Source organism: Cylas formicarius, unplaced genomic scaffold, assembly GCF_029955315.1.
Source record: "Cylas formicarius isolate icCylForm1 unplaced genomic scaffold, icCylForm1.1 PGA_scaffold_6__28_contigs__length_40554024, whole genome shotgun sequence".
Classification (NCBI taxonomy): domain Eukaryota; kingdom Metazoa; phylum Arthropoda; class Insecta; order Coleoptera; family Brentidae; genus Cylas; species Cylas formicarius.
The window spans coordinates 5,390,304-5,647,931 of record NW_026844347.1 but is presented as its reverse complement, the minus strand read 5'-3'; the positions used below and the strand labels follow the sequence as shown (position 1 = coordinate 5,647,931).

The following is a 257,628-nucleotide window of genomic DNA, read 5'->3' as shown; positions in this document are numbered from 1 at the left end:
AGATAGATGACAGTGTCCCTGGGTGCTGTATCATAAATGTGTCGAAGTGGTATTGGGATTGTCTGAGGTACATCCATAATCAGCAGACAGCATTTGGACCTATTCAGACCTAGGCCTGATTCCAAACTAGCAGCTTCCACATGCTGAAAAAGTTCAAACGTTTCTCAGTCAGTTTGTGCTAGAATTATCGCGTAATGCGCATATCGTAAATTTTCTAATGATCCATTCTGCGTAGATATTAAATAAACTAACGCATTTTCCCACGTTGAATACTGTTAAGATTCGCCCTTCTATTTTTATGTCTTGGTGTAGTCGAGGAAGCAGAACATAGCTGGCACATTGCATTCGTCCACTTTTTCTATTCGGGTTCCACGACCTGGCACAAATCCTGCATGTTCTGGGAGGGGATCTGCGGTAGAAGGGAATTCTTCAATCGTTCCTGTATGCTTTTCAAGAGAACTTTACTGGCATGACTGATTAGAGCGATGATTCTATCTTTTCGGGCCATTTACCATTTTTCCAGAACTTTGCGCAGATCTGATGCAATGCCTTTCTTACCGCCGTTCTTTAGCATTTCAGCGACAATGTTGTCTGTTAAGTTTGCGCAAAGCAACTTCTACCTCGGATTTCAGTATAGGTGGTTCACATTCCTGGATAAGTTCTAGATCTTCATCCGCGTCCTGCGCGTCCCCATCTTCTGAAGCCATCAGATTCTCACAGTATTGCCTCCATCGTTCTATGATTTCAGTTTTCGTTGTTAACCTAACTCCATGGGGATCCTTGATTCGAAGATAATGAATGGTTGAAATGTTTTTGGAAGAATTCCAACATTTTAAAAAGATCTCGAGGCTGATTGGAATTAAAATGATGTTCGATATCTTTGCATATTGACGCTATATATGAATTTTTATCATTATTTATTACATTGCAGCATTATTAAAGAATGCTGCAATGTAATACCATTAACTGGCGTAAGAAATAGATGTTTCCTCACTTGAATATATCTGTAGGGTTTTAAAGTGTCAGTTGGGCGAAATTATAAGAAGGTGAAATGTCTGATCCTAATAATTACCGGCCCGTATTAATTATCCCAATAGTTTCCAAAGTTTTCGAAAAAAATATGTATTCTCAACTATCTTGTTATTTTGCCTCAAACAATTTGATAAATCCAAACCAGTTTGGATTTGGAAACCACCCAAGCACTATTACGTATAGTAGCTGGCATAGTTGAGGGCTTTGATGGGAGTGAGCACAGCACTTTAACGCTGTGTGACCTCTCCAAGGCCTGACTGTATTTTACGGTTTCGAACCCATTGCGCTAGATTTATTGTCCTCTTATCTCCCCAATAGAAAGCAAGCAGTTTTTTGCAGTAATAAAATGTCAAGTTTACGAAATGTAATGCACGGAGTTCCACAGGGCTCTATTATGGGTCCATTATTGTTTTTAGTTTATATCTCTTTGGCCATATGGACCCTGTGGCTGCGGTTAATTTTGCAGATGACTTTAAATTTAAAACATCAAACACGAATGTAAAAACTCTTAAAGGGGAAACACAGTTGGCGAAAGAACATGCCAATATGTGGTTTACAGCGAATTGAATTGAAAATTGAATGTGGATAAAACTCAGACGGAAGGAAGGAAGATCTGCGAAATTCTTGGGTGTGATCCTGGATGACAGGCTCTCTTGGAAGGATTATATTGTTTATTTAGTAAAGCGCCTCTCAGGTGTCAACTTTTTGTTACGACGATTTAATCGGAAAGGATTATCTAGTCTCGAGCTGCTATGCTCTTTTTCATTCATTTTTTTCATATGGTGTTATACTGTGCGTATGCAAAAAAGAGCGATAAGAATTATATCCAACGCCCGATATAGAGACCATTGTCAATCGTTGTTTCAGAATCTTCGGGTTATGCCACTGCTATCGGTAGACGGTATTAGAAATTAAAACCTCAAAAATATGTTTTCAGTTCACTCAGATACTCATAATTTCACTTCACTTCACTTCACTTCCTCTTCAAATTTGCTTTGAATTAGGAAGTTTAAATACACTAAAAAAAATCAAGTCACAAACTTGCTTGTTAAAAATTTTAAAACCAAAATAAATTTTTTTTTTTTTTTGGAGCATAGTTTTTACACTGTAGAGGAATACAAATAGAAGATCAAAGATATTACCTGATTATCCGATTCTTGATGGTGGCCACTGTGTGTCAATTTTTAAATAGCGGTTGTGTTGGGTATCTTCCTTTTTTTATTTTTATTCCTGTTTGTTTTTATATGTTATGTATTACGTTGTTATACCTATTATTATTGTAGACTTTATTAAATCATATGTGTATATGTATGTATGTGTATATATGTATGTGGGTATGTGTACAGAATTGTATTTTTTTTCTCTTTTGTACTTAGACGTTTTTTAAACATACTATGTATTGTAATTCAGTCAACTAAAAATCTATCTATCTATCTAATCAGATTCTTCTAATAGGTCACCCACGGTGCGCCACCCGGTATGTATGGTGTCCCACCAGGAATTTTGTCGATCTGTTATGGAAAAACTATAAGTATCAAAAATTTGAGATTAAATTAATATTGGTGGGGGCAATCAGGTCAAAATATTTTCACGCTACTAGTGTAATTATCAGTTATTTTTCGCAACATCCGTAAGAGAAAATAACTTAGGAAAATGTGTTTCCCAATGAAACGTGAGGACCGCTTTATATGCAGGAGCAAAGGTGGAAAAAAACTTTAAAAAGAAGCGATCGTTTTATTATGCAAATAACACGGCTCTTGTAGTTTTACCTTTATTACGTAAAAGGACAATCGATAAGCTTGCGAATTGCGCTTTGAATAAAACTGCACAAGGCTTGCGGTTAATTTTCCTTTTATTTTCAAGCTGTTCCTTTTTTAATGTTCTGGGTTTGTTCGGGTTATCGGCTTTAAATATTCGGCTGATTACCAACTGATGCCTCTGAAAATTCTACTCTTGACTTTTATTAAAACGTTTATCGTATGCTATGTGTCTAAGTTAAAATTTTAAAATTATGACTCGCCTTATAGTTTCAAGAATAAGTAATTGTTAAATATAAATTACTCATAGATAATGTGTCAAAGATTATCATATTTGTTTTAAAGTATTTATTTAACGGGAAAGCATAAACCGATATGAAATATATTCATAGAATGTTATGACATTAGATTACATCTTTTATACCGCAGCTATACTAGATGACATAACAACATTTCATATCGAAAACTTTTATTATGTTTTCTATATCCAACATTTTTGTGGCTCTCTTGTGCAAATTAAACAATAAAAAACACTCCAATCGCTATTCCATTTAGCGAAAATGCCATTATCGAACCACCAACAAAGAGCTGATGAATAAATAAAACGAGTGGTTTGGACCGCTATCGTCTTTATTGTTTACTATCACTATAACAGTACCACGCGAAACTTTTGCTGGCGGTTCGTGGAAGGGTTCATTTATTTTATCCTAGCAACACCAGCAATAGGCAAAGCACAAAGGTTAGAAAATTCATAGAAAAACAATTTTACGATTTAAAAAAAAGCACGTCCTGTATATTTAGCTATTTTCATTTCAATTTCAAATTCCATGTAATAAGTTCATTCAAAGTTATTTTAGTAGCCTTACACCTATCTCTTACCCTCCTTATCAGTTCACAGAAACTTCACAGTTGGTTTGGTAAATTTCCGATTACCTCATTAAAAAAAAAACGCCTATCTCACCATATCTCAGAATCCGTTTTGTTAATTATAATCATCTTATCTTATGAAATTATGTATATGTATGTATAAATATGCACGTTTTGCCAAAATTTCATCTGGCACAGAGAGTTTTTAGTGACTGTCTTTCTAAACAGAAACAGAAACAGAATTTTAATAATCTGATCAAGTTTTGGATACTTCTGTAGATCACAATAAACTTATCACTGATCCAAGTTTTTAAGTGCTTAAATTGCTGCATACATAATTTGTTGACCACAATTAAAAATTACAATGTAAAAACTCTGCTAAGCCGGGTGGTCAGAAAGTTATTTTCATGAGTTCAATTTAGTATTGCATTATGTAGTACCTATTCTATGCAATTTATTTACTGCTTGTATTGCAAGATTCAGATTCAGATTCCATTGATTCAGTCATCTGTAACTCTTCATGGACTAATTTTGCCATAACCGTTGATTGAAAGTTTTTTATTTTGGATTGTTGGTCGTCAATAGTCAAATTACATGAATAAAGGGGTCTAGTTTATCAGTTAATCAGTTTATCACTAACTTTTAAGTTTTTAAAATGCAGCCCCAAATGTTTTATAAATATGTTTTATATATAATTTAATTTTCAATTCTTTCAACAGTAAGGTTTCCGATAAATTTGAATTATCTTGAAATATTTAAGAAGTGTGTTCTACTAATCGTAATAAACTTTCCATAAATGGTATCACAACAATTTATTCTAACCTAATAAGAACTAGTTATACTTAATTAATTCAAATAGAAAGTAATATTTTTAAGTTACCAAGAAATGTATATTTTCACTATTTACCTAGGGAATTGGTTAGGGTTTTGGTAATTCTTCCTTCGTTCACAGAAGTGAGAGGTGTTGGCTACAATACTCCCTTAGTAACACCAAATGATATTATAACGACCATAAAATTAAAAATCATTAATATAGAGAATATGTGTCTTTTTGGTTCTTTTTAGTTACTCATTATAGCCTGTTTGTTAAATATTCTCCATTACCTTTTTTAATATTCCAACAGCTTTAGTTGTTTCTAGTCCTTAGTTTTTGGATGTTTTTAAACACTTCACTGTTAATGGTAAAATGTAAAAGAGTCATCAAAGCGGTGATCAATAGAGCCAAAAAGTATGAGAAACTTAATTATGTTACATTTTCGCAACATTAAAATTATTTAAAAAAAAACATTTCAGGTCCCTTATTAAAAAAGACATTTATTTTGACTGGAGATTTCAAAATGCTATAGAGTTCCATTTAAGAACATACAATTTTGATATTTTCTGCACTTTAGGGAGAGTTTGCCTAATCTGCAATTTTAAAAAAATAACAATAATATTCTCCCACATATCCTAAAAGTAAAATTACAGATAGTTTGAATAATTCTGTATATTGAGTTTACAAATAGACGAAACCTTTAAAATATTACATTCAGAACGGTGGTACCCCTCTAGTTGTACTGTATTCTATGTATAATATAACGTGGCATATTATATTGCAAACTCATGAGCATTTCTAATAATATCGTTTTATATTTTACTGGAATTTTGTACTTTCGTGCTTAATACAAATTTCGAATTTCAGTTTTACCCAATACATCATTACCTGTGAATATAGCGATGTCGTGCTTTCAACCCGTTTACACATGTTACGTTCATTTACCACTTGCTGCGATCCAAATATCTAATTATTTTCCGTAATAGGTACTAGATTTCATGCAAATGGGTTGGGAATTAGATTTGAGGTGTATTTGGGTAAAATAAAAATATTATTATTAGAATTTTATTTTCTACTTATGCGTCCAAATTGATTTTATTCAGACAATAATAATATTCAGATAATAAATAATATAGAAGCTTCTAGAGCTTCCTTACATAACAGAAAGTGATAATTTCTATATATTTTTTTATGCTACGAACGAAGTCAGTGTTTAACAAACGAATTTTGAACGAGTATTAACTGTTGTATATTTTTGATGATGTGTGAAGTGACTGTTTGAACTAACAAACGTCAAAATACCAACAGTGGCTAAAACAAAAAAAAACCTGTGGCCAAAGTACCGGAAACGTTCGAAGTGATTAGTGACTGTCGATGCATAATTGAATATTGTAGAGTAAAGAATTTTAAACATAATATTTAATATACATTTACAAGGTATTTTCATATAGTCGTAAACCGACATAAACAAACATGATCCACTTGTTGGAGTAGGTATGATATTTACCATTTCTTGAATAAAAGTAATATGGAGTTGTGCATGTGTGCGCCGCTCTTCTCAAACCATACGTGTATGTAGATATTTCGTTCATTTTCAACGTTCGGCATCTAATTTTGTTCCCTGTTATTGAGTTCCGAGCACGTCCAATCCGTAATATAATCACAGATTATGGATATTTGAAATACGCCTGTGAATGTTTAACATCTTTGGTGGCTGGGCTGGCGAACGCAAACAGAATGGCAAAATAATTTTTCGTACTTCGTTCTTAGAATTTATCTGTGGATATGGGATATGAGAAAACAAAATTTGTTGCGGCATGGCTAAGAAAATATTTTCTTCTTCTATTTCTATCTTCGACTATGTAATAATCGAAAATATGGAAAAATGCAGAAAATTTTGATTCCAACAATAAACTAGATGAGACCCATGAATCGCAATTACTAAACTTCACCACCTTTTTCTAAACAGTACAAAGTGTAAAAATAAAATACTGTGGTTAGTTTGCATATTTGGCATATATGCATTTTTCGAAAGTAATTGGCTTTTATTCTTCCAAGTTCTAGCAGCCAACTTGTAACTACTCGCAGAAACTTTATAAAAAATGTCATATATATATATATATATATATATATATATATATATATATATATATATATATATATATATATATATATATATATATATATATATATATGTAAATGTATAACTTTTCGTGTAAAATTTAGTGCCGCTCACAATAAGTATATGTGATCAGGTCAAAGAATTACTGGAATCTAATTATTTTTTAAATGGATTCCTTAGTCTGAGTTTCGCGAGAGTCCTAGTTGCGTGAAGGGGTAAATTAGAATTTAGGTAATTTGGAAAACACTCACTCATTGTTGTACAACATCATGGAGCGGGAATTTCATGCAACGTTAAGGTCAGCCTGAACAAGATGTGAACACTGCTTTGGGTGTTTTCGGTGCCCATTCTAAATAACTTACTGGAGAGTTTGGATACTTTTTAGGTATGGTGACTTTTAAATGTCGCAAGAGAACAGATGAAGTGTATTTCGGCAACATTAGCAAGCGTTTGAAGAATATAGATTAGTTTTTTTCAATAATATCAAACTAGCGTATATCTTATTACTCTCCGTAGGAGATAAGTTTAGATTTATAGAACACGCCAAGAATGAGACCTGTGTACTGTTGGGCTCTGTGATGACATTGTGAATTTTAGAGGTGTATTTCCAATTCAAACTTAATTTAATTGAATACAACGGTTTTGTTACGACCAGAATTTGACTGTATCTTCGGTGAGAGTACTCCGAGTTATAGGCAAAAGTATTATATATTAAAATTCCGACCTAAATCAACAATACCGATAACACACCACGGAGTCAGCGATCTGGAGTGACGTCATAAAACGTAGGTGGGACGCTTGTCGCGCATGCCAGCAGCTCACTTTACATAGAGCTTTATGTCTTCTAAGTATTAAAATTGTTGAAGGAAATTTGATTGAAAGCGCGATTTGTCACACCTCATTCGATTTATTACAGGAAAACGAATGTTTCAAGCCAAACGGAACAAAAACTAATAAAAATACTGGATTGGAGTAGTAGACACATTACCATGATCTTGAGGAACATGCGAAGTGTACTACGTACGTAACAAAATGACTTATTAAATTAATAGTCATTCTGTCAGAATCAGATGGTTAAAACACCCTAATAATTATGAACTGTAAAAGAGTCACACATCGGAATTCCTCAAAGAATAAATTGTGTGTCCTGGCCTTGAGGATACATACATATCTCTATTATTTATCATCATGTTGAAAGAATGTTTTTGATATACAATTAAAAATATTTTGCTCTTTGCTTAAAAACTCGTTTTATTACTAATACATATTGTTCTGGTAAACACAAATAGGCAATTTGTTTTTTAGTTGCCAAAACTAATCCGTTAAAATTTATCAAAGAAACTTCCATAGGCTACTGTAATACTTTCTTTAAAACTTCTGGATTTCTCCCGCGTCGGTTTTTGTTGAGTCGAAATTGCTAACGTTTCGCCAATCATCCTGTTGGCTTCTTCAGAGCTTGACTGCCAACAGAATGATTGGCCAAACGTTAGCTAGTTCGACTCAACAAAAACCGACGCAGGAGGAATCCAGAAGTTTTATAAATAGTAAGTCAAGATACATTTTAAAATAGTAAATTAACTTAAAATGCTTAGTTAAAACATGAGACTAGTATGTTGATCACTTATTCTAATTTTTATACCTTCCTACATCGTAGGATCTTTAGTTGATTTGCAGTGATTTATATTCTTTCCTTTTAGCAAATAAAAAGCAAAAATAACCTAAATGTACATTTTAATTAATTAAAATTTAATGATAATAAAAACATATTTTTGTGAATGATTAATAGAAACAGATATTTTCTATAGAAAAACTGAAGAGAAGTGGTGGAAGAGTAACAGCACAGCATGAATTTGCGTGTATAATTTAAAAGAAAGAAAGAAAAATTGGTTTAAAGTTCGTCAAATTGGGGAGATTGTGTAAGATAATTATTGCTTATAGGTTCCTAACAAGAACGTTTATCAATCTTGAGGTCTATTTTAATTATTATAGAGCCTGTAGATTGAATGATATCATGTAAAAGCCCACATTTTCTCAATAAGTTGTTATTAAAATTAAAAATAGTTACAAATTTTCTCAAGGAATCATAATCATATATGGGTTAATATAAGTAACCTCTGGTAATTTTTTTTAAAGCTCCCGCTTGCTGTGGAACTTGTAGGTACACAACTTCTGGATTTCTCCTGCTTCGGGTGTTGACTCTTGTTGATCTTTTGTGCTTATATTTATACAATGTACAACTACTCACAGGCATGGGATGGGATAAAATAATTCCCGACTTTGGCGTCTGGGAATTTACACAGATTAGAACTATAATTGATGCCCTTGAGCGTTTTTTGGAAATCGGCAATACATAATTATCAAGCACGTCAAACCACAAAGTTTATGCAAAATTTTTAGTTTTTTTTTGTAAAAACAAGATTAAAAACTCTTCTACGTTGTATTTATTGTAACGTTGTAACGATGTCATATTTGAAAAATACTTCTCACATAGCGAGAGATTCATTCATAAATATGTTACTTTTTACTCATCACTAAAACCAAAATAAGAAAATCTTCAAAATTAGTGACCAAAGTCATATTTTTATAATTTCACACTCAATTCGTAACGACTTTTGGAAATTTCTTATTTTTCAATTCTTTCAATTTTTTAAATTGATTTGGTAGCAATTTGACTTTTTATGATATCAAAATATGGTTATTTAATAGCGAAGGTCAAACATCTCGTTTTAGTCTAGAATTTTTTAAACTGTTTAATAATGGAGAAAAAAATCAACTTATCGCCTCGTTCAAGACCTGTTAAAATTAGAGATTAATTCCAGTTTACTTAGAAATAACCATAATAAATATTTTATTAAGTAATCAATTATGATTACATTTTTGTAATAAGTGATTTCTGTCGAATTATCTTAGTAACCAATCCTTAAGCTGGCTACATACGATTCGGCTGGCCTGTCATTTCGAACTGATGAGTTTCAATCATCATCATGGTCTCTACTGACGACGACGCGTTAGCACTTATCGTCTTAATAGTTGCTTTGGGTAAAAAGAAATCCAAAAAAAACGTAAGATATGGTGTAAGAATTGGTTGAAGAAAAGGAGCATCCGCCTGAACAGTCTTAACTGACAGTTCGATCGGAACATATACACGTTCAGGGGATTGGTTTTCAAGCGGACTGTTCAGTTCGAACTGACAAGCCTGCCGGATCGTGTGTAACCGGCTATATTGATTTATAAGCAGGTTTGATGTCTTTATTTTTTACTTCCAATGCCTAAAAAATATCATGTATTGCTCTAAAGACCACAGAATCGCTCAGAAATTCATGATTAAAATACTAAGCCATAGAAGGAAGAGGAAAAAGTATAGAAGATTGTGATCGACTGACATGTTAGCACCAGCTAAAGCCTTAGCCTTATTGAACTCATTACTGAATGCAGATATTGCCAAGAGAAGGAGTAAAAGCCACACCCGACCTATTAAACCATCACTGAAGCTATTGAAGCTGAGGAGTCAGAGAAATGAACCTACCATACTGTGATGGTGGTGTTTTCAGAACTACGAGTCCGCTCAAAAACCAGAGTGAAGAAAATGTATCTATGACTACAAAATAGGCATCTTTACTTATGTCCGATGAAATAATCCGAAATGGCCATAATATTTCTGTGTATTTTGGTTTAAACATTACCGAATCGTGTTTAAAAAGTTAATAATTGTGCCAATGAAATCACGCGAAGTCTAAATCTGTCATGTTAATGGTTTTGAAAATGGGCCAACTACGCGACGGCCCCCGCGCCACTGCCCGGCCTCTAGAGAAAGTCAGGGTTGCGGTCACGGACCTTATACGATTTGCTAATAAAATTATTTCTAAATTTATAATTGCTTCCACTCATCAAAAATATAGTATTATGTTGATAAAGATGCATGACATATCTGATGGAAATTTCTTGGTTTTCTAGGCTTAAAGCGTGGTCCACAGATATTTTAAAATAAGTTTAATAGATCTAGTCCATCGTAATCGGGGCCGTATTTGGTTTTATTTTGTTCAAAACTTCTCTACACTTGGCTACTCCATCCCAAATCCGACTTGGAATCTGATTGATTTTCAATCCACGGGTTCCTGAAATCGACGCAGGTGGTTGTGACTCCTCATGTTGACCAACTTTAACGTCAAAGTTTGTATCTCTTTTTAGATTTTCTTTTTGAACTTTAGTTGATAGTCTCTTCTCGACCTTCATTAAATTAATGCATCATGTATTAATGTATTCTTTGTTTTTCATTTTTGCTCCAAACAAAATTTTATATGGATTAGTATCGATACTCCCATATACAAATTTATACTATTTAGATGGATTTTCAATACTTAATTTGTCTCTTTCGTCTAGGAACTCCGGTCATAAAAGTGATGTGCTGAATACCTTCGTCGTTTCGATAATCTTATGGCCTTCAAATGGCCAGCCTCTCGAAATCTTTTGATTAAGGCCATCTATTGTGTAGCTGCATTCTGCAAATAACATTTTTTTTGCCCATCTATAGTTTTCTGAAAAACGGTTTATCACGATCTTGAAATGTTGTCCTAATAAATAAATTCAAAAGTTCTTTACAGCTTGGAAAACTTCGAGAACTTCGTATTCAAATTTACTTGCGTTGGTATGTAGCTCGCTCTCGAAGGTTGGTTTTGAAAATTAGTAAAAGGTAAACTCGGAAGAATATAAAAATAGACAAACATTTTTATTTGCCATTTTAGATTAGTGTATTACAATTATGTATGAAAGATAATTTCATTCAAAAGACCCCCGCTACTCATGTGGCATGACGCAATTCGTTTATTAAAATTTCCTATAACTTTTTGACACAATTCAGGTTCTATGCCGGCTACTTCGCGTCTAATCTCCTGGAATAGTATTTGGTTTATTTCTATACACTCTGCTTATTAGATACCTCAAAAAAAAATCTAGGGGAATAAGATCATATGATCGCGGCGGCCAATTGATATCACTGTTACGTGAGATAATCCCACCAGGAAACTTGCCCGGCAGCAATTGCATCGTTTCTCTGGATGTGTGGCAAGTGGCTCCATCCTGTTGGAACCACAAATCTTCAATGTCCATACCTTCCAACTGCTCCCAGAAAAAATCAGATATCATGTTTCGATAGCGAACACCATTAACCGTAACAGTGTTCTCCGCATTATCTTCGAAAAAAAAGGGTCAATTATTCCTCCGCACCAAACAGTCACTTTTTGAAGAAGCATTGCTTTTTAAACAATTTCTCTTGGATTTTCTAATCCCCAAATACGAGCATTGTGTTTGTTTACAAAGCCACCAACGTGAAAATGTGCCTCGTTGAAAAATGAACCTCTTGTTCTCGTATCCATTCTGCAAACACGCGGCGCTGTTGATGCAAGTCTTTTGTTAAAATTCGCTGTGTGGTTGAATACGTAAGGCCCACTTGCTGCGATCGATGACGAATCGATGTGTTTGGATCTTCGGCTACGCTTTCGTGACCACATTCCAAATTGTCCTCTCAGAAGGTCGATTTTGTGCGTCGAAAAATTCACGTACAGCCCCAAATGCATTTTTTCTTGATTGACCAATTTCATAATAGGCTTGCACAATTTTTACACTTTGTTCAGTCGTATGCTCCATGACTAATTTTGTTTATGTTTTGAGGTTAGAAATCTCATAAGATAATAAACAAATACAGTGGCGTTTCAAAAATATTTCAGGTTGTAATGTGGAAACTTTTATTGAATCACCCGTAAGAAGTGGGTAAGCAGTCAGTAAGTATTTGAGTCTTTCGAAAGCTATTGTTTTTCTTGAAATAAAAACATTTCTTTATTGCTATTGCAATTACTGGATAGCAACTAGTAAATTTCAGAAAACACCCTTAGAGCTCTAAAAATGATTGAATTTTCTACAGTTCTTCGGTATGATATCGTAGGGTATGAAATTAATAATGGCCATCATTTTTTCTTTCAAAGGCTGTACTTTACCTATAAAACCGAACTTAAAATATCTATGTAATAAAAAAATGTATTTTCTAAAGCGAAATCTCTTTAATATGGCAAATCAATCTGTTAGTGCCAATAGGCCATTTATAAATTCAAACTCATAGACTCTCTGGCGTCTTCAATGAGAGGAAGTGGACATCATTTTTTTACGATGTTACGATTGAACTCTCTAAAATCGTAATAAATTGTAATATTTCTTTCTGATAAGAACAATCGTACTAGCAAAGAACAAAGAACAGATTATTTCATTGTATGGCCTGGATGAAAGAAGAAATAATATTAATCCGAAGGATTACTTCTTTGTCATTTGCGGTTACGGACTTAAAACATCTTAATTTTGCCAATTCCGTTGATACAAGTCCTCTGCCTCTGTAAAATGAGCGTCAAACACGTCACTTCGTGTAGCGCTCATTTGACTTCCTGTATCTAAAAGTGGACGTATTAGGTTGGCTTATATCCTGGTTTGTAGTCAAGTTCTTTGGACATCTAGCAGAAACATGACCATAGTGTAAAACGAGTAAAACATTTTGTTTTCAATTTCAATTTTATTCATTAACTGTTTATCGTTCTTTCTGAAATGTCGTCTCACTTGATTCTTTCCTGGTCCATGGTGCACTCTGCGATCTTATTTGCTTTTGACAATTATTATGTAAACTATTTTATTCTTCAAAACTTGCTTTAATAGATCTAACGATGCCCGTGTGTGCGAAAGACTAACATTTGAAAAAATAGTAATATTTTTTTATAATTTTCATTTTGGAGATTAAGTTTTTATAGTTCGAGGATGAACGATTCCAAAATGAAACAAAGAACTTATTTCCTTACCTAAGTTTTGACAAAATTGTTTAAACTAAATGGCATTTACTGTAAATGGGAAATTTTATCGTTAAGTTCCCGTCATATAAAGGTCAGAGCTAATTAAATAACCTACGTGAAGTTTACTCTGTCATTCTGCAATCTACACGTATCACCGCACTGCTTAAAACAACACTTCTTGTGATTGGTGGCCGTAACTTGTTTACTTGGATTAAACAGACCGCTAATTTGTAATCTTGGAAAGACAATAGTAACATTTTGATAGATATATTTTAGACGGGGTTCAGTGAATTATGGTAGTTATTTGGGTTTTCCAAATTTTAACTGTTGTCTAAGTGGAAATAGATAGATTTTTATAGTGTCATTCATATTTCGCAGAAAATTATCCAATGGATTCTAACTATGTGTGATCACTTACGCAGATCATGAGTAGTTAACTAATTGATCTTTAATTTAAAATCAGTCGCCAACTAGAGAAGATATAAATTACACTTTACTAAAAATGTCTCTCTTTTGCCATATAACTCAAGTAATTAATTGACATTAGTATGACAGAGTTTGTCTAAATACTCTCACTGGAGGATGAATATTTTCAATATACCCAAATATCTTCAGAGCTTCAACTAAACAGTTTTCGCAAAATCTAAATGATTTAGATAACTCAAATTATGTTAGAATTATTTTACAAAACTATAAGGAGTGTGCCGTGTATCGTTAATGAAGTGAGAGGCGAGATAGTAGGCCCACGAGAGTTTGAAAATTTTAAATTATAAAGAAACACACAGCAACACCTATTGGCACATATTTTCCACGATAAACTATTAACTTGAACCTACTTTGCCGCGAATTCAGCTTTCTGGGCCGATTTCAAACTCATATTTTTCTGTATAAAATCCTCAATAGTTTGTTGGACGCGCCTCGTATTTTGTCTGGCATTAACTTTAACGTACATCCTGTTAATCAAATTCTTGCAATGTATACATCGAGATATGGTAATATCGATTTGTTTAGCAACTCTTAACGAAAGTTTTGTTTTGTATTAAATAAAAATTTTTGTTTGAACGATGTAAATCATTAAAACATTTCTCATAGTGGTTGTTAACTCAATCAAAGAGTATGATTTTCCTTTCGATATGCTAGGAGTATCTAACATATCACTTAAGTAAAAACTGACTATTACAATTTTATTTTCATACCTAGACTTTTGAAGGATTCCTATACCTAAAGCTACTTCATAAGTTTCATTTACACCTTTTAATGAATCTATGAGTTGCAGGGGTTTCGCCCTTTAAATAGCTCTTTAAATAAATAACTTAAAAAAAAAAATCCGATAAATACTTAAATTTTTATATCTAGAAATTTTACTTTTCATAAAGTACGTGTTTCGGAAGCCGTTGTCTCATAAAATCCTTCGGACTTAGAAACTTAGAAAACCTCCTAGTCTTCTTGTGAATCAAGATTCTGTTAAGACAAATTGTTAAATACTTTTAGTTTTATTTCTATTGTTCCATTTCTATCCTTTTGGTTGAAGTTTGCTCAGCTTCAGCGCGGAGAGGATGTTAAGTTTTAATAATATTTTTGGTTAAAAAAAAACAAAACAATAAAAATAAATTAGCATGTTGCCAGGCAAAAAAATATCCTGAGCGCAAGTGGAACGCCACACCCCTTAGTTTTTCAGGGACGAAGGATGCGAGTTGGTTAAGTACCGCCTTCCGCAAGTACTTTTTTCATTTGCTAATCAGTAGTATTCACGTCGGCCTATAAAGAAATAGAGCCAAATTTCCTTGTTTTGTGTTACGCGCATGTCAATTAGTCCGTAATTGTGTTCAATTTTCTGCGCGTCGTAAAAGTTTGAAATTGTAATTTGTAATCTAGTTGAAAAGTGTATCATTCTGACCCGTGAAAAATTCCCAAAAACTAAAGAACTATACACTCCACTGTTCTCCTACAATTTTTTGTCATTCGAGGATATTACTTGGGGCTATTTGGCTGTTGATGCCTCTTTATGGTTAAATAAGTAAATAAATAAATCAAATTATCAGCGAATAATTGTGCATTTGAGAATGTTAAGAGGATAATATTATTTTGGACTAAGAGGAGAGGCACTTTATTGACTTAGTTAATTAATAATAATGGTCAGTCAAAAGTTAACGTAAGTCATCAAGTTTTTTTATTTGGAAAAAGTTTAAAGCTGTGGGCAAGCGGTCCGAGCATTTACCACGTAGTCACGTAGAGTAGAAAAGAAGTGTTAAAAATTTACCTTTTTTATATTATTTTTGTTCTGTATAAAACCTACGGCGGTGAATTGCACGAGCTCACCCCGATAATTTATGGAGAAATCGTCGGGGAATAAACTTTGCCCTCCACGCGGTGAACTTTCGTTTTGTGAGAAGCAGAATATTATCGCTGCTAAAGTGAATTTTTGGAATCTAATTATTTGAGTTTCCAAGAGGTTCCTTTGTGGGATAAAAGGCGAATAAAATATTTTCATTCTAAGGTAAGTTTACCTTACAACACGCGGCGCGCCATTTACGTGAACGGATGATTTTATCGGGTACCTAGATTAAAAACAGGGCGTGTTCAAAAACCAAGTTTTAAGAAAAAGGTGAATAAAATTATGCTCAATTCCAGACCAAGCAGACAAAACAAAGCATTTGTTTGGCTGCAAATTGACTACAAATCTAATACATTCCTGTAACATTTTTGTCAAATATTTGTTTTTTTCAAAATTTTTTGTTAAGTATTAAATACAAGCAAGCATATGAGAGAAAGAAAGAACCATGTGGAAATCAAAAAATTGAGGCCGGGCAAATGTGAAGGGATGTGAACTACTAAGAGAGAGAGAGGATGAAATGACAACTGGCGGTTAGCAATAAATCTACATTTTTCTTTCTTCATGGAGACATCACATGATCGAACAACTCATTTTCACAACGGAATTGTCTTGCACATTTGTCCTTATGGTGTGGACATTTGTCTTAATTTTGTGTTGTCTGTATGTTTTTGTCACAATTTTGTCATGTTTTTGTCTTGGCTGCTTTTGGCTGCTTATTCTGGATCCGACATTACATAAATAGAAAAGCGTTTCCTATGAATTAGTAATATTAGCTTTAATTTTTAGGCGGTAAGTTATCAAAATATGTTAACAAAATTTGAATAATATAGGTGCAAGAAAAAAATGATTTACGTGATGAAAAATTCAACAGAAATTCATTCCGAATCCGTTGCTTTTAAGTAAAATAATCACCAAGTAAGAAATTTTCGCTATATTTTACATATTTTTTTATTAGATATTACTTTACGTAGCACTCCTAAACAAAAATAATGTACTTTCTCGCCATATGACAAGAAAAGTGTCTTTTCGATGACATTTGACAGGCTTCAAGCATTGGTACTTTTACTGCCTAGTCAGAAAATGTAAAAAAGGAAAGAAAATACCGAAAAATGATCCGTTGTCATTATCTTGACTTGATATATCAGTTCTTTTAACTTGTCCGATAATAGTTGTAATGTCATAGACATAATCAACATAACAATTACAAAATAAATGCACAAAATATGATATCACTTGAAGTTGGAATAAACTTGGGGAAAAGATATGTTTCACCATGAAGAAAGTAGATTTAAAGCGATAGCTTTTTTCCTATGGAACATGTGGACTTTTTTTGTTTGACCATATCTTCGACACGCTGAGAAACACTTCACTCAAAAATAAACACATACATTCGTCTTTAAATGGAACTCCGCAATTGCAATACATAAATATTTTAACTATGAGCAGCATATTTATCATACTAATAATAAAAAAAATATTTATTCGAAAAAAACAATGTGTACAGGTTTCTTTCGTTGATAAATAATAGGTACAAGTCTTGAAAAGCTCAGTCGAAAACAATTAAAATTGATATAGTTCGGCTCTCTGGAGCTTATCGATAACTAGGCTGTAGTTATCAATAACTTACTTATAACTAATAATAATAATAACTACTTATCAATAACTAGGCTGCAGTTATAAGTAACTCAGCTAAAATTAAAATATAAATAAAATGGTACTTAAATTAGAGGTTACAAGTAAATTACCAAAAAGATAGATATATTAATATTATTTAACAAATATATGGTTCACTGGTTGGTCATATTAAGACATAAATTTAAATTGAATTAGAATAATGACAAAAATAGTAATAAACTATGTTTAACCACATAAATTAAGTATGAATAGGTTTATTAGTTATTGAATGGAAAAAGCTGTTTTTTGTCGCTTATTTGATGTTTTTAGGTTCAAGGTTTTCATATTTTGGGGGACAGTATTAAAAAGAATTATATCAGATAAACTGGTCTTCTTGTTTTTTCCATATGTTTTAGTAGCCGACCAGAGATATGTTTCCATTTTGTTAATAATTGCATTTTGTTGGTAATTATTACCTAATTAGTGTAAAAAGTGTATAAAAATATAATTTATATATTTAAAAAAATGCGTTATCAAATAGCACATAGTTAATCAGATTTTAAATACTTAATAATAAGAATAGTTATTTATCAATCAATACAAGCCACAATATCACGACTACAATATAACGCAATTCATACTAATAAATAAAAAAATAAACGTTAAAAAAAATAAAATTAAACCAAAGATTATTTGGGGGAAGTGGGAGTAAAATAATTAAGATTATTTGATAAATAGACTAAAATAACACCAAAGAAATACTTCTTGTCGGTCAGAATTAAACTTAGAGGTCTTATATAATTATGGAAAATAAAATGTGTTAATAAAAGATAACGAATACCTACCTAAATTATACAAGTAATTAAATATGGAAAGTCAAAAGGGTAATGAAAAATCGAACAGTAACAAATTGAATGAAAACTAAAATGAAAATGAAACAGACGACGTAGTTTAATAAGCTAGCGTATGAGTGATAAAATTATGTTGTAATAACAAGCTTGTTTTGGAATGTAATTGTATTAAAATTTATTAGTCATTGGTCATATTGGTCATTAGTCATATGTCATGATCAGGTACAGTTTAGTCTAGTTCTGGATACGTTTTCTTGGTTATGTGTTTTTATCATTGTTGGGGATACTTTGACACATTCGTGAACTTATTTCTTTGTCTTACTTTTTAAGCTAGCCATATTTTTTCATTAGCAGTGAATGAATTCTCGATCTCTCTTGAGTTAGCAGTCATTTGTTTAGTCGAGATTTAAACAAAGTAAAAGAATTTATATTTTTGATTTCAATCGGTAGCTCACTGTGGATATTTGTACCTGGTGTTATGATTATGCTTTATGGTTTGTAACGTGTCTTTTTTCTTATATTGTGGCATTGCACAAAAAGTTGACGAATATCTAAAATTTCCTTTCTCGGAATAACTTATTAGTTTATTCTTGCCATAAGTTATTTTTAATATCTTTTGAGTGATTTCTAGCATTCTAAGATGAGCATCCAGCACTCCCCCCCCCAAAAGACTATTATTCCATAAGTTAAATGTGGTTGAACAAGTGCGAAATATAAGGTTCTCAAGTACGACATTTCAAAATATGTTTTCAATTCTTAAAATTTTCTGATTAAAGATCTTAAGCGGTTATTTGTATATTTTACGTGTTCACACCACTTTAAATGCGGATCAAGTATAATCCTTAAATATTTGATTGTGGTTCTATATTTTATGGGCACAGAATCATTCGCATTTATTTTGATATTCAGTTCTTGAAAGTCTGGGTGAGAGTCGGAATAACATCCAAAAGGCATAAAATTAGTCTTTTCGTAATTGACGGTTAAGAGATGGTTACTGAACCATTTAAATATGTGTTGTAGGTCATGTTCGGCTTTGTTTTTAAGTGCTTGCCAGGATTTATCTCTATAGATTATGGCAGAGTCGTCCGCAAAGCATATTAGTTCTCCAAGAGATTTTATGTTAAAGTATTAATATGAAGTATAAACAATACCGGGCCCAAAACTGTCCCTTGGTGAACGTCAAACTCTACATTTGTGTTCTTTCAGAAAGGAAAATTTTAAAAAAATTTAGGGCAACACCCCTGACACCGGCCCTCTCCAATATTTCAATTAATTTGTGATGATCAACCATATCAAACGCCTTAGTCCAATCAACAAAAACGCACAGTACTTTTTCTCCATCGTCTACTGATTTGCTTATACTTGTTATAAGTTTTTAGAGGATGCCTTACCTCTGTTGAAAGTCCATCCTGAAATCCACATTGATTTTCACACAAAATATTGAATTTTAAAAAAAAATTCATTAACCTATTTTTAAATTTTTTTCCAAAATTTTACTAGCACTGTTTAAAATTGAGATGGGTCTATAATTGGAGACTAACTTTTTATTTCCAGTTTTACATATGGGTTTGATAATGGCCCTTTTAAGAATTTTTAGAAATTTTCCCTTTTCAAAGCATTTATTTATAAGGTAGACTAGAGGTGGTATTAGAAATTCTTTGTTTCTTGGTATCTATCTGCTAAAGCCAACCACACACAATAAACTAGTTAGTTTCCAAGAGAAATACTTAATTATTATTATTAAGTGGGTATATTTGTTTCTTTGACTCTACATGGGTCCTTCGCAAAAAACTTATTCTTTTTGAATGTAAAAAAAATAGTAGCATCATTGTCCTGTTGAATGGGGTTTAAAACAAATAGATTCCCTCGAAAACAGCTACGTAGTCGAAGAGATGCGACGAAACGTGGACCCGGACAACAATGTCTTCGTGCTAGTCCTAATTTCGGGGATTCTTGAGCAGGATGCGTGTTGGCCTATCGATCAGGTTGGCGCCGGCGCTGATTCTCAACTCTCGCCGTAGTTAAGCCACCGCAGGAGTACAAAACTAGACTGTAACGGCGAGTCGAGTGCGGCACGGTTTAAAGGACGATGACAAACGGCGCCTTCTGTTGCAGTGCGGGGATTTCCGTTGTTTTTTTCCTTTAAGGACTTCATATTTCGGTTAATTCATGAACTAACGATTCTGCGGCCGCCGCTACAACTTTGCCGCAGAGTCCATTCGATGGGTAAGTGATTTGTACCTTGTTTGTAATTTTGCCGCCTAATTTTAATTCAAAGATGCCGCTTGATATTTTAGTGTTTTTGCGAAAATAACAGAATAGGAAATTGTTTAAGCAAATCTCGATCAGTTTTTTCATGTTTGCACTTTTAGCGGGATGGATTAGTTTAGCGTTTTATATGTTATCTATCGCGGTTTGAATATTTTTGTTTTCGATAAAGTCCTTGTTTACAACTCAGTTTAGTACATAAAAATCAGCAACTAAAAAGGAAATTGTCAATTTTTAATTAGTCGATTTTATTTGCAAAAAGGCTCTTCGGTTTCGCTGCACGAGTATAACTTCGATCGGTATGGTTATATTTCTTCCTAATAAATTTTTGGTTTTACAATAACAATTGCTTAGGTTAGTATCTATATAATTATCTCAATATTTTTTTATTATTTACTTCCGTTCCGCAGAAATATTTAATCAAATGCACACAAATAAATTTTGACAGCCATGTGGAGATTCGTAAAAAAAGTCGTAGAATTTTTTTTATTGTTTTTTCTGCTTATTGAAGCCAAATTTTAATAACGAATAATTATGTCTTTTGCCAATAAAATACGTGCTTTTTATTTTGCAACAAATTCGTAGTATAAATACATAAATGAATATACAGCAATAATTTATTTTACAAATGGGAAAACCCATGCAAATGATAAATTATGCAATTGATATTACACCAATGACATTAAAAAAGGAATTGAATATTAATTTGGTGCAATAATGGACTTATAATAAATTAAAATTACAATCCCTATGGGCGCATATCAAAAAACTCTGATCTAAACGAAATTAGTGCAGTTTAAGATAGAATCAACGTTAACATTCTCTAGGATTTTACGTCTTAAGATATACTAAAACATCTACATATTTTTAATTCAGAAAAACTGTTTCTTGATGGTAATATGAAGGATTGGAAATGACGCGTAATACATCGTGTGTCTTTGCCAGAAGCGGAGCGTGTATTTGATGAGCACGACAAGCTTTAATTGCCTTTAATGGCGAAATGTCATGCGTTTCCTGGAAACTTTTCAGTTCGAAGGTCAATTCCCAGAGGGATCGATTATGTCCTCTCTAATAGGAATTAAAAAGATAAGGCAGATATTGCAGTTCCGTATTTCGTTAATGGAGCGTTAAATGTATTTATTTCTTTGCGGAAAATGTCAATTTAATAGAGATTCGATTAATGAGGCGCTAAATATAACTTAGCTGTTATTACAGAAACTTATTCGGAGTTTTTTGTGTGTTCTGTTAAGAGATCAGATACTACGCTACTCAAATAGGACTATGTGTAATAGTATATTATGCAATAAGTGCGGTAAACTGAATTGGACTCACGAGTTCATTTGTCAAGAGCGGAGCGAGTGTTTAATAAACGAGTGACTTAAAAAGTTTAGCGAACGTGTTGCATACTATACTTTTTCTACGACCGTTAGTTTTGCATTTTTGCAAAACAACACGAATACATTCACTGAGATGACCGTCAGAGTTGACAAACGTAAAAATTCAAGGCGAGGGAAATATCTCCGAAAACATCTAATAAACCTGATGTGGTAAAGTGACGCTTCCCGCACGCTAGATGGGTGAGTAATTAGGTATTTTTTCTACTCCCGTCTGTAAAATACCCAATTACGCACCGATCTAGCGTGCGGAAAGCGTCACTTTACCACGTCAGTTTCGTTTCCCACGAATCCGAGCTATTTCGGACATTTCCGGGATTTTACCGCACAAGTTTTCCCACGCTTTGAATTTTGACGTTTGTCGATTCTGACAGTCATGTCAGTGAATGTATTCGTGTTGTTTTGCGAAAATGTACCCAAAAACTAACGGTCGTAGAAAAAGTATAGTATGCAACACGTTCGGTAAACTTTTTAACTCACTCGTTTATTAAAAACTCGCTCGGCTCGTGTCAAATAAACTCGTGACCCAAATGCCGTTTACCGCACTTGTTGCATAATATACTATTACAGACGGGAGTAGAAAAACTTAATTGACCTATTATTCTGGTATTTTTGACTAATCCGGTAGTACATTGTTTTCTTTACCAAAGTATTAAGTAATTATTACGATTCCTCTTATTCTCGTGTGTAGTATAACGGTTTGTATTGTAATGCAAGGTATTTGAAGAATAATTATAGACCTAATTGTCATGTTGAAATAAGAAGTTTTTTAATACTATATTTATTTTTATACTATATTTATTGATAATACTGGCACATATCAAAGTGTTCTATTGTTTCCAGACTGCATCGATTTCCATTAGGCTTTTAGTGTATATGTTCTCACTGGGGTACCTTATTGTTTCGTCCCAAGGGTGTCTGCTGAACTTTAGCGATGCAGTCGCAAGCTTAACGCAACACTGTTATTTATAAAGTCTTCAATTTGTAAGCCGAAATTGCATGTAAAAGAACAATTTTGTAACATTTTATTTTACTTTAACATAATTTAGTTATAAGATTATTTAAAAAGATGCGGTACATCACTTATGTGTATTCGGAAATAAAGTAAAAAACTCAAAAAATAAATTTTTTGGTCAATTTTTTTCATATACTAATAAATGCATTCATGAAATATTCTTCTTTATAGTCAGGCATTATATTCCTGTTATTTTTTTATACATGATGTCGTTCCGCTAAAAAGTGTATTAAATATGTTTTGGGAATGACAGTTTAGTTAACATGAAAATCTAGAGCATAAAATGAATGTAACGATACTTTTACAAAAAATCAAAACTGAAACTAATCTACCATCGGTTTTATTCTTACACACAGCAGTACTGCCTATTTATAATAATTATTTATTATCTTTTGGTTAGTTTTGTTTAGCTTTCTAGCCACTCAATACTGCTCTTTCTGTTCTTAAAAAAAGTAAGCTCAAATTACAGCCTTACGTGCTGTTTCCAGACTAGAAACGCAGTGACCCAATTCCTCATAATGTATCGAATAAATCTTTATTACTGTTATTGGAAAACTTTGAAAAGTACCTACAAAATTAAGGTTTAGAGAGAATTTATTTCACGAGGAGTTTTGAATTCTTTAGGGCAATTTCGGCAGATTTTATCAAGCAATAATTTTGCATAGTCGATTTTAAGCGAGATAGGAAACCAATTAAATTCGTTGGGTTCGGGATTGCTTTTTCCTGTAATTAATTTAATGTATTACATTTCAGTTCTGCTAAGTTGCCGGTAACGGAGCAGAAAATCAAAACACCTGTGTATTCAAAGTTTTTTTCGTGACTATAAAAAATGGGGTTGGAGTTGGGGTTATGTTTGAAAATGGGGTTGGAGTTGGGGTTAGTTTCATGACTTCATTCGAATTATTTAGCTTAGAATTTGCTCTGTTTAACCCTTTTCATTTAACAAGTTAAGCAAAGGTTATCTTTAAAGTCATTTTGAGTAACATAAAGAGCATCACCCAAGTCAAGACGAAAATATTTGTTTAAATCTTTATTTCTTCTTTCAAAATTCACAAAAATATAAATATTCAGTTAAAAAACATATTAATAGTGAAAAATACATGCTTATAGTAGGTTACGCGTGATTACCTAGTTTTCTATTTTCTATTTTCGCGAAACAGTAAATAACAACAGATGTACGCTACTTAACATTGGTGAATTTATACGCAAACAATTCTTTTCGCTTCATCCTTGATATCGCATTTAGCTTAATGATGTTTACGTGAAGGATTTAGATTAGCCGTTTGCTTATTTTGTTCGAGCCTAAACAGGAAAAATATATTTTCTTAAAGCGACAGTTTAATGATACTGCTGGGGAAAGTGACAGTTTTGATTAGTCGCTCCAGTTGCTACTACTAATTAATCAAAATGTATATGTACGTATGTGTATGTATATGAATATATATTAAATACCACAACGATTAAACTAACCTTATGGCTTGTCGGAAAATACAGAATTCTTAGACCTAACATAGGGTCACACGCACACACTACGCACACAGACCGACACCTCAATGCATTTTCATATCACCATCTAACCCAAAAATCATCGGTTATCATCTCTTGTTTACAGAGCCGTAAAACTATCTCAGCCCGCGTCACTGAACCCAGAATTAAAACACTGTACCACTGCTCCTCTCTAAACCTTCTAATAGCAATGAGGCGGAAAGCAAACCCACACTTGCCACCGTTGTCCTTCCTTACATTCAAAACATCACTGACGTACATATCAAAAGTTCTATATAATGTCAAAACCAGATTTACCAAAAATCTCTCAACATCTTCGATGCCAGGCGTTTACAGCATTCCATGCATATTGCGGCAAAGAATGCATTGGAGAGACTGGACGAAAAATTCCAACTAGGCTCAAAGAACATGAAAGAGCCTTAAGACTAAGACAAATAAACTCATCAGTAGTCATTCGAGACGATATTTATGCCCCTGATTTAGCTCCGCCTCCGTCAAACAATATATAAAGAGGTATAATGTAAAATGCAAACCATTTTCAGTTAATCTCTGAAGAAGCCAAAAGTATAATTGGCGAAATGTTAGGAAGTGCGACTCAACTAAAATCGACGCAGGAGGAATTCAGAAGTCTTGTCGGTAGCCTGTGGAAGTTTCTGTGAAAAAAATATCGTCAATCTCATCATCTGCATTGCAGAACTGCAATTATCTTATTTATTGCTTAGCTTTTTAGAATTTTCGAAATCAGTCATGCATTGTAACAATTTTATTTCCTGTGGGAGAGTTGTCGAGAGAATGATATTTAGATCGTGTTTTTTTATTCCATTTCCTGGGAATAAATAATAAATGTAGCTCCGCAATACAAGTTCCGCTTGTAAATCCTTTAGGTGTCGTGTTAAAGTTGAAAAAGTTTGGCGAAAAGCTTTGAGAAGAGCAAATATTTCACAAAAGTCGAAGAAAAAGATTTTTTACAAACTTGGCAGGCGGTCACTTGTTGTGGTTAATTTCCTGTATTATTTATAAGAATAAACTGTACAATGAATTCTGGTATTTTAAGCACGTCATAATTTTGGGATTAAGACTTAATGTTGAAAAGTAAACTTATGTAATTATAGCTAGTTAGGGTAACCACATTTTTTCAACACAACAACACAGGTTTTGATCGTTTTCTAATTAGACGCGATTATATATCAGTGCACCTTGTTGCCTAAAGCTGCAAAATGCTAAGAATCAATATAACTAATTTCTAAATTATGTATATCTATTGGTTAACAAGATTTTGCGTCAAAAATATAGCAGCCCGTGTCAACAGTCCATAACGTCGCAATAATTTCGCCATCTTTCATTTTGGTGTGTTCAATCGCACACGAAAATAGAAACTTGAGAAAGGAGGTAAATTTTAAAATCGAATGTTACTGTGTTTTAGTTTTTGATTATTTTATTTGCTGATACATACATGATTTATATACAGATAGATGCAGCCGTAAAATAAAACGAAAGCACAACATCTCACACTGGACTAGTTTAAATTATTCCTTAGAGTTTAAATCAAATTAAGAACTAATAGCAGCTTTTTATTACAGTACTGTTATACCGGCTTAAGTATCGTTTAAAGACAAATCTCAGAGCAAATAGGTCAAGATCCGGAAACGTGTTCTCAACTCGGGTACGGGTACATCTGATAATTATAGAGTTAGAAGAGCAGTTCGAGTGATATAATACAGCCAACGTTTGCTTGTTTCAAAGAATGTAGGGATTACAGTTAAATTATATTGTTTCCAAAACTAAAGGAGATTCAACCAAAACTTTATCAAGAAATAATAGAGTGAAATTTGTTCTACGATTTTCCAAAGACAATAGAAATGCAGGTTTTCACAATAAATAAAAAAATGTCTCTATAAAATCTATAACTTATAGCATTTACAAATTTTAATTGTAAACTCTCCAACGGTTCGATATTGGATTCCACGAATCCGATGTAAAACCCAGGTCGCTTACAGAGTCCGAAAAGTTCACTTTGTAGTTGCCTAGGTAAACATCTCGTTTAATTTGCAATTGTCGTATTTTTTTGTAAATGAAATACATTGACATTTGACAAATCTCTGCAATAAGATGTAGTCTCCCGCCGAGTGGACCAATTTTCAAATTTTTAGATCATTTGCGTATTGCGTAAAAACCACTGGTAAATACAGAGGAAAATGGCAAAAAATAAGGGACTATTGAAATTATTTTCAAATTATTCTGTGACCTTCGAACAAAATTCTCTTTTAATATTTGTATAAAATAAAATTTCAAAAACTAACTTTTTTTTTGATAAATTTATTTTGAATTTATATTAATAATATGCAGAGATATACACTAGCGCGTTATACGCGCATTAACGGTTTTTGTTACAACATGAAAATATTTTATTTATGTAATCATATTAATATTCCCCCTTATAATAATAATAAATCCACGCAAGTCATTGAAGCGAAGAAAATATTGATTCAATTCATATTTGTCGCTTCGATCATAGATAAAGCCGATCAGCGCTCCTTGATCACATAAATAAGCGAATCTTTTAAGCGAGCGTTATTAAAAAGATTTATTATTATTACCATTTTATTCGTTGGCAGGTATTTTTATACATATTTGAATGCTTTTAAGTCTGCAGTGCCGATTTAGATTGGTGATTTTGATTATGACAACAAAAAGTGAAAATTATATGGTTAGACTGGATATTGCTGCTTTTCAAAATGTCACACAAGACATGTATAAAAGAATATTTACATGACTCGGACTATTATACAAATACACTATTATACAAATATATTTGCATTACATTGTTATACAGCCTTCCGTATAATTTTTTTTTTTGGCTTTATATGAGATTTTTTTTTGTATTAATCAGTTATTTTTGTTGAAAGTATATAGCTCTAAACTTTCCTTTTAAATAACTTATTTTGATGTTTTAATTAATCTTAAAAAAATATGATCTAACCTTTGACAAGATCATTAAGATCGTCCGTAAACATAATTTTATTTGAAACTTTATTATTTTTTATACTTTTGAATGTGATAAATTCATATTTCTCCAAATTTGTCTTGTGGTACTTGGATGACCACGAACTTGAATTGTAATAATTTCATCCTCTTTATTTTGAGAAGAAATCTGCGACAGCAGCTCTTTATGTTCTTAAAGTTTTGTAAGACATTTAAATTTTGACAGAACTGAAGTTTTGTAACCTCATTCTTCTATCAAAGGAAATTCGAGAATCAATTAAAATAGTTAAGCACCTAAACACTATAAATTGCGACACAGGCTTTGATTTTACTTTTTAATTTTAATTTAATTTAACTAGCTAAAGTTATCGTGTAAGAAAAGAATTTAATTATAAGTAGTACATTTTCGCATTTTAAAGGATTGATGCGTATTATAGTACTATCGGAGAAACAGAGGAGACTAATATTTGTACGCTTCATAAGCGAATATGGATTCCTATTAAGAAGGTTTGTTGAGATTTTCGAAGGTTACTTTGGAGAAATAGGAAATTATCCTCCGATCCACTAACAATCTTGGAGAAAACGAGAGATTATAGACTGATTTACGAACGATAATGTATTTCAAATAAACAACGATAACTATTAACTGCTTCAGGACCAGTGAGCACCATTAAGCGGCTCAATTGAGCAGAAGCAACTACCCAAACACGAAATGAAGCACTGACGGCCTGTTCTAGTGGAGGTAGTGAAGATATGATCCTAGTCACCAAGGACAGAGACGCACCGCAGTTAGAAACTAAATACAAATAGGATTATCTATAACGAATGTACACAAATTCTTTCTTTAAAATGTGGATCATAATATTTATAAAATAATAAATAGTTAATAGCTTACAGCAGCAGAAATTCATTTTTTTCAAATACCTGCACCTAATAGTCTCACTTCGCTCATCAATTGGTTAGAATTGCCGATTTACCTTATACCTAAGAGATTACGTCATTATTTTGGTTAGTTTCATTATTAAAGTTGGTAAAACATTATGTGATTCCTATACACACAGACATGTCACGTGAGAAATATAATAAAACCCTCACGCCGATAAGAAACACCGAAAGATTGATAGGGAGAAAGGGAATAACTACCGACAATAAACATAAAGGCGCTGTCAGAAAACAGGATCCTTTAATCTAATCCTAACCTTTGTACATAAGATGAGAAAGCGCTAAATTTACGGAAAACGGGTTTGTGCTGCATTAGACCTTTTTTCTGGGGTATAGCTTAACCCTTTTTATTATAAAAATCCCTACTACCTCAGAGAGGTGTTTCTTATATTACAAACCGGGTTCCACCGTGAATATCGTTATGGGAACGATAAATACCAAGTAGTAGAAGGTTTCCAGTATATTTTTGTACTCTAGCTACAGTATCAGAGATGCACAAAAAATGTAAATACGGAAAATTCATAGTTTTAATGAATTTTGGGATTGTGTTAAGAAATATTATCAATTACATCGAAACGCAACGAATAAGCAATTGATAACATTTTCTCTTTAGTTTGCAATGAAAACAAATTTTTTAGCATACATGTAAAATAAAGGAAAGGAATACAAATTTGTAAAAAAAAACTCCTTTTTGTTAGGCTTAATAAATCAACAAATAGATTTTTTTTCGATGGATTTAACTTTTCTTGCCATTTTTTATTAGCAATTCTTGACTAAAGTATGGTCGATTGCTCAGGGTTTGCTAAAACATAAAGCATGTCATAAACGTCAAATTATTAGTAATACAATTTAATTCGAATTTGGACGAAACGGTTTTAAGTAGCATAGTTAGATTTAGAAATATAATAAAATTTTCAAAAATTACCACAGAACCTGCTTAGCAAAATTAATAAAATAGAACTATTGTACCATATTTTTAGTAATAATACAGGTAAACCGATTCTTCAATTTATTACGTTTTTGCTTCCCCTGAAAATTACAATCATATTATACAAGTATTGGTAACATTATTGTTTTTGATTCTGAATACAACAAAAACTATTTCAAATTGAAATAAAAAATCTATCTTGAAAAAACCCTACAAGTCAGGCTCGATATGTATGGAACAATACCCCCTTAATGGTACTTTCGCATGTTATTTCAGTTGTCGATAAATATTTTTCCGGGAATTTTAAATCGCGTTGTAAGTGACCAAAACCTATAAATTAGGTAAACACTTCTATTGTTTCTTTGCTAGTGGTTTAATATTTTAAGTCTCTAAGTGGCGTTGTTCTTTATATTTTGTAATTTATATTGGACTCATGTTTTTGTGTTTTTTTTTCTATAAAGTTCTGACAATATCATATTTAAGTTTTTTTTTAATAATAAAAATAATAAAGTGTCGTATTAAATATAAAAAAAATGTATGTTGAAAAGAAAAGTATTGGTTTAATTGGTATTTCAACAATTCCCAAAAAGCAGCAACATCCCCAAAAAGAAAAAATCATTTGATTAACGATGCGCCTCGAAAACGCCGAACGCTTATTTGATTTATTAATTCCTGCATTGCAGCATCCAATTTGAAACATTCGCGACGAAGGACTAATTGAAAATAATTTATTACTTCGCAAATCAGGAAGATTATTCGATTTGTCCAGTAATTGTATCGAACTGAAGGTCGCAAGATCGTTAATTTGATGTGACAGTGGAATATTTTTACGTGTTGTGAGTTCAACTGGACCAAGAAGGGATATTGGATGACAACAAAATGGCGCTCTATCTCACTTTTCTGTAACAATTTTTGTTAACTATATAGCCCTGCTAAATTTAACGAGCTACGGCTCAATCTTTTTTTGTTATGGGGTACATTAATTAAAGATACTTTCTACTTTACTCACGAGTTTGATTTGACGCGAGTGTTTAATAAAAGAGCGACTAATGAAATTTATCAACCTTAGAGATTTTTTTAACCATTTAAACTCTATACATATATCCTAACATGCGTTTTATGATTGGATTTGAAACTAATAATAATCTCCTATTCTCAGATTTTTTTATCAGTAGAAAATTGGACCTAACATTGAGTCATTCCGTTTAAAGAAAATCTTCTCACACATGCATGATATGTGGTCAATGATGTTTTGAATATAAGGAAGAACCACATTGCTATTGAAAGATTGTGGTGAAGTGTATTTTGTGATGGAACCCTTAATATCTTTAATTTGGAAATTATTAGAGAGAAAGCAGGCAGGTGTTTTAATTCTGGGTTCAGTGACTCGAGATAAGATAATTTTAGTGCTCTGTAAACCAGGGTTGATAACCGATGAGTTATGGGCTGGATCGTGAAACCTACTAGAGGGGCCAAATAACAAAGGTATCATCGACGTTGCGTTTCCATAATTCTGGTTTTGGATGAAAGGTGTGGAGAGCTTTCTTTTTAAAGGCTTAGAGTAGCTGTTCTAGATCTTTGTTCAAAAATTTGACCGTTATAAGAAAATATGTTCCAGACAAGCATTTTCAATTAAGATAAGAAGGTTTGATTCCAGATTCTCGGATTTAGGTATATCTGAAACGATGTTGAGTGCTTCAAGCATACGAACTTTGGTAAAGAGGGATTCTGCATCGAAACTAACTAGAATATGTTTTGTATCTAATGTAATGCTTTGTAATTGTTCAATGAAAGGAATTAAGTACGAAATTATCAGCTTTCCCTGAAAAGGGTTTTAATAAAGAAGTTAGATATTTTGCTAGAGAATATGTTGGAGAACCAATGGTGCTGACAATAGGTCGAAGGGGTCATCCTGGTTTGTGAATCTTTGGGAGTCCATAGAGACGAGAAATTTTAGAGTCATTTGGGGTGTCACATTGCATAGATGACGCAGGATCTTTTAAAAGTTGACCCTATGATGCGTCTGTGAGAATATCTTGAATCTTTTCCTGATATTAATTTTTGTTCATGACCATTGTAGCATTTCCTTTATCTGCTTTTAGGATTACGATGTCGGGATTAGATTTCAGAGATTTTAGGGCAATGCGCTCGGGCTTTGCAATATTAGATTTAGGAGGTTTTGATTTTTTAATGATTTTTGCGGTTTCATATCGAATTTCTGTTTGAGAGTTTATGTCGAAGTGTATCAGCTGTTAATCTTTGAAAAAAAAATTCTACAGATCGTTTTTAACTCTCTCAGGTTAAAATTGTTTAGATGGTTGTTTGAACAGAAATTTCAGATGCAGCTTTTAAATATTGTATTTTAGTTCCAAATTGGCTGGTAGTATCACAACCACTTACAGCATGTAATGCTGGCCAAATATTGCATATGCTTGCACACAGTGATTCGCAGCTAAATGGCATCGGAGAAGATATTTATTTATTATATTTATTTGTTATTATTAACCGTTGAACCATAGACCAAGACAATCAATATCGGCTAGCTCTTTCCAATGATAAATTGCCAAGATGCAATACGTGCGGATTCATCCTTGAACCGGCTTCAAAGCGTAATCGTAATTCAAGTACCTCACAAAATGAAGACCCCTTGTACCTTGAACAATTTTGTTGGATCATCAAAAGTTTTTTTTACAGCACGACGAAAAATATCAACTAGTTATTTTACTTATGTATATTATATATACTTATATATTACTTATTTGACCAATTCTTCTACAACAATAGCCAAACAATTGTAACCGCGATTCGGGTTATTGCTTTTTACCGATATGGGAATCAGTCATCCAAATGTTTATATTGCTCCTTTAGCTCCGCCTCCCTTAAACAGTATTTAAGCAGATACAGAGTAGGGTGCAAATGAGTTTCAGTTAAACTGTGAAAGAAGCTAACATGTCGATTGGTGAAATGTCAGCAAGTTCGGTTCCTTAACAATCGACGCAGCAGCTATTTTCTGACTAAAATATTTTTTAAAACTTTGGAAAAGTAAATAAAATTCTTAAATATATCAATCTGTTTGCGTTTTTACTGAAAATTTTTGAGAATTTTATTATTTTAAAGTATAAGAAAAACTTATAATAATATGTCAATGGCTTCAACAAGAACTATATCCGTAAATAAAGTAGTTAAACGACGAGAACACCCTATTCCGCTATTGATATAAATGGGTAAGAGAAAGACAACAATCCCCATTAACTAGCCGGACAGTTTAGAGCGATTTCACTGCCCGTCAAAGAGGTAAAGAAGACCGAGGATAGAAACAAAAAGAATGTTTCCCAAAAAACAAATAAGCAGGTTGTATAAGATGGGGATGTAGATGCAGATAACCTGTGCGCCAAACGAATTGGTAAATTTAAAATTTAAAATTACGATGAAGTTATGAAACGTGAACAAGTGTTTCTTTCCTAAAGTAACAATAATTTGTCAAATAATATTAATTCTGAGGTTATTTGTTTGCACATTCATAGCCAACTTTGCAACGAATCAGCTAAAATAAGAAACGACTTTTTGCTTACTGAGAGCACTGTTGTTGATGGTTGAAACATGGTTACGTTGTTACTCATTATACCTATACGTATTATACGTATTACTTTTAGCGTGGAACTCTTTTTACACTGGTTTCTTGGCGGAGCTGCGGCGATTTATTACTGTTTCATGGCATCCATGGAAGTGTAAAATGTAAAAGCAACAAAGGAGAAGAGGATAAAATAGTCTTTATACCTAAGGATCCTTTAAATACATTAACTATTATTATTATTAATACGATCCTAAACGATGGATGGTATAAATAAAAAAAAAAAGTACCGTCCGTTTAAAAATTACATTGCTTTGCTGAACTTATGTCACCTTAACGAGCAATGATTAGATTAATCATTTCACAAACCAATGGAAAGTATGTTTCTCTGTATTAGGTGAGGAGTTTTGAGTCATAATAATTTTTTTATGTAAAAACTTGTCACATTGCCTTTAAATCAGAATCAAAAGTCATGGTCATATCGCCTTAAGTACGTTTGTTTAAGTTCGAGTTATATTTGCTTTGGAGTTATATTTTACAACTGGCATCTGTGACGTTTTTTGACTTAAGGTCAGTGCTTATATTTACGTAGAAATAATTTATTGCTGGTAGTTTCTTTGGTATAAATGTTGTCTCACAGTTCCCGATTAACTTTCAACTGGTGCAAGTTTTGTTTTTTGCTTGCTTTATTGTGAAATAAATTTTAAAAATACTTTCTCGCTGTAAGAGAATTCAAGTGGTCTGGGAGCGTTTATCTTTAAAACATAAAGAATAAAGACTCGGCAAACCGAGCACGCAGGTATTTTTGTCATCCGCACTGCGATATGGGCTGAATAGACTGATACGCCCGGAAGTCAGCAAAGAGAAAAGGATTGGCATCAAAAATTATTTTTTTCGGAAAACTGATTTTAGTTTCGAATACACGTTGAAATTCGCAAAGTATGGGATGTCTAGGGAAGTTAAAATTAAATTATAGTAATATAGTATAGTAGTAGTAATTTAGAAGTGTGAAGCTATTTCTATATTTTCTACAATCAGCTTCTGTAAAATTTTTCGTTGCTGTATCGTTCAATGGTTCAGCGAATTGACGAAAATCAATAGCTAAGCACACAAATGATTTGTGATTGTAGACGATGCACTCACTTTTCCGGATAACGGTTTACAATCGGCTGGTCAATTTATAAATGTCCAAAGCGAGATCGCAAAATAGAAAGTCAATAAAGGAAGGACGTAATAAATAACGCGACTTCGAAAAAGGAAGTGAAAAAGGGCTCTGTATCGTAAAACTGCATCCCGAGCGATTTGTTTCCATTAATTTTTCGGAAGAGGGTAATGAACTCTCGGATGCAACAAACAGGTGCTACTTTTTCGATTTCACCTTAAAAAATATCATCCAACCAAAATCCGAGGAAAATGTAAAATAAAATAAAAGGAATTTCTTTTTAAGCAATGGACATGTACCTAAACAATTTTTTTCTGCCCGTAACTGTAAAATATCTTATTATCCATTGATTAAGCTGGCTGAAACTCCCACTTTAATGATTTCCGGTACTGTAGTCACGAGTTCGAAAGCTATCGAATGTTTTTAGTAGATTTCTTAAGCACTCGCGTCCATTGCCCAGAATCGTACTTGTGTCTAAAATTCTGTTTTATGAAACTTGTTGCATAATATACATTTTCTATAATAACTAAACGCAGCTAAGCTGGTATCTATCATGGCTGGGAAAACTGTATCAAATTGAGCTTGTTTGTAGACTTTTGTAGCTGGGAATATCACTCAAATTGCAACTAGTCAAAGTTGGTTAACTTAAGTTCAAACTGTTCATTGCTAAATTAAACTTAATTTTTTTAATGGACTTTAGATTTGTAGAGTGTTTAAGTCATAGATCGGAAACTACTAAACTATTGACAATGTCAGTAGTTGGCTTACAGATCATAAATCGAAAAATGTTGAAAAATACACATTAAAGAATTTTTGTTTTTTTTTTTCATTGAAATCTATAGTTTAATAAACATTGCTTATATATATATATATATCGAAAGAAACACTGTTACTTCCCTTAGAAGCTGAAAAAAAAATATTCCAGCCATAATAAAATTAACGTTGTTGATTAATTTCTGCATTTTTACCAAAAACAACGTTCTGCTAGTTCCCATTCCGGAATATTTCTAAACTAAGCTCAAACCTGGGTTAATGACCCTAGGTGATGCATACCTAATTCCGTTACACTTAATCATCGTAAGCGCATTTCGATTCCGGTTTACTGGTTTAATGATGAGTTTCGGATTTTAATGGGCCAAATTGAACACCATCAAATAGATTGATAACGTGACTTCCCAAATATCATCATTTTAATATGTACAAGTGACCGGCATCGAGATAAAAATTAGAAATAAGTGACACACTTAGTTCCGTTAATCGAGAGAGTTTATTAATTACGTAATTCATTTTATAATAATAAACTGTGTTTATTAAAAATCAAACTATTACGATAAATGTTATAATCCACGAGTGGCGACACTCGCAAGTTGCGCTCTTTTCTGTAACCACAAGAATGATAGCACCAACTTAATAATTGTTAACAAAATACAATCCCCTATATACCTACATCGTAAGTACAAGAAATAGACGCACATTATAAACTCATAAACTTTTGCTAGATACTGGCAGGCATAATAAAGAATATTAACGCTTTTTTGAAGGACTTTATTGTGGGGAGGGACGTTATAGCATAAGGTATTTCATTAAATATTTTAACTGCGTTATAGCTAAAGGATCTCTGGAAACCTACCGAAGTGTGTCTAGGAACGCAATATCTCAAATAATGACGGGTTTCTCGTTATGAATATCATTTCCTCTGCAAAGTTTATCAAACAAGTACGCTTTGCTATAGTCCAGGAGTATGAGACAAAATCGATAATGCCACTTGGACACTATTTCTTTGGAACGGGTGTAACTTCAGCTTGCTTCCAAGAGTCCGGAAAATCCCCAGAGATAAGACATTTGTTAACAAGGAAAGTGATATGATCGACTAAATACGAAGGATCATTTTTATAACATGCATGCCATGATCGTTAGATTTAATGAGCCATGATCGTTAGTTTTCATACTAATCAAAGTTTTATTAACTTTATAAACTTTTGCGAAACAGTATGAATTAGGACCAAATTGATTATTAGTATAATTTGCAGATACAAACCCAGGATGAATATCACCAACAGCTCCAAAAGAAGTTAAAGCAACATTAAAATTATTAGGTTGACCTAAATTGAAGTCTCCTCAAAATACGCCAATTTTTTTTAGGATCAGCCTTAAATGTACTTATCTCGACTGCCACGCAGGAGTTCATAAAATTTCTAAATTCTCTATACTCGTTTAAAGCAATGTCTGAGTAAGACATTTGTATCTAAAACTCGACCTATTTTTAAATTTTATTAAAAGTTTAAGGTTTTTTATAAGCTATAATTAATTCCTATTATTCGTAAGAGCGTCAACTTGTACGTTTATATCATCAAAAGAGTATAAAAGATCCCAGTTAATACAGGAAGTGGCAGGGCTACAAATGCGTTAGTTCTTAGGATATCGGCCCTGGCTTTTGTATATTCAGTAGCCGAATACTGCAGCTTTACTTCGTTAAATAGCGCTCAAACAAGAGTCATAGATACTTAACTAATTATAAGGTCCGTCCCGCAAGCCATCATGGAATTAATTCTAGTAATTTTTGTTCAACACTTCTTAAGTTAAAATAAGTGGTTGGGAATAATTCAATGCTTTTTTTTTTAAATTAACTGTTGTAGCTCCTAAAGATAGAATGTATTTTAACAAACTCGACCTCGTTGGAAATAGTATATTATGCAACAAATTTGATAAACAGGGTTTCATTTAGTGAGTGCTTAATAAACGAGTGACTGAAGAAGTTTATCAACGTACTGCATACTATACTTTTTCTATGATCGTTAATATTTGTGTACGTTTTTGCAAATTGCACTTTAGAGTCACTAAGTGACGTAAACGCGACCCTCGGAATTGGGAAACGTCAAATTATTAGAAACATCCGAAGGTTCTCGCGACCATGTGTTGGAATCTTAAAGTGACAATTTCCGCACGCATGCATAATTGGGTGTTGTAGATACGGCTGTAGAAAAAGAATTGCTCTATTGAACCCATTCTAGCCGTGATATTTTTATTTTTCAGTGATTTCGCTGTTTGGATACCCTTTGTTGAAGTTCATCTCTTGTCCCTATGTGTCTGTGTTTTGAACCCATCCGTTTAACAGTCTAGATACACCAATATTTTCCCCCGTACGAAGCCAGTCGCCCTTTCTAGGGATCATCGTTCTGTATGCTATATGAAAGCAATGTAAGCATAAGGTTCCCACCCAGGCTCTCTCCAAACTTTCTGCTTGGGTAAAATGTCTCTAAAATAATCATGACGTCAATGAAATAATGTCCACTTAGCGAAAGCTTTGACATTTTTAGCTAACAGAAAATAATTTCGTAAAGTGCTTTTATGGGGGTTCTGTTGATAAAATTTGCTCTACTTAATTTTCACATACGTAGAGCAATACCACAGCTGTAATTTTTATAACTTCATACCCGAATTTTTAATAAGAAGCTTTCATTAAAAATAATCAATTTCGATCAAGATATGGTATTAGGATTATCCCAATAATTGTTTCAACTTCTACAACTTAAAACGTATATAGTAAGTTCTGTTCGACCACCTGTTTAAGACTTTCTTTCCTTTATACTAATTTGTATACAAGCTTGTCAATAAAGCACTTTAAGTATTGAATTTGTTATGCAACGAGATAAAGCATTTTGCACGCAGCGCCGAAGCTATATTACTACGTCACTACCCTTATTATGTACAAAATCCATTAGCTTCTAGACTGCTTAGGGGTTAATTAGTCTACGAAGTGTGCATATCATCGGTTGACCTTAGCGTTTGTTCCGGCTCAAGGTCGACTTTAATGGTATCGCGGTTGGCGTTTGTCGGTGTGGAAAACCCGGAAGGTCAATGTTTTTCCGGAAAACTTGCAGACATTCGTGTTGTAAAGTTTTGGGTTCATTGTCTCACTGCGAATTAGGGAATTTTCGTTGCGATGTTTTTTTTTAAAATTTCTCATGAGTCGCCCAAAAACTCGAGGTGTGGTGGATGTCATAAAAGTTGATCTATCATCACTCACGATCGCTATGATTCTCATGCATTCCTGTAAATTTTGGTTTGATTTATTAATTTAATATTTGTCGCATGAATTTGATTGATACGAATGCTTTTTAAAGGTAAAAAATGTAAGTAATTAAAATAGATTTCTTGGGGAATTATTTGTAAAACTTTTGTGCCTCACGTTAGAGCTGAAACTATAAATATACTTAGGAAACTAAAACGAGAATAAAGTGGAATTTATGTTAACTTAACCTCAAGGTTATTTTTAACTAACCAAAATCACCAAACCGCTTTCTCTTATAAGAGTGTCCTGTTACAGTTGGAGAGGCAAATAATTATAACAATATGTTACTTGAGTGTTACCATCAACCTGTGGTAATGTATTTTTTAATAAATTTATGAGAACACTTATAACTATAATTATTTTAAATATTTTTGTAATACCGAGTCTATAATCTCTAAGATTGAATTGTATTCATTTAGTCATTCGTAAGTAATGTTCAGATTCGGTACTTTTGTATTTACTGTAATGTACTGTAAAAGGCTTTTAATTTTTTTTCTAGACGTAGCTACAATGAGAATTTTCATTTCTCCATAGATTTTTTTTTGCTCTGAGGAGTATACCTTTATCCTAAAAACATGTGAATTATTATTATTATTATTATTATTAAAACTTTCTTGAGTGACTATCACTTCAACATTTCTTTGCCGATATTGCGGTTTCAGCTAGTGGAGCAGTGTCATAATAACTGTTTTAATTGAATAATGGTAAATTACACTAATGCAGGAACGGAAAATGTGTTTCATGTAGGTAAGGGTGTTCAAACGGAAATTCTTTGGAATTGTGTCGTTTTTAGAGATACAAGCGTATTCTAATTGAAGAGCTCCTAAACGCAACTTGTTTACCAGGCTCCAGCAAAAGCCACATGAATCTAGAAGTTTCGATAAAACGAGTTTTGATATCGGCGGATACGGCAAAGTTCAAATACCCGGATTAAAAGTTGCTGTGTTAAATATTATTGAAGGGCAGCGGGAAGCAAGCACCAGAATAATTGTAACAGAATTAAAAATACTAATGCATCATCTGTATGGAGGATATTCAAAGCATAAAAGTTATATCTATACCACGTACACAAGTTTCAAGCTCTTTTATCAAGAATTATAGTTGTGATTTAATTCAATCCTCTCCACTCATTTAAAAAAAAATAGAAAATTATGTAACGCGATATTTCCCTATTGGCTTTTTATTTGTAATTTATATAATAAATGACCTTCTTCTTCTTTCGGTGCCATGCAGATTCCCGCTTAGGCGTCCTCCATTTTCCCTATCATATGAGTCTATTTACTGCAGCTTCCTGGAGCGCCTGAAAGTTGCTTATAGCCATCCACTGGCGGATATTTCTGAGTCAAGACGACTTTTGCCTTCCGATGTATCGTCTTCCACCTTCAATGTTTCCATGTAGTATTAGGCGTTGAAAGTCATATCGTTCTCCCCGGGTAAGAGATCTTTCGTTTTCTAATAAGTTCGAAGAGTTCTCGGTCTTCCAATCCAGCCATCCTCATTTCTGACCCGTTCCGTCCACGGTATCTTTAGCATCCGTCAGAGTCCAGTCAGAGTCCAAATTTCGAACTCTTCAAAGCGGTTGATAGAAACAGCTTTATGCGTCCACGCTTCAACTCCGTACAGGAGAACCGACCAGACATACCACTTAATCATTCTGTACCTGTGTTTGAAATTTAGATTCCGGTTGGTGAGGATTTTCTTTTAAATTTTACTTGTTCTATCCTGCATCTAATTTGAAGTTCTGGATTCTAATGGTCGTCCACCATACAACCCATTGGGTTGCAGATATAGGTTTGGCACGACATCTCTAGATATAACCATAAACTTCGTTTTGTTGGCCTTAATCTTTAGGTCCCTCTCTTGGATTGCCTCATTAACATTATTTAGTAGGTTTTGCAGATCGTTGCCATTATCGGCTATTATTGCGGTGTCGTTAGCGTAGCGTATATTATTAATTGGGATACTATTAACTATAATACCCATGAGTCTTTCAAATATTATTTCAGCCAAAGCTCTCTCCACATAGAGAATGTAAAGCATTGGGGATAGAATGCAGCTCTGCCTGATTACCTTCCTTATTTAAAATTCCTTTGTTGTTGGTGAGTTTTGAAGACTTTTTTCAGCCGCCTGGTGCCAATATAGATCAGTCCAATCCAAGTTTTTGAAGGTAAGTTATCAGGAGTTCATGTGTTATATTATGAAAAGCCTTTTCGTAGTCAATGAAACATATAAAGTCGTCTGCAGACTGAAGATGACCCCCCCCCAGCCTTGTTCCAAACCCTCTCTTAAAGCCAAACTAACTGAACCCACTGACCTCTTCGCACTTTCTACCCCTTATTTTAAATTAGGAATCACCCCCTTATGTTTTCCGTATTTTTTAAGGATCCTGTATAGTTGACATAAAGTAGTAAAGCTTCATATAAAACATCACCAACTAACCAAAAAATATTGGTACACAAATCATTTAAAATTCCAAAAATAGACATTCTTCGTAAGCTTTTATTATGGGAGCGTTCCGAGCGAATTTACAAATGCAGTTCTGATAAATTCGATCTTGTAAACGGAGAGAAATTCGAATACGCCAAAGTAAAATGCAAGCAGGGGATCCGCTAAACTTTATTCAGATGGAGATTTTTCAAGGACGGAGCTTCGAACCCCCGTAGAGGAAAGACGCCATTCGAATTTGTCAAGAACAGATAGGCACTTTCCACACAAGAGGACTACCGAAATGACAAAGAAACTGGGACAGCGAAATGGTCTTTAATTTTTCAAGGGGTCGAGTTATCGTAAGAACTATTTGGGACAATGATTCTAACCCACCCTAATGACGCACGATCCTTGCCATTTGTGAGCTTATAGAATAAAATTCCTTTTTTGTTTTTATTTAGCAGCGTATTTTTTTTACTCAAATTGACGAATTTTTATTATAATTAATGTAATTTGATCTCGTATTGGTTTTATTTTAGTGAAAAAGAAGACGAAGTACTTTTGAGTTCTGCCCATTTTATAAAGGAGTTTTTTTTAGCTTAGATATTCTGGTGTTATTTTGTTGAAGACCTTTACCAGTACTTATCTGGTGTTTCGACGAGTTTGTGATAATTAAAAGTCAAAAATATATTCACTTAATTCCCTACAGGCAGTTTCTAGACTAGTATTCTCAAAAACTAATTAGGCAAAACAATGTTGTTTTTCCACTTCCAAAATTTGTTGAATTAATGTAGAGATCGGTCATCTGGATTTGTTGCGTAATTCCTTTAATTAAGTATAATTTTCTACAATTCCTTGCGATTTGCCACGGAATTTCTTCCCAAAATTCCTCTGTAGTCTCTCAGATATTGATTTTCTCGAATTTCAGAACCGTCGGTAGTCCTGAGGTGCATTTCGTGAGTCCGTAATACTGTTTCAGCAAACGTTGTTCAGTCCCCAGCCCTCTGAAGACTCAGGGATATGGTACCACGTCCTAAGGTGTTGAGTTACCGGGTTCGTAAAGAAATGAACTATCGTTACATTTAAACCAGTCAACAAATGAATAACATATTAAAGTGAAAGAGCGTTTATGAATATTCCTCCGGGGCTAAGACATACAATCCAAAATCCCCAGGATTCAAGTTAAATTTATCGTTGTCATAGCAATCCCCTTTTCTGCCTTTAGGTTAATATATGATATATAATAACGTAAAGGTGTACACTAGCAGTGAGTTACCCAGGGTAACTGAAGGCGGTGTTAAACAAAATAATTTGCTGGCTTTCTGTATGTTGTATTTTGTAGGTAGCAAACATGTAACATTGCATTTGTTACCCAATAATTCGGAACTAGCAAAACTCAATGAAATCCAAATTGATTTTCTGAATTTCGTTTAAACTAACGACAAATTCCGAGCTATATTCCAAGCTTAATCCGAAATCTCAATTTCCTCTAACAAAGAAATTTATTAAGTTTGCTGCAACTCCATGCATGCTTTTAGCGTAACTAAGCCACATCAACGTCGCCAACAAGATTAGGCATTTTCATGCGAAACTACAACCAAATAAATTTAATTTGCGGCTTCGTTCCTTTGTTTTCAGGATTCGTGAACTAAGAGAAATGCGGCAAATCTACTTTCTATTTCTAATTAATTCAGCACATTCGTATAATAGTTATAAATATCGTTCAAACGTTACTTGGAAAAGTGACATATTTCCGCATTAGTGACTCTAATTTGTGCTCATTTTTATAATCCTAGTATCATCAGAAAATAAATTTGTTGTTTCTATCTTCTCAGAAAATTTCAACATTGAATAATATTATACATTTCTGAATAGAGGCCTATTTATTATGGAATGATACCTTATTCAAGAACCGGGTAAGAAATATTAGAAAAACTGAAGGGCAATAGTTGTTTGGATCCACTATATATATTCGTAGATAACATTCTTATTTTAAATAGAACGACCCATATAATAAGGCATTTTTGGATTTTTCGGAGCTTTATACATATATTTGTTATATAATGAATAAAATGAATGAATTGTTAAGTCTAACTTTGTGTAATTTCAATTTTTCAAAGAAACTTCCACAGGCTACTGTAATACTTTTTACAAAACTTCTGGATTCCTCCTGCAACGGTTTTTGCTTAGTCGAAATTGCTGACGTTTCGCCAATCATCCTGTTGGCTTCTTCAGAGCTTGACTGAAACTGGCTCTTATTTTAACCTCGGCTCAGGTCTCTACCTGTCACCAATTTGGGAATCAGTCATCCGCGACGGTGTTTATACCCCCTCATTACCCCCCACCCCCTTCAAACAATATATAAGCAGGTACAGAGTAAAATACGAGTCAGTTTCAGTCAAGCTCTGAAGAAGTCATCAGGATGATCGGCGAAACGTCAGCAATTTCGACTAAGCCAAAATCGACGCAGGAGGAATCCAAAAGTTGGTTTAAAGTTATTTCACATTGTAAAACTTCTATATCGATATTAATTGACCAAGTAGTTCCATAATCCTAAATGTTCTATTATTCGTTTACCACATTCATTAAATCATAATCTATATTATAGATTTATAAAAATACGCCAAAAGACAGTGCCATTTATGTAGTGCCCAACTATTTTTTTTTTCGTTTCTGATTCAATGATTGAGTGCCATCGCCGCTCAAATTTACAAACTAAGAGTCTCTGATAGTACAGAAATGACCATACAAAACACAATCTAAAAAATGCTTTATCTGCAAAGTATGATCACTATGATATTGTCCAATATCATATTATATGGTGATATTTCAATGTAATTTTATACGAAAATATTTACTTGGATTAGAAAAGAAATACGAGATTGTCTTTAGTATATTCGATAGTTCTATGAAATATTAAGTAAATTTGAAAAAAGGATCTTTATTAATCCTTTATTAATCCTTTATTAAAGAGAAGAACTTGTGGATTTAAAGCAATTCATCAAATAATGTATGCATACTCTATTTTCGTGTTAGTCGGCACTTGTCATTGAGGACTCGCAGAAATAATATTACGGAGGATCACTTACATGTAATTTCAAGAGTGAATCCAACAACAATGGTAATGAAAATCAATTTCATTACTTGATTTGTTTCGTTTTCCGCTCAATTGTAGGGAAACTAGCGTTCCTATTAGTCGAAAATATACTAATATATTAATTGAAATCCATTGACCCGAACAATAATTTTTCAAAAAATTGGGCTTACCTTTTTATGACTTTATGGCGTTTTATTTTAATAGAAATTTAATTGTTAAGAGTATTTCATACATAAAAAAAATCAATTGGCTGCAGTTCATCTGGAAGTTGAAATGCGGCGAAATTATCTTAAATATTAACCTGCAGCACGCGGATGGGATGCACTAACGACCCTTAAATAGCTTGCAGATTGGAGTTGCTTAACAAAAGGTGGAAGGTAATAATCACATTATTTCAAATTGGCTAGAAAATTTCGGGTTTCCAAGCTATTAAAGTTAAAGTAAGTTGCTAAGGTAGGTAAATCTGTGTGCGAAACAGCTACGGCTTGAAGAACAAAGTTAAATCCAGATTAAAAAGTAAATTAACTTACGCAATTTATTTCTTTGTTTCCATAAAAAAATTTTTTTTTATTAAATGGCAAATTGATGCTGGGTAGGAAAATATCCGCACGTAAAACTGCCTGTCCTTGGAAGTAATCTTAAATGCATGTACACTAGGCTCTGTTTCTCGAGCGAGAGATTTATATTTAACTGTAAAGCTTAGTTATAGTTCCTAGGTAGTTGACCTACCTGTGACTCAGTGTTGGCAAAGTTCTTTCGGTGTTTCTGAATTTGTTGGTTAGAAACTGCGGGTTCTGAAAATGAGAAAATTATTATTTTCAATGTCAACAATTTCAACAGTCAACAATATATCGACTTGTACACAAGGATAAACGCTGTCCCATCAGGTCACTGAAGAGAAGTACAGGAAGAAAATAAACTGTAATAAATGACATTTATTACAGAAAATAAACTGTAATAAAAACATTTTTTCAGCAGTATTTTGTCAGAATATGCCTAAATCTCGTTAAATGTTCGAGTTGTAACGAGTAGTGTGTGAAAATTGCTATTTAGAAAGGAAATGGCGCAAAGTGCTGGTTAGTGGATGAAATATAGGGGCATACGCAGAAGATCATTACCTTCTCTTCGAAAATATCAACGCCGCCTACGGCGCATCAATTTTTATTGTAGTGCAGCCATTATATTATCCAATATCTATAGGAAAATACCCAATTATCTAGGATTCCGAAAGCGTCATTTTTGGTATCCATCGTAATGATCCATGCCATACACTCGTGCTGATTTGCAAAAATGTACGCAAGAACTCATGGTATGCAACAAGTTGCCAAAATTTTTTAGTAACTCGCCTTTTATCGAACTTGTTGCATGTTATTAAGAAAAAAAAATTCTTCCAATCTTTAGAACAACTTTCCAATACTCGTAGTCTGATAGGCGCTAATTTAGAATGGTTCTTATCAAATCCTGGTAATTAAAAAATTAACTGGGATCGGGCTCGTAATTTAGTTCGCAGAATGTTTTATCTAATATTTTATTTATTTTATTTAATAAATGTAACGGAGTAACAGAGAAACCAGAAAAAAATTCTTCTGCTTAGTCTGCTGTCTAAGCAGTTCAGTAAATCATTTCCTAGTTAATTAAATTCGGTATGTTTGAAATATATTTCACGAAATATAATTCTAAATTTAGTAGTTCATGGTATACTAAATTACTCACACTAAGATATGAATTCAACTTGCACTGAAGTAAAGTGGAAAAAGTTTTCATTTGTGGCCATGTATTTTGATTATCAAAATTTCAATCGTAAGGTGTAATAAGGAATTTACAACGAAGCGTGTTGTTGTAACTTTATTCATCGAAATCTGTTTTTGCCAATTTACGCATTTCAATTTATTTAAAAATGAAGTTAGCCAAATTTATCCCTCTGCTATAGTTATCAAATACTCTAATTATATCTAATGCCACCTAATATTTTTAGAATTACATTTTTACAATAATTATGATGCCTTTATCCAGCCCAGGTGACATACATTATTAAGTTATTTCCGACACCGCATTATAAGATTTATTGCATTTTTTGATGCAATTTCCAGCCACCGAGCAGGCATTAAATTTTCATAAATATGACACTCCCGTTGCTAAGAGATCGACCGTCTCACAACTTCTGATTTGTACCTAGTCAAATCTTATTCTTGAACTTGAGAGTTGAAATAGCTTTAGGGAAACTTCTGCAAAGTTTCGCGAAATACTTTATTTAAGAAATTATGTAGCGGTTACAGTAAAAGGAAAAGAAAAGGAGAGAAAACGAATGGAAATTCCAGGTTAAACAAAGGAGTGAATATTACAATCATAAAACAATATTGCAACAAAGCGCATATTTGCTTATACTCTATCAAAATAACAATGGTTTATAATTGAATTTCGCTTATTATTTTATCTCAATTAGAATAGCGGAAACCTAACGTATAACGGAAGAAATAGAAAGAAAGTTTCTATATCACTATGTCAATGAAAAATATCAATTATATGAAGACTTATCGCTGTCAATCTACGATGATTCGACATTGCAATGACGCCGGCCTACTGGCAATGATCAACTACGTAGCTATTCAGAGGTAGAGCCCTCAATAAATAATAAACACCAATGTTTTATTGACTTCTCGGCTAAATAATAATATTTCCATGACTGATACTTAAGAGAGAATAAGAACCAAGTCGACTATGCACATAATCACATGTCAGAAGGGCCACCGACAGAACGAGCCTTTGAAGGGTTGAAGTCGGAAGCCAGTGGGACGCTGAAAACAAGCCATCAACTAGCTGAGATTGTTAATCATAGGAACGTCGATGCCCAATGGCTGCGGGTCATTTGATTGCGGCTGACTATGCGCTGATTGGGCAAATAATGACCTATTTAATTAAAATATGGGCAATATTTCATTAAAATTCTCATTAAAGTGTACAAGTGCACTATATCACTCTACTTCGTAGTGGATTCTACGCTGCGAAGCTATTGAATTCTTATTAACACCTGAACTTAAAATTATCAGCAATAAACGGCAAAGGTTGACTCCCAATTTGCCACCTTTATATTGGTTTCCTTTTTTTGGTGGTTATTCTTTTTGTGGAGCGCCAACAAGTTTAAAATTTGCTGTTGGACGTGAGACTGTGGATGTGGATTACTAACACACTGGGTAATGGGGATTCCAAGAATAAAGGAAAGGATATTTCGATTCGTGTATAACGTATTAGCTACTGTTCTGGATCAATCAAGACAATTTTGGTATAATATTTTAGTTAGGTCGCTTTCCTAAGCAAGGGAAGATTCGTAACGTTTACTTTTGGAATGCATTAATTTTTTTAACTCGCATGTCGTCTGTTCTATATACGAAACTTCCCATAAAGCAGAACTGCCCTTAAAACGCCGAAAGTTTGTAATAAAAATCATTAAATCCGTTTATTGGCAGTCGCTAAAACTTTAAGTACCAATTACAGGTTACGACGGAATCAACTTAAAATGAAACCCCTATGAGCGCCGATTTTACGTAAAGCCGTAAATAAACGCCTTGTAAAAAAAGTCTTCTGCATGAACAGCAATCTGAATATTATGAATTTGCAATAAAATTAAATTCTGACGATTTTTTTCAAGTAATCTTAGGACGTTCTTATAGACATTTCATCATCAGATATTGTTTACCTCATTTAAGAATTTCGTTTCTAATTTAAAGCCTGGCGAGAGAAAAAAGACATAAACCCCGGTTTTTTAGTGGTATGAGGAAAATGAATTCGTGGTTTTGGATTTTTTAAAAATATTGAACTAGAAAATAAAAAAGCTGCTTGTCACGTTAGGCTACAGTTAGTTTCGAAATTTTGAAACTTTTATTTCAAGAACTATGAACTATATGATTTTACCGATATTCTATCTATATCTATATCTTCTAGAAAAGTTGAGCACACCAGCATTATGTGAGTGCGACTTTAACAAAGCTGTTACTAGGATGACCTTTGCGTAAAAAATAGACATGATTATGATAAACTATAATAAAATAAACATTTCCTTGGAGTAATATTTATAATAATTGAATTGTTTGCCATCCTGCTTCTAAAATAAGCAAAACACTTAAAATTTAATTATGCTGGTTTGAAAATTCTGCCCTAATATGAAATTTAATTTCAAAATCGTAATTTCAGATTCGGTGATATTTATAAGAGATCCACTTTACAGAGCGGGGAAAATAGAATCAGATTAGCTAAATGACGTTATTAATTTGCATAAATACGGCCGATAAGAGAGAATATCACAAATAAGGGAGGCGGAAATGTCGCGAGATTGACTCAAATGCGAACCACCCTTTTCGACGTCTGCGATATCTCCTTCAATAATTGTTTTGAAAATTTAAATTTATTTATTTTTGGATTTATATATTATGCATATTATGTATATTAATTAGTAGAATACAAATAAATGTTTAGGTGGATCAAATTTTTATAAACTTTAGGACTGCCTGGAAGAGGTGTTACTATACTTCCTTTTGAACATACTAAAAGTTCCCGGATGTACCTTTGACCAAAAGGCCTCAAAAAACGTCCGCCACCTTGAAAATCGGTACTTTTGGACAAAATCTTGTTATATCTCCAAAACTATCACATATACCAAAAAATATCAAGAGAGCAAAATTGAAGGGCATAAAAAAATATGTAGGAAATATGTATTTCCATGTTTTTACCTATAATCGTATTGAAGATATAAGAGCTACATTTTTTTAAAATAGTGAAAATGTCCAACAGTTATTGTGATATCAGAAAGCTACAACATTTATCAATAAATACAAAATAAAACACGCAAATGAGAATGATTTTAGATATGTAATATTATAACTGATGTCACCAAATTTTTAGAAAATGCTTCACTAAAATAACAAGCCCCAAATCAATTCATGAGTTGATACATAGATATACTATAGCAGACTTCTTACAGCTGCAGAGCTTATTACATCCTGCTTTGCATGAACAAAATATCATTTCCAACACGAACTCCGGAGCTATCGGTCTCGATGACATCACAGGGCGCAACAAATTATTTGTTTTCGTACAGCCCCATTGCAAAGCATTTTTTTGATTTCCTATCAAGTTCTGAATCTGAAGATATACCCTTAAGTGATGATTTTTTGAAGTTTCCGTTGTGGGTGATAAAACTGTTAACTCAAAATTTGTGCTGAGGGCTTGTCGAGCTGTTATTCTTCTGTATTCATAGATTTCAATTCATCCAGAACATTGAAAAGGATTATTGAGTTTACTTTCATCTAAGTGATAATGTGCTCTCCTATTATTCTCTCTTAAAGTACCATGAAGTCTACAAACGAATAAACCCTACTCTTACGGAATAAATTGAATAACCTCACTTACCTGGAAATCCTGTAATTTTGCCTTTTCTGACTAATTTCGAATGAGCTTTCTCCATTACAAAGTATAATTAGATTATAAAAAAAATATAAACTTTATAAAAAGTGAGCATTTAGTAGTCAAGAAGTAGGTATTAGGACTATCTTTTGGTACATTTGCAAATTTTCACTATGTATTTTAACAAAATTGTAGATATTAGATCTTTAATAATAAGTAAAAGACTGGAAATACATATTTTTTGATATTTTTTGATATAAGTAGTTTTGGAGATATAACAAGATTTTATCCAAAAGTACCAATTTTCAAGATGACGGACCTTTTTTGAGGCTTTTTCGTCAAAGGCGCATCCGAGGACTTTTAGTAAATTAAAAAGGAAGTATAGTAACACCTCTTCCAGGCAGTCCCATCTTTATAAAAATTTGTTCCACCTTCTCCATTACTAGCAACTTCTATTGAACTAAATGAAGTATTAGTCTAAATCGTGCTGTCAAGTAATCAATTCGTTTTTAATAGAAAACTTAGTAATTCGATGAAAATAGCAAAACTTAGAAAAATTAAGCCTTCGTTTGGCCTTCGTAACGAAATTCAAACTAGAATAAATCACAAAAGGGCTTTTATAGTGGAAAAATGATACCATACTTTAACACTCATTTATTATTATATTTGAAGATCGATCGGATATCTTTCACCTCTTTATTTTCTGCAAGGTTGCTTTCGACACGTTATTTGGTTGTGAACTTAATAATAAATTGGACTAGTGAAAAAATATTTATATATAATATAGGTTTTTAAAATGAAAAAATGTTATACCCAAAACATAAGTATCCATGCATTTCGACATTAATCTATATTATTCAACAAGGTTGATAAATGCCATTTAGTCACAATTTGATTTGACCCCATGAATAGGTCAATTTTTGCAAAAGAGCCCCAGTAGTGAGTAGAAAAATATTTTAAAAAGTGATAATATTTCTTAAAACTTATTTTAGTAACTTTTTGTTAATTTTTATTATACACGTAAGATGTCAGTTTTACCTATTTACTTCCAATTTAATAAAGCAGACTAGTTTTCTGGTTCCCTGCTCCATGCCATGGACAAGTTCTTCTACCGGTTAGTTATTTAAATTAATTATGTTACAAGCTCTTGGTTCTCACTTTATTAGTTGACATTTTTTGACCAACAATTTAAATTAATACGCAACACCGATTTAAGTATTTTTTCAAAGTATTGTCGTTCGACTGTGTAGTGTATACGAAGTTTTTATGTTTTTTGTATGTTTTTAAAAACAATTATCTAGTGAGGGAAGGAAGAAATTTCAGACAATTATGTGTGCAGCACATCTAGTGACTTATTAACTGAATGGTGTAACTAACATTTTATGATAAATATTCGTGAAACAGCAACTATATTTTTAGAATGTCACGCACGCTAAGCGACTGAAGGAAATCGTTGAGAATTGAGTGTCATTAACCCAATATTATACTACTATAAGTCAATGACGTTATAATGTGGAAAACTAAGGAAAACTAAACACACCTTAAATATTCCTAACAACCCGTATATTAAATGACAAAAATCTTGTCTGAATATTTTCGTAAACGTCATTGATTTACAACGTCATAAAATACTTAAGATTACTTATTGACAGTACGACCGGTGGTGATATTACTTTCAACTCTGACTGCCACATCAGACGTCACTGATAGTGGCAAAAAGTAGAGTATGACAAATTTCTTCATTCCCTCGTTTATTAACCACTAACACTCCACTTACGATCTACTCATCAACATAAGAAACAATTACGAAACCTAACACTACATTCCAAAAGGGTAACATTAATTACTGAACAATAGTTTGAATTAAATAATGTAAAAACTATAGCCATAAATTAGAAAACTTACTTTAAGTTTGGGAAATAGACATAATTTATTTTGCTGGTTAGAAGTGCACATTTTTTGTAATACTTAAATAAATATTTTTTAGTAGTATAAGCACGGAACGCACTGAATATTATGTCGCCTCTTTTAACGTCGCTGTTAGGAGACGTCAGTGAAGTCATTGTTATTCCTACAAAGACTTCGTGTGCGACTAATAAAATTTCCGGATTTACAGCTAATGCAAAACTGGTATAGATGCTGCGTATTGCTAAATCTTCAATGAAAGAAATAAATAAATCACTGTGTAAATATAAAAATTTGACATTGGCGAGTGTCGAAGGTTTTGATAAGAACTATACTCCAAAAATAGCTGGAACGCCATTAACACTACCAGTATAAAATTGAACGGAAATTGGAGTTATTGGAGGTGCTAACCAATGCAAATAAAATTAAAACTTTTTATTTCTTTCGTTTTTCATTTTCATTTTTATTTTAAATTCGTCATTCATTTGTAAGTGGTTGCAATAGTATATAGTTAATTAAACAGATGTCCAACTATAATCAATTAATTTTGATATTTAAAATACCGCAAGATCTCTATCTCTTGATTTGACAATCTTTGTCAAAATTAAAAAAATATATAAGGGGATAGCCGCATTCAAACTTTGTTTACCGACATTCTTGGAACTTTTTAGATCCGTGATCGATTGAGACCGATAACATTGACCCTTATATTTGCTAAAATCTTTCCAATCCCACATATATGCTTGTTCCAATACTATTGTCCCCGACTTTCAGTCAGGATTGCGCTAAAATCATAGTACAGTCATAGTACAATTTAGTGTCACAAATTTCTAAATTTCTAATAAAATTGTGTGAATAATATGATTGCAAAATCGCTATGCAAAATTGAATTCAAAACCCTATGTATTTATAGCTTAAGGAAATAAGACGAAATATCTCATAAAATTTATAATCTAGGCTAGCCCCTCTTAAAAACCTTTAGGAATTTTCACCCACAAATTGACATTTACCAATATTCAATATCAGGACGTGTTGCGGATTATTTTATTTGTTTTTTCTTCAAGCATTTTCAGATTTTAGTATTATTAACATATATTCCAAACACAGTGTCGAAAATATTGCTTAAGCTTTTTAAATATAGTCTTAATAGCATTTAACAAAAATTAATGCCCAGGATATTCTGTCTGTTACCGTTTTAGTAAAATAAAACCAACTTGTAAAGTAACAAGTTTGTCTACATGCAACATAACACAGAAAAAGCGATGCGCAATGAACAAATTGAGGTAATTTGACACAGTCCAGGCACAGCAGTGGCAGAAATTTCTACCACAACTCGAATAATAAATTCTCGTCTCCCTGAGAATTATGATCTATATCTGACAGCCAAGTGGTTTTAGAAAAATAGGGGAATTCTGTAAATTAAAATGGCCTGAAATGCCAACTGCAACTCCTGGGCAACGCAATTAGTTTAATGGAATTAAAAATGTTAAAAGTAATACTTTAATTGTTCGGTGGAAAAGTTTCATTTTTATCTCGCGGAATTGAAACGTACGGCGGTTGTTTAAATAACAAATGGGCAGTGCTCGTGCACTTTTTTTCTATAAATAATTTATTTTATATGTGAATCGCTCGTTGTAATTTTGCCGGAATTCGATAGGAACATTTTTATTTTAAATTCGCCATTCATGTGTAAGCGGTTTAATATAAATAATGTGGGAGTTACGTTTAATTTAACAATAATTCCCTAACTCAACCTACAGTTTAGAATTTTGACTTTCAATTTTGCAGAAGGCTTTTTGGTGATTCAGATCCGTTGTCTTCCGTATACTAAAAAATGAAATGAGTGATTTGCTTTTAATATCATATGAAGTTATTTTTATTATCTTACTTTTGTTGAGAATTGCGAAATTTTCAGAGTACTATTGGCTATCTTGAGAAGCGAAACTTCTACGTGGAAAAGTTTGAATACACCGGAAACTTGATCTGGAGCAGCGTGGAATAGATACTTCATATTAATCGCAGGGTCTATCGTCAGGAACGGTTCATTTATGATAGATTAGTTAATTAATTTTATTTAGAATAATAATATTGCACTTAAATCAACTTTGTTTGCGCAGACTCTTGGAACATTCTTTCTTACATTTGTTAAAATCGTCGAGAACTTTACCCAATTCCAAATATATGTTTATTTTAATACTATTGCTCCCGACTTATAGTATAGACTTATAGCAAAGTATATTAAAGATCTCTGTATAAATGCCGGTGTCACGAATTTGAAATTTCTTATAAAATTGTATGAATCTCTATTGATGTCAATAACAAACTATACCACATTTATTTTACCATCGCTACGTATTGATGATCGCTCTCAAATAGAATAAGAATATTGCGCTTAAATCAACTCGAAATAAACCTTTAAACTGTTATAACTGGGCAAATACAACATAAAAATGGTAACGTGAACATCGTAATAACGTTATGTATGTTATATTATGTACTCGGGGTAATAAATCCCTTATATGGGTTGGTTTGTCTTGACGTGTATGTTATTTGCAAAAATGAGGAACCAAAATCCACAGCACCAGCAATCTTGTTCTTTTAATAGATGATTTTACGACAGTAGAAACATTTTGCCTTTAGGCTTCTCTGCAGGTGATCGAGAATGGCCTAAAATAGGCGATATGGTTATAGTTAGATGTGGCGACAGCAAGTCAGTCAGTCAGCACAGGTGATATTATTTCATCCTTATAGCTAATTGTATAGATACATATTATATGTCTATAGGAAACTGTCAGGCGGATTAATACATACCGATGTCTTAAAGGAATCGAACTGAAATGCCAGATGCAATTGCACTTCTCTACTCCTACTGCTCTAATAATAGCCGCAGGTGTTTTTGACGACGGTATAGGGGACATTATGACTGACTGAAACATCGGTTCAGTGCTACACACAGACCATTATAAAGAGAAATAGTTCAAATATGTGACCGCATTTACGATTAGGTGTTTTTAAACTAGTAAAAAGTAAGTAAGTATATATATATATATATATATATATATATATATATATATATATATATATATATATATATATATATATATATTCTCGTTTATGAAAACTCGTGATAAAGAAGTCGTTCATAAAACTTGTTGCATTTATATACTAATTTATATTACTTTTCTATATTTTAGTGACAGGGGTAAATGTTGTCCATAGGTTCCCAAATGTACACAAGATGCGTAACGGTCGTCGGAAAAGTTTTTAAGTCACTCCAAATAAACTCGAATGCCGTTACAACAAAATCATGCTTAAATTGCTTAAACAAAGGACGCGTAAACTAATATCACCAACTGCACTTTAACTGTCATTTTTTACGTACAACGATTTGTGAATTCGTCGTGCTTGATGAAAACCTATTAGCTATATTAATTTTTTTGTCAACATCACTCACCACAGAACCGAACTAAATCTTTCCAAATAGTAGATAGAGGGCCCTCGGCTCCGCCTTGCAAGGAAAACAACCTATAAATAAAGAAGTTTATTTAGCTATGGCAAGGGACATTTCATGTTTACACAACCCAAGCGTTACAGAAACGCCGAAAACAAATTTGGCTGCCAATATTTTCCGTTAAATATGCATTTCGGTAAAAGGGACGAGAAATTTTTCACGAGGGGATTTTTTTGCAGTCGCCCAAATCGTATTAAAAACTTTCGATCTAAAAATAATATACGTGTGTGAAATGTTTTAGCGTTTTTGCGCAAAAGTGCTTTTTTCGAGTTATCCTTGTTTGTGGTTAATCGACACCGGAATCTGTAAATAATGAAACGGTTGCGGCGGTCGAAACTATTTCTTGCAAAGCGAACCAACGTAAAAGAATTTCGATTTTTCTATATTTTCTTAATAACTCAATAATAAAAAAAATGAAATTGAAAGAAGCAGTGAATGCGATAAAATGTGCGAACTTGCCATTTGAAAACCATTTTGTAATTTTCGAATGTGGTCGTCGCGGACAATAAATACCTTAATAAAGACGGTCATACGCTTGTTAAAATATCGTTAGGACATATTCATTCCTGTTGAATTAGGTCTGTTAAGTATTGCATTATATTGGTGAGTCGTTACTGTTAGTTTATATATAGTCAAATTTTTGGGCAAGTGACTTCATTTTTCATAAATGTGTTACATTAGTGACGTAGTCGTTGAAACTAAGATTTATTGTAGTTTTTAAAAATATCCGGAAAATGAAAAGTTTATATTTATTTTCTCAGGAAAGTGTCGAGGGCTTCTTGCCGTCTGTAACCAAAACTACGAAGACGCTACGTTGATAGTTTTGTAATTTGACCTCATGGTCGATAATCACTTCAAGATTTTCTCAACCATGTAAACTCTGTACCCCCTAATTTACGTTTTACCATTAAATTAAAAATTGATAATAGTCTCCGATTCTTAGAGATTCTTACATTAATGCATTATCACATCACCATCCGGCCCATAACTTATGGGTTATTAACTCTCTTGTTTACTTAGACATAAAAATATCTCAACCCGAGTCACTGAATCCAGAATTGAAACACTTTACATCTTCTCTTCTCTCTATTTTCACATTAAGCATTATAAAATACCAACACAACAAAAATCAACCCCACACTTGCGACTGTGATTCTTCCCTAAATTCAAAATATTGCTAAAAATTTTTAAGGAATATAATGTTAACACCAGATTTACCAATTGTCCAGAAATCTCCGATCTTTCAAAGACACAATTCCCTTTGACACCAGCAACTGCCGAACGTAATTATGAAATCCAACATCAATTTTATCGATCAAACTAAAATGCTGCAATGTAATAAAGTTTTCTACCAAAGAAAAGTCCGAGAATTCATAAAAATCTCTACAAACAAACATTCGTAACAGCGATTTAGGTCTTTGCCCTTCATGAATATGGGAACCAGTCATCTGAAACATGCACACCTCCCTCCCCTCCCTCAAACAATATATAAGCATGTATAGAGCAGAATGTAAACCAGTTTTAGTTAAGCTCTGCAGAAACCAACATATTACCGGTATTAAAAGAAAGTACTCTTTACAATATCCTGATTCATGGCAGTTCCAAGAAGCATCCCGGACTTCCGGAAAGTAAATTGCGTAACATTACCCACTTATCCCATATTGATACGACTTTTCTCTTTTTGGAAATCTTAAAGCAACTGCACCCAGTAAATAAAAATATATGTTTAGTTAATATATTGGGAAGTAGTTGGGATAAATAACGAATAGTTCACTCGATAACTTTTTCGTCTCCACGTACGTGTGCAATCTGTAATCCTTGGTGGCATACTGCGAACCATATGATCTACGTCTGCTTGCGATTCTTCTAGGATACTACTACTACGGCCACGATATAGACGATATATCCAATATAAAGTGAAGGAGCATACTCAGCATTCCACCTATCCATCATCATGTTCAAAAGGCTAGGTGAGTTTGCTGGCCAAGTAAACTTTTTCAATTTAGCTTGTCGAAGGAAGTTTCTAGTAACTGCAGCGACCAAGGAAGGCATTAACATCCAAAATCACAAAGAAGCCTACCTATTCTCTCCAAATATTTCGTCAAAAAATGGACATTGTTCGATGCTTTACATTCACACACTGAGACGCATATACCAAGGATGACACTTTACACCAGTGTTTAACCTACAAACATCTGCAAAGAAATGTTTACTTCTTATCTGCCGTTCAGTTCAGTTGTTTCATATTTTTTTGTCTTTTGCGCTCTGAACTGGATAATGATTCCGGTAAGACTTGTGGCAAGTGACATTCCGCAAAAGAGGAAAAACATTTTTTGTTCAGGTATTGCGTACTTGGACTATCGCTATCGTATGCCCTTGGCGATATAATATTTTATTACTGAAAGCAAATGGGCTCAGAATGGATCAGGACTATGGTCTAAATATTCTGATACAACCTAGAAAACTCCTAACGCATTGGAATGTAAGTCACTACTGTAAATAAGGATTCGAGGAGGATCTCGGTCCTCCAAAATGGTTAAGATTGAACTTCTTCCGCGTATTTTACACTATAATTTTCCGAAGAATAGGACTGGATCAGAATTTTATTTTGGCCTAATTGATGTTTGAGGTCTTTAATCGTCGTGTAATGTAATAAAATGTGCAGTCTGTTTTCAGTCATTATCAAATTTTTTTTGAAGCGTTTGCTTGTAGTAACACCAATTTTTGAATATTTGTTTATGAATTTACGAATGTACGAAAGTTAGATAAGCTGTTACGACATGCAATAGACAAAAAAAACTACTTGCAAGATGTAAAGAAGAAGAAGCATATCTTAGGTGTTTGTTATTTCACTTTTGTGTTCCAGAATGAAGTTCAGTTGTTCTTATTCAATGAAAGAGACAGTTGGAACGAAGCTTTAATATCTAAATACCGGAACTAGTAAGATTGCCTGACTAGTTTGTCGAAACCTGTGCTGTTCAACTTTTTTAAATCTAAAATCAATTAACGAAAATGGCTGAAAACTATTTCCAAGTTAGCGCGTGTAATCATAATACAGGAAATTCAAAAGCTTAATCGCATTTGCTGGTTCATGCTTCAGGTGCATTTAACTATATCGAGCTTAAAATAAAAGTAAGTGCAGACAAAATATTATGAAAATGTTGCAATTTTTGCCTGACTAGTTTGTCGAAACCTGTGCTGTTCAACTTTTTAAATCTAAAATCAATTAACGAAAATGGCTGAAAACTATTTCCAAGTTAGCGCGTGTAATCATAATACAGGAAATTCAAAAGCTTAATCGCATTTGCTGGTTCATGCTTCAGGTGCATTTAACTATATCGAGCTTAAAATAAAAGTAAGTGCAGACAAAATATTATGAAAATGTTGCAATTTTTCTAGCGTTCATTTTTTTAAATATTAATAACCATTTTGTGTTGACAGAAAAAACTAGTCTTCTTGATCTTCTGCGTAGGTGATGGTTTTTGTCTTTGACTGCAGAGTAAAAGAAAAATTAAAATAATTTTACTATTAAAAAAGTACTTTCGTTTTTTTTTAATAATGTTTCGATGATATTTGATACACAAGCTAACAGCCTGCCGTGATGGTTCAGTGACATGGCACTTATGATGAGTGTGTATAGAGTAGTATCGCTAGAGCTTATTCAGCAACTATATATAAATACGCGGACATAAGACAGTCTTTAAGTTGCTTGTAGTAATTATTGTGTATACTTGTATTATAAATAAAATTTTTTTTTTTAAATACGAGTTTCATATTTTGAAATTATATTGGCGGCGTCATATTTTACGTAGCCATACCCCATTTTTAATAATCCTTATGATCTCCACCGTATATATCCTATACCAATTATTATCTTTTAATATACATAATATATACTTACAAATATTCAATTAATTTTTTTTTGTATGACTTGCTACCAACAATTATATCGTAAAGTAGTCAATAAACCATCTATCTATTCACGTATCTATAAAATCGAGGACATATCTTTCTGCCCCAGTAATCTGCTCAACAAAAACGAACCCTGTATTCCACAAATAATTAATTTATCTAATCATTGTCCAATGATTCCAGTTGAATATAAAGAAACTTCAACTACCCAATTAAATGATAATTCTATCATAATTATTATTAAAATTATATATCATAAATTATAATTACGAGTCACAAAAAGGAGACTAAAACTTCCGTCAATAGCTATTAATGAAGAAGTGGTTCAAAATATGGAACCACTGCATTTTTGAGAAATTAATGTCGTAAATATAAAAGAAGACATAGAAAGTGCTCGAAATCTAATAAATCATCCTTTAAAACACTTAACCTTGGTAAACTCTAGTGTTTCAATCACTGTAATAGTTGTTGTTATAATTCCACTAATAGTAATTATTGTATTTTGTTATTATCTGAAAATGAAACAAAATGTAAGGGTGGGCATAGAACTCTCGAAAATCAAAAATCTATTTTCTCAGATTTGAGGAGGGAGGAGTTATATGGCCACTTATGATGAATATGTGTAGAGTAGTATTGGTATTGGTATTGGTATTAAAGGGGGGCGCCCTCGCGGGCGTCCAAGCACTTAGGCCACCAGATGGGCCCGTTGTGCCCCCAGGCCGCTCTAGAGGGCGTCCAGAATGCCGCCCCTCCTGTAGAAGGTCAGCAAATCCTTTAGCCCAATACCGTGCACTGAGTCCGGATCGATCAGGGCCGTTCCGAAGACTCCCAATCTTGCCCATGTCAAGGCAGGGCACTCGGTGAGCAGATGATACGGGGTCTCCTCCCCTTCCATGCACCACCTACACTCCGGGTCGTCTCCAATGCCTAGCAAGCAGAGATGCCTCCTAAGCCTGCAATGTCCTGTGTAGGCCCCTGTTAGTGCTCTACACTCCCTCCTGGTCAGTCTAAGCAGCTCCCTGGTCCGAGGAAGGGCGGGCCCATCCATCATAAGCCTCGCCTGCCTCATTCCCGGAGCAACTCTCCAGCCCCCCGCGGCCCGGTCTCTCGCCCAGGCTTCGAGAGCTCCCCGCCTCACACACGGGGCGATCCCCAAGCGGGGCTCTGGCCCTATATGCCTATGCGAGGAGCCCTCCCTGGCTAAGGCGTCCGCTGCCTCATTGCCCCGGACACCGGTGTGACCCGGAACCCAGACCAACGTGACCTTTCTCTCCTCAGCCACCCTCCTCAGTACCCCTTTGCACTCCTTTATCAACAAGGAGCGCGTACGCACTGACTTCAGCGCCATGAGTGCAGCCCTACTATCCGAGCAGAAGAAGACTCTCCTGCTTCCGTAGTTGAGCCGAAGCACCTCTCTGGCCGCCATCAATAAAGCGAAAATTTCCGCCTGAAACACAGTGCAGTACTGGCCCAGAGGGACCGACAAGCTTGATCCCGTTGTCTCGCAGTAGGCTCCAGCTCCGGCCAGATCTCCCATTCTGGACCCGTCCGTGTACCAGACAAGTCCATCCCAGGAGCCGACTCTGCCCTCTCTCCAATCTTCCCTTGATGGAAAGAGAAAGGTCAATTTATCAAAGAAGGTCATCTCGGGGATCATGACGTCACTCGGCATGCCCATGACCCCGCGATCCCCGCGACAGCCCTCTAAAATGTCGTACGGACCCCGATTGAGGGTTCCCTCCCTCCAGAGCCCGCAGCTCGCCAGCCTCACAGCTGTCCTGGCCGCCTCCATCTGCACCCGATCCGCCAGAGAGGGCAGCCCCACCAGAGCCTCCAGGGCCCTCGTGGGCGCCGTTCTCATGGCGCCCGTTATGCAGAGGCAAGCCAATCTCTGCAGTCTGTCAAGAACTAGCCTTGCTCCCGCTCTTTTGGTCCCCGGCCACCATGCCACTGCCCCATGCGTGAGCATAGGCACCACCATGGTACCGTAGATCCACTGCATGATCTTCGGCCCCAGGCCCCAAGTGCCCCCTACCGCTCTCCGGCACGCCCACAGAGCTCCAAAGGCCGACCTGGTCCTTGATCTTATATGTTCCTGGAAGGTCAACTTAGAGTCCAACCATACGCCCAAGTACTTGACACTTCCGCTTGCAGAAAGAGGCACCCCATCCATCGAAATGTTGAGGTTGCACTCCATCTTCCTTTTCCTAGTGAAGATTACCATCTCCACCTTGCTAGGATTGACAGTCAACTTGCTGTCCAGGCACCATTGTGAGAATCTTGCCAATGCCCCGTTCAGGAGCCCCTGCATCCTCCTCACGTCCGTCCCCTGCGTCATTATCACAAGGTCGTCTGCATATGCCTGAGCATAGACCCCGTGTTCTTCCCTCAGAATATGCAATATCTCGTTCACCACCAGGCACCACAGGAACGGGGACAAGACCCCGCCCTGTGGACAACCCCGTGATGAACCGATGGAGACCTGCTCCCCACCCAGTCTTGCCTCGACCCTCCTGTCGGTTAGCATGGAGCGGATCCACCTTACAATGGCCGTCCCCACTCCAGTACTCTCCACCGCCCTGCAGATCGAGTACAGGGCCGTGTTATTGAAAGCCCCTTCGATGTCAGCGAACACGCACACCGACAGCCGTCCCGAGCCCATACCCTCCTCCAACCTGGAAGTCAGTTGGTGAAGAGCTGAGCCCACAGACCCGCCACTTCGGTACGCATGCTGAGCTGGCTCTAAAGGGGCTTCCAGCTCCACCCAGTCCCTCAGATACCGGTCCACCAGCCTCTCCAGAGTCTTCATAATGAAGCTGGTGAGGCAAACAGGCCGGTACGACTTCGGGTCTGTGTAGTCACTCTTCCCTACCTTGGGAATGAACACTACCCTGCTGTGTCTCCACAGCTCGGGCACGTACCCCCTCGCAATGGAGGCCCTGAACAGGTCCATCAGCGGGCTGGTCAGGAGACCTCCGTCCCTTTGCAGCAGAGCCGGAAATACTCCATCCCCGCCCGCCGACTTGAAGGGGCCAAAGCTGTCAATAGCCCACCTCAGCCTACTATGGGTAACCACCCTCCTTGCCGTGGCGTAGTCGCCTCCAAGACGACCCCCGGCTTCAATATTCTCCCCTGTGTCCGGATCAGCGGACCCTGGGAAGTGCGTGTTCAGCAGCTGTTGTAGTGTGTCCGCTGGTCCCGCTGTGTAGCCACCGCCGGTCCTGCGGACCACCCCCAGTTTTCCCGCAGGGTCACTTCTGAGTACCCTAAGGAGCCTAGCCGCGTCCGGGGTATTCATTACTCCGTCGCAGTAGCCCCTCCAGGCCCTCCTCTGTGATGCCCGTAGTTCTTTTTTGTACTGTCTGCGGACCTCCCTATAGAGATCCCAGTCCGCACCTTGGCTTCTGCTCCTCGCTGTATTGAACAGCCTCCGCACTTTCCTCCTGAGACGCTCCAGGGAAGAGCTCCACCAAGGAGTCCTTCCCGCCCTATGCTCCTCTGTCTCAGGGCAACTATTCTCGAACGCCCGCATCATAGCGGAGCTGACTCGGTCGGCGGCCTCGTCAATCTCCTCCACTGTGCGGTGTTTCCTTGGTAAGCCCCCTAGGCGCCAAGCAAGTTCCTCTCTATAGAGTTCCCAGTTTGTTGCCCGGGGGTTCCTAAATCTAATGGGTTCCCGAACACCCATCTCCAACCCAAAGGTGATGTATCTATGGTCCGACATAGAGTCTTCCCCACAGACACACCACCCAGTTATTTCCGGGAGCAGAGCCCTGGTACAAAGTGTTAAATCTATGACCGAGCTCCGACCCGTCGTGAAAAACCCCTCTGTTGGCCACCTGCAGCCCCGCAGAGGCCATGAACTCCACGAGGTCTCCCCCCCTTCTATTCGTTGCCGCGCTGCCCCACAAAACGTGGTGAGCATTGCTGTCGCAGCCAATCAAAAGAGGAAGATTCGCCTCCTCGCAGTAGGAGACCAAGTCACTGATCTCCTGCGGAGGACAGCTGCGGTCGCCTGGAAAGTACGCAGAGGCGACCACTACCTCCCTCACGCCGTCCCGAGTGGGGGATCTGACCAGAATTGGAACCAGGTCCCTGGACGCCTTATCCCTTAGGAAAAAGGCCTCCAGCCCCATGGTTAGAATACAGGCCCTGGGACCGTCCTCTAAGGAGTCAACACTATGCAGCATCGATCCTCCCAGAGATAAGCCCCTAACCCTTGATTTTACAATCCAGGGCTCTTGGATCAGTACAATAGATGTACCGCCCTCCGAAATTTTCCTGCATAAGTGGGCCGTTGCAGCCCTGCTGTGTTGCAGGTTAATCTGTAATATCCCCGTGAAGATGTTATTGCGGGAATACTACCTGCGGGTCACGATGCTAGCCTCAGCCCGAATCCGAGCCCGAGGTAGCACCTCCCTCCGCTTCCGCTTCCTGACTGGTGGACCCTGATGGGATTCCCCGGTCAACTTCCATCTGAGATACCTCCTCGGTTCTCGTGTAGAGTAGTATCGCGAGATGCTTATTCAGCAACTGTAATTATATAAACACGCGGACCATTCATAGAATAAGACAGTCTTTAAGTTACTTTGTGTCAGTAATTATTATGTATACTTGTGTTATAAATAAAAATGTTTTTTTTTTAAATGCGAGTTTCACATTTCGAAACAAAATTGTTCGTTGTGCGTTCTGAATACCAATATTAACATACATAACAAAAGTAGATTGCACGTGCGTGTGAGGAAGCAATATTTTAGACCTTTAAATTGGAACTTCTATTTGCGTTTATATTTAAAATGTTATTTACGGAGGACAATAATTAATAGATTTAAATTTTCAGTAAATATGTATGAACGTTCCGTATATCAATTCTTTTAAAAATATCGTATATTTATTATCATTTTGCGTGACTATTTTAGTGTGCCCTATAGTTGTAATATAAATGTTTTTAATTGCAAAACCACTGCTTTGTTTGATCAACCTCATATATACCAATTATACAATATTTATACACACATATTTGGCACAATTTTGAAAATCTTTTCAAGTACATATACCTGTACATTTTTGCAAATTATGAGATGAAATGTTTGTATGACAACGTAATTGTTTTTGGGCGTTAAAGCAATATATTAATCTCATTGGGAACAAATAGAAAATATTTCAAAAAACATGCTTTCTATTGTTTATTATATCTATACATCCTCACTCATTATAATGTCAAACGTGTAGCTTGAAATCATTAAATGTATTAAGCAAATCCGGTAAACAAACTAAATAATGATTTTACACAATAAAATGATATTTGAACGTTTGTCACTCAGTGAATCCATTCGTACTGTGTTGCAAGAATGTATGAAAGAAACTATTGGTCGTATGTAACTCCTAGATAAACTTGTTTGGACACTCGGTTAGCACTTGGCCGATGTGCTCTGGTCGTGGCAAAATTCGTTATTATATTATAATATTATAATAATGGATCATTTCCTTATCGCAGATTTGACCTAGTCGACTGTATCACTTATATCAATTTGTACTATATTGTTTTAAACAAGAATTATTAATACATAGTCACTACGAACAACAAAATTGAATCAAAAAAGTACGTAAGTAGTGAGTCAGTAAATAGTTGGAACAGATTTGTTTTTTTTTGCATAGAAAATTTAAAAGTCATGCGTGCGATTTCGTCTTTTTTTTTAATACGATAAAAGAATAAATGGGAAATAACTAGTAAGGACAAAAACATAAATAGTAGTAAAAAAAAATCGGTGATATACTTTTGTTATTTTATAATCTCTCATATTTAATAGTATATATTATTTTATTATTATTATTGTTGCTTTATTAGTTAAACAAAATAATTCTGTAATATTTCTATAACTTTATACTGCACTGAGGATCGTCGAGCGCAAAACTAAAATATACCATAATAAAAGAAGAAGCTCACCACGGGAAATAGAGATTTATCTACATCAAATCTACAGATTTGAAATCATACCATCTGCATTAATATTAACCATCGCTATAGCTAAGACTCTGCAACATATTGGCGGAAATTATTACCATACCCGGCTTAGTGCCAGATGCGATAACTTTGCAACAAAGTATAAAAAGCCGCGCATAATAGCCTAGACTGACAAAAACAAACAATAGAGTTTCAGAAGTATACTTATATCAAGCCGGAAACTCGGGGAAGGTCTTTAAATTCCACTCGACAAATAAAAATCAAAAAGGACGTGATTTAATAACTACTCTTGACGAAAACTCTTCCGACGGCACGGCGGTTTTCGTTAAAACATGATAAATTATTCGCGAACTTATTCCATGTGGCACTCTAAAAGCATTACACTCCACCAGGTGTTAATGCTTAGGACTTGTAACTCCGCATAAATTCGCGTCTGCTACAAGACAGGTGCATATTTGAATAAAACTTGATGCTTCGCATCTTAATGCACCGGACTCGATAGCTTAAGGCGCAACCTGCGCAAGATTTAGAGAATCAGAATAAATATTTACATCAAGCGGACAGGAAGCAACATGTCACTTGTGGCGGTGCGGCATGTAAAAACACATTAAACACTCAAATTCTTTAGAAACGTTTGGTGTTGAGGGCTTTGAGAATTTGTGGATGAAACAAAACAGTGGAGATATCTCACGAAAAAATGTGATTTCATATAAGCATAGCAGCATAATTTATATATTCTACAATAATGCAATTCTCTAATCTCTTATTGTGATTCCAAATATACGTAATAACTTATACATTTTATGTGGTAACAGTTTTTTCGGCACGGAAAACAAAAGGCCGAATCAAAAAGCAGATATATTCAGAAATTCAAGAAGATACTTCTTGGGGCGACTTCTAAATTTTTAGTTTGAAATCAAAAAAGCTTAAAGAATTTATTCTATGAGCAGCCTCATATAAAAATGAGGTTTTAAACAACCGGAAACACCGAAGTAGGGAGAAATATGATTAGTGCTTTAGTGTGTTTACTTTTTCCTCAGACTCAATATCTTGCTTAAGCAAAACGAAATTGCATGTCATCGCCATTGTAAGCAACCCTTGTAAACAAGGAGGGTAAGCCTAATTGAATCAAGACTTGTTTAGAAAATGCATTGTCACAGAATACTCTCCTAGTTTTGTCGCATAAAAAGCAAGAACATGTTGAGACAAGTAATTTTTGATCAATCATATCGAAACCATTACTGAAGTCGAGCAAAATTATTCGATACTCGCTGTAAACATTACAGCATCGAGTTTGATTGTTTAATTCTCAGATATTAGAAGGAACCAGAGATAACGTAGGTATAAAAACTCGTTAAAAATGTATTTAACATTATTACGGATAAAAAGTTGCCCTAGTAAAATAAAAATACCCGCCGCAGCCATAATCTTCTTCTTCAAGTGCCGCCTTCGTTGCGAAGGTTGGTGATCGTTAAGGCTATGCGTATTCGCGACATAGCTGATTTGTATTGCATCCGAATCAGTCACGTAGATTTCTCGTCCATGAGTGACTTCTTCTTCCTACACTCCATTTTCCATGAAGTTTCCCTTGCAGTATCAATTGTAGTAGATGGCATTTTTCTCCCCTCATGACATGTCCTGGGTATTGTAGTTTGCATTTCTTTGTTGTAATAATAACTTTTTTCTTTTTTCTTGTTCTTCGCATGATTTGTTCGTCACTCTATCGGTCCATTTTACACTTAGCATTCTGCGGTCTATCCACACCTCATGTCTAATTTCTCCGCACCATAATACAATACCGAGAACATATAGCATCTCACCATCCTCATTTTTAAATCCAAAGTCGCTACAACAAAACAGTCTTTTCATTTTCATAAACGTTGTTCTCGCCAGCCATGATAATGGTTTTTAAACATTCGAAAAATATTTGCATGTCGCCTCTTATATATTTGATTGTCGTCCGATCCAATGTTGACATCCACCAAGCTTTAGTTACTCTACACAGTCAATTATGAAATTTTACAATGCCGTTATTTAATTCAATTCAATTTCAATTAAAGAAGCCCAACTTCTGTCGAAAATTCGGAGCCTTGATCGATTCGCGATTTGTTCTGAATAGGTAAAACAAAAGAGAACTTTCATTGTTTCCTTTGCAAAAGATCTAGCGGTAGATGAAGTAAGTAAGCAATCCTCTCTTTGCCGACCCGTGACTAAAGTTCCAGAAACCCCCGAATTGGCTCGCGAGAGTGTTTAATTTTTAAACCGGCAATATGCGCACTTCTGATCTGTGTAAAATTGGCTATTTTCGAGTAGAAAAATTTCATTTATACAAAGCCAGTCAGTTTTTTGCAGCAGAACTTTAACAGTTCCAAGAAAATATTATATATTAATATTATAATTATATAATATTATATATTAATATTTATATTATTATATTTATATTATATTAATATTTTTCTAAATAAAATCTTGTATTATCATATATCCCCGGAAGCTTCGTTTCTGAGGTATTGGCGTCCAGATTTGAAAAGATTTTGCTTTTATTGATTTAACCCCTAACCATGAATTGAAATTTTCAAGCAGCTACTATAGTTCAAGGATCTCAGACTATTAAGCATTTTTCAATACCTACGAGAAATGATGCACTTTTGGTACAGTTTAAGGTTCCCTGTTTACTTAGAAATTTTTTCGGTCTTTTGAATATTTTGTACATTTTGAATATTTTTGTAAGCTGTAAGATTTCGAGTCAAAATAAAACTCCAATACATTAGTCGACAATATTAGTTTGAAAAAAATTTAATAAACAGCGTTCAACACAAAAAACCCACGTGATGGCTTTCATAGTTAAAACATTTTCAAAAATATTGTAGCCAAAAAAATTACTAGAGTATTGTAGTAAATATATTTTGCTCCAAATTTTTGCTAAACTTAGATATTATCTGATTTCGATTCCTAATGGACAATTTTTACAGCTGATATTAAATCATTTTATTTTTGTATAATTTTTGTAATAATCTATGCTTCTTTTAAATTGAAATGTTATGTCTGTATTTTTTTGCCATTTTAACATTTTTTAAATAAACTTTAGCAAAAAAAATAAAAAAAATTAAATTACTCACCACCATACGATTTCCAATGTCGTTATGTAGATTATTAACTAGAATATTATTTTCAGAACGAGCTGGCTGCCGAATTCCGGTGGCTTTCGACAACAATGATGGATTTTTGATCAAGTTTTAAAGTAAAGGGGGCGAGTTAAAAGATACGGGATTGCAATATTACACGCCAACCTTTGCAAACTTTTACATTGTGAAATCCACCTACACAGTTTGAAAGAGTTTTAAGGCAGAATTATGATCTAAACAGTATCATGAAATTCAAGTAAAGAGCAGAAGAAAACTTAAAAGGTCAAGTGTGAGAGATTAATATGCCCTGCGTTGTCTTAGACATACCTTTTAAAATTTAATACTTTGTAAGCGTACTTTAGTGATTCGATACTGATAATACTTAGTTTTGATTAGTGTTCTAACAAATTTAAGAGTGCAATTGTGCTAAATCTTTATGATTGCAGTAACAACCCAGATTAGCATATTTACATTTAAAATTCTCTTTCTTCCCTTTCCTTTTTTGTAGTTTGACATAAAAATAAATGTCCGTAAGACTTGCAATTTGAATCGAGGAAGAAATGTTATTAAATTGGTTCTATTGTTTAACACTTAGCTTTTGCAGACGATTCATTGCATAATTGTGCCAACATTTTCAGCCCAACGAAAATTGAACATTGCAATTAACACGATGGCTTAAACTTTTGCAAATTTTAGTCTTGCGTCACGTGAAAATTCCAATGTAGCGGCATTCCATTAATGAACTTTAGTGCATTTTAACTGACAATGACAATAATACATTATGCAACAAGTGTGGGGAACGGCATTTGAGTTATGAGATGAGTTTATTTGGCACGAGCGGATCGCATATGTACTAATACAATTGTCCTGAATGCGGAAAACGTGTAAATTGTAAATATATAACATAAATGAATAAGATCATGTGGGTTTTCACATTTATATTAGTACCGGTTTTTTAATTAAATTTTGAAGCACATATAGTTTAGTACTTTTACTGAGTTGTTTTTTTTTATACCAGTATTACATATATTTTTTTATCAGTTGCGTTGCCAATACCTACGTTGAAGATTACAATGATTTCTCATACAGTTAATTGATATTTAAAGGCCGTGCCTATGCTGATGAATTTTTGAAGCCAACGTCAAAAAAGCATTCAATAAGACCTTGTGTTTATAACATCAACATGGCCGTTGAAAGCCAGTTTAACATGCCATCAAGCCAATATGCCCAGTTCCCAGGCAAAAGAGTGTAGATGTCCATGATGGGTTAGACATTCACAAAGAATCGAAAATTATTTTTCTTTAAAAATTCCGGTACTTGGATTTTCCAGTCCGCTCTAACAAACTAAAACATTTTGGACGATACCACGTTGTCCATGGAACGCCATGTTGTTCAATTGTTGAATTACTGTTTCAAAGCAGACTCTAAAGTTTTAATGCCCTTGCATTTACGATCTTCTTCTTAATATTTAATTTTTAATATTTACTTCAAAATAAACTGGCGAAACGTAGGCGAGATTCCAATCGGAATTTAATGATATCTCCAAATAATTTCGATTGTAATTCAAAACTTTAGCCAACTTCAAATTTCAAACACCTATCCTGAATGTCCTGGCTTATTTGCACGCGTATCCCAAGCGTCCATCCGAACTGCAACAAATTCCTCTGAATCGCCTTATTGTTGCTGCCTCTCACTAACACATTAGCGATTCCTAGGTATTGTATAATTTTATTAATCTATATGAAAATAAATTAATGTGCTTCTTGTTATTGTTAATTTCGTTGTGTTTAATACAAACAGATATTTTGCCAGACTTTTTGCGGTATGTTTTTATAAACTATCAGGCAATTTTAACTTTCGCAAAAGGCCACAAGCGGGACCGAAAAATGACATATATTTTCCTCGTCTCTGTTTACTAATACAGGATAATATTGAATAATATTTTCAGCAATAGAAGCGATAAAAGTTCTACAAATTATATGACCTAAAAGACAGTGATCAAATCAATTTCTTCCAGTAGTAAAAGTAACAAATATGAATTTCACTCAAGAGTAATGCACCTTTATAGTTGACATTATTGAGAAATGTTATTAAAAAACCTTGATGAGAATTGAAAATTACGTTTAAATATCAATTATAGTCAAACATTGCGTTATTTTTCCATCCGCCAAACAAAAATAATAGTTTAATATTTGATAAACTATTTTGAAAATGAAAGCGAACTTGGAAAATCGCCAACGAATATCCAGAAAATAGTAGCTAAGGCATACTGGGAATACGTTTAAGGACTGTCAAGAATAACTTAGAAAAGTGGAATTTTTAGACGGGACGTGGATGTTTTCCAGTACAAGTAGTTCAAAATCATTATTCTCAATTCTGATTGTTCAACAGGATTTATTCCAGGTGCAAATTCAATTTTCTCTTCCACGTCAAAAGTTTGAACTACATTTTAGGACAATACGAACTGTGCAAAGAAAAACTGCTTTCTTTTGCTTTGTCGTAAATTGTATTAGACAATCATGCAAAAATTTATATTGTCTTGACAGAAAAACAATATTTATAAGTGGCTTAAAAAGTAGAAGCAAAATCATTTACTATTATACCGAAATGGGAACTTGAGAACTTCTTTCAATAGCAAAATCCAATAAAAAACGAAAAATATATGCGCTAGATGAAATATTGCATGAACACATCATTGCCAGTTTAATGCAATTGCTATGGGCTGGTACACGAAAAACACGTAGCTGATCCGAGCAAGTTCAAATAGTAGCAAGATCCGTTGAATCAGAAAAACATACAGATGATGATTTTTTTATAGGTACATAATTTTCTGTACAGTCCTTGGGGCCTGGTTTCTGGAACCTAGCAGTGAAATTTTCATTTTCTTTTTATTTATTAAAATAATTACCCGGATTAAATACCAGAAAATTAAATTGATATCTTTAATATTATTTCTAATAAGATAAAAAATAGTTTATTATTAATTAGCTTACCGAAATTATGAAAAAAAAGTTTCCTTTCAATTTTTCAACACTTTCTGTTATGTAACTTTTATATATGAAACCATTTTTGACTATACATTGGTATTGGTATTGGTATTGGTATTAAAGGGGGGCGCCCTCGCGGGCGTCCAAGCACTTAGGCCACCAGATGGGCCCGTTGTGCCCCCAGGCCGCTCTAGAGGGCGTCCAGAATGCCGCCCCTCCTGTAGAAGGTCAGCAACTCCTTTAGCCCAATACCGTGCACTGAGTCCGGATCGATCAGGGCCGTTCCGAAGACTCCCAATCTTGCCCATGTCAAGGCAGGGCACTCGGTGAGCAGATGATACGGGGTCTCCTCCCCTTCCATGCACCACCTACACTCCGGGTCGTCTCCAATGCCTAGCAAGCAGAGATGCCTCCTAAGCCTGCAATGTCCTGTGTAGGCCCCTGTTAGTGCTCTACACTCCCTCCTGGTCAGTCTAAGCAGCTCCCTGGTCCGAGGAAGGGCGGGCCCATCCATCATAAGCCTCGCCTGCCTCATTCCCGGAGAAACTCTCCAGCCCCCCGCGGCCCGGTCTCTCGCCCAGGCATTGCCCCGGATACCGGTGTGACCCGGGACCCAGACCAACGTGACCTTTCTCTCCTCAGCCACCCTCCTCAGTACCCCTTTGCACTCCTTTATCAACAAGGAGCGCGTACGCACTGACTTCAGCGCCATGAGTGCAGCCCTACTATCCGAGCAGAAGAAGACTCTCCTGCCATCGTAGTTGAGCCGAAGCACCTCTCTGGCCGCCATCAATAAAGCGAAAATTTCCGCCTGAAACACAGTGCAGTACTGACCCAGAGGGACCGACAAGCTTGATCCCGTTGTCTCGCAGTACGCTCCAGCTCCGGCCAGATCTCCCATTCTGGACCCGTCAGTGTACCAGACAAGTCCATCCCAGGAGCCGACTCTGCCCTCTCTCCAATCTTCCCTTGATTGAAAGAGAAAGGTCAATTTATCAAAGAAGGTCATCTCGGGGACCATGACGTCACTCGGCATGCCCATGACTTCGCGATCCCCGCGACAGCCCTCTAAAATGTCGTACGGACCCCGATTGAAGGTTCCCTCCCTCCAGAGCCCGCTGCTCGCCAGCCTCACAGCTGTCCTGGCCGCCTCCAACTGCACCCAATCCGCCAGAGAGGGCAGCCCCACCAGAGCCTCCAGGGCCCTCGTGGGCGCCGTTCTCATGGCGCCCGTTATGCAGAGGCAAGCCAATCTCTGCAGTCTGTCAAGAACTAGCCTTGCTCCCGCTCTTTTGGTCCCCGGCCACCATGCCACTGCCCCATGCGTGAGCATGGGCACCACCATGGTACCGTAGATCCACTGCATGATCTTCGGCCCCAGGCCCCAAGTGCCCCCTACCGCTCTCCGGCACGCCCACAGAGCTCCAAAGGCTGACCTGGTCCTTGATCTTATATGTTCCTGGAAGGTCAACTTAGAGTCCAACCATATGCCCAAGTACTTGACACTTCCGCTTGCAGAAAGAGGCACCCCATCCATCGAAATGTTGAGGTTGCACTCCATCTTCCTTTTCCTAGTGAAGATGACCATCTCCACCTTGCTAGGATTGACAGCCAACTTGCTGTCCAGGCACCATTGTGAGAATCTTGCCAATGCCCCGTTCAGGAGCCCCTGCATCCTCCTCACGTCCGTCACCTGCGTCATTATCACAAGGTCGTCTGCATATGCCTGAGCATAGACCCCGTGTTCTTCCCTCAGAATATGCAATATCTCGTTCACCACCAGGCACCACAGGAACGGGGACAAGACCCCGCCCTGTGGACAACCCCGTGATGAACCGATGGAGACCTGCTCCCCACCCAGTCTTGCCTCGACCCTCCTGTCGGTTAGCATGGAGCGGATCCACCTTACAATGGCCGTCCCCACTCCAGTACTCTCCACCGCCCTGCAGATCGAGTACAGGGCCGTGTTATTGAAAGCCCCTTCGATGTCAGCGAACAGACCCGCCACTTCGGTACGCATGCTGAGCTGGCTCTAAAGGGGCCTCCAGCTCCACCCAGTCCCTCAGATACCGGTCCACCAGCCTCTCCAGAGTTTTCATAATGAAGCTGGTGAGGCAAACAGGCCGGTACGACTTCGGGTCTGTGTAGTCACTCTTCCCTACCTTGGGAATGAACACTACCCTGCTGTGTCTCCACAGCTCGGGCACGTACCCCCCCGCAATGGAGGCCCTGAACAGGTCCATCAGCGGGCTGGTCAGGAGACCTCCGTCCCTTTGCAGCAGAGCCGGAAATACTCCATCCCCGCCCGCCGACTTGAAGGGGCCAAAGCTGTCAATAGCCCACCTCAGCCTACTATGGGTAACCACCCTCCTTGCCGTGGCGTAGTCGCCTCCAAGGCGACCCCCGGCTTCAATATTCCCCCCTGTGTCCGGATCAGCGGACCCTGGGAAGTGCGTGTTCAGCAACTGTTGTAGTGTGTCCGCTGGTCCCGCTGTGTATCCACCGCCGGTCCTGCGGACCACCCCCAGTCTTCCCGCAGGGTCACTTCTGAGTACCCTAAGGAGCCTAGCCGCGTCCGGGGTATTCATTACTCCGTCGCAGTAGCCCCTCCAGGCCCTCCTCTGTGATGCCCGTAGTTCTTTTTTGAACTGTCTGCGGACCTCCCTATAGAGATCCCAGTCCGCACCTTGGCTGCTGCTCCTCGCCGTATTGAACAGCCTCCGCACTTTCCTCCTGAGACGCTCCAGGGAAAAGCTCCACCAAGGAGTCCTTCCCGCCCTATGCTCCTCTGTCTCAGGGCAACTATTCTCGAACGCCCGCATCATAGCGGAGCTGACTCGCTCGGCGGCCTCGTCAATCTCCTCCATTGTGCGGTGTTTCCTTGGTAAGCCCCCTAGGCGCCAAGCAAGTTCCTCTCTATAGAGTTCCCAGTTTGTTGCCCGGGAGTTCCTAAATCTAACGGGTTCCCGAACACCCATCTCCAACCCAAAGGTGATGTATCTATGGTCCGACATAGAGTCTTCCCCACAGACACACCACCCAGTTATTTCCGGGAGCAGAGCCCTGGTACAAAGTGTTAAATCAATGACCGAGCTCCGACCCGTCGTGAAAAACGTGGGTTCTACCCCTCTGTTGGCCACCTGCAGCCCTGCAGAGGCCATGAACTCCACGAGGTCTCCCCCCATTCTATTCGTTGCCGCGCTGCCCCACAAAACGTGGTGAGCATTGCTGTCACAGCCAATCAAAAGAGGAAGATTCGCCTCCTCGCAGTAGGGGACCAAGTCACTGGTCTCCTGCGGAGGACAGCTGCGGTCGCCTGGAAAGTACGCAGAGGCGGCCACTACCTCCCTCACGCCGTCCCGAGTGGGGGATCTGACCAGAATTGGAACCAGGTCCCTGGACGGCTTATCCCTTAGGAAAAAGGCCTCCAGCCCCATGATTAGAATACAGGCCCTGGGACCGCCGTCTAAGGAGTCGACACTATGCAGCATCGATCCTCCCAGAGATAAGCCCCTAACCCTTGATTTTACAATCCAGGGCTCTTGGATCAGTACAATGGATGTACCGCCCTCCGAAATTTTCCTGGCTATACATGGATTTACATTAATCGTGTACACTGACCAACGAATAAATGATTGATAGCAATAAATATTTGACATTAATCGTTAAAGCGCCTTAGAATTATATCTATAATATGGTTAAGTTATTTAAGTGTTGAAGAGAAAACAGAAATCCTTTTTATTGTGGAAGAAAATGCTATTTCTTCAATGTAAATGGATGTAATCGCAACATTTTTCGATAGTGTGAAATTTAATGGTATTTTACCATTGGAATAAATTTCATATTTCTTGCAAAATATCTAGAAAGATTGATATCTGATAAAGAATAAGATTTTTCCCAAAAGAATAATAAAAAACTTTCTCATATTGTTACAACTTACTTATACTTCCTTATACATTTAATATTTTTATGCGTGACAAATCATGTATTTTCGTAGTTTTTTTTTAATGGAGTATGTATAGAAATATATCAACAGAAAAACGCATTATGTAATGGCCTGTGCTTGAAAATTCGCTCCAAATTAAAGGAGTAAATTCATTATTTCGTAAATCGTAATAATTAACTGGACTCCTAGGACAATAGTACTTATAATTCCAAATTTTCAAATTCGTGATAATCATTCAACATCAACAGCATTCATGCAAAGAAAAACGTTGGAAATATCGCATATCACTGATTCGGAACAATTTTAAAACTTTCACTAACCGTTGGGTTCGATTTACAACCTTGCTAAGCATTATTAAATATTTGCATTGACAACAGGCCACACTCGTGTGTATTTAGATTCAGAACAATCTACCTAAATAGCTATCAATTAGCAATGTTTCATTTAGTATTCTATTTCTACTAAATCCATAGGTAATAGTCGGATTATTAGCCCTTAACAAAAATAAAACCGTTGCTTTCGAGTTACAGCAGTTATACAAGAGCATGTTCGCATGGATGTTATCGGTAAAATTTTAAAGGGAAACCCTCTTTGTTGTGTAACAGCCCAGTAAACAGCAATTACTGCTTCGTACACCTGCAGCGTTATTATTATTTTCTTTTTATTGGGTTCCGAGTGGAGGAAACATATTTTGCGGGCGAAGTTTTAGAAATTTCCCGATCTCGATACCGATGTGCATCGACAATGAAAACAAAGAAATATAAATTGAGAGAACGGAATAAGAAAAACCAGTTTCATCGACCGTAACGAAAAGATCTACAATTTTATTAGTTCTTTTTTCTTGTAATACAAAATACGTATGCAGAGTTGTTACGTAGAATAGGTATTTAATTTATGGGAACAACAACGAAAATAGGTTTGCGTTTGGTTTAAAGTGATGGAACAAAGTTATTGGGAACTTGTGCGAGGGGTGTGCCTTGCAAGTTTGTCATTTTGCTTTCCGTTATGCGATAAATTACTACACGAAAAGGTAGAGGCCTCAGGTCTTTCACCTGAGGTCTTTACCCTCCACCAATACGGGCATCAGTTATCCGAGACAATGTTCATGACCCTTCTTTAGCTTCACCCCCTTAAATAGTATAAAGCAGATACAGAGTAGAATGTAAACCAGTTTCGGTTAAGCTCAGAAGAAGCCAACAGGAGATTTGTAAATAGCAGTAGCCCGATTCTCTGAAAAAAAAGATGTATGTTTTTCGAAATGGCTATGATGTTCTTTCAGTCGTTTTATAAATTGTTGTGTAATTCTAAAAGCACAATAATTAGACAAATGAAATTATTATGAAATTATTTATAAGGCTAGACGTAGTCTTTGTGCCAAGGCTTCTTCTGTTCAACACAACTACGAAGTGAAGCCACAAATCGCGTTCTGGGGTACACGATGGTAGTAAGACCACACATTACCTACGTGTGTTGAGATTATGTATTATATATAACCTACGTGTGCTGATATATAATGTCAGCACACGCAGGCTATGCTTGGAAGAGGAGGAAACTCCACTTGAAAGTCGCCGACTTACAAACGGAGCTTAATTTATTGAGCCCGTGGGACTATCCAAGGAAACAGGTACTTGCTTGAGAGTCCAAGGCTCTTCAAGGGAAGGGATTGAAGATGTGCGGACATAATTGATCGAAAAGTCTGGGCGCAGGGGCCTGGCAATTAGAACAGGGACGCATGGTACATAGAATAGGAATAGTATAGGTTGTCTGTTATGTCGGGATAGGGTGCGTATGCTTTCCAATATTTATTGGGCATTCAAAATAAAAATGAAACGAAATTTTTTATTTATATCTATATTTATCTAAATTTTGTATTGTAATTTAACTTCTAAAATTGTGTCTATAATATTATTGCTTTTCTTTAAATAACATATTTTTTTAATAATTTTATATTTCTACTTAAAAATTAAAAACCTATGTCACTCAGTATTTTTTAAAGGACATTCTGCTTGATGTTTTATATAATAAAAATGCAATTTGCAAAATTTCAAAAATTGCATATACTTATGAAAAACAAAACTATGAACCTTTCCTTTTGTTAGAAATCAAGATAAGATTCTTTCAAAATATATAATACTTTTTTCTTAATTGCAGCCTAATCCTAAAGAGTCTAAAATGCACTGGTTTTACAAAATCCATGTTTAGCGCAGAGACAACATAAATTGCTGTGAAGGCGTCGAGCTTTAAATTTTCAATTTCGAGAGGGATTCTCCTACGCAGCTGTCCCTTTTTCCGTTAAAATAAAAAAAATCGCTGCGTTTAATCAGGTTATTTTTCTTTTGTTTCTTCCTCTCTGCAGTAATTTAATTACAACTTGTTAAATTTTGATGCTTCCACTATCAGCGCAATATTAATAGGTAAAAGTCACAGAATATAAGGCAGTAGTAGAATTTTATATGAAATATTTGATTCAACTTCTAATTCTTGTTGGATTATATGTAACCATCAAGATTTAAGATAGTTATACGCCTAATTTATTCGTAGACATTTGAGAACGAGAACGTTTTTCACATTCTTTGTTATTATTTCAAATAATATTAGCATTACTATAAAGAAAATTAAAAGAGCTCTGTTCGTTATGTCCATTAAGGCCAGCAATTTGGGTTTCTTTCAATTCAAATCAAATATTTCAACAGTGCTAATGGGAATTTTCTCTTAGTACACAAGATTAATTTCGATGTTGTCCTCTCCTCGACCTAAATTTTCTATCGGGGATGGTTTATTAAAGCTTTCGTTATAATTAATACTCAACCCACGCGTATGGAAACGTAACCCGAATATTTCCCAATTTGTTAAGCGTTCGTTGGAATTAAAATTCAACAAAAAGTTTCATACACTTGGAGGTAATTGATCAAGATAGGGTGAAATTCAGTTCAATTTGGGGACCATTAAACTACCATTTACTTCGTTAGGGCGTTTCTGAAAGGACAATTACAATGCCAGCAAACATATACTTATTTTCACATTTTGGGATACACTTGTTCTTTATTCAAGTGTTTTTTCGAGTCTTTGTTACTTTAACGAGAGAGATGATAAATGAGTCGTTTAATTCTTCGGCGGAATGTCAAAATAAAAACAAAAAAAATACATAAAGTATATCAATCAATAAGTTGCGGATCTATTGAATATTCAGCAAACACTTCTAAACTGCTTTCGTTGAGGACGGCTGAGGTTGTCGTACTCATAGTCGGCCCAATTTTCACCATTTTTGTTCAACTGAAATTAGAAAATGAAAAGACTGGATATATAAAGATTCTCATCGATTGTAATACTTAAAAATTTAACAATTTAACACTCTCAGACTGGTCTACTGGACATTCATCTATTTTGAAAATGAGACCAGAGCATATTTAATAATAATGATACATAAAGCATATTGGATAGAAAACTAGAAAACTTCAGATACAATAGGGGTTGACACTTTTACTCGTACGAAGAAAACTCAAAGCTTTACAACTTGAGATGCTTAAAGCCCGACGAAACTGTTTTGATGTTGCTTACTTTCCTTTAGAAAGTTGTAAATTATCTAGTGGAGATCTTTTTTTGTTTAATTTTTTATTATTTATTATTTTTTATTGTTTATTTAAGCTTCCAGGCAAATCCATATCAGGTACGAATGAGATTGCCATTTTCTGTTGAGCGGTTTAGCCCGAATTAATTTTTTAATTCCACTATAATAAGATGTGCTCGGACTTACCATATTTAATTGTATTTTTGAAAACGGCATACATTCAGATAATTTAATTTAAGTCTTAATTTATTTAAAACAAACGAATAAAAACTTCTTTAGCTCGTAGTTATAATTTATTTAAATAAAAGCTTTTTTTCATTGTAACTAAGGGAACTTTTGATATTATTTTCATTCTCATCATCATCATCCTCATTGAAGCATCCATGGACTTCAATTGCATATATAGGGTGCATACGGTATTTGAGGACATCCATATATGTGTCTGTAATTTGTTTATAACAATTTTTTGATTTTTTTTCTGTGATTATCAATGGAGGACTATAAAGATTTAGAAATCGGCATTTTTCTCAACTGCGTCCGATCATTCTTGAATTAGATGCAAGACCTTGCGAGGGATCTTAATGTCTATTCGCAGAAGACAGTTTATGTCGGTACAAACTCGGAATCAGAGATTATACATAAGATTGGATGATCACATTACCCCAAATTTATGGCCACCTAGCTCCCCGGATCTTAATTCCCTCGATTATTACGCATGGGGCGTAGTTGAGCAAGAGAACAATAAAATTCCCCATAGCACTGTTTCATCGCTGAAGCATGCTATAACAAACACAATGATCAACATGAAGAAAGAGCATTTGCCGCTAATAGGGATTCTATTGAATAGTTATATAGTCTAAAAGTCATTTAACGTTATGTAAATATTCCATGGAATTATAATAAATCTTGCAATAAATATGAATAAATTTTAATACCATTTTGTCATCGTACGCACCCTGTAAATATAGTTTTGTTTCAATATAAAGTGGATTGTAGATAATATTGAGTAATCTCGGGGAGGTTATGGTTTCACGTATTGTAATGATGCACATCTCACCTATTTTTGAAATTGTTTGGCTTTTATCTAAGAATAGCAAAAGGAAATAAATAAATATAATGATGTGAAATGATTTAAATAGTTCTGGAAGCGATGTTTTCTGCGATGATCGAGTCATATATCTGACCTTGCGCTTTTGAGCTCTAAACATTTGATCCTCCTCTATATGTAATCCCCAGTGTACAAGACCGTAGGAGAAGATAGATTAAAATCAATCAAAAACATACAAGTTTTGAGATGTCCGTTGTCACGGTGTCTCTTATATTTCGGAGTAAAAAGGAGCAGTGGGAAAGGTTGAAAATGACACTTTTATTTACTTGTCTAATGGCAAATAGCATTTAACGTATTGAACTATATTTTTTTTAGGATACCTTGGTTTTTCAAATAGCACTCTAGTGGGAACAAAAACTTTTTAAAAGCGGTACTATTTTTGCAACATTTTGACACCAAAGTTTTCAAAATACGTTAAAAAATAAGCTCACAAGACGGAAAAAATCAGATAACCAAGATAAACCAGATTTTTATAAAATCAAAATATTATTTAGGTGGCTTTGCTTCCATTCATCATCAAGTCGGCATAATTATCGATTTTAGCAATCCACAAAATAGTCGTCAGAATAATTTTATTGTAAATGAAGAAATGGAAATCAATGTTGTATGATACGTCAATGTAAATCCAGCTGCGTCACTAAGAGAAGTGGCATTAGAATTAGGCATCTCAAGAGAATCTGTGAGGAGAATTTTGAAAAAACACGGCTATCATTCTTTTAACCATAACCTTCATCTAAATTTTTATGAAGCTGACTTGGTAAGATATCTTCTCTTCTTAAGGTGCCATATCCATTTCACTGGATGTTGGCGACAATTCTGGCAAATTCTTCGCGATCCTTTGCGGCTCTAAAAAGTGTGTGGGCATCAAGACCGGTCCAGTCCCTAATGTTTTTGAGCCATGAATTCTTCTTTCTACCGATACCTCGCTTTCCTTCTATTTTTCCCTCCATGATGAGCTTAAGGAATTGGTACTTTGTATTTCTGAAGATGTGGCCCAGGTAAGCTGCTTTCCTTCGTTTAACCAGTTGCAACAACTCTCTCTCCATCCCCATGCGCCTCAGGACTTCGTCGTTGGTGGTGTGATCTGTCCATGCGATTTTGAGCATTCTCCTAAATACCCACATCTCGAATGCTTCCACTCGATTCATAGTGCCAGCCTTAAGGGTCCAGACCTCGACGCCATAAAGTAACACCGAGTACACGTAGCACTTTATGAAGCGGTAGCGTAGTCTCAAACGAAGACTCCGGTTGGTCAGTATGGGTTTCATTTTTATAAACGTCGCCCTAGCTTGTTCGATTCTACCACGAATTTCCATATCTGGGTCTAGGTCCTCGGTTATCCAGCTACCAAGATACTTAAATTTAGAGACCCGCTGTATCCGTTTTCCTCCAGTCGAGACGTCCAAACGCACATCTGGTGTTCTGCTTATGACCATGACCTTAGTTTTTTCAACGTTAATTTTTAGGCCCGAGCGTTCTCCCGTCGCAGATATTCTATCGACAAGGCGTTGTAGTGCTTCTTGACTTTCAGCAATAATTACGGTATCATCTGCGTAGCGGAGGTTGTTGACTGGGAGACCATTGATCTTTATGCCATCATCCGTCTCAAAAAGTGCTCGGTCAAATACGGAATCGGAGTATAAGTTAAAAAGAAGAGGAGACAAGACGCATCCTTGCCTTACGCCTCTCTCTATCGGGAAACTTTGCGTGGTTTCATTTCCCACCCTTACAGAGGCTGTCTGGTTCCAGTACAGGTTCTTTATAAAAGAAAGATCGCCCTTATCCACTCTTTTCTCCTGCAGTAGACTCATTAGTTCTGTGTGGTTGACACAGTCAAATGCTTTTTGATAATCTATGAAGCACAGAAAGACGTCTTTTCGTTTGATCTCGGCATTTTTGGAGTAAGATGTTCAAGCTGAAGAGTGCTTCTCGTGTGCCGAATCCCTGCCTGAATCCGAATTGGGTGGGCCCGATTTCTTTTTCACATTTGCCATAAATTCTTCTATGGATTATTTTAATGAAAAGCTTTAGGACCTGGTTCATCAAGCTGATCATTCGGAACTGGTCGCATCGATTAGGGTTAGGCTTTTTTGGTATAGGCACAAAGACTGATTGTAGCCAGTCTTGTGGTATTTGGCCTGTACTGTATATTGTGTTAAACAGTTGCACTAGGATCTCAATATTCTCGTCATCCAACAGCTTCACCGATTCCATATAGATATCGTCCGGTCCCGCTGCTTTTCTCTGCTTTCCTTGTTTTATAACTTTTAGGACTTCGGATTTTAAAATTTCGGGGGAATTATCTCCCGTCGCGGTGTCTATAAAAGCTCTTTGGTTATTATCCCGGAAGAGTAGTTCGGTATAGTCCTTCCAGTGATTTAGCAGTTTTTCCGTGTCGGTAATGATGTTGTTATTATCGTCGAGGATGTTGTTTGTCTTACAGGGTCTTGAACAGCGCGTGGTATTCTTGAGAAGTTTATGCATGTTAAAGTGATCATGTTTTCTCTCTAATTCTTCCATTTCTTCGCACCTTTCTTGCAGCCATTGTTCTTTGGCCTTGCGTATCTCTTTTTTAACTCGTCTGTCAAGCTCCCTGTATCTGATTTGATCTTTATTCTTATATGAACGGCGTTCAGACATCAGCCCAAGGATCTCGTAGGTCATCCATTCCCTTCTCTTGTTGATAGGTGGTCCCACTATATCATTTGTGGTGGTGGTTATCGCGTCCTTCAGTCGATTCCAGACAACTTCCACATCCGCTGGTTGATGAGGCGAGTTTCTTACTAAGCTGACTGCTCTGTTTATCCTCTGGTGTACCTCCGTCCTTATCTCGGGCCTCTTAATGTTGTTTATGTCTATCTTCTTCTTATGTGGCCGTCTTATTTTCTTTAATTTAATATTGAGCGTTCCCACCACTGGGTTATGGTCTGAGCCGATGTCGGTACCAGGGTAGGTTCTGACTCCGTGCAATCCGTTTCTGTATCTCTGGCTGATTAGTAGAAAATCTATTTGGTTTCTCACTATATTGTCCGGTGAGTGTTGTGGTGATTGCCAGGTATATAGCCTTCTTAACGGGAGTTTATACCATGTATTTGCGACGACCAGTCTTTCTTCTTGGCAGAATTATACCAAGGTATCGCCTCTTTTGTTGCGGTCTCCGAGACCGAAATCTCCGACCACACTGTCCACTCGACCTCGACCAATCTTGGCATTAAAGTCGCCCATGATGATGAGAACTTCCTTCTTTCCGGCTAGCTTCATCAGTTCTTTTATTTCCTTATAGAGTTGTGCCATTTCGGTGTCCGGTTTATCCAGTGTTGGGGCATATACCTGTATGATATTAATGTCAACTGGGGCAGCTTTCAGCCGTATGAGAGCTGCCCTATCCGAGTGGGCTATGGAGTTTTTTACGGACTTCCTGATATTTTTGTGTACTATAAAACCTACTCCGTTGCAGTGATTGTTATGATTGTTTCCGGAATAGTAGAGTGTTGCTTTTTCGGTCGTGCATTGGCCACTGTTCGGCCATTTAACTTCACTGAGGCCTAGTATGTCTATTTCGTGGCGTTCCATTTCCTGTACTAGATAGTCCAATTTCCCTGCGGTATACAAGGTCCTTACGTTCCAAGTACCGAGTCTACAACTCGATTGTTTTCCACTTTCGGGTGGGTCCTAGCATTATTCCTCGCGGGTATTCTTCGCACCCCCTGACTATTTAAAGTCTGCCGCGGACTGGGGGCCGTTGTTTGTGATACTTCTACCATAATTGTCTTCTTGGAATATCTTAGTGATCTTTAATACAGTGGTTTCCCATTGCCTTCTGTATCCTTACGCCGTTGATTACTGTTAGTAATTCGTCCGCCTTTGAGGTCGATTTCTCAACCTCAGGACAAAAGAGTGCCCTTTCCCCTACTTGCTCATCCGCCCTTAGCCGTTGGCAAGTTAGAGGTGGAATGCTTATCCCGGCATTCACTCGGTCGTCAGAGCCTCGTCTGTTATCTAGCAGGGTGCACCGGACAACATTATAAGTTATCACACGAGCAGGTGAGGTTGACATTTTAGCTGGCATTGTGTTATACCTTCGCCCCATACACAGATATACTATTGTAAAATATAGGTTATGCGGAAGTGCAACCATTGAAAAATATTTCTCAATGTCAAATATTTGGACATTCAGCCCTTCCCCTTCCAAATTTCAAATCGCTATCTCAATCCGTTTAAAAGTTATAGAGTGTTCCCACGTTCTTGTGTCACCCGGTATATACATGTTTATATTTTAGTGAACAAGAAACAACTTCCGTCTGTTAAATATATTACCTTGTATATTAAGGACTTTCTGAATTCTAGAACTTGCTAGGCCTTATTTTATTTACAATATGCCTTCAATAAATGAAATGACCCCCAGTAGCTCAGCTACAACTAGAGGTACTTATTTCTAGACATACAGGGTAATTGACTGATACTCGGTCCCAACTTAGGGGCATGTTCATCAGCTTGATATAAGAAAAAATGTTGTAAACGCGGGTACGAAAGCGCTATCCACATAGAAGAGTAAATAAATCTTACGCTGAATGGGGCAGTAAAAATGGCTATCAATTAAAGGGTAAAAAATCAAAGGAATTGCAACATATTGTGTAATATCCAGTTTATGCATATGGAAACCACTATCTGGTCAGAAAATTGTATCAAGAGGCATTTTCCAATTGTTACTTTACTGGAACTCAGAAAAATCATTGCCAATTGAGAGAAATATTTTATAGTAAAAAGCATGTTTGAAGTATTTTATCTCTTTTCTTTTGTTAAAAAATTGTCAATGTTTCTGAACGTACTAAAACTCTACGGAAAACAAATAGTTTCCGAACGTAAGGCGTGTCCGTGCAACCGGCCACAACATTTTAATTGTAGCCTATAGCATGTAGTAGGTATTTAAATTGTCTGATACATTGCATAACATTTTCTGTATATTAGTTTTTGGGTACATTTTTGTAAAACAATAGGAGTACATTCACTGACATGACATGTCAGAATTGACAAATGTCAAAATTCAAATCGCACGGTAAAATCTCCGAAAACATCCGATTGACCCGAAACGCGTGCGCTAAAATCCCGGAAATGTCCGAAGTGGCTCGAATCCGTGAGAAACGAAACTGATGTGGTGAAGTGACGCTTCCCGCACACTTGATCGGTATGTAATTAGGTATTTTACAGACGGTAGTAGAAAAAATTTAATAAAATTAAATTTCTAAGTACATGGGGTGGGGGGCTCTGGATTATTAGTCGTCAAGGAGCAAATTTTGATTAATATTATAAAATTGCTGTCTCGATACTGGAACTGACATTTATATTTCCACAAACACTTCAACTCTAAAAAGCAAGAAAGCCGACAACGTTAACCTTTATGCGCCCTAAGCGTTCTCATTAGCCAACAACCTTGAAACGTTATTAATAACAACAAACAGACTGAAAGGCAGAAACAAAAACGTTATCGATTCTTTGCATTTTAAAGGCAACGCCGCTTTTATTTGCCTGAGCCTGCCATTGAAGCGGAAACGTCGGTTTCGTTGGATGTTTTTAGGGCAGCCGACAGCCAATGCCGATTGATAATTCACGCCACCGACCGCCGGCACCGAGACGGTAAACGTCGAGGGCCGCGGCAGGTAGTCGACGCCGTGACGTCATTTTCAGGGTCGACAGGCACCGCCACCCGTTGAGTCGGGGTAGTAAAATGATACTCCACCATATCGACCGGAAAAGCTTATAGTGGCGGAACGTTACGATGCGTTTGTCGATTGCCAACTTGTCAGGGTCACAGGATAAGTAACTATTTGTTGATTTCCGTAATATCTCAGAGAGCATGCATATTTTCATGACAGAAGAAAACATAGGAAATGATTTAAGTATTGTTGTCCTAGCCAATCATCCAAACGATTTCTTTACTGTTTGTATGATATTGAAAAATTGTCAACACAAAAGGCAGGACCCAGGAAACAGGGGCTAAAGAAGGGTCAGTTTCATATAATTACACAAAATAAATTTAATGAACTCGTAAAAAGATCTTCCTCTTATGAGACGTGTCAAACCACTAAATGGATAGTACCAGCACTCCGTGAAATGCCCCCCACACTAACAAAATCAGTCTTCCAGTTCCGTCAAACTATATATTTGCGAAAATTTAACTTGCCTTTTCTCATTACGAAAAGTCTTGCTCGAGGTTCGGCTCCTCGCGGACGCGGTCAAATGATTGATGTACCGAAGTTTGCAGTGTGTATCATTTCTGAAAGCTACATTTCCAATAAAGTAATATTGATCAGTTTTTTGTTTTGATATGTTTTTCCTTGTTGTGTAAATATTGAACTTTCAGAAACATAAATTACTTGCAGTGGAGCAACCAAAATTAGTACATTGGCATTGTTGTTCTGGTTTCTATTCTTAGTTTAAAGCTCAACTCAATGTTGCCGATATCGATATATTTCATGTATAGTATGTGTGCTTTGGTCTTTGGTAGAATTAAAGATGAAAAAAAAAAGCTCGCAAATTTTAAATAATGCTAATAACGAAATCAAAATATTGGTAACACGCTAAATTGGACTTAAATGGAAGTATCCAAACTAGTTCAGATTGCTCGGATGATTTACAAATCAGAAAAAAACTTTCGAAGAACTATTCTTGTTATATTCAGGTTCTTGGCAACAGACGTTTATGTTCCATCAATTAGGGTGATGTCAAAAGTTTGAGAATTATTTCGGGTGCAGTTATTCCTGTTTTGTTGGCCAACGTGGTCTCACGTGTTTCAAATTTCTGCCTTTATATCCATTGAATTTTGCGTGCCAAATACACTGATATAATTTATAATTGTCAAGTAATTCTATAACATCTATAGCACCATCATTACAAGTCTATTTCTAGTTATTTCGTTTCGAGTGCGGCGATTTGTAACTAACAATAGAAAGCACCAATCGGAATTTGTTTCTAAAACAAAGCGTTACATTTAACAACTCTCTTGAAATTCTTAACATTTAGTCAAAATCAGTTTTCTTGACTAAATTTAAAAAATAAACTTTGCAACGAACATAGAAAATATATTTATATATTTAATTTAAAATTTTTTATTTAGTCGAAATTGCTGGCGAAACGAAAGTAACTTCCAGTTTTGTATATAAAAAATAAAATAATTAAAAATATCTATTTTTTATGTCATTGTATAAGTTGGATTTAGTTAAGAATAATGGATTAGACTACACGTTAATTCAATCTTCTTCTTCTGCTGCATATCCATTAATGGATGTTCGCAATCACATTTGTCCACTCTTCTTTATACCTTGTTGTACATATTAGTTCTTCCATTGTCCTCAGTCCTGTCCACTGTCTGATGTTGCGAAGCCAAGACATCCTTTTCCTGCCGATTCCTCTCTTTTCTACAATCTTCCCTTCAATTCTCAACTGTAGGAATTGGTATCTTTCGTTACGTATCACGTGGCCTATATACGCTGTTTTTCGGCATTTGATTGTGTTCAGCAATTCGCGGTCTGTATTGATCATTCTCAAGATCTCATTGTTTCTTGCCGTCCATGGTATCTTCAGTATACGTCTGTAGATCCACATCTCGAATGCTTCAATCTTGTTCATATGGCTCACCTTTAGTGTCCATATCTCCATACCATACATACAGTAATACAGGCCAGACGTAGCATTTTATAAATCTAATCCTTGGCTGAGATCGAGATCGGTATTGGTGAGTACTTTTTGAATTTGATAACGCACCGCGGGCATTTTCAATTCGACATTTGATTTCTGTGTCGGATTCCCAGTTTTCACACAGCCACGTTCTTAATATTTAAATTTATTTACTCGTTCTATTGATTGATTGTCATACATTAGGCTTGCGTTTTGAAATTCTTCGGGCTTACGAGTAATTCAAATTCAATCTTCTCCACTTATTAAAAAAAAAGCAGTAATGTAACAATTTACTGCTATATCTATTTTCGTTTTTAAGAGAAAATCATTATTTTTCGGTCATATTTGGTTGGATTTTGACTCTACGTTTGTATAACAAAACTTCCCTTTAACATTTTCGCATTTGTTTTAAGGAACGCAATAAACTGCCGAAACGTCACTCAGATAATATAATATTAGTAATTAGGTTACGTGTTTTGCAAAAGTAAATCAAGCCATTGCCTCGTAACCAAGCAAGTAAATGTTTCACGAAATTTTTGATTGTCCAAGGGTTCCTTGCCGATTGCGCTGCGACGTGGAAATTTTACCTCTTTAACCTACATTTTCATCATTTACTGTTGTGCTTTTGTTCGGTAAAATGTATGACCTAAATGTGCGCCTCCATGGAATTTAAATTGTTGGAAATTGGTACGGTGTCGAGAGTCACGTACATCCTTGCTTCTATCAAATCTACCGGGATTCTAGTAAAGTGTTACCCACATCAAGCTATAGTCGAAGATTAGACTTGCGGACACGAAAAGCGTTATCCTACACGTTCAATTTGTTGCTCGTGCTAAACACTTTCTGATTGATTAGAAAATCATAATATCCTCCGACACGACGAACTTATAAATACACATCTAGAATCTTAAAATATATTTAATATAGCGCTGATGTGTAAAAATCAAGAGGAAAAGAGCTTTTTCGTACTTTTGCCAAACAAGAAATCAATCACGAAAGATTTAAACCGCTATTAGTTCCAGTTTAAGCTCGATTTTGACCACCATTTATACCAGACCTTTTTTCCAAAACTATTTGCAATATGACCAGATGAGAATGTCGAAAGAATGTGGTCAAAAGAACACCGACCAAAGAAATATTAAAATTAAGCTTTATTTCAGTAAGTTATTATTTATTTATTAACAATTGTTTGCGTATATGTTCAAATAAAGTGGTTAGAAAGATTCAATGCTTTTTTTAAAATTAATGATGACTCAACAAATTTTAACACACTTAGTTAGGCCAATTTAACCTGCGACATATCTAATTCTAAGTGACGTTATGCAAAAAAAACGTTTTTTTTTTAATGGAAACTGTTTCTTGATATCTTAGAACAATAGTATATTATGCAACAAGTGCGGTAAACGGCTTTTGAGTCACGAGTTTATTTGACACGAGCGGAGCGCAGCATCTGATTGCTTCCAAACCCGTGCGATAAAATCTCGGAAATGTCCTAAGTGGCTCGGTTCCATGGGAAACGAAACCGACGTGGTGAAATGTTGCTTCCCGCACGCTAGATCGGTGTGTAATTAGGCATTTTACAGACGGGAGTAGAAAAAGAACATGTTTTCATCATAAAATTTTAAAATAAGAAATAAATCGCTAATAATAGCGAAACCAACAGACCAGATAAAAATAATTAAATGAATAAGGTTTTCGAATTATTTGAGAAGTGTTAAAACAGATTTTAATAACAAAATATCAGAATTAAAAATCAATGGTCTGATAAGCTGATTTAGCATTTCTCAGAGATTTAGACCACATTTTAGATTCTCCAATGCAATGACATAAATTGAATGTAATTTTTAGCATTGCTTACAAATTTCGATCATACATTGATAATATAATTTTTACATTTCGAAGTATTTCACCTTTTTAGTTATTAGAATTTGTAGTTTGTGAGAAGAAACACAGATGCAGCTTAATTTAACTTACTTTAAAATTTCAGCTTTATACCAAATTCAAACATCTCATAAGAAAAAGAGTTTTCCAAAAACCCCAAAAAACAAAAATATATAGGGTTATATATATTTATAATATTTGACAACCAATATTCTGTTTATTTTTCAACGAAACTTCCAGATGCTACTGTAATATCATGTACAATCTTCGGGATTCCTTCTACGTCATTTGTTGACAAATCGAACTTGCTGACGTTTCGCTAATCGTCCTGTTGACATCTTCTAACCAAAACTGAAACAAGAAGAAGAAGATTTGTAAATAGAACTATTCACATTTTTTGATATTGAGACAAATTATAGCGCCTTGAAACTTCAGCCCACAACATCGAAAAAAATCTATAACTTGCGCTATGCTTATTTGGAATGAACTAAAAGAACAATCATCAACGGAATAATTTTACATTGCTGCAAATGCATCGGTAGTTTTCTACTAGATATTGCAATACCAAAATTTGATTCATATGGATAAGTCAGAGTGAATCATTTCTGTATTTCTATTTACTTTCGTATGATTTAAATATCCACCAGTTAAAGTGTATAGATCAAGATTAAATGCGATTAGCACTGCATGTTTATAAACAAAATACATTTCGATATATGTAATTGAATGCATAGTGATCGTTAGAATACAATCTGTAGTTATATCACAAAAAATGAAGTCTTTGTTTCTTGGTGTAATTTGTGTAAAGACAGAGGGAAGGAGGTTGAAAGGCTGGTATCTGTATTATCGATTGAAAATATTTTTGTGTTTTCGAGTAAATAAATATTTGCGTTTGTCTCGCAGCGTCAAGGCATGCCAACCATCGTATAAAGTTTCACCCTCGGTTTGCTTTAATTTTTCTTTGTATAAACCGCTTTCAGGCTACGATTTCCAGCTTGAATCACTCGCGATGATTTTGACGGTATTTTGTTTAAATATAATCAATATAAGCTACGAAGTTCGGTTAAGCATTTTTAAAGATATCAGGAAAAAACTTTCCGATAAGTGATCAGCATCAAATTAAGTATGTAAAATTGCGAACCGATTTATTTTACTTACTTCGAATTGGTCCCTGACTATAATCACCCCGACTAAGTGCTACATTTTAATAGAAAATTGTTGTAAGTTTTGTTCTACGTAATATGTGGAAAAATTTGGAAAAATTAAATTTCCCTGAAAACTGATAGTAATAAAAGTTTTTCATTGTATTTAATTTTTCCACTCATTTTAGTAAAAATTTTTAGAAATTTATTTAAAAACGTTGAGTAATATATAAATTTTTGTACGAACTAATATTTTAAGGCAATTTCCACATAATGATAACGAGTCTTGAGAAAAGACAAGCAAAGAATAAATACCGGTACCATTAATTAGCATTACAAACTTTTAACATTGATTGGCTTTTAGTTGATGAAAATCCATTTATCAAAATAAATAAGAACTAAAAGTTCAGATTTTTTCGAAATTATATATTTTGACATGATAATTGTTTCGACACCACCGTGTCTTTATCAAATGTTGGACGTAGACAGTCTACGTCCAACATCGGAAATGGAAGGACCTCTGAAGAAGCTCGCCACCCGTGCTAGCGAAACGTTATGAAGTAATTCCAATCGACGACGGCCTTTAAACCCGAATCAAGATAATAGCTTATCAACGGGCCGCGAAAGCCTTAACCAATTTACCTGCTACTATATATACCGAAAAATGATCATAAAACCTTAATTGATGTTAATTTTTCAAAGAAACTTCCACAGGCTACTGTACTGCCTTTTACAAAACTTCTGGATTCCTCCTGCGTCGGTTTTTGCTTAGTCGAAATTGCTGATGTTTCGCCAATCATCCGGTTGGCTTCTTCAGAGCTGAACATTAAAACTTTCAGTCAAGCTCTGAAGAACAGGATGATTGGTGAAACGTCAGCAATTTCGACTAAGCAAAAACCGACGCAGGAAGAATCCAGAAGTTTTGTAAAAAGCCGTAATTAATGTTGTTGTGAGAATTTAAGTTCAATAAAGGATCGAGATTGAACAGGATAATTCTATTAATTTTTTCGACTTAACTATTACTATAACTACAACTATTCACACACGGACACAGTCATACATATCACCCTTATGCACACAGAATGGCTGCATTTCACTCTTTTATACGCCACTCTGAACAGAAAATTACAACAAAAAACTTAACATCATTAAACAAATTGCATTAAACAACGGTTACAATCCATCCATTATAGATAAAATTATAAAGAAAAAACAAATCCAGACAACAGTAAACTCTATGTATCCGAAACCTAATACAAAATACGAACAATTTAAAAAAAATACATACACAGAAGAACCTAGTGAAAAAGTTTCAAAACATTTGTCAAAATTTGGTTTAAAAATAACTTTCAGAACTAACAACACAATAGGAAAATTTTTAAGAAACACTAAAACGAAATGTCCAAAAAACAGGTAGATCCTTCAAGAAACGCATTAACGAACATAAAAGAGCGTTTAAAAACAATAGTCTAGATTCTAATTATGCTACACACTAAAACACATTTTTTTAACATTGGCTTTAGATTTAAAAAATTACATATTTTATTTTTTGCGGTAGCCAATCAGATCTAATGATATTTCCTTGGATATTGAAAATTTGCAAAGTCTTTCTAAATGGGAGAATAAAGGCGCATAATTAAAATTTAAAATTTGTAATCCCCGCCTACATTATTATAAATATTTAATTCATGTATTCATGTCTTATTTTTGTTATTATCACAAGCGTTAACAAAGTTTGAAGGAATTTTTTAAGGCAAAAGTCTCACTGTAGCCGCGCCAGCCGACAAAACGTATACCTACGAGAAGATCACTGTGCTGATTCCGAGATATTAATATTATAAACGCTCCCAATTATTTCAACCTTTGTACAAGCAAGTTGCATAAAACTTTATTGTGAACAATAAATACATTTAAAAACGCATTCCCGCAACCAGAACCTCAGGTAGTACGGTTAGTGCGGAACCTAGATGTTATTGGAATCTTTTTAAATCCAGGGTGGACAACATAAAACCGTATGAAAGAAAATAGCTAGACATAATTTTTTTTTCTAGAATTAAGAAATTTCTATGTCACTTTCGATATACGAAACTATAATAAACAAAATGGTAGGAAGGGCGTAGTAAATGGTGATCTGAAAAAATTTTCCATATAAACTTTTATAACAAAATCGCGCTTAATACATTTTTAGCTGAATAATAAAAGCAACGAGAATTTAAAACAACTAGATACTTTAGGGGAACCTATTGCTTACGTTTTAGAATTTGAAAACTTCAAAAAATTATACGGAAATCTTAAACAACAGGGAGAAGTCTAGAAACCAGAAACAATTCAACACAAAGCAATATAAAACACCAAATTTTCATCTATTCAACTCAAAATAAGTTATTAACTCACCCCAAAATCAATAGAATATGTTGAGATTTCAGGCGAGAATAATGTCCAACACAAATTCATGGCCAAAAAATTTTAATAATTTTTCAAATGCTAATCAATGCCAACATAAATTCTAAAAACTACAATTTCCATTCCAACTAGTAAACCAAGAGTCGATTTTCAACACATCGGAAATTTTTTGAAAGATCTTTAACTTCTATATCATGTATCTGGAGGCCGACAAACAAAAACTGAGTAATTCGTACAAAACTCACGAATTCGGAAGAAATAACTCGAGTAAAAAAAATATGGTAAGATAACTAAGCCAATGACCCGTTAGGTCAGACTGATAGGACGAAAGCCCTACATTTTAAGTACAATTAAATCGATTTTTAACTTTTTCGTCAAAAGTATTGCTTCTATTTCAAAGCGCCGTATTTACATTGCCGACGCAACGATTTTCGAAAACTAACCAAGTACCTTATAGGGAATTGAAAGCTCTTTTGAATGTGGTATAACACTCGCATCTCAAACTTCTGATATTGACGGCTTTGCTCCGCGTTTTGCGTCGAAAGTTATCCTTTGACCCACTGTGCGAATGCATGACTTTTTAGGCGAAAATGTTGGTGTCGACTAAGAAAATCCATTCATTATAACAGTTTTTTAATATCGTTTTGTAAACAATATGTATATCGATCTTTGTTAAATTTAAGTAGAGTATTGGATATGTTAAGCACTAGGTTAATAGTTACGTCAATCAAATTGTGCATAATGCATAAATACAACGACGATGTAGGTTGAAGGCCAGGAAAATGATTACATTCGTGACATACAATTTTGAATTCTATTTTTGTCCTTCCTTGTGAATAATTTAAAAATGCTTTTTCAGAATTTTAGTCTGGATATGTGCTCAGTTAAAACTTGGGGAAAATTGTAGATACGATGACAACATGATATATTATTAGCTTTGCGTTGTCTTGTGTGAGAGAGGTTTGCGATTTCGGTTTTAAAAATTATTATTTTTAATAACCAAATATTAATGGGTTGAAATTTATGTTAGTTTCTTATTTCCTTTTGTGACCAATATTTAGTGGGTATATAGCTTAGAAAAATTTTATGTCTTCCGTGGTGTCTTAAATTAATCTTTAGTAGATTATTCTAACACAGTTCTGGTCAAATAGTTGTTTGCTCAGACATTTCCTAAGTGACTTAGCAAAAACCAAATGAAAAAACCAAATGAAAAATAACCGGATAGCCCCTGTCGTAGTTGCAATGTGATAAAATTGTATAGTATTCTTTACAACTTCCAAATCAAAAATATTTAAATTATTATCAACTTTTTATTACAAACAAATACTTAAAAATTCCGCCTCCATGGCTCCTATTTTTACCATCGCCCTTCTCCCTATGAAAAAAAAAAATTTTTTTGCTAAAAGTATTAATGGAATTTTCTTTTTTTTGTTGTATGAATAACCGTTCCGGAATGTTAATGTCACTTCTGCGAAGTAATTTTCATGTTTTCGGCTTAAGATAACGCAAAATTTTAAATGAGGGTAGTTTTAATTTGGATTAGTTAGTTTTGGTAAATGTATATTAGTACTTTATATTTCTTTAATATGAAGTTATTTAATAAAAACTATTTTCACTTTTCTCACACATTTCTCTCTTCCTTGATTCTGAATTACCCAAATGAGGTGAACTAGGTAACAAACTTCACATAGAATATGGCCGCTCTAAAGAAATCCACAAAGAACAGAATCGAAGACATGGTCAAATAATAAGAAACCTACGTAAATCGGGCCGACGAGGTCCAGTGAAATGTAACAAAGAAAAGTAAGAAGAACGGAATAGATATTATTAGTAAACACTTGAATTTTTTTCAAAGCAATTATGGTAATGAAATAGAGAAAAAAAGAAAACCAAAGAAATGACTGGAAAAGTAGGTTGAAACAAGTTTTTGTTGGTCCTCATATAATAATACTAAATATAGGTTTTCGTAAAATTATATAATTTAACATTATTAGCTAAATTATAATTAATTTGATTTCCAATGTTATTTTTCAAATTCATGATCATTGCTTACCTTTGGTTACTATGTTTTTGCCAATGCTTCATCAATTCAAATAACTACTTGTTTCTTCAGAAAATTTGTTCATAAAAGATCACCTTTTGTTTGTGTGTATGGATAAATCTCACACTTTTACTAATGCTTTTCGAGTTCCTATAATGAGCCGCGCCAAGTACCTGTTCCGTATAAATAAATTATTAATTTGGTAGTAGCTGCAACTTTTTTAAATTCGCATAAAATTTGTTCATAGAGCTATATATTCACAATTTATAATATATTTTCGGTGATATTTATTTGGAAACATGCACATAATTTTATTAGTATTGTTCGTTTTCTTATAGTGGAGTCGACTGCCTGTTCTGTATAAATAAATTATTGATTTGGTAGTAGGGCCGGGCGGCAGCTCGTTTGAATTCCCATAAAATTGCTTACGTGTTTCAGCATTCGAGGCGCAAAAAAAATCATAAATTCAAATAAAAAGTTAATTGAAAATGGCAGAACAAAGAAATAAATTATTGTACGTGTTTATGTTAAAACGGACCCTTTGTGTACATGGCGGGAGGAAGGATCATGTAGCGGCAAAATGCTTTTTCGTATGCCCAAAAACATTTGAATTACAAAGCAGCTAAGCGAATAAACGACGTCCGTGGTTCTGATGCTGTTTTCATCATAACGCAGAGGTAAAAATTGCGTCTTTAGAATTTGGTGTCTAGAATATATTATTCTTCGTAATAATCCAGGGTATCTCTCAGATTTAACAAAAAACCACAAAACATTTTATAAGTATTCCGAAGAGTTCGACATTAAGTGTGTAGGATTATGTATTTTTGCTTTGCTGATTTTTTTCATAGGTTTCTAAAGTCTTCTAGTTTGTACGATACAGAACATCATCCCCCCAATTGAGACACTATTAATTCATTAAAGTTTGTAAAAAGACAAATAATTTTATTGATAATAAGGATATTTCATAAGAAAAATCAAACGTTGATCAGTATTCCTTAAGCGGTGTTATTAAAAACCTCCTCTGTCACTACCAACATCGTTCTGTAGCTCGGAAGCTGATGCTGTGACAATTTTTGTTCCCAGCATCTTTTACCAAAAAGTAACTTAGATTGGCCAAATTTAATAATTTATGTGGGCGTTCTAGTTGAAACAGCCGAAAGTGAGCCAACGTGTTGCAGTTTTCTCAAGGGATTTTCATTTGTTTTGGTTAGTTTTGTTACAGACATATTTTTTAAAAACATTTGATTATCAAATTTGCTTTTTTTTATAGAGCACCATGTATCTTATTTCAATTCTAGTTTCGACATAAAATTCTCATTAAATTTAATAGTTTTTTAAAAAATTAATGTTTATTATTTCAAAGTTCATTGGTTCACATTCAATCAGCTTGATGAACTGCGTACCGAGTGCTTAATAAACGAATGAAAAAGTTTATTAAGCGTATACTTCTAAACTATTCTATTCTATTATATTCTTCATTTATTCTACGACCTAATGGTACACTTGACATTTTTTTTAAAACAGCACGATTAAATTTACTGAGTCACTGTCAGAATTGACAAATATCAAAATTCAAGCAGTGAGTATCATCTCCGAAAATATTCGAGCGCTCCCAAAACTGTGAGTATTATCCCATCAATGTCCGAAGTGACTCGGAGCCGTAAGTAACGAAAATGACATTTTCTGTAGGAAATATATTTTTTTGTAGCAAAAATAACATAAAAGTAAAAATTTGACACCTATTGTTATAGAAATTTCTTAAAGACGGTATAAAATAATTAAGGCATAAAATATTTTCTTCTCAGAACCGACTTCAACAAAATACATGTGATACACCAATTTCAATGGCATTTTATGGACAATTCAAAAAAGAAATAAAATGCTGGGTGTCCCATATGAAATAAAGCAAGTTTTATCTTCCGATGTTCTCTTAGAGAATATGTCTTAAAAAATGTCAAAAAAGTGAAGTGTTATAACTATGGTTAACTATGGTCAATACCTACGAATTCTGTATTATTCTGATTATGTGTGTGAAGATAATATTTTATTATTTCATAATTTTCCTCTCTCTTGCGCTGCATTTCTTGTTTGTGTCAACCTGATTTGGAATGTAGTTTTTGCTTTTTTTGATATATTTTATGAATAATTCATAAGGACTTGATTTACACATCAACTGTGGTTTTTATTTATATTTGATTTTTTTTAGCTGAATATATAAGGTTATTGCAACTGTTTTGAATAAAAATATCGTTATATTATTATATTAGTTTTCTGTTTTATTTTAATAATAATAAATAAAAAAAAAGGTACAGACAAATTCCTAAAATGCACCATTCAAAATCCTCGCGTCCCTAGCAAACAAAACAACGTATCAACGTACCGTACCTTACTATTCGTTTTTGGCTAACTCTGCTAAAAATGCCGAAAACCCCCAAAAAGCACCGCTTTAATGATAGATGGTAATTGTAACTTTTCAAATCGTGTACTTTATAAATCATCAAGATTATTTTGTGGAACCATTATTTAAAGGTATGTGGGTACCAATGATCAACCGCGATGTTGCTAAAAGCGACCACGAAATTCCTCAAAATTCTTTTATCTCGGTAAACCGCCGACTAGGAAAAATTAATGATTTCCACTTTACCCAAATCGTCTGCGGCAAAAATGAAATGAGAAAATGACTATAATTAAACGGCGTTATTTAATTCCACTCTTTCGAGCGGCTCCGGTCTAGTTTCAATTTACGTTCCACCAATTTCCAGTTAAATTCGCGTTACGTAGGTGTCATTCGCGGACGAAAGTGCTGCGGGGTAAATGTCATTTTAAGGTTAAAAAAATGAACGCGACGCTGAATAGGGACCAGCGGTTTAGTTCTTGGTCGGTTCGCCCGCGAAATTTAAACGAAATCGTTACGTGGCTGTTGTTTAGTTAAGATAAACAATATTAACAAATTGGTTAATCGCGTCGAGAAGTTCGGTAGCAATTCAGTACGTTGTGTTCGATTGTGGTGTAAACATATGAAATTAAGTGTGAAAAGTTCATACTTTACATTTATCGCGTTAACATGTAAGGTTTCATTAGTAGTAGTTTACATTTTAGTTTTTTATTTATTCACGATTGCAAAACATAGTTTCTCTCTGTTCTATTTATCGATTCATCAAGTACATTTAATATTAACGACTTTAACTGAACTTAAATGGCTAATTTAATACATATGTACTATATAATTTTCTATTGGTATTTGCTTTATAAACCCTGGTAAGCTATGGCTTTTTGGAGATAACTTGCCATAGTCTGTCACGTAATTCACAGCACCAATGCCGACGACAGTCGCGTAGTAAGGACTTTTTGGACTAGTTGTGGAAATAATAGATGTAATGGAAAGTTTATACCAAAATAATCAATAGTATATTATGCAACAAGTGTGGTAAAAAGCATTTGACTTACGAGTTTATTTGACACGAGCGGAGCGCAGCGGAGCGAGTGTTTAATAAACGAGTGACTTAAAAAGTTTACCCGTTCCACGTCACGTATCACTGACTCTATTCGAGCTGATGAGTTGCAGGCGGCGTTGATATTTCCGTAGAGAAAGTAATAATTTTCTACGCATGCTTCTACATTTGACTCACTAACCTGTACTTTACGCCATTTTCTTTCTAAATGGCACACATTTAACTCGTTGTCCCAGAAAATTTAATTAGTTTTAGGTATATTTTGAGAAAATACTGCAATAAACATGCCGCATCCAGAGAGTGATTGAATTTTTATGAATTTATTTGACTTATGTTCGCGAAATTTACGGTGAAGTGTAATAATGGACCATATTCTATATACTAGTTGTTATAACCTTTCTATAATATAATATAATATATCATAATAATCTTTAGACCAATTTAAATAGAATGCCTTATTTTTTAACATGGTGTGTGTATTACGGATGTTACACCCAAGCATCTAAGAATTCAGTGCATAAAGTTTAGTAAATAAAGCTTTATGCAGAAATAAACACAGAAGAACGACAATAACGCGTTGTAATTTTTTCGCTCACTGACTGTCATCGATGTTTGCATGTTACTGTCCTGCATTTGTTACAATCCTACATTTCAGTAAAATTAGATAGCGTGTTATTTTACGTGATTTAAAAAAAAATCTAAAAGTTCAGTTTGTTTGTCTGTTGGAATTCATTGATTGATATTGAATCATGTACTTCAAAAAATAATTAGAAAGAAAGACCTTTACCTAACGTGTTTGAAAAATAGTCAAAAAGAACAGCTGATCGGAAAAACCAATATCTTACGCGACGTCATGTACTCAATAACAATGACCCTCTATAGCTATTTAATGCGTATATGAAGTGAAGTGAAGTCAATGATTAAATGTTTTTATTGCATCTATAATTGGATTGTTTAAACCCATATTAATCCTTGCATATACGTGATAGATGATATTGTGGGATCTTGTTTGTTAATTATGCACATCATTGCAAAACTCAATCTGTATGTTACACATCTATTGATTATTAAGAAATGTATAAACGCATGTGCTGTTCTATTTTCCAAATTTCTTCAATCACACTTCAACTAAACTGAGAGTTAATGTGTGTGTGTGCTAATAAACCTTCCATAACTGAATCATATTCTAAGAATTTTTCAATATATATCGAATTTATAATTAAACTTAATTTCCCCACACAGAACCCCCAAATGTGAAAAAAACACTACAATCTTTCTGTAAGCACGTTATTGATAAGTAGTTGATTAATTTATTTATTTTTCACACTTCACACACTTCTACCGTTTCCGGTACTTTAGTTGGAGTTGGGTAGATTTGAAATACTGATGTTATTTTGATATGTGTCAGTTCAGACGCTTACGTCACAATCACTCGGTGAATGTTTTAGTGCTGTTTTCAAAAATTGTGCCTAAAAAGTAATTGTCGTACAAAAGGATAGTATGCAGCACGTTGATATAGTGCTTCAGATACTGGTTTATTATACACTCACTCCGTTGATGTCCAAACAAACTTGTGACTAAAGTGAAGTTTGTTTTTTTTTCTACTCCCTTCTGTAAAATACCTAATTACCCACCGATCTAGCGTGCGGGAAGCGTCACTTTACCACGTCAGTTTCGTTTCCCACGGATCCAAGCCACTTCGGACATTTCCGGGATTCTACCGCACGGGTTTGGGAGCAATCGGATGTTTTCGGACATATTTTCTACGCCATGAATTTTGACATTTGTCAGTTCTGGCGGTCATGTCAGTGAATGTATTCGTGTTGTTTTGCAAAAATGTACCCAAGAACTAACGGTCGTAGAAAAAGTATAGTATGCAACACGTTCGGTAAACTTTTTAAGTCACTCGTTTATTAAACACTCGCTCCGCTCGTGACTCAAATGCCGTTTATCGCACTTGTTGCATAATTTTGCTACTATGCATATTATGCTATTTGTCTGTTTAAATTTTATGTATTTCATTTTACGAATATTAATTTTAAATTTCTTTTAAAATAGTCATTTGGGATAAATACTATGATCATAATATATTGGATTATTATGCGTCCTACGGTCCTACTGTTTACTACTGTTTATGATTTAATTTGGTTTGCTTATTAGAACATTCTTTTATTGATAGACATATTTTCATGTAGTTGAATAAATCCTTTTTTTGAATATGGATTCACCAACCAGAAAAAAATGCTTATTTATATGATAGGCTATATTTAATTGATTACTATTGTTCTCAATTAATAGTCTTGCAGCCTTAAGTAAATAAAACTTGGTTGGTGGCATACGCTAGGTAAAATATCTATTTGGAATATATTTCAGCATTTACATTTATTTAATGAATGGAACCACCAGTGCTCAACATATATTGAATCATTTACTTTAACTAACTAACTAATTTCGAAATTAACTTGTTTTGCTAATAAAATCGTTGACCAGTAACCCTGTTCACGTCTGCGTAATAAAATGCGATTACTCTTGCTTTGGTTGTTCGCTACCGTCGCTTTCCTAATGCACCCTTTAACACAGAATCCTTAGAGGGATCTAATTGACAAAGTTTTGTTGCCGGACGATGTTAATGTCGATTTTGATATATTACGTAAATTTGAACTGTGACTGAGCTACCTATCTGGACCGTATTTAACCAATTAGTTCGGAACAGACTTTATAGAAAATACGAGTTTCATGAGGATTGTTAGTCAGAAGGATGAATTAAAAAGCGTTACTTATTGACGACTAGAATATAAATATTTTCTTTCTTTCGTAATATGATTTCAATGGCATTCTCATTCAGTCCTGAATAATTTTGTATTAAACATGAAATGAGAAAGATTAGAACTAGTTTTGTAAGTTTAATATCCATGTACATGGTGGGCCATTTATCTTGGGGCACTACCTTATCTCAGAAACTATATGGGATGGAGCCAAAAGTTAAATACATAAGGTAATTGTGATATTACAAACCTTTAATTTATTTTAAGTTTATATATACAGGGTGTTTATTTTGCGAATATTAACTTTTTTATTTTAAATTGAACTCCTTGCATATTACTTTATTTTTGAAATCTATACAAAATTGTAAACATATTTTGTGCAAAATGTCCTATATCTAAGTGTAACCGTTTTTGACATTTTTAACTTTATATTCGAAAAATGACGTTTGCAACACGTAAAATATCTGCCAATTTCTTCATTCGGAACCATTTATTGTTTCAGTTGAGTGAGTTTTGTTTTGATACGTATTAATACAGGGTACGTGAAAAATAAGATTAAAAATGAAATAAAAAAAACTGGCAAAAAAACTTTTTTTTTAATGGAAACTTCCTATTTTTATAATCTTGTCATATTAAAATTAAGGCAATTTTATATAAGGTTGTATCTGCCAAATATTTTTACTTTTTGAAATATTTCCTTTTAAACATTTGTCAATCGCTGTTACCATATAACCTCAGTTAGTGTAAGGTGGCTATGACGCCATTTGAGCAAAACAAGTGCTAAAGTGCTGCCACTATGATTTACCATTTCATAGTTGACCAACAAAGTAGCGTTGGGAATTTAAATTCTGATAAAAAACTACTGGACCTATTATTCTGAACCTCCAAATGGCGCACCAGAAGTTGCACCTGAACTTGTAACTTCCATATGTTTTTTATTATTTTTGTTGCTCTAGCAGTGAGTATTTGATGTTAATATGGACTCATCTATCCAAATAATATTAGCAATTATATTTTCTGAAGAGTGTCTCTCCATAGGATTGTTGCAAAAATTTAACCTGATGTTGTAATCCCGTTGTTCTAATTTCTGAACTGGACAGAATTTATAGGACTTCTAGTTGTTTATTGGAAGGCACGTTCTGGTTGAATCTTCATGAGTCTCTGCAAAATGCAAGAAAATATTAAGTTGCTCTTTATCATTGAAATTATGACGACATCTATATTTTTTCTTTCTTCAAGGTTCCATATATTCCAAAGTGTTGGTCAATCCTGTGGAAGAACTTTTTCTCTGGGCGCCTCCTTAGTTGACATTTAGTTATATAATTCTGTAAGAGCCAGGGTCCAGTTTTTGTTGTTCTATATGTAACTTTCTAACACATCAAACAAGCAAATAAATTAACTTTATAAACGATAAATAAATGGATGAGTAATGTGTCAGAAAATATTTGAATAATGACAGTAATCAACAACAAAATACACGTCCAAGGAGCCAGCGTCGTAGCGCTTGTTTTGTTTAAACGCCGTCACAGCCACCTTACACTAACCGAACTTATATGACACCAGCATATTATTTGTGTGAGATAAATGTTTAAAAGGAAATATTTCAAAAACTAAATATATTAGGCATATACAACCTTAAAGTTTAATATGACAAGATTATAAAAATAGGTAGTTTCCATTTAAAAAAAAGTTTTTGGCAGTTCTTTTGATTTCATTTGTAATCTTGTTTTTCGTGTACCCTGTAATATGTATCGAAATTTCTTATGAGTCTTTTGTCCACAACAAAACTTACTCAAGTGAAACAATAAATGCTTCCGAATGAAGAAATTGCCAGATATATTACGTCTTACAAACTTCATTTTTCGTATAAAAAATTAAAAATGTCAAAAACGGTTAGACTTGGATATATGTCTAGAATTTTGTATAGAATTCAAAAATGAAGTAATATACGAGGTGTTCCATTTAAAGTAAGAAAATTGATACTTGCCCACGAAAAATGAAACACCCTGTATATACAACATTCAAATAAATTGAAGATTTGCAATACCCCAATTAACTTTTGTATATAACTTTTGGCTCCATCCCCTTTAGTTTCTGAGATAAGGTAGTGTTTAAACTGCAAAGCCTAAAATAAATTCTACACCAAATTTATTTATTTATTTGATTTCAGGAAAGAATTGAAATGGAGATCGATACAACTCAAAATTTAGAATGAGCCCTGCCAAGTCAGATAAAAGAAGAGGATGTGTTCGCCCACCACATTTCGACATACTGTAAGTAACGAAGTGTAGTAAGTGGTAGGACTAGGTTTTTGTCTTGCAATTACTATAGGAAAAGTAGCGACATTAAAAGAGAAGTATTTGAAGTCTAATTTTTTTCTGATATTGTCTACAATTAGAGAAATCTGTTTAAGTTCAAGAAGATCTTTAAACCGACTTTTTGTATCGAAATTATATTGGACTGCTTTGAAGTATATTTTGTGTCACAAAACACACGAACGTATCTAGTTACCTGTTCCGAAATTAGGTCGTTACCGTAGCTTGCCTTATTCTGTTTTAGAATAATCTAAAATGTTATAATTCATTTACTAAAAGGCCTTATGCAAACTGAATATGAACAAATTAAGAGAAAGATTATAAATTGCATCCTGCTTTGATGCTGACGCTTTTATTCGACAGATTGCAGAATGAATATTGATAAATTGTTCTAGACGAGGTCTGTTTTTAAGCATCTCAAATTTTATGGAAATAAGCGAAGACATGCGCTATTATTCTTTATCGACATCCATTTATTCAAGAATAATTTTCTTTCTTTTCAATCTTATTACGCATCACAAGAAAATATAATCTGCGAAGTAGGGGCATATACAATAAACATTAACTTCCTTCTTTTTCATTTTAGTATTAGTACATTTGTACAAACAGACCAACAATTTATTAAAATTACAAAGGAGGCTAATGCAGGGGAGGCAAAAATTCACAGTTCTCTAAGAGTTAAAAAAAGGCGCCTATGATGAAATTTTAGAATACTACTAGAATGGCCACGATTTTGAAAATATTTTAGCCCGACTTTAGTATTCTAAAAAATTTTCCAAAAAATTCTTTATACTTATGGGCGACACAAGAAAGAAAGTAACACATATATATTTTTTAATTTGATGTTGACAATTCTACCTAGGTGACTGCGATCGCCATGAATATTTTGTTGCCATTTCTAAATGAAACTGATTCAACTTTTCAACGAGAGATAACTTTTAATTTATGATCCAATCAAAGAAATAGTAAGATAAATCTTTTGAATTCAAAAATTAAAAGAAAAGGTTATTATCATTTTCGCTTAAAGTTGGAGCAACCAATAACTACATATTATCCGAAATTTGCATATTTAGCCCATATTAAGTCCTCCCAATTTCAAGTAACTACATAGATCCGTGTAAAAGCTATAAAGTGTTCGCACCTTATGGTGAGTTTTGATTTGCAGTGACCTCCACCTTGTCGAATGTAGAAAAAAGTGCTTTTAAATAAATATGGCTTGATTTTTTCAAATGAAAGTCCTATTTTTATAGTCATGTTATGAGCTCTGTCTATTGCTGTCTATTACGAATATTTTAAGCTCGTATGGTTCATTATCTAAGTTAGAATAGGTGTTAAAGAAACGTGGCTGCCATTTTTGGACTTTTTGGCATTATTTATTAAATTTAAATTAATCATTAGGTGTTGGTAGGAACAAACTCCTTTATAGTTTTTCGAGAATATCACAGTGGTGTGTATTTATTTCTTTCCTATAGACAGGCGCAGCTGTAAATAACACACAAAAGATACTTACTCAGTGGACTAGTTTATATTATTCCTTGCAAGCTAAATGAAATTAAGAACTTTTTATTGCAGTCTGTTAATTGGAATACCGTCTTAAGTGTCGTTTAAAGGCTTCAAAGCTCAGGGCAAATAGATCTGATAATTGGAGGGTTAGAAGAATAGTTTGAGTGATACCTAGATACAGCGAAGGTTTGCCTGTTTCGAAGAATATAGGAATTACATTTAAAATATATTTTTTCCAAAACGCAAGGAGATTCAGTCAAATTGTTTATAACTTTATACAAATTAATAAATTAAAATTTGTTCTACGATTTTCCAAAGGCTGCATACAAAAAAATGAAGGTTTTCACTATAAAAAAATATCTCTGTCTATTAAATCAATAGTATACAGCTTTTCCCAATTTTCGTTGTATACTCTCCATCCGTCCGATATATGTGAAATACACTATATAAAAGACTGTAAAAATGTATTATTAAAAATTTTTATTATTAAAAATTCTTTGAACAATATTTTCTAAGTGCATCTCAAACAGAAGTCCCAAATCGAATGTAATATCCGGGTCCTTTACAGAGCCCGAAAAGTTCAGTTTGTAGTTATCTAAATAGGGATCACTTTTAATTTACCGTTATGGTAAGTTTTTTGTAAACAAAATACATTTCTCAGGGTTAACAAACAATCTGGTCAGAGAACAATATTCTTCAAAATTTGACAAGTCTCTATGCAACAAGATGTAGTCTGCTGCTGAGTGAACTAATTTTAATTCTTTTTTTACAAGGAGCGAGTACTATGTAAAAAGCAGTGGTCGACATCATATAGGAAAATGGCGACCAATAAGGAGCCCAAATGCCACGCCAGTAACTTTTAAGGAGGCAGAGCCAAACACCGAAATTCTCCATTTTCACGGCAAAAGTTGGGTGGCATATTTTATCAGAAACTTTAAAGAAATCGGTGTAAACGGTGCAAGTCTCGAAACACTGCTCCATATGGTCACTCACTGACTGAACAAAGGATGGTGATCTTTAATCAAAAAATCCGTGCTGATTTGGGTCAATATGCAATATGCTTAACAATAAAGAATAATTGCTTCAAAACAAGTGACTCAAACAACTTGCATAAGTGACTTAAGAGAGAGATCGGTCTGTAGTTATCTAAATGTGATCTTTATCACCTGATTTCAAAATGGGCACGATTAGGGCGAGTTTTCAATGTCCAGGATGTTTAGCAGTTAAGATGGATTGATTGTATAGCAAAAAGACACTCACAGAGATCGGGGCATGATTTCCCAAGAACATTTGCAATAACTGCAAACGGACCTTTCTCTTTATACAGGCCGATGATAAATAATTATTAAGTAGAGCTATAATAGTAAATAAAAATTGTAAGAATTGATCTTAAATACTTGAATATATTTCCTTCTTATGCCAATATAAAATGAATTAGTTTTTATTTTTCTTCTAATGTTTTTTTTTTCATTGTTAAATAGTACAATAGTAAATTGGCTTTCTCCAGTCATGTTCCATGAAGTTAGAGGACGATAAAACAAATGGCTGACTGGTTAGGTAGTTACTTAAAAACATTAAATTTGTGGCTTAGTTCTTATATTATTTGTATTACAGTTACACTGTATTATTTTGTAGATGGCTTCCACGAACGGCAATAAGATCCGTGGAAGGCGACCCCTCCGACTGTATCTTAGTGGTCGGCGTCACCCGTCCAAGGATGGCGTTAGCCTTCCTCACCGTCGTTCTCCTTTCGCTAGTGTTGACTTTCCACGTGATATACGATAGCGCCCTTAGCAGCCTTCATAAGTCCGAGAATATCGAAACTCAACAACCACCAGTTCTTCTATCTAGAAAGTTGTACCCTAGAGCCATCAGAAGATTACCGCAGGTAGGAGCTCCAGACTTTTTTTTTTCAAAATTTAAAACGATGCAGATTATATATTCGATGCCACGTTGATCTTCAAAAATCGCTGGGCCACGTAGTAAGATTTGAAAACACTGGGGAAAATTTGAACACTGCAAACCTTTGGAGAAGGTGAGAGGGAGCGCTATCCATTTCTAATCACATCCAATTTCGTAAAAAAGTTTATCATCGACTTTGTCATTGCCTGGGTGGTGGACACTAATTTTCCAAAATATATGTTATTGTTAGAGAATCGAATACTTTTTAAAAGTATGTCTCGCATGCACCTTTGTTCCATTTTGAAATGGAAAAGGTTTGTTCCAACCTTAAGAAGCTTATACAGTGCGGACAAACTCAAGCACTATTGCTAACTTATTTATTATTTTCTCCACTGATTAAGATGGTTCTAACAAAAAAAATAAGGGAAGTTCGCGTTCGCTGAGTAAATTGTAAACGGGATGTCTATTGATTTTATTTAAACTGTATGCTCCTGGGATGTTTTTAATTAGCAAGGTAAATTTCGTCTTCTGCTCCCTGATCTTCATAAAATATTTTTTATTGCGTTGAGACAGGTGAATTAAACTTCTTACAGAAAATATTAAAATTTAATTTTTACCCAATATATGGATATGGATCCATTAAAATTGTTTATTTCAGGACAATTTATAACTTATTCAGAGAACACAGAGGTTTTTATGAGAGTCAGTCGACTTTCATCTTCTTTAACAGAAGGCCTGTATTTGTCAGCATTGTTATAAGAGATTTGATGTTCTAAGATATTTCGCCATTTTCAAAATTATAAATATTTAACTGAGTAACTCAACAGCAAATACTTAAGAAATTTGATTTAGGCAGTAAAATTCATAAGCTGTGCTATAATTGCTGTCACAACAAAAAATCAAGTAATATCGTATTAATTGTTATGTAGCCTCTATAAGAATTACAAATATGAATATTGGGGAGTATTGAAAGTCAAAATGAGAATCTTTATCTTGAACAATGCACAAAATAAAATCTAAAACCGAAAATGTTTGTCATATTCTTGGTACCAAAGTAACAAAATCAACTTTAATTTGCAAACGAAATGTTACGCAACTTTGCCTAAAACTTAAACTACCTCGTAGGCAACTTTTAACAAGATGTCGAAATAATTATTGCAGGCCATTATTATGGGCGTTCGAAAATGTGGCACTAGGGCATTGTTGGAAATGTTGTACCTTCATCCTTTGATTCAGAAAGCTGCAGGAGAGGTTCATTTCTTCGACAGAGATGAGAATTATAATAAAGGCTTGGAATGGTATAGGATGCAAATGCCACATTCTTACATCGGGCAAATAACTATCGAGAAAAGTCCAAGTTATTTTGTGACGCCGGAGGTATGCATATTTTGTTGTTTTATTATGTTCACTATATACTTGGAAAATGCATTACAATTTCACATACTAAAACGCTAAGATTTCTAATGGAAAAAAGTGTATTTCATCAAACTTACAATCATAACACAACGCATGCTGAAACTAAACTATTTTTTCTGTAGTGTTGTGCCACGGTCTGGCGATGTAAGCTGGCAAAACAGCATAATAGGATGAGTTTAAGCTAGCATCTTTCGAATCTTCTTTTTCCAGTTTTGTTTTTTTATTCATCCGTTTTACTACCTCTTCATTTGTGATTGTGCCAACGCCGCTTGTCGCAGGTAGCATTTTTAAAGTCACTTCTCACAAATTCGCAAGATTATAATTGCATTTTAAGCATTGCATAATTTTAAAACGTACGTTCCATACGACCATTCGCATTTGTGAGGCCAATTTTATGTTGTTGCTTCATGATTATACATGTGACCCTTGTTTTTATTACAACCGCGGTAGTTAGTCAATTGCTCTTTTCCAACTGTGTTCCATTGTCTCAAATAAATATAATAATAATAAATAAATATAATTAAATATCTACTTTTTACAAGGCGATTAGTATGAAAAATATAAAAGTAATAGAAATAAAAATTTAGTTTCAGCATTTACAAGTAACTGGTGCTGTAATGTAAGTGCTTAAATATTTTATTATTTTTTAGTTGACTGATACTGGGAGAAAAGTCGATGTTGTAAAAATTGCTGACGAAATTCTTACCGCAACTTTTTACATCTGAATTTCATTAGCCAATCTTAGATTTTGCCTCATGTTTTGTAGGTACCCGAACGAATACGTGCAATGAATTCCAGCGCAAAACTGTTACTCATCGTGCGTGAACCTGTAACCAGAGCTATTTCTGACTACACTCAGTTGCGTGCCAACGCGGCAACAGCGTCACCGACTAATATTCCGATATCAAACCCCAAATCATTTGAACAACTGGTTCTTCATGCCAACGGAACCGTGAATGAAGGATACCGACCGTTAGCTATATCGGTGTATCATAATTATCTTCACAGATGGTTGGAGGTATGCGAACTTATTGTATATGAGCTATGTTACAAAATACATAAACTGTTACGAACATTATTTTTTCCGATGTTTTCTATTTCAATTTTGAAAATTACTTGACCTAAAGAGGTGATTGCTAGCAAAATGCAATTTTACCATTAAATTCATTGTGATTAATTTCGAAACGAGGTGTGCCTAAGCCGCAACATCACACCAGCACGTAAAAAAGATTTCGGATAAAACATTAATTTAAATGGTTTTAAATTGATATTAATTGAAACGAGTTATAAAAATATGTAACTATCCTAATACAATTTTTTTTAAATCAATAAAAAATCAGCATTGAAATGTATAGTGAGTATTTTTGTATGTAAATGTCAAATTCAATTTTCTACTATAAATTAATTTTCACTTTGTGCCCCAAATAGAGGTTAAATTTTTAATTTTATTTTTTAGATTTAATTAATTTATAGAGTATTTTATAATATCATTGTAGATGATTGAGTTTTTCAAAATTTAAAGTGTGTCAATGGTACTAACTTGTCTTAACACGGCCTTGTGCACTGGCAATAAAAGGAATGGACCTGAAAAGGGTTTTTGTTAATATTCCCGAAACAGATTGAGGGAAGGTATTTCAAAAATAATCAAAATAAACTGTTTAGCATACCCGTGTCATTCATAAATAAAAATAACAATCAATTGATTGTTTGTTTGACATTTACAGTCGTTGTTTTTTCATATTTCTCTGAAGTTTTTTGTAATTTGTAATAAATATGAAATTCGTTTATTCAATATTCCTTACATAATTGTATGAAATTATTACTAGGAAACGAAACAGTTTTGCTGTTATTTTCTAGTTGTGCGACAGGGGTAAATGAACTTTTAGCTTGGTAGAATGACCGAAATGCAAATGCCACTATTTTTAAGTGTGAAGTACCCTGTATTCTGCATTAAATGCTCCATAAATAATTTCCATTCCAAAGATACCGTTGTAAAAACATTTCCGATATTGCGTTATATTCACAATTACAATAGCATCAATTTCCGTTTAAATTTTCATTTTATCGAACTTCGGGACACCTTTAGAAAGGGTGACACAATTAACAAACCAAAAAGACTTACCTACTCAGCTTTTTTTATTTAGGTATTGGTTCTGCTTCTTTAACGCGAAACAGGCAAATACGAAACAAAACTGTTTGGGGCTGGGCTTTGATGATTCATATCCAGTTATGCCATAGTAAAAACTAATTTCTGTTCTCTTAATTAAAAACTTCGAATCCGTTAGTTACCTGAGACATTTTGGTTTATGCCTTAAGACAATGATTTCTTTGCAACTGAAATCGTGAAATTTACCATTTTGGGGTTCAATTATTAGTTTTTGATAACCGTAATTTTAGAAATTTTACCAAATGACAATACAGACCCAGAAAGACTTTTTATTTAATAGACATATTTTATTTTCGTAGAAAACATCGTGCAGTGCCGTTACAAAGTAATAATTATTTCTATAAATAAATAAGCATATTTTTTGAGTTTTGTTGATTGTTATTTCCAACTTTATGTAGTACAGTTAATTCTGCCACAAAATTCAGAAAAATATAGCATTTTTCGCCGTCTGCATTCATTATGTGTTTGATAAATGGAGTAAATTTAAGTGAACAATATAGCGTGAGGCTCGTTATTCCATACACAATTTCTTATTTTAGGTTTTCCCTCGGGAGCAGCTGTTGATAGTAAACGGAGATCTACTAATCGACGACCCAGTACCACAGCTTCAGAAGATTGAACGATTTCTTGGACTCGAACCGAAAATTGGAAGTCACAATTTTTATTTCAATGAAACGAAAGGTTTCTATTGTTTGCGAAATGAAACATCTGATAGATGTTTAAGGGAAACGAAGGGAAGAAAACACCCCAGGGTAGACCCGGATGTAGTATCTAAATTAAGGGAGTATTTTGGGGAACACAATCAAAAGTTTTATGAGTTGATTGGTGAGGATCTAGGCTGGCCGGAGGATTAATAGCCTTAGTGTTTTTTTAATCAATGATTTAGCGCAAATTGAACAAGAAACACCAAGAGCACAAAAAATTGTTGAATTAAATTAGGCCTATTATAACTAAATGCGAAAAAAATATCCTAAATTTAGATGATTGCTCAAATTAATTTACCTATAAAAGGTAATCTTGTGAATTTGTTGGCTTCGTTTTATTTACAACACATGTTAAAAGGGGGCACAATAGCAACTAATGTGTAAGCGGCAATTTATTTGTATGGTATGAGTTTTCGATAAAACATATCGTATATATATAGAGTAAAACTATTTTTAAAAAAATACATATCAAGTAAAACATATCATGAACCTCAAAATCTGTTTTACCGCTTAAGTAAATTAGTTAATTATAATGAAAAATTGTATATTAATTGTTGTGAGAATATGTGGACCTGGTTTTCGGTTTGATCATATTGATCAGTGCCTTAATTATTGTATGAAGTGAAATCCACATTGGAACTTTGTAGGTATTGTCGTATTTCTTAATTCATTTTGACATTCTAATGAAAATAGTAATTGCAGTAACTTGGCTGATGATACAAACAAAATATTGATGTGATAAAAATAACGAATTTAAATGACATTTATTTTGTTATTCCGTCATTCAGTCACAAAAGAGTACGAGTACAGAGGCAAACATTATTATCTTGCCCGACAATATTTTCTGAATTCTCAACTTGATTTCCAAGAAACGAGTTGGTTGAATTTATTACGAATATGTTGATGATTGATTTTTTAAAATGTGTTTGATTTGTCTTTTAATTATAGAAGAGCTCCAATCTCAAAATGGGAAAAAACAATATGTAAATAAAGGAGAGGTTTAAGTACATGTATGTACAATGGATAAGAAGATCGCCTCAGTAGGGTTGTGTAAGAGAGCAAATGGGTCTTACGGTACTGCTAATCAAATTTGATTCTGAACCTGAAATTTTGTTCATATTTGAATTGCGTAAGCGAAAGTTTTTTATTAAAATTTAAGAAATAAAAATAAAGAGGAAGCATTAGGCAAACGCTTATTACACAATAAAAAAGAAAAAAGTTGACTTTTTACTAGAATGTTTTTTAAGTTTATGTTAAAATCCCTATTCTATTAGAGTTTTGTTAATTTCCAAAATAAATATACATGTTAAGTTGATATTGACAATATGGTGGTGACCGAAATACGTTTTAACTATGTCATAGTTTTAGCTCATACTGTGCAGTGCACGAAATACCTCTACCGCTTTTCTACTAAATTCTAAAACCACATTAAATAGCTTCAAGTTCTTAATAATCTAAAAGCCAAAGTAGTCACCTTTTTTTTTTAAATAAAACTATATTTTAAAAATTTATTCTCAGCATCTAGTTCTATATATAGTAACCTTTTGTTTTTCCCGTTGTGATAGATATTTCTTACAACTTTCGAAATCTGGAATGGTAACGGTGCGAAACAATTGAAGAAAGTTTCCCAATTGAAAAGTGCTACTGACAATGATCAAACAATATTTCCCTTAAATGTTAATTACACGACTGCTTTTAATTATTAACTTGTAAAGAAAACATTACTACTTTTAAATAGTTTTAAATAATATTTGCAATACAAAATCAATATGCATTTTCAATCCGTTAGACAGAACTCAAGCGAATGATGGGAGTTTTTGGTTTTTGCTGATTTTGGTCATTTTGATGTTAACGTCATTGGACGTTACAGTTGAATGCGGTATTTATGCTTCTTCCTATTAGCTGTCAAGTGTAAATATGACTGAAAATAACCGAGGACCTATATATATTTATCAAAATCTCGTCTTCTATAGAACATCCTCGCGTTTGAATTTCACATTTATTCAGGAAAACGAAAATTAATTCAAGAAAATCGGGTACTGCTGTAGCATATGAAAAAAAAATTCTTGCCTCTCAGGCGTTAATCTACTTGAAACCAGTTAATGTGATTTCAGAATTTTTGATGGATTGCAATTTATATATACTATAGCAATGCTTTTCACGTATATGCTTTATTTTTTTTATTCTTAGTTTTGATTGCCTTCAATCAAAGCACTATTAGGATGACAAAAATTTGAATTTTTTAAATATAATGTTTAAAAATTTTGAATTACGGGGCGTAAAACAAGTACGTTTCCTATGTAAAGTGCCTATAAGACCATGTCAAGTAAAATAATAAAAATTTGCACTATCTTTGCTGGCGACAGCATATAAAATGTTCTATGTTAAAAAAAATCTCAATTTTTCTAATAAAATTGGTTCCTGGTACCTCGGTACCAATAACAAATTTCAATATTACTTCTGTTTCTGATCATAAAGCGGACGAATTAAAATTTACAAGCATAATGAATTAAGAAATACTTAACAGTACGAACCAATAATATTTGTTTACAACTGTTTTGTTTTAGCCGATTTACGAATTATAGTTACAAAGCAATAGAAAGTATACTTACACCATAATAGCTTACACATATATCCACATATTAATGAAGTGACGTAATATGGGACTCCATTCCAAATTAGGCGATGGTTATCTCAATTTCGTTGGAATAACTTTTAGTGAAATATTTGTTATAGTCAAGTTGTTGCTGATTCAGTTTTGATGGATAATATTGATAGATGATTATAATGTGTGGTTTCGGTAATGAAATTCTACTCTAGAAAAAATGTTAAGTTTATCGGTTGACTGGGATGTTTTGGTATGATTTCAGAGTCATTTGTCATATTGGTGGAAATATAGGTTGCCTATTTGATAATATAGAATTATCAAGAGATGGAAGTAGATTTTTTAATGAGATTATCTATGTTATCATGGGTTGCCCGCCGGTAAAACTATGTGAATATCTTCAATAACTCCAGCTCGAAATAACAGCATTCGAAACTAAACATATCAAATACAAATTAAGCACATATCAAAAATGTGATTGAATTAGCTGTATGACTTTTTATAAATGATGATTTTTCTAGGATTAAGTTTATTAATTAAGGCAAAATTATATTTAATGCAATAGGTTGATATCTTGTCTGACTGTGTTTAAACGTAATATTTTGAATTGTAAATTATAAATATACCTAAGCATAAACCAAAGTTAACAAATACTATAAATTTTATTAAATCGTATGTGTGTTGGAAGAATATGCATGTTTGTTAATTTTTAAAAGTAATTAAGCAATGTAACTTCTAAGAATTTTTAATGGAATATACTGTTTTCCTCAAAATTATCTACATATTATGGTGAGTGGCGCAATATTTTGGTAAGGTACCATATCTTCCATTATCTATTTTGAAAAATTGCTTTAATAAAATAAAACATATGCCATTTAAATTATACGGGATGTTTCATGATCACACTACTAATAAAAAACAAATAATTTTAATGGAACAGACCATATTATGATTCCTACAACAAATGCTTATTTTACACCTTACATATTTTCCAAATATACTGCCTTTTAAATGTGAGAAAACGAAAAGTATTATACAGAAGCTTTAGTAGAATCTTATCCAGTGCTCAAATTTCTCACTTGCATTAAGGTCTGCTCTATTGGTTTAATTTTTTTTGTTATATTTGTTTTTAAGAGTTATATTCATTACCGACAGTGCCAGTATATGTGTGACCAGAGTACCTACTGGCCGAAATTGGTGTTGTTGTAAGTCATACGAAAATACGTAATATAAATTCGTTTTTTAAACGATTTGTGCGTTTAACAAATAAAGTTTCGCTTTAAGGAACAACATTTTGTAAAAATCGAAATAAATCGATTATTTAAGTTAAAATTGCTAAGGAATCTTACCAAAATTTATATAATTAATTACAAAATGACAAAAACATTAGTTCAACTTTATTGGCAAGACTTTTAAGAAACACATGCCTAAGAATTTAATTACCTCTTAATACCTAATACATCTTTCTTAAGGTCTATTTTTAAATTATAAAGGCTGAAAATTGTAAGATATGGATCATAATATAAAAAAATATAGCTACGGTTGTATGAAGTCCTGTAGAAATTGAAATATTTGTTTGTGTGAAGCAATTTTTAAAGAGGAGAGATATAGTACTTTGTCAGAATATTGATTCGCACTGTACAAATATGATAGGCAGCAACAACCTAATATACCGAGTGACACAAGAAAGTAGGACACTTTATTATAACTATTAAAAAGTTCATGATAACGATTTGAATATTTTCGTCTTTAATATAGTTAAAAGTTTAAAATTTTCAACCCTTTTCCGATATCAGAGGAAAGGACTGTAACTCTTGGATTGCACTCAATTTCTATATTGCTGTTTTGAGGGGAAACGGCGACTATGCGGCTCGCCTGAATGATTATGATTCAAAATAATTCAGTCATTTACACCCAAACTAAGAATCCATCGACTAATAATATGAAATCGCTACACGAAACCGTTCTACAACTATCGAACATTCTTGTGTCACCGATAATACCAACGACAAAGTATGTGTGAATGTCTATTTTAAACGAAATTTGAAGATTACATGATGAGAAAAAAAAAAGATTTCTTGTAATTCCCTTCTCTAGACTCTTTCTCTATCGTTCTATTATCGTGCTAATGTGTGTTGTAGCAAGTAAATTATTTATATATTGATTCTATTTTTCGTGATCATTGTCATTTTACAATTGAAAAGTTGATGTATTATCTAAAAATGTGCCATTTCATTTTCGTTATAACTGAAAAATATCTGTACTAATCAACAGAAAACAGGCTAAGTAAAAGCTCGAGCACTAACTAAAATCTAATTATAATTTTTAATGTAGCATTTTACGATGACTTCGGCAGCATTACCTATGCAATTCTCTTCATGCACCGCAAAATAGACATTATTTCTAGTTCTTTACCTCCTTTACTAAGGTTTTTTATTCAGCAACTCTGGTTAAAAATCGGTAGTCTATATTTTAGTTGGTGCTCTAAAATTTTATGCAAACAACGGTTTAGATGACAAAATTACCTTCATTTGTTAATTTAACCTAGTATAAATTTTAGATACCCTATTGGAATAATCAAAATATCTGTCTGTCAGTGATTCCTTGTATATCTTCTACTCACTTAGATGCAATTGTAAAAATTCTAAGCATTAGTACAACATGAATGCTTAATAGGAATTAGGACTGAGATACATATAGATCGAGATACATCAATGTGTACAAAAGAAAAATGAAGACTGTTAATGTAAAAAAATATTTACTTGATATTATTAACAAGAACACATTTTTCTTCGACTATTGGGTAATAACTTAAAAAATGCTTTATTCATTATTCGTTTCTTGTGTTCTTTTTTAAATGTTTCATAATACATATACTGACACTGTTAAATTGTGTGCACTTTAAGTGGGCAATTTTAAGTTTTTTTTTTTAATTTATAAAGCTAGCGAAGAGAAATTTTTATACGAGTTCCCCCACAATTGATTATATTATAGTAAAAAGATTGAAACAAAGAAACGCAATAATTTTTTAACTTTAAAATTATATGTGTAAGATAGACTTTAAATTATTTTTACCCTAAATCCATGTATTTGTGGTAAATAAATGTGATCATACGAACATATTTTTTTTAAATACCATTTATGTTGTTTACTTTTTATACAAATAGTGTAAAATAACCAGTCATTGGTTGGTTAAACGGCTGTACAATCTCAATTAAAATAGTATATAACATAGACGAGTTCCAATATCTGCAAATCTGTATCTGCAGATATGCGAGTAAAATGCAAGTTCACAAAATGTTGTATAATTTAAAATTTATAGTTACTTTTAACAATAATAAGGACTCTGTAATTTAAGCATTATTGTTTAAAATTTTCACAAGACAAATGTTTAGCAGTTCCACCAGAGCACAGGACAATGCTTATACTTCGAAAATATACCTAAGCAAACTAACTAAAATTCATCATTTACAAGTAGATAAGAATGAGTCTTTGATTTGTATACTTGCTTGACAAATTTATACCAAATTACTTATATAAGATGTGAACATTTAATTAGCAAAAATGTATTTTGTGTGTTTTTTCTTTGTTTATTTTACAATTTTTTTAAAATTTTCTGAAGATTTTTTGCTTCTTATATCAATTGGTAACATATATTTTATAAACCGACTAAGAAATACATTTATTTACTCTTTGTTAAATGTGACGGAACCTTCCAGCGGTATTTCAGCATTGCGCAGTCCAGTCTTGTATATTTAGCTACGGGTTTCTTTTAATTTATACATTTTCTTCTAATTCTTTTTTGGTGATGATTCTATTTGCCATACCGCTTATTCGGTTCAACAGCACTCACATTATGACATGGGGCTTAGTTTGAATCTGAAGAAGTAGGCCCAGAAGCATCAATGCCCAGTAAAGAACTGCGTAAGATGGTACAAGCGTACTTAATCGTACTTCTTTCCTGGTATCGGCGTTTCATATTATTGTAAATGTTAGTTCTTTCCTGGCCCCACAGGTCTGCAGATACCAGACTGGCAAGGACTAGAGCTTCCTTAGTTGACACGGTTTGAAAAACATAGCTTTCATTGGATCGGTACCAGCAAGTATCTATATTTGCGGTCCTTTTTTTTTGACTCCCAAACTGGTGCTCCATTAAGCATTATGGAGTAGGTCCGTTCTTATTGGGCATCAGTCGGACTAGTGCCATAGCAGACGCCTTCGCCTTTCTTTCTTTCTACTGGTCTTGGTAGACTTTTCAAACTTCATCTAAATTCACTGTATCAATTTTAATTTGGTTTAGGTCGCCTTTTATGGCGCCTAAGTAACAATAAAAACGATGTCAACGACAATAAGAGTTTCCTGATATAATTTCGATCTTAGGGCGATATTAAAATCATATTTTGGACTTAAATTTAGCAGTGTTTATTCATTTCCGCTACATTGTCACATTTCTACAGATTGCTAAGAGTTTCTTTGGCTCAATTAGGATCTACTGGTTCTTTTCTTATTTTCGCAATTTAATAATATTTATAAGCACATTTTTTCGTAAGGTTAGTGAAATTCTCTAATAGAGTTTGTTGTAAATTGTTATCTGGTTGCTCATTGTTAATTTTATTTTGATTAATATCAATAATCACAATCAAGGATGCCTGTTATTCTTTTATAAATGACATTGATCTGTTAATAATGCCCCGTATTCCCGAATGGGACAGTTGGCTCGTTAATTTACTTATCAGAACATCACCCCATTGATTGTTTGTATTTGATTCTTCAGATTTAGGTTGGTAATACTGCCAAATGTTTTTTTAGTTAGCCAATAATCCCGTTTTAAGAAAAATCTATATAAAATTCGAATAGTCGATTTTATTTTGTTAGTTTTGGTTCGTTTTTTTTGTTATTGTGTGCTCTTCTCATCTTATTTCGGTAATATGGAACCTAGTTCTTAAACAACATATCTGTTTTTAGATAGTTTCTTTAATAGTTTAATATGCATATCTTTTTTATTTTTATTTGGTTTATTAGAGTTTTCTTCTCCAATATCAATTTATGCAGTTTTCTTTTTTTTTTTTAATTATGGTTGTTTTAATAGTTTTTTGCTCCTAAGACTTAATTTTGTGCGACCAAAAGACGCAGTTTGACAAAACTGGCTATTGCACGACTTAAAATTTATAAAAACACAGCCCCAATATTATCACTTGGAATATATAGAAAATTGAACGTTAGTTATTATTCTACAGATGTTTTTATATATTATTAAAAAAGTCTAAAGGACAGAAATTATCCATTATAGAGCAAAAGATTTACTTATTGTAATAAATTATTGAATATTTTTCCGGTCATAATAAATTCTGCAATCACTCTGCAAACTTATAAAATAAAGCCTGAAATCGTTAATATATTTATTAGGCACAAAGTTCTACGGAATTTATAAAAAAATGCAAAAAGTATTTTTCTAATTAATGTGCTTTTCAATAAGATGTGAAAATACTAACATCAAGTAGTTATTTAAAAAATGTTAATCCTACACATAACCTTTAATAATTTAGGAATTGTACATATATAAATACAAAATTTTACAAATAAAACTAAGCTATGGACGTAAACTGATTATTTGATAAGTTACCTAGATAACGTATTAGATAGAAAATTCACAAAATTCGAGGCTAACCAATTTAAATCTTAATAGCTACGCGAATAAACAACAAAATAGAAACATGGAACTGTTCTCAATTTTGTGGTGAAATTCTATAAATATTTCCTAGAATATCACGATATCAAATTTATTTCTCTTAAATTTTTACATTCATTTTTCACAGAAACGCAGTCAAAATAAGTTATTCTTCAATAAAAATTAATTTCAATTTATCACGATTTGTAGTAAAAAATATATACACCTAGCATTATTAGGAAAAATAAGTAAAAAACATTTGCAATAGTAACAAAAATAGAATTGAACTGAGGAGGCTTTTACTTGATGAAAATCCATTTATCAAAATAAATAGGATCTAAAAGTTCAGATTTTCACGAAATTATATATTTTGACATGACAATTGTTTCGACAACACCGTGTCTTTATCAAAAGTGATGATTTGATAAAGACACGGTGTTGTCGAAACAATTGTCATGTCAAAATATATAATTTCGTGAAAATCTGAACTTTTAGTTCTTATTTATTGTGAAAAAAACATACATGAGCAAATGACTTGACTGAGTTTTGACAACGTTTCTGAGATACAACTCCCTACAAGCTTGTACGGATATTTAGGAACAACTACGTGTGTTTTATAAATTTAAATAGGTTAATTAATAAACTATTACAGAGATCGTCTTAACCAATAAATCTAACATGGACATACTAAAACGTATATACAAAACAATTGTTTAAAAGTTAAACAATTTGGAAATTAGAAAACATTAAGTGCAAGTGACATGTCTTTGGTAAAAAAAAAACGCTATGGAAAAGTTTTGTCTTCAAACAATACTTAATTCAAGAGTGTCATTCACTTTGGATTCAATTAACAATATAGATAAATTACAACTTAATTAAATATACAAAGGGTTATTTATTTACAGCACGATTCTATAAAGACATCTAATTTGTCTTTGTAATTTATTTATGCAATTTAATTTGTACGTCAAAAGAAGGGGAAATTTTCTCAGAAGATAAATTTAAATTTAATGTTTTTTATTAAATTTCATCTGGCGTGCCATAAACCTAAACACACACATACAGGGTAGCACAATAGTGTGGCAAATTATTTAGAAAAAATGTTTCAATATATGAATAACTTCAAGTACTTTCAATATTTTAAGGTGGTCCAACAAAAGTGGTGATCAAAAATAATAATAAATATATTTTGTGAAATGAACGCAGTATATATTTTTGATTATTATGATCTATAACTTTCGATTTGTAGGATAGCATCAAATGATATGAAAATTAACTTTAGGATAACCAAATTTTTTACCCAGAGTTAAATGATACTCCTGATTAATTATCTCAGACAACAGATTTCTCAATGATCTCGAAAACTCTAAACTTATTGACTGTGGTTAACTAGTGTATCGTGTTTATTTACTGCACCTCTATCATTTTAGTGGTATTTCTCTACCATATCATAGTAGGTTTGACGTTTGCAGAACTGAAATATTTTGAATACTGCCGCTTCCAACAAGTATATATACATTAAGAAAAATAAATACATAAATAAAAATAGTGTACCATGTACTTTATTACATTTTTAGATTCACTGCCTCCAATAACATAAAAAGTAGTTGTAAGTTAGCAAATTGGCAAAAACTTTTGGATCCTCATACGTGAGAAAACATAAAATAATATTTGACTATGTTGAAGTCTATTTTTTATATTATAAAGGTTGCACGTTGGACAATATGGGAGGTTGCGGAAGATAGGTATTATTAGTATAGTATCAACCGGAGGAGTAAGAAAAGGCAAACAATATGATTTTATGACTTTTCTGCATTTGTCCGAAAAAGCGTCATTTTGTTCAATTTTTTGTCTGAATTTTAATGAATGTCGCTAGTGAACAAAAAATTTTCCATTAAGTAAGCTCCTTTGCATGAAAATACAAAAACAATTACAGAGTCACATAAACATTTTAGGGAAAAATCATAAATATTGTACTCTATTAACAACGTCATGATTATGTGAAATTATACAGCACTTTGAACCATTTTTTCAATTGTGAGAAAGAAGGGAGACTTCGCCACAGTATTGCGCTACCTTATAATTTAATTGATATATGGATACCAGGGTCAAGCTATACATTGTTTTTTGCAAGTAGTAATTATTACTTCTTCGAGTAAGGGCATATACCTATTATGAAAGTTTTTAATTATAGACAACTTCTTATTTGATTGTTTCATTATTTCATTTACAACACGAAACTTTCAATTAGCAAAAGTTTCCCAGTCATTTGAAGCGTTCATTTGCTATTAAAATTCGCTTTTTAACTATAATCAATTCAATATAATTATGGACCATTGCAATTTTAGTTAGGTATGCCGTATTTTCAATATTACTACCCTTTCACACAAAACATTTTTACGCAATTTAAAACAATAATAATACTTCCTCCATAAATGACATTATATACATTACGCGCGCTTTAAGTAGGCAGGCGACGTAGAAAAATACTGAAAATGACTAGCCGTCTATAATAATTCTTAGTTTGTTTTGATTTACTGCAAAGGTATCGGACTGCGACTTTTCGCAATTGATTTACTTCGACTGATGTGTTCTGGCTTATATCTTAGAAGATCTGCTGGTAGACGATGATTTTGCACTTTGTGATTGTGCTGTTTTCGAGTATTATTCGTTGGATTATACTCCAAAAGGTTGTCTTCTGGATCTGATTTTTGAAACTTTCGGTGATGTTTGCTTGAACGTCGTAATAGGCCGAAATCGCACCCACTAAATCTGAAAGAAAAAAAAAGTGGGTTAAAATATCAATTTTCAATTAAATAATACACCGTAGCCATGGCAGTTTTATACACAAAAAAGAAACGAAAGGATCGCTAAGAATCTAATAAAATATCAACTATTAACGTGCTTTTAAAAATTAAATAAGCAGAACAAAACTTACTCTTGCCAATTTCCCAGGCGAACATCAAATCTTTCGCATTCCCTGGCATAAGCCGTAAGGCTCTCGCAGTAACACCTGCCACTAGGACAGTGACACATATCCATCTTGCACGCTTTGTAATACTTCAAGTAACTCAATTTGGACTCACACGCTAGGAAGTGACGACTCATAAGAAATTTGCAGGCAACATTATCCGATCGATTCTTGACGCAAGTGTTGTTGTTCAGTAACTTGTTTTTCTTGGCGCATTCATTTTTCTTGCCTAAACAAGACGACATAGTTTATATTACATTAGATAAGTCGAAAGATTTAGGCACAAAATCCTGTCACTAGGAAGCGGAACTTTATATGTGGAATGTCAAATAAAAAGCGAACTTTTTCTTTGAATTGACAGGGGCGAGAGAAAGGGAAATTTCTTGATTGGCTAATATAAGAAAGCATAATTTAAAAAGTTTATATATTTTAGATTCTCAATAATTAGGGAATGTGGATCTCACTGTGATGCCGATTGTATATTGACTTCAATTTAATTTCAACAAACTCTATTTTTTCTCTTTTCTCTTGCTAAGGGTTGGAGATACAAGCAAAGGCAATAGAAGTCCAAACAAGGAGATTTAAAATCGATGGTTATTTGAATAATACGATTGAACGACCAACAAGATGTGCGAAATCATTTAAATAAATCACAGAATAAGATTTAACACGTATAAAAGGATTTGAAACTCCATTTTCGATGTGTCCTTGTGGCGCGCGATTTGGTGGCAGGTGTGGCAACAGGGGAATTGTGAAGACGATCATCAAGGCAGTGTGCGTTTTGACAGCATTAGTTATAAAATGCAGTCTATATTATTTAGCAAAAAGTTTTTGTAGCTTCTGATTTCCATTTATTTATTTATTTGCTTAATTTAAGATATTTTGATTTTGGCAAAACTTCTTCATTGCAACTTTTTAAAGAAAGCAAAGCGGACAATTTTAAACTTGTTTTTACACTATATACTATATATAGCTTGTTTTGTATTGGATACAAACATCTAGGGCGCTGAATAAAGATTTGCAACCCTACTCAATCTATCTTCAATAAGAATCTCAGTACAGTTTAATTTAAAGTTTTCACACAACCAACACCAAAAAACGACAAAACTAAATGTATGACGACATTTTTGGATTCAAAGTAATTAAAACGACTTTGTGGCTACACTACTATGCGTGTTGACAAGTGAAACACAGCATGCCTAATAATGCATGTAAAGATGACCAACTGGTGGTATTTTCGTTATGATTCTCCTTAAATTTAGAAATAATAACTAAAAATGCGCTTGTAGGACGTGTTGAAGCTGATACCTAAAAGAGACAATTTTTTAGAGACAAGGTTATCCAGAAAAGTGACACTGGTAAATATTTTTCACCACTTGCGTTTACAAATTTTTTTTACAATTATATCATAAATTGTACAAAATCAATATAAATTTTGAACTGAGATGGCTTTTACTTGATGAAAATCCATTTATCAAAATAAATAAGAACTAAAAGTTCAGATGTTCACGAAATTATATATTATGACATAACAATTGTTTCGACAACACCGTGTCTTTATCAAATGTGACATTTGATAAAGGCACGGTGTTGTCGAAACAATTGTCATGTCAAAATATATAATTTCGTGAAAATCTGAACTTTTAGTTCTTATTTATTTTAATATAAATTTTGTATTATTTTGTAAAAAAGAAAATAAAATTTGATTTCAATAGAATCTGGAATTGCAAAAACTGTTGCTCATGAGAAGATTAGATGTTTTCATTAGCATCAAACATGAACGAAATTTATAGGCGATTATCACTAAAAAAAAGTACTTACCCACACACCAAGAACTACCAAAATTGAGAATTTCCCTGTCGGTTACCACTTTTCCAGACTTCATTCTTAAATCGTCTTGGACATTTAAATTGAAATTTCCACACAACCCGCACAATTTATTTCGAAAAATTGCGGGAACTGTCACTTCCAGAAAGCTGTATCCATTCCACAGTAACTTTACACCATTTTGCAACGTGATGTCGATATTATTTCCAATTTTTTTCACACGAAATTTTCCTTCTTTCTTATACGGGATGCTTATTATTTGCCCGTTGTACTTTACTCTGCCTTTTTGTTGTAAATTCAAACGGAGATCACCAAACGTCACTGCAACGCGTCTAGTAATTGGTGAAGACAAATACCTCTTAGTGACGTAATTTGCAACTTTGATGGCAAAACTACCATTGTGACAATCTTTGACCAATTGATATTTGCCGATGCCCTGGAACGTGTATATTTTTCCGTCGAACGATTTGTAATGCGGATCGCCAAAAACCATACACACTCCTTCCACTGCAACCATAATAACTATATTTATATTCCTGCGTTCTAAATAATGTTGCAGTAGTACCTTCCACGCATTTGGAGCAACATTCTCCAGGCACGTGAATTTCTTTCATTCCCGAAGTACAAGTTGTGTTACACCTTGTCTTCGCGCAGCTAATTTGACCCCGATTGCATTTGCAAGAACTGCACGGATTCTCGAGTGGCCAAACTTTACCATCCTACCTAACAAACTATGATTATATCAACCTGTATGATGAAAAAAATTGAAATTTCTTTACTGTTTTTGCAATAATCAACGGCAGCTTCAGAAAAGAACGGCAACCTAACATTCAAATCTCTCTTAGTAATGAAAATTGGACACATTTATTAAAAGAAAGGATGTTCTATGACTGATGGGAAACTGGTCATTGGTAAAACGCCTAAATACACTGATATTTTTGAAAATCGACATCGATATTTGATTTATTTATCACTCTCTCAACAATTTACCAATGAACTATTCAACCAACTCCTCAAGTAACCAAATTTGTCGCAGTAAGCTATATGACTTCCCAGAATTTGTGGAACACCGCAGAAACACTGAACAAAATATGAGCTTAATGATTGTAGAAAAATATAGTGTTAGAAAGCAACGTTCTGACTTAAGGAGTTGCATAACATGCAGGAATTCATTTACAGTTTACATCATTTAATTTGGCCTAAATTTTTAATACGTGTTCAAAAAAATAGAGGACTTTGGGTTAAGCTATAGATATTTCTATTTTTTAAAAATACTTGCCTCATAATAATTTCCACCGTAATAGCATTGGCTGGTTACTTCTTCAATGATCGGTTTCGTGCATATCGGGCAACAACTTCCGGGTAAAGATTTCTGCAAGTCGGATGAGCATTCCAGAATTGGACAGGCGGCTCTGCTACAGATGGATGTGTTATTTAAGCAGACGCATTCAGTGCACTTGTCTATTTTTATTTCTTGACCCTCTCGACTTAGAGTGTTTTGCAGGGTGCAAACGTTAGGGGAACCGATCAACGCTCGTGTACCTTTGCACCTTGGACAGCATTCACCTGGTACAAAGAAATTGATTGTACTTTAAACTGCTAAAAAAACTAATCTAAAAATATGTAGTTCTTCATTGACCGATATAAAACGTAAACTACATGGTTACAGAAGGTTATCAATTACCTGGTGGATGATGTTGCATACTTGGGCGACATTGAAGAACGGGACAGGATTTTTTGGCGCAGGTCATCCTTCCTTTGCTGCATCGACACTTCAAACATGGATCATCCGATACTACGTCTCGATCGTCAGAGGCAGTTTGACCGTTGATTTTACACTCTTGAATAAAAAAGTTAATAAGTGAGATATATAATAAAAAGAAACGGCATTTATTCAGTTTTTCTCTTTTATTGCCTACTTTTTAAATAACTATATTTTAAATAAATATTTTATGAAATGATGTCTATAAAAACGTACAAAACTGTGTTAAAGATAAAGAAAAGTACGCACCTTACAACTTATATATTTATTCATATTTTTATTTGTTTTTTTTTAAATAAATTGATTTATCATATTTCCCTATAAAGATGTTGAACTAGGTTTCTTCAATGTTACGTTACAAAAGTAAGTATAATGTCTATCTTCTGTGACTTCTTTAAATTCCGGCATAATAAATCACAAAATACCCCTTCAAAATTTTCCTCTTGCAACTAGGTTATATCTAAATTTGAACTGTCTTATTTCCCTCTCTTGAATTGGGATGAATTGAAGACTTAAAAGAGGAAATAGCTCACCTATACTAATTGAAATAATAAGTCAAGGGTAAGGGAAATATGACTAATTCGTCGAAAGCCGCAAATATTTGAATAATTCCATGGCATTACATAATCATCGCTAGGGCAGCTTTTCCAATAATTAAAGTAAATTTAGCATGCTGCTACTATCTAAGCTATCGATATCGTTAATCTAATCACCTAGTAGATCTATACCTGTTCATTTTTCAATAGATTCCTTTAATAAAGGTTAGAATATTTATACTGAATTTCAAATAAACATCTTAACTTTTCGGGAATACTTTTAAATATAAGTTGCGAATAGAAATTGGCTAATATAAGCAAATATGCAAAAGTAGCGATTAGGTGTTCGCAAGTTTTAGATGAACGTCCTATGGGTATATAGCACATTTTAAAAACGTCCATATCAAGTCCACGGACGTCCGTTCTAAAACGGAATTATATCTAAATTTGGGACAAACGTATTTCCATGAAACATCCATACAATATCCAGCACACATTCATGGATGTATATTATGGATATCTGTATGCAAAAGTACACATAACCATAAACCACTATGGAAATGTTCATTTTTATTGTTGTTTTATTTTAATTTTTATTAAAAAATGATGTTGCTAAATCACGAATTCGTTTGTAGTAAAATTAGGGTATCTCACTTTTTTCTGGAACCATTTGAAAGCTGTTTGCTTGAAAATTGGATATTTGAATAACCGCGAAACCGAATAACTCTAATCGAATGTCTGTCTTACAGTGTGATTAATTGTTTCTTACAGCAGAAATTCAATTGATAATTGTTTGCACGAAATTAATGGGCACGTCCAAGCACTTCAATTAGCATATCAATTCGCGTTAAAAATATTTTCGAGTTTATTGCACTATTATATAAATTTGTCAAAAAGAATTTACCGATTAGAGATACACGGATGCCCTTGAAAATAATATTACTCACATTCTTTCGTCGTACGAAAATTAATGTAAATATTAAAATGTTGTTTTGGTTGTGGCGTTTTGATTTGCTAACGGATTCGCTTTGAAAGTGGCAGGCGCAATTTAATGATTATAATTATCGCAAACACTTGAATATGTCGGAAATATTTCTGAAATTCAAATAAAATAGTGAAAAACATTTGCAGTTTCGCAGGTGTAAATTATATATGCAAGTATAGGACTGATAAACCAAAACTTTTGGTGGCGAATAGAAAATAGAAAAGAGGATCCACCACCACGACTAAAAAGAGGTTATTTATACAAAATATATCAACAGGAACTTCAACGGTGAATGTCAAAAATAAATTATTAAAATAAAAAAGTATTTTGTATTGCTCCATCACCAAAGCAAGTGATATTAGTGTTCGAAGTTCTTTTCATTTTATTGGTGATACGATCTCGCATAAGCATTATTTGAGATTGAGTGATATGTAATATATACGTTCCTTGAATTTCGAAATACTAAGAGAATGACGAACTTTCATTCTCTTTATTTTTTGTTTACGCAACGTGCGGGGCAGATGTATCCATCCACTATCCATATTAAGTGCAGACTAATTTCAATTATAAGGCTACCAGACTACGGCGTAACGCAGTGGGATGTGCGAGGGTGTTCGGCTAGGCACGCCAACATTCGTGCATTCTTATGAGGGTTGCCATGGTTGGTTTGCTAAAGATGTTTCTATTGTTTTTAATAAATACAGCTTTTTTAAACTTGTGGCACGGCATGGACTTCTTCTGCTGTTAATATTGTTTAGAATAACATATCCATCAAATTTAGCTATACCAGAGCACAGTTCTCTTCCAAGAGAAGATGATTTGTTTTTAACAAGTTTCCAATATTTATTGTTGGTTTATATATTTATTAATATATATAATTAACTGAAATACAATCTTGCGGAGCATCAGCCATTTTTTTGGCCTCAATTTTGCAATGTAAAAGAAATTACAAAATTAATATTATTATTAAAGTATTAAAATGTATTCCAATTTCATTATATTTATAATACGTACATACATTACCATGTATTTTGCAAAAAAATGCCGTTTACAGAGTCATCAGTAAATACATAGTATTTTCAATGAAAGGAGTCTAGTATTACTAGCAATGATTAGTCGCCCTGGCGAAAATTACATGTCATATTCTTCCTTTTTAATATGCTTCAAAAGAGTTCTGGATTATTGTCCAGTCTTAGTTTCTGAGTTTTAAAGAAGTTTAGAAGTTCCTTGTTTTTCTGGACCATGTTTCAAATTAACTCAAATTAGTGCCAATATTAATATAATATAATAATAATATATAATAATAATAATAATAATAATAAGAATAATAAGAATAATAATAACCTTTAGAACAGTAAACAGTGTCACCTCCTCTTAAGCAAGTTGGACAAAATTCAACTAGGTTCATAAATCTTTTATTTCTGGTTTCCGACAAAATATACTGAAAAAAGAAGGACCAATCGATTGGGCGATTAATATCCAATTATTAGACATTATTAGACTATGTGAGCATGCTGTCGAGCCAAAAATGTCGATGGTTTATTGTTCTTTAATAGTTAGTTTCCATTCAGACATTTTACAATGACTGTGTGATTGGAGTATGTATATGGAAAAAAATTATGGCTGACTAAAGCCATAATAAGCCTTCCCAAAGATGCAAATACATGGCAACTGTCAACTTGTGGAGAAATAGAGACCAGGCCCAGCTATGTTCAACTAAAATGTCCAGAGTGTCGCAAGAAATTATAAGATGCGATTACTGAATATCTAAATTCCAATACTTTTGATGTTGTGCGAGTTTGCGAACATTTTCTAAATAAGAAAGAATTTTTTAACATTACTAAAATTCACAATTGTATATTAATGAATGGAGTATACGTCAAAAGCACTACACTATTAATCTGGGTGAATACTGCCTAGGTCTTTACGCGGGATTTTCATTAAAAGTGCCTAACTTAATTTTAATTAATATTTATCGATTTGGGGATGGATAAAAAGCTCATATAAACCAAACTCTGTCGTTTGATATAAGTTTCAGAGAAAGTTCAATCAGTGGCCAATGAACATTTTAGATTGTTTTTTAATCGAATAACCATAGAAAGTTTTCCATGTCATATATTTTTGAACCGTTGGATCTGCATCTTTAGTGAAACCGGCCCTAAGAATGCAGTTCTAAATTAAATTCATGTGTGTAGAGCATGTACTTTAAAAAACTAGATCTATAGAATATGCTTTCTTCCTCCGAACTTCTTTTACACCTTTTATAGAGCAGGCAATGTGGAGCATGGATATTCTGAACGTCACTATTAAAATAATTATTTAACGTCAAATTTTCAAGCAATCAGTTGTCAATGAATATAATTGCCTCAAAATAAGTCCATCACTTGTGGTAGTTTATCTATTAAACTTTTTAACAAGCGATGTAACCAATTCCTATATTATAAAAAAAAAAAACAAAGTACATCCACAAGTTTTATTCGCTTGTACGGGAACGGCCCGTTTATCATGAGATGATAAAGTAGATCTAACTCTTACCGTTTCCGACATATTTTGAATTTTACGCCAAAAGTGATGTTTGCAGGTCTTAATTAAGTATCGATTTCTGCTACTGAAAGCCTTTGCTTTAGTAGAATGTGTGCTATTATACGTTTAGAACTCGCATAATGATTCTTTTTTTCATGTTTTTACGAATTCCATTGAAATAATAATATAACACACTGAATTTTATTTTTCTGAAAAAAATACTAAATTAAGAATTTTTATCTAAGACAAAAAACTATAACCATATCGTTACCGTAAACAAATACTTTTATTATAAATAATTCAAGGAAACATTTTATCTAGAAATCACTAAGTACAAAAACGCAATAAAATATAGGGTGTTTTATTTTAAAATTTAAGTTTGATGTCGATAATTGGAACAGCCTGCATAATACAAAAGTGACTAATCAAAAAATTCCCGTTAATACAAAGAGAAAAGTATATGGGTCATCTCACGCGAGACATCCGGTACAATAATAATAAGCCATTGCCAAAGCGATTTACAGTCAGGATCATTGACAAAATTACAGAAATATAAATAAAAGCCTTAAAAAAAATCACTTTTTTCAAGTAAACGGTACAGCTAATATTTTTGTCGCAGTTTTTCTAGACTGGCTTTCTGAATTCAAAAAATCTTAAAGTTTCTTTAGCCGAGTAATTAACTAACCAAAAGTATGGAAGGACGGAAATACCAATCTTAGCAAATTTCTGTAATGAGAAAATATTAGAAGATTGTTTGCTGAACTATTTTAAAGTCTTGTGCATGGAACAACTCCGGAAAATTTACGACATACGGTCTTTTGTGCGCCTAATTTCCATTTTCTAACTCGTTTTCAAAATAGGAGAGCGTAGAAAAATTGTATATAATTTTTCATGTTTATCACCCTGTGCATTTCTATCAAAGCGTCCTAGATAAGAAGTTAGCAAGAAATAAGACCTTCAAATTTAACAAAGCAACCACCCTGTATAAACAGACAAATAATTTTCTTCCAAATTAATAATAATAATTAAGTAATAGCACGATAGAAGAATAAAATTTATGAGCCCCAGTGCCTATTACTTTATTAGTATTTATTAATATTCAAACAAGGACAAAATAATGCACACGCTTCACGTTTAACCACCTATGATTTATACAGACTTGTCTAGTTTAATTTCTTATTCAAATGACATTATTAATAGACACTATGTAAATGGAAATACATGCTCCGATGATTAATCTGTAGGGATGATCGCCCGATTTGCGTGATCTGTCCGAAGCCCACACATGCGCTCACGTGCCACGACTGGTTTGTGTTACTTGGAAGATTAATAAACAACTGATGCCAATTAATTCACTCGCAGGTTGAAAATATATATAATAAATTTGCATTATTAAAGTAATATACGAAATTTGTCAAAATCAATGTAATTTTAGAGAAGTGTTCCGTTTTTTTAATATAAATATTATATATGTCTAATTACAGACGTGTGCTTATTATCGCACGTAACATATTGTGCTTCTTATATTTATATTTTCCAAGCATTTGATTGATTCCAACCAATTTGGTACGAGCTATGCTAATAACCATAAATTAAAAAAGCAACAGAAAGTATCCGGAAAGTTTAAGTTACAACTTTCATTTGAATATATCGACTTTCTTATGGTTCTCGAAGTTTACTATTGGCTATAAATTTTGTTTGGAACTGGAACAAATTTCCTGCCAATTATTCAGATCTGTAAAAACTTCGGGCGAAATGAAAGGCAAATATCGGCTCACGCAAACACTCTGAATGTCTTGGAAATAGGAACAGTGAAACAGCATTTCCGGATATAATTTTTCTAGTGAAACGGCAAGGAAAGCAGATTCAATTTTCAAAATAATAATTTCTTTGTTAAAACTCACTTTCAAAAATTAAAAAATTGTAAAAAATATTTTTTTGGTGTCGTATCGGATTTTTTTTTTACTCGTTCTGAAAGCAAATAATATTTTGGATATCTAGAAAGCCAAATAATTTTCTGTGTTTCTCTAAAAATTCCAATAGTTTAAAGTGCTAATACTGCTATTTTATTTTGCTTAAAAACCCTTTATGCATGCTCCAACTTTACATGTACATGATAAGTTTAGATATGGTGAAACGGGATAAACTGTGAAAGAGGGAATATGAAAAATTAATAGAATATTATGCAAGAATTATGGTAAAGGACATTTGAGTCAAAAGTGACTTAAAACGTAGTTTTTGGGTACATTTTTGCAAAATAACACGAATACATTTACTGACGACTGACATGACCGTCGGAATTGACAAACGTCAAAATTGAAGCCGTATTTCCGAAGCCATCCGATTGCCCCCGAACCGGGGAGTAATATGCCGGAAATATCCGCTCGCAGCCGTACGTATACTTGGGTATTTTAAGGAAGGGATTAAAAATAGTATATTATGCAACAAGTGCGGTAAACGGCATTTGACTCACGAGTTTATTTGGCACACTATACTTCTTTTTGGGAATATTTTCGCAAAACAACATCTGATATGACCATCAGAATTCACAAACGTCAAGATTCTAGGCGTGGGAAATATCTGCGAAAATATCCGATTGCTCCGAAGCACGTGCGGTAAAATCTCGGAAATGTCCGTAGTGGCTCGGATCCGTGGAAAACGAAACTTACGTGATAAAGTGACGCTTCCCGCAAGCTAGATCGGTGCGTAATTAGGCATTTTACAGACGGGAGTAGAAAAAGTAATTTTTACTCATTCGAAGTTATGAAAAATTTTTTATTATTCTTTTGATAATAACTCTGAAATTGAATCTATTTCCCGATTATGATACTTAATCTGATACTACAGACTACAATAGAGTATATAGTATGTACCGGTTTTTCTTTGAGCCAAGTGTGAGTTTATTGAAATGGGATAAGTTGGTTATAAGTAATTTGAAATTCAGAAGATTCCTTCTTATTACAATGGTTATGCCACTAAGCCTTGGACAAAACTTTTAAAAGAAAATTTTCAGACATGATAATGTAGAAATTTTAGGAGATATCTTGCAATTTATGAACCATCTTATCAATTGTGCCACATTGCGGTTAAATTTGTCTGAGTCACGGGTTTACTTGGCACGAGCAGAGCGAGTGCTTAATAAACCAGCGACTTAAAAAGTTTACCAAAGGTATACTATACGTATATATACATTCACTGACATGACCGTCAAAATTGACAAACGTCAACATTCAAGCCGTGAAAAGTATCTTCGAAAATAGAAAAGTATATTTTGCAGGTTTTAATATCAGGAAATATCAGAAAATGATTTGGACAAGCATCTCCATATTCTCATAAAGTTACTTCTGCTATCATTTCAAGATGTGCATTTTTATCAGAAAATCACTCCGATTACTAATGCTTACTGATAAGCAAATAAGTAGGTATTGTTAGCAATTTCATACCATACATCTGTATAAGAAAAATATTCGATATTTTATAAAGTTTCCCATATTTCTTATTCCACGCTTATGAGAAAAAGAATACAAGAATTTAAGTTAAACAACACTTTTGAATTTCTAATTTCGATTTTTTGTGTGTTATAGAACAGAAATGAAAATAGAATAGACCTCAGGGATTCTCTACGTTAGTTGCTGTAAAGGATTTAATACAGCCCTGCATATTATTATCTATCTACCTGGGCAAGTAGGACAACATTTCCCAGGCTGTGGTGGCAGAGGATTGGCACATGGTGTATGGCATCGCAGATTCGAGACGGTGATGACACCTGCTTCACATCGCAGAATTTTACAAGGGTCTCCAATATCCGACCATTCGGTATGACTTGGATGGCTTACACCTTTATAAATGCAGCCTGAAACAAACAACACAATGAGTCTTTGGAGAAACCGTTAAAAATAAATAACAGATGTGACTACTTCAATTTTAGCTGTATAAGCTCCCACCAGAAGCAGACCAATCAAGAAAAACAAGCGAAGCTTCCGGTTTAGTACGTACGGCCACAATAGGTTGCCAACCTATCCATATTTTAATTGGACATTTTGTTATCAATGATATCAAATACAACAGTTCGGTAATAAACTGATATTTGAATTAAAGTTTCTGAAACTTAATCTTAGACTTGCGCTGACCACCCTCTTCCAAATACGCGAGGAATTTTAATTTAAAACATTTCCTTTTGAAACTATCGAATATATAGTTAATAACAAAATTTGATTTTTTTCTTACTAACCTTTACATCGTTTGCAGCATCCATCTTCAACAATCATATGGCAATCATCCGTCTTTGGACATTTGGAGTCGCATTCAATATACCCATTCTGAAATAAATAAAAATAATCAAATAGGTTATAATCTACACACATCGTTATAATCTGATCGTTGACAGGCTGTATGTATGTAAATTAAGTAAAATGTAAAAACATATTGCAAGAAAAGAGAAAAATAGACGATTTGCCTTTCCTAGTAAATTGTATAAAATAGCACAATTGACATTTGAAAAGCTTTACTTTACGTCTTTATGAAAACCCTCAATCCTTTATTTATAGTCTATACTGTTGTTATAATGTGTCTACCTAGCGTATGTGTAATAAATTTTCTAACCACCCTTTGGCTAGGTTTCTATGGGTCAATAAGCAGTCCCGTTTAACCGTGATTACATGATTTTGATATTTTTATTTTACTTTTTAAATTTCATCACGGATTATCATTTTTTTATGATTTTGTTTTATTTATTCAACTCTCTATATTTTTTTAATTTTTGAAATTAATTTGTAAAATTTAATGGATCGGATTAGAAAATGATTAAGTGAGAGTGCTAGAAGAAGTGTCTTCGTGTCTAATAGTAGAACCATTCCGTATTTATTATTTTTGTAAAATAATTTATACAGGAATAGGTACAAAGTGGCAAACTTGAAAAACCTTCTTCAATATTCGCAGCGAGACGTCGATTGCACATAGGTAAAGGTAGGTCATTACTCTTATCTATATATTTTAACAGGCAAATAACATTGGCACTTTGCTTATTGTGTATTTTGCTCTCGTCTCTTAATTATCAGCAAATTTATTTTGGGACCATCGGTAAACACGCTACCGTCTAGAGTTTATACTAATGCCGGAAAATAACATTTGGTCGAAAAGTTAGCAAAAGCAACCAAAAAGAATAAGCGGACACCGATTAGCTCAGTTTATTAGAGCACTAAAATACTAAAGATATTTTTTTCGATACCTTATATAAAATATTTATTTGGAAATATAGGTAGGTGGACCATGTACATTTCCATCCCAGATATGGTAAAATCAATAAGAAGAATACGAAATTGGATAAAAGCACTAGTTATTTTCCAGAAAAAGCTATTGCATGGTGTGTGGTAAAGCCGCAAAATTTGTTTACTAAATGTTTATACCTACACGAATATGTTGCAACCTATTCGATATTTGCAATATCCTTGTCGTCTGCAAAAGTAAGATTTTGGAAAAAAAACGCTGAAAATTACTTTCAAGGTTCTAGGTTGGCCGCTGAGGGTGTAATTTCCCTGGTCGTATTAATAAATGTGTTTTTTTGAATATAGGCGAGAGAAAAAATACTATGCTCTTCATACTGAATAAATAAAGCATCTTTTTATCGGAGAGTGTAATATTAAGTGTTTATAATTAAGTTTCGACGAGAAAAAGTTTTTTGAATTTTGTTAAAGAAGGCTTTAAATGATAGTTTTTCATAAAAATGATTACAAGCGACTACAATGCCGAGATCTTTATTTTTTAACCATTTCATTTTGAAGCCAGAGGGTACTTTAACATGGTGATGAGTCACAGTCTAGCACAGTATTTACACATATTGAAAGCGTTACTAATACTTTTATTTTTAGTACAACTCCTTCAAATGCCATTATTTCCGCAAAATAATATGTGCGGCTAGATATCATTTTATACGTATTGATACGTAATTTTTAGCGATTTCTCTTCAATACTATTATTCGAGTTTTATACGACAATTACTACACGTTATGACCCTCACTTTACTTAACTGACCACCCAGTACAATGACAATACACGCTACAGCAGTAACAATTAATGTAGTTTTACAGATTGGTATCTTGCATAAAAACAATACATTTTTTAATTTGCCCATCTTTTGGAATATGGGAATGCAAGCCAGTTTCAGTTCAGTTTGTAAATAGTAAATAAAATGAATTTATATAGAACAAATTAGTATTAGAATTAAGTCATATTTTTACATTTTCACATCCTTCTACATACATTCTATGACACCCGAAATAATAGCGCATGTCTGTAATTTAAAAGCAAAACATTATTCGTGTAGCTAGTAATTTGGATATGGAACAATGAAAATGGGTTAATGAACACATTCTCAAATATTGTTCAAGCCGTATTCATCGGGATTGGAACTTGGAGTTCGGAGCCAAGTCCATTTCAAACAAGGCGCTAGCCACGTTAGATCGGAGAACATCCGCAACCCAGGGATGTTAACCAGAGGAAGGCGGAGAGCCAACAAATAGGTGCTGGTTCGACAAATCATGGCCTTGTAATGCTCGTTGTGCCGTTTTATTTATTTATTACTAATTTGCTGGAAACTCGTGGATGAAAAAAAAAAGCTCTCTTGACCTATTTAATTATAATAGCCAGGGGCGGACCGATACTCTCCGCTCGTATGACCAAACGCCTTGGTATATGCAATCTTTTAGTTCAATTATACTGCTGTGTACAACACTGCTTTGTCATCGTACTTATTCCGCCTATTCATGTTACAAATAATTCAATATTAATTAAATAGTAATTTCCCAGTATAGTACAGGGTGATACTAGAGGACAATTTGCAATTATTACAAGTCATGGTTAAAATTTATTGCGGATTTATGGAGGTGGAAATATATTTTATTGCAGAATCGAATTAAATATAATTAACTGCACTATCTATTCTATTTGATATTTAGATAACTGACAGTTTTAACTCAAGAAACATGGAAGATGCAAAAAAAAATCCTACACAAAAATATGATATGTTTAAAAGCGAATCTTGAATGTGAGATTTATTGGAATAAACTACATTGTTTGTTTGAAATATTTCAACACACTAACACTAGTGTTAGGTATGTCTAGAGATTTGTCGATAATGGCACATTATCTATCTGCCTCTCACCAATATGGGAATCAGTCATCCGAGACGGTGTTTATGCCCCTCATTTAGCTCCGCCCCTCTCAAACAATATAAAAGCAGGTAATGCGAGTCAGTTTCAGTCAGGCTCTGAAGAAGCTAACAGGATGATTGGCGAAACGTTAGCTAGTTCGAGTCAATAAAAACCGACGCAGGAAGAATCCAGAAGTTTTATAAAAAGTAAAACGGAATACCATAAATAAGCTATATTATTTCAATTTGAGCATACAGGATCAAGACGGCGGACGTGTCATATATAGAACAGTGACACAAGTGGGGTGCCACAGGGCTGTAATTTAAGAAAATCAAAACAGAAACAGAAAGATTTAAAATCTCCCACGTTGACATTCGAGGAAACCTGACGCCGTCGCATTAATTGCCATACAAATATTTTGGAATAGGACTTCAAGTATTTTTCTAATTCTAGTATGACACACATCATAAAATTTAGTCAGATGGCTTTTTTACTCTTGTGCATCAATTTGACATATTTTTCGTGTTGCATTGTTGCCATTGTCGCATTTTTACTCTCCTTTGCCATATTTTTCGACTAAAATAAGAAACAAAATTTAAATTCTGATTGTTGGATTGTTGAACTTCAAGTATTTTTCTAATTCTAATATGACGATTCTCCAAAACCTGCTAAAAGTATAATCACCTCCAGTTACGTTTTCATTATCCCCCGCTAAACATGAATGGCGAACATTTTTAACAATGAAGTTTATTTACAAACTAAATTATAACGTAATTAATATATATCAACATATACGACCTCCTAGGCTTATCGCCATTATCTGACACCACCACACTTTTTCAGACGGCGTGTTTTTCATATCGTTTGTTTGACGACATATTCCGCGTATTCCGCGTAGCAAAACACGCGCAATTCAATTTTCTAGGCAACACAACAATTGATATACATTTGTATACCGGAAATTTTAATCAGTGGACCCGGAAGCGGTTTAAGTTGATATTTATTCTACTCGCATGTCGCTCGAACGCTCGGTGTTTTTGTAGGTGTGAGGAATTAATAAACTTACGCCAGGTCTCTATAGGTAGTAGATACGGGAAACTGTCATTGTAGGAAAAACATCAGCCGCGATAGTAGTTACTATTTGGGTTTGTAGCAGTGACTTTCATTTTAAGAAACTGAAAAGAGTTTCTACACCAGTCAAAACTATGATTGAAAATGTCTAGTTTTACTTTCAGAGCTTTTCTGACAAAAACAATTATAATCAAAATAATCAAAATATGCCGTAATTAATCTAGGCAAATTAAAAACTGCTCCGAAGTTTTTCGTGCCCTAATATTGACAGAGCTCAAAACATTCTTGGAAGTTCTTATTATCGGTAATTTTTTTAACGAGCATTAGTGGATACATATCCGACGGTTTTTTCTCAAATAGTTATAGCTGGAGTCAACCATAAATTGCGTTTTACGGATTTCATGATTCTTGATTAAATGTACGTAGAAATGTCCGGGTTATAAGGGGTGTTTTTTTTCGATGTATAGAACTTTAAGTTGCAATAAAACAACGATGGATTATTCGATTGACATGAATTTTATTTATCCGAAAGATAATCTTGTGGCATTACATTTTAAATATGATTTCTGGCATATCACCGCCACGGCTGGCGCGGATGTAGTCCAATCTGGACGTCCAATTTTCGATGACTTTTTCCAACATCTGTGGCCGTATATCGGCAATAGCACGGCGAATGTTGTCTTCCGAATGGTCAAGCGTTTGTGGCTTATCCGCATAAACCAATTACTTTACATAGCCCCACAGAAAGTAGTCTAGCGGTGTTAAATCACAAGATCTTGGAGGCCAATTCACAGGTCCAAAACGTGAAATTAGGAGGCGGTCACCAAACGTGTTTTTCAATAAATCGATTGTGACACGAGCTGTGTGACATGTTGCGCCGTCTTGTTAAAACCACATCTCCTGGACATCATGGTTATTCAATTCAGGAATGAAAGAGTTAGTAATCATAGCTCTATACCGATCACCATTGACTGTAACGTTCTGGCCATCATCGTTTTTGAAGAAGTACGGACCAATGATTCCACCAGCCCATAAAGCGCAACAAACAGTCAGTTTTTCTGAATGTAACGGTGTTTCGACATACACTTGAAGATTAGCTTCGCTCCAAATGCAGCAGTTTTGTTTGTTGACGTAGCCATTCAAAGAGAACTGCGCTTCATTGCTAAACAAATTTCGCTTATGAAAATCGGGAACGACGGCAATGTTGTTTTGGGCCCATTCGACGAATCTTCAATTCTTACACGAGTTGGATTTTGTAGGCACGTAAATCAAGATCCTTCCGCAAAATCTTCCATAAAGTGGATGGACACAGATCCAATTCCTGTGCTCGATGGCGGATGGACTCATTCGGGTCTTCCTCAATGCTACGATCTAGAGCAGCAATAGCTTCTTCTGTACGCACTCTGGGGATGCGAGTTATCAATAAGAGTAAACGTGGTGCGAAAACGTTCCATGGTTAATCGAATTAACTGCTCTGATGGACGATTTTGTCGTCGATAAAATGGACGTAGTGCGCGACACGTATTCCGCACAGAACCATTATTTTCGAAAGAAAATTGCACTATTTCCAAACGTTGTTCAGACGTGAGTCTATTCATGATGAATTGCCAAACCAAACTGAGAATAAATCACTTGACAGCTGTTAAATCGGTCGCCATCTTGAACAGTAATGCCAACTTAAAGTTCTATACATCGAAAAAAAACACTTCTATTTATCCCATTAAATTAAATACTATTTTAAACGTTAATTCCTGTACAATACCCAATGTTTAAGAACACTTTATTTCTTAAAAAATGTTGGGAAACTAAATAAATTTACTATTTCAATATCTAATAGTTTCTTATTAGAATAATTTTTAAATTTCAACTCTGATTTTCGTTTTTCCGCATCACTGTTGTGTGCTGTATTCGTCTTCTTACACTAGAACACATTTACATGTTTCTTTATAAAAATTGGAAATAACCGATATTTAGAAACATATTAGAGATACAACTTTTCCTATCTAGAGAAAATTTTGGAAAAACGAAAATTAGCAATTTGCCGAAAATTTGGTCAGATGGCTTTTTTATTCTTGTGCATCAATTTGACATATTTTTCATTTTGCATGGTTGTCATTTGTATATTGTCCTTTTTTTACTCTCCTTTGCCATATTTTTCGACTGAAACAGGAAACAAATTTAAATTCTGACTGTTGGATTAGTTCACCATTAATTTTAATTCCAATTTGCCCAGTATCCTGGGCAATCGTTCCCTGTAACTTCTGCGATGTACTTAATTTTAACATCTTACTCAAAAAAAAGTTTTATTTTTACGAATTGTTCTGACAGATAATTAAATCCGCTTTCAGTTCATGTCACACATAAATGGTAAGGTTTTCAAAATAAAACTGGTTTTCTAACAATGTCAAATTATTTTGACATATTTGTAAGTGTAAATAAAACATTTGATTTATATGATTGTTAATGCAATGACCATTAACAATTTTCGATAAATATATGTATCGCGTTTGATGGTTACCTCACACTTACTTGCAAATATATCAAAACAATTGGATTTTGTTAGAAAATCGCTTGTATTTCGAGAACCTCGTCATTTAGACATAGGAACATGACATATGAACTGAATACCGTTTTACTCATAATATTCACAATAAAAAAAATCTTGCCTTTATAAACACATGTAGAAGTTATTACTATACAGGAAACTAGTGCCCAGGATACTGGCAATCAGAAATCAACATTCGGCTTTCTAAATATTCAAATAAGCAATTTAAATTTCGGCAGAAAATATAATATTTAATATCTGACACTGGGAAAAAGAGTTAACAATATACAGGTTGTCTAATTTAAAAAATCAAGATTGTGCTAGCTTCCGTTTTTTCCAAATTTCTAATGTGTTTAATCCGGAAAATTACATCAGCTTATATGTCCAACACGAAAACTAATATTTCTAAATGCATGTTAAAAAATAACAATTTTATAAATAACAAAAATTGAAATAGTAAAAAATGACTACGATTTGATATAAGACCGTCTCAAGTTCACTACCACTTTAATCAAGAACTGACTAATGTTTTGCGATGTATTATTTTTATCTGCCCAAGGCAAACCCATTAAACAAGACAAAAAAGTTTCGTTTCAGTACGTCATTTTAACATACACGATAAACCCATTTCTACCTATTACCGAAATGAAAAGAAGTAAATACGAAAACAAATACCTTGTTAGTCTTATTATTATTCGATATAAGTTTATTTGTTTATAATATCTATTGGTCGTCTTAGTTGAAACAATATTAATAAAAACGTCAGGTTGTGTGTTATCATTACGTTTTAACTTTTAGGCATTTACAAAGAATTGGAAAATTAAACAAAACCTCAATTTATTTAAGTTTATTGTCATTCAACTGTACAATCGATCAGCCACCACGAACTATAAATTCTGCCCACGGCTGACTTACTTTTTTTTATCAAATGATTAGTATTATTAATTAATGGCAGCACCGAATGGTAGACTTATTTATTTAACGAAATTATCAAAGTGTTAGACTCCTGCTTAGAATAAATTATTTTAAACAGATGTAAGCGAAATCCACCTGGCATGAGTTTGCGCTAGAAAAATAAACACCGTTTCGGATTTGTTTAAGATATTACCGTGAAAAGTCCGTAAATTATACGAAAATTTCATTTAAATTTGAAATTTGCATGTGAAAAACACGAACGAGACGACTTTTACTACCAGAAAGTTTCATAGTACATGTGGGAAATTTATTGGTCTATGTCTGGTTTCGAAATGATTAGGAGTTAAATTGAAAGTGTGAATTAAGGATTTATATCTTGTTGATGTCGTTGCACACAATAACCACCCTTTTAAGAATGGAAATTTTCACAAAGGAATAATGAAACTGTTTGCTTGTCATATAAGGACTGGGTATATAACTTCCCAGGTAGCAGTGAGTCGTAAAAAACATCATTAATCACCAAATTTTATATATGACGTAATTTAAGTGACGTCTTTTTTAAGTCGTCAATTTTTCTCATTTAACTGAAATATTTGTTACGTCAACTTAAGTCCGATTTTGGTCTTTGACAAGTCTCTGCTATTCTAATAAGAAGTGCAATTTTATTGTTTGTTTGAATTGACACTCAAACATTAGGCGTCGGACATCAAATATCAGACAGTGATAAGTTGACATAATCGTTTTTTTACAACCTTTCAGGTAAAGTAACATGGTGACAAACAAATTATTGATTAGCCTCGGCACGAGTAAAAAGTGTAATATTATATTTTAGCAATATAACAATGGTTAATAAAACCTGTAATAGCCTGGCTAGTGTATTCATTATAGAGGCCGATAGTGGTAAAACCAGTTGCAGAATTCGTAAACAAAATTAATAACTCCTATAAAAGCAGACGGTGTAGAATTACCGCGATGATATGTGAGGAATTCCGAGTATGCCACCAAGACGTTGTTGACTTTCGGTCGATGATCACGATCGTTACCGTTTTGAATTTTCGAATTTACCATAACATAAAATTTCATATTTAAACTAAAATACTGTATTTTGTTGTAGTTGTTTTTTTATTCAGGCTTGTGGGAAAGCCTTGTTAAATAATAGGTTATTAAATATTACAAAATAGTATATTATCCAACAATTATTGCCTCGTTAACCCAATTATGACAGAACTTTTAATAGTAGAAATTATTGGAGTTCCAAAATGTTTAAAACAATTTGTGACCTGAGTGATATTGCCTACCGTTGCTTTCATAACAAAGGCCACGATAAATATTCAGCCCTGGGTATGCTGGAAATGCGCATGAAGCAGTACGAAAAAAAATTTGAGAAGATCAAACACGCACCACTTTCCTGTTACAACATAATACAACAGGAAATGAAATTAAAATATTTAGGAATTGAAATATCTGGAAGATAAATGCAATGAAATTAACAGAAGCATAGGAAGCTCGAAATCAAGGCAGGCTTGGAAATCTTTAAGATCTCTTAAGACCAACAAAAAGGAGACAAAAATAATAGATCCAACACACATCGAGGAACCAGAGTTTACACAGACAGAAGTAGAATATACATTAATATTTATGAAAAATAATAAAGCATCGTGTCCTGGAGAACTGTTAAAGGCGTCTCCCTCAGCTGTCATAGGTACGCTCACATCCATATTTCATACATATCCGAAAGGTGAAAAAATTCCGGATAAGTGGAAAATAGCTCACATAAGCTCCATTCATAAGAAAGGAAACAAAAATTTATGCGAAAACTACAGGGGGATAAGTGTAACATTTTCTATTGGTAGACTGTATGGACGTTTATTGAAAAATCGTATAGAAAGCAAAATTGAAGATGCAGAAGAGTAAAGTGGTTTCCGAGCGGGACGATCCTGCGTCGATAACATTTTCTGCCTGAAACAACTAGCCGAAAAAACTATAGCTTGCTCGAGAGAATTACAGCTTAGGTATATTTAAAGACCTGAAGAAGGCACATGATACCGTGGCGATATATAAATTATGGGATGCTTTGAAAGGAAAAGCAGTACTAGTTATGTACATAAAGGCAGTGAAACAGTTCTATCATAACACGAAAAGCTTAGTAAAAATTGGAAAAGAAACTTCTCAAGAACTTTTGGAAAATAAAGGTCTGAGACAGGGATATTGTATATTATTTAAAATTTACATAGATCAGGCCGTAAAGGAGTGGAAACGAAAATGCAGTAAAATGGGTGTAATGATGAACAATGAGTCAATCTACAGTCTATTATTTGCAGATGATCAAGTAATATTAGCAGAAGATGATGATATCGTATAAACTATATGTTTCGAAAGCTTGCAGGAGAATACAAGAAATGGAGCCTGGAAATAAATATGGAGAAAAAACCAGTACATGGCTATTGGAATAAACGGACAAGATTTACACTCACACCAGTATAAGTACGTAGGAGCGACTATAACATCGGACGGAAGAGACGAAGTGGGCGTACTTAACAAAATTAATAAAGGAAAAATTGTTATACGTCAATTACACCAGTGTTATGGAATGACTTAATGTCCCAAAAAACTAAAAGAAAAATGTTTATAGCGATCGAGACGCGTGAAGGTCAAGCCAAACCGCTTATATATATATATATATATATATATATATATATATATATATATATATATATATATATATATATATATATATATATATATATATATATATATATATATATATCGCTGGATACGGAGACGCTGAGACAGAAGTAAGGAACCAAACTACAAGAGCGTCTAGGGCAACAGCATATCTGAAAAGTACCATCTGACGAAATAAACACATCCGAACTGAAGCAAAAGCCCGGATATATAAAACTGCTATTAGAGCTATACTCACCTATGCAGCAAAAACCCTGAGACCGCGAAAACAAAAAGAATAGTAGAAACCACGGAAATGAAAATAGTTCGCAGAATAACGGGAAAAAAAACTCATGCATAGGGAAAGAAGTGAAGATATTAGGCGAGTGTGCGGGGTACATAATTTCAATGACTGGGTGTTGGATCGAAAGATAAAATGCAATGAACACATTGATCGTATGGACGAAGGGGCCTTGGAAGACATAGGTAAAAAAGTAGCAAAAACCTCCCAAATGACTGGATGATGGCAAAGATGGGAAGAAAAACAGACAATCATGTCTATATGCAGTAGAAAGAAGAAGAAGAAACAAGCAACATGGCCGCTGACAGATCGTCAATAAGTGTAAGATTTTCTTCAAGCATGCGCGTGAAATCAGTCCCTTCTGTACGAAAATATCATCAGACGCATCAATTTTTACCGTTGTAGAGCCACGATATATGCCAAGATTACGTTGTCTTTGTGTTTTTTGTCTTACTAACTTTTATTGAAAGGCGGCAAATAATGGTGGACTTTAGGCGAAATTTGAAATTATTGAAAAGATTTTAGAATAATATTGAAGCAGTAAAATAGGCTAAACAACTTATATGTTTATGGCAAAAACACGTATTGAATGTAGTCGTATAATCGCTCAATACAACATATTTTCTATCAAATCTGGGCCACTGTCAAAAATTACCATTTGTGAAAAATCATTGTCATTCGAGAGTTTCGTAAGAGAAAGTTGGCTAGAGGGCATTTTATTTGAAGTGTATATTTATATATATATATATATATATATATATATATATATATATATATATATATATATATATATATATATATATATATATATATATATATATATATATATATATATATATATATATATATATATATATATATATATATATATATATATATATATATATATATATATATATATATATATGTAACTGAGTATATATAAGTATTATGTCATAATAATGCGTTTTTATTTCTCTATGGCATGCAGGCCATGGATTTAAATTGTTTCCTCAATAAATTCGCCTATAAATACTCTTGTGGCAATAAGTTGGAAACGAATGAAGATATCGACAGTAGTTTTAATATTTTGTATTCCAAATTTAGTCGAATGTTCGAAATTGACGAAATAAATATATCATTTTATCTAGAATTTTGTGGTAAAATCCAAAAAATCAGTTTCACATGGCTGTTTATTTTATTTTAAAATTAGCCTTTACTTTGCTAAACCAGACACAGTTTGCCAAATTTTGTCAAACCGAAAAAAACTTCTGCTTCCGCAGTTATTTTGCGCCCTTCAGGGAAAAGTGTTAAATAAAAAAATGGTCCGTGCTCTAAGAGTCCCCGCAGAAATGACCACTTTAATTTTTACCAATTATGGCGGTCGCTTCACACGTGTGTTAATATATTCGCTCTAGTAGAAAAAATATGGTATGCAAAACTTTGATAAATTTCTTCACTTCTTCGCTCGTTTATTAAGCATTAGCAAAATTTTGCTTAATATACTAGTTTATAGAACCATACCAATTGAGCCTAAGAGCAGTGAAGACAAGAATTTAAAAAATGTTTCGAGGAATTTTTTTTGGTCGATGACCTTAATAACACTTTTTTCTCAAACGACATTAGTTCCATAAATATAGTAAATCGCCATGAATCACATACACACAAATACAAAGTCAAAGAATGGGAGAATCAATCTATTTAATTATTTTAAATACTTTTTACCTTATACCTTTGCTCAATTTCAACATATCTTGTAATTATTGAAAAATTCAATTTATACCACACATGATATCTTATTGTTAATATTGCGCAGTTAAGACGTATGATATGCAATAAGAAATAAATTTCAAAGCCATACTTTGGTGCGTGCCTACACTGAGGAATTTAAATGAGTATTTGTTACAGATTCTAAAGAAAAATATGCAATAAAACAACCTGCAGCATTTTCTTTGGCGACAGTAAACAACAATTATACACCCATATACTACCTATATGTTCGTCGATAATGTCGATCTATTCAAAATCAAAAATAGTTGCGCTGTCATTAAATATACATATTTCGCCAATAAAAACCAATTAAGAATATTATCACCCATGAAGTGGGTATTAATAGAATGGTTTAGCCGAACGGTGTAATTACATGCGATAATAATAATTAGAGCCATAATTTACTATTATGTATTTTATTACTACAAACATTAAATTAACTTTATGGGTCTGCGGAATGAGGAAAATTTCCGAACCAACTAGCTCAAAATAGTTCCTGGGTATAATTCGATCAATATACCAACCGATATACCGAGCTCGTTATAAATAATTTGCTGTCATTTAAAGCATATTTTTTTCTAGAAAGTTTTAACGTAATTCTCGAGCTTTTAAAATCTGGTATTTAAGCACTAGTTGCAAAACTGCCTACTAGCAAAATATTCGAAAAATTACTAGATATTATAGTAGAACAAATGTGATTTATTTGGCGCGAGCGGAGTTAGTGCTTAATAAACAACGACCATTAGTTTTTGGATAGCTTTTCGCAAAAGAGTACGAATACAATGGGTGAATTGTAAGCGCCAGAATTGATACGTCAAAATATCATCTCCCAAACTCGGAACTAAAGTTGTGGAAATGGTTAGTATCGAACCTAAATGTGAACCTTTTCGCATGCTTGATCCGTGTATACTTGGATATTTTAAAGTATGGAGTAAAAAAATATATATATAATCCGGCTTTTGACATTTTGCTTAAACGTTTGATGAATGCATGATATCCTCGTTCTAGAAAGTGCTGCAGATAAGAAGGAAATATTCTGAAAATATTGCATAACTTAATCATGCTTAGCCATAATATTTTCACACAAACGGACACTCCCTGATTCTGTTATTTAATCACAGCAAGACAGAAGGTGATGGTCTCTTTGCGGCTCACACTACAATTTGATGAAGCTTTTCTTACAGACTTATGGAATGTTTTATATTAAAATAAAGTACTAAAGAGATATCGACCAAACTAACCATTAAAACAACATTTATTGGTACCTGAAACAATGATAAAATAATCCATTAAACCTGTAGCAAAATCACAAAGAATACAGCACCACGAATGTGGAGAAATTATTTCAAACGTCAATAAATTTAAGCAAGAGAGATCATAGAAATATTACTACTACTACTATCGAGAACTGCCTTGAGAAAACGTAAAAGCATGGAGTGGGACCTTTCTAACCACAGAGAAAATGTAGATCTCCTAAGGAAAATCGATATAGGGGAAGCTACGAGAACCAAATAGAAAACGCTGAAAGTTTGAGGCAAGAAACAGCTCCAGCTGTAGAAACCTGTGCGCAATTCACAATTATTTTAGAACAATTCAATCATTTTTCAATTCCCCTCTCTGATTCTATTTAGGTTTGTGCTGAACTCGACGAGGTCGTCATCTGGCAATCATATTTTTGATATGGTGGAATGGGCATCTATTGACTATTTTATCTCCCGACGTATTTTTCGTATTTATTTATTTCTTATTGAAGTGATCAAGAAAGTATACTTGAAAGCATTCCTGGAAAGTACCTCAAATATTTGTTTATATTGTTTTCATTGTGCTGGGTGTATTTTATTAAAATAAATAAGAACTAAAAGTTCAGATTTTCACGAAAATATATATTTTTACATGACAATTGTTTCGACAACACCGTGTCTTTATCAAATGTGACATGATGACCTTTGATAAAGACACGGTGTTGTCGAAACAATTATCATGTAAAAATATATAATTTCGTGAAAATCGGAAGTTTTAGTTCTTATTTATTTTGATAAATGGATTTTCATCAAGTAGAAGCCACCTCAGTTCATTATTTTATTACGTTTTTGTGTAAGGTCCCATAGCTTAATTTTTTCGTTTTTGATATATGTATAAGGCAAGAATTCTTTCAAATATCATTAAATAACCTCGTTTATAGAAAAACGTCCGTATAACAATTTTCAATAGTTTCAAGTATTCTAAATATGCTGAAGTAATCTTAGTGCGTCAAATTTAAGCAAAATTATATCTCGCAAACGGCTAGTTTAAATAAATGACGTATATACATATTAATTATTATTAAGTAAAGTACAGTGTGATAAAGCTTCCTTTTCTTTATATTTCGAACATTCTTTGGCGGATATCATTTAAAGTTAGCAGTGTTATTTGTAATAATAAGGAGCGTCGTTAGTACCTGATTAAACAAAAACGTGAAACTTTTATGTCGCATGTTCGCTGTTAATGTCACAAAATGTAAATGTTTTTTTCAGAGGAAGACCGATTATTATTATTGACTTCACTTTCAGAAGAAAAACGAAAGCTCCTACAAAAAATTTAAAATCAGTTCCGGCATTTTAAGAACTTTTCGCATAGTCAATATTCTCCATGCTCAAAGCTCACCTGGCAGTCAAAAAAAATGTGACACGATAACACTCGATAATAGCTGACGGCAGCAAAAGGCCTTCGACTTTACATGCAAATTTAATGTTTACTGCTTAAGTTTATTACCTTACATATGCAGGAAAAACATTTTTGTCTATCGATAATTCTGCCCAAAGTCACTGGTTCTCCTTCGTTTGAACATGCCGCTCTCTTGCCCTCTGGAACAAATAACTTAGATTGTAGATCGCATGTAAATTAATAGAATTTCAAAAACAAATGAGTTTCTTTAGAAACACGTAAAAAAGTATAGGTTATGCCTAAGGTCGATTCACATTCCTACGACGATTCTTTAAAAATAATTACAAGCAAACTGGGTACATCAATTTAAGTCTTCAACTCGAAATAGAAACTTCCTTGTGTCCTATTTTCAAATTTGAAAAGACATTTACTATGTTACTCTTGACGAGGAAGCCGACTCAGCAACATCAACAACCTCATGTTAGCCTAAGGTGTAAACAAATTCCCATATGTTTTTATCTCTGAATAATAAGTTTGAATGAAGCATTTTTACGTCAGTAAATATCAATTCCACCTGCGGAGCATCAATTTTTACAGCATCAGAGAAGTAGAGGTTATTATTATCTGTATCTGTAAGTGGCGGAGGTTAGCCAATAATATAGCGGTCAGAAATGTCACCGAATAAAACTAGACCAAATTTAATTGTTTAAATCAGAATTAAGGTGAAGTGCTATCAAAGAATATTTTATTTTCCAAATAATGACGGCTTAGAAAAATAATTATGCCCATTTTTAATCTTCGATTAATTAGTCTATCTTGCTTTAGCATTATCTAATAAAAGATTCAAGGAGAGAGGATTCAAGAATAATCGAAGTAAACTTTGCTCTATTGGTAATTTTGTAGTTTTGGTGGATGTTTTAATATTGACGTCATAAACAGAAGCAGAGTATTAACAACAACTCTCATTTAATTGGTTTTAAATCAAAATTACGGAAAGCAGGTTGGTGTCTTCAACTTTCGAGCTTGAAGGCATCATCTAAAAATATATAAAAGTTAATGTATTTTGTAATTTGTAAAACAAACACCACACCTATTCTTTTATTATGTTTATTTATTTTTATTTTATTCTCTTATTCCAGAATCTGTTGAACACTTTCTAATACTCAATTAATCACGTTGCCATGTATTTTTTCTTTTTTTTTAAATGTTGGGGTATCCCGAAGTAGTATTGCAATGAAATTTTAGACGGGATGTTTGAAGTGACGCGCGCACGCACAGATTAAATAAGCATCCCAATGTTTTTCCACACTGATTTTTCTATAGCTAACATCCCGTTTGGAAAATCAACATCTTGGTCAAGCTAAGCCGTAGGCTTTGAAAATTAAAACAAAATAAAGTAAATTTGTATCTAAACAAACTTCACTTCAGCCCGTGAGGATATTTATCGCTATAGAAACCTTTAACGCAGGAAACCAGCGAATAAATTTCTTGCGGTTGGAAATTGCGATGGGTACGTACTTTAAAGAAATATATTTTCGAGATGCTAATCTTAAGGTTATCAATATTGACCGCTACCGCGCAAATATCTAAGCGAATATTATGGTCGACCTCCTTTTCCAAGGTAACTTTAATAACTCATTCAAGTACTTGTGTACAAGTAGTACGCCAATATGATTTGTGTTTGCTAACATATCGACTGTGTTTAAATAATTGATATTATCTGTTTACTTGTTCAAGTTTTGTTCAAAATGTCTCTCGAACCCCACCAAGATCAATTACTTGTACTTGTTATTGGTCATGTTTAAAGCAAAAATTATGAAAACACATGTCGAATTTAAGTACGTTGGTTATGTATATATGAAAATCGTGGTAAGTGACTTTTATGAACTGAACCTTTTGCATCTTAAGCATAACAAAGAGATAAAATGTCAATCAATCACGACTAAGTTTTATACTCAAACAAGCTTCGTCAATAACTTCGTGGCATTTCAGCATAGTTTCTGTGATTCCAAAAATGTTTGAAACAATTGTTACTGGTAAGATTTCACCAACTTACGCAGGCTCAAAAAGGCTCCTCTGTCAAGGGAAAATCGACCCTACTAATTTTATGATCTATCAACATAATATTCTAACCGTTGTTGGGAGTGGCTCTCAAGTTGACTCAATTAGCACGGATTGTAGTAAAGAGTATGATAATTTGAACATATCAATTTTACTAAGGAAGCCTAACTCTACTGTAATGGATGAAAAGGCAGAATGCAAAATGTAAAAATGTAAAACGAAAAAATTGTCGTTTCCACAGATGTACTGTACTTTCGGGGGTGCAGATTTTATTTGTTTAACTGTTTAACTGTTTAATACTTAGAGTTCATTCTCATAAAGATCTGTAACATTCACTTGGCACATTGATATTGTATGTAATAGGACTAGAAAGTTACTAGGTGTTGGCTGTGAATTTTGAAGGATTTCTGTGGTGAGGAGCAGAACTTACATAGTCTCATTGACAAGAGAACAGAAGACGAAATTAATTATAATATTATATATAATATTCGAACCTTGGAAGTCGTTAAAAATGTTTTGGTCTTTGATTTAAACTATTGAATAATCATGTTTATTTTTCTGCACTTCTATCTGCTATTAACTTTAATGCACCTGCAAGAAACGCTATACAAACACATCTTTTTAGTATTGACTATCATCATACAAACTATTGGTATTTTTGTCCCCTATCTCATATTTGTAGAGGCTATTCAACAGCCTGGAGGAATTGATTTGTTTAGTGTAACCTTGCCAAAGTTTAAAAATGGTTGTGTCTTAATTTTGCCTACACTGAAATTATTGTTATTCTTTTATATTATGATTATCTTTTTTTTTTTTTCATCGGAAGATGGAGTCCTCTCATGTCGGCTAGGTGAGTAGCAAAACATGAAATGTGCGCTATTGAAGTTGAGGTTGATTAAGAACTCTTCTAATTATATTGCAGCTAGTTAGTACCACAGACTTCTGCATTTCAAAGTAGGCGCCTGGTTTTACGGTAAGTGTTGTCAGGTTGGTTCTGAGGGACTTTGGTATTTCTCCCATTGCACCGATCACTATAGGAACAATGTAAACCCTATCGACACGCCATGTCTGTTTTATGTCATCCGCTAACGGTATGTATTTTTCTCTTTTTTCACGTTCTTTCTTCTGCAAGTTGTTAGGTGCGGGAATTGCAACGTCGACGAGGGTCAACACTCTTTTTCGGTCCAAAAATATTGATGTTAACGACTTTCCATTAAAAAATACAAACAATTATCAAAAAAGTTTTTTGAAGAGCATTGTTTCTATTCTATAAACGAATTTGTTATAACCAAGCACAGTTATTTTATAAATTAATTATTCTTAGAGTGTACAAAGTTTTACTTTCTGGTTACATTGGTTTACCTATTTATATGTAATATATTTATCTTGTTTGTGCTCTTCCTGACTTCAAAAATACGTTTTTGTATTTATAAGTGGTCAATAAACGATTATTTATTATTATTATTATTACTATTATTATTATTATTATATTATTTTATATAATACATAATTAGTTTATATAGATAATAAGATAAAATTTTTGACCAGTCAATTTAAGTTTTAGTTTGGGAAAGTGCCACACAAAAGAGGAAACATGTTCGAAAATAATTTTTTCTACTCCCGTCTGTAAAATACCTAATTACACACCGATGTAGCGTGCGGGAAGTGTCACTTTTCGGACATTTCCGGGATTTTACCGCACTGGTTTGGGAGCAATATTTTCGGAGATATTTCCCACGCTTTGAATTTTGATGTTTGTCAATTCTGACGGTCATGTTAGTGAATGTATTCTTGTTGTTTTGCGAAAATGTAACCAAAAACTAACGGTTGTAGAAAAAGTATACTATACAACACGTTCGGTAAACTTTTTAACTCACTCGTTTATTGCCGTTTACCGCACCGAACAAAAGTCCTATTTGCATTTCGGGATTATTGCGTTTGTCTTATATTTGAAATTTGTAAATTATTTTGCTTTGTTGGATAAAAATTTGGAACTGTTTGGTCCGCTGCCGAAGAAAAACATCTTATGGAACTTATTGAACCCAGAAACTTCCGTTGCTCCGAAAATTCGATTTCAATGGTTGCACGTGTCGGCTGATAGACACCATTATGCGTTAATAATACGTTCTATCGCACAATGACCGATTAGGGCAACCGATTTCAAAGACACTTAATTGACCAAACTTTATAATTACAATTTCTATTCATTAGATTTCGTTTGATCCGAGCCAGGTGTTTTGCGGCGGTTGACTTTCACGCAAAGAATTTCGTATTGTTACTTGCGCATTCTTGCTTATAATCCGTTTTATTAAATATAAATCCTGCCCAAAATAATGAACAAAACAAAGTATGATAGCAACGCGAGATTGTTGCTGATCAAAACTTTTACGGAACAACCTGTTTATGCGAGTGGTTTTCCTTTTCGGTCCAAATTTTAGGATCAACTGCCAAGACAGTTCGTTGTTAAATTATATTTTTTTTAACAGATATGCCTGTTGATTAAGGTAATATATTTAGATAAAGGTAGGATATTTTGGTTCCCCATCTACTTGCTTTCACAATGTATACATTTCAAAACTAACTTTAGTCACGAATTTGATTTAATGGACTGATTCTTCTTGACTGCAAATCCATTGCACGTGATCTTACGCTGAAAATAATCTGACAATTCTAGTTATCCTATTGAGTTCTTTCAAGTGGGAACACTGTGTTTAGCTGACTTGATACCATGATATTCGGCCAACTCTCCTTCGTTTTGAGCACATTAGGGGAAATAAATAAACCCAGAGAGATCTTGCTATTTTGCAATATGTATAAAAAAAATAGTTTTTCTTTCACCCACTACATTTTAAACTTTTAAGTGACTATGATGTCAGTGAGCGCCAGTGTGCTGTTCCTAACAGATTTCGTTCAAATGTAATAAATATAATATAATAAATAACCAAATTTTAATATTACCATTGGATTTATTTAACTTACGGCTCTTGGTAGCAATTTCACAACAGGAAGCAACAAATTCAAAAATTCGATATTGAACGAGTACTTGTTTATTGTGAAGAAACAATTTAAACATCGAAGCCGTGGCAAAAACGGCAATCTACGCTTGCCATTCAGAATAAAATCTCGTTTTGCTGTGGGAAAAAGTAGTCATGATTTTCCACCAGACCGCACGGAGCGTTATTTATATTATCCTCGCGATATGCTGTTGATCGCGATACAGACAAACGCTTTTAACTTCGGCTTCGCGACCGATCAGTGGCGTCTAAAATACATCTGTAAGGAGCGAAGAAATTAGGAATGGAAAATGCAAATATATTTACTAATTCAGAATTACTTCTACTCAATGATATTGACCTTCCTCAATGAATAAAAGAGGACCAAATCATGATGTATAGGCCGAGTAATTCAACATGAAATAATAGAATTAGAAACTTATATTAAAAGCAACACAGACACAACCATTCTTGAACTCAAGGCCTTTAGTAGCATAGATCCAAAAGTATGCAAAATTCAAATTAAGAACGACTCTAGCATTCCGTTGAATAAAAATGAGTAACAAATCGTTAAAAAATAAATTCGTAATAAAATAGAATTGCTTTTTCTACTTCAAACTTCTTGCATACACACTTTTTCTACTACCATTAGCTTTTGGGTACATTTTTGTAGCACGAAAACATTCACTGAGTGACGTGCATCACAGCAAATCGTTAAAAAATAAATTCGTAATAAAATAGAATTGATTTTTCTACTTCCAACTCCTTGCATACACACTTTTTGTACTACCATTAGCTTTTGGGTACATTTTTGTAGCACGAAAACATTCACTGAGTGACGTGCATCACAGTAAATCGTTAAAAAATAAATTCGTAATAAAATAGAATTGATTTTTCTACTTCCAACTTCTTGCATACACACTTTTTGTACTACCATTAGCTTTTGGGTACATTTTTGTAGCACGAAAATATTCACTGAGTGAGGTATAACGTGACCATTAGAACTGACAAACGTCAAAATATCATCAGCTAAACATGTAATCACTCCTAAGAATAAGTTGACGTCTTAAAGTGACGCTTTGCGTTCGCCTGACCAGTGCACAATTGCCACACTCGCCACACCAGAGTTGAAAATATAAAAAAAATGGATAAAATTTTTAATAAAGTGTTGGAAGAAATTTACCAACGTGTTGCAGACTGTATTTTTTCTACGTCGATTAGTTTTTAGCGAATTTTTTCCAAAGCAGCGAAAATACATTCACTGAGTGACGCGTGACGTGATCATCACAAAACAACAAACTACTTTGCTGTGATCAAAATATAGGCACCAAGCTTACTTTATCGCGTTGAAAATCATCGCGTAAGCCACTGGTTTCACCGTCGCCCGTCCAGAAGACCAAACACACCTGCTACTTTACATTTTACTGTCCTGCATAAAAATCTAATCCAAATGTAACAGTCTAAAGCGAGTCTGAAGGCATTCAATCACTTCCGTATCGACGTGGGACACAACTACATCGAAAAATTATACACACAATTTATGTCTCATTGTTCTCCTTGGGGTCTAATTATGCAAATCCGTAATAATTGGTTTGTGTATCGTATACATTTTATGCTTAATTATTTCTCTTACATCGTAGCAATGGGGAATGTTGCGGTCTGTAATGGCGATTCACGACGGTGGTCGTATCGTTTATGAATTATTAAAACTTTTATGGATCATGTACTAGTCCAAATGCGCTAATTTTTAGTAACAGATCGACGCCACGAGTGGACTCTTTCAATTTGCGCCGCAACCTTTGAGCGAAAAACTGTTGTTTTTGGGATACCACAATTTTTCGGCTGGTTCATTAATGGTGGTGGCGAGGTATAATATTTCGAAAACTAATAATCGTAGGAGTTTGGTAAAACAATACTATTGAGGTAGTTGACCAAAAGTTCCTATCTCCAGTTCTAGAAGTTGCAGGAAGTCGTATAACAAAATTCATAATCTTGAAAACTTTCCGGTATAGGATACAAAAAAATTCGTCCATACTGCTTGTTCGTTTGATGTGTTTTATTGTAGATCACAAAGTAAGAGCGCCATTATTTCTATTTCATCCATTTCATTGTGTTTCATCAAATTCAAAAACTGAACTATCTTTTCAAACATAGGACTGGACAGGAATCCTTCTAGCATCTAACGTCTTAAACTTGTTCATTTTAGGTCCCGATCCAATAAATTCTCTTGTAAAGATCTTTTAATCATACAGGGTGTCTCAAAATCTTATTATTTTGATATATTTGTATGCCAAGGAAGCTGTGAAATGGTAAAGATATACAGGAAATAAAAATACAGAAAATGCATACTTCTAACGCCTCTTTCTCTCGCCTATATTTTTTAAACCAATGGATATTAATTTCGCCATCTCACTTCTGTCTGATGTTTCATTTTAATATTCTAGGCGTCTTCTGGTGCGACTTTTAATTTTCTATAACCACTATAAGATGTATTGACGTCATGAATCTTGTTGGAAGGCACTAATTTTAGTACATATTTACATTATTCATTTATTTATTTATTATGAATTTCACCGGCAGATTACATTTTTACATAAAAACTTAGGAAACATGTACAATTAAATTCCAAGCTTGGCTGCTACAAAAAAAAGGTAAAAGTAAAAGCTTATGTTACAAGTTAATGTCACAAGTTAAGGAGAAAAAAACAATAACAGTTTATGTTATGTTTGCCAAACCAAATTACTCGTTTTCCACAATATTACTATAGTGTAATAGCTAGGCTGGCAGTAAATGTTTTCAAATGAAAAAAAAAAACATAATTTATTAGTCTACTAGCATCTCTTGTTTTTTTTTACTCTCAGCCGCATGACACGACGGAGGCAAAGCCGCTGCACAGTGCTTTATTTGAAAATCGGTTTTTAATGCGTTCGCTCCTTAATAGATTTACAGTTACGCAATAGCGAACGTCGACAATCAACCAATTTAATTCCAAATATCTGGCGTTGGATTTCCACGTATAGAGATTAATGGCCTAATCAAATTAAAGGAAATTTTCAAAATCAATTAACAAATACACTTAATCAACACCGGACAGTTACATTTTTCTCGTTTAATTAGCAACAGGTGCGTGTTCCAAACAAATTAATGCGTGTCAACCAATTAGACGCATGTGTGTTATTTAGAAATGAATTAATTATACGAACCAAATATACTTCACCGGAGAAATATTTTTGCAGCTTATTGATGGGCGCTGCATATATTCACAGGTGTAGGTAACACAAATTTATTATTGATCACTCCAGCAAATGGAATGTCAATTTATTGTGCTAATTTAGCATTTTTACAGGGAGTCTAATAATAAATTGGATTTTTTACAAAACTTCTCGATTTTAAATGAAAAGTGTAAAGAGTGGGCTTTCTTCTCAAAAGCATCCAAAAATATATTTGTGATGAGTGGTGTTAATGAGGAACCCAAAGCTATTCATGGATTTTTATTCCTAAATTTGAGCGTTACAAGAAAAAATATGTTCCAGGCAAGCATTTTGATTTTTTAGATTCTTGGATTTTGGTATACCTGAATTTTAGAGCCGTGAGAGGAGACTGACTTTTTATCGAATTGTGATAGAGAAGAACCTATAATAGCACATTTAAGGATGCGTTCCATAAATGACGTAAGATCATTTTTAAGATGGCCACAGGACGCGTTTGTCAGAATACGCAGATTTTTTTTCTTCATAGTCTGTTATGTTCATGACTACCGTACACTGGAGGAATCCAAGATTTGTAAATAGTATTTCAGTAGATAGACTGTCGAAGTTTCTTTGAAAAAAAAATTGAATTTACTAGGCTGTTTTGAAAAAACTTAATGTTAAAACCGAAAGATAATGAAAAAGTAACTTTTGCGGGTAGAGACGAAAACGTCACTTGCTGAAAAGTGTATTGTCGTCGTGGATCTAGTGGGAGGATTTTTCCTCTAGATTTTAAAGCCTTATGTAAAAATTGATTGAACTAGCTTGGAGCGGGAATGGGACAACTAATTCTACAAGCCCCTTGTGGGATCTACTTTATCACTACCTAGGAACATGCAAAACAATACTACACCAGTACCTAGCAAATTTATTGGCATCGAAGTCAGAACCAACTTTAAGATATACAGAACTTTCTTGGTCGATCTTCCAGGTGCGGCTCTAATACGACACACGCATGTAGTGCAACAATTGCGTCGTGAAAATTTGAAATATAAAAAAATTGCATTTGTCGTGTTTGACGTAAACAAGTGACTCTCGTTTCTCCTGTTCCTGATGGGTTCAATTTCTTCCTTATATTTCAAGCGTTGCTTGTGTTTTCATAAAATGAACCATGGAGCAATATGGAGACGACCGCGCAATACCGGTTTTGAAATTAAATGTGGACAACTTGGTCTCCCTATTTCATTACAATATTCAGTTTGTCGTTTTTGAGTTTGAACTTTAGAGAATATAAAGCCTACAAAAGTTCAGTTCCGCGAAATTCTTTTAATTATATATCTTATCTGATTTTTATATTAGGATTTTGTAAATCAGTAGATAGAGTGACGAGCTCGGTAGTCCATAATTTGATACGGCGCGGGAACATTATCGGGATGCAATAAATCGTATACTAAGGCATATTTCTAAAGAGAGACCATTATAAATTTTTTTCAGTATGCTTACTTATATCTCTAGAATTAAATAGCGACTGCATGCACGCTACTTCAGTGTACAACCCGTACCCGCGATCGGGCCGATGCCTGACCTTCGGGAGATTGGATACATGAACCAAGTCCTGTTGCCTGCTGAGTGGTCTTGTTAACACGATATTATGCGGCAGTGCTGTTGAAAGTTCCAAAAAAATGAGAAGCCCATGATAAATGGTAGTAATAGTAGGACAATTTGAAAACAAAAATATGAAGATCTAATTCAAAAAGGCAAGGAGATAAAGGACTGACATAGACAAATTTTGAAGAAGTATAGAACGGGCAGATGTAAAAACTAATTCTAGGAAAATTGAACTACAATATAGTATAATTTCGAGGAAAATGACCTCAAAGTTTTGTGGCGAGATAATTATTGGTTGAACTCGTTTTGTCCCACGGGTTTCACCGTAAGACCGCAAATTTAAATGTTTTTACTTAAAAAGTTTACCGAACGTGCTGCATACTATACTTTTTCTACGACCGTTAGTTTTTGGGTACATTTTCGCAAAACAACACGAATACATTCACTGACATGACCGCCAGAATTGACAAACGTCAAGATTCTAGGCGTGGGAAATATCTACGAAAATATCCGATTGCTCCGAAGCACGTGCGGTAAAATCCCGGAAATGTCCGAAGCGGCTCGGATCCGTGGGAAACGAAACTGAAGTGGTAAAGTGGCACTTCTCGCACGCCAGATCGATGTGTAATTAAGTATTTTACAGACGGGAGTAGAAAAAAAAGTTTACAATTAGAAATGATTTACTGTTCTGGCACGGTAAAACGTGGACGAAAAGGTTGCCCAGCTGATGAAAAGGAAGATAAGATAGTTTATGTAAAATAGAAAGCTAAGCAAGCAAGCAATTATATGAATCCTTCAATGACAAGTACATCAAAAGGAAAGCAGAAAGACGGAACTTCACAAGAAGTGTCATGTCTATTAGCATTCTGAGGTTATAAATCGTAAACATTTTAGACTCGCAGCAATTCTTATGGTGCTTCAGTAACATGTTACAAGAAATTAGAACACCCGCCAATAACTAAAATTCCGCATATGAACTAATCGTGTGAAATTCAAGAAGATGCCAAAAATCAATGCCATCGAATCCCAGGTATAGGAAATTTTAATGTAAGAGAGATTTATTTTTATTTTTTGTCCTGTTTTTAGGTACAATGGCGGTTTGAGTGTAAATGATAAGAAAAATTGTTTTGCCGAATTTCATATGGTTTAGTTATATATGAACAAGAAAGTTGATTCATCAAAAAAACATTTCATTGTCCACCCGTTTTATTGTCAAACCTCAGTCCCGACAGATTTGCGAAAAACAAAGAACTATCAATTGTTATTCCAAGAGCAATTTTATCTCCAGAATTGAACGGATTAAGTTAATTTTTAAAAGAAAAAAAAAGTTGGGCCTCAAAGGGTTAAACATTGAATTGAATATTCTTCAGCTTCAAATTAATAATTTCAATTTTACAATTCCAAAAATATTTCGGACTTCCCATTGTTCTATAAGTTCCTTCTTACTCAATCTCCCAATACATTGGAGCTTGTAGAATTCTCTTTCTACTAGTAAGTACCTATTTTCTGATCAACAGTCGTAGCGGTGTCTCGCGTATTTAATCGTGGATGAAATAAATGTTTGAGACGCTCTAACAGAAAAAAATGCGGTTTTCTCACCATAAAGGCTCAGCCCGTTTGATGCAATAAAAAACCAATTATACCGTGCAGGAAAAAAGTAATTCGCTTTTATTAAAATCAATAAGAAAAAGACGCTGGCCTTTGGTACTAGTCCGGCACATGTGACATCGCATCACAATGAGACATTTAAGCACAGCTTGCCGGGAATCCGCAAGAAGGTTGACGACTTTTATATATCTGACCCGGCTGGCTCATCGACCATGTTGCCAATTGGCTTTTAATTGGATTTTTATCGGCTTTAGAGAGTACTTGGATAGTTTAGAAGAAGTAAGGAGAAGCGCGTAAATCATTTATTTAATTATCAAGACTTCAAAAATAAGTTGTACTTTAACATTGAATCTGACAAAAATAATCGGCAAACTTGGAAGCGATATTTTTTATCTATTTGCAAGTTAGTATTAGTCAATAGTCTTGAAACAAAATGGGTACGCCGTTTAATAATTTGCCAACAGTTCATCAATGATTGCTAACCGGTTCATATGAAACAAGTAAATTGAAATAACCATATTATCTTAGAAGTACTAGAGATCAGTGTGTCATAATATCAGATATAGCACAGGATATTGCTCTAAAGCATTTAAAGGAGATATAACACGTAATAGAGCTTTGGCAGCATACTCAAACCGAGAAATGACCCAATATTTTAAAGGTCGAAGGGTATAATTTTTAATTATAACAAACAGACAGTCCATTTCTTCACAAAATGTGCTAACGACGGGACATGATAATCGCACGATATCCCTTATGCGTTGCGGGTCTAAATTTGCGAAAGCGATATCAATGGCCTCATTCTTTAGATGTCACAACGATGACTAAACATCGATGGAGCTTGCGGCCTTGAGCATGGTGCCAGATTCACCACCTACTACTTATTATGTAACAGTTTCTTCTGACCCAAATTTTGTAGCCGAAGAAATGGACACAAGACAACACAAGTCTCTTTTGTTGTCGTACGAAAGCAACTCTCCAAAACATTTCTCTTGCCCATAGGCGTCCTAACTGATTTACTTTTTTTATGTTCTTGGTACAAAATAGTATATTATGCAACAAGTGCGGTAAACGGCATTTGGCTCAAGAGTTTAGTTGATACGAGCGGAGCGAGTTTTTAATAAACGAGTGAAATTGTTGGTTTTTGGGTACATTTTCGCAAAACAACACAAACACTGACATGACCGTCATAATTGAAAAACGTCAAAATTCAAAGCGTGGGAAATATCTCCGAAAACATTCGATTGCTCCCAAATCCGCGCGGCAAATTCCCGGAAATGTCCAAAGTGGCTCGGCTCGGATTCGTGGGAAACGAAACTGACGTGGTAAAGTGACGCTTTCCGCACGCTAGATCGGTGTGTAATGAGGTAATTTACAAATGAAAGTAGGAAATAGTATATTATGCAACAAGTGCGGTAAACGGCATTTGACTCACGAGTTTTTAATAAACGATTGAGTTAAAAAGTTTACCGAACGTGTTTCATACTATACTTTTTCTACGACCGTTAGTTTTTGGGTACATTTTCGTAAAACAACATGAATACATTCACTGACATGACCGTCAGAATTGACAAACGTCACAATTCAAAGCGTGGGAAATATCTCCGAAAACATCCGATTGCTCCAAAATCCGTGGGGTAAAATCCCGGAAATGTCCGAAATGGCTCGGAATCGTGGGAAAGGAAACTGACATGGTAAAGTGACGCTTCCCGCACGCTAGATCGGTGGGTAATTAGGTATTTTACAGACGGGAGTAGAAGAAGTAATTGACGTGACCTAAATGTGAGGCTTACGCCCGATAAAAATACAGCTCCGCAAACGGGCTCGTATTAACAAGGTATTGAAAATAATTAAATTTAGCATTGACACAAAATTAAATTGAGCTCAATAATTATATTCATCTTCTTAAATCTTACAGTTTTTACAGTAAATTGGAACCGTACACTAAGCCAGATGTATTAAGAAAATACAACTCCTTGAGCGAAAAATCAAACAGTCGACGGTTATTACTTTTTAATTTAATAATTTTGTCACAATAATACGTCATATCCTCGAACCAAACTTAACAATCTACAGTAACACGGTAAAACAAAATACAAAATAGCTTCAAATGAACTTAGTAATTAAAATCGCTTTAAAACATCATAGTTCAGTTTTTGACACATTCAATAGAATGCAACATGTCCTTGAAAATACGGACAAGCAGTTTATCCTTCAAACCACACAATTCTATTTGTGATATCACAAATAACATTGATTTTGTGTCTTTGAATGCCTACATTATCGTCCTACATACATACCAATATCCCTTTGGTTCAAATTTTCCTGAATAAATGTGTCTTTTAGTTATTGCCTGTTTGTATTTTGTGTATATCCAAAGGTTAACATGTTTATTTGGCTAGGTTATAAACTAGCTAATACTATTGATTACTATGATAGCTGATTTTGGGTCCTGGTTAAATTAAATCAAAACAAATTAAAAGTAACCTTTATGACGACGAATTATGAGTATTTTCTTTCAATTCCGCAATCAGAGTGTCGCAAATTTGGGGAATTATTTTCAAACCCACTTATTTTCCGAGTTTGAAAAGTAAATGAATATCCACAAGCTAAAACCGTAACAGTTATTGCAAGCTGTTCTCGCTTATCATCTCGGTTATTTATATCTATTTTGTACATCTTGGGACCAATGGAGACCATAGGAGAAATGTTTCAAAGTCTTATTCATCCAAAGTTCATTAACGTCGTCAGAAGTTCACGCACTTACTGTCTCTATACTAAGCTTGCTCACTTTTATTTTTTTTATATTTTCCTCTCCTTTTTTTTGTTTAGAATAAATATAACAAAACATTTCAAATTTTTCTGTTTTAACTTTTTCTCTTTTTTTTTTATTTGTAAACCCAGTGGAATAAAGGCAACGGTAAAAGGCACGATATCGAGTTGTGGAATTGATTTGTGAGACAAATATTTGTTAAAGAAACTTATACAAAAAGAACATGAAAAGAGAAACTTTCACTATCACTAGCAATAGCAATAGCACTAGCAATATTTTCACATTATAATTTGAGATTTTTTGCTTCATATTAGCAGCATTCTGAGAAAATATTTAAATTTCCATTCCTCACAGAGGAGTAAGCTCAAAATAAATTAAGAGACGCATTTATGTGCAGGAAGACAAGCTTGTTTTATATTTGAAGAGTATAAAAAATTTAATTTCTTGACTGCTTATGTTAACGATCATTTCTTTGACAAATCTAGGAAATAATATGCTGCACTAGCTTTACGGCCTATAAAAGAATTTGCAATTTTCACTCATGTTTTAACTAGGCAAAAGTGAAAGCGTATAAAAATTTCTTAACAAAACTACATGGTATCGTGCTATAACGAAAGGTACTTTGGCAAGTAGCCAACGTATGCAAGGTTGTTTGGCTAATAATTACCCAAAAACTAACACTGGGGAATGTTCCAGTTGAAGTTAAAACATATAAAACCGTTCCCCCCAACGACGAACATTTTGCAATTTGCATAAAATGTTCATACATATTAAGCTGTATAAACAATAATAATATTTAACAAACTCATAAACCATTTATCTATTATACTTTCGTAAGCTAATTTCTTGTACCGCGGTCACTATGAAATAGTTCAAAATAGCGATTGCAAATTTAGAATAAAAACAATTTCAATTCCACTTTAGTTTTAAGCCAAAATTGCGGTAACTTCTGTTTGCTGATTGGTGGGAATTTGTAAATCAAATTCGTTTGTTTATTGAACGGCAAGTAACTCCTAAAATAACGAACTAGCATGTTTTTAACGATGATAGCAGCATAATTAAAAAAACGTATCTCTTTGACGCACAAGTCGAGAATACAATTACACAGTCACTTTCCTATATCAGCCGGTATACTAGATTATTAATTATTTTTTTATTAGTATGATATTCGCACAATGAACTCGATTTAAAGAGGAACTGACCCAGTAATTCAGTCGATATCGATTCGACATGCAAATTTAGGAGAAGGGTAGTTATACAAGTGCAAATAAGTGCAAATAGAAATTATTTTATATTATTTCCCAATTTCTCGAATTATTTTTTAACGCCTATTTTATGAAATTATTTCAATCTTTTATCCGCGGTATCGATATATTCTGTCAATTTTTTGTGATACAATAATATATATTTGTGCTTAAAATTTGGAAATACAGTGTTTCATATTCTTCATCTATAGTCGCAAAATGTTTTCCGACATCGTCAATGGATTGATAATTCTTAAAAATAATTATAAATTTAACAAATGATTTTCATTTTGTAAATACCAGAAATAAAAATAAATTTTCATTTCATAAAAAAAATTATTTACATAAATCTTGTTTATTTGGAAAACAAACCAATTGTCTTGTCTCTATTGCTATCTTCCGAAGTATAGAATCTTATTTATAGTGCAATTGCATTTTTTTTACATAATTTGAAGGACATATTGTGGAAGTAATTAAAAACGAAAACTCTCCATTCTCCCATTAATATAAATGAGCGAGAGAAAGACAAGAAACCCTATTAAGAGTCGTCTTTTGCTATTGTACAATTTGCGTCACTTTTTCTGCATGCAACATCGAAGGACTGCAACAGAAGATCACATTTTAGAAAATTTCGTTTTCTACGCCACTGATTCAGTAAGTTAATTGTTTTTGGTGTTTTTAACACACCTGCAAATTTGGGTCAGCCTGCACGGTTACGCACGATAATAATAATTTCGTACATATTTCAAGCGAGTCGTTGATTGGTTTGCTTCAGAATCGTGGCTAATGATAAGTTACAGACCATTTTATATGAATTATTACCCGCTACCGCCCCTACTGAAAAAGAGAATCACAAAAACGCGAAATTCGCCCAAACAAATAGCAAAATTTATTTAATGAGAAAGTGCTTTTGCAATGCCCCCGACGGGGTTGAATTATAATATCCGCATTTTAGTTGTGGTTACAAAATACAGAAAAAATGATTATATGAATAAGTATTACTAGCTTAATATTTTGATCCATTCGAAAAATACGCACGAAGAGAAATGAGACCCCTTGTAAATTGCAAAATGTCAGGCAAAACAAAATTTAATTTTTTAAAAATACCAAATCAATATTTTACTAGAAAATGGTATAAAAAATAAATGTAAAATGTGTTAATTATGTTAATTAGGGTTAAGGTTAGAAAATTTTCCGTTGCGGCGTCTACAATAAATTGTGAAACTCTTGGTGTCAAAATGGTTATAAAATGAAAATTATACCACCATTGCTTAGACTATGTAGATAGTCGGAGTATAGTGCGTACATAAAAGTAATGAAAAAAACGTTTCTGTGATCAAGACGACTTAAATGTGAAGCAACAATTTAAAGCACAAATGGCCGTTTAGTAATTTAGGCACTTAGTAACTGAGTAAGAAATAACACTTAAAATAATACACCAAAATACGCTTGTTCGTTTGTTTCTCAGTCAACAGTTGCAAACGGCATTCCCACTTTTTAACTTATAATAATGACAAAGTATTAGTTTCATACATACTTCAACCTGCGACACTTTTGCACAATATTCACTATGTATTTTGCGCAGTAAAGAATGACTGGCAGATTATTGTACCTAATTATATCGGAGATTAATTTGAATAAAAGTTTTGTTTCACAATACAAAATTGGTAATTATACGTTGCACTTATTCATTATTTTACTATTACCAACCGTAGTGTTCATAATAGCGGTCGTCTCAGGAATTATACCCTCTACGTCGTATAACTTTAATAACGGGGTACAACAACGTTCTAGACATCAGTTAACATTCTTCGAGAAAGCTGCTTCATTTTTCAGCTAGAAAGATCTTCAGTCGGATTCCGATAATGCGTATTGCTAAGCTTTCAATAAGCAAACAATCTCAAGCAAATTAGTGTTTTGTTTTCTTGTTCTAATTTTTCTAATCAGTGATGCAATTAAAAAAATGTTACAACACTATGTAGACCGTTTGGTGCTTTTGCTTTAGATAAAATATAATTAAGAAATTATTTTGTGATTGGGAGCGAGATTTCGCATATTAACATAAACAGGGAAAAATTGAAATAATTAACTTCACTAAACTCCGAGCCATTAATTTGACAATAACAAGTTCCGATTTTCATACCATAAAGGCAGCAGATTGAAACATAGATGACTAGTCCTACTTACGTAAATACGTATTTAAAAAAATATATTTTATTGTATTGTCGCTATATCATGACACTTCAAAATTTCCGAAGCAACGAACTGGCCCAAAAAAAAAATTAAATATGCCATCTACCCTTTTACAAAAATATATATACTTAGCGATTTTTATGTTGTGAAGTTTATGAATAATATATAAATTTATTGAAAGCATTGCCACAAAATTTTTATGTTTTCTAAGAAGAGGCCAGCATAGATTGACACTAAAAACGACTGATCGAAACAACGTGCCATTCACCCACACGCAAATGAAATATAGCAAAGTACCTTTAATATATAATGTAAGCTCGAATGTAAGTATCTATTTCATGCCACTCAGATAAGCATTTAGAAGTAAAGAGATATTTTATTATTTTTCAGAAACATTATCCAGCAGATGTTAAGAATCATTTTTGCACTATTATGCATGAAAAATGCAAAGCATTTTCGAGAACACTTTGTTCACGTAGGTGTGCAGCGAGTTTATGAAAATTTGTAGAGGCACGATTCCTGTTTCCTCGTTCGATGGAGAGAGACAGTCTCTGTGTATATACACCATTAAAAGTATTGTTGAAAAACGTTTAAGAGCCTCAAATAATAACTTTTTCAAGTGTAATTAAAAATTGAACGAAAAAAATTAAAAACTAAAATCTAAAAAAATTGTATTCTCTAGGAGGTTAAAGAACTACTGAAAAAAACTGATTCACCATATAAGGCCATATTAGGTATACAGAGCTAATTAGTTTTTCTAGAAATTATTATTTTTGAAAAAGAAACACGAGTTATATGCAATAGTTGAGAATAGTTGCAATATTCAAGAGGTGTTGGAAAACAATGAACTATGACAGCATTGCCTTCGAGAACATACTATTTTAATTACTACTCGTACAGAAAGAGAGCGACGACCCGATTTTTGGTTCACGTTTGTTTTGAGCAGATGGTCTTTCCAGGCACCGAAAATAATCGTCGAAGATCACTCCTATGGGGAAATTTTAGCTGTCATCGCCGCATTTAAGACGTTTATCGTTTTCGACTTCTTTTAATAAACGAAGAAGATTGCGAACTACTCCGGTTTAGTTAAAAATAAATCCTAAAAATTAGGCGCTGCGGCATCAGTACAAAATATGTGTGTACACACGAAACAAATCGATTCACTTATTGATTCTAATTTGTCGTGATCTACATTCACATCTGCTCTCCAGCCATCTGCTTTTTCGTTAATCTTTGACACGAATCCTTGCGATTTAGAGGCGATAAAAGGGCATTATGAGATTTTAATTATATAATAGCTTAGTTGTGTTCGGTACTAGTAGGATTTAAATAAAATAAATAATATTGAAAGAATAAACTTTTTGGGAATTTGATGTATGATATTTTACCATTTCTTGTGCCCTTATTAATTTACATTTAAACTAGAAACTTAACCATTCGTTCCCTTTTCTGGCAAATATATACCTTGCAAATAAAAGCAAGTTGTTACAATTGCGGCTTATAATAAGGCGTAGAAGAAGCTCAAAATCAACAGAGAACATTCATACACACTGTTTAAAAAATGTCTACTTAACACTTCGATTATTATAAAATTTTCGGTTTTATATATTTTCCATGTTTACCCTGAAATTGTCAGATTGTTTATTTTAGATATTTTACATGTTACCGAATAGGATATTACTATTTATAGATAATTACTCCCAATTATTTTTACACCTTGAAGAACACCTGCGTTCTCTCAAGCACGTTTGCTGTCCAGTAGAGTGAAAGTTTCATTTAAAGCAATCGCGATTCTCCTTAAATAACAGCGGCGCCGATGCCGCGCTTTTGAAAATGTTCCTTTGCATCTTTTGCGTTCGAGTTGTTGCCAACAGAAACAACATTTCCGAGAAAGCTACAGCTAAGCTAAGATCATCGAATTATCAAATCCCTATTCGATTTACGAGAGATATTAAAATAACAATTTATATTAACATTTTCTTTATTTAAACAATTTAAGTAATTCAAGCCATCCCTAAACAATTTTAATTAAATTACATTTTTGAAAATTGATGTAATGTGCATACGCGAACCTGATCGACATAGTTTTTGTAGATGCAAGTTTAAGCAGCACAAATATTATTACCACTTCAAAAAATATATATCTATCTATGTAGAAATTTTGTTTTTATAATACTTGGTTGCTAGTTTTAAAATTCAGAATTTAAATCTGCTTCTGAGTCGAAATTTTAAAAATATTTAAAATCGATGAAAAATTTATTGATAAACATTGCATGTGGCTGGAAAAAAATACGGAATTTATACATTAAACTAAACAAAATCGTTACTGTCCCAAAGCATTACAATTTAATATTTCGTTGCTGCAAAACGCAATTGGTTATATAGGTATTTTTCAAAAATAACAAAAAATAAATCTTCGGTAAAAATGAGGTCAGCCAGTTATTTCAAGATTCCACTACGGCAGAAAAGATCAAGTTCATTTAAACCTCTGGCAACCTAATAATCACCCTATTCATATTAGCGAAACAGGCGTACGTAAGATTGCTTAAATGAATTCAAGAATAGCTCACGGCCAAAGATTTTACGACCATAAACTTTGGAACACACGAGGAACGTTTTATCGATTTACGGACAGAAGGACAAATTTTCTCCGAATTATTTTAAGTAATCACTTTGATGCTCATTCTTCTATTACACAAAACTGTAATGAAAAGTCTATACCACCCATAAATATTCAAACTTACGCAGTATCACAGCCTAAAAATTAAACAGTTTACAATTGAAATAATTTTTTCAACCAACGAATGAGGAATGCTCCACTTGTGAAATTAAATATCTAAAGCTCATGCAAAGAATGTTTTCGAATCAACTAGTTTTCTACAAAATACATCTTTGGAAGCAAAAACTTTTGCAAACCATACTGGAGGTACTTGAGATAGTAGGAGCCGGATAAAGCTCTTATCCGAAAACTGAAACCTGTGCTGCAAGTACAACCAATAAAGTAGTCGACACCACCTACATTAGGTTAAACTTTAGTTAACGAAATGTAACGCACAGGATGCAAAAGTTGTGGTTAATATTATATGAAAGTTGATTTATCTCCCTGTTGATTGTCTGGAATTATAAGAAATGAAAAACTTAAGTTTTCTTTTATTTTTTATCGTTTCGAGTTATTTTTTGCTCATCTCATATTCAAAATTACTAATTTGCAAGTAGTCCTGCTTATATGAGCTAATAGCTGTTATTAACTACAAATTGACCCAAAGTTGACTATGCCACGATGGTATTCACCGCACTAACAAAGCAATAACACTAATTATGTTACATGTTTCACATGGCAGCTTTTCTCTAGGTCGAAGTAATAACACGGCCAAGCACGCAACCACGCAAATATTGGTTTGAGCACAACCAATGCAGGAAATGCTTAAATAGCTTTTTTTTTAATGAAAATAAGCGCGGTTTGTTTTTAATAAAAGCAAGATCAACCGCTAATAACAAAAAATTAGTTAATCGTATAATCTATTTGTATACTATGCAACAAGTTATTTAAACGACACTCTAGTTCGTTTTGGCAATAGCAAAGAGAGCGATTACACGCGAATGTGTGAAGACATTTTAGAAACATGTTGCATGTCATACTTTTTCTATCACCTTTAATTTTGGTTAGTGAACATTAGCGTCACTTTATGACTTGAGTTTCGTTTCCCACGGACCTGAGCCACTTCGGACATTTCCGGGATTTTACCGCACGGCTTAGAGGAGCAATCGGATATTTTCGGAGATATATCCCATGCCTTGAATTGTGTTTGTCAATTCTGACGGTCATGTCAGTGAATGTATTCGTGTTGTTTTGCGAACATGTACCCAAAAACTAACGGTCGTTGAAAAAGTATAGTATGCAACACGTTCGGTAAACTTTTAAGTCACTCGTTTATAAAACACTCGCTCCGCTCCTGTCAAATAAACTCGTGAGTCAAATGCCGTTTACCGCACTTGTTGCATAATATACTATTACCACTGCTGATCCCCTCATTTATTATTTATGTCGTTGTCAATATAGGCCTCTATCTTGGCAATGAAATCATTGTTTGGCGGTATTTAATACGAAAAATACCTCTTTATTTTCCAGGTCATACGGGCCCCAAAAATTCCGAACCTTAGTACGGGAAATATCGATACAAATATACTAAAATATGAGGAGCATTTTGTGAAGCGAAATTCATTTTAACAATTTCAAATATTAAATTTAAACCTAATTCGATACGTCATATAACCAGGGTTGTTGACACAATATTCAAAATTGAAATAACCTAAATAATCTGACCTACCTACTCAATACGCAAATTTCTATGGAATAAATACAAAAAAAGAATATTAATAAAATTTTTAAGTTTAATTGAGATCAGTGTGATCGAATGACATCATGAGAGAGCGAGGCGAGTAACAGGCAATAAATTAATTGATATAGTGCATTCACTTCGAGCGTTTCCGGTACATAAGTCACGGGTTTAGGAGCAATCCGATATTTGCGGTAGATTTTAGTTATATTTTAACGTTTAAAAGGCGTTGATCAAACTTGTTGGATAATATACCAGATATAACCGTTTTACCGCAAAATAAAGTGTTTGTGTACTTCCGAATATGGCTACAGTGAGGTAGGGCCGCACCGATGCTTTGCTATAAATAAATTTATTACAATTTTGGACATACCTTGATAACATTCTTTCATGATTTATTAATATAATTAGTTTTTAATAAGAAACGGATCTGGCAAAATGATGCAAGAAAATCATAATAACGCGTGCTCGCATATGCCCACACACTTATTAGTGGACCACAATTAAGTTAGTTTGAAAGCAGATGCCTCTTTCTCAATGAACGGTCCAAAATAGCCGAGTCAAGTCACGCTGGGATTTCCTAACTACTGTCATCGTGCAAATTAAATCACTTGTGTCGCTGACAAATTAACTCGACTTTCGAATCTATCTGCTTAATTTGGCAAAGAAGAAAGTCGAATTGATATGAAACAGGTGATGATTGATTCTTAACATTTCAAGAAATCCTCAATACAATAATAATATAACAAGTATTGTAGAATAAAGTAGCGTACCTAGCAAATTGAGTAAAATTTAAAAAAGAAAAGTAAAAACATCGCAGAAATGAATAATTTTTACTTGCTTAATAGAAACAAGACTATGCTTAAATAGGGAATAGGAAACGCCTTGCAATGGGCAAACGGTTTTCAATGTAGAAAAAATAATTATACCAAAATATGACAATATCGAAGGCATCAAAAAATAATCACCAAAAATGTCACAGAAAAGTAGTTCTCAGATAATGAAATACAACAAATAAAATATCTGCCTTAATATCGGAAAGTGTGGATATTGGAAAATATTTGTTGTATCAAGTATACCGAAAATATTTTTTAAAAGAAGTATGATTGACTTTTAATCTTAAATAGCTTGTTTACAATTTTAAGTCTTAGTGTATAAATCAGATGTAACATAACACAAAGTGCAATGTTATTTTTTGTAAATGTAATGTAAAAAAATTACAATAAGCTATATATTTCACTTTCAAATACCTGGGATTCAACATTCTTAAAAACAATGTAGGCAAACTAGATTTTAGCCACAACCATATCGCTTCCGAGGCACTGCGTATCATCAGCGTATTTGTGGATACGGCATTTGCTAAAATAATATGATATAGAGTAAAGAAACAAGTGTTATTTTTTTTATTTATATAGATAGACACCTATACGGCACGAGCCTAAACTGAGCATGAAAATCGTTGATATAGCCACCATATAAACAAAATGATGTTATCCAATATTCCTCGCTCTCATTGAAACTTTTATGGAAAACCGATAGCAATATTCAATATTATTACGTAAACTAAATTTCTCACTAAATTAATAATTCTTACATTTCAAATTAGACTAATTAATTGAAATTGATTAAAATTAATTGTCGACTAGTATTTAGATGAAATATACTTTGAACTATGAATAAGGTTTAAAAAGCTTTAAATAATAATATACAAATATAATATCGAAGAGCAGTTGTTGCGAATTCAGAAAGACAGTTAAAAAAATCAAAATCAGTTGTAACTATATTTTAAGTCAGTTATGCTTCAGTTATTCCTTCTAAAGTTTTTTATTGCCTTTTTATTATATTATTATTTGAAATCTGTATATATATATATATATATATATATATATATATATATATATATATATATATATATATATATATATATATATATATATATATATATTCTCACGTATTGATTCACGGATGGAAAAATGTGATGACACTATACTCCGGGATATCATCCGTTCGCTCGTTGAACTCCGACTGGAATCCTGCATCCGACTGGAATCCTGCAAATCCTGCATCCGACTGGAATCCTGCAGACGTTTCGCCAAAATCTCACTTGGCATCTTCAATGCTCGCGCACCGAAAACACTTCGAACACAGTGTTCGCCTATGAAATCGCCTATGAAATTTAACCGATATTCCTTTGCTTGGGTAGCTGATATTGCACATTATTTATTGAAATTTCAAGTGGCATAACTAAATTCAATCGCGTTGTGGTTTCGAACCACAACGCGATTCAAAACTGTTGTTGCTCGTATTTGAAAAAACTAACTTCCAGTCTATCAAGTTGTAACGCGAGCTTGAAACCATTTAGCCAGTTTCAAATGTAATCAATGTAATCAACGTTCCAAACTTTTTCAACCGTTTGCAAGTGCTTTCCAACACCGATTGTTCATACTCAATTATTAGTTTTTATCGTTCACTTACACTATCTGAAATTAAATTTAAACTTTCGAGTGTGTGGCGACCTCTATTTATTGCGACGGCAGCATTAATGGTGTCCGATATCCTGTGTTTTTGATTCGGTAAAGAAATCTTTGTTTTCTTTGTATTTTCTGTAGGCTAAAATATAGATTTAGAGAGATAGATATATATTAAAGACATATTTCCTGAATTTTTTCATTCAGAAGAGAGCCAATATTCATGTTGTTGATCTCGATATGCGGATTAGAGGTTTCCATGTTTAATCCTGATATACAAGATCCGTCATGGCCCATTTAAACCTCAGCTGCCGTTTTTTTTGCTCTTCCGCCAAGGACCATCGTGCAATTCATTTGTCAGCACATTAACTTTCGTTATTTTTTGAACGCATCAGTATAAATCAAAATAACATTCCCTATATTATTATCGTCGTCTAGAAAGCTATATTAAATATAGCGAGGGTACGTCGGGATTGCAGCTAACTCGTAATTATGTAAATACACCTCTAGATACAATTTCTCATTGCCACGTCACGATGTCAAGTTGATCGTTGCCCACATGTCAAATGGATTCGAAAAAATTGCCGAAGGCGCTTATGACGCTGGTCTTGACGGTGTCGATTAACTGAAAATTGCTCAGTCTTAAGGCAAGGATAATAGTAATTTGTGTGTTATTATTGTTTTATGAGAGTTAATTATACGGCTGCACAGAGATTTTTGACCCATTGCGTGTGTGTTTGTTTAATAATATATCAGATGATAATGGCGGGCGATTTGAATCGCAGGTTTATTCCATGGTTTTACAACATTTTAGCACAATAGGAAGCATATGAGAGACATCAATGGAAAATAAAACATATGAAAAAAACTTATTTCAATTGGGTTATTTTCCATTTTTTATTATATTAATAAACATTTCTATCAACATTTCAATTGGAAAACTTAACTTCGAGTTTAGGTTTTGGAACAATTAATTTGTTTTTAAACCACACTTTGTACATTTGACTGTGACGATTAATTTTTAAAACGTCATGATAATTCAGTAGAAATATTAACTCACTTAGTTGGCTTTGAGGAAAAAAGTTTGTTTTTGTTCGGAATTGTTACAATGTGATATAAGGAATGGTAATATAGATTTATATTTACAGGCACTCCAAGTGTATAATCAAGAGGGTTTTTGGACTTTTGCTTATTTTTTGTCATAAAAGTGACTCTTTGCAAGTGAAAATGTGTTTATCGATATTGCTGATTTCGATGAACAAGGCGGTTCAAAGTTCCAAAAATCACATGTGTATGGACTTTTTTTTTCTGTATTGGTATTTGTGCTTATCGATTTGAAATTTCCAAAGAACGCTGAACAGCACCCAGTCGTCCCTTGCCTAAAGACGTATATTTGTATCACAACATTGCAATTTTAACTTAACAAGACTCAACTCCTTTTCAGAGAACATTTAACAAGATCTGGGCATATTTTGAGAAAATGCTACATCTGAACTGAAATCTGCCGACTTGGAGAACTGTCAGCGGCCATGTTATTTGTTGAATTAAGAAGTGTTGAGAATGAGAATTTCAATGACGGCAAATACGCGTATTAAATGAGCCTACTTAATATTTGTTTTCATTGTCTTCAAAAATTCCTTTATTAACAGCAGGGACTAGTGTTGGGACTGGTCAATTGGCCAATCAATTGTCCACTTCTTAATTAACTAGTCAGAAAATGTTTTATCTATCATTATTTAATAATAATATGTATTTTATAATATATTATTGTGCGTTCGTGAGGTCCAATTTACCTATAACCCTCTTTAAGGAATATCCGAATACGATTCGGGGAATCCCAATAAAAATATCGACTCCGTATAAATATAAATTTTATGATATTCTTAAAATTATTTTGGTCAATTGACCAGACAAAAGAATTTGACTGGTTAATTCTACAACCCTACCAGGGACTCTATATAATCGGAGACTTCAATGCAGAGTAGCTTTGCAGAGTCTCGCGACTCATACCTTTTTAGAGAATTTTACTGAAACAAAGAAAACAAACAAGAAGGCTGATTGCTAACTATTGTTGGTTACAAACGTCAGCTAACAAAAATTAACAAATCTGTGTGAATTTCTTGACTTGACTTTCTTGACAGCTACTCCAAAAGTATGACCGGGCCATAGCAGTGATTAAAAAAAATTGTAAAAAAGGAAAAAAGGGGGAACCATGTATGAAAATCTAATATTGTTTGCTGGAGAACTCACTAAAAGAAGAAATAGAGACAAATATTGTTCTTATCTCTGATAATATCGCCGTTACATTAAAATACTCAACCTGTTGGCACTAAAAACATTTCAGTAGTAAAAAACCTATTATTTACGAAAAAATATTGTTTCATAAGCACGCGTGCGAAATGTACATACACATCAGGTACTGTACGATGATTGAAATTCTAGATAGTGAAATAAAATTTATCAAACCTTGTGATTCTACTTCACGAACTAGACGTCAAGTTCACGAAATGGACAATGAAGTCAAGGGTGTGCGACAATTGCCTTTATAAACTTATCGTAAAAACACATTGCAAGTTGCGATCTAAAATGATTAATGTTATTAACATTTGATCGACAAAACGGCGGAATAACCTACGACACTCCTCTTAAAGTTTGTCAAATAAAACATTGTAAAGATTAAAATCGATCGGTCGAGGTAAGACCATAAATATAGCAATTCGTTGGATGTCTGTTGTAAAATTCCAACCGAATACAAAGTGCGGCCCACAAGTCAATACTAACCTGTAGACCACCCGGCAAAGGCTCGCAGCGCCCCCGTCATTAAGCGGCCAGGGGCGGATCTGCGGGAAGCTCCAAAAACATCGGACCTTACCTCGTTAAGCTCTTTTATAGAGATAACCTGAATGAAGTCGCTACGGCGATCTTGACGTGTCGGCATTCAGAGAAGATGCGATGATTTCAACGGTTTTGCTCTTTTGTTTAGATGTTTGTTTAGATAACGTTAAGGAGATTGAAAAAGGTTGACTCCCAAGAGGAGTCCTTGTAAACACAGTGCCGATAAATTTTAATGACCCGATGGGTTATTTTGTATTGAGTGGTTTTTTAATGCTATACATCAGTGTTTATCGTCATGGATGTTGTTTTACCTTTTCTTTTTGCTGCTCGATGTAAATAATGGTCGAATATTCGATAACAAAGCTTTTAAAACTGGCTGTGAATGTTCGGCGGGATGTCGATTATAAGGCTTCTATTGTTTGAAATATTTTAATGAACATTTTCAGTATAAAACAACCTGGTCTCAGGCAAAAAAGCGCAGATCGGGAGTAGAACAGGATTGCTTGCGTGAAAGTTTATCTCCTAACAAACATAATATAAGCGCCTTCTTTTCTAAACAGAAAAATTACATATTAACTCTCAAAAAATTGGTTTCTTTGGATAAACACAACTGAAAACATTTGGCAAGTCAAAATTTTCGTTTGTGCGTTGAGGGTCAACCGAATAAAAATGAAACGCCACCATTTAAAAAACCCAGGGTGAGCTTAAATGGTCGTCTGACGTAGAAAGTCGCATATTTCTAACATATAATCGATGTTACTATAGACAAAAACATCATAGAAAATGACGTAATTACTTACGACATAGACATTAAATGCGGCCTAAGGTATTTCTCGCTTTGCGCGAAACTCTGTGATGCAGTTAATCTAAACATGCCTAAAGTTTATTACTACACGGAGTTGAACTTCAACGTATTTCCTTTACGCGTATGTGCAGCTAATGTTTTCCTATAAAGCGCGAAGTGGCCTGCTCACAAAGGAAAATAATTAAGCCTTCCTGTGTTTGCATGGGAATTATGCGGAAAATGAATACGCGGATAGTACGTCTAATATATAGAGTAAAATATCTTAGTTTGTAACTGGAGTTTTATAATAGCCCTAGAGATATGGTTTATATTGAGTGTAAGTACGTAATTAGGATAGAAAACGGTTATTTCTTTCTCATAAGATTTATTTTGTTGTCATGAAAAATTTTTGAATCGATGTTTATTATTTATAAATGCTCGCTAATTATGTTGTAAATATGGCAGACGAAGAAAATGTATCGAAATGAATTTAACGCAAAATCAGTGTCATCCTCTGATTTTTAAAGTTTAATTCAGAACTTTGCACAAATTTACAATGAAATACTGAAATATATTTACCAGAGCCTGACTAAAGGAATTGAAACTTTTTATTCACTAACAAATATAAAACTTATATAAAAACGCAGGTCATTATTTGAAATAATGAAATAATAGTAATAAATAATAGATAAAAAAAAAATTGATTTGATTTTTAAAAATCCCAAATGCAGATTACTATTACAGGATAATAAAAATAAAATTCGCGAAACCCATAAAGTTTTCTGGTTCTTAACATACCAATAAGATACCTTTTAAACAGCGGAAATTTGAAATAAAGAAGACACAAAAATTATGTGTGTCCATCGTGTATAAATTCCGGTTGATTTCTAAACATAAATCAAAATATCTTATAAGGTTATCTTGGTGCAAATCTGGCTTTCTTAAAAAACTTTCACTGCCTAGTGTGTTGCTTTCAGAGAATGTACAACTAATTTTGTACATATGATATGATAAGAGCCGACTAATTACAAATGTGGTTTGTGTGAAGTCAGTCGTAACATAAATAACACGCCCTCTCGCAATCAATTTAAAATGCGTGCCAACCCTGTTCCAAACAATCGTGAACCAATTCGTAGCCATGTGAAACTAACTACCTCATAAAAGATCAAAAGTGGCCACGTCACGACCTAGAACAAACAAAAGATCTTCTTTGCCGAATACAACGCCGAATGGCAGGTATATTAAATGAAAATTAAAACATTAACCTACCAGAATGGCCGCTAAATCATACCTGTAATAGGCGGTTCGTGACGGCCGATTTTCTTTGACTCAACCGCGAAGGGAACAGGTGGTAAGGTTGAGAAAAGTTTTTTATTTTTAAATGTCATTGCTATCGTTTTCCATGAATTCGTTTCGAAAATTCGTTAGTGGTCGTTGGGGCAGCTTCATTAGTCTGCGAAATTAGAAAATTTTACGGTCTGTCTTCGGAGGACTGTAAATTATTGAACATTGTTAACTAATTCAACTGGCGGTCAAATTTAGTGCATGGGATATTCAAAAGCAGATCGAGTTTAATTTTATGGACTACTCCTTCGGTTCTGTAAGTAACGTCATTTCCAGGTGAGTTTAATGCGAATCATACCTCGCTACAATTTAATTTAAAATTTCTAACAGAGTAGACTCATATCTCAAGAGCTAAAAATATTCATTTCAAAATTCTCAAATTTTCAAGAGCAACAAAAAATCGTGTTAATAATTAATTAATCAATTAGGATCGTGATTTTTGGAGCGTAAAAGACAAATTAAAATATTATTTAATTTAATTACCAAATCCTTTACGCGAATAAACGCAATAAATCTTTTGAACAGATGTGGGTTTGTATGAATAAACAATAAAACGTGTTAACTATAAAACAGCGAGCGTAAAATAAATATTGAAATCCCTCTGCATGATTGGTAAACATTGCAGAGCCTTCATCAGACAAGGGCTTTTATTCGTTGAAGTATTATTTTGATTATAATGAGGATGAAATTTGTAGGTGATGGCTTCGGTTTGCTTTTCTTTTGTGCAATAGCAAAAAGCGTGATTTGACATATACATGGTGCTACTTAAGGCTATGTACCACATTTAAGTAGAAATGTTCATATAAACATGTCTTCGGTCCTAAAATGTTTGACGATGACCAAGTTTGTTTTATTAATATTTCAAAAACTCTTTATCTTTCCATCTCTTTCGATTATTCTAAAGAAAAAATTCAAATCAATTAATGTATATACTGGAAAACGAGTTAAAATAAGAAACTTTTAACACCCTATATCATGAGAAACCGTTGTTTATTAATTTTTTTACCTATTGGTAATCCTTTAATACAGAAATATGGATAGTTTCTTGACAAGAAGACTGAAACAGTAGTTATTTACCAAATATATACGTAAAAATAAGTGAAGTGATTCCAGATAAATCACGAAATAGAGATACGAAATCCAAATAGAAAATTTGGATCGACACCTACGGATACCCATAAAACCGATGCAAAACAATTTTACATTTGCGGCGCTTTATTCTCCCGTTCATACTTAATAACACGGAATGAAAAACTATATGGTTATCCGAACCGTATATTTATGCGAAGCTTGTAGGCAACCGCCTAACAAAAATAAACTTATTTACATACGATACGCATACGAACATAAATTTAATAATATTTATTTAATCGGTAAGTTATAATCAAGCATAACAATGTCGGACGCAGGTCGGTCGCAGATTACTTATAATCTGACCAGTATTTTAATAACTCTATTTTCCATAAATAAGTTTTTAATATCGCCGGTATCACGCATGACAGTGATGAAGGTAGTACAAATATTGTATGTATGAGTTGCTGTTATCAATTAAATGCAATCAAAAAAGAAATAGCCGCCGATGACCTGAAATATGTTCAAAATTGAATGAGATGTTTATATGAAATATACATTTTAGAAGCACCCTTTCAGAAATGTTTATCAAAGGTGTAAAAGGCTGTAACTTGTTTAGGAAGCATATTAGGTTCCAGTCAGGCGCGTATCTAGGTGGTGGATAGGAAAAACGTCAACACCTTCAAGCTAAAGAGTAATTCAACGTGTCGTATCAATGTCCGCGATACACTACGGTCTCTGACGTTCCTCTGGTTCACCAGACGAGACCCATATATATTCAGCTTTACTTGAGAATGCGGGGCTCTGCTGACATTCAAATCCCAGCACGTTGGACCGTTCCAAAAAAACAAAAGCCAAGATGCCAAAGTAACAAACCAATGGAAATTCCAAAGGCCAACAAACCGGAAACTTATTAAATGAAACGGAACCTCACACTGTAAAAGATCTGTTAGTCCACTTTCACATCTTTCACAAAAAAAGCAAAAAGAGCATTAACTCAACCCCAGAGGCAGAATTGACGACGGCAAGGTTAGACAAGTCCTACAGTCCTAAAGGCAGACGAAGTTCTAGAGGTGAATTTGATCATCAAGTGCAGCTTTGCAAACTCAGTCCCAAGCAAGAAAGTGGACCACCAGAATGCTCAAAAACTCAAAAAGCAGTCTGAACCCACGACTCAAATAAAAAGTTTCATTCAACTGGTATTCCAAGCAAACCTGTTTCTGCTCTATCCTTAAATTTAAGAGTGAGGTCCAGTAACATTAGGTATATAGAGATAAAAAAAGAGTTTATCATACTGCGCATGACAAACAAACAAAAGATTCTTAAAAAACAATTACAATCTACACCAACAGCCAAGTGGCAATAAAAGCCGCAATCCAGCAAAATAACAAGTACCATCAGGGCACGAAGGTCAGGAAGGTAACGAAAGTACCAACGAAGTAGCCCGCAAAGACATATGATTCGACCAGAACTCATTTGTGAGGTGGCTAAACCCATAGCAAAATCAGATATCAAAAAGTTTATGGAAAGAAAATCCGAACAATAGAGGACCGATACTCAAGACAAGGGAATTCTGTAGAATCTCATTAGCCAAATTTGCAGCAGAGCTGCTAAACTGCAAAAGGAAGGCTGTAAAAATAATGACGTTAGTGAAAAAAAAATCTGAATGAAAAGCAGGCTTCAGGGTAAATGCTAACTCTTCCAAAACGAATCATAAGGGTAGCGCGTGTGGTACATGCAGTAAGTGCACTCACTGTCTTTCACACCCACCAAGAGATTCGTAAAATATGAATAAATAATAATACACTAGCATCGGCATAACCTGTTCCTAAATGTTTCTAAATTGTTTTAATTTTTGAGAATCATGGATATTTAAGCATTTTGCGAACCTCCACAAACAACATTTTTAGTGGTTCCTTTGTATTTGTAAGGGAAATAGTTTTGTACCATGACTTTTCATTCATTATAGTGGACCACTAATCAATCAAAATTGCTTATCCTGCATATACCGTTATGCGCTGATATTCCACCAAAAATAAAATATAGGCTTTAGTTAACTTAGGCAAATATTTGAAGAATAAGTCGGAATTTCTGAGAAATAGGTCAAAATTTCTGAAAAACCAGTCGGAATTTCTCACATAAGTATCTCGTAAGGGATATTGCGAATCGCAACATCAGTTATACAGGGTGGGTCATAAAGCATGGGCAATCTCTAAACTGGAGGTAATAGACACCAAAATATTAACAAATTTGGTATTTTTATTACTATTACGCGAATTATTATTAAATATTAGTTTGTTATTGTTCCGGATACTTTTCATCATTTAAATACTGATAAAAAAAAAAGTGAAAAGTCGTCAGAGTTAGGCAACCTTTCTTTGAAAAATTGAAAATTCTTTCAGATTTTCATCATGTTTCAATAAAAACTAGACAGACAATAATAATAGAGTATGTGAAATAATTTAGTATCCGCCATTTTGGAATTTATTTTTATATAACGAAAACTAACAGTATCTAATATAAAATATGCTTAATAGAAGAAATTTTAAGCTGAATTCTACAGCATTACAAGAAATTAAGTCCATTTAAGTACTCACATTTTTTTCCTTAAATCGTTTTTTTATTTGTACAAGTAACTATTCAATTATAATTCCGAAAACAACTGATGCTCTTTCAGCGGGATTTTTCTAAACATCTACATGCTTTATTTTAGAAGAACAGAAGTAAAATTTGTTTAATGCAGTTGGAAAATGACTGAAAATGTTAAACTATATACCGCAACAAACACATCTTAGCTTTAAAATAATAGAGTTGTTAATAAAAATTATATGCGTTTACGGTCGACCGAATAAAAATTTAATGGACCTAAATGGCAAATTATACTAATAAGGGACCCAACTGCAGTTATTTATTAACGACCCCCCCAGAAAGCCTTTTTGAAACAACATAGTTATATGGTCTGAGTGGTTCAAATGTTAATTGGCAAACAAAAAAAAGATTAGGGCTTTTTATGCCGGTCACGGGGATCTCCCAGGTGGCCGAGCCGGTTAAAATGTCTAACCTAGGACTTCGAAGCTTTTTCATTCACTCCGTTCGTATTATTCGTATTATTTTGGAATTTAACAATACCATTTATAGGAAATATGTGCCTTCGGTATTTATAAATTTACAAACATGAATCAAATATGAATGATTAAGCACTGCTATCAGTAGTAGTGAAAAACAGAGTTTTTGTAGTATTAAATTTATCTAGTTTTTTAGTTTTTATTACACAGGTTAGTAAACCGGGCATTTTTTTATTTTATTTAGGTGACACATAAAAAATATTTTTTTTATTTTATCTACCACCTACAAAAGCTTATCAACAGATAACTGTAGGACATCCACCAATCGAAATTTATTATTGAGTGGCACAACGAACAAGATCGATATCGAACAAATCTCGTAGGTCTCATTGTATCGATTTAATACCATCGTAGTTTTGTCACGCACATGCCTTAATCGCACAGTAATTTATTAATCAGTAGATGTGCCGGTGATAGCAGTAGAATAACAAAATGTGAATCATTTTCATTGGTCACGTTCAATAACATTTACCAACAATACATTCAGTTCTATGGAATATTTATATATTTTTGATAATGGTCAGTTTCATACTATTTTTAAACTAGAGGTGATTCGAACACCACAGTATTAAGTCTTACAAAAATAACTATCAAAAGAAATTTGCTTAGTTCAGTTCTCTGAAATACGAATGTCTAATGCAATACAATACTATTTGTTCCTCCATTGCAAATTCTAACTCTTGCAAGAAAATTATTTCTGGGCGTTACTCAGGTGACTCCCACACAGTATATCAAAAACAAGAAACCTCAGTTCACAGAAGAAGAATTGATTTGTTTTGTTCGGTTTAACACAACGGGAATATAAAATTTTTCAAAGAAACTTCCACAGGCTGCTGTAATACTTTTTACAAAACTTCTGGAGTCCTCCTGCGTCGGTTTTTGTTGAGATGAAATTGCCGATGTTGGCTTCTTCAGAGCATGACTGAAACTACCCACGAAAAATCCGAGAGTCTATAGAAATCTATAAACAACCTAACAATCTTAATCGCGACTCAGGTCTCTACCTGTCCCCAATCAAGGGTTAATTGATCTCAAAAACATGAGCGCCATGGCAAGAGTTACAGAATTCAGTCTGCGGTATGTTTCATTAGTTATTTGTGGATATTAAAAGTACAAACTTGATGATGATTTAATTTAATCAAAAATATATTGTTATAAAACCTACAAATTGCAACACTCATTTAGTTGTCAGGATATATTTTTTTCGGATCCGTCGTGAAGTTGTTGGATTGTACATTCTGCTTTGATGATGTCATAGCCGCCAAGTTAGTAATTTGGTTGAGAAAATATCATAAAAGGAGCTATAAAATCTAAAAAAGAAAATTCCAAACGTATATTCTAGTCCAATTTCAAAAAGAATTCGACAAATTCTAGAAACTTTTCAGTACAATGAAGTCTTTCGCCAATAATTCTTAATTTAAGTAAGAATGTGTTAAATGATTCTTCAATAGGGAACTTTAGGAATTAGGAAGCTTAGTTCACATGGAAATGAAAGAACAGGGGAAAATTGAAAGAAGTAAAACTGGGCATCTCAAAGAAAATGAATTAACTGTATGCATCGTTGAAGATTCCCATACTTCGTAGGTAGTTACTAATGAAACTGACATTAACAGATCTTGCGCATGCGTCCCATTGTAGGAAAAATTCAAAAACTGTTTGTAGATTTTGGTGAAACAAGTTTATAATATTTAGAGTTATGTTTTCCAACCCATATGTTTGTAAAAATATGGTTTGTTGAAAAGGGACAATGAATCAACTTCTTAGAAACATGATATATCAGTTGAATGATTCTTAATCATTTTCCAGAACAGTTAAAATTATATACATAGAAATATTGTACGGAACCTTCGGAGATCATATCAAAATTGCAACCCTCTACAAATTCAGAGATGGCAATAATAAGCATTTAAGTGGAGCTAGAGAGAAATAAGGAAATTAATTAATTTCTCAAGAACCCTTAAATACAAATATCAGATGGCGTGGGAAGAGGTAGTAATCTAAGAGGCCGTCCGAAATACTTTTCAAATAAGCGGCAATATTTTATCGTTATTTATACTTTCGATCCCCAGAACTTCGACCCTTAAATAAGGGACAACAATCTAATTTTCAGAACGATTCCATTATCTTGTTTTTCGTGACTTAATATAAAATTATTAATTAATAAATTCAAATAGTGCCGGTGGTACCTACAATGGGCGTGTCGAATCTTTAATGCTATATGAATTTAATTATTAGTAACACCTAACACAAAGTTAATAGATCAATAGATTACTGATACCGTGTAAAATAAAAACTGTCATGGTTATAGATAGCGTATCATTTTATATGACACTGAACTGATAACTGATGAAAATTAATTACTTGTCAATTATGGACCATAGCAACCTAGATGAGTATTATTCGAGGCTAATATATATTTTTAGGAAATAGTAATTAATATTTTTGATCTTTAACCTGCAGACAAAATAATCATCGGTATATTGCTCCACAATTTCGTAATTCTCTTCCTGTGAGGCAATGAAATATTATTTAATTGAATGGATCAATTGTTAGTTTGATTTAGAAAAAAAGGGCGAACAGTATATTAGGCAACAAGTTTTATATAAACGAAATTGTATTATAATTTTTCTACAACCCTTAGGTTACAAGTAAATTTTTGTAAATTAGCATGGACTCATTCACTGAATGATGTAGGACGTAACTAGCAGAACTGGATAAATATAGCATCAGTGTTTTAAATCTACCGAAAATATCCAATACAGAAGTCGCGATACTTTGGTATTTTAGAGTAAGGAGTAGAAAATATTAGATTATGCAACAAGTTTTATAAGCAACAAACGCTTCTCTAAAATACTAAGCACCGAGCATGTGCTCAACGCGTTACTTTAAAACATTAGATTCCGGTATTTTGACTTTTTCTTCTCATGACGGTGGTAGGAAAAGCACACTATGCCGCCACACGTTTAGAAATTTCTTCAGGCGCGCGTTTGCTCGCTCCTGTCCAGCCAAACTCACGACTAAGTATGCTTGCAGTATGGTGCGACTATTTTTAAAAACTTGTTTGTTACCCGATATCCTATTATACGTTAGTAAAGTTACTGGTAATTTTGCAAAACTGCTTGGTTAACAAATTTTTTGTTTTTAACTTTTGGGCAAAAATCTTACAACCGTAAGCATATTCTCAGATCTTGTATATTATTTTCGTCAACTCTCCTAAGGTTCAGTCATTGCTTTTTGGCCGAAGTTATATTTATATTAAACTATTTAAAGAAACTCGTATAAAAAAATGAAGAAAGAAAGCTTGACCTTAAATCTTTTGGTTTCGATGTCGCTGCTGCCCAATCTGGTTTTTATATCGATCCCGTTTAAATTTTATATACATATGTATGTATAATCATCTCGGTCCAACTTAATAATTCAAGTGAATTCCGGTAGCCGAATTGAAATTAAATTATACTAACAAATTTGGCATGATTTTAAGTCGCAATTCAGGTTTTTTTTTACCGAGTTAATAGGTTCAATAAATAACAATAATTGCTCGAGAATTTCAACTCATTTGTAATTTTTAAAAATTATAATAGGAACAGAATCGATTACTTTTTTAAGTTTTTCCAAAACATATATATTATATAAATTATAAGTATAAAAACAAGGCATAATTTTCATTTATACTGTCAATAAAGAATTGGAACATGGACATTTGACTGCAAATGAATGATCGAAATGTAATAAAACTTTTTTTCCAAAGATTTTTGCACACTAAGTCGGTTTGGAACAAATATTTATTATACAAAGTATTTTAAAATCGTCCTATTTACAATTACTAATAATAACAAAAATTTAATGAACCCTGTTTAGGCAAAAAAAGTCTTTTAATCTTTTTTAATATTGGTTGGTTAAGAAAAATGTGAGATAAAATGTCGGTTATGGCTAAAGAAAATAATATTAAAATCTTTAGTTCTCGGTATTCCTCGAATTTCTCCGAAAGTATTCAGACTGTAAATGTGTCTCAACCGCATTTTGTTGGACAATGAAATCAGAAACTTTTCCCCAATTTAATCATCGATTCTCCTAAAATTTCTGTTAATATTCAATATTCGGGTAAAATTTGAGGTGCGTAATATAATAACCATTTGTGCTATTTATATTATTTAAAATTTCGTTGAGTTTGTTTGAGGCATGCTTCCAAGTAAATCCAGAAAAAAACTTGAAAAAACTATTTTACAAGTATTGTAAGGCTTTTCATGATATCTCAGGAAGTATTGTGTAAAATTCCAATTTTACGATCTTTTCTTTCGGATGGTTTCCGAAATCCCAATGAAAAGGTTAAAATTTGGAGAATTCGTACCTATAAAGGAAGTAGCACATTCACAAGTGTCACTATAAAATAAAAACAAAATTATATTGCTTTAATTTCATTAGATGGTTTTTACAATTGAATGGAACTTTGTTAAATGGTATCATACAGACATATTTTGCTGTTATTTTGAAAACTCGTTTACAATGGTTACGTAACAAAGCATGTGCACAATCTATCGCTTTAATAAAAATAAATTGCAATAATTTGTCAAAGTACGAATGCTCATAAAAACGGTAGTAAAAAATGATAATTACCTTGTGTCGTTTGTAGGAAGTAAAATGTTATTAGTGTACGCTAATACGGATTGTTATCGTTAAATATAAATAATTTTTTTGCGATAAAATTTTTATATATGCAGTAAATGCGGAGTAGGTGAGTTAGATGACCGAAGGAGTGTTATGTTCAGGGAAACTCATTTTATCTTTAATTATGAGCATGTTTCTCTATAATGTTAATGGACATCCTATAGATCCAGCCAGCACCAACCATTACCAAAACTAAACAAATACGCTTTTGTCATCTCATGTCCTTTCCTAATAAATTTTGTGCTCAAATGCGTTTGGCATATAAAAAATTAATATTATTAATTAATTATTGATATTTTCAAAACAAGTTTCTATAAAGGGTATTCATGCTAATTTTTTTATAGTAGAATTTTACGAGAAATAAAGGAACGATTTTTTATTACTTATTTATTTTCGTTGTCTACGATACAGGACGCCAAAGTGTTAAGATTTTTTCTGTTTCTTCAAGTTTACGCATAGAATGCCGATAATAATGAGTTGACGTCCTGCATAAATAACCCTGATAATAAACAGTGCTCTTGAAAGTTTTACAAGAAGTTATGAACAACTAAATCAGGAAATGTATGGGTCTGTACGACGAAACGAGAAGTATTGATGACTATTGATAAAGACCAAACTACAGCTCTGATTTTAACGGACTACCCAAAACATTTGATCTGATTGGCTAATCTAACGAAAACAATTGTAAACAGTTGCTTTCGGCAATAAGACAAAACGACTTTCTGAAATGACGATTTTGGTTAGTTCATAATAATATTTAATATAATAGTAATAACTTTTCTCGTAGAGAAACTTATTTTTTTTTTGCAAAATGACGAAATGGACTTTTTCTTGAGGGAAGAAAAATAGCTATAGGGGAATTTAACATTTAATTATTAAAGTGTCTATAACTATCTGCGTTAATTAGCAAGCTCACTAGTTTTTTTTTTATTTTACCAAAGGACTACTAAAGTAGAATAATTTGCGAGATGAAATGTTAAATATGCTCTACGAATTCTATTATTTCGAATCCAGTTAAGTGGAGGAAGTTATTCATTTATTCTGCGATCAGTCGGAAACGAATAAAAATATCGATATACCGAAAACGCTCCAATTAGCATCAGACAGTGTCTAGTGAAGCTGATATTTTGTATATTGTATTTTAGAGTAAGGAGTAAAACAAAATCGAATTTTAGAGAGACATGTTTTAAAATATATTTAGATTTTTTAGAAGAAGTCAGTAAAACACTGAAATCTTTTCAGGCTTGAAGACGTTTCAACTCTTTGTTGGACCGCCACCAGGAGATGAAAGTGTTCTTTAGCCAAGCAAATTGTAAAAAATCCCGATTTTTTACACATTATTTTAGAATTTTTACTAACTGTTGCAATGTGGCAGACAAAATTGTGTTCCTTCAAAACTTTGTGTAGAGTCACAATTCACAATGAAACATTCCAAGAAAGGATCGAAACGTCGGCACAGAAGCTGAAAATGTTTCGGTGTTTTGCTAATCTCTCGACAAAAAAAATCTTTTTTAAAAATTTTCTTCTCAAAATCACCTACCTACCTACCAGAGAAAAACTAAATAATGAAATCAATGACCATAGGATCTCGCGCCCGTCTCGCTAGTTTTTCCACAGTTCATGCTAATAACTGTCGCATAATTTGCGTCGTAAATTGAGCCTCGCCTTGTCAGTAAATAATAATTTACCTCGTTGTAACTCAGTTTAGAAAATCGTTTTAATAACGTTTCTTGAGTGACAATATTACATAACTGTCACCTGATGGATAATTTAATGTTCGGTGTTAAATGCTATTACGTACTCTAGTTGTTGCAGAGAGGAACGCTCCATGTCGGAAATAACGGTTTGGTGGATTTACAGATGCGAAGAAAATAGATCGTTGCACACACGTTATGAAGTGCACGACTCACGAATACTCGAATTTTGGTGGTACAGCTTTGAAAATATTTCCTTAATTCGGTAATGGAAGCCAAGTACGGTATTAGGGAAACGAAAGGTCCTATTAATTTGAAAAAAAGAATTAAGTCAATTGGCCAAGAGAAAGTGCTGCGAGTATTTGTGAATTTTTAAACTGTTTATATAAAAATTTCCAATGTTTACCCATAGTTAAAGTGAGCACCGTTTTAAAGTTCTGACAAATTCAAATCTTTTTTGTTTAATGCTGTTTGCTCTATCTCTGCAAGAAAAGTGGTGGGGGTGTTAGAACATTTTCTTAAATAAATACCCATAAATCCATTTTAATAAACTTGGAGTCTTTAAAACGGACTTTTCCTTGGCTATCATTCTTGCTATGTGTGACGTTTTCTGATATAATCGCAAAAAATATATTTTTCTGAAAAAAGAACAACAAACAAGTGCAAAAAAAAAGTTGTATTTTAGGCAAAAATTTTGACTTTATGGGTTGTATAAGGTCTGATTATTCCGAATAAATGAAACAAAACGCTAATTTTTTTAAGTAGGACGCCAAATGATATCGAAAATCAAATCTTCACTACTTTTTCTACCTTCGAAGGTAACCCCGTGACATTACCACGTTGACATGCTTTGCCATTTTCAGCTATTTAGCATTACCATTTACTTTTTTTACGATAATATCAGAAAATGCCGATTCGTAGCCTAGGGAAAGCCTTTTTCAACAACTGCAAGTTTATTAAAATGCGTTAAGCCTTTTTGGAAATACGGATTTTTTTTTTAATTGTTCTCAGCTTTAAAATAGTACTCACTTTAACCATGGTTAAATATTAGACTTTTTTTTCAAATAGTGTTTTAAATTTCAAAGTAACAATTACGCCCTCTGGTGATCATTTCATAATCTCGAGACTAATTTCCAGCATTTTGTCTTGGCTGATTTACTCAATAACTTCTCTTTTCACAATTAATTTCACATAATATTTAAATATACATAATATTTTGAGAAAAAAAAAAGAGGTTTATAACAATTTTACAGAAATATTGCTGAAAATTCCAATTTTTACACTGTTTTCGGTGCAGTAATATGATTTTTTCTACTCGGTTCTGTAAAGTGTGTCAAGAAGTGTCACTTTTTCCGGGATATAATCGGATGTTTTCAGAGATATTTCCCACGCCTTAAATTTTGAGGTTTGTCAATTCTGACGGTCATGTCAGTGAATGCATTCGCGTTGTTTTGCAAAAATGTACCCAAAAACTAACGGTCATAGAAAAACTAGAGTATGCAACACGTTTGGTAAACTTTTCAAGTCACTCAAGTTAATTAAACACTCGCTCCGCTCGTGCCAACTAAACTCACGACTCAAATTCCGTTTACCGCACTGGTTGCATTACTATTCTATACAACAAAGCTAAAAGTGCATTTCTTTTAGAGAAAGGTTGTACATTTCCGCTCTGTGCGCGACAATATTATACTTATTTAGTTGATTTTTAAGATAAAAAAGGTATTGTGGCGTTCAGAGGAAAAGCGGTGCAAATTATTTGGAGTTCCTATTTATATTATTTATTCGGAAAATAGGGTCGTTTAATAAGTCATATAAATTAAATATTAATAACAGCTGAATTCTATATGATGAGTTTGCGCTAAGTACGTGAGTTATACCATTTTGTCACTGAACTAAACTAAAATGCAAACATTGGACGCGAGTGTTAAATTGGCTTTTAAAAAAACAGTTTTTCGCAAATTCAATATGCTTACGGTTGCACTGCATAATATCTAAGATATTCAAAAAATAAACTTACTATACTATATGAATGCAAATATGATCCACCACTGCGAATTATTATATCCAAACATTGAGTTTTTGAATACACGCGTCTGTTTGTCGCTGACCCAGATCAGTTGTTCTCTATTATCGTGTATCAAATCAAGGTTAAGCATTGTGGATCTATAAATTCAAGGTTGTTCAAATTTTCAGCCATTTTCAAACCAGAAATTATTGGAATTTTTCGCTGTGTTGTTGATATCTTTGTTCACGACAGTTCGTTTCAGAAAAAGAAATTTTTAAGACATAATGCTATTTCTCTGAAAATGCATTACGTGTTAAAAGATATCTGGTCGAGAAGCAACTGCCGCTGGCATGCCGGTGGATGAAAAAGCGGGCGTTTCGAGTCGGAAAGAATCTCGCCGCTGTCATTCTTTACATTTCTTCGGTCAAATATTTACCATTGTTTGCGAGAAAATGTGAACGAAACATTCCGCAAACAATTTCAAAGTTGGCTAAGCTGAAAAATAATTTAAATCGCGCAAATGACGCAATCAGAATAATAAATATTTCACCCCAGGAACGTTAAACCGCTGGTCATTTAGCTCTTGTCCATATTTAAAAATTTAAAATTGTTAGCCAAATTCAAACTTCTGCAAACGCAAACAATTATCTACAATGACCACTTACCTAATGTAAATGCAGCGGTTAAGGATATCGCCAACACCAGGAAAATTGTGATATTCCAGGGTCGCATTTTCAATTCCATGGGTCTGAAAAAAAGGATGTGATTTTTTTATGTACATTTCTCCACTTCCGAAGTATTGCTTCTTTATTGAATAACTTCATCAGAATTATATTGTTACTTTTATTTGTATCTTCATTAAAGAAGTGTCTATTTTGATGCATGTTAGAAACTTACAACTAATATCGCCAAATTAATATAGTTTGTTTTTTAGTTACCTTTATTAACGAGTTATATGGGGTGTTTCAAAACAAATTCTTTGTTTAAGATAGAGGGTAGTTTGTTATAAACAAGTTGGGTGAAAAGTCAACAGTTAAAGAGATAAAACGCCACAAACATGGCGCAAAAATAATGTTTTTTTTTCATAAAAGCAAAAATATGTGGAACAATAAATTATTACGGAAGTATAATAAAAACGCTTTTTGCGTATATTTTTATTTGAATTTGAAATAAGCTAAATTTAAGACAAAAAATCTCTTATTTTGTATTTTATTTTGGATTTTTTTAATAATAATAAGTTGAAAATTAAAAAGTCTAGTTATTTGACAGTCCTCAATTAGTTTGAAAGCAAAAAAAGGAGGTAGGATACGAAACCCACTCAAGAGTAAAAAAGTTGTAATTTTATTGAAAGTAATTAACTAAAATTGTCTGTGGCGCACACTGCTTTAACAAAAATTCTAGGGACGGCACTGTATCCGATACTGAACAACAGTTTAAATATCTTAGTTACTAAGCATTTTCGGGACTATGTTTATGTAAACTCTTTTTTGTAATGATGAATCTTCAACTGATCGCTGTGTATATACCGTGACGCACAGCTTAAATTATGCAGCTGCTATAACACAAACTAACTGGTCTGAATGTCTCTTTATTTATTTGAAAAAAAAACTTATTGTAATTAAGAGCCTTCTAAAGAAGTGCGAATTATTTTGTGTCTTAATTAGTTAAGTTAAAGAATTAATTTAATAATACACAATATTAACGTCGCAGCTTAACTGATGCAAAACTGCGGACCCGAAATTACGTGTGTTTTGGAACATTGTGATACAACCGATAATTGTTACCCATATTTAATTTTTGGGCACTAGCAGCCAGATGCTGTCTTAATATATCCAAATACACATATTGATTCATATTTCATTCAATGAAATGCATATTACCTACTCCTGCAGATGACATATGGCCCCATAACTTCCGTAGCTTTTAAATCTTTCAATTTTAATTCTTCCTTAAGCTTTCTCCATACTGATATTTTTCCATTGGATCCAAATAAGTTTATTTTGGTCTCATCGCAAATATTACTGAATCCAAGTTCAAATGTTTATCCATATGCTCCCTAGCGAATTCCAATCTCACACGTCTATTTCTTCGGTCAATAAAAGGCTTATTTCTGGCAGTTCAACCATGTAAATTATTTTTTCGCAGGATTCGTCGAATTGTTTCGGGGTTACACTTTTTTTTCAATATTTCCAGCTCGACACACATCTTTGGAGCACTTTTTTTTTGGACAATTCGATACCTCTCTTACAATCCATCTTTCCTCACGTTCACTGAAGATCTTATTTGGAGCTAACCTTGACCTATTCTCGGCCCTATTTTCGTTACAGTAACGCTCAATAATATGCTTGACGGACATTTATTTACACTTTGGCTATGTCTCTTTGGCTGTTCAGTGTTCAGTAATAATTAAATTTCTCTCAGGAATTGTAATCCGACTACCCATTTTTAAAAAAAATTCGTTTTACTGAAAAAAAAAAAAGTGTTTTAAAATGTTTGACATTTGAACAATCAAGAATCAACTGCAGTAATATGTAAAAACCTTTGCAAATTTCAAACTGATAAGTTTTGACCCCAGTTATTATTCTTGCATCATTCAGGCTGTGACGTTAATATTGCATATAATTTAATTAATTCTTTATTGTTAACTAAGTAAGGCATATTTAAGACACAAAGTAATTCACACTTTTTTAGAAGGCTCTTTACTAACTTAATTTCTATAAGTTGTTTTTTGCCAAATAAATAAAGAGAGATTTAGATGAGTTAGTTCTTGCTATAGCGACGGCATCATTCAAGCTGTGCGTCACTGTATTTAATTTTTTCAGAGAAACTTCCACAAGGGATGCTGTAATACTTCTGGATTCCTCTTGCGTCGGTGCGAAATGTCAGTAAGTTCGATTTATCAACAACCTACACAGGAGGAGTCTAGAAGGTTTGTAAATTTAAACTCTTTAAATTTTTCTACACTAATTAAGTACATGTTACGTTAATGTAATTTATTGTGCCTCATTAGTATCGTGTAAATAGTAATAGTAATAATAACTGATTCACATACGCGAACATGAACGTAAAAACAATTCCATGTGATTTTACAGACTTCCTAGAGATTCCAAGCAAGTCAAAGGAATGCCGAAGAATGCTAATGAAATTCGAGTTTATTTTTATAATTTCTGGTGTTTTTTTTATAGAAACGTAGAACTTAGTAGAATAAGAATTACTACTGCTGCACTTTATTGAAAATAGTATAATTTGTTGGCAAGCTATTTCAATTGAAAGACTTATTAACATTATTTAATTTTGTTTATTTAGATTTTTCGAGGGTATATTTCTAACATTTTCATTTTTTTGTGTGGGTTGTTAAAACTAATTTCGCTGAACTCAGTTGCAATTCATGTTATTTTATAGATTACGGGTTTGGGTTTTTACCATGTTCCAACTACGATTTACCCAAAAACGATAACTCTACGCTGTTGAGGCCAAAATACATAAACTGCCGTTTTATGTATGGGTCGTTTACTGTAGCCTAAACATGCATGACGTAATGTCAAGAAAACCGTGCACGTAATTTATATCGAAAATGAAATGAAATTTGCGAACCAGAAAGTCTATTTTTAAGAAGTTGCTCGTGTTTCATCTACGTAAAAACAATATTTAAAAGGCGGCTATTTTTAGTTTCTGAAACAATATAGTAAGTGTTACATTCCCAGGAATCACACTCCGATTATTTGTTTACCGAGTCCGTCAGACGACGTGTAGCGCGAATACGCGTACTTTGGTGACACATTTGTCTGCTTTAACAACGATATTCACTAACTATACTTACAACGTTGGTAATTAACTACGGTGGGAAATTATAAGAATAATTAGTAAATATAAATGATGTTGCAAAAACTATTTTATGGAAAAAAGCCGGTTAATAGCTTTCCCTTACAAATTTAATTTAAAAAAAAAAAAAAAAACATAATAGGAATTCTCTGAAACTAATAAAAAATCCTAAGAACAAAAAAGAAGTATATAAAGTAGTATAACATAACAAGTAGTATACAAGTTTGATAAACGAAACTTTAGATTTGACACGAGCAGAGCAAGTATCTGAAGAAGTTTATCAACGTGTTGCATTTTATAGTTTTTCTAGTACCATTAGTTTTTGGATATGTTTTTTCAAAGCAGGACGAATATATTCATTCACGGAGTGAGGTGTGACGTAAACTTCAGAGTTGACAAACGTTAAAAGACCATGGGTATTTAAAATCTGCCGAAAACATCGTATTACTCCGAAACCTGTAATATTAAAGTCGATTGCGAACGATTGAGCACTGTATAATTGGATATTTTATAATAAGAGAGTAGATGAGCTTTCGTACTGGCATTGATTTTTCAATATTTTCAATCTACCGTAACATTTTATTTTGCACCTCTTTTCATTAACTACCGAATGTTACTTTGCTTAACGAGACAATATAAAGGGCAAATGAATAATTGGCAAATTAATATCGTAACCTTGCCATACTTGACATTGTTGTGTGACAGTAACGCAAAAGTTGTAAGTCAAATATATAGTTATAATAATTTCTACAAAAATAATTAGGCAAGGACGTGGGAAGACCTTGGTGTTTCTATGATAAGAATCCGCTAAAAGTTCGATTACTCTAGCAATTTTCTATAGAACATTTAAATTGTTCAACTACTGATTCAAGGAAAATAAGAAAGACTGTTTTAGTTAGTTTTGGTTAGTTTCAGTTAGTCAGTTAGATTCAGCTCCAACGAGAGTTGGAAAAATGGAGGCTATTTTATTTTCCTTTTTTTTTCAATTCAAAAATACCACAAACGTTTATCAAAAACCACACATTTGACTTCATGAAACGAAACAGGTCATATGTGATTTGTTGATGAAATACTCGAAATGAATATAAATCCATCGAGGTGCGTCCTCATTCAACATTTCAATACATACTAGATCGCGTAATATGCGCTTCCGTTTCCCAAAAAATACAAAACTATAGACATCCTCGGTTGATGTCCGCATAAATATAACACTAAATAAGCAATTAGTTCTTAAGTCACTCGTTTATTAAACATTCGCTGAGCTGGGCTCCGCTAGTGCTGAATAAACTCGTGGCTCAAATGCCGTTTACCCTAATTGTTGCATAATATACTATTTAACATTTTCGTTATACATATGCACCGTACGAAAGCATATCACATTGGCTTACCAGCATTAGTACTGCAATTCCAATAGTATCTCCGTAGAAATTAATGAAGGAGCAGCAAAGAACGAACCCCTAATCCAAACAGCTGATCAAAATGACAACATTCTAATTTTACGTTTTCTAAATGAGTTTTAGATTCTGGCTGCTCCCTAAGTTCTTAGCTACCCTCCAAGATCCAAAACTAACGGTGTGTAGTGCCTACCAAATAACATGCCTTGGTATTTACGATAAACATATTTTTTTTCCTAAATTTAAAGGTGTATTTCTGTAAGAAAGTCCTGGTTTTGTGTAAAATGCATCTTAGGAATGGTATGTCAAAGGAATACAAGCGTAGAGAATAGACTTCAGATAGTTGTAGGTAATTATTTAATTATGATAATTAATGTAGGGCAATGAACTAAGTCAAATTGTAGAGTTTTCATTTGTTAACTTATTTGCAAATGAATTTCTGTGCGTGGGAACAATTTCGAAGAGGTTGTTGCAATTTTAAAAAACGAATTAGCAATTTTGTGTTGTCAATCTCTTAAAAATTAATTTCGATTGAAAAATTAGGTAATTTTAGATCCACAGACAAAAGAATATCCGGAAATTTGTGTTTTTGGACAAAACAATCGAGAATACTATTATTTTCTTAAATTTTCAATACTTTCAATACTTTACTCTGTAATGTACTGTGCTCGTTCAATCTCTTGCAACTTTTATGGAATTATTAAGGCAATGCGCGTAATTTTAGGGTATAACATTTATACGCCAAAATTAGACCAATTGACAGACACTAGATTGTAATTTTGTGTAATTACCTAGTGCAAACTATTTATTCATTTATTCCTTCACTTATTCATTTATTTTATTCATTCATTATTTGCTTTAAAATCTTGACTTGGAATATTAGATATTTCTAATTTTGAGTATATTCAGGTTGCGTAAAAGAATCATTTTTGAAATTAAACCACTACACCCACGAAACGACAAAGTTGGCCCAACAATGGTCAATGTTCAATTTGTTTTGTGTAACATTGATTAATCGCGATGTAGGTGTATGAAAAAGGGAAAGAACATAGCCATATGAATTAAATAATCCGTAAGTTTTCAGTGTTATATTCTACCGAAAAACAGAAACGGTAAATAAGTTATCCACAGAAAATCCGTATTTTATTCAAACCCAATACCATTATTATTTTACCTGGAAAAGTGGTGGGACTAATATACTTGAATTTTTTACAAGATAATTTACCCAAACTAGTAGAAGCTGCCTTAAAATTAGACAACAATAAAGCTGTTGTAATGCACTCCGAACAAATTATGTTAGACAATAATTTTGAATATAACAATTTCAAATATTTTTAATAAGGTAATCTGGTTTTTTTTTGCTCTGAAGTTCGCCAATATCTGAATTACTACAAGCTTTTATAAGTTGATAGATTAATTGTTTAAATAGTTGAGTAGTGCAGATGATAAATCTGCAGATTTAGATTTCGATCAAAAAGCTCCTTAAACCATGTTATGCGAGAATAAATACGATTATTTTAGAAGATTGCGTGCCTAAGACCCAACAGCTGCATTGCAATAGTTTAATAACTTGTTATTTATACTCTAGAATAGGAGTGCTTAACACGCTTTTATAATAATATAATATTTTACAAAAAAATATATATACTCGTTTAAAAGAAATAATTTTCATAAAATAATATAGATGGTTTTGTTTTATCAGGCAAAGGAAATTATATTGAAGCACAAATATTAATTTTTGAAGCACTCTCTCTCTTTTCTGTAGCATAAAGGATTGAAATGATTCAAGACGTTACCCAGTGAAAACAAATGTTTGGGTTTCCTTGTACTTCGGTTGGTTCAAACTGAATAGAATATTTATATAAATAAACATGAAAAATTAAAAATGAACATGCTGTCAAAAAAAAAACGTACAAATACGTAATATCGAAAGACACAGAATTCAGAATTCAATTTCCAATCTAATCTCGAGGATGAAACTGATAAGCGAATTTGACAAACTACTCTAAACTATTTTCTTTAGATTGAAGAAAAATCTACTCAAAGCCACTACAAACAGTGGTTAGTATTTCTAGTTACAAAAAAAAAACCTTTCCCACGCCCTACTCTAAAATTCCCAATCACGCATGGATCTAGCGTGATTAAAGTGTCAATTCTGACCGACACGTCACAAGTCACTCAGCGAGTATATTCTCGTGATTAAAATGGCATTAATCAAACTTCTTCCACAATATACTATTTTTTTATAATCCTAATTACTTTACAGAGCAATAAATCCAGTTTTTCATGTTCTCTAATAAAAAAGATATAAAAAAAATTGGTTTCAAAAATTTTTGTTTTTACAACTTCGTTGCCAAGGAATATTGTTTAAATAAATTTTAAGAATTTCTATTGATGATTGTAAATTAACTAATGTAGCATTTTTCAACAGTACTTGGACAATAACAACTATGTTATTAAAGTTTGTAGAAATAGTCACTGTGTATATATACAATTTTCGTTGCACACTGTATATACGTATTAATAATCGGAGCGGTTGTGAAAATTTTCTCGGAAATTCGTTTCACGCTCAGGTGCAGCTCAATCGTAAATGATGCTAATTCAAAATAATTGCACATGCGGTATTAAAGGAAAAAAAACTCGATTTAATTAATTTTAATGTATAATTAATATGGTAGAAAATGGAAAATATGCAATTAAAGAATACATTCAATCACGATATATAACGCGAATTGTAAATCTGCATATAAAATATACAACATACCGGATGATCGCAAAGTACTAGTAAATCAAAACTGAAACACAAAGTAAGGAAACAATGGAAATCATATTTGGATGAACGATTTTGAACAAGGAAATACAATATTGTAAAATCTGGTTCAATAATACAAAAAAGTGTTCGTTTATGATTATTAAATTGGAAATGCACTCCAAAGTGGTTTTCATTTTCAATCACCACTCGAACTAAGAAGAAGAAATCAAAAAAATAAACATAATGGACAATGAAATTATCAAAGCGTCTTGCCATTTGACCTGTTTAATCTAAACAAACATTGCGTTGATTTAATTGAGGTTGTGGGCACATAATTCATAATGAATACGAAAACAATATCGGAAAGCACAAAGGCGAAATATATGTAATATGAAGCTATTGTCAAATTTTGGGAAATTGAGTTTTCGTTGTAGTGGTTTTGCGAGTATAGTATATTTTCAATTGCACAATTATTACTTTAAACTTTTAACTAATGCTCAACAAATTCCTTCAAGCTTATGCGTTTAAGCTCGGGGCCCCACATTTGTAACTATAAATTGTTGTCAATTTTTACTAAGGCCAGTCCCACACTATTAGAAATTTATATAAAATATCAATGGTGGTAAAAAAGATACTTTGATTCATATTACAAATACTATTTAAAGGTAAGCTGTTTTAAGGTAAGTTGAAAGACAACTGAGTTACAGGAGTACTTGCATAATATCCTTCGTTTCATGAAAGTCCAATTTCGTGAACACCACCCGTTTCTGTTTTTGTTAATTACCGAAATACCAGGTAATTGCAACTAGAATAGGACCACAATGTACAGGGTGGCCAGTTTAAGAGGGGCATATACCTTCTCTTGAAACCTACGGGGTTAGAAAAAAAATTAAACACAAAAATTAAAATGATTTTTTAATTTTCCTAATTGTCGAATTTTTATACACAGGGTGGTAAGACAAACTTACATGTTTTTAAATAGAGCACACTACATTTTATTGCATATATATATATATATATATATATATATATATATATATATATATATATATATATATATATATATATATATATATATATATATATATATATATATATATATATATATATATATATATATATATATATATATATATATATATATATATATATATATATATATATATATATATATATATTTTGATTCACGGATGGAAAAATGTGATGACACTATATTCCGGGATATCATCCGTTCGCTCGTTGAACTCCGACTGGAATCCTGCAAATCCTGCATCCGACTGGAATCCTGCAGACGTTTCGCCAAAATCTCACTTGGCATCTTCAATGCTCGCGCTCCCAGTGTTCGAAGTGTTTTCGGAGCGCGAGCATTGAAGATGCCAAGTGAGATTTTGGCGAAACGTCTGCAGGATTCCAGTCGTCGGAGTTCAACGAGCGAACGGATGATATCCCGGAATATAGTTTCATCATATATATATATATATATATATATATATATATATATATATATATATATATATATATATATATATATATATATATATATATATATATATATATATATATATATATATATATATATATATATATATATATATATATATATATATATATATATATATGATGACACTATATTCCGGGATATCATCCGTTCGCTCGTTGAACTCCGACTGGAATCCTGCATCCGACTGGAATCCTGCAAATCTTGCATCCGACTGGAATCCTGCAGACGTTTCGCCAAAATCTCACTTGGCATCTTCAATGCTCGCGCTCCGAAAACACTTCGAACACTGTATATATATATATATATATATATATATATATATATATATATATATATATATATATATATATATATATATATATATATATATAATTAACTTTTTAAACTTTTCTCCATCTATTATCTTTAGACAATAATCAAATTTAAAATATGTTCTTAAAATTCGCGATGTTGTCTCGTTTCGCAATATGATACTTTTCTCAATTTTCTTAAGTGAGACAACCTGTATATTATTGGATTTTCAAATATCCATTTTAATAGCAATTTCAATTATATACGGGTCTCTGACTTTTTTTGGCTTAATTGGCAATAATTTTTTAATAATAATACATAAATTCTTTTCCATGCATAATTTAACAATCTTGTAAATAAGGTCCTTAAATTGAAAGAAAAAACATTTAACATATTCCTAATAATATAGACCTTTAAAAAATATATAGAAACCTGCCTGCTGAAAGGCATAAACGCAAAATTGATGATATTATTAATTTTGACATTTTTGACATAATCATCGCAGTAGCATTGAAAACAATAGTAGTTCTTTGTTGTGGTAATATTACTGATTTTTTGACACGTATCAATCATGTATTATAATATTTTAAGCGTATTTTTTCGGACTTCCAATATTTTCTATTTATTTTATTAAGTTGCATTTTTGTTGTCTATTTTATATAATGTCTCGGACAATATAGAGCCAAATTTCCCTATAGGCGATTGCCTGTAAAAAATATTTGTCAAAATATACCAGCAGTTTCGAACAAATGGCAGTGTTTTAGTGAAAAAAAATAGGAGCCGAACGGTTTTGGATCAAAATATTCTTCTGCATTTTGAAAATACTCCACCTCCACCCGCCTTGTGTAAAAATTAACAGTTATTAGCCATTTAAATTCACATCAGTACAAAAACTACAACAAGCAGATTAAAATTTAAGATTCGAATTTTTCTTACTTCAAAATAGAATTTGAACTGATGAATCAATATTTACAACGCGTGAAGTGTTATTTAATAGAAAAGATACGCATTATTGAATTCAGAAAATAAAAAATGTGTCCTTGAAGTAAACAAGCAGGGGCGAAGATCCGTGATAGAAAGGTACGCAATCTGGAGATCTAGAATTTTAGGACAAATATTTTAGCAACAAAATTTAACACCCGTACTATATTTAAAGTCCTTAAGGAACCAAATTCGGCCACTTATACATCATAATATTCCCCAAAGTGCTGCAATCATTCGTTTTTCACACGAGAGTGTTAGTTTTAGTTAGTGTTAATTTTTTGTAATCATTTCACGTAGCTATTTAAACGTAGAAATAAGTAATTTGAGAAATTTGGAAACATTGTGCAAAGCTTAATATTCTTTTTTTTTAATAATACTTCTTAACAGCGCTCTAAAACTGTTGTGAACAAGTTAATAAGGAGCTAATTCCTAGGTTCATATCTTAATAATTCAAATCCTATACCCAGTTTTAACTTTTATTTGCCAATTAAGCCAAAACGGTAAGTCAGAGACCGGTACTATGTTATATAATTGAAATTGCCATTAAAAGAAAATATTTTAAATTTGATCATTGTCTAAAGAAAAGCACTAATTTCGTAAAAATAATATATGGAAAAAAGTTGAAAAAGTTAATAAGAAACCCAACTATGACGGTTTAAACACTATCTGAATTCTGAAGATGATCGCTAATAAGTTCGAAAGGGTGCATCACAGATCCATACTCATATATATCGTTGAATTTGTCTACGAAAGGACTATCCAAAAATGCTAAAAATGTGTTCTAATGGTGTTCTAGTTAAAGAAATGTAACTTTCTTTTACCACCTTGCATATAAAAAAGTGACAATTAGGAAAATTAAAAAAAATAAAGGCCACTTTAATAGAAACAACTTGAGTATTTAATTTTTTTTGCAACCCCATAGGTTTCGAGATAAGGTATAGGGCCCTCTTAACCAGGCCACGCTGTACAGAAAGTGCTCTCGCTACATTCTTCTGTACAATAAAACCTACTTTTTTTAAATTTAGGAGTTTTAAGAATATCAAGAATATGAAGTTAAAAGAATTGATTATTTCAATTTAAAAACACAAAATTAAATAAAGCATCCATTAGAAAAAGAGTGACTGAAGTTCAAAAGGACCAGATACTGTTGACGTATTTTAATTTCCAGTTGAATTTGCAAAACGATGCTCTATCATTCAGAGTTTTTGAGAGTCGAAAAAAAATACATCAACAAAATGCTCCTCGCTGTTTAACTAAACAAAGTATCGCGTATCGCGTAATAATAAAATAATGAAAATAGAATAAGGTGGCGCGCCACTGACATATACAATATTAATATGGCATGCGGATCTACTGCTGCGATTCTTTTGTAATTTACAGTTACCCAAGGCAAAAAGAGTTCGCGATCAAAAGTAAGAAAAATATTTTGCGGAGGTTCAACGCTTACACTATTGGGAAAGGTTGGATATAATTCAACCATCCTACGTCCATTGTGTTTTACGATAAAATCTGTAGATGCAATACTATTTATTTTGGGATTATTATTATCGAATAGTGATTAAGAAGTACAACACACTAAACTGGGTAGATATTTGGCGTATGTAGCCAATATTTTGGAAGTTAGAAGATAAAATTTTACAATATTTACTACAAATATATCCTGCTTTGGTGCGGCCTATAAAATAGTTTATTCCACGATAAAAGAGAAAACCATATATATAACAATAGTTTAAATTTTAAATCAATACAGTTTTTATATGAATTCAAGCAAAGTGTTGAGTCGCAAGAATTCCTAATTTCATAATATGTTATTAATTCATTATTGTCAATTATTACCAATGAATTTATATGGAAACCACCACTAATTAAGGGTTCATGGAAGATTAATTAGCTGTCAGAGTTATTCAGGTTCGCGCTTAAAATCACATTTCATTTGTCGCCTTTACTGATAATTTTAGAAACCTGAATTACAACGCGAATTTCTGAGTCAATAACAATGAAATTTTTTTGTGCCTTTTTACCCTCCCGTAATTCGGCATTTCTCCAGATGTCCTGTGGAAATAATTCTGAATAATGTCTTGTTCACAGATATATTACATAGTGAACGCCTAAAATATGTAAGAAATTTATTTGAAAATCAGGTATTGGACTTCATAAAGATGCAAATTTCTTGCAGTAAAGAGTAGTCGATAGTGGGTCAAAAAGTAGAGGTCAATATTAAGCTCCTTTTTTTAAATGGAACACCGTTTTAGCATACCCCATACTTATAGCTTCCTTTTTAGGAGCCAAAAAGTAGAAATGTAATTTTGAAATGAAGAGGTAAGCAGCTAGTACCAACAAAGTTCTTAAATTCTCACAATTACATTTTTGTCAGTAAGGCATGATGAAAGAGATGAAAGAGAATTAAAATTTTATTTTTATTGGATATGGAGACAAAACGAGAATTCGAAAAGAAGTTACATGATCCACAGTGATTAAAATTAAAATAAAATGTATGGAAAGAAAGAAAGAAAAGTCTGCTCATGGATATAAGAAAGCGACTAACTGATACGAATTAAAGAAAGACCCGGCCAAGCTGTAAGAATGAAATATGGCCGAACAGGTTCGTACTTTGCTTAGAATTTAATTATTTGGGTTTTGTTAGGAAAGATACTAAACAATATTTATTTACTTATGTATGTATTTATGTTTAAATCTAAAATAAAATTACAAATTATCACAGACATATTAATTTTGTAGGTTTTGGATTATGGCTTTTGTGTCACATGAGGAAGGGGTTTTAATCAACTGTCTACCGTGATAATTTGCATTGTCCATTACAATGAAGCTATTAGGAGCAATGTTTGGAACTAGTTTGTTTTTAAACCAACTTTCAAATAAATCAGCGGTGGTGTCTTCATGGTAATCCAGAGAAGAATCTTTAATATTTTTTGCAGACAGAGAAAGTCTATTTGGAATCCAACATTTCCATAAGGTAGTTCTGCCACATTTAACACCGGTTTCATCTTTTTCAAGCCTCCTAATTAAGATATCTAATGTAGGCGCGCTTTGTTCCTCGTATAACTGGTAAATTGTATGCCGTATTATATCTTGATCACTTTCATCTATACTCGAGAAAATGTCAGCATCGCTTCTTTTTTTCCTCGCTGAAATGAGATTATTCACAATTTTCCATACAGTTGATGTTGGAATTTTCGTCAATGTGGCCGTTTCTTCTAAAGAAGCTAGCTTGCTGGCACCATGTTCAATGAGAGTCAAATAAACATTGTTTATAACTTCCTTCGTCTCAATAGAATAGTGTTTTCTACATTTGAGCGGGAGCATCTCCTGAAATACACTAGACTCGCACATATTTTGCATAATTCGCACACGATTCGACACCCGCTGTATTACACACGAAAGAAGAATGATTACTAATAAACTTAAACCAAGCAGTATACCAAACCAAAGAATATGAAACACAGGTAGGTATAAAATTATTTTCTATTACGGACCACAAATTTACCTGAATTTAAATTCCAAAACTTTAGGTAATAATCTTGTTGCATTGTATGTTAATGACCACCCTTGGATAATCCCATTCAAAAGCAATTGGTCACTTTCTTATATCTATGAACAGACTTTAGTCCAAAAACTAATGAGAACACAAAATTAAACTTGTTATTAGAAGTTGAGGCTAATCCCTATCGTGTAATATCTGAAATAATGAAATTAAACATTTTTCATAAATCATGAGAAAATTTAAGCACTGACAATACTTTTCAATGAGTAACGATATTTAGATACTTTGTCTTTGGATTAATTAAGCGCAAAAAATAGAGAAACGTTTATTTACAAATATAGAATATTGTGAATACCCGACTACGGAATATTCTCAACGCGAGATGGCGCGATGATCTATAAAATCTACATACTAGACAGACGGCAGTGTAGAGTGGAGGACACGAAAGTGATTTGGCGACGAAATCATAAATAATCGATCGGTATAAGTAATAGATGTTATATGAATTAAAAGTAGAGCGTGTGCGTGGTGAATAGTCGTGTGCAGTTTCAGCTCGTAGTGACTTTTATTTCGGAGGAAATAAATGTGCAGTGCTATTTAAATTGTATTCGAAGTGATAAATGAGTCACTGATTTAAAAACGTAACAATTAGTATCTAGGTATGACCTGATTTGTGGATGAGAGTTACAGTTACCATATAATTTGAGTTTGATAAATTGAAAGATGGTGACTTGGGGCAACGGAATTGGACAAGCAACAACACAACAACACATGATCCCAGTAAAAAAAGCTACTGCGTTAACTGTGTTTTGTGCGGCGATAAAACATCTTTTAGTCTTTATTTCCGACTGAATGACTAGACTGCCGAGGAATGCTGATTAAAAAATAAGAAATAAGATGCAATTGGCGTATGAAAGAAATCTAATTAAATTCTGAAGGACCCTTTGAAGCTAGAAATGCTCAGTTAGTTCGTCTTGCACATCTTGCTGTCCACTCATTTTTAGCCAGAGGTTTATTTTAAGTATATGCGGAATGTGCGATGCTGACCCGAATGACGACAAAGAATATGTCGATGAAAGGAGAAACGTATACAGTGTTGATGGTGCGGCAGACTAATGTGCCCTACTGAAAGTCATTGCGACAAGGCGGAGCCGCCCGAAATGATCGATGTGAGTGAGCGTCGAACAGCAAGTATACGGGAAACTCCAAATAAAATTGCTCAAGTGGCTTAACTACATCTCAGCAACGCGGATGCTTCATCGAGAAGACCCTTTCAAGAAAATCGCAAACATTATTGTCGCTCAGAAAACAAATATGTTGCAGTTCGAAGAACTGTTGTGATGGATGACCGGGAGCAAACCCGGGAGCAACAAATAGGCGACGCTATCCCTGAATGTCGGTGAAGGGAGCATTCCCGGGAAGGTACCCAGGGAAGTAAGTTAATTTAAAACCCATATAAAGAACCAAATAGTGACAGTTACATTTTGGTGTGGTCAATTTTCCTTGTTTTTACAGAAACCAACAAACAAAATATATTGTAATAATTGTCCTAACGTACCTGGAAGTAATGCCTGAAAAATTTGAATAGGATATCGACTGGTCATAAAAATGTCTGCTCTACTCAAAGCATTGATTATCTCTTTTATACATCGGCTCATTGAAACCTGATTTATTGCAACAAAACTATCATTATCATTAAACGTTAATGTTAGTTACCTCCCACATAAATGTAATCACAAAACCTTAAATTTAACTGATGTTCTATGTTCGGTACGCATATATTGAATATCCATGACCACCATTTTGCACATATTATTCAGGATTACATTATTAAAATATTCTGCATCCATATTTTCTTTTTATCCAATTATATAAAACAATCAATAAGCAAAATATCAACTTCCGAGGTTAAAATCTTGGCAGCATCACGTTTTCTCTGACTGAGAAGAAACTGCACACTACTCCTCGGATGTGCAGATGTAACTGGAACATCAAAGAATGGTGCAAAAAAGGAAAGTCCATTCAAAAGGATAATTGCTGTCAATGTAACCAACGAAGTTACTGACGCAAACGTTCAGGTATCACCATTCTGTGCATTTGAATCTCTTTCTGGCCATAAAGTCCTTTGGAACGAGCGATCAGCATGCGCTTTCTCCGTCTCTGTCTGCGACATAAAAACATTCAATACTCATATCGAGAAGACACGATAGAGGGCAGTGTGCAGTGGAGCAGAAGAAAACGCGGTCAGACGATGCGGATGCAAAAACATTAATAATCGACCTAAAAAAATTCGTAATTTGTATCACTTGTATTTTATTAAATTTTATATGTGATTTTAATTGTTATTTTTGACAAAATAAATGTTCAGTTTTGTTCAAGTTTTGCGCGAAGTGACCCTATCATCCTAGTTACTTCAAGGTATCAATATATAAAGTCACCATAATAATTAGCGCAGCGTAAGTTAGGAAACTCATATGATGAATTTATTACAGAGTTATTATTTCATATAAATTCATTAAAAATAGCCTATACCACTTAAGGCCTAAAATTAATCTTAACAGCTTATGTTGGTAGAAGTTTCCAATATATTCTTTATTGCAATGGTTGTTTATTACATTAAAACAACTGTAGTTTTGTTAATTATGTAGAGTAATCTAAGATATGAAAATCAGAGAATAATAATTTGAGTTAAAGACAAAAATTTCACGAAAATATTTACTATATAGAAAAAATTCTTGATCCTGGGAACACGGGAAACTGTAGTACTTACGGTTTTGACAATCATATGTAGTGCGCGAAATACTTGCAAAAATGTAATTGGAAACCGCAAATGATGGTTTTTCCAATTTTTTTCAAAATATCGTATCGTATCGTAAAACTAAACAGAATAGAAAACAGTGAAATTAAACCACTTTTTTTCCTCCTTTATGTGCTCTCTGCATAACCAATATTTTTTCAGGTGGTGATTAATTCTTATAAAGAAACAACACTCAACGACCTTCATCCACTAAAATGTCCGAACCTGATTCTCGTATGCAAATTGCTTAATAACTTAATTATTTTAAAGAATTATAGAGCTACGAGGTCTAATTATTAAGCAGGCATTGTGCGCAGTGGAAAACTAAGAAGACTGTTTGCTCATTATCGTGTCACTGAGAAATCACCCACAAAATGGTTTTGAATTTCGTTAATAGTGTTATTAATTATTAATAAACACGCCGAGTTTTAAGCCAAGCGCCATCGGGTTGGTATCGTATTACTCGCGCACGATTACACAGTCGGCATGAGTCACTTAATACATTGTTGAAAGCGCCATGCAACAGTATTATAATTCGTTTATCTCGAATTGTAAAAGTTACGTGTAAGGAAAATTGTGATGTATGTCAAATCCATTGTAACATATAAATTAGACCTTTACAAATATTAAAAACATATTGCTAACTTCAAACGTTGCCTTTACGTTGCCAATTACGAAATATCCAAACTATATCAAGTTATATTTTAAACCATAAATAGGGTAGTTGGTGGTTGGTAATTGAGATACACCGAGGTACTTGAAAGGTTCCATTGCCTTAGTTCCTACAGCAAATAACCTAATTTGCAAATAAGTACCAGGTGTCTCACCTAAACTCTTCTCAAAAGCTGTAATAGTGTATATATATGCGCATACTTGTTTGTATATGTACCTTTTGAAAATATTACTAGTTAGCCTAATATCTATTTTACTTGCTTTTCTTAAAAAGCTGATTATTCAGTAATAAGCCAAATAACCTTACATATTTCCCAAGCCGTGCCAAAATTAAATAGGTCGGTCTGCTGAAAGTTAATATAAAATATCTAAAGTTGATATCCATACCGAAGAATTGGGACACCCTGTATAATCCAAAATGAAATCATCTAAAGTTCCCTTAAATGCAAAGTACTTTTGATTTTAAATTTTTTTTGATAACCATTCCAGATTGTGAGAAAAGTAAATGGATCACCTTACCTCACCTTGTACGTATCTTCGACTTCAAAATAACTTTTTCTATTCCCGTCTGTAAAATACCTAATTACACACCCATGTAGCGTGCGGGAAGCGTCACTTTACCACGTCAGTTTCGTTTCCCACGGATCCGAGCCACTTCGGACATTTTCGGGATTTTACCGCACGGATTTGGCAGCAATCGAATGTTTTAGGAGCCTTGAATTTTCACGTTTGCCAATTCTGACTGTCAAGTCAGTGAATGTATTCGTGTTGTTTGGCTAAAATGTAACCAAAACGCCCGGTAAACTTTTTAAGTCACTCGTTTATTAAACACCCGCTACGCTGCGCTCCGCTCGTGCAAAATAAACTCGTGAGTCTATTTAAAAGCCGTCTATTAATTGAAGGGAACCAACATAAACAACAGTTTCAACCAAGGTTTGCCAAGTCTACAATAAACATTTGGAATGATTTTAGTAATTTAAAGATGTTATACTAAATCATTTTGTGAGAAAATTTTTGAAATCTACAAGTGAGATTGATCTAGTTTGGTAAGACTGCTTTTTTTTATATTCATTATTAAGGTGGCTGAAATTTAAACTTTTAAACTTTCTTCTTTTTATTCGTTTTCCTCTCAGCAGCGGAGTCGTGATAAGAAATTGAAACTCATTTAATTGCACGTTTAACCATTGCTCGAATATCAATATCTTAAGCATTTTTTATCTTCAATGTGATAGCACTGTCTCGCCATTTTTTTGTACAATTTTTGGCGTTTTCATATCTACGATTAATATTTCTGTGAACAACTGTTCTCGTTCGAAATCCATGCTTCCAGATGGATCTGTTGGCTAGGACTTTCGTATTTGGTTGATTCTTCTGATCGCTATCGACAATCATCTCTTTGGTTTTTGAGTAGTTGGTATCTAAGCCCAGGTTATTGCTTTCCACTTATAGTTTTCGCAAGACCTCTTGGTTGGTAGTTAAAAGGACGTAGTTAATCATCCGTGTAGCGAAGGTTCTTTACTCCGTCAACCGTAATGCGGCATGCATTCATTTATTTATTATTAAACAGAAGATTTAATATTTTCTCTGTGGGCCTCGACCGCGAACAAATCCTGCCTGCTATAGATACATTTGGTATTTAAGATAAGCTTTTATGGAAGCTCATTCCTGTACAATAAAAAATGAACAAGTTGTATAAATGTAACATGCATATCATAAAAGTTCCTTTAAAAACCGAAAACGCTTTGTAATTAATTTTTTTATGAAGGAACGCGATATCTCTGGAGACAAGGGGACCGGGGATTTTATTTGTTACTTCTGGTATTGCCAACTGAGTAAAACACGTATTCTTATTTAAATCATGTATGCGCTAGACTGTAACGAACATGATTTCTGTAAACCTCACAGTGCAAGGCATGTTGCGGACATTTTTCAATTACCCACTATATGGGCACCTAATAGTATACCTAGTCCACAAATATAGCGCCTTTACAACTGATCCAGTGATTAACTTTGCCCACTGTTTATTACTCCGACACCGGGGTAATAAACAGTGGGAACACCCAGCCGAGAAGACCCTTACCGGTAACCATTCCAAGACCGTCCAAGGAATTTATCTACCGACACTAACAAGCGGGATATAATTTTTTATTGAAAGAAACTTCCACAGGCTACTTAATACTTTTGGATTCCTCCTGACTCGAAATTCCTGACGTTTCGCCAATCATCCTGTTGGCTTCTTCAGAGCTTGACTGAAACTGGCTCGCATTTTACTCTGTACCTGCTTATATATTGTTTGAAAGGGCGGAGCTAAATGACGGGCATAAACAACGTGTCGGATAACTGAGTCCCATACCCGAGTCGCGGTTAAGATTGTTAGGTTGCATATAGATCTCTATAGACTCGAATTTTTCGTTGGTAGAAGAATTGATTACATGCAAAAATTTTAGTTTTCTCAAATAAAATTTAGTATCCGGTTTCGTGATTGTGTTCGGCAACTGCTGACGGGTCTTAGTCTTAAGGCTCTTTGATGTTCGTTGAGCCTAGTTGATATTTTCGTCCGGTCTCTTAAATGTATTCGTTGTAAACTCAAATAGAATTTTGTCTTTGATGGATCGAAGATGTTGAGAGATTTTTGGTTAGTTATATTTCTTGGTTGGTTAGTTATATTTCTTTAAAACGTTTGAAATGTGGTCATTGATGTTTGTAAGAAAGGACAACAGTAGAAAGTGTGGGATTGCTTTCGGCTTTGTTGTTATTGGAAGGTTATGATTTAATATTTTTAATGTGGAAATGATTAGAGAGAAGAGCAGAGGTAAGGCGTTTTAATTCTGAGTTCAGTGACTCGAGCTGAGATAGTTTTATGTCTCTGTAAACAAGAGAGTTGATAACCAATCATTTTTGGACCGGATGGTGATGTGACAATGCATTAAGGTATCATTCTGTGTGCGTAAGCTTTCTGAAAACACAATCACCCGAAGGGTTTAAATAAGGAAGCTAGACATTTTGCTAGAGAATATGTGGGAGAACCAATGGTGCTGACGATAGGTCGAAGGCGTAATTTTGGTTTGTGAATCTTTGGGGGTCCGTAGAGACGAGGAATTTCAGAGTCGTCTGGGGCGACAGATTTTTTCACGGAGTCTGATAGAGAAGAAGCCTTAATTTAAGTCTGAGTTCCATAGATGACGTAGGATTTTTTTTCAGTTGACGATATGATCCGTATGTAATATCTTGAATCTTTTCCTGATATTCATTTGTGTTCAATACCACCGTAGAATTTCCTTTATCTGCTGTTAGGATTACGATGTCGGGATTAGATTTTAAAGATTTTAGGGCAATGCGTTCAGCCTTTTGAATATTAGATTTAGGAGGTTTTGATTACATCTCAAACAGCTAACTAAATTCAATTTGAAACCGCAAAAATCCTTCTACGTATTCGAAAATACTCCGCAGCCTCAATGCTTAATCAAATTCAAAACGGTTCATTTCCGTTTCAAATAAAAATTTCAAGTGTCTACAAATATTCGTTACGGCCCATCTCAGGCAAGACATATTTAATGCAGAATAAACATCTGTTGGGATTGGTTTTACCGCGGTCCTGGAAAGGTCTACGGTTAAGTTACTGTAATATACTTAAAACGCCAAAGCAATAAATGCACTACATTTTTGGTCGTATTACAATTTCCTTTCGGTTGCTAGTTATCTGAACGAGTGTGCTCCTAAATAATTCGTCATGTCTGTCCGATGTAACGTCCACTTGTGCTTTTCCAATCGAAAATAGTAAACCCGATAAGTACATATTATTAAGACCTTATGGATCGATATTATGACTTATGTTGCCTGTTACCTCACAACGCGCTTCGTAAAGGTAGGCCGCAATAACAACCACTCAGCTTTTATTTTCCTCTATTTCATAAAATTAATGTCTTTATTGAAAATATCGAGGCGAACTAAGAAGTAATTTTCAATTTGTTGTTATTGAAGTACTTGATATCCTCCTCAAGCGTCCCATGTATTATTAAAGAGGAAGATTATATTATAACACATATTTATTTCGAATTACTAACGCCATGAACAGTTAATAATTTCATTGTTTGTCGTATAATAATAAATATTTTTTTAACATTTTGAAGAATTCTAAATACAGACTAGAACGTGTTTCTGGTGGTTAGGTGGTTAGGTATGGATCTTGTTTTCTCTTAAGTTCCTCTTAAGGGTCCCCCCAACCCCCCACCGACATACAATCTCACTAGATGCGAAGTTGCAATTCGTTTTGGATCCAACAGTAGCATATCCAAGTTGAAGACAACGCCTATTCGATCTAAGTTCTGGATAATTTATTGTATTTTACGTCTTTACTTTACTATCAGCATTTTTTTTGGAAGAACCCCGCCGAGAAGATTCCGTTAAGCATGGCATTTATTATAAATAAGAAAAACATCAGTATGACAGAGACGAACTCGCAGATTAGCCATTTATAATATTTGCTGCGAATAATTTAGAGTCATTAATTTGTGCGCAGTGATTTCTGCGGTCCCCATCAGATAATCGGTATGCCAGGCGTGTTATTGCGAGTATGTGCACGTAATTTAGACATAGCCGCTAGTCGACCAGTCCATTCGACTTCCATTTGAAGAATTAAATAAATTGTTCTAGGTACCTTGTAATCTGCGAACGAAATAAATGTTTAAATAGGCTAATTGCGATTTACTATACTTGTGCAGTGGTGGATAAAAACTTCAAACGTGTGTGTTACAAAATTCGGATGCTAATTCACAGGTGTGTCCACTATTTTCATGTTAATTATAATATGACCATTAGGGGGAAAGTATATGCCACACATTTGTGATTATTATCGTTACTATTATGCCTATAAGTGCCATAGGATAATCCAATTAAGAATGTCTCGCTTCTCAACATGAATAACAACAAATAAGCAAAAAAAGTTATCAATGCTTTTATCATTTAAGATCAAAGGAAGCCGCAGTGTATAAACCGATGGGGTCTTTTTCAATCCGGTGCAAAAAGGTCGACGCCAGAATGAAAATTGAATGTACAACCTTGCCTAATAAAAATATGGTTGTTTTTTATGACGTTTAGATTGTGCATTCTAAAACACAGTCGTTAAAATTACAATACAAATAAACTACAACGTAGCTTTCTTTATTTATTAAAAAATATTTTGGCAATATTATTTAGAAGCTCTATGGATTAAAATTGCTTATGCATAAGTGCGTAAGTATAAGAAAAAAAGCACACCTCGTAGCAACTTTGTATATTTATTTATATATTTATTCATCATATCACACATGCGTAAAACACATTGGTTCTTATTAACGAAATAAATAAAAAATATCGATTAATATTCAACTAATAAAACATAACAATAAATTCTATTCAATTTATCACTTATGTTTTGTAATAAACGTACAGTAAGAATTTACGAATCTCCAGATTTAAGACAAAAAACCAGTTGCGAGGAACAAAATAAAGAAAATGTTATGTAGAGATACATGCCCTATTAGGGTTTTACTTTGTTGATAATAAGTTTTCTAAAGACTCATTGATACTAATAAAATAAAATGGATTCACTGCTATATTTGAGATTTGTATTGTACCTGTCAACTAAAATTATTAGCATAAAAGTCATAAATCTCGCTAGAAAGAAAACGCCCTGGTATAGGAAATGTTTGGCTTGCACGCGTTTATAGCGGCAAGTGTTATGGTTGTATCCATTAAAGTTAATTATTTTTACCTCGAATACTGCTGGTAATTATAAACTTTGAATACACTGTATTCGCGGCAATGGGTACTTGGAAAGTGCGTTTATTTTTTGCTACTTGCTTCGCACGCCAAATTTCGTACTTGAAAGCAACGGCATATCAATGAAAATCTAATATTTGAATTGGGTTTGTAGAATCTTTGAATAACATAGTTACATTTAAATTGCTTTAATAAGCTTTAATGAGCTGTTACCATATATGAAAATGTCAAACTAATACTTTTCCTATAATAAAAAAGGTTGAAAAAAGAGATGTTCTTCGAATTCTCATTATAAATGCCTAGTTCTACAAAGTTCGCAAGGTTACTAACTGCTTGGAAATTCTGTTAAATAACACGTCTCTATGCAGAAATATTAAATAGGACATCTTAGCTGTTCATATAACTCATTCTCCGTAACAATTATAACGTTACTTCTAGTTGGCTGTAACTTTGTAGACAAGTAGACAGAGACTGGACATTTGTAAAACTGCGAGAACTTCAAAAATAACTTATTTAATATCCTGACTTTATTGTATTGGTATATCGGGTATATCAGGAACTAGTATTTGCTAGATACTAATGTCTTGAGTTTTAACTTGGTACATCCCATGGAAATTTTAATATTCTTTCTGTCTCTCTGTCTGTCTTTCCCAAAAGAAATCATTCCATAAATAAATTCTAATTTACTTAGACAAATGATTAAAATTTTGAGAAAGTTAGTGAGTTCTATCAATCCCCTAAAATTAATAAAATGACTTCCTAATTGTTAATGTGCGGTATCAAAATAGCTTTGATACATAGTAATTTCTCTCTATATTAAAATATATTATCTTATAAATGTAAATGTGAATGCGATCTCTTGAAAAAATACACTTTTGGTTTTCAATGCATATACGGAACATTTTACCAATTTACCAAAACACCAAAATCAACTCCCAACTAACCAAAAGCCCAACTGTGCAATGCAACAAATTTTACACACAAAACTTTAGTCACGAGCGGAAGAATAATAAACGAGTGTCCGCAGAAGCTAATAATCTTGTTGCATACTATCCTGTTTATTTTTAAATTTATTAGTTTCTGGGTGAATGAACAGCATAAATAAATTCACTGAATGACGTGTGACGTGGCCAACAGAACAGAAAAACATCAAAATACTACCGTTTTAAATCTACCAAAAACATCTGACCGCTCCCAAACAAAAATTGGTAAAATGTTCATTATTGTGGAGGGAAAATCATTCATTAAACCTCGTTTAGATCTTTTCGAATGAGGCATAATTTTCTAATGTTTTATTTCGACCCTGGTTTTCAGTATAATTATTACACTTTTTTTGAGTTTTGCGTGACCGCTCAAGTCAAAACATAAACAAATTTAATTGGCTATTGCGTTATATGGTAAAATTTATGGTTGTTGACTTTATGTGTGCATTTTGAAATTTATATGACAGTTCATCACTCATTAGTGGAAAATAATACATAATTTTAATTTATTAAATATATCTAGTAAACAATTTTTATAAAAGATGTACACACGGCATTATTAACCTTTAATCTCAACCATTCAAGCTTCGGGCAATAAAATCCAAGCAAACACAATTTGTTATGAGTATTACTGGTATAGCGTGCAAAGGTTAAAGAAACAACTAATTTGAAATATCTTGAGTACGCTCATCAATGAATAGGAGTTGGCGTACGTTTCTCTTAAAATAGTTCTTCGGGATTTCACAGCGTTAATTTGTTTTTCAGAAAGAACCGCGTTTATATTACATAACCCTATAAATAAAATATTTCATCCATTGAAATTGTTGAATAAAAACAACTTGTTGAGTGTTAAAAGCACCAAGGTTATTAACTGAAAGTAAAATGGTGGAAGGCAAGCTTCGAAATGATCGCGTACGAGCATAATGAATATCCATCCTCAACATTTTTTGATGTTGGGTGTTGGGTTCAGCATATGAAAGGTCCCTAAGTATTTAGTTGCTATATACATACGACGAAAATGTAAATATCATATACATTTTGACTTACAATTCCTGGGTGTACAACGTAACGTAAAAACGTTGAGAATTTTGTAAGCCTGAACTACTTTTTTGCACTGAACTCCTTCTATTCGGCCGAGATAGTTGCGGTTAAGCCAGCCAAACTGAATTTTTTGAGGAAAATTTGATTTAGAGTGAGATCGTTTCAATATTTTATCCTTCTTTCGACTAAGTAGTGATATCTCTTGACTATTTTTGACGGTGGCAATCTTGTATGTGTGTAATACGTACCATAAATTTTTCAATATGGTAAAAATGGTAAATATACAGGGTGCCCGGAAGTAACGTTTAAGGGATGATTGTACATGAAATTTTTTTCATATAAACATGGGTCCGGCAATAAATAAATACTTTTCAATATACAATGTCTCAAATTTAATAAAAAAATCTTGCTTAGTTGTCGATAAAAAAATAGAAACCAATTGACAACAAGTTCTCGTCGGTTTTTTATGAATATCTCTATTAACCGTTATCCATATTCCTAGAAATTTGGCAGTTTCATGCGTAGTGTAATTTTGTGTGTAGGCAATTAGCAAAATGTTTTTTTTCTAGAAAACGAAGAAAAAAATGTTAAAAAACCATGACAAACAATATTACCAAATTTGAACCAAATCAGTCAACGGATATTTAATATATTTATTAAAAACCCATTTCTTTAAACGTTTGACACCCTGTATCTTGAAATTTTTCGGACCCATATTCAAGTTTTTTTTTATTTCTTCATGTAAATTTAAAATTAAATTATATGCCGTGTTAATGTTAAATAAGTCAGTATTTACCTATTAATACAACTAATAAAAAAAACGAAGGGTCTATACTATTATCAAACGAATATTTTTTTTTGTTAAAATTTCAGAAAGAGTTAAATATTGTCGGATTCTAAGTTTATACGCTCTTTTTTAGATATTTTTTCAATAAAAATAAGATATTGTTTGATCAATAAATAATAATGTTTAAATAATTTCAGTAACAACAACATATCGGTAAATGACGTAAGCAAACAGAGGGCAACAAAATTGAATAAAATTGTACCTCATGTATCTAAATGGTCTGAAAACCCATAGAACGTTACAATTAGCGTCTCTTCCATAGGGACAATTTTGTAAAAATGCTATTTGATTATTTTCTATTTTCTTTTGAGTGACCCATACGGCTATTCCTTCCAGAGATATGCCCGGGAGTCATTCTAAGTTAGTCACTCGATACATTTCTACTGAGGATTTAGAAAACACTAACACCCCAAACCCAAAATAAGCAATTTTTGAGAGAAAATCTGGATAGCCCGGAATATTTTTTACTTTAACTTAATACTGTAAGTTCAATCTCCAGATTTTTCGAAACACTGTATACATATAACCTTGGTCAACATTAGCTGTTATCTTCGGTTTCTGTTACAAATGAAACACTCCACCACTTTAAAGGTTATCATCAAATTTTACAACATGATAATATGAAAATGTCATGTCGCTCTGGCGAATCCGTCCGCTTCAATCAACAGCTAATACTAATTACTTCTAAAGAGATCACAAAAACAACGAGAATTGGATAAAGTTACAATAATAAGTAAGTCGAAAGATTATCTTTGTTTTGGAAACGTCTTTTATTGACATGTCGCGTTTCTAATAAGTAAATTTGGTGGCTTAGCGATGATGACGCGAATTTTGCCACTGCACACACTTGTGGGTTCCGATTCCAGTTAAAGCAAATGGATATTGGTGTACGGACACCTTACATAAAATGCTTACCAACTGCCTTAGTAGCAGTGCCAAAAATTGAAAGAATGAATGAACAACTACCTTAATAAATTTACCGTCTTAACTTGTGCCTTAGGAGTTGTTTACATTATTATTATTACATACATTACATTATTATTATTATACCTACAGAATAAGTTAGATTTTTACAAGTTTTTCGAATAAAAGAGGGCAACAAAAAGAGGGGATATCTACAAAATTGGGATTATAATGAAATCTTGATAATTTTTTAGTTATTATGTCCCTTGTTCGCTTTTTCAAAAAATAAAATTTTTCACTAAACCTATAAAAAAAACCTATATTTGTTACCGAAATAGCACCAAATAAAAAAAAATTATAAACGCAAAACGCAGTTAGCTACTTTCAAGTTATAACAAGGTAAAAATTCAATGCGAATTATTTTCACATATCTAATTGATGGTATAAATGCTCATCAAGTTCAAAAATTTATGGTTCAATTTAATTTTAACCGTTAGATATTATCACTTTGTGTAACCTGTGTAAAATGTAAATTTTATTGGAATACCACGCAAAAAGTGACAGGTTGGAAACAAACTTTTACTATTTTAACCATGGTTCCGAATAAATTTTGTTACAAAAAATTAACTTCTTCCTAAGATATAATCGCCTAAAATTATTTCAATTTTTCTGGTTACCCGTTTCTGGTTCTGGAAAGTTTACCACGTTCCCAAAAAAATAGACAGATATTTTTTTAATTGCAATCCGCAAAAATTTCGTTCCTAATCAGTATGTTTAAATATTCAAGGCCGGTGTCTACCTGCTTGCATAAATTTACCTAGTGCATAACAAGGTGTCCATTCTGTACTTGACATTCCTTTCAACGCTCTTACATGAAATTTATATGAAACCTAGATTTGGTTATATTCCCAATTAAAAATGGCCCGGATTTATCGGCTATGACTGACGATGCTTGGATTGGCGAAAGCAAGCTTATCAAAAAAATATTCGATGAGGAAACGTACACTTATACCTACCTACCTAATTTTTAATGCGAATAAAAAAAATTGTTGGCTTTTTTAATTTTAGTTTAATTATTGCATTTTGCTGCATTAATAATTATCAAGATCAAGATTATTTTCCTAATAATTCTGCCTTCTGAAACCAGAATTGAAAATTTGCATTCAAGATGATTAAATAAATTTCGTTTTTTTCAAAAAGACTGGGACAAAAGTTTTAAGTAAAGAAAAAAAGGAAGTTGGTTTTAAACTAAATTAATTAATTTTAAATAAAAAATTAAGCTGACGCGTTGCCTAGTGTTAAGATTACGCTTCAAATTTCTTGTAGAAAAACAGGCAAAACTGGTTGCAACTAAATCGCGGGTTCGAACTATATTGAAAAAAATACGAAAATATAAACCCTATAAAGTATATGTTGTGCAAAACTTCCTATATAGATGCCGAACTACGTTGATATTAATCCCAAATTTATAATTTTTTTCATAGTTACAGTTTTAATATAACATTATTTGCTGTTAGAATACGCTGTATGTTGTGTATATGTATGTATGCTAGATTGCAATTTACATTTAAGGAAATAATTATTTCAACGATTTTCAGAAATCAACACTTGCATGTGTAATTAAGGAATATTCAAAGTAGATTAAAATAGTAACTAAGTATATGATTAATGTTTTGCTAGGCGTTTGATGGCGAAAATATGACAAACCGGTTTATTATTAGACGGGCATCGAGACATTAAATTTTAGAAATATTTACATATGTATTCAATTCAATCCATAAATGAATGAACGACAAAATGATTTTTTCAGTTGGTCTCGTTAGTTTACTGACTCAAGTTTGATAAGTCTCGAAGATATTTCCCACGCTTTGAATTTTCGCGTTTGTCAATTCTGACGGTCATGTCAGTGAATGTATTCGTGTAGTTTTGCGAAAATGTACTCAAAAACTAGAGGTCGTAGAAAAAGTATAATATGCAACACGTTCGGTAAGCTTTTTAATTCACTCGTTTATTAAAAACTCGCTCCGCTACGCTCCGCTCGTGTCGAATGAACTCTTGAGTTAAATGCAGTTTACTGCACCTGTTGTATAATATACTATTTTCTACTCCCGTCTGTAAAATACCTAATTACCCGCCGATTAAGCGTGCGGGAAGCGTCACTTTACCATGTCAGTTTCGTTTCCCATGAATCTGAGCCACTTCGGCCATTTCCGAGATACTACCACACGGATTTGGCAGCAATCGAATGTTTTCTGAGATATTTCCCACCCATTGAATTTTCACGTTTGTCAATTCTGACGGTCATGTCAGTGAATGTATTCGTGTTGTTTTGCGAAAATGTACTCAAAAACTAGAGGTCGTAGAAAAAGTATAATATGCAACACGTTCGGTAAGCTTTTTAATTCACTCGTTTATTAAAAACTCGCTCCGCTACGCTCCGCTCGTGTCGAATGAACTCTTAAGTTAAATGCCGTTTACCGCACCTGTTGTATAATATACTATTTTCTACTCCCGTCTGTAAAATACCTAATTACCCGCCGATTAAGCGTGCGGGAAGCGTCACTTTACCATGTCAGTTTCGTTTCCCATGAATCTGAGCCACTTCGGCCATTTCCGGGATTCTACCGCACGGATTTGGCAGCAATCGAATATTTTCGGAGATATTTCCCACGCATTGAATTTTCACGTTTGTCAATTCTGACTGTACTCGAAAACTAGAGGTCGTAGAAAAAGTATAATATGCAGCACGTTCGGTAAGCTTTTTAATTCACTCGTTTATTAAAAGCTCGCTCCGCTCGTGTCAAATAAACTCTTTAGTCAAATGACGTTTACCGCACTTGTTGCCTAATATACTATTTTTCACATTTAATTTTACCGCAGTATCACGTTTTCATCGCTATCGGCGGTTCAGGTTCGTTCGTTTTGGTTCGTTGGAATATTATATTTTTTTAAATAGTAAGTCATGATGTCAAACACTGTAATCCTCGCAAATTATTTCTAATTCTAATTTTATTTTTTAGGCTTATTATAGCAGCAAATCATTTAGTCGAAAACTATGAACAACATGATGTCATGGTGTATTTATGGTGTATGATGTATGGTGTATGGTACATTTTCTTAAAGTTTAACTTCTACCATAGATATCCGGAAAAAAGACAGCCAACAAAGCTAGTTTAACAAATTATGAATTTTTCAAAAAGCCTAGAGCGAAAGTTTACGCTATAGAAAATAAGGAGGTTGGCGAAATTTGCGTGTTGGCTAGTGTCACGATAACAAAACGTGTGATAAAAAGAGAAAAATTCGAACTATATATTTAAAAAAAACTTAAACATAAACCCTACAAAGTCAGCGTGATTTTTATAGAAGATTAATAATAACCCAAATTTTGGAAGTTCATAATTAATAATGAAAATAATATTAGATATCGGTCACGTTTCATGTTAGGTACTTCAATAACATTTTATATTTTCATGAAAAAGTAATGCGATATTGCGAAACCTTCATGGCTGTAATTTTGTTAATCACGGAGATTACATGCATTTAAAACTAAAATTGGACACACTGTACATGCAACTTTTACTTCTTGATTTTTAGATACAAAACTGAGTTTGCCACCGCAACTACTCCTTTATAGTTATAATTTAAAAACCCTAAAGAATAGAACAATCCGGAAAAATCTATTAAATGATGATAAATTAATTTACCATAATGCTAAGATGTTGCTGTTTCGGGACATACCCCATTATTTCTATTTTATGGGCATGCCTGGGAATAGATATTTTTTACAAGACATATTACACCAAGGGTCGAAAAAAGCTTCGATACGAGTATATTGATTGAACAGTCTCTTCCGGATTGATTGTTCGACTACGACAATAAAAAACTGCAGCAGACAACAATCTTTTAAAGTGGATTTGAGACTAAAATAGAGACCAAAATCTTCCCTTATATTTAAGTGCTTTGGCAATCACTTTCTAAATTAATTTTTATTTTTTGATTGGTTGACCAAGAACAAATTAACATTTATTTCCAATCATACCGTCATTACTCTCTTTACACCATCCGACAACGGTCTAGTAAAATCGCATTTGTTTCATACCGTTTTACATACGTAAGTTAGTCACTTACGAACTTAAGCCGTTTGAAGAATACATCACACATGCAGAAAATAAATCCATACCAGTAGTTGTGAAATTGTGATCTTGGATGTGATGACACTAGGTTTTAGTACTAGCTCTCAAATTGATGCAAATAAACTAAAAAGGAAATCAAACTTAATCAACTCGAATGAGTTATGAAACTCTTCAGTTTAGTTAAATAAACCGATCACAGATGAACAGTTGCATAATTTTAACAATCCATGGCATTGGCATTGCTTTGACGATGTATCTGGATCTTCTTTTCTAAATTACTGCTTGGTATAATAACTCTGAATGAAACGAAGCGAAATTTGTTTATTTTTTTCCAAAAATTTGGGAAAACTGAAGAATCCTATACCCCAACTCCCTTCCTTTCCTTCTCTTCATTCCGAATAATATATTTAACTATTGAGCTATTGAACTATTAAGTATTGAGATTAAAATAAAACCTGGAAAATTCACGTATTGTCATGAGAATATTTTGTTTTGTCACTGTAATGATGTTTATGCAACAACCCTATTGTTTTTAATACGTATCATATCATTCAAAGCTTTCCAAAAAAAAGCTTTATTACAATCAAACCTTTATCAAAGACAAATTGAAGAAGGGTTTTCAGTACATGTCGCAAGGACCGTCAAATTACATTTTACTTTTGACCGAATCAATATTTTACAAAACCTAAAATTAAGCGCACTAAAATTATCTTCTCAAGAATTTTGAACAACTCATTTGGACAAAATATATAGTACTTAATTTAAAACAACTACCCCCCCCAGTATGATTACCAAATTTTTAGTCACTAACATAACACAGACTGCAACTACTAGTAATAATGACACTACCCTAAAATACAATGTTAACTATCCTTCGGAAGAATATGTTTTAACAACTACAATAACTGTAGTAAACCGACGGAAGTTACTTTGCAATTAAGTGTATAAAAGGTAGAACGCAAATAGTTTCCCCTTAAACGAGATAAAAGAAAGGCAAACCTTAACGTTACTCGATTGACGAACGCCTAAAGTTCTCAAGAAATAACGGTCACTTTGCTAAGGAACTGTAATTAGAGCCAACAATTTCGCTGTCGAGGCCAATCCAGCGATTTCCGTATCTTGGTGTCCAAAACTAACAAGCAACCTGACTAAAATGCGCCATTGTGCATAAATCACATTGCATTTCTTATTACAATAGTACGTTCTCCAAAAAACCAGGGAGCAAAATTGATCTAATTTTGTTGTGAATGTACTCTGTATAAAGTGACTTCCACGTCTCGCCGTACAAAGTTACGGCAAACATATCAATGTATCAACATAAAATTTTGTACAAATATCTCGGGCACCCTGTGTGATAGACGACACCTGAAACTCTCGACACAATTTGCGATACTGTTTAAACCAAATTATGCCATGTTTTATAGTTTTTTATTTACTTCTAATAATTTACTCAGAAAAAATGTAATCTTCAGGATTATTTAGATTTTTTCGCGCATGATCGACACACCATGTACATAATCGAAAAAATCCCGAAGTAAAAGTTTAGCCCTGGTTCTCCCACGTATCCCGCTATATGACTTTTTTCAATAGGGTAAATAGAAACTATGCAGTACTCCGTAATAGTAAATGACGTCATCTTTTCTAGATAGAGTGCTAAAAATTCTGATTTTCGTATGGACTTTTTCATAATCTGGAGAAGTGTAATGTGATAGTCGAAAACTGTAAATACAAATTTGTAGCTCTTGCTGTGGCCTATAATACCGTTTGATTCAATTAGCCATATTTTTTACGAATTTTGATTTACAGCTAATAATTTACACCCGAAAAGAACAATTTTCAGGGCCTCTTAGTTTTTTGTCCATTATTGAACAACCTTGTATGTAATCGAAAAAATGATTAAATTAAAAGTTATAGTACCGGATCTTCCGTGTTTCTTGTTTAAAGAATTTTGCCGAGCCGATTAATAGTTTTCGAAAAAAAATTATTGTGTGGAAGTCAGAATAACACAAAAAAATCCAAAATTAAAAAAATATATATTCGTCGAATTTTGATTGATCCCAGTTTCCACAGTGGAGATGGGGGTATGGACATTTACTTCTCCGCTAAAATTGAAGTCGACAGATACAAATTTGAGACGCCTATAAAACTTTTAAATATAGCCCGAACACCCTGTACAATATGTGAAAGCCTTAAATTCAAAAGTTTTAGCTGTCCGTACGGGCTATATAGTCATGTGAAAGAAATTGATAACAGGATCGCAGCCTTCTACTTATGATCAATAATCATTATAAAGGGAGCACAATTTTTAGTTTTTTGCAAATTACCGATGCATAAATTTTTAAAAAATCATCAAGAATAAAGGTTTTTTCTACGCATCTTTTGGTTTAAGAATTTTTTCGATTGCATATAGAGTTTCGTTACGGAGCTAAACTTTATATCTGTGTTAAATTTCAAGTGGATGGCTTCAAATTTCTGACACTTATCGTGTTTCATAGCAATGTGCAAAAACAGTCAAAAATCTAGAAAAAAAAAGATGGACGCCGTGGTTTGATCGGGCTCATTTTTTATTGGTTTATGCTACTCGTGGATTGCTTAAAAGTAGGTAAGTTTGAAGGACGTATGGCAAACCATTCAAAGGTTATAGCCAATTAATGCCAGTTCTAAGGAGAAAAGGAGAACGGAGAAAATTGAAAAAAAATTTTTTCGACGCTGATCATTTCTGTAACAATGGAGGTCCCCTAGGAACTACCGTTTCCGAGATATCAGTTTCGTTGCCAAACGCATATACTTATACTTAAACTAACAAACCAGTTCGCAGACCAGCAAAGGTTGCGTAAAACTAACCAAAACTAGACTTAGACAGAAGAAAAGGAAAAGTGACAATAATGCAGTTTTCCGGCTGTTTCTAAATAGTATATTAATGAAAACTCTTAATTTGTATGCGAAAATTCTCATTAAAAAAACAATTTGGCATGCAAATGCTTTATGATGATTATAAACGTAACATAAACAAAATGCAACTTTTTCGCCGGCATCGTCTTATAAACCCTTTTATATCCAAATATAAATGATTGGAATTGAAGTCGATTGCGAAATTCTCAGCAAGATTCGGAAAGTTTGGAGTTAAAATGGAAGCTTGAGTAGGTATACGATTCATAATATATTTTTCACATTTAAAGTAATGCAAACAATTTTTTTACAAGCGTTTGTACGACGCCAAAGAGGTTCGGTCATAACATTAAAATGCTTAGTTACTTTTGGCATTTTGACACACTTGACAAGATATTACTGACAATATTACGCGCTAAATTCAAATGCCTTTTCTTTTTTATTTAAGTGTGTCCGGAGTTTAGAATTTTTAGTATCAACATACGAAGTACTCATATATATCGAGAAATGCCATAACAGATATTATATAATTGCAGGAACTAAAAAATAGTGCAAACATATTGTATTTTTTTAGTTCTACGTCTTTTACGTTCCGACAAAAAAAAATGACGCCAAACAATTTAGTTGGAATTTCGGCGATCAAGGATCACACCTACGGTGTTGAATACCAAACAAAACTCTTCCTTAAGAATAAAAAAACAAATAGGAAAATCCAGCATACATGTTCTATTCGCGCTAGTTCGGGTTCAAATGTAGTCCCAAAAATTTTTCATCGGTACAAACGCGTAGCGCAAAATACACACATATTATAGATAATGTAGCCAACTCTTACGAGGCAATATCTTTCAAATGTGTGGAATGTTTATGTAATCCTCGGCGGTAACTTACTTTCGCAGGTCACATTCGTTGGTATTTGCATACACACTAAACGATAATTAATACTCGATACAAACCAGTAAATGAATGCAAAATTTAAGAACCAGTTTTTATTTAACATTTAAATATTGGACGAAGCACGTGAATTCCGTGCATCGACGTTTTATGTGAAAAAATGGTAATAGTTTCAAATAACTTCACTTAATGTGGGTAAGCTATTTAAATATATAGTACATTCTTCTTTGTCCTTTCCTTGTCAGAAACAGGAAAATAAATTAGAACATATTTTTTCTCCTCCTCACTGTAATTATTCATTGATTAGGAATGCCCATAGCATAATCGTATCGGATGTTTTCAGCAGATTTCTGACACTCATGAGATTTGACGTTTGCCAGTCCTGATGTTGACGTCACACGTCACTCAGTGAACGTAGTTTACAAAATTTAGTATACAATACTTTTCTAAACTTCTTTAGACACTCGTCTATTAGGCACTCGCTCCGTTGCATTCCTCTTGTGTCACTTATGAAACTTTTTTCGTAATATATTATTATTTGTCTATACGCGGTCATTGTTTAATTGTTAATGATATGTAATTGCGAATATAGCTTCTTCGGGTACTGTACCAAAGGAGACAGTATTGCAGACATTTGTCTGTAATTTATTTCAGCTACATTTAATATACGGGGAGATAACGGATGGGGGTTTTTCAGGATTTGGTCTATTACAATAGGCGTTAATGCTATATATCACATCATATATCACACATTGTCGGCTTCGCTAATATATTCAGGTCATTTTTGTATAGTATATTCCTATCTTTACGGGCTTTCTTAATATAATGTTTTAATTTATATATGAGCGAACAGATTGATCGACCCATAAAAATCGCTAAAGTGAAATTCTAACTTTTTAATATATATTTTTTTATATGGATAAAATTGCTTTAAATGCACTTTTTCGGGATTCTTTATATCTAAGTTGTTTGACAAGTATTGTATATATTAATTATAACTGTCGATCGCGAGCTACCGGTAGCTCGCGGAGGCAATTCTGGTAGCTCTTGCAACGATTTTAATTTTAAAAATACAAACTGCAAAAGTCAGAGATGCTTCAAAATTCAAAATTTATTCCAAATTAACAAAGTAGCTCACCACATTGAAGAGGTTGGCGACCACTACTTTAAAATTTCAGACCTAAAGTTTTTGCAGTTTACAATTCATCAGTGCTTAAAGTCTGCCGCAACACGGCCTTGTCAGTTAGTTGTTACGTAACACGCAATACGCTGGTCGTTAATGAAAGATGAATTATAGTTTTAGCCGTATCTTAATTCATTTTTTAAAGGAATTCAAAATAAGCAGGGTTTCATATATGTCATTTGTGATTATGGAGATAAACATGCATTTCAATTTATGTTTCTTTTTTTTTCAGCTCGCTGTATGACGATAGAGGAACAACCATCAATATGTGAAAGACTACAGCGGATTCCACAACTCCACAAAAAATATATAATATAATGTTGCTACTAAAAATCTTAAATTTAATACAAACACACCAAGACGAGAAATTATTATGCAACCGTAGAAGTCAATTAATTGCATTACCTCTGAAACTATCCTTCAGATAACCCATGTTTGTCTCCAATTAAAATAGTTCTCTTGGAGCGACATTTTTAATTAATTTAAACTGCAATTAACATTATTGCGTGTGTCTCTGCAAGCCTTTATTAGATTACTTTCATGTAATTCACTTACAAAATTGCTAAATTACTGCTTCGCTGTCCGGGTGATTTTTTATTCGTAACAATGTTAATTAATTGCAGGAATTTTGCGCTAATATTAGTTATTAAGGATACATTCTGGTTTGCGCCACATGTTCGGAAGACCTGTCTTTCAAAAAATTTCCCAAATCTTTTCTTGAAGACAGGATCCTGAAGATAAAATAGAATTTTAAACTAGATCCTAACGAAATTGGTACCATGACTCACCGTATATGCATATCAGCCAGGATATCTAACCTGCCACCGACGAATTCTTATAGGTCTGGCAAAGTTGTACAATGATATATAGCAGTTATTTATTTAAAATAGGTTTAACGGCAATACCCCTGTTAAAAATTTAGAAGGACCATACCCAGTTAAATTTATTGATAAAGCGTAGTCACTTGAAAAATATATGGTATTTTATAATATTCTTCTTCTTCCTTTGGAGAAGCTGCTTATAATATCTTGCATTATTAATTTTCTCGAAAATCTTTGTCTGTAGATGGCAAGTTGGTTGAATTTTTCAATTACCTTTAATAATTGCACATAACGGAATATTAATTTCATATACGTTATTAACGAAAGACCTCAGGACAATTAACAATGAAGTAGACAAAAAAATTCGCAATTACAAATTCAGGAAACACTTATTCATTGCTTGAACTTATATACTTTACTTAGAGAATGAAACGTTCCTTAATGTAGACTAAATTTTGAGATATTTCGAACCAATTGACATATTCTTACAATGATCTGGGGTCATTCTCATTCTGATAGCTTTAAAATAGAATATAATGAATCGTCGCAGAATATTTTGTTCTGTATTATGTACCCATGTATATACTAAAAGTAATTATAAAAAAATGTTGTTAAGTCGGCAATTTTTCCTTTGCAAAACCTTTAATGATTTGGGTGGATTTAATAGATCTATTTTTCTAATAGTGTCATATTTATTACCCAACAGAATTTCCTATTTCGGTTTTTGAATATTTTGGCAAATTAAACAAACAAATGTTATTGGCGCTTTTACGTTATCACAAAACATAAAAATTTTAAAACAATTTGCTTCCGATTACTTGAGTATTAAAATTGAACGCGTACCATTAACTGAATATAAAAATACGTCATTTGAGTTTAATGTCGATCAGTATTTTCGATTTAATTTCCATTCTTTTCTTGACCACCTTGTATGACTAAATGTCAATTTTTTTTCTCCTATTTTCTTCTACAACGAAATTTATTAAATTAAAATTATAAGGATTTGCAATATACATTTCCGAAAAAACTATATATCATTGCAAATTGTGATTGTGTTTTTGTTGCCAAAAACCAATACCGAGCACGAAAAACAATCTAGAAGTTGTTTGACACACTACCTCTGCGAAATTTGTGTTTGACAAGTAGTTTTAGAAGAAAATCACACTAACTGAAACTACTCACTAAAGAACAAAAGCCACAGATTTATTGCAGTAAATTTTTATTGATGAGTTTATTTTTTCATTTTTCGTAGATGTAGTTCTAACAATTAAAATCGAAAACTAGAAATTTTGCTTTAACTTGAGGTAGTACGCGCGTTACAATTTTCCAGATTATTCCACTGGTGAGATGAAAATACACTTTGCTTGTTCGATCGTGTAAAATATGATATTAATTAATAAGTACACAGCGAACAAGCATATATGTATAACAAAAAAAAATGGGTTGGGAACTAAATAATTAGCGTCAAACCAGGTTTAAATAATCATCGAGAATAATGAAACTGTCGATATAATTCGACGGATTTCCATTGACCTTACGCAATTGCTTATAATTTTACAGTCGAAAATATTCTAAACAACAAATTATTTATCTAGTGCGTTTCGATTTGAATTTATAATCTGTGATAATGTAACCAATATGGCGCCAATCTAGTAAAATAGTTTAGTCGGATGAACATTTGTTTTCATATAACGATATACAGAGTGCGACATATGACGATAGACGACAACCGGAAAAAATTAATTAATTTCCAAAAATACATAAAAATGCATAAAACTTAAAAGTTTAACATTTAATATTAGTTTTTTGCTTTTTAATTGATGGCTATAGTATTAAGTAGATGTAAGCTGAATAAACCAAACTGAACCTAATTGAATATCATATTAAATAACAAATTTAACTTGTAATTTTTATTGTAAAATTAAAAATTGATATTGTCGAGGTTAAACCTGCTTTAACTATTTTGTTGGCATAGAATGTTTTATTTCCTGCTTGTTAACTAAATAAAGCAAAAACATTCAGAAGTCATAATCGTGATAATCATGGAAAACAAAAAACACGGACAATATGATGATCGTATATTTTTAATGGTAATCTTAGGAAGCCACAAAAACTCTCTATTTTAATATTTTCATTTTTACTTGTGTGGTTACAACAATCAGATTTTTGTTTACCCCTTCATTCAAAATTTTATTGTCAACGACCCGAAGAACTAGTTGGTAGTCTACGGTTGGTCTCGACGTTGTTTTACCAATCTACCATTGCGGTGTACTTTTGTGGCTCTTTTATGTCTAATTTACAACTCGTAATATTTTTAAAGTACCAACAGAATTATGTGAAATATTTAAATATAACTCCTATTGCTTGTTAAGAAGTGATTTAAGTGGAATACTATAAATTTAAAATTCAAACAATAAAAATAATTTCTCACCAATCACTAAAAAAGAAATATATAATACATAAATGATCATAAGGGCATTATAGATCTATCAATGCATGGTCCGAAACACTGACACATTTAAACTATCAACATGGATGCCATGTATATCTTTATGTACATATTAATTTATTCCCTTTTTTAACCCTTTTTTGTCCCAGTGGTGCGTTAATGCACCACCTATTTTATGATTTTTTTTGTCACATCAAGGAAATATTTTTACACATCCATTTAGAAATTTTATTATTATCACTACTAAGGGACACAAAACCGTAGAAATCGCTAATTTATGTGTAAAAAGATCTTATATTTGACTTCAAAAGTTAACAAAAGCGGTACATAAATTTGTATCACATTTTCAAGTAAATACAAAATAGTAAAAAAGATATTTTGGATTCGTATTGCCATTTTTGATAAGTCTATAGCATGTAGATTACATCGTAGAAAACAGACATTGGAAATACTATATTGATTATGCTTTATGCACTGGTTTTATCTGTGAAACAAAACTTTATTATTGCAAGTCTAGACAAGTCAGCGCATGTAGAATAAACATCCAACAATTAGTTTGTGCCTTGTGTAGTGAACGTTACAGTTTGTAAAATATGGCATTTTCGAGGTATTTGACTCAAAAGGAATTAGAGGTAACTTTCGAGTTACATACATCGAATGATTCAGCTTTCATTCAACAGTCCTGTGATTCATCAACTACTAAACCTAAAAGGGACTCATTGGGTGATGAGACCCTAGAATTCAAAAGAAGACGTATGCTTTCTGCAAAGGACAGGCTTGCTTCTACTGTCAAATGGAAGAAAGGTCAGATTGAGTACACTCATACACCTATATCCGATGAATTTAGATCATGTGAGGAACTAAAAAATAGGCTTTCTGGAAAAACTCCGCTTGAAATATTTTTTATGTTTTTTGATGACGAAGTGATTGATTGGATTTTAAATCTTACATTTCTTTGCGACTCTTAAAAACTGATTTTTAATTTTAATCGCTTTAGTAATGGAGCCTTTCAATTATTTGCCAAAAAAGAAAACCATCAGTGCTGCCTTCCAATGTCCTACAGTCGGATGCAGTATTTTGGAGCAAATGTTCGTTTCCTAAAAAAGGTAAAAGGCATCAACGGATTCACAATGATTAGAATCATCACCTTTTCCATTTATCAACTCAGTGTAAAATTTATTTTAATTAGGCCACCCTGTATTTATCAAAATCATGATCTATCAACATGCGTAACATAATACGGACCAATTTTTGAAAAATACGAACTCTCGCGTAGCGTAGCGTACTTCATTTTCAGTTTTAAAACTATGCATGCTTGATCACGGATCTCTCTGGTATGTGCACCGTATATTTTGGTACGCACATGCAGTTACTTTCTTCTAAACAAAACAGAATGAAATCTTTATAATAAAATATTATTATTACTTTATGGTAATGCTTAATTATTAACAGAAACAATTAATGCTCCCAAATTTTTCGTTGATTACATGTTAAATTATTAACACGAAATATATTGCAAAAGTACCGCTTTTAATTAGCGTTTGTAATTTAAGGTCGCTGTAATGCGCATTTATTCAATGCGCGTCACAAACCCTCGCGAAGGAAAACCAATGCTACAATGACGCAAAAAAATCAAATCAAAACACATATATATTTCATTCTCGGTTTTATTAATAACCTATGAAGGATAAACTTTAGATAAAACATCTTGCATTATTGTTTAATAATAATTATAACGGTCCGTAGTTCACTGAACCCTTATTGTTGTCACGCAATTATGTTTTAAGCCCCGAGTAATCAAAACTCCCGCATTTCATTAGGGGTCTACAAGAATAACTTAGAGATAAAATTTACCGATCGTTTCATTGTTTGTCCACACTATCAAAATTGCGGACAAATTGTAAAATTGGCATCCGGGAACAACAATTAGAAAATCGAAAATTTACAAAAGTGCAACTTACAATAATATATTTCAACACCTCAGGCTACCGCAGGCAAACCCTAAACAGAATCGGTTCAACAAAAATCACCCACCAAAAATTAAAATCGCGTTATCACCACAAATCGCGCCAAAATCGTTAAAAAATTCGCACTATCGAATTGAGGGTCTCGATTGATTCCGAACTACTGCTTTGCTCTGTTCGCAGTTGTCGAACGTCCGACACTGGCAAAGTGTCTGACTGTTGCCGACGATTCTGTTACTATTGCAGCCCCTTCCATCAAGCCGCAGATTCTGCAGTAGCAAGTCGCTTCGCTCCTTCCGTTTCAGCGGAGGATATACCAAGGATATAAATGTTTTCAGCCGCTCGGCCTTATTGATGGGTGATTTTTTGTCGCATTATTAATGGGCAATACACGTTTGTTCCTATGGTAATCTTATGGGGCATCAAAATAAGATAAATACATGTATTGAAACATCCTTTTCAGTAGGATTCTCAAAAATAATATAAGCCAGTATTACATTAAATATCTTCAAGTAGGTTTTATCATCCAAAAGGGGTTGTTGCCAACTCTAACCGGAATGTTTTGTACGTGGGGTCTGGAAACTTCAAAGTGACTGATTAACTAAATAAACAATGAAAATTTTTAAATGATATATTGGTCTTGGAGAAATTTTATTATGGCGGATATCCAAACAGAAGCAGAAGCAGTCCACTGGAACATTAACATGGTAAAAAAAATCCAAGGAAATGAATTTCATCCATCGTCAGCGTCAACTTTTACTGGAGTGTAATCCGGTATATAATATATTAGTTCATTCATTCGTCGTTTAATGTCTAAACAATCATAATATTGATTTCTTCATCAAATTATCAAGGTTCTGTAATATAATCGATGGTGTGTCCAAGTTTCCAATGCCATATTTCGAAACCAAACTCTGTGGAATTGCATCACTAGAACCTGTACGGACTGCCAAAAGTTTCAAGCAAGGCGCCATGCAATCTATTTCTGAGACCTAAAGTTAATTATACAATGTGAATACCAATTTTAATTAACGCATTCAGCAAACTTGTTGAGTTATCCGTCATGCGTTGATTAAAAAATTACTTAAAATTACCAAAGAATTATTAACTAGTACATATTAACTATTAATCGGCATTTAAATGCTATCTATATATTTCTTTCTTTCTTTTCCGTGTCCAGGATCACCATTATGAAAAAAGTATTATTCTAAATATTTCGCTCCCAAAATTTGGCCACCTGAAGGGCCTTGTCGTTGCATTTGAGGAGGTCGTCATGAGAGCAATTTGTGCCAAGCAACCCGCACTGCAACAGATGATTGTAGTTCTGTTCCAAGCCGCAGTCACAGGTAGCATTGTCCTGAATGTATCCCCAGCGTAGCAGGTTTGTTTTGCATCTTGTGACTCCTGTGCGTAGCCGATTTAAAGACTTCCAGGTTGCGAAGGGGAGTTCGTCGCCACAGCTTATACTTTCTTTCAGATCTAAGAGCGGATTTTGCACTTTCTCCTGCCATAGATTTAACCTTCGTTGTTCAGGTGTGGTAGTGAGAGGTACTGTTGAATGGATAAAACTCCTCCTTGACTTGAGCCTTGCTGCTACTGGCTGGTGGTGAAACAGAGGATGCCTTGGGTCACTGATTTGCTTTTTCCGTTCTATTTCTGCCGCCACAGTTCTTCGGATGGGTGGCGGCGCTATTCCTATAATTGGGAAAATCTTTTCAGCAGGCGTAGGTTTGAGGCAGCCTGAAATTATTCTCCCAGTCTCATTAACTGCAGTGTCAACATGCCTGGAATGTACAGAATTTGCCCAAACTGGGGCAGCGTATTCTGCTGTGGAGAGGCAGAGTGCAGCAGCTGAGGTTCGCAGGACACCAGGTTTAGCCCCCCATCTTGTACTTGTCAATTTGCGTATAATGTTGTTTCTAGCAGCCACCTTCATCTTCGTATCCTGGCAGTGTGCTCTGTATGACAGCGTTCGATCCAGTTTGACACCAAGGTACTTAAGCCAGTCACAGTGCTCAAGTTCTTGTTGCATCCAATTTATTTTCAATTTCCTGTTGGCTTCTTTATTTCGAAGATGGAAAGCGCACACCTGAGTCTTAGATGGATTGGGTTTAAGGTTATTCTGTTCATAATACAAACCAAGGTTTCCAAGGTACTGGTTAAGCTCTTCCTCCACCTTCCCAAAGGTTTTCCCCTGTACAGCCACCGCTGTGTCATCAGCATATATGAAACGTCTCACCTTGGAACTATTTGGCTGATCATTCGTGTAAATGTTATATAATAAGGGTGCAAGAACGCTTCCCTGTGCCAAGCCGTTCTTCTGTTGTCTCCATCGGCTATTTTTCCCCTGCAACGTTACATAGAATCTTCTATTCTGGAGAGTGCATTCGATAAACTTTGTGAGCCTGTAATCTTTAGTGAGATTATATATTTTGTGCGTCAATTTTCTATGATTGATGGTATCATAAGCTGCACTTAAATCAATGAATGCAACTCCTGTCACCTGGCCCCTCTCATACCCATCCTCTATGTGCTGTGTCAGGTTGAGGATTTGCCCACAGCATGATCTGCCAGGTCTAAAGCCAGCCTGCTCCGCGATCAAGGACTGATCGATTTTCTCAGAGATCCTGTTGAATATCATCCTCTCCATGCACTTGAAAAGATGACATAGTAGAGAGACAGGCCTATAGTTTTTGCAGTTGTTTGGCTCTTTCCCAGGTTTCAGGAGTGCTATCACTCGTGCTCTCCTCCACTCTTTGGGAATTTGCATAGTGTCGACACAGTTATTGATAAGATTGAGCAGCCATGTTCTTGTCTTTGGTCCAAACTGTTTGATTTGCTCAGTTCTTAGGTCATCAACACCTGCTGCCTTATGCTCCTTCATCTGTTTGATAGCCCCTTGTAGCTCTTGCGATGTGAATGGCGTATCTAAGGAATCTATATATTAATAAATGGGTTTATCATTTTATGTGAATAATAATAACTGGATATTAATAGACAAATTGCTAACAAATTAAACCTAGTTTTTTCCTTAAATCATAAAACTTCTTAAAAAAACAATGATTTACAGGAAATAAATAGTATATTATGCAACAAGTGCGGTAAACTCAAGAATTTATTTGACACGAGCGGAACGAGTGTTTAATAAACGAGTGCCTTAAAAAGTTTACCGAACGTGTTGCATACTATCCTTTTTCTACGACCTTTAGTTTTTGGGTGTATTTTCGAAAAAAACACCAATACATTCACTCACATGACCTTCAGAACTGACAAACGTCAAAATGGGGGTAATATCTCCGAAAATATCCGATGGCTCCCAAACCCGTGCGGTAAAATGTCCGAAGTGACTCGGATCCTTAGGAAACGAAACTGAAGGTAAAGTGACGCTTCCCGCACGTTAGATTGGTGTGTAATTCTTTATGAAGTGCTACGCCACTCGCAACACTAATAAACGGTCCTTTTACTTTTATGTTGGTTTATATCGCTAGTAATAAAAGGCGACCATATATTTGTTTTTCTTAATTTTGCTATTATGAAAATGTCAATGAAGTTGCCAATTATCAGCAGTCCCGAAGCCTTCCGTTCATTATATTTAAATATTTTATATCTACTTATCTTTTCCCCACTTCCACTCCTTATAAAGCTTTATTTAAGAAAAAAGTGCAGAAAAAATTGCTCGTGGTAAAGTCAGTCAGTGTCTCGTTGTAACACAAGCAAAGCAATTGTAATTGCTTTCGTATACATCCGAATTGTCTTTGGAGTTTGTTCTGAAGGAAACTATAGGTGCTATGGATTGTTATTAGTGAACAAAAGGACGGCATTAATATTCCGACTTAGAAACAGATGCATTTTATTGCAGCGACAACGTCGCATTCAAGAACGAACACGATAAGTTTTTATGCATACACAAGTACAGTAAACAATGTTTACTTGTGTTTCACAACAGAATTATCTCGCCTCATTAAAGAGAATTGAAAATAAACGGCTGTTAATTTGAAAAGGTCGTTCGTTTTTTTTTCTTTGATTTTCTATACATTTTCTTCGACTTCGCTAATGGCGTTTTAACTTGAAATAATTAACGTCGTTTTCTCTGCACCTTTACTTTTCACGTTGGTGCCTTTTAACAAACAATTTATTGTAACTGTAACATTTTTTTCATAAAGGTTTCAAATTTCGCAGAAAAATTAAAAGCCGCAACATTTGAATATTGAACGGATTGAACTAGACCACCTAAACTGAGAGTTTCGGTCAAACTCTGAAGGAGCCAACAGGATGATTGACGAAACGTCAGCAATTTCGACTCAGCAAAAAACAACGCAGGAGGAATCCAGAAGTTTTGTAAAAAGTATTACAGTAGCCTGTGAAAGTTTTTTTGAAAAATTAACAAGTTTATAATATAGTTTAGTAATATTATAAAATATAAATTATATTTAAATATCAAATAACAATATTAAAAATTTGTAAATTCATCAATGGCAATAACTAGAACAATTTACACTTATTGATCTGGTGGAGGCACAGTCAGCCAATACCTAAAAAATTTGGAAATTAAGTTATTTTTATATATTTCCAAGATAGTATCTCTTGCAGTTGTAGGTACCGAAAGTAACTGTCCTTACTATTTTAAATAGACTCCCAGGTATGTTATATCATTTTTGAATTCTCTAGTATGGCATGTTCTATAAGGTATCCTCATAAATATCGTAAAATGAATAGATCATAGGCAACTATGAGATTTTCGTACAATGCTGCCGAAAAATGCCACATCCACAATCTAAAAAATATCGAATTGTTGCAGTGTCAGCGGCCATGCTGATTGCTGGACGGTCCTATGGGCTCAAAGTGAGATTTGAAATGACACTTTTTTCTGGTAGCAAACAAGTTTTTTGATGTTGTCTTCAAAAGTGCTTTTATTAAATATAAGCAGACTTTGGGGTATTAACAACACCTCCTATAAGACTATGTGTCGTGTATCCTCAATTAAGTGAAGTTAGTGACTTAGAATAGGTGTCAAGGCAGTTCAAGGAAACAATTAGACAGAAAAAAACGGAACAAACTGCCCTCGCGGAGATACAACTAACCAAATCAAAAGAATTCTTCGATGAAGTTTCTAACATCGAATGAGGATTGATACCGAGAACGAGGAAGCTATTAAAGAGGAACAACAACACTCTAATTACAAATGAAACTGGACATGAAGAGATCTGCTTCAGAAATTACTAAACATTTCCTCTTAACGGTCGAAATATTTAAAGACATAAAGCAATGTGTGTACTACACGGGCGACCTATCAGTGGGGAAACGGTTAAAGCGAGCAAAGTAAAAAAAACGTCGAATAGAAAAGCTCTACTATTAACCACAGTAATTATATCGATGCCGAAAAGAACAGCTGCTAGAATAGTGAAAAGATCATCCCATTGCACAAAATAGGGAACAAATTCTTTCTCCAATATCCTGCTAGATCGCCGCACGACTTTAGTCGAAACTAGCACTGGGGACTACGGGAATGACTTCAGAAAACATTAGTCCATAATAGATCAAATATTTACCATTCGACAAATGCTAGAGAAAACCTGAGAATTTAACCAAGCCCTACATAATGTGTTTATCGAGTTCCAACAGGCATAGGGCAGCGTCCTACATGTTGTTCTGTGGAATACCGTTATAGAAATGTCAATTCCCCAGAAAATCATACCGCTTACTGAGAGATGTGTTGAGAATACTTCGAGCTTTGTCTTGGAAAGTTGATATCCTTGTCAACAATGACCTTAAACAGGGTGATACCGTGCGGCATTTGCCGATGACTTTGATATAATAGGCAAAACCACCGTATCAATAAAGAAACAATACACAATAAGAAGAGAATGCAAAAAAGACGGGGGTCATCAGATCACTTTAAGGAAGACGAAACTTTGAGAGGGTAAAAAGTTTCAAATACTTGGGAGCAATAATAACAGAAGACAAGACAACGAAGAGAAGATAAGAATAAGAATTCTAGGGAATAGATGCATCTACATTCAAAACTTCAGCTATATAAGACCGATAGTGATACAAGTCGGCGAAACATGGACAATGACAAAGCCTAGTGAACTTACATTTCGTTGCATATACTAAAAGGATGTCGAACTTCCATTGCCTTTATTTTTAACTTACACAACGTTTCGGACAGTTGTATCACTACCCGCTATCAAGTGTAAACTAAACTTAATTCTAAGGCTACAAGGTTTATATACTAGGCGACGGCGCTGATCCATGACGGAGTCGGGTGTAGTCAAGCGCCAGCATTGGTGCGCCTTATTAAAGGTTGCCAAATTGATGGTATATCCACGCTTGGATTGCTGAAGATGTTTTCATTGTTTCTAATGAAAACTACTTCTTTAAATTTGCGCTTTCGCCAATGCTCCTCTCTGTGAACAACCCGCGCTCTGGACCACTGGATGTTGTGTTGTTTGGTCCACACATATTCTGCCTTTCATTGTTTCTTATATTCTTCAACTCTTATCTTTAGAGGTCGTTTGGTTTCGCCAATATATGACTCTCCGCATTCGCAGGGTATCTCTTTCTCTTGAGTCGACGTTTCAGGCTTTGTCTTTGTGAGTACACATCTTAATGTTGATTCAGATTTAAATACATATTATATAAATAATCTTTTCTGATATTCCTTTCACGTATGGGATCGTCAAGAGAGAAAGAGTTTCTACCTCACATGGTTCCGGTGTTGTTTACCGCTTACAGTTTGTTATTATTTTGTTTATAAATTTTTCGGAGTAACCGTTCTGAAGCAAATCTTTTTTTATATTATTCAATTCGGCATCGAGAGATGCTTGGTCGTTACATATTGTGATTGCTCTTTTGCACAGTGTTTTAATTCTTCATGGTTTGGTTGCTTCAGAATGGTTAGACTCAAAATTTAGATACTGTGTGGGTAGGTTTCCTATATACAGACGTGTTAATAGAACCATTATTTCTACTTACTAGAACGTCTAGAAACAGTAGACAGCCGTTCTTTATCTATAGTAAATTTAATTGATGTTCGCAAAGAATTAAGATGGTTGAGAAAAGAGTCTAGCTGTCTATCGGTTCCACTTCATATAATGAAGGTATCGTCAACATATCGAAGCCAGATCTTAGGTCTAATAGTTGCAGTGTTTATGGCATGAGTTTCAAACCACTCCATGTATATGTTCGCTATCACTGGAGAGAGAGAAGAACCCATCGGCAGGCTATCATCTTGTGTGTAAAACTTATATTTGACTTGAAAGTAAGAATTATGCAGACCGCACCTCAGAAGCTCCAACACTCGCTCAAGTGGCAGCGAAGTTCTCTCTGATAGGGTTGTATCATTCCTTAGTCTAGCCTCGACAATACTTAACGATTCCTAAAAGGGCACATTGGTATATGGTATATTTCAACGTCAAAGCTAATAAACTTGTCTAAAGTATCTAGTTTCACGTTTTTTAGAATATCTACCAAGTGCCCGGAGTTTTTTTACAAACAAAGAAGTTTTACCTACAAGTGGCTGGACGATTTGAAGGAGAAATCTACTTAAGCTGCCGGTTGCAGAATCTCTTGAACTAGTGATCGGTCTGAGTGGTATATTATCTTTATGAATTTTTTCAGTCCATAAAGATTTGGTGGTTTCGTGTGATGTGGAGTTAACGTGGTTCTAATGTTATCCGGAATATAGCGTCTGTATTTATGGAGAGATCGGTAAATTTCGTTTTTCCGTGAGAAAAATGCTGAGAACGATTTATGACCCAATGCTGGATTTCGTTCCACAAAGTTATAGAATCAAAGCAAACAAAGAGCAACACAAGACGACGTTGGGCAAGGCAAGTAATGATGGGGTACAATTGTATAATTAAAAATAGAGTGAACATCGCCACTGTCCTTAGAATCATGGGATACGAGATGGAAACCGCCTCCCGAAGGACCGAGACGGTTGGAGGTAAATAGTACAGTCAGTCAAAATCCACCTAGGGTTGTAGAGTTCCGGAGTAAGTAAGATTAAGTGTTCTTAGAGACTAGCACAACTGAGATGAGTAAAGGGTAGCTACTTGTCAGTTACCGCGAAACACCTACTAACATGTTATATTTGCGTTACTTTACTGCACATTTTGAAATCTTATGCTATAATTCTATACAAAACCGTCTCGTACGAATAATTATAAGAAAAAGACAAGAATCAAATAGGAGAGCTATAATCTAAAAAAGATAAAATCAAAAGTCAGAAATACCTTCAAATATATAGATAGAAAATATTTAACAAAATTGTAATAAGAATATGGGGTGTTACTTTCAACGAGTTTTTTTTTCTATTCCCTATTATAAAATACGCAAATATTCATTGACCAAGCGTGCGCAATGGGTCATAGTCTCGGTTTTTTCTATTGTGTCTCTTTATTTTTAAAATTTGTAAATGTTTAATTTTGTGTGGAGCAACGAAGTACTTAATATAGGCTTAACATGTTTTTATTTGATTGGACCCATACTGCCGTTAAGTATTGAAAATGTATCGAGGAGTGAAAAAGCGGTGTTAAAAGCTTTCTGGTAGGGTTCCACACTTTTCTTCATAAATTATAATTTGGTGATAATTTGCTGATTGCTGTATCGGAACGAGTTACTATCATCAGTTTTTATTGCTTCAACAGATGTTGATTATTTCCGAGAGATAAAAATGTTACTTGATTTGTTAATAAACAATGCAGAAGTCATTGTACGAACATCTGAATTTTCGTCTTAATGTTTTATGTTAAGATTTTGAGGTGGAAAATTCTTATTTTTTGTAATTATTGACAATGATTTCGCACAACTTGCTTTATCAAAAATTCCAACAAAGGATTCACATTGAGAAAATATTTGCAAATCTTTGGAGAGGAAGAAGTAGCCAAATATCATGACCATCGAGATCTTCAGATTTGCCACCCATTGATTTTCGTATGTGGGATAGAATAAAAGAAGAACTATACCAAGACGAGCACAAAAATGTACTATTTCAGTTATAATTGACAAAAGTAAAGCTACTGTTTTAGAGCATAATTATCGCCTTCACTGAAAACGTAGTGTCTACAAATAATTGTTTATTGATTGTGGATCATTTGCTTTAGACTTTATTTTTTTTATATCCTGATTTCCAGAACAGCGTAGCAAATAATCGAAAAGAGCTGTTATATCGAACACATTGAATAAATGTATATACGAAGTTTGTCACCCAGTGAAAATTTTAAACCTGTCCAAATAATGCTAGCTAAGAACTAGGTAAAATTGTTTTGCAAACAAACTAAGTAACACAATTTTAATTAATCAATATCAACTAAGCTTACTTAGAATTAGAACTACACAACATTTAAATGGTATAAAACTTACGTTCCTTGGCGCTATCAATGCTAATGCAAAATAGTTCCCCATGACCTAAAATTTTCTGAAATTGGATGTTCCCGTATTATAACAAATAACCTGGTATTAGCAATAATCTCGATAAACAGATAGGCGAACAGATATTTAGAATAAGCCTTGTAACCTAATTGTTAAAATTTGAAGGTTAATCTTAAATTATCCTGGCCTTAAATTGGACACTTGCTCAGCTAGTTTTCATTAGAAATACTGGACATTACAGTTTTCACTAAGAAAATTTATTTAATTTTTAGATTTCCAAGAGACTTTAGAATTAAATTTTGTTTAAAATTTTGAAATTGGCGGCCGTTATTATTTTTTTTCTTTAGTCATCAGTCATCGCAAACTTCAAGGGCTAAATTTATATAGAAAGTATATAGTTTCCTTATTCGTTACAATAAAGTAAATGTAATCAACAAGTTATGCAAGTTTAAACGTATGTGTTGATATTTTAACAATAAATTAGTATGTCATAATCGTAGCTAAAGTGATGTCGTTGCATTTTTGATTTTTATGGGAAAATAAATTTTATGTCGCAAAACACCCTCCTGCGGCGATACATACATGTTATGGCGAAATGCCATTCTGAAGTTATTGATATTTACTTTACTTTCCCGTTTTACGACAATGACTCGAATTTATCCCAACTATTCTAGTTGTCTGTACAAATTTTTTTCTCAAAAAAGGTGATTTAATAATCTTCACGGCAATTACTTTTCGAGACATGGTATACCTGTAACCTGGTATATCACAGCCTGCTCAGAGGTCATATCCTAGTGAGCCGAAATAAAGTAACGCTCAAGGAGAGGTTGTGTTCTATTATTTTTTAAATAATTTGATTCCGATTTGCAATTTACCTATATTTATAAAAGAGACAAAAATGTTCAATTTGGTCTACTTAAAATTGAATTTAAATTGTCTAATGATATTGATTTTGATATTCTGATCTTTATTTTTTTATACACAGGGTGATTTCCAAAAGGTGGCTCACAATGCTGAATTTTAAGGGTGTCATACATTTAGTTTATGATATACACTTGAAAAGCTGATTTAAATTTTTATATATATTTTTAAGGGGGTAGTAAAAACCCGAAATTGGTCAAGTAATCTGCGCAATAATCTGAAGCCTTTTTATAAAATTCAAATTCTCCAGTGTTGGTGATATATTGTTGCGTTTTTTATAAATTAAATATTAAGCGACTGGTTTATTGTAAGTCATGATAATTTTGAATTTGCATTTTAATTTTAATTTGACATCTCCTGTTTCACTAATACAGTTAAACGGTTAAATCTATAGCGAAAATATCAAAATTTTTATCATTTTTTAAATTTTAATAAAGAAATCGAGCGTTTTTCGAACACTGTACTGTATATAAAATATAATCAGTAATTTCCAAACACACATGAACAACGTTTGCGTAAAAATTTGTATTCCCAATTTTAAATGTTTTAAAAATATGTACAACAATTCAAAATAATGTTTTATCCTTTTATAATGTCTTAAAAACAATTTTTTTACTTATTGTCACACATCTTCGCGAAATCTTTTATGTACGCACATAACATACAAGAAATTTTTAAAACAGGTGCGCAGTTCACTAAAAAAAACATACTAGAGTGCTTTGAGACTAAAGCAATTAACAAACTGTTTGAGTAGTAAACTTTGAAATTTTGAAATCCAAAATATTTTATTTCAATTTATATCGCCGCTTTATTTTTTGACGTATTCACTACTACGCCAGAAGCGTTTACGTTGATAATATACACGCTCGCGGCTTGAATTAAAAATAAAAGTTGGTTTGCTGGCCTGCCTAAACAATTCGCTAATCGTGTAATCTATACTCATTAGGAATTGCGCTGGTTTGCTGCAAGTAGCAAATGCGGCGCCAGCCTAGAGAATGCACGCATGCATGTCACTAAAGTGGTGTCGGTAATATATACCTAATTACTGCCTAGATAATGATTTCCCTGTAATTGCTACATCGACGAAAAAATTACGAAGCGATGAATTTTTTGACTAAGGTTTAATTTTTCTGTTTTAGGGCTAAATTTAGTAGGATTTGATTAAATTAATTAAAAGTTTTTTCATTTAGACCTAGCTAATGTTGAAGTGAATTATAAAATTATCGGGAGAGTAGAATAACAGTTCAATTTTTTTTCTGTCAATTCTTCAAATTCTTCAGAAGGATCAAGATCTCAATAATTATTATGTCAGAGTTTTGTTTATTGAAAATAAGGAAAATAATTCGCTTCCCAAAAAGCGCTTAAGATGGGTACAGAGAAATAAATACAACATTTAAAAAAAAAAACAAGAGACATAGCCACTTCTCAACTTCGTATCACTGAAAATGTTTTAAATAGGTAGATTGCTTATGAAAATGAACAAGAGGTTTTATTGCGATTTTTTCTGTAAGTAGAACACAAATTAAAAGCTATTCCATACTGGATGATCCATTACAATAGAAAATTAGAGACGACGCTATAGTATATTTTGTTTGTAGATTCTGCATAACATTCTAAATTTATACCAACCAAACTACGATATATACTGTTAACTGTTTAATTGTTAAAGTTATAAATTAATTTTTAAAAAAATGTTGCTAAACATGTTCAATAGATTCTAGAATCAGTGCAGGACTTTTTTTTTCGAAAGAAAATGTAACCTTCAAATACACATGCTTTAATTGGCTAATCGGCTAAGATTTTTGAAGCACACTTTATTTGACTTAAATAGAGGCAAGACGAGAATAATTATTAATGCTCTGCTTCCTGTTTGTAATTGGGAGGTTCACGACAATTTTAAAAATTCTGACAAAATTGGAAAAATAATTTATTTGCATCCAATGGGTTACGTTGAAAAGATAAAGAAATTAATAGGGAAAACTTTGTCTTGTTTACCTTCTTTTATTAGATCATGATAAAGAAAAGATGTGCTAAATAATAAATAAATAATTAATATGGGTAAAATAATATTCTAAAGGTTTTTCTAAAATCGATCACCTGTTCAGTTGATATTCTGAATACGTTCGGGATCAACTCCCTGAAAGCAGCAATTTAGAAAAACTAATTCTGCTAGAATAAAATTGGTTGCCTTGGATATAACATCATACAAGTTATTTAACTGCGAACAAAGAAACATAACAAGTTTGACAAGCATATAAATTAAGTGCATCGCTCAGTCATTATTTTGATTAAATTAGTTTTTCCAAGGTAATTGTAAAACTACGCCATTTGGGTATAGGAACTTGTAATACCTCGAAAATGCAGGATTTAAGAAAATTAGAATTATAGCATATATAGCATAGCACAGTATGTCTCATTTAAAATTTAAAAGTTTTGAGACAGATCTGACAACACTGCGAAAGCGAGAATATTTTTGAAATATAGACTACAGTAACCTCAATTTGTTTAAATACCTTTAACAAGCGATCGAGCATGTAATACCCTTTATATTGTAATAAGTTTCCGTTATTTTGACGTTTTCACATTTCCTCAGAGATGGGGAAGATCTACAATAAAACACATTTATTAAAGATTGGAAACAATAGTCGCTACTTTCAAGTTAATCTAATTTGTTAACTGCAACGCGCTAAAAGTCGTCATGTTTAGCACTACGAGCAACTGAGTCATACCGGATAGCTCATCGAAAACAATTCTTTTTTTATGACCCAAGCCACCAACAGTTTGACCGTTTGCTGGACTAATACTGCCAGTTTTGTCAAACGTGTTTTTGTCTCTCACACCTCCTAAACGATTGAATCCATTTTGACTCTCATCTTCATTTGATACAATTAGCCCCCACTTAAGGGGCTGAAAATCTTACTATGCTACTTGCTTAAAAAATTGCCCTATGATAAATAGAATTGACGTGTTTTTGAATTATGTCGAAAAGTACTTTCCCAGTCTGTACTGCTTTGTACTGTACGCTCAGTATTTGCACTTGTAAATATATTTGTTCTACAAATTTAGGTACTTCACTATTATCCAAATACGCCAACAAGCTTTTAGATATATCTGTTAGGTAGGCCAATAGTCATATCTAGTAACAAAGCACAAGTTTTGTTTTTCGAAGATTGGGCAACGTATGTTTTGACGTCAACAGGAAAAGCCGTATGACATCACATTGCAAACATCGATTGGATGTTATGATTACGATCGAATGTGTGCTAAAATGATAACCGCCCAACAAGGAATTACTTATTGCAGCGTGGGCAAATAAAATTGCCGATGACGTAGGATATCAAAAATATCTTAATCGATGTTTGCTCAAATTTTCCCAGCGCCAATCTTCCAGTGGACTTTATGGCAGATAACGTAAACACTGAAACGTAGCACGCAATTGCCCAAAAGGTTATTTCTACTTGCGACTCTAAAATCCCCAATTATCAGGCATGCACAAATTATGACTCTAAAACATCAGCTTCATTAAATTCTGAGCTACTTTTTCAATACTTTAGTTACGGATTGCGAGCGATGAAATGTTTCGAGTATCTCTGAAGCAGTTTTGGTATTGTGGCGTTTCACGTATTCGGAAACAATTGTCGTAGCAATTCTATTCTATCCAATAGTTTGAAACTGGCAAGGAAGTAAAGAGATGTTACCTCTTGGCCTTCGGAAGTGAGAATGGTTATGATGGATGTTATACCGATATACACAACTATGTAAAGCAATTATGAGAAAAAGAACTAATTAAAGCAAAACATAAAAGCTCAATTCTACATTTGCACAATATATTTGGCTTGGACGTGAGCGCAACAAATGCAATAAATTGGGTTGACAAGTTTGCCGTGTATCATGAAAGGTTCCACCAAAATTGTGGTAAAATATCTTGATACAGAAACCTACCATTATCTACGACCTTCTAGAACAAAATGATTTCACATCTACTCTTAAAAAAAGGCAGACGAGGTTATTGGCAACATTAGCCATTGTTAGAAATTTTGATTTATATTGAATATCTGAAATTATTTATTTTTATGATCATTTACATAAAGAAAAATTCTTTTCAAGCCTAACGTTCTTTTTTATTGTAATAGTTGGGTTATACTAACTAGTAGTGCTTCGACCATGATCGTCAAGACTGCAGGGGCATATATCCATATTTTGAATCGATTAATTAAATCTCATTCGCTTCCTGATGCTTTTTCCAGTGTGCTTGATCTGATCAATATAACGAATTATCCAATGGTGATTCATAAAAGTGCGTCAATAAAAAAAATGTTTTAAACGGGAGAGCTCGATTGCCACTATAAGTAACGTGATCGTCCCATTCCCATCTATACCATAAATATGGCACCAAATTGATGGAGTTTGGTGGATCTTTAGAAATGTGCGCCCTGTAGCCGAATGAAGAATTTTCTTAAGCATCAAATAAGTCAATCGCTTGCAAAATCTTCTCTTTACTATTCATATGCTAATACTTATGCCAAATAACCAAGGCAGGTTACATAATTGAACTACACGTTCAAATTTTATTATCAAAATGAGTTGCGCGCACTGTTCCCAGTTTACGGCACGCCTGGTGGTTGCTCACAGTCAACAATTCAACGTTTAAACCACAATGGACCGATGCCCTAAAAGAGAACATAACAAAGATCATCACTCACATTCAGACAGATCCATGCAGAAGAGTCACTGAAAATTAGATCATTCGGATCCGTGCCACCGAATGAAGACGAGGCATTTCAACGTGGAAGTATACCATATTTCCACTTAATGAGTCTTTCAAATAATAGAAGAATTTTGATAGTACCTCACACAATTCGTTTTATTTCATTTCAATCATGTCGTCAATCTCAGTTATATAATAACATCTTTCGTGCATTTCTTTACCAGGAAATGTTATTGACATAATAGAGATATAACAAGGATGATATGGTGATTACCCCATTTGTAGTGACATTTTAATCAGTAAGTTGGAGTTGTTACCACGGCAGTTGACCCAAGAATTCAAGTATTTCCTAGAATTAGAGGCAATATATCTTGTGTGAATCATTACAAAATAATAAATATTCAGCTAACGATTAAATATTTCACTTATTTACGATGTTCGTGCAACTTACGACAACACGATGGTAACTAATAATATAACTCATAATAACTGACACTGTCAGTCTTGTTCATAAAGGTGCAATAAAAATTAATTGCTTTACGTTTGATAAATCTAAATTGACATCTACCAAGTGTAATTTAAGATATTATCGAGTCGATCTCTAATGGCAATTTCAGAAAACAGAAAACGCAAAACAAGATTTAAATTAAAAGTGTTGCTTTCCCCGCAACCTTTTCTAAAGAGAGAATAAGGTGAGATTATAGTTTTATTCGTTGAGAAGGATGTGTAGATATTGTGTCTATAAAAGTTGTAATATTACTTGAATTAAGTATTTGTTTTTACTTGTTTCTGATTTGTTATTAGTTATTCGAAATTCTGATATATTTTAGGGAATCTTTCATCTCATTCATTTGATAATAATCAAATTTCGCTTTAAAATAAAAGTTTTAATTTTGCACTGCTCCCTGTCCAGATTTAGGCATTATAATTCATAATAATTCGTTCGCGAATTCAAAGGTCTTAGAAAGCCGGAAAAAAATAGAAAAAAAGGTATGCCTTCAGAACCAAAATGTGCAACTTCGGAGGACGAACACGCTTGTTCCAAATATTTTGCGATAAGTCGCCATTTAATGAAGAGTCAAAAGCGAGAATAATTTTATGTGGAAGACGGAGTTAGTTAGTTAGGAACGAAAGAATTTGATGAGATATCACAAAAACCTAAAGAAAGAAATAAACAAAACTAGACCGTAAGAGAATTTGGTTGCATATGTTATCAATTCCAGGTTTTCCTGTTGACGGTTAATGACGAATAGACTTCGTTGTGATATGATTAGAACGGCAACCAAATTAACTATCGAGATCGCAGAGTAGTGTTTGGCATTACTAGTAGCCCATTTGTGTTGGAGGCTACGCAATTTTTTTGGAACATCACGAAACTCTCACACTGCTTCTCTCTCTCCCTCGAGTTGAATTGATATTTGAGTAACATCTATTACATATATGGCAAAAGGACATTCGTTGGGACGATCTGTGCTGATGCAAGAAAAGTGTTTCTTAATTTGGTGGCAGAATTTAAAAATTTGATTAATGTCTGCATTTATCGGCAGTGAAACAGAGTGTAATGTAAGTATCGATACCTTCAGTAATGCAAGCAGTTGTGCCTATTACGCTGTTATTTTTTGTAAACGAAAGGTCTACAAGTTAAGGTGCATTTATTAGCTGCTAAATCCAGAATTGCGCAGTTGCTTGCCGCTCTTATTGAATCCCGACTATCTCGAGGTGCACAAAATAACTTGGATGGTGGCGTCAAATTCGTTAAGTGTCCTTTCAAGGGTTCGACGTGAAAAAGAATGGAGTGAGTTGTGTTATGTTCCTGGAACATTGAACTAAAAGATCCTTCCCTCAAGGGATTGCTCCCATCAAATTTAACTCGAAGATTAAGTCGCCAATGTTTAATTTACAAGAGGTGATTCCTGAAGTATATGGTCACATACGACCGGCTCATCTAGACACCTCCAGGGTACAACTGCTTTTCCCTGTATCTGACGGAGTGTATGCAGGAAAGCGCAGGGTGTCGGAAGTCAGAAATCAAAGCAGTGCATCCGCTAAACCATTTGAATGCCATTAGATTGATTAGATTGTTAAGTTTCCATTCTTTTATCGTCAGTTTGTCGTTAATTTTGTTTGGGAAGAGCGTTTTCTGAGAAAATATAGTTACTTTGGTGGGAGCATTCGATATCAAGGTTTTATGTTTACTTAGGCAGACAGTGACGACGGAGCAACGTATGAATTATAAAAAGTAAGAGTTGTTCGCAAATTGATAACTTTCACGTTATTTGGTCCTAGCTGATTGAAAACAAGCACTTAAACATGAACATTACGTTGAGTGTTTAGTTATTGCCCGAACTCGTGCCACAAAGACGCTAATTTTTGTTGAACACGACAGACCCATAGGAGAATACTTACTCAAGCAAGATGACAAGCAAGCAATTTGACAAGTCAACAATAAATTTGTAATAATTCCTTAGGTTCCTAGATTTACTAGAAAACTAGATCTCCATCACCAGTTTAAAATCGATCAGGTGGATTTGTGCGCACTTTGAAATTAGCTAATATCAATGGTTCTCCTAATAGTCAACCTGAAAAAGTAGGCAGTGCTAACGATTTTAATAATTTCTTTATTGAAAGTATTCCGGATGTTAACATTGATACATGCAATAATAAATCAGAGAGTATCCTTATGTAACTCACTTTTACCATTTTTTAATATTACAGGGGAGGTTCTGCATGGAAGTATATTAGACCCCTTATGGTTTTCTGTCTACACCGCGGATCTTGCTAACCTTGCTGATGATATGCAGCTATACTTATCGTATAAGTTTGAAAACTCACTGCTGGCAAACCGCCAAATTAATTTTACTTTGCGAGTTGTTTCGAAAAATTCTTGTGCCCATGCTCTTCTCATAGATGAAATGAAAAATAAGGTTTTTTTTTTGGAAAAAACGCCAGCTTGTTCAAGAGTATAGGTTTTAAGGTTGGCGTAAATCATGAGAACATTAATAATACCGATTCTTGTTAGAATTTGGGTGTGTCTTACTTCAGCGAAGTTATGGGAAACTAAGACATCAAACTAAGGTTGTGCGACCCTCCTTGTGTCCCTTTTATCTTACTGTAATGTAGTATACTGGCGTGCACTTTTCAACAAAGATCAGATAAGACTGCACAGGCTAGAAAACAGTTATCTAAGGTTTTGTTATGATATCAGGAAATTTGATCACATTTCACCGTATTATCGCGAATACGGAAGGCTTAAATTAGACGAAGGATTCTTTCTCCACTTATGTACATTAATCTTTAAAATTGAGGAGTCCGAACACCCAAAGTATCTTTTTCGAAAACAAAATAAATAAGAACTAAAAGTGTCTTTATCAATCATTCATCAATCATTCGATGAATGGAAACAATGTCAAAATATAATATTTCGTGAAAATCTGAACTTTTAGTTCTTATTTATTTTGATAAATGGATTTTCATCAAGTAAACGCCACCTCAGTTCAATCTTTTTGGAAAACTTGTCAAGGGATCTGATATTCATCAGCGCACCACTCTTCATAATCTGTGTACACTGCCCCGCGGTACCGAACTGCCCTCCATCAGTGTTCTTTCGGCTATAACATCACTAAATGTTTCAACTTTTCCAGATGATAGGAGATGATATGTGATATGAGGTGATATATGATATGAGATATATATGAGAAGTGCTGCTCGACCGCTTCCGAGTTTAGAAAGCGTCTTAAAACTAATGTACTGTCCAATTAATACTATTTCTTTCCTTTTATTTTTTTTGCTTATTTCTGTAGTTCCTTGCATGTTTTGAGTTTTTTTTCTATTAAAATGTGTATAAATGTATTTTTATAGCCGCTCTTTCGTAGTGATACAATCAAGTTAATGTGGATTAATTCATAAAATCTTATCCAGGGTGGTTAGGTGACTAGCTTTTCTAGATCTCGCCACCCTCCTATCTAATACTGTTTTTCTTATTTTTTTAGAAATATAAATGAAAACCTGTTATTATTATTGTTAACCGTTTAATCGTCTATGATTACCCTTAACCTTGCCGTTGGCAAGAAATTTAGGTTGCTCCTTAATTTGGTCGAATTATCCTGGACGTTAAAATCAATAACAGTAATTTAAATTTGTTATCCATTCACGGAAAATTAAGTAAAATATTCCTTCAAAAGTAATAAATATGAACCAAGGGTCAAATAGCATTAAGTTGGGCGCCCATGACTCGAGCACTGGTTGATTTTTAGTGGATGTAAGTTTGACTATAAATATCGTCTGAAATCGGCGTGTCTCCTACAAAGTTAAACGTCGGGTATATCCGCACGTTCATCAATCATCAACTAAGCGTGTCACAGTATTGTAAGAAACTGTTCGCCAAAACATTTCGTGGTAAACAAATCGATATTAAAAGACTGGTTTAAACATCTCGAAGGCGCGCTAATAACACACATCTGATAAATTTTTCTCGTACAATCGGAGTCGCAGGGCGGCGAAAGGAAAAACGTTTTATTGCTTAGCAATTACACGCTTCATTTTCTCCGTATTCGATTAATTAACACACAGTTGAAAAGCTTCTAAGCTGGGTTGAATTAAAGTCGACGGCAAATCGGTTAGGTTGTCGTGGACATTTTTTCGTTTAATGAATTGAAGAATTGCAATTGACCGATAGGAATGCAGTTAAATAAGACGGGTTCTATAAAGTAAAAAAAATAAATAACGGTTAACTAGTTAATATTGACTACCCGGGGAACACTATGAGCATAAAGTATCACCAGCCGGTTTAATTTCTTATTACTGATTATTTTTATTACTTTGTTTTTTTTTTATCCTAAAAGCTAGAAACAATACAACTTGCTGAACAAAAATTCCAAAAATAAGATAATCGGCAAAATATCACCCAAAGGGCGCTTTTCTACAAAAGAGAAACGTTATACACGAATGTGTCAAGCAATAATGAAAAATAATAATAAACTAAGTTTTTAGCTTTTTTTGCAATTACATAAAGAAAAACAATATAAAAAACCTACAAGTAATTTATGATGATTTTTTGAAAATATGCAGTGTTATACCGAGCTAAAAATAAAAATAATAATTTTGTGTTAGCTTCCTAAAAGATACAAGCTATTTAGTCAAATGGAGTGGCTGATTGGTTTTTAAAGTTCGAAAGAAGAATTGAGTAGCTGAAGTTAGCTTAAAAAATTAAGTTTATTAAGATTATAACGTGACTGATCATCATTCTGAACATTCTGGCGCCACCTAAGGCCACAAACCAAGCCAGCTTATGATAACTTGCAGATAAACCTCCAGATTATTCAGATTACTTACTTTCCTTCTATAGCTATCTCAATAGTTGTTAAATGACATCACTTTTTACGTAGTCGACCTGTTTTACAAAACACATAATATCACCAAAGATATATCAAATAGGGATTTTAGGTCATCGTCAATCTTTGTAGAAGAACCTAATACTAATACAAAAGCAAAGTCACAGAAGAACAGAGGTCCCAGGTGCAATCATTAGGATCCAATCTGTCTCACAGAAAGATTGTTGTTGCGATCTTCTGTCAAAGTAAGAGTGAACTAATTTAGTAGATCTCTCCTGAAAACCAAAAACATGTTGCCAAAAAATTTTGGACTCAAGAGTATCTATCCAAAAGCATTCGAACAGAATAATTAATCAGTTATTTTTGTAAGTCAATGAATAGGAAACGGCTCATTTGTGCGTGGCATATATATTTTTTTTAATGTGTCCTATGTGTGATTTGTTAGTGTGGTTCAAACTTTAAGAATAGGCAAATATTAATTAATTATAAGATCTGATGCTCTAATAATCATTTTAAAGGTTTTTAGCCACTGTCGGTATTTTCACGTTTGTTATTTCCTATTACATCACTGTGAATGAACGAATGTGCTGCTTTGCAAAAATGGCCATGCAGCAATGGTCATGGAAAACGTTGATAACTATTGGATAGCGTATTTTCAGAATTTTTATAGATTCCAATGAACTTGTAAGTTTTATCTCCTTAGTATGGTTTTTCATGGCGCACTGCTGTCAATACCTAGGATCAAATTATTTTTTAAAAAATTGACTATTTTATTAATATTTGAAAAAATAATGCAGTTAATACTTGAAAAAAAACGTACTCAAACCAGGTTTCATAAAAAAGTCGTTTTTGTATTAGCTTGGCGGTCGTTTTATAGATTTTAAGTTCAGTTCAGTAAACATTCATTCAGCTTTTCTAGAAAAAGTTGTTGCATATCCGTTATAATGAACTCTAAGATAAATGCCAAAATAGGAATCAATACCATGATGCTTTTTTCGCACATCACTCTGGGCTTAAACTACAAATGAATTCAAATAAATTCACTCGTATCGAAACGTTACTTAAACTGTAATTGGTTTTAGCATTGCAATATAATCAAATTAGCTTTGGCGGTACGAAGATTGTATTCTGGTACTTTCTGTTTCGAGATTTATCCTAATTTGGTTTGCGGGTGGTTTGCGCTTCAACTGAAAATATACTTACAGAGGTTTTTCGCAATAAAATCTGCTGAATTATTAACCGCGTCTGTTTGCTGCATCCAATGCGTGTTTTGTTTATGAACGGTTGGCTTTGTATTTATTTTTGACAGCCTTATTATACAAGTGTTTTTCGTAGGCTTCTTAGACAACACAACAATCTGCACCATTATAGGACAATATACTCAATATATCTATTGTCTTCAATCAACTATCACAAAATAAAATACTGCAAAATCACCCTAAAAGGACAAAGCATACATCGAAAAACTATTAATAAAACAAATACGACAAACAAATTTAAATCAAACAAAAAGGATGGAAAAGTATAAAATTACAAGCATTTATTTATTTATTTACTTCGGTTTTGGTTGTAAGGCATTGATACAGTTTGTAACACAAGTAACTAACCCTTCGGTATAAGTAAATTCCAATAGATTTTTTTACAATGATTGTATCAGATTTTGTAATAAGTAAATAAGTAAATAAAATAGGATTTTTGAACAAATATTTTTTAATACTTTTTATAAAACTTCTGGATTTCTCCAGAGTTGGTTTTTGTTGAGTCAAACTTGCTAACGCTTCGCCTATCATCCTGTTGGCTCCATGAGAGCTTGACTGAAAGGTGCTCCCATTTTACTGTGTACATATTGGCAAAATTGAAAAGATTTCTACCAAATGTAGCAGGGCCAAGAGCTGGGAAGAGACAGATGCTGTGCAGTGCAACGCAGAATATAATAATGTATGGAAAGGTCATTTGGAGCAAAGCCGCCGAGAAAGCAAAATACAGAAACAAAGCCCTTAGCGCACAAAGAAACATGCTTCTGCGAGTGGCATCAGCCTACAGGACGACATCCGCGGTTGCACTTCAGGTTGTGACTGGTGTCTGGTGACTGGTGTCCTGGACTTACTTATAAAAGAGCGAATATATATATACAAGAACACAAAGAACAAAGGGACAGAAAAACTAGGGCAAGACAAATATCCTTGATAGAGTGGCAAGGCAGGTAGGATAGAGAGACAAAAAAGCGCAGTGGACTAAGAGGCTGATAAAGAATATTAAAAGCTGGATAGATTGTGTGCATCGAGATATAGACTATTTCTCAACACAAGCATTGAATGCACACGAATGTTACAGGGCGTATGCGAAGCGTTTTCATAAAGATGAGGCAGATTGATACATATATTGCACAGAGGAAGACACGGCAGAGCACACTATATTTGATTGTGACAGATGGAAAGATATGAGAAGGGATGCAAGTGATAAAATAGGGTACACACTGACGCCGGATAATATAATTCAAACTATGACCCTAAAAAAGGAATATTAGAATGTGGTGCACAAAATGATCCGTAACATTATGAGTTTAAAGGAAAGGAGAACCAGCACTTAGACCGACTGCCAGATGCACCTGAGGTTATGTCCACATACGGTTCCGGATGTATCGAACGTGGCGAAGAAGGGGGCTTTTAGTGGGTAAAAATCCCACATGCTAGACTGTACGGGCAGGATAGTGTCTTCTTGAATATTGCGAGATGCGAGGAATTAATAGCATTCCATACATATGCAGCATTGGAGAGAGCGGACGAAAAATATCAACCAAGCTCAAAGAACATGAAAGAGCCTTAAGACTAAGGCGGAAGTTGCCGAGCACAACCAACGAAAAATCCGAGAAGTTTTGTAAAAAGTATTACAGTAGCCAGTGGAAGTTTTTTTGAAAAATGTTCTATTGGATGTTTGCAACCGATGACTACTCATTCTGGTTGTTTCTCTATAACGATTCGATAAAACTAAATAGATCGCTTTTAAAGCATCGTTTAATATGAAAGTAACATATTTAATACCTTATTTTTAAATTTTTGGAAATTCTTGCTATTTTTCTATAACGTATCTCGCTTGTGGACACTGTTAATACATTTAAAACACCATACAATTTTAATTAAAAGAATATATATCCTATCAAGTTCAAATTCTCTATTCAATCTAATTTGACACAAATATAAATATTTTAGTTTAGATAGTGTGTTTTACAAAAGCAAAGAATTTAAGAAAAATAAGAGCAGAAAAATTTTTTTTCGGGAGTAAGTTTTTTTTTAATTTTTTAATTCTTTGAAAACGGATTGATATTTTCTTCAACATATTTTTCAATTTTATGGCACAATAAATAAGCCCTGTTCAGTTACTACGGGTCTTGCACTACTCAATAAATAAATATTCTTGTGGGTTAGAAAAACCGAAAAATTTGCATTGATATTAAAAAGATAAAAATGAAGCATTCGATACTTGGCAAAACTTTGTCGTTTAAGCAATCAAAAACCATTTTTTTCTTTGACATTGTATTGAAAAAATGTTATTTTGAGGATTTTTCTTCCCAATTGTTGTCAAAATAATACATATTCAAATTACTTTCATTCAAGTGTGGCTTTAATTTCCAAACAAAACAATGACAGTGCGTATTTATTAATTACATGTTGACGCTATTTATAACAATGCATACTTTGACAGTACAGTACAGGTTGTCTATATTCATTTTTTGTTTTCCCTACGCTGCTGTTAATATTATGGGTAGCTATATAGTTATATTTCCTCAATGGTCCAGTCAAACTTAACAACAAAATTCACTTACAGAAATATGCAAACTATTTATTAAGGTATTGTTATTCGCGAACAATAAGCGTTTGTTGTGACAGTGAACAGCATGCCTTGAAGAATTGCGCCTAAATAACTTGTTGGCGCCAGACATAACAGGTATTAGCCGTAGGGGTAGCGACATTCCTTCCTCATTTTAAATTTTGAATGAACTGAGTGCGGCAAACGGATAAAAGGGAAGGTTAAATTCTTGAAAGGTTTCCTCCGAAATAATTAAGATTACGACAGAATGGCAGATTAAGCACAAATGACTCTCCCAAAACGTCGTTGCCTGTCGCTCTCCGTCATAAATAAATATGTCGCCGATGAAGAAGCATCTCTTCGAAATTTTTACAATTATTGGCAATAGAACTATCGATCTATCGACCTATTTAATTGTTGGTTATTTTTTCAAATACAACAGTTAAAAACTTAATGAAGAAGCTGGAAGCTAGAATATATTAGGATTTTGTGACAGTGTGACATTGATATGATGAACATCTCATTAACGTTCCTCAAATTATTTTGCAATTGTTAATAAATTATTTTGTTTAAGCATTCATTTAAAACAAAACGCCGAACAGTTCTCTCGCAAACATATAGAGAAAAAAAACTTCCTTCTTTGTTCTACTGGCCGCACATGGGTGTTTTAAATTAATTTCTTCCCCTTCTTTGTCAAAAATCAAAAACAGAAAACTAGTATTTAATGCTTTAAGACTTTGTTTATTATTATTCCTATAACCTCCTAAAGAAAGCTAAATTTATAAATAAAATAATTCTAATGTAATTGCAAACAATAATTCAGTAAAGGTCATCTTAAACCCTTACTATTGAATGTTGTTAAAACTGTTAGAGTTCAATTTTATGTGAAGCTAAAATACCAGGGGAACTTTTTAAAAGAATATAGTAAATTTACAAAACACGAAACGTGGCAACATTGCTTTATTTGGTATAAAATTTATTTAAAATATCCATCCTAAGGCTCTGCGAATATATATAGTGATACGTGTTCCTGTGAAACTAACAAAATTTGTACCTGGACCCAAAAAGTAATTACCGTATATATTCATTATTTTTTACATAGAGGGACATCTTGACTTTTTTTAAGTCTACTTTAATCTGTTCAATTCCTGCTACATAAAGCTGAAATCCTATGTGTCCGAACATCTATCAGATTCTCCTTTTTAAACGATAGTGCAGGTGCGTTAAATCCAATTATAAAAGTCGAGATACTGCTAATAATTTGCACTTGGTGACCATAAAATTCGAATTCTCATATTCCAACGTACGTGCAGTATCTAAAATATCGAAAACGTTTCCCAATTTAATTGGAACTTAAATTTTACTGTCGCAATTTTAAGTTAATGTAAATTCTGGTGAGTACTATGACACTGTCAGCACCACTCTTAAAGAAAATAATTGTCAATGAGTCTTTTCTTTATAACCCTAAGTTGTACCACATTTTATGAATAAAACATTAGAACGGACAAATAAACTGTTTATTATCGGTGTTTCGTTCTGAATATGTGTCGGAATAATTTTATTTATTTGCAATAACAAACTTTCCTACACCTGCTTACTTTAGGTTGAGTGGTAATAAATGTTGGCTCGG

At 33.6% G+C, this 257,628-nt stretch overlaps 3 protein-coding genes and 1 long non-coding RNA gene across 6 annotated transcripts; 2 read left to right on the top strand and 2 right to left on the bottom strand.

Moving 5' to 3' along the window:
* Positions 1-20,259: 20,259 nt before the first annotated feature.
* LOC132702876 (heparan sulfate glucosamine 3-O-sulfotransferase 1) lies at positions 20,260-114,001 on the top strand. 2 transcript variants are annotated; one of them, XM_060671721.1, is made up of 6 exons: positions 20,260-20,442; positions 102,533-102,635; positions 105,816-106,068; positions 107,244-107,459; positions 108,265-108,516; positions 110,205-114,001. In XM_060671721.1, exons 2-6 carry the CDS (start codon positions 102,574-102,576, stop codon positions 110,517-110,519), a joined length of 1,098 nt encoding a protein of 365 aa, XP_060527704.1. In that variant the 5' UTR covers positions 20,260-20,442; positions 102,533-102,573; the 3' UTR covers positions 110,520-114,001. The 2 variants fall into 2 exon arrangements, with proteins under 2 accessions (XP_060527704.1, XP_060527705.1); XM_060671722.1 differs by lacking the exon at positions 20,260-20,442 and adding an exon at positions 97,011-97,211.
* On the top strand, positions 53,478-54,780 carry LOC132703993 (uncharacterized). Its single transcript, XR_009619202.1, has 3 exons — positions 53,478-53,610; positions 53,667-53,908; positions 54,077-54,780. It is a non-coding gene; the product is annotated as an uncharacterized LOC132703993 (long non-coding RNA).
* Positions 79,799-82,768, bottom strand: LOC132704204 (uncharacterized). The gene is made up of 4 exons (XM_060674091.1): positions 82,637-82,768; positions 82,134-82,580; positions 80,876-81,890; positions 79,799-80,820 (listed from the first exon to the last, which is right to left on the bottom strand). Exons 1-4 carry the CDS (start codon positions 82,766-82,768, stop codon positions 79,799-79,801), a joined length of 2,616 nt encoding a protein of 871 aa, XP_060530074.1.
* A 3-nt stretch (positions 114,002-114,004) lies between the features above and the next one.
* LOC132702875 (kielin/chordin-like protein) lies at positions 114,005-232,075 on the bottom strand. 2 transcript variants are annotated; one of them, XM_060671719.1, is made up of 11 exons: positions 231,855-232,075; positions 190,944-191,026; positions 148,391-148,482; positions 133,478-133,565; positions 132,923-133,099; positions 125,125-125,280; positions 124,720-125,006; positions 124,006-124,159; positions 123,435-123,947; positions 121,581-121,842; positions 114,005-121,414 (listed from the first exon to the last, which is right to left on the bottom strand). In XM_060671719.1, exons 2-11 carry the CDS (start codon positions 191,020-191,022, stop codon positions 121,177-121,179), a joined length of 2,046 nt encoding a protein of 681 aa, XP_060527702.1. In that variant the 5' UTR covers positions 191,023-191,026; positions 231,855-232,075; the 3' UTR covers positions 114,005-121,176. The 2 variants fall into 2 exon arrangements, with proteins under 2 accessions (XP_060527702.1, XP_060527703.1); XM_060671720.1 differs by lacking the exons at positions 190,944-191,026; positions 231,855-232,075 and adding an exon at positions 154,674-154,818.
* Positions 232,076-257,628: the final 25,553 nt, after the last annotated feature.

What these genes read in the sequence shown, in the direction of transcription:
- LOC132704204 (XM_060674091.1), bottom strand. Translation starts at nt 82,768, where the DNA reads ATGGTAGAAGTATCACAAACAACGGCCCCCAGTCCGCGGCAGACTTTA. An exon ending in ACAATCGAGTTGTAGACTCG is followed by an intron (nt 82,581 to 82,636) that starts GTACTTGGAACG and finishes TATCTAGTACAG; the next exon opens with GAAATGGAACGCCACGAAAT. An exon ending in CCGAGATCAAACGAAAAGAC is followed by an intron (nt 80,821 to 80,875) that starts GTCTTTCTGTGC and finishes TCAACCACACAG; the next exon opens with AACTAATGAGTCTACTGCAG.
- LOC132702876 (XM_060671721.1), top strand. Translation starts at nt 102,574, where the DNA reads ATGAGCCCTGCCAAGTCAGATAAAAGAAGAGGATGTGTTCGCCCACCA. An exon ending in GTTATTTTGTGACGCCGGAG is followed by an intron (nt 107,460 to 108,264) that starts GTATGCATATTT and finishes CATGTTTTGTAG; the next exon opens with GTACCCGAACGAATACGTGC. An exon ending in ATCTTCACAGATGGTTGGAG is followed by an intron (nt 108,517 to 110,204) that starts GTATGCGAACTT and finishes TTCTTATTTTAG; the next exon opens with GTTTTCCCTCGGGAGCAGCT.
- LOC132702875 (XM_060671719.1), bottom strand. Translation starts at nt 191,022, where the DNA reads ATGGAATTGAAAATGCGACCCTGGAATATCACAATTTTCCTGGTGTTG. An exon ending in AACCGCTGCATTTACATTAG is followed by an intron (nt 148,483 to 190,943) that starts GTAAGTGGTCAT and finishes TATTTGTTCCAG; the next exon opens with AGGGCAAGAGAGCGGCATGT. An exon ending in ATGCTGCAAACGATGTAAAG is followed by an intron (nt 133,100 to 133,477) that starts GTTAGTAAGAAA and finishes TGTTTGTTTCAG; the next exon opens with GCTGCATTTATAAAGGTGTA.